Genomic DNA, 286,659 nt, shown 5'->3' on the forward strand with positions numbered 1-286,659 from the left:
CATTTGATTTATATACTGCCCTTCAGGATGACTTAACACCCACTCAGAGCGGTTTATAAAGTATGTTATCATCCCCACAACAAAACACCCTGTGAGGTGCAGGGGCGTAGACTTTCCAATTTCCCGGGGGGGGGGCTGGGGCTGGGCCAGAGGTATTGCTATGCCAGTGACATCACAGGGAGGAGCCAATGACATCACAGGGAGGGGCTTCCATTGCCACCATCTATGGAGGCAGGGCCATGGGAGATTTAGGGAGGGGCTCTGCACAAATTTAGGGGGACCCAGGCACCCATGAGGACCCCCCCCTAACAATGCCCGTGAGCTGGGCCAAACCTAGGAAAATGTGGGAGTTGGTCAGTGGTTATAGTGCTATCTCAGCGATCTCTTGCTGTGTCCTGTTTTTGAAATTCACTTTTAGGATAGTCACTTTATGATCTACAATTATACATACCATGTGTATAGGACAAACTAATGGTCACACATTTTACACTAAGAAAGGCAACACAGAAAAACCTGTAAGGGAACATTTTTAAAGTTTTCATTTACAGGAGTCTTGATTCTGCCTTATTCATAAGGGTGACTTAGCACTGAAATTTTCTAAGTTATGGCATTGCAGATGCCTTAATTTGGTAAATGCATGAAGTCTGAACCAGAGCAGAATACAAAACAGTTGCCGTGCACTCGATTTCTGAGCAGTGTACAGAGTGCAAAGTAGTAGCAAACTCCCATCTTCTCACTTCAAACTCATATCTTATAAGTGAGTACAAGCACATTTTAAGGCAATTCAGAACAGTACTAGTCATGATGACCCCAAAGAAAACTCATAGTTATACTACCTAGGATTTTATAAACCTTGCTTTCTTAGCACACTGCTTAAACTCCACCTTAAAAGACATTGTTAACCAAATCATAGCCTGGATACAGGGGAAAAGGAAATTTTGAAAAGGCCTCTGATGTGCACCCCCCCCTTCCAATCTTGTTCATGCAGATAGGGCTTCTCATTTCTTCAGAGAGACAGCACTCATTTTTTAGGAATTGTCCTTTTCTGCAATAGATACCACCTCTCCATTTAAACATGGAATGGAAATTGAAAGAGGAGTTTAGGAGTGGCTGAAGCAGCCCCCCCCCACATACATTCTATGAAAAAAACTAACTGTTCTCCCACACCCAGTAAAAAAAACACCACAAACAAAGCAATTTCAACAAGGAAACATAAGGCCTACCCTTTCCCAGTGTTCCATTTCCAAAATACAATGTAATGATAAGGTTACTGGAAAGTAAAATACTCACTTTTGTGCCTGTTAAAAGGAATAGAAACTGGTCCTTAACAGAGTAGCATTGACTGCAGAGAAAACATGATGATGGGTGGCTGGAGCGTGCTGGCTAGTGTGAGTGTATAAATTTTAAAAGGGAAGCAGTTTTAGAAAAATTTTAGTTTTAAAAAAGAAGTCAGAGTTCTTTATTATAGAAACTCCATTCTTTGATAGGAAAGTGAAGAGAAATTCCTACCTACAGATCTGTTCTGAGGAGGAAGTCCTCATGAGTAGTCATGAACATGGAACAAAAACCCCCAATGTACCAGCAGGTTTGTGATTCGTGAGTTTCACGAACCACGAACCACGGAACTGGACCAGTTACGAACCAGTTCGTGGTTCGTTGGGCATTAAATGCCCCATTCTGGCCTTAACAGTGGCAGGGAAAGGGGCCTTTAACAGTTTAAAGGGCCCTTTCTTGCCTTGCAAACTGCAGGTCCCTTTAAACTATCAGCTGGCAGGCTGTGGAGGGGGGCTCCTCCCTCCCCTCTCCACCTATATATCTGACCAGTTTCTTCTTGCCCTCCATGCATCTGACGAAGAGAACTGTGATTCTCGAAAGCTTATGCTACAATAAAGTTGGTTAGTCTTAAAGGTGCTACTGGACTCTTTTTGAATGTGTTTGGTGTCTGTCAGAAAAGAAAGTATAGTCTCCAATATTCAGATTTTTGATTCTACAAGCATCTTCCAATTGTAACATTTCCGTATAATTAAACACATTTTGGAGAAGATGGGGAGAAGTGAAGAGGTAAATGCTCTCTGGATTTATGGCTGTCAAAATCTCACAGGCTCTCTGGTCCTTTCTTTTATTTATGTAAACCGCTTCAGTTGCCCACAATGTAAAAGAGACACAAGCTTGGTTGATAGTTTGCAGATTTGTGTTCCCTTTGTAGGATCAAAAATCTTTTAGACATTTAACCCACTGAAGCCATCATATGCTATTTAAGATATTACTTCAAAAAAAAGTTTCTTGATAGGAGGGGAGAGAGCACATTTTGAGGAAGTTTGCCTTCTTCCCCCCCCCCCTATCTTTTTCTTAGATCCATTACCCCATTCATGTCTCTGAAGATCATTATCTTCTTGAAAATTGAAAATGGATTGGAAAACATTTTCATAAAAACTTTCTCTTGCATTGTTTGGTGCATATATTGTTGCTAGTGTGTAAATCTTGCCTTCCAGGAGTCTGATTTTCAAAATCAAATATCTTCTATCAGAGTCTCTTAATTCTTCTGTGACATTTATTTGTAAATTGTTTAAACAAACTGAAATACCTTTAAAAATGATAAATTCTTAATAAACACACTAATACATACAAGCAAAAAACAGCAACAAAGCCCCAAAGAATCACAGAAATTATAATATGATATAACAGGAAGGGGGGGGACCATCCTGTGCTTCATCGACTATTGTAACTGAAACCCTCATGTGAGATCTGAGGGGGCTTGACTCCCTTAGCCCCCATGTAGTTCACTGGCTGCCCGGGAGGGGGCTCAGCCCCTCAGCCAAATCCGGGGGGGCTCGAGCCCCTCAGCCCCCCCGTAGTTTACACCTATGGTGAGGTGGGTGGGGCTGAGAAAGCTAAGAGCTGTGACTAGCCCAAGGTCACCCAGCTGGCTTCAAGTGGAGGAGTGGGGAATGAAACCCAGTTCTCCGGATTAGAGTCCTGCACTCATAACCACTACACCAAACTGGCTCTCTGTAGCCTTTTGAAAAAAATTCTAATTATTTCCCACAGAAGTCAAAGTTGATCCATGATTGTCAAAAACTGTTCAATGATTGACATGCCCCCCCCATTTTAATCATTTGTAAAAATTGTTTTGAAAAACACATTTAAAAAAACAACAGAGGGAGGGGGGGGGTCAATTTTATTTCTGCATTTTTTGCTTTTATTATTCTGATTATGTAACCATGTAAAGCCAAGAAATGCTTCAACAATTCAGCTTTATTTAGTGGTTACAAACAGTACTTACAGCATACAAGCATTTTGTGTACACGCACACTTAATTTGATACCGACCTAGTGGTTAATACAAGTAAAGAAACCTGTGCTTAATGTTTGTGGTTTCCATATTGGTGTGACTTTTATGATTAAATAAGTGTTTATGAGTACAAAACAATTACTGTTTTCATTCCAGCTCTGAGCCAACCTATCAGTAGAAAAAGTATGCTACGTTTTTTGTTACACAGAGCTCTTAATCAAGTAGAATGGAAACGCAAGCCCAACTGGCTGGAATCCAAAACATACAAAAACGTGATGTCTGTATTTTCATGGTGCTGTGTGTAGCTTGGTGAAAACATGCTACTCTCTAATCCCTTGTGATTTATTGCTATGCTATATTTGACTAATGTGCTAAATGTTGTATAGTTAGGCAGGTGGGTTCTACAAGGGAAAGTATTAGAAAATAATCCTGCTCCGTTTATACCTGTGAATTCGATCTCTCTCCATTCTATCTGACAATTTTGTGTAACTAGAAAGCTTGCCAGCTGAAGTTTATCCTTTTGGGTTCAATATTGCCATACAGTAGGTGAGAAAATGATGGGTGGCGATGCAGCTAAATTTAAGCCCCTTGCACTGCAGTCTTCAGCATGTGTAATCAAAAGCCAAGCCCACTGAGTTCAGTGGGGCTTACTCTGAAGTAAATGTGTTTAGGACTGGAGCCTTAAAGTCCCAGTGTATTTCACTCTTTCATTCTAATCAGTAAGGCTTAAAAGGTGCTTAAATTTAGACAGAATATACAAATCCTCTGCATTTCTCCAATCTTAAAATAATGTCGCCCATTTTGGTCTGCTACATATTAATCATTTTTGTACAAAGGGAAATGAAACAATAGTTGCCTATAGTATTCCTTTTTAACAGTATTTTCACAATTTGTAACAAGCTTGCAAAAATGGGACAAAGGTACAAATTTGGATAAAGTACTTCACGCAATTTTTTAAAAGGCTCTTCTGATTGAAAATGGATCCTCTCAAAGGCTTTTCCCAGCATGAAACGAGATAGAACAGCTTTTCTCCTACTAAAGCATGCAGACCCCTACAGCTAAAATAGCCCCTTGAGATTTTGAATGTACTAGAGAGACTCAAAGAGTAATATGATAGAGGCGTTCTGACCCATGGGTTAGAACGCCTCTATCATATTGAGTCTTTTTTTTAAGTCTTTTTTCAAACTGTTTAAAAGCCACTACCAAACGGCTATTGCAAACGCGCAGAAAAGGCAATCAAAATAATCAGGGTCTGGTACACATTAATTGCAAGGAAAAAGCTAAATTGTTTGGGTCCTCTCAATTTAGAAAAAAGATAGGAGAGAGGACAAGGTAGAGGTTTATAAAATGATTTATCATATGAAGAAATTTCCCCTCCCTCTATCATAGGACTAATATTCTTGAGTGACTTGACGTTGATGGGCTGTAGCTTCAGGACAGACCAAAGGAAGTAGTTCCCAAAACACATAATTGACTTATGGAATTCAGTTTCACAGCATGAAGGGATAGTTGTGAATAGAGGTGGGCACGATCCAAGAAAAAATACCGATCAAGCCGTTCGTGGATCCAGGCTACCGCCGAACCCAGGTCACCGATTCTAACCGATCAAGTCCCGTTTCTGATTGGGAATCGGGAATCGGGAAGGCCAAAGCGGGAGGTGTTCTGCTGTTTTCAGCAGTGGCTGCCAGGCCCGGCGGGCATGGGGAGGTGGCAATGAGCCGCCTCCCCTCGGAGGGAGGGGACGTTCACACACATACACACACTTAGAGCAGGGGGGGAGTTTTTAACCCAGCAATGAGCCACCTCCCCTCAGGGAGGGGACATTCACACCAGGGCCGGATCTACAGTTGCCAGCACCCAGGGCAACTGTAGTCAGGCTCTTGCGCGCGCGCGCGCTCCTGGGTCTCCCCCCCCCCTGCCCATGCAGCAAACCAGCTGTCCTGGTGCGCTGCGGAGCTGGCAGCAGCGCGAGTGGCTCGGAGGCTGCCCGCGCCAATCACCTGCCCCGCAAGACAAGGGGCGGCTGGCTTGCCCGCGTGCCCCTTGTCCTGGGGAAAGGCGAATGGCGCAGGTGGCCTCCCAGCCACCCGCGCTGCCTTTTGCCTTTCCCCAGGACAAGGGGCATCCCTCCCCTGGGTTGCTTCTCCGTGGTTGGAAGGAAGCCTGCTAATCAAGGAAAGCTGGGCTTCCATTCGGTTTTCCAGAGTGACAGAAGGAGGGCAAACACAGCTCAGGCATTCCCCTGGCTCCGTTGCTAGGGGAATAGATTATTGGCACCTGAGTGTCTGGCTCTCCGATTAGATCATGATGCCCCCCCCCATCAAGCCCCCTCCCCGAACGCTGGATCGGTCACCGTGGACGGAACTGATTAGCTGAGTCCCAATGGTGCAAACGCCATTATCGGGGTTTTTTTCACATTGTGAGTCCGATCGTGCCCATCTCTAGTTGTGAACTTCGTGGCTTTAAAAGGAGGATTAGTCAGTCGATGGCTATGAGCCAACATGATGGCCAACTGGATCCTCCATGTTCAGAGGCAGCGTCCCTCTGAATGCCAGCTGCTGGGGAGAACTACCAGTGACATCACTGTAGTAACAGGATGCTGGAGAAACTGTTTATGTTCTTAGAACTTGTTTGTCAGAGGAGATTCTCATATTGGCACATTCATTACAGACAACAACTCTGCTCCAAAAAACCCTGTCTGTGTCTAGCCCTATCATTACTGTTGATGGCCTGATTCTACCACTCCTACACTTTCACCTACTGAAATCAAGAATGCACAGGAATCCAGGGCCACTTGAGAAATGAATGAGGTTTGATTCCAGTGTGTAGGACTTGGAAGGCTCGAGTCCTCCTGTTTTTTTTCGCCAAAACAGATTAACATGGCTGCCCCCTTATGGAAACAGGAAGACATTGTAATGATCAAATGAGAGAAAACTGGATGACTAGTAATTCAGTTGAGAAAATGTAAAGCCCCCACCCCTTAAACTGGCATACAATTCCTTCATTTCAGGGGTGACATTTTTATCCTCTCCCTCCTTTTAAAAAACTCCGCGTACCCATCATGTAATCCCATTTTATCTTCAGATTGATCTGAGAAAGCTCCAACCTTAATACACTTACTAGGGAGTAAGCTCCATTGAGCTCTTCTTAGGACTGCAGTGTGAGAGGGTGCCTTTCCCAAGGCTGCCTAGTGAGTTATTTATTAATATAAAACATTTCTATCCCACCTTATCTCCTCATGCTTAAGGCGCAGTTATGAACAAACAAGGACCCCTCCCTGCCTGGTCCGAGTCTTAGACTCAACCCAACACCTCTTTCCTTCACACTTTCACTTAAATAAATATGACTCGGTTCACACATGCAGGAGGGTGAGGTGGAAGAAACCTGAGACAGTAAAATGGACTATACCATTTCAGAGTGCAGGTGGCAGATTTCACCTTGTAAGTGTTCTTTCTTGATTTAGTGGGGAATAAAACTCTCCGCAATTAGGCAAGCAGAATTGCAGGGAGAAAGGTTCTACTTCTCCCTGTACCGATTTTCTATTTGCAAGAAGTTTTAAAGCATAGGAGAGCATTCAAGAAGGAAATTTTCCACCTGCACTCTTGACCATGGCACAAGCCAACTGTAGGATATTGCCCCCCCCCCCAATTCTCCTCCATGTGAGAATCAAGCCTTCGAGGCAAAACAAGCATTCTTACAGGACCTGATTTAGATATGTTTATACAGAACTCCATATTTATAACCTGAGAAAAACTCATAATGACTGTGTGTAGAAATTAGCTACGGTCGGCAGCCAGTCAGCTGTATGGGTGTAAACAAGGCCCACACTACAAGTGATGAGAATTTACTGGTTTTTTGTTAAAGCCAATTTGTATCTGCTGCCTTGGAAAATAGGGGTGAGTCTGTACCTATCTGTTTATTCCTGTGAAGCTCACTGGTACTTCAGATGGGCTTTTTAAATTATGGAACAGGCATGGGAGGAAAAAGTAGAGAAAACTCAGCCCTGATCTTTGAGGTAGCCTGGGGCTGCTAATTGAAAACATCATCATCATCAATAACAAAAAACCCTGAGTGATTCTAATCACACAGTTCTCGTGTCACGTGTTATCTTTTGAGCCTAAAAGCTGCTGCAATTGAGGAGAGGGAGAAACCTGATCTCCACTCAGGCTATTAGATTCAGCACCCTGTAGGATGGGGTGTGTGTGTTTTCTCTGTCCTCAGTTGCCATCTCTGACTTTAATCCTGTAGTGTTTGTTTTGATTGGTAAGATGTAGCAAATTCCCATCATCCCTAGGCCATTTGAATTGGAGGCAAAGCAAACGTGCATTTGACATCTGTCACCATCTTTTTAGTTCCACCTGCTTTTGGACAACAAGCCACGGCCCCATTATATTATTCTTACATTGTAATTGCACTTCCAAGAACATAGCTGATGGCTTAGGCCTTTTCACTGGGGATACTATTAGCGGATCTGGCAAGAGCCAAGTTATTACAGGTTTCCCCTACTTCTTTAGGTTGGTGATGTTGTGTACAGCAAGTGTCCAAAGAGATTTTTTATACAGCACTTACAAATAGGAGAACTTCCCACCAAGCCCTAAAATTGACATGTTCGGCCATTTGCAGATAGATTTTCTTGAATAAAAAGTCTGATTTGGGATTATTATTGTGGTAACAAAATTAAAGGTCTTTGGGGTTTTACTTAAGCCAGTAACTTCCAGTTGTTGTAAAATTGCATGGAGAATATGTTCTTGGAATTGAATCAGGAGCCACACAAGGCTTGGTTCAGATTCCTTTTACTCCAGTCAATCTACACCTTAGTGTAAAATGGATTACCATGGACAGATCTCCCTAAATCTGGCTCAGTTAAGCTGGCATGTCTGGTTTTATCTCAGCAGTAATTCTTGGAGGGATCTCATTAAAGGCAGCAGTTTTAGTCTTTCTATCTGTAAATGTGTCATTCTTGGCTCACTGCAAAGTGCACAAGCAATGAAACTGACACATTATGTGAAGTCCTCGATATAGTCAGACACCTGATTAGAAAGATTCCATTGGGAGATGGCATCTGTGTTCAATGGCTCTATATGGGGTCTTTTTTTTCTGGCAAGCAATAAAGAATATAAGGATTAGGAGGGTAGCCAGAAGAACAAGTCCGGTGGAAAAAAGAGCTTTGAGGACGAAGCTTGCTTCTTGTATGTTCAGAGTTTCCCCCAAAAAATCTACTCTTCCTCTACCATTACCTGTTGAACAAGAGACACTCGCGTGAGAATTCAGAAAAAACAGAATCATAGTGAGCCATTTCATGCATTGCAAGTTTTTTGAGACTTGAAAAAGTAGTGAACAAATGAGAAGAATCTTGCATTTGCAAACATGTTTGGAACTATGCTATGAGCTATGATTGGCAGCGACTCTTTTTAACGGGATTTGCCCACATGTAAAAGCCCAAAGTCATACCTTTTGCTGAAGTCCTGCCACTAACAGTGAATGTATCATATACTGTGGTTGTGTCTACATGATCTGTGAAAAGAGGAAGCAAAAATTATTAATACTCAGAAAAAATTAAGCACATTTAACCAGATATGTTCATTAGGTCAGTATAATTCTGTGAAGAACATTCTTGTTCAAGGGTAGCTTTAAATTCAAACTCTCTCTGTCTCTCTCTTGATTTAAAACAATTTAGTTTCATTATTCTTTGTTTAATTTCAGAGCTAGGAACAAAAGCCCTACCCCACACCGAAGAAAAATCTAAATTATGGGTGCACACATTGTGCAGGAATTTGCACGTATAACTATGCAAGTTAGCAATGAGTTGTCTTTAAAAAATGGTCATAGATCCAGAGGAGTTAGCCGTGTTAGTCTGTAGTTGCAAAATAGTAAAGAGTCTAGTAGCACCTTTAAGACTAACCAACTTATTTGTAGTGTAAACTTTCAAGAAACACAGCTCTCTTTGTCAGATGCAAAACCCATGTTCTTTTTTGCTAAAGTGGTTCTCGGAAGTTTATGCTACAAATATGTTGGTTAGTCTTAAAGGTGCTACTGGACTCTTTACTACTTTACTACTTTAAAAAGTGGATGGTCGAATTAGGGCAGACCCACCCCATTCACCTGAATTCCCGTGATCTACATAGCCATGAATTTTAGAAATCAGAATTTTCATTTAAGGATAACGCAATTTCACAATAATAACTCTATAACATTTGGGCTACATGTTACTTTTAATCCATTTGGCCTTAATTATTAGCGGAAGGAAGAGTGACCGAGTCAACCTAAGAAAGCAATCGCCTCAAGAATATTCTCTCACATTACAGTATTTTTATCCAGAGGAGTTAGCCGTGTTAGTCTGTAGTAGCAAAATTGAAAAGAGTCCAGTAGCACCTTTAAGACTAACCAACTTTACTGTAGCATAAGCTTTCGAGAATCACAGTTCTCTTCTTCAGAGGCATCTGAAGGCATCTGATTGTTATTCTTCAGAGGCATCTGAAGAAGAGAACTGAAGAAGAGAACTGTCATTCTCAAAAGCTTATGCTACAGTAAAGTTGGTTAGTCTTAAAGGTGCTACTGGTGCTACTGGACTCTTTAGTATTTTTATCGGGAGCGTAAAGCGTAAAGCGCTGTAAAAGTGATGATTGTTGTGGGTTTTCCGGGCTGTATTGCCGTGGTCTTGGCATTGGCATTGTAGTTCCTGACGTTTCGCCAGCAGCTGTGGCTGGCATCTTCAGAGGTGTAGCACCAAAAGACAGAGATCTCTCAGTGTCACAGTGTGGAAAAGATGTAGGTCAATTGTATCTACTCAGGAGGGGTGGGGTTGAGCTGAGTCATCCTGTAAGAGTTTCCCAACTCTTACAGGATGACTCAGCTCAACCCCACCCCTCCTGAGTAGATACAAATGACAAATGACCTACATCTTTTCCACACTGTGACACTGAGAGATCTCTGTCTTTTGGTGCTACACCTCTGAAGATGCCAGCCACAGCCACAGCTGCTGGCGAAACGTCAGGAACTACAATGCCAAGACCACGGCAATACAGCCCGGAAAACCCACAACAACCATCGTTCTCCGGCCGTGAAAGCCTTCGACAATACACTGTAAGAGTATTTGCAGAATTCCTAACAGAAGCCAGGCTGTGTTGCAGTCGGGTTAAGACCTCACAGGCCTCTCCTTTTGGAAAGAGAAAACAATTTTGATTCCACTGAAGCTTATCAGAAGTTCTGACTAACTCTGAGGTTGCAAGTAACTTTACTGAGCAAAGTGCTAATTGACTTCAGGAAGCCAACTCATGTTCTGTTTTGCTAAAGAGCTTTTTTTGGACAATGGCCACAAAGAGATGAGGCAGGCATAGAAACAGGAGTGCATATTCTCCATCATGCTCAAATGACCTAATTACAAACCCTTTTTCTCCTGGGTAATTTGCACATTTGTTACACCCTTCTAAAAAGGCGGTAAAGTTGACAGTTCAAGTGCAAGGAGCACTGAAAATTGTTGGCAGCTCTCGTAACAGGTGTTATTTTTGTGCATTATGGTATATGCATTATGCATAATGGTACACCAGCTTACATGCACAAAGGTTTATATCATTGTTTACCAAACTTCTCATATTAACCTGAGGCACATACATTATTTGAATAACAATCAGAGGCACTCTTTTTCACTTGTTTATCCTAAAACCGTTATTTTTAGAGTAAAGGCCTAACTAGCTGAGATGGTTAAAAGTTCCAGGACTGGATCTCCCATCTTTTTGATTTGGTATTTAAAGGAATTGTGAGGGGAGGGGGGATTTGGATTGGAATTGCAGTTCTGTGGCAGTTGGTTCATTTCTGTCCCCGATATAAACTCTTTTCCTCCTCATATAAATCAGTTGCTATCTATCCAGGCCGGGTTACTATCTATCCAGGCTGGGTTAAAAAAAAAGAAATCCACTTATATGTTTTCCTTATTGAAGCAACTAATGATTTGGGGGCGGGGGGTAAAAGGTGAAATTCACACTGGCAAAATTAGGCCAGGGGAAGGGGTAAGAGCCCTCCCTTCCCCAGCATCACGGTACCAGTCTTATTTGGAGAGACCAGTACTGATTTTAAAAGAAAACAGAAAAGACAGATTATCTGATCACAAATCTTGGTTTTGCTTAATTTAGCCCCCAAGGCTGACTTATCTGTCCTCTAAGGAGCCCCCACCCCTGTGTGAATCACTGATCTGGGTAGGCCTGCTGACTGAAGCTAATTTAGAGAAAGGCCTCATGCATGGGCTCAGTAGGCCATCTCCTCTGAAAACAGATCATTCTGCTGAGATGTTTGCAGTAGGAACACTGAATGATCCAAGCACATCTGATCCAGAGGCCAGGCTTTATTATGCCTAGTAGAACCAAGCTGGAAGGAGGAAAGGCCAGAAGGCTAAAAGTCTCTCAACACGCAACAGCTAACATGTGAAGAATACGTGTTGGGAGATGCAATGGTAGCTTGGAAGAATAGTTTAAAAAGACAGAGCCAGTGGCAGGACAAAGACTTTGCTATACACTGGAGATGTGTGAAAGGGCTGGGAAATGCCAGAAGGGAAACTTCAGCCCATTATAACCTCTCCAGGTCCAAGCCCAGCTCTGGGAGGAAGCTCCAGCCCATTTCCATTCCTCGCTGCCCTCTGGTTGTGATCCCACACAGTTTTAAACTGGAGAGGTGAAATTGACAGAGCCATCAGGGAGGCGAAGATGAAATTATCAAACCCTCTGAGGAGCGATCTCCGCCAGCTCTGCCTTTTAAACTTTGCTTCCTGGCTAACATTGCATCTCCCTCCACTTGACAAACACACGCCGAGGCATCTTGTGTAGAAAGACTCTCAGTTATATGCTGATGCAACAGAGCAGCTTCTATGGAAGAGGAATTTAGAATCACAAGTGCATTTTACAAATTAATCATGGCACACTAGCTATTCTCCCACCAGTGTACCCCATCTTAGCAGCTTCTATAGATGATAACACAACTGGATTTCACTTTTAGGGTCACCCCAGTGCTGATTCAGTGATGGTAAAATAGCCTCATGCCCAGATGTAATGTTTTTGGGGAAAAAACAGTTTTGCTGTAGGAAAACTGCTCTCTGCCTTTTTATGTCAAAGAACAGCAGAGCAGATGTGTGGAGAAAGGGGTGTGCGTCCTTCAACAGACATTTTAAAAAGTAAAGAAGAAAAGTCTTCTTTTGTAGTCTCCCTTGAGTCTCAATGAGAAAGGTGGACTATTAATGAAGAAAGTAAGTAAATAATGGAATGGTTAGGTGTCACTACAAATAATGGGATAAGAATCTTGCTTGTGTTCTCCAAAGTCTGTGGCATTTGTTGTACAACCAGGAATGATACCAGGAAGGAGTGCAGCTGTATAACCACATGGGGGCCATTTTAAAGCCTTTCCGCATGACGGCTGTTACTGTGTGAGCAGTAGCTAACTAAGCAAATCAAGCACTTTTCAACACACTGTCTCTGATTTCTCAAACGCTTTGCCATGGTGCTGAGAGCAGGTGAACACTCCTTCAGTCTTGTTGCTTTTTAAAAATCCCGCTCAGTCTGTTAATCTTTTTGTGCAAAAATCTGCATCTCTGCCTGCCTGCCTGCCATGCTTATTGGGGCTCTGGGCAGAGAGTATGCAATATATGAGCCTACTATCTATTAGAGCAGACTTTTCAAATATTGTTACCAGAGCTGATGATAGTGTACGTTGTCTCCATCCCAGCGTGTATATGATCGTGCACATGGCAATGCAAAAGCCATGTCCCAGGATTAAATGCAACCAGTTCAACAGTCTGAAAGGTCCCTGGGAAAAGGTCATACACATCTCCTCTGTGATCGTGATCTGTCTGCAGTGAGAGATAAGAGCATCATCAGGGCAGATTCTACCACTAACAATTCAAAGATACCCCAGGTTAGCAAAAATTGCACACTATTTTAGAAGGCTCTGCAGTTTTGTGATGGGAAAAAGACCACACGTTTCTGTAACCTCTCCACTCTCAAAAGATTACAGCACTGGCCATTTATTCAGAGGGCATCCCAGGTGCAGAGAGGGAAATGAAAATGGCCCTGGAGCAAGCCAAGCGGAATGGCCCTTGCTTTGGACACTGAAAGCACCAGGGCTTTTTTTCAGCAGAAACACGGTGGAACGGAGTTCCGGCACCGCTTGAAAATGGTCACATGGTCAGTGGCCCCGCCCCCTGATCTCCAGACAGAGGGGAGTTTAGATTGCCCCCTGCGCCGCTTAGCGGCGCGGAGGGCAATCTAAACTCCCCTCTGTCTGGAGATCAGGAGGTGGGGCCACTGGCCATGTGACCATTTTCTCCGAGGGCAACCCACTGAGTTCCACCACCTCTTTTCCCAGAAAAAAAGCCCCGGAAAGCACTATATAAATGCTCATTTATTAATAAAAATATTGCTATCCCTCTGAGAACTGGCACTTCCTTCAGAAACTATTCACCATCATGCAACTTGCATCTACCTGCAGTACCTACCTACAGCTTGCCTTATAAATAACAGCAGCCAAGGAGAATTGGAATAAGCAAAACAATTCACAAAATGATTTCAGAAACAGTAAGAGGCACTAGCGTGAGTGTTTTGTTCATCGTGGGATCAGTGACAAGACCAGAGGAAAGTTTTCTTCCCCTTCTGAGAAGCCCGGCAGCACCACGTGTTGATCTTGTCTCTTTGTCCCTGATCACCAATGAGAATATGGCCCAGTTGCAAAGGCACTCGGGGGTAGGTGTGATATTCAGTCTCCTCTAGCCCAAATGTTTTTGGCTGCACTTGTTTCCTTCTACACACTCCTGGTGGCAAGGTCAAGAGAAACAGCAGACCCTACAGTGCTGTTGCAATGATAATTTATAATTGCATTGTTTTTGATGATACCAACCTTGAAGAGGAAACTCCCTCCGTGGAAATGGACAGTATGAAGGTCAATTTCATTCCCCATCCCAATTAGATACCAGTTTGTGTTTTCCCCTTCCTTCATTGTTAACCCAGGGAGGTTGTTATAGATCTTTCCGTTGATTGCTGAAATAATTACAGGGAGGGATTTTCAACAGGGAATAAACAAGCTTATCAGAAGGGTTTCGTTGCTGATTAAAAGAAAGAATGCACTATTTGACATGCCTTCTCTTGTGCCCATGTTTATTTCCAAGCTCCACCCCCTTCTCTGGTGTGGTTATGAGGGAGTGTCCAGATGGAGGCTCCACCCACAGCTGTCTTGCAGTTTTTGCTTCAGAGGACTATTTTCTCCAGAGAAAAGGAGAAAAAAAATAGGAGCCAGATGAGTCATGTACAAATTGGGCATGATGTTATTGAGACACTTCCCTTTACTGTGTGGGTTTCTTGATGTTCACAGGGGGGAAATTTCTATGTGGAAGTGGTCTAGGACAGTGGTTTAACTAAGGCAGTGGCCTTTGAGGTTTAACTAAGTGTCCAGATTTTGTTTTTTCAGATACGGGTAGTTTTCAAACATGCACCTTCTCCCCTGCGTAGACAAAAGTATTACAGTCCCAAGAGGGCTGTGATGTGATTATTCTGAATGCATAGATTCATTTTTTGCTTTGTGAAAGTTGCTCTATAATTGTGACTCTCTTGTGATGGGAAGCTAAATGCAATGCTTTAAAAAATAAACCTGCACCCTCTAGTGATCAACATACCATGCATCTTGTTTCCTTCCACAAACTCATCAGTGTGATTTAAGTCCTTCGGATTCTTGTGTAGATATTTTTCAACATTTTCATTCAAATACCAGGACTCATTTTCATCAAAGACCATGAACAGAAGAGCAAACTCACGATCTATGTCTGTCCTTAAACCGCTTGCACTCAAAAACCCCTTTCTGCAAATTATAAGTGGCCCAATTAAACCACTGCTTGTGTCCTGGGGAAAAAAAAGAAAGAAAAATATTGGGAAAGAGAGGGAAACATATACTTTCTACTGTGGCCAGGGCTCATTTCGAGGGGGAACGCGCAGGTACGCAGTTCCGGCAGTTCCCCAAAGAGGTCACATGACAGGTGACCTGACTCTCGGCCATTTTGGGCCTGTTTCAGCCTGGATTGGGGCCGAGATGGCCCGGATTGGGCCACTGACAGGTAGTGGATCACTCTCCCCACTCAGCAGTGGCCTGATCCTGACCGTTTTGGGCCCCTTTTCGGCCATTTTCAGCCCCTTTTTGCCATTTTGGGCCCAATTTCGGCCCTGAATGACCAGGAGTGGGTCCAAAACAGCCAGGATAGGTGATGTCAGGGGGTGTGGCATATGCAAATCAATTGTGCTAATGAGTTATGCTAATGAGTTCCTCCAGCTTTTTTTCTAGGAAATGACCCCTGACTGTGGCATTGCACACTAAAATGACCTTTTTAATCTCTTTTAGGACTAAGATGAATGCTTATTTATAGACAGCAACTTCAACTGAAAAGTCAAACTGGAAAACAAAGAAGGGACAGTGAATTTTTAAGTCATGAACTCTGGTTCAGATAACCACATACGCTCAGATTTCTCCTGGGTGTGCAAGGATCTCCACTTGAAGATCAGTACTTGTGCCCTCCCTAATTCAAACGATGGCCCAGTTGCCTCCCTAACATCCTTGAATATGAAACAGATTTCCCCCTAAAAATGCTTCAACTCAGGCTTTGGGAAGTCAGCAAGAGAAATGTTGGTGAAGATGCCGTGTCTGTCTTCCCCTTCTCTACTGCATGCTCATCCTGTCCTTGGTGTAACATCATCCCACTCTGTTCAGGAAAGCCATCGCCAATCTGTGACTTTTCTAACACATTCTGCAGTCACACTTGTACAGAGAAGACTCCCAGCCCATGAAGGTTATCCTGAGGAAAGCAGTCAATGGGCATATAAAGAGTTTCAACAGATATTCCTAGAAAAGTTACGTGTGAAATAATAACCTCCTCCCCTCATTTTTCTCATTTACCTTTACAAAATTCACTGTTGAGTAGTAAACCCAAGTGATACAATTAGGGTCGGTGATGCCAGGGCCCGACCTTTCTGGAACGTTCCATCGGTACGTACTTATTTCTCCTGAGGAGTGTACATTTTTAAGACAAATGACAAAGTTGAAACAAAACTGGATCCAAAATTCAGTTCCATAAATCTGTGATTTGTACATGCAAGCCTTCAGGGAAAACTCTCAAATGTGCCATCTTTCAGTTACAAGGAAATTAAAGTTTCTAGCCCTGATCAGGGTTGCCTGGTTCTCCCGGCAACTGGCAGGAGGCTTACCCTGCTGGGAGGGAGGAGGGCATTACATTGCTGCTGAGATACTGACTGAGATGCTTCCAAAAGTGACAAGGGGGGGGGGGCTTCAACCCCAAAATAACTGGGTAACCAAAAGGTTGAAAGAAAAAAATGTTTACATAAAGTGCCAAGACCAAAAAAAAAGGTACCAACATCTCTAATAAAATTCCAAGAAATTAAAACAATACTATTCCACATATATATATTCCATATATACAAGTACCTGCCCCTAGTGCAGAAATTCTTAAACAATTGCATTCATACGCACGGAGATGTCATACCGGTTCATTTTTAAGATGCCCGTATAGGTTTTAATTTTTAGAATTTTATTAAATATTTTGGTACTTTTTGTGTTTTGATTTTTTGAATTTTTTTTTAGCATTGGTCTTGATACTTGTACATAAAAGATTTTTTCTTTCAATCTTTTTTGTTAACTGACTCCCAGATGTGACATCAGTGCATCACCGAGGATGTTCTAGCATGTGAGCAAAACTCTATAGTGACCCTGGTGACACACTGATGTCAGTTCTGGGCACATGAGGAGCAAGGCCAGGGAGTTGGGGTACTGCCTAACTCCCCCCAAGTTTCCTGCCATTTTTTCTCCTGGTGACCGGTTGAAGTGAGAGGGAAAACCCACTGGTGGTGGGAACCTCCTTTATGGAATGAAAAAAAAAACACAATCGCAAAGTTGATAAAGGAATGGGAAGCAGGACACAGGCTAAAGAAATGAAAATTATTTCTTTCCAATATGCTTCAGATCTATGCCAGGCCATGATGATGATTAATATTTGAGAAAAGAATTCCAGAATAAGAATTAGAATTTTATTTATTTATTTATTTATTTATTTATTTATTTATTTATTTATTTATTTATTTATAAACCGCCCATCCTCAGGGGCTCTGGGCGGTGAACATCAGTTAAAATCAATAAAAACAAAAAAAACAATAATTCTAAAATCAACATACAATAAACAATAATAAAATAAATTAACCAAATACATTAAGGTGCAATGGTGGGGAGAACTCCCCACCCCAAAGGTGTGAGGCCGACATGGCACCGCCCCCTTCAACCACCGAACACCTGGCGGAACAGCTCTGTCTTACAGGCCCGGTGGAACGATAATATGTCCCGCTGGGCCCGGGTCTCCATTGACAGAGCGTTCCACCAGGCTGGGGCCAGGACTGAAAAGGCCCTGGCCCTGGTTGAAGCGAGGCGGGCTTCCTTAGGGCCGGGGACCACCAGTAAACATTCTACAAAAGAATTCTACAAAATGAAACGAAAAATAAAGGAGGGCAAAGGGGTTATCTCTAAAAAAAGAACATTATAAAAACAGTTGAGTCTGGCTTTCAGGTAGTGAATGGGATGGATTGGTTGGCATGCAATTATATTACAACTGCCAGTTCTTTATAGTTGATGAGTGCCGCTTGGTCTTTGACTAAACTGAAACATAGTTTCCATTATCATTTTAGAGTATTTGCATATCGCTCAAGGAATGCTATTAACCATATTTTGTCCCCCTCATCTTCCAAGAAGCTCAAAGCAATTGTCCCCTTCTCTATTTTATCCTCACAACAACCCTGTGTGGTTGGGTGGGCTGAAAGAAAATGGCTTAACCAAGGTCACCTACGTTCTAACAATTACACTACACTGGCTCTGATAAATAAGATACGCTGATCTAGCCAGAACTCCTAATTACAAACCCCTGGCTTTATGGACTTTTCTACACCAAATTCTTCCTCCAACTCTTTCTAACTACATTGGTTTTTGCCCTCCTTTACACACAGTACCATTTGCCAGTTGTTGGTTTCCTGGTTTTTATTTGAACTTTTCCTGCAGTGGTTTGAAAAAACACAGGAAAAAGTCGGCGGAGATTCTGGGTACCGTGCAATTATGCTACAGGGCGGGATTACTGAAGACACGAAAAGCTCACAGGTTTCCAGGCTGTAGAGGGCAAACTGCATGCATACACAACGGGAGTGTCAGATCAGGGTGTTGCAGAAAAGGAAGAAGAGATTTCATAACAACAAGAACAACAACAACAACAACATTTTATTCAGGACAACTTAACGCCCACTTAGAGCGGTTTAACAATCATTCTGTGAAGCTGAGAGAGCTCTGAGAAGCTGTGACTAGCCCAAGGTCACCCAGCTGGCTTCAAGTGGGGGAGTGGGGAATCAAACCAGCTCTCCAGATTAGAGTCCCTTTGCTCTTAACCACTATACCAAACTGGCGCCCTTCACAGTTTTGCTAATTGCTGTTATTAATATTCTAAAGGGTGGGGAGAGACATGTCCTTTCTCCTTTAAAATGTTTAGTAATGGAGCAGAGGGCACAATTATAGAGCTAGGTGAGTAGAAAAATGCTCTACTAGATTCAGAGCTCAGTCATTTTTCATTATTCCACTGTAACAGGAATCCAGTTATAATGGGATTTGTTGCCATACTGTTTATCCCTTCCTCCCTGCCTCAGTTCCTCACAAGACTCCAACTTGCAATTCAAAACTACTGGTAATTGAATGCTCGAAGCTGCCTTATACTGAGCTATACCACTGGTCTATCTCAGTCAGTATCATTTACTGTGTCTAGCAGTGATGGTCCAGAGTCCAATGCAAGTCTTTCCCATCATCTGATCCTTTTTACTGGAGATGCCGGGGACTGAACCTGGACCTTCTGCATTCAAAGCAGGTGTTCTGGCAGTAGGCCACAGCCCTAGCCTATTTCTGGGATGGCTTTTGTGGTTTTGCCAGACACAGGGCTTTTTTTCACCGGGAACGTGGTGGAACGGAGTTCCGGAACCTCTTGAAAATGGTCACATGGCTGGTGGCCCCGCCCCCTGATCTCCAGACAGAGGGGAGTTTAGATTGCCCTCCGTGCCGCCAAGTGGGACCACCAGCCATGTGACCATTTTCTCCGAGGACAACCCACTGAGTTCCACCACCTCTTTTCCCAGAAAAAAAGCCCTGCTCAGACACACAAACAAAACATTTATGACTCATCTGGCAAGCTGAAATCAACACAGGTTTGTCACACTGCATATCCTTCAGGGGTGGCATGTACTGTAGGAAACTAACGTAAGGCTGGGGGACAGCTGACTTTTGTTGCCTGAAAATATGGAGTCCCCCCGCCCCTTACCTGGCATAGTGATGTGTGCTTCATTACCACCTGCTGTCTCTTCTACCCCATGTGCTGCTACTGAATAAGGCCTGGTTGCTTTATTCTTAAATACAATCAGTATTGAGTCGCCGACTTCAGCATGGATCAAGGGTCCTAAGTAAAAACACACAATGGGTTATGGAAGACAACTGTTAAAAGAGAAGAAACAAATGTAAACAATTTCCTCCGAAAGCCATGTAAGAAACAATTGAATGTGAAGTCAACACAGGGTTAGATGATTGGTTTGCAGAAGACAAGCTGTGCCTCACTGTCTGGGTCCACAGGGGCAACAAGGAGGAAGAGGTGTCAATAACAGATGAGAACCTCAACTCCAAAACTGTATGGGAGATATTACTGAGAATATGTCCTCATAACGTCTTAGCTGGAATCTGTTTGAATTAAGAAGGAGGTATGAACGATTTCTTGTGAATAGGACTGACAGATTGTTTTTGTTCAGGAAAGAGATAGATTCAAGGGAACACCTCTTTCTGTCTCAGTGGAAGACCAATGGAAAATAGTAATGTTTCTCTAACCCAATGGAAGATAGAATTCTGCTATCTTGGAAGACACTGTAGGGTGTCTATGAATGTCTCTGGGGACCCTTATAACAACAACAACAACAGAACAACAACATTCAATTTATATACTGCCCATCAGGACAACTTAACACCCACTCAGATCGGTTTACAAAGTATGTTATTATTATCCCCACAACAACAATCACTCTGTGAGGTGGGTGGGGTTGAGAGAGCACTTGAAGAGCTGTGACTAACCCAAGATCACCCAGCTGGCTTCAAGAGGAGGAGTGGGGAATCAAACCAGGTTCTCCAGATTAGAGTCCCACTGCTCACTGGAACCAGACTGCGAGGCACAGCTTGTGCTCTGCAAACTAATCATCTAACCCTATGTGATGACTCCATGTTCCAGGTAAAATCCCTGAAAGACTTACTAGCTGTATTGCTTGAACCTTGGCAAACTCTCTCAACAAATTAAATTTCATTTAGTCTGACAGAACCAATGGAGTTCTGCTCAGTTAACTATAGACTGAAGATGGGGATAGCCTAGGCAGGGCTGGGTGATCCTCAACTTTCCACTGGGGTTGAAGCACTTCTCTCATGAACATACATGAAACTGCCTTATACTGAATCAGACCATAGGTCCATCAAGATCAGTATTGTCTCCTCAGACTGCTGGTGGCTCTCCAAGGTCTCAGGTGGAGGTCATTCACATCACCTACTGCCTGATCCTTTTAACCGAAGGTGCCAGAGATTGAACCTGGGAGGGACCCTCCTTTATGTATGCATTTATTTATAGATATGATTTGTCCACTTTTCTCACTGAGACCCAAGGCTGATCACACAGCGTAAGTCCATGTTGCAGTGATCAAATAATTTTATTTTTTTATTATTTATTTATCTAAAACATTTATTAGCTGTCTTTTGCAGGAACTCAGGGCAGCTTACAATGTAAGTAAAATAATCATAAAATGAATAAAATAAAGTTTAAAAACACAGATTAGGACTACCAATAAACATAAAAACAAAGTTAATTAAAAGCAATCCTCAATAAAAACTTTTGCATTTGATCACCAAATCAGCCAGAGTTCTTTGCATTTAACTTCAGCTGAGTACTTCATGTTTTTTTTAAATTGAAAATTGCATCGTTTATTCATATTTTCCTTTGAGATCAAGAAATCCCACAGAATAAAACAAATGAAGAAATTAGAATTTACTATCTTTAAACCAAGAAGCAGAGCAGTTTAGAGTTACGGTTTGCTGTACAGTCCTAGCAAGGGGGCCGTTGCACCTATCTCTTGATAGCCATGGGGGCTAACCGTTGACCAGGAAGCGCATCTTAGCAACCTAAGCTGGTTTACGATGAAGTATGCGCTAGCAGAACAGTTTGCTCTTATTTCCTCTCAAAATTTTCTGTAGAAAAGCCAGGCAAAACAGATCCTTTGCTCCAAACGCCTCCTTCTATGGAAAGTTGCTTCACATATTCTTAATAAGATGATTTAAATCCCCCATTGGTTAACATACATGAGCCTTTGAAATATAGTGATGCTCCTCCATCTAGTGGTAGAAAGCTTGATCTACAATCTTCAGCATTGCTTTTGAAAAGGGATGCATCTAGATTAGGGTTCAGCAACATACAAACACACACACACACACACCACCACCAGCACATTGCAACATTTTGTTTGGTACTCAGGGCTAGCGCCCCTCCCACCTTTTGATTGAGACAGAGAGACTGGCAAACCTTCATTCTATTTATATCTGATGAAGTGAGCTGTGACTCACAAAAGCTTATACCCTGGAAAATTTTGGTGGTTTCTGGGATGCTACTGGACTCGAACTTTGTTCTCTGATTTAGATGGTAGTTTTGAAGGAGGCAGCTGTGCATTTGACTGTGCATCTGACTTCATGCTGTGCGCAAACTGGGGCATACAGCTTCTGCTGCGCCCCAGACTTCCTTGCTTGTCAGTATCACAAGCTAAGTACCTCGCTGATTTACACTGAATTCTTTGAGCAGACTGCATCCCCAGAGCCTCATCCTCCTAATCCAATTTGGTAAAAATTAAAGGCAGGAAAAGCTGTGGGTGCTTTGTTTTAATGACAGATTCCTGTGTGTGACTTTAGCAAGGAGAACTGAGGTGTCGTTTTCTACTTACAATGCTGATTCACGGATGCAGCAGTTGTCTAATGGATCTCAGACAGCATGTTTTGGGCATGGCCTTCCTCTTCATGAGACTCTAGAAAGCTGCCGGTTGTCAATTCCTAAACAACTACACATAAAAATCTCTGCATACTCTTCTATGGAACACATTATTGGTATTCAAACTGCACTGACTGAGGATTACACTGTGAGAGTTTTTGTTCATTTGTAGAGGCTTCCCAAAGTGACCATTTCTTCTCTCTCCCTTTCCTCCCAAGATTGTTTTATGTTCTCAGGCAACAGTTCTCCAACAACATTTGGTGGCTTGTTCAAATTTCTCACCTAGAATCTCCAGGTGTTGCTCCTCTGGAGTCCTCTTTTTGTGCTCTGTGAAGTCCCCGCTTTCGTATGCTCTGAAAACCACTTTCTTATACTTGGAACCTATATGATCTTCATCATGGTTCACAAACACGTGTCCGTAACTAGAAAGAAAGAAAGAAAGAAAGAAAGAAAGAAAGAAAGAAAGAAAGAAAGAAAGAAAGAAAGAAAGAAAGAAAGAAAGAAAGAATCTTAAGTGCGATAATTGAATGAAACAAGCACTGGATAGCCTAATGGGTAAATACTGGCCTGTTCCCCACCATTCCACTAAGCACAATCTGCAGCCTTCTGCAAATGTGGCTCTTCCTCCATGGATAGAGCTGCCAAATAGCCCGGAGAAAAATGTCCTTTTTATGATTGTTGTGGGTTTTCCAGGCTGTATTGCCGTGGTCTTGGCATTGTAGTTCCTGATGTTTCGCCAGCAGCTGTGGCTGGCATCTTCAGAGGTGTAGCACCAAAAGACAGAGATCTCTCAGTGTCACAGTCCTTTCTCTTTATGTCCTTTCTCTTTATTTACCTCCATGCTGTGAAAAGCTTCAGATGTCTCTACACACATTAAACCTCTACTAAAGCAGCAAGGGCCTGATTGAATGGCCCAGGAAAGTCTGATCTTGTCAGATCTCAGAAGCTAAGCCCTGGTTAGTACTCGAATGGGAGACCACCAAGGAAGTCCAGGGTCACTGTGTAGAAACAGGCAACGGGAAAACCACCTCTGCTTGTCTCTTGCCTTGAAAACCCTGCAGGGTTGCCATAAGTCAGCTGCAACTTGAAGTGTGTTAAATAAACACACATCAGTTCCTGGGTCAACATTTCCTAACAAACAATAGTTAGAGAGTGGCCCATGTTCAGAAGATAATACTAACTATAGTTCAGTTAAACCACAGTGGAAAACGGCAATCCCTGTTGTCTGTTATTGAGTTAGCAGCCAGACTAGCCTTGACTAGCTGATCTATTTAGATCTCAGAAGCTAAGCAAGGTCAGCCCTGCTGACTACTTGGATGGAAAACCACCAAGGAAGTCTAGGGTCCCTACACAGAGGCAAGCAATGGCTAACTGCCTCTGTTTGTCTCTTGACTTGGAAACCCTATAGGGTTGCCATAAATCAGCTGAGACCTGACAACTCATACACACACACACAAACACAAGACATTTATTTACAGGCCAGTTGGCAACCTAGGCCATTTCCACACATCTTACCTGCCTGCGCGAAAGACTCAGAAGACACCGTCTTCTCATGCAAAATCGTGCCAGGAAGATGCTGTTATCTGGGAGTTTTAGTGCAAAGCTCCCCGATAACAGCGTCTTCCTGGCACGATTTCACACAAGAAGACAGTGTCTTCTGGGTCTTTTGTGCGATGTTCCACAGGCAGGTAAGACATGTGGAAACAGCCCTATTCAATGCAGCACCATGGGATTCATAGTCCTCTATAAATAAAAAATAAATTTGCCTCCCAGAACCATCAAATTAAATACCAAGAACGCTGTACCAGTCTATTGGAAAAATTTCTTTAATTTCTAAAGCAAGAGGTAGCTGGCCTTAAGTGTCTACCAGAAAGCCGAGGTGGTTTGACCTGGAAATCAAATGCCATTTGCCTTATACATATAGAAACAGCCATGGTTATTCAAGTGGCCAAGGCTCAACAACACATTTCACATATTCTGGGGTTTAGGCTCACCACCAAAAATGGTTCTGGGGCAGAGCTTTGAAGATACCCATTTCAAACTGAGCCAATTCCCCCACTTCATAACAGTGCCCCCACCACCACTGCACTGAATTTAATAGGCTATCACAATCCTTAGCAGAATGTTTCGAAGATTACAGAGGGCTTCCAGGGAAATAAATAAAAGCTCATTTGTGGTTTGTAGGATCCAACACTGTTAAAAAAAAAGCAAGCGTATGATTCTTGATGCCTCTTCCCACGAGGTTTCATTGTGACATAGGTCATCTTCTTGAAGTTGCTTTTCAAATAAACTTATTTTGTCGGATTCTTAGATGTGAAATGCCTATTGTCTGTGCATGCAGCCAACTCAGAATCAGAATTGAGGAGAAGGGGGCTACGCGGAATCTCAAAGCATAGTGAACCTTGGGTACCTTTCCTCCTTGTGCGCGGAATCCTCCTTCTTTTCTGCCCAGGACTTGTCAGGAGCATAATCCCATTCTACTTCTTCTGCAGCAATGAGATAGGTTCTGATGGTCCCATACTGCCTCCTGTCTTCAGCCGCCCTGTGGCAGGCTTTAACTTTATACAGCTGCTTCATCCCGCCAGTAAAGTGGTCAAATGTTCTGCACACCACTTCGAAAGTCCCTGAAAGAAAGTGGTGATGCCTATTGAGACGGAAAGAGGGAGAGAAATGGCTCTCCCAGAAACTGTACCTACTCAACGGATATGAGTACGATCTTTACAATACTATTATGGTGATGGAAAGTGGAGGAGGATAGGATTGAATGATGCACAAACTTTTATTTATTTACATATTTACACCCTGTTTTTCTCCTCAATGGAGACCCAAAGTGGCTTACGACGTCATTTCCCCTTCCTCCATTTTACCCTCACAACAACAAATCCTTGAGGTAGGTTAGGTGGAGTCAGGGCTTTTTTTCAGGGGGAATGCGGGGGAACAGAGTTCTGGAACCTCTTGAAAATGGTCACATGGCTGGTGGCCCCGCCCGATCTCCAGACAGAGGGGAGTTTAGATTGATCTCCATGCTGCTCAGCAGCGCAGAGGGCAATCTAAACTCCCCTCTGTCTGGAGATCAGGGGGTGGGGCCACCAGCCATGTGACCATTTTCTCTGAGGGCAACCCACTGAGTTCCACCACCTCTTTTCCTAGAAAAAACGCCCTGGGTGGAGTGAGAGTGACTAGCCCAAGGTCACTGATCCAGTGAGTTTCCGTAGCAGAAGATTCTGCTCAGATCTTAGGCTGTTTCCATACACTATTAAAGAGAAGGCCCAGTCACCAAACTCTGGTGGCTTTCCCCCCCGGGAATTCAGTCAACTCCATTTGTAAAACAGTTGTGGGCCATTTTGTTTCCGTTTTTCCACCACCTTTTCTGGGAACGCACTTTCTGAGGTCACAGAAAAGGTGCCAAAAAAACAGAAGCCAAAATGGCCCGCAAATTTTTGTAAATGGAGACGTTGTCAGCGTTCTGTGAGTGGGCTATCCCTTTAAGGGCATGTGGAATTGGCCATAGTCTGACAGCTAACCACCACGCAATCACTGAAAAATGTGTGGGGCCTAAAGAAGCATTCTACAAGTACTTGTGGAAGTGGGGGAAAGTATACAAAAACTTATTTTAAGAACATGTGAAGGTTTTTCATTGGCAGGAGGTAGAGGCCCTGACTCTTCTCAGCAATCTCCTGATACTTTCTTAAAGGAAGAGGTAGAAGCATTGTGATTGGGCGGACCCCAACTTGCACCCCAGAAATTGTTTTTCATGGTGTTTTAATGGCAAATCCAGTGCTAGTTGCATCTTATTTACTTCCTCTAAGCAGTGGTGCTCTGGCAAACGCCTTCTTCCAACTCCTGCTGCAAGTCTTATCAAGTTAAATGGGGATGAGACCCCTATGGAAGAGGGGAGGGAAATGCTACAGCATATTCCATAAGGACCCCGACCCCTTGCCAGCCTGATCCTATGCATGTTTACTCTTACTGAGGTCAATAGGGCCTGTTCCCAAATAAATGTGCACATGGTTGTAGCTGTCCACATATACAGTGATTTCCTAAGCAGAGTTACTCCAATCCCACTGAAATCAATGAGCTTAAACTGGAGTAACTCCACTTAGGATTTCACTGGTAGACATCCAGCATTAGGGTGTCAGGCGGGGATGGGGTAGATCTGGGTTCAAATCTCAGCTCAGCTACAAAGCTTGTATGGCAATCCTGAGTCAGTCACTCTCTCTTTCTCTTCCTCCATCTAACCTACCCCACAGAGCTGCTGGAAGGGAAAACCAGGGAGAGAAGAACTTGCCCTGAACTCCTTGGAGAGAGACTTGGACAAAAACATCATGGATGGTTGGAAGGATGGATGGAGGAAAGGACGGACAGAGGGAGGGATTCCTGAATGTCTGGGAAGCCTCCAAGAATGAACTGGGCAGAAACATTTAAGATACTACTGTAAAGGGCCGATTCCAGATGACTAACCTTAAGGCGCTTCATGCCGCCCTCTTCCGGATCGCGACGGGGAAAATGCGAAATATCGCGTTTCCTCGCGCGAGTTTTGAGCGTCATCGCGCAAAACTCGCGCGAGGAAACGCGATGTTTCGCATTTTCCCCGTCGCGATCCGGAAGAGGGCGGCATGAAGCGCCTTAAGGTTATTCATCTGGAATCGGCCAAGGGCTGCTGTAAGAAAAACTGAACTAATGTTTTTGAAGCTGTTTTACACATTTGCCTGGAATAGCCCAGGCAAACCTGGTTTCTTGTGTCCTGTGATTTATGGTGCATCTTAATTGGCTATTTTATAACAGAGGAGGGAAGGCAGAACGTATAGCCTATTCTCTTCAGATCTTGGAAGTTAAGAAGGGTCAGTACATGAATGGGAGTCCACCAAGGAAGACTGCAGAGGAAGGCAAGGGCAAGCCACCTCTGCTTCTCACTTGCCCTGAAAGCCCCTTGCTAGGGTTGCCGTAAGTCCATTGCAACTTGATGGAAAATAGGTACATACATATTTTATTGCAAGAAGGGCGGGAGGTCTTGTGAGCAAACAGTGGGATAGAAATAAAATAAGGAAATTCAGCTTCTCAAACCTACCTACTCGGTCTGGCTGCATCAGGGCCGTCGTCGACGTGTGTGGGAACAAGGAGAGGGTATCCCTGTTTCTGCCACCCAAGTGGATGGTGTTCCCTTGGAAATGAACACCATGCATGTCCGTCTCTGTGCCCAGTCCAATCATATGCCAAGAAACGTGATCATTCTTGCACATGGTGAGGCCGGGCAAGTTACCAAAAAGGTACCCATTGACTGCTAAAAGAGAAAAAGGAGTTAAGATGTGAAGAATCCTGAGCCTTTTCTGCTCTTGCAAATGCAAACTGCCCGAGAACTTCTGTTTCCCACTGTATTGTTTTCCCTCTTGGCCAGTTTTTTTCTGGCTTGACTGCATGCTCCCCATGAATTCATGTAAGAAAACCCTGACAATTTTGGGGGGAGGGGGCTTCAAGGCATTGTTGGGAGGGGGTAATTTGGTTAAATGGCAAGGGAAGTGAGTGCTCTTACCATACCTGTGTTACGGCACCACAAGTGGGCAGTAACACTTGTGCAACTCTTTCTCGAGTATTGGGTATACTCGCCCTTTTTCTTACAGCAAATGAAGACATTTATACTTTTAAACTCTATAAATACACCAAAAAGTATAATTTTATATGTTCACCAAAAATTATGCATATTATGTTGTTAAATCAGTAAATGGTGTTTAGGTTTGATGGAAAAAAGTAAGTATGGCATATATTTCAATTTCCCCCAAAATTGTCGGGTTTTTTTCTGGAAAAATAATTCTCCCCACAAATGGCATCCCTGAGGCAGCTTCTTCCTAGATGGAATTTTTCTGGTTTCATAACCTAGCGGACGGAGAGGGAATTCAAAACAGAGGACACTTACAGGGAAGGGGGAAGGATTAAGCATTTTCTTCTAACCTGCCAATTCTCCCACAAACACCTGGCCTCTATATGAGCACTACTGTAGAAACATTAGGTTGGAAACATGTTGCTCTGCCCAAATTCCTCTTCTAGAATGGACACCTCTGCTGTAAATACGCTCTCGATTTTTCACCACATACCGTGCATTTTGTTAGATTCCTGGAAATCCTCATCTTCCTTATTAACCTTAGATGGATCTCCAGTAAAAGCATCAATGTTTTTGTCAAGATAGTGGCTCATATTCTCATCGAAGATTGTAAACAGCAGATAGAATTCTTTGTCAACCCCTTTCTGTAGACAAAATATAACACGTGTTATAACAGAAGTTTTACTTTAATTAGGTTAGAAAAGACACCATTCACCTGAATCTTCTAACGATAACGTAAAATTCTTAATATTAAATTTGTTTTATCCTATTCACCAAAAAGCTCGAAGCCAGCATACATAGTGCTTCCATCTTCCATGTCATCCCTACAACAATCCTGTGAGGTAGGTAAGGCTGATCAACTGGCACTAACAGTGAAATCTTAAGCAGAGTTACTGCAGTCTAAGCCTATTGACTTAAACGGGCGTAGTGGGGAGTAATTCTTCTTAGAATTTCACTGTAAGTCACCAGTGAGTGCCCACGGCTGAGTGGAAATTGGAACTGAGGACTCTACAGGTCTGGCATGATATTCTAACCAATATAGACATAATCTCTCCTCTGAGTTTCTTCTAGAAGCAGGCTCCTGCTGAAAAATATTTTGAGGGATTGACTTCCACAAGCATTAAGACACTCTTCCATGTAACGAGGATGGTTGTTCCTTCTTGAAACTGGCCCACAATTCTCATATTGGGATCCTGTGATTTATTCTAGCCTCTAGCCTTTAAAGGGACATTTCTCACATAATGGGAGATTCTGTGTTATGTTATTGTGAAGCTTGTATAAAGTCAGTGTGGCACAGAGGTTAGAGTGTTGGACTAGCAGGGATTTGACCCTGAGAGAATCAGGTTCAAATTCCTGCTGCGCTGTAGAAGTTTGCTGGGTGACCTTGGGCCAGTCACGCTCTCTTAGCCTAACCTACCTCACAGGGTTGTTGTGAGGATAAAGTGGAAGAGAGGAAAGTGATATAAGCTGCTTTGAGTCACCATTGGGGAGGAAGGCAGGGTATAAATGAAGTAAATAAATACATAAATAAATCATATTTAAAATTTTGTACTTAAAACTGAAGCAGGATTTTTGCTGATTTAATCATTTTGTGAAAAATGCAAAGCATTGCTGTTAGAAAAGCTGCTAAGCCTGCCATCAATTTAAAAATCCTTACTTCTGAGCACCAGGTACTTGAGATAGGCTCTTTCTCTCATTTGAGCTTTGGAAAAGCATCTGATAAGGCACTGCTAGAGACAGAAAGTGACACTAAATCCAATGTTATACAGTGGTTGCGTAGTGTCATCAACGCTGGATGAGAACGGGCAAGGTGAACCCTCACTCAGCCACGAAGCTCATTGGATGAACTTGGGCCAGTCAATCGCTCTCAGCCTAATATTCTTCACAGGGTTGTTGTGAAGATAAAGTGGAGCAAAGGGAGACCCGTATACACTATTTTGAACTCCTTAGAGGGAGGGCAAGATAATCATGTCAATGGTCGACTGAAAGGCTGTGCTCTTATCTAGCAAGTAAATTGTTGTCATTAGGGGTCCCAGGCCATATTTCTTCAGTTCAGGCCTAGATTTGCATAGCTCTCAACTTCAGTTATATGTTTTCAGTCAGAATGCCTGGCCCAGTCAGTGTTTCTGATCTGCAAATGACATTATTGAATACATGAACCTATCACTACCTGTTTCCCATCAGGTTCCAGAGTACCCTTTTTACAGATTAGTAGAGGCCCCACAAGACCAGATTGGGTGTCCATCACTGGATTCGTTGCTGAATAATACAGGTAAGTGAGACATGATGGATCACTGTCAGTTGGGCCAACACTCTCAGGAACGCTCCACTTGTACTCAAAGGTCTCCCCAGGTTTAACATGGGCTCCTGGCTTCTGATGACCTTTAAACAAATAAAAGGGAAAGGCATTTTCTAAAGTTAAAGTATTAATAATGTGCTGATAATGTTCAGGAACTATAATCTGAAAAACTATTACATTCAATGAGGCATAAATGTGTGATTTTGGCTGAATCAGCCCAATCTTTTTCACTTGATGGTTCCCTGGTGATAGGTCTTGTGTATCGTTTTAGGATTTTTTTTCAAGGTTTTTAAAATCTGGATTGTAAGCAGCTTCAGGTGTGTTTTCATGAAAAAGCAGTGGGAAAATGTATCAAAACAAATGCATTGGTGTTCAAATCAAGCCTGAATTCTTCCTAGAAGATAAAATGACAAAACTGACGCTATCGTACTTTGGTCACCTTTTAAGAAGAAAAGACTCTGGACAAGTCAATAATGCTAGGAAAAATGGAAGACAGTAGGAAAAGAGGAAGACCCAAAATGACATGGCTGGACTCAGTAAATGAAGCCACGCCCTCCAGTTTGCAAGATCTGAGCAAGTAAGTTAATGATAATGGAGGTCTTTCATTCATAAGTCAGAAGCGACTTGATGGCACGTAGCACACACACACACACTTGTCAAAATCAGAGCTTCCCTACAAACTTGCAAATGTTGAGTCAGCTCTGTATAAGGTGCTGGTGGGACAGTGTGGTACTTCACTATGCGACCATACATTTAAAAAAACCTGTAGAGTAGTCCTCAGCTGGCACAAAAGAAGATGAAATGTTCAGGTTCCAAAGAACGAATGTCCAGTTCCTCACATGGAACCCTGATGACAGTTTAATCAAAATATTTTAATTGAGAAATACTGTCTCAACTTACCATCGAAATAAGGAGCTCCTTCTGACGACTTGTTGAAGGCCACACCGTGAGGCATCATGCTGTAGTTCTTGTCCGCCTTGTTAGCAAAGGTAACCAAAATTGTATCTCCAACTTCAGCTTTGATAACTGGACCTGGAAAACAGGAGGCAAAAAATACCAAATTAAAACGCTAAAAATTTCTCTACTAGTGCTCCACCAGAGAATTTATTAATTATATGTCACTCTGGGGTTCATTTTATTTATTTTACAAAATTTATCCCTCACCTTTCTTCCAGCGAAATGGCTACCAAGGCGGCTAACAAATTAAACCATACATAATAAAATCACATCTTCAAAACCATTAAAAGCAACAAAAACACATCATTAAAACAGAGCTAAAATGCATATAAAAACACAAAAACAACAAATCGGGCAGGAAGGAGGGAACACAAATGTCAAACAAAACAAAAAAAGTCTTCGCTTAGTGGTGGAAGATGGTAACAGAAAGAGATGGAAGAGTCTCCCTGGGGAAGAGTTCCAGAGTTTTGGTGCCATGACCAAGAAGTTGCTACCAGCCTCATCTTAGAAGGCAGAGGCATCCAAAGCAGGGCCTCTGAAGCTGACCATAGTGGTTGGGTAGGTCCATAAAGTAGCAGGTGTTCCTTCAGGTATGTTGGTCCCAAACAATATAGGGGTTTAAATGTCAGCACTAGTACCTTGAATGGTGTCCTGAAACAGATTGGGAGCCTGTGCAGATGGGACAAGACTGGAGTGATATGGCCCCTACAGCCCTCTCCAGTTAACATCCTGGCTACAGCATTCTGCACCAACAGAAGTTTCTGAACGCATTTCAAGGGCAACTAACCTCACAGAGCTGTTGTAAGAGTAAAATAAGGGAGAAAGACATATGCTGCCTGGATGAAGGGCAGAACGAAAATGCATTGATAGATTAGGACAACGCCTTCTTAATAATTAGATCAGTTAGAGAAAGGTAAAGCTGGAGTGATAATAAAAAATAAAGCACCTAAGAGCTTGCTCCTGTATCTCCCTGGCAAAGAACAGCTTTAATACTCACAACACAATGAAACCCTTTGCTGGGGCTGCCATAAGCCCATTGCAACACAGACATTATATACAACACAATTGTATAAGTAACACAATTGTTACTTACGATATCTACATACATACATAGAAAATAAATGAAACAATGCAGACTGTTGCTTGTTTAACAAATATATAGGCATTAGGCACCAATACAGCCTCTTGTATACAGGCACCAATATGGCCACTAGTTTAACAAATATACAAAAGCAAACCCCACAATGGTGTCTGAAATCTTTGTACTGGGAAATCTCAAAACCTAAATTTATAAACCATACCAAGTATGCCAAGATGAGTGCCAAATTCAGGTTGTTCCTTTCTTCTGGTAAACTTTCCATCAGTGTATGAGACATAGTGAACTTTCCAGTAGCGACCTCCTATTCTGACATCTCCTTCTGTAAAGAAAGGTGCCGAATCACTGTGAAAGCAGAAGGCATTCAAGGTGGTTAAAAAGTTGACCAGAGATATGTAAAACTCCTTTTCAAACAAAAAGAGTCCAGTAGCACCTGGACTCTTTTTGATTTTGCTACTACAGACTAACACGGCTAACTCCTCTGGATCCTTTTCAAACAAAGTCTCAAATAGATTAGGAGGGAATTTGCATAAAGTGATGAAGGTGGTAGTTAATGGAGTTAATTCTGTGGCAAATATTTATGAGATATTTTATATTTATGAGATATTGGAATCCCCCTCACCCTGGTTTCCACAGACATACTTAATGTTAGCTACTAGTTCCTACCCCATAGGATACTTTGGTTGGGCTGAGCAACTGCCATCTGAGTTTTATGTCCACTGAATTTTATGTCTTTAATGTAATTTTATTTTGGTTTTATTACATGATGTTTTCCACTCTGAGCCTGCTTGCAGGGAGAACAGACTATAAAGTTAAACAAACAAACAAATAAATAAATAAATAAGATCAGAAACGATGAGAACCTCAGCTTTCAATTAGAAATGGAATAAACTGGGACGTGCTGGCAGTCATGCCTATTGTGACTCTGTCAAAATAGAGACAATATTATTTCTGTCAAAATAATATACTTTCGGTATTTTTTCTTCAATTTTATTTTTTCTTACCTCTCAGGTTGCAAAAATTAAAGATACATGCACTATGGAAGCACAGGATACAGCAGTTTGTAACCCTTTCTCAATTATTGGATATACTTGCAATTTTATATACCAAATGAAGATATTGATAATTTTCAACTCGATAAATATGCCCAAAAGTACAGTTTTACATGGTAACTAAGCTATAAATGATATACTTTATGTGGCTTAAACAGTAAAAGAAGTTTAGTTTTGATAGGAAAGTAAGTATTGTGCTTAGTTTAATTTTTTATATTTATATCCCACCCTCCCTGCACACCTCACAGCACACTTATGCTTAAAATTTCCTCAAAATTTCCATTCCTTCTCTTCTCCTCAGGTCTTGCAGCCCATGTGTAAGGAAATCACAACCTTCTTTGGTGTGTATTTCATATTATTTTTATAATTTTTTTCTGAAGCTTATCTACCACTTTTGATCATTCCAGAAGGTCTCATTATAAGAGTTTTTCAACACATGGATTGGTAATAATAAGGAGACAAGACAAAAAACATGCCAGAGACAGACAGAGAGAGAAGAACATGGTTTGGCTCTGAGGAAAATTTTGTACCGAAACAACTTCCTGGCAGATGTTGTTGTGTTTCATTATTGTTCCAGTCCTTCTACAGATGGCCTGATTGTAGATGTTCTATATTCTTTTGTGTGTATTTTCATGTGATACATTGTATGAATAGTGAGATATTGAATATAAGTACTATAAGCCAAATATTTATGAGATGCTTGATATGATCGGGAACAATGAGAACTTCAGCTTCCAATTAAAAACTCCTCTCAGAAAGGGAATAAACTGGGACACTTGCCTGTCTGTAGCGTTTAAAGCCTGCCCTGTGAATTTATCAATCCCACTGGGTCCATAGTCCCACAGAATCCTTTCAGCAGCGATGAAATATCTTCTCTCCTGACCATTCTCTAAAGGCTTGGTTACATTTCTGTCACATGCCTTGACATTGTATAACCCCATCATACCACCTGCAGTGCACAAAAGAAAGTTGTTGTTTTTTAAAAAAGGTGTTTCGTTATAATTTCTTCATAAGATTTTTATCCCACTCTTTTCCCAAGGAGCTTAGGGCAGCATAACAATCCATTTCCCTAATTAATTTTATTCTTGCAAGAACCCTGTGAGGTAAGTTAAGGAGAAAGATGGTGACTGGTCTGACATCACCAGAGAGCTTCACGGTGGAGTGGGGTTTTGAACCCATAGGTTTGGATCCCATAATCTGTCAGCAAAAAGAACTGATAGTCATCAATATTCATGTCTTTCCCCTCTCCCCAAAAGCTACTTCTGATCCTGGGAACATTCATTCCCAGAATCACAGGACCCACATGAATCCATAGCCATGTGGGTCAGGAGGAGGGAGAATGGGGCAATCTAAACTCCCTTCTGTCTGGAGATCAGGGGGCGGGGCCATCAGCCATGTGACCATTTTCAAGAGGTTCTGGAACTCCGTTCCAGCTGAAAAAAAGCCTTGCTAAAAATCAGCCTCTGGTTCATGGACTTGGGATATACCCTAGCTAAATGGCAACTCACTCTGGGCCAGAGAAATTGGATCATTTATATTACAGAGGTGGCAAGTGTTTGGAGTTACAGAATTAGAAAGATGAGAAGATACACAGTCCCTGACCAACATTGGACAGAGAATCTAACTTCCCTTTCTACGTATTAACTACTTTACCCAATGATGGCACATGATGGAATCGTACCATGCTATATGTGCAATTGACAGGAAGACATTGGTTTCAGATAACTGATACTTAGGATTGCTTATCACAACTGTCACTTATTGTAGTAAAAACTTTCAGCTTACTGATATATTGCCATACTTTGTATGTGACGGTCAACTTGGCAGGTTAAAACCCACTTCCCAACATTCTGCAGTAACATATCAGCAGTAACAAAGGTGGCTGGAAAGAGGCTGACAACATCTGCCCGGTGTCCTCGATTAATGAAGGTGTGGCCAAGGAATTGAACGGAGTGAATATCGATCTCGGTCCCCATCCCAAACATATGCCAAGACACTTGTTCACCAGCACACATCTCCAAGCCAGGAAGGTTTCCAAAACAATAGCCGTTAATTGCTTTAAATACAAAATATAATAGAAGAGAATCAATTACTTAGAAGAAAGGCACATTCGATTTAAAACAGCAAACATCTTCTTTTCCTGACAGACAACTTTGGTTTCTAAACTGGTATCAAATGAGACACCACGGCAAGCCAACCCAACTCAGCTTCAAATCTGTTTAAAGGGGTTTAGCAGGTAACTGAGAGCAAAGCTACAAGTGACGCCTTACACAGGTTGGACACTTGTCAGTTTACCTCAAGTTTTGATGGGAAATATAGGCATCCTGGTTTTACAGCTTGGCTCTCCATTGCAGCTGCAAGACCAGGATGCCTACATTTCCCATCAAAACTTGAGGGAAGCTGACAAGTGTCCATCCTGTGTCAGGCGTCACTTGTAGCTTGGCTCTGGAAGTACTAAACCGGTGGGAAAGGAGGAACTTGTGCTTTTCACACTCAAATGGTTTGCAAACCAGCCATTTTTCTCCTGGTGGGGATTATTTCTGGTCTCGTACCCCACTGGGAAAGAAACAGTAGGGGGTATAGCAGTAATTAAGCTTAAACAATGAATGGAGAGATTTCAGCTTCCCTCTGTTGTGAGAGGATAAATGTGCCTTTAGAACCATGACCCCCAATATAGTTCCCATGGGCATCACAGAGTCTGTTGATATGTTTCCTAAAATTCATTTTATTCTTCTCCAAAGCTCTTTTACCCAATATAAATTGTTAGTCCTGGCCCGAGCAGGGAGAATCCAGGTGCTATCACCTATGTCTGCAGGAAGCATCTATTCAGATGCAGCAATTTCTTCCTAAGAGGACTTGGAACCTCTCAAGATTCTTTGACTGACTTTGTGGCAGCCAGAGAGAGTCAGTTTCCCAGGTGGTGGTGGGAGCAAACCATCAACAGGTCATCTAATCTAGCTCAAACTTTCACCAGGTTCCAAGAAGAACAAGATTCAGGTCCAGTAGCATCTTAAAGACCAACTAGATTTCCAGGGTATGAGTTTTCGAGACACAAAGCTCCCTTCGTTAGATACATGGAGTGGGAAACGGTAGGAGTCTATAATCCAGGAGAGTGGCAGGATTATTGCAAATTAAAGTGTCAGGAAGCTTGGTAGGAGTAACCAATTTGCTCCTGGATCAAACATCAAAGGAGAGCCAGAGTTTGAAATGGAAGACGCCTATTTTTGCATGGCCTACTTTTCAAGCTGTAAGCATTCCAAATGGAGGAATGAATATTCTGATTCAGTTGTGCCTCGTAGCTCTCAAGTTAATAAAGAAACGTAGCCGTGCATGGTAAACAAAAGTCGTACCTTAATGCAGTCACCACTGTAAAATAAGAATACAGTTCACTAACTCACCAAACATCTTATTGCTGAGCTGGAAATTTTCATCCTCTTTGTCAACAGTGCTTGGCTCTGAGCAGAAGGTGTTTATATTCTCATCCAAGTACCAGCTGAGATTTTCATCTACAATGCTGAACATCAGAGCAAGGCCTTTAGGTATGTTGGCTACTGGCATGGAAGCACTGTCTAATGACCCTTTTAAACGCAAAAAAGAAAGAAAGGGAATTTAGAAAGTTAATTTACTGCCTAACTACTTTGTGATAAAATTATGCAAAGGGAAGGAGCCCTGTTTAGGAAAGAGCGTGTAGCCTGATTGCCACAAGTAACAATGGCATAGATACATACTTTCTGTGTGTATTGACTCTGGGAACCTTCTGGTCTATAGCTTCCCAGTCTATGTATCCTATGTACACATGTTTATGACACAGGAGAAGATAATCACATATACTGAATCAGTATACCGAATCAGAATACTAGTCAGTCTAACTCATATCACTAGTTTTGAAATAAAGATTTCAAACAAGATTTCAAGCTTTAGGATATTCATTGATTTTTGAGGATGCTTATGTACTTTTAAACCATTTGCCCGTTGCTTGGAAGCGAACCAACAGTGAATGAAAATGGACACTCTGTGCCCAGACTGTAACCAAAAGACTTCTATTACAACACTGGAGAGATAAATGCTCACCTTCTATAATTCGATGAACTGAAGACCTTACGAACTTGTCAATATTTGAATGTATGGCATACAGACAACAACTGAGTATGAACTTACTTCTATATATCTGGGAAACTTTTATAGATGCTTATGTATACAGCGGCCACTATTGTCATATTTTTATTTCTGTTTTATATGAGTTCTGTTTAAATTTTTAAAATAAAAAAAAATTAATGGGAGTAACCCTGAGATTTTAAGTTTTCCTACAACTTCTCCCTGAGATTCTTTAATGGGAGACACCAGGATTCAACCTGGGCTACAAGTTAGGGCTGCTCTACCCCATATACACCAGGTATCCCCATTCCTTTCAGAGGTGTGGAGGGCAGAAGATCCAGCTATTGTCAACAAACTATTGATATGGGAAGAACAATAACTTTATGAAAGACTACATGTCCTACACAGGTAATCTCATAGGTAGAATTTCCAAGTAGTGGAGCTCGGAACGATTGCTCTTTGAGTACTGACAGCAGCTAGAGAACTGAGCAAGATAGGTCAATAGATATCAGGGCTGACCTAAGGATTTTTCATGCCCTAACAACAACAACAACAACAACAACAACAACAACAACAACAACAACAACAACAACAACAACAGATTTATATACCGCCCTTCAGGGTGACTTAACACCCACTTAAAGCAGTTTACAAAGTATATCATTATTATCCCCACAACAAAACACCCTGTGAGGTGGGTGGGGCTGAGAGAGCTAAAAGCTGTGACTAGCCCAACGTCACCCAGCTGGCTTCAAGTGGAGGAGTGGGGAATCAAACCTGGTTCTCTAGATTAGAGTCCCATGCTCTTAACCACTACAGCAAACTGGCTGTCACACCAAACTGGCTCTCCAAATGATAAATGACTTCGCTTCTTCCCCCACCCACCTTGCGCACTAAAGAGAAGCTGCTGCCCTCCTCCTCCCTCCAGCCTCCCCCACTCATGCCACCCTAACTGAGGCTGGAGGTGTGGCTTGCCAGGGGGCCAAATGTCCCAGCTGGGGTAGAGTGGGAGACAAAAATGGCCCTGGAAAATGGCCCCACCCCTGGATGAATGGGGGAGGGAAGATCAAACTACACCAAGAGAAAAGCATTTGGTGCTTTCAGTTCTGTACCTTCTTTGCAAACCAGCAACGGTCCAATTAAGCCAGTGCTGATATCTTTCGGTGTATTAATGTGCGAATGGTATATCCACGTCAGACACCTCGGGTCTGTTGACGTAGGAGCAAAGTCATCAGTCACAGGCCACGTATACGTATAATTGGTACCAGGTAGTACAAAATCGTCTTCTTTACTTTTGCCTCCTGTGCCATCAGGGTAGAGGGCTCCTGACAGAAACAGGGAAGAAACAGAGCTTTTTTTTAAAAAAAAAAGCCTCAAAAATCTATCATAGATTTCTTGAAAATGATAAAGGAAAAAGGAAAAAAGGAAAGAAATAGCAAATAAGCACTATCAGAATAACATTTGGATACTGAAAGAATATAATCAGTCCCAAGAAAAGGTATTGAAATTTCATGTGGAAGAGGAAATGCCCTTGCTTGGGAGGAGCCCCAAAAACAGTCATAAAAACATTTCTCAGACACTCCCACCATTAAAAATCCCCAAACACCATTGCATTGCTGAATCAGACTAAGCATGATCTAGTTTAGGACTTTTAAAATTGTGACCTGAGGAACCCTGGCGTTCCTTGAAAGCTGATCAAGAGTTCCTCAGTGAGCATCTAACTATATGCTACATTGGCCCTAGGTCCAACCACAGGTCCGGCCAAGCAGATTTCCACTGGGAGTCCCCCATTTCCCAGGCACACAAGGGTAGGGTTGCCAGGTCCCTCTACCTGCTGGGAAGGTAGGAAACTTGGCACTTACGTTGTGTTGGGCATGTCATCCTTCCTCATGCGCGTGCACCCCAGGGCTGATGGGGTGAGGATCAGGGCTTTTTTTCAGCTGTTACACGGCGGAACAGAGTTCCGGAACCTCTTGAAAATGCCCTCCGTGCCGCTTGGTGCAGAGGGCAATCTAAAATCCCCTCTGTCTGGAGATCAGGGGGCGGGACCACCGGCCATGTGACCATTTTCAAGAGGCAACCCACTGAGTTCCACCACCTTTTCCCAGCAAAAAAAGCCCTGGTGATGGTACTTCTGGAAGTGATGTCAGCATGCCAGCTGTGTGAGCCTGCCCATGCTCTGCATGGGCCAGATTTGGCCTGTTTGGGGCCCAAATCAGCCCCAAATAAAACGTGGGAATGCTCCCACGACCACCTCAGTGACGTCACTTCTAGAAGAGATGTCACCATCCCCTAAGGGAATGCGCGCACAGCACATGTTCCCTGGGTGCCTGCCAGTGGCGGGCAACCTCTGAGGGGCTTGCTACCTCCTACCAATCGCTGGGAGATTGCTGGGTGAGGGGGAAATCCCTGGGAGTTTGCCTGCCACCAGTGGAAACCTGGGAACCCTACACAAGGATCCAGTTCAGATGGAGCACAGTATGCAGGGAAAGGGTGTTTAAGCCTTCAACCTGCACTGTTCTCCCTATCTGAAATGGCTCCAGAATGCCACAATTTGTCCCACTTTGGAAAGTTGTGTGTAGCCCACTGGTACACACAGCCCTGATAGGGTGAACAGGTACTCCTCAGGGCTGTTTCAGGCTGGAAAAACAGCATGGAAGGAAAGGCTTAAGCTCCTCTCCAAATCTGAATTGGGCACCAGCACACCTGGACAGGGTAGTCCTAGTGATTCTGGGGCTCTGGGCAAGTCACTGCTACCCAGTCCACCAGGGGATACTCCCCACTTTGCTTGAGCAAGGGGTGGCCTCGACCAGTGAACCCCAGAGGGATGGGCATATGCAGTGGCAGGCACATACCTGCTCTTTCTGTTTCTTCACCCTCCTCCATCAAGTGGTTGTGGCTCTCCAGCTCCCCAGATGCCCCGTGGCTAAGACTACCCCTGCACCGAATAAATCAAGTTTCATCTGGGACTGTATGCTTGACAGGATGCAGGGACGGACCCAGGAACAATCTTTCAGGCCCATACTGTGAAGAATGGTAATGGAGGAATGCCTCCCTGAAAGACAGTTTGCCCAGCACTTCCCTAAAATGCACAGCTAAAGGTTAGTGTCAGGTGGCTCCTAAGGTAAGGTTCCCAGGTGCCCGTCAGTGGTGGGAAAACTCCTGGAGGTTTGCCACCTTGCCCACCAACCTGCCAGTGGTTGGCGGGAGGTGGCAAGCTCCCAGAGGTTGCCCACCCCAGGCACTGCAAGAATGCACGTCATGCGCACGCTCCCAAGGGGCGTGACGATATCACTCCTGGAAGTGATGTTGTCGCACCGGCTGTGGGAGCATTCCTGTACTTTGTTTGGGGCCGAATTGGCCCCGCACGGAGCACGGGAGCACTCCACTGGCCGGTGTGCCAGCATCATTTCTGGGGGTGATGTCATCATGCAGGCGGCGGGGCGCGCATGTGCAAAGAAGACCTCACTGCCAGAACAAGGTAAGTGCCAGCCTCTCTCTCCCACCGGTAGGAGGGTATAGGGACCTGGCAACTCTATCCTAAGGTGCACTCTCCATTTACAGAGTTTAACCATGAGGCCTAAACAGCTTGTCAAGCCCTCTATAAATTAGTGTGCTCTCTACAGCAGGACCCAGAATGCTTTGCAACCTGCAGGGTTTCTGTGGCAGATTCACAGGTCTTCCTCACCAGATGAGTTGATGGAAAAACTCTTTCCTGAACGTAGGAAATCAGAACATCACTGATGTAGACTGTTAGAGAGACTTGCTCAACATCAGCCAGTGAGCTTCACAGCTGAACAGAGGCTTGAATCCAAGCCTCCCGAGGCCATGTCTAAACACTACCAAAAGCTGTTAAACTGGCCCTCAAGAGTAAGGGACAAAAAGGTATCTTTGTTTTACCTTCAGAATCTTTCTTATAGAAGACTCCATGTGGATGCACAGAATAAGGCCGGGAAGCAAAGTTCTTCAGATGAATGATGAATGTATCCCTTTCCTCAGCTCTCAGCACTGGACCAAGAAAACCCAGCCAAGATGCCTTGGCGATCTCCTGAGAATAGGTCTCGTCTGTGAATTGTCTGAAAATTGCCTTTTTGTAAACACTGCCGATCCTGTCCACTCCTCTTTTCACGTATATAATGGCTTCTCTGGGGAAAAAGAGGGAGGAGGTTAAGGCAATGTTTGAATCAGCCAATCAGTGCTTCTGGATGTGGCGACTACAGTTCAAACTCTGTTTCAGTTTTGGTGGATGGAGCCATTTGGACTCTCCAAACTGAACGGAAATGAACTGAAAAATCAGTTTTTGTTCATTTTTGCAGGTTTCCACATGACTAAGTCTATATTAGCACCAAATTCAATGTTACTGGTTGTGTGAGGCCACCACTAATTCACATCAAACCACATGGGAAGATCCCTGCATCGTTGGGTGGCAACCAGCTGAAGCACACGAATGACATGACAAGTTCACGGAAAGTGTGGCCCCGCCTTCTACGTATGGCAGCCAATGAAATTGTATAGAGGGCAGGAAAATAGTAGTAATAGTAGAAGAAGAAGAAGAAGAGTAGGTTTTATACCCCACCCTTCCCTACCCTAGGGAGTCTCAGAGCGGCTTATAATCACCTTCCCTTCCTCTCCCCACAACAGACAACTTGTGAGGCAGGTGGGACTGAGAGAGCTTTGAGAGAGCCATGACTGACCCAAGGTCACCCAGCCGGCTTCAAGTGGAGGAGTGGGGAATCATACCTAGTTCTCCAGATTAAAGTCCTGCCTCTCTTGATATTATATCATGCATAAGCTTCAGCTAGAAGTCACTGGAACATACAGGACAGAAATGTGGATTGATAACAGTGGACTGACCAGTTTAAAGTAACTTTTACTTGGCCCTGAGGGTGAGTTCACCTGACCTTCTTTTCTCACTTTTTTCATATTACCTATCATGAGATCAGTATACAATCTTGCAAAGTATCATAGAATCATAGGGTTGGAAAGGACCACCAGGACCATCTAGTCCAACCCCTTGCACAATGCAGGAAATTCATAGCTCACTCACTCCCACCACACACCCAATGACCCTTGCTCCATGCCCAGAAGTTGGCAAAACACCGTCAGGATTCCCAGCCAAACTGGCCTGGAGAACATTGCTACCTGACCCCAAGGTGGTGATCGGCATTACCCTGGGCATGTAAGAAGAGGCCACAAGAACGAAGCACTGATGTAACTGTTCCTGCCCTCCCTCTCATGATCTGCCTAGGTTCACAGAAACAGATTCCTTTTCTTACTAATCTCAGCTACCATGGGAGGGTCATGGCTCAGTCACAGAACATCTAGGCCCCAGCTCCAACCCCAGCATCTCCAATTAAAAAGATCAGTTTGTATGTTATAGGGAAAGATCTCTATCCAAGACCCTGGAGATCCACTGAAAGTCAGAGTCAACAATACTGACCCTGTCAGACCATTGGCCTGACTCGGTATATGTCAGCTTCATGGGTTCACATGAATTCACACATTGCGCTAGCCTGAAAAAAATCTGATTTGTTCTTTGCATTGTGGTTGGGCTGCTAAGTACGTGCTATTTGGTTTTATCTGTCTATCAAGTGCATATTTTTATTCTGTCCTTCCACTAAGGAGCACAGAGTGATTGACATGTTTCTCTGGTCCCCATTGTAACCTCGCAACAACCTTGTGAAGTAGGTTAAATTGATGGTGTAACTGGCCCAAGGTCCCCCCTGGACAGCTAGACGGAAATGTTGAAAACTGATCACGTCTCCCAGATCTTGCTCTGTCACTCCAACCCACCACACTACACTGGATCTTCTTCTGTAAGATCCAGAAGCAGTTTATTTATTTAGTTATTTACTTCTTTTATTGTCTGCGTTTCTCATTGAGACTGGAAGTGATTTATGCAGGATAAGTCAATGCAATCAAACATATATGTCGCCTACTAGAGGGAAGAAATAAACATCACCTACTGGAGGGATAAACAAAGCCACTGTGAATTACTCTGTAATTACACTGTGAAAGCAGAGTAAACATTTTGGCTTGTTAGTTGTTATTAGTTTGTCCATTCTGGTAGCTTACCTTGCTTAACCACAGAAATGGCAGACAAACATCTGACCAGTATCTGCCTACAGAGTTTGCAGACTAGAGTTTTGGAATCCTAAGAATTTGCTCTGCCCATATTGCATACCCTCTCGACCAATGAAAACCAGAAGTAAATAATTTAAATGCCAATAAATAACCTTTTAAATCCCAATGAAGATTAGGAAGACAACTGAGAGACTCATCTTTCCAGGCCTGTTCAGTCTAAGGCAATTGCCATTTAGTTTACGGTTTATACAAAAATTCTACTTCTCTCTGTTGTTTATAATCAGGGGCTTCAACAGTGCAATCCTATTGATTTCATCCAGCTTCAAATGGAGTAACTCCATGTAGGTTAACTCTTTGGTCTTGATTTGTTTGTTTGTTTATAGACAACCAATTTGGTGTAGTGGTTAAGAGCACGGGACTCTAATCTGGAGAGCCGGGTTTGATTCCCCACTCCTCCACTTGAAGTCAGCTGGGTGACCTTGGGTCAGTCACAGCTTCTAGGAGCTCTCTCAGCCTCACCTACCTCACAGGGTATTTTGTTGTGGGGTAATAATAACATACTTTGTAAACCGCTCTGAGTGGGCATTAAGTTGTCCTGAAGGACGGTTGTTGTTATTTATTTATTTATTTATGTAAGCACACATGTATGAATGGAGAAATAGTATAAAACCACTGTGTGTATATTATTAATTTATTTAATTTATACCCTGTCTTTCTCTCTAATTAGGACTCAGTGGCTTACATAGTTCTCCTCACAAAACCCCTGTAAGGTAGGTTAAGCTGAATGTGTGTGACTGAAACAAGGTCGCCCAGCAAGTTTTCATAGCAGAGCAGGAATTCAGATCTGGGTCTACCGGATCCTCGTCCAATGCTCTAACCATTACACAACAAGTGCTTCTATTGCACTGTTTTCACATAGTGGATTTCCACTGCAAATAACAAAAAAAGAGAGAGAAGACACTAACCATTCAGATATTGTGTTGAGCACTATAACATAATCCTTAATATGGATAACTCTAACCCTAAGGAACATAAATTTCAGTGACTTGACCTCGTATGTATGTTTAAGGTTGCAACTATATAACGTCCACATTGCTAAACAAACTGTGACTAAAGAAATAAAGTTGCAGAGTTACATATGGGGCCAATAACTGTCTACAAAGGACAGATCCTGACAATGGGTCACCGTGGGTTAAGTGCCCTCTGATTGCTGGGGATATTACCCAGCTTGGCTTTCATTAACTCTGCCTCACTTCAAATTAATCCCCAGTTTTGTTAATATGATTACCACATATTTATCTCTTCACTCTGCCTTCTAAGTAACCTAGGGTTTTCAGCTCCAAGTTAGGAAATTCCTGGAGATCTGGGGGGGGTGAAACCTGGAGAAAGTGGGGTTTGGGGAGATAAAGGGCCTTGGCATGGCATAATTCCATAGAGCCCACCCCCCAAAGTAGCCATTTTCTCCAGGTGAACTGATCTCTGTGGCCTGGAGACCAATTGTTATTCCAGGAGATCTCCAGCCACTACCTGGAGGCTGGCAACCCTATAGTGACCCTATATACTGCTTAGTGTTGTGGAGAAAACCGATTATACCTTGCCTTATGCAGAGTGGCCTGTTTTTTGTTTTACTGCTGCATCCTAATATCCTTCGGGGTAACTTGAAACCTGTTTTGCTCTCAACACCATGTAATACAAATCAATCTAGGCTACATCCTGTCCTCCTATTTACGGCTCTCCCAGACTTTCTTATGACTCTCCTGACACATTGTTTTCTTTCCCCTCCCTCCCCCTCCACATTCAAAACAATATATACTAAACATCTACCCTGATGAAGAGTTCTGGGGAACTCAAAAGCTTGCCCACTATTTTGTAGTTGTTCTTAATAAAAAGGAATTACCCTGTTACTGGAAATCTTGCAATTGTTCAGTGCGGAAATGTGAAAAGATGTGTCTTGATGAATATACACAATGTATATATACAGTTGACAATAATCAAAACACCGCATTACTTTTTACCAACATGCAGACTCATCTACTTTAAGCATTTCTGTTCAATTGCTCAGGGCTGTTTTCTGGAGTTGGACAAAAAAAACCCAACCGATCTGGAAGCCCTTGAGTCAAACATGCATCTCTGTGACAAAACTGATGTTTGTAAAACACCCCAGAGCAACATCAATGGACAGCCAGCAGACCTGGCTTTGACTTACTCATCCTCTGTCAGGTTTTGTCCTGTGATTAGATTCTTCCCAGTTGGAGCGTAATCCCAGTACTCCTCCATAATTCCAAGGTAGTAAATCCTGTTGGCTGCTTCTCCTAAAACTAAACCCCAGAGGATTATACAAGCGAGAACTTGCTTCACAGAAGGCATTTGTAAGCATAGCAGGCTCCAGGCAGCAAGCGTGCTCACCTCTTCTGGTCAACTACTAGTTTCCCTGAATCAGAGAGAAGGAGGGCTGAGTGGACAAAGCAAAGCTCCACCTCCCACACCATCCAGCAATTTGGGGAGGCACAAGCCCAAAAAAATTCAGCCAGCAAAGAAAGGCCTAAGGGGGGGTGGGTTGCTATGGCAACAAGGCCTTCTGCCAGGCTTGGAGGGACATGTGAAACTGGCTTGTTTGTCCCTCTGGCTGAGATGGTGAAGAAAGCGTAGTTTTGTTTTATAAATTTGGATGCTTACTCGGCCCTCCAGAGGAGAGTGTGAAAGAGCTGCAGTCTTAAATGTGTTCACAAAGTTGTACAGCCCAGATTAAATAAGCAATATGGGCTTCCCCCTAGAGTTCTATGTTTACTGAATCTTACGTTCTTTTTAATGTGCTTTTATTGTGATTATATTATATGTGATGGTATCCGCTCTGAGCCCGTTTGCATTGAGAGCGGACTAGAAATTTAAAAATAAATAAATAATTGCATCACTCATTCATTAACAGACTGTTTAAAATATTAGGTATCAAATAAATCAAAAGAGTTTTCGGCTAAATATTAGGAAGTACTTCCTGATTGTTAAAGCGGTCCCTCAGTGGAACAGGCTTCCTCGGGAGGTGGTAGGCTCTTCTTTGGAGGTTTTTAAGCAGAGGCTAAAAGGTAGGGTTGCCAGCTCCAAGTTTGAAAATTCCTGGAGATCTAGGGGGTGAAACCTGGAGAAATGGGGTTTGGGGAGGGAAAGGACCTTGGCATGGCATAATTCCGTAGAGTCCATCCCCCAAAGTAGCCATTTTCTCCGGGTGAACTGATGTCTGTGGCCTGGAGACCAGTTATAATTCCAGGAGATCTCCAGCCACTACCTGGAGGCTGGAAACCCTACTAGATGGCCATCTGACAGCACTGCTGATTCTGTGAACCTAGGCAGATCATGAGAGGGAGGGCAGGAAGGGTTACATCAGTGCTTAGTTCTCGTGGCCCAGGGTAAGGCCAATTCACAACCTAGGGGTCAGGTAGCAATTTTCCCCAGGCCAGTTCGGCTAGGGATCCTTATGGCATTTTGCCATCTTCTGCGCATGGAGCAGGGGTCACTGGAGGTGTGTGAGGGGAGGAGGTAATTGTGAATTTCCTGCATTGTGCAGGGGATTGGACTAGATGACTCTGGAGTCCTTTCCAGCTAGGATTCCCAGCTCCAAGTTGGGAAATTCTTGGAGATTTGGGGGGTGAAGCCTGAAGAAGGCAGGGTTTGGGGAGAGAAATGACCTCAGCATGATATAATTCCATAGAATCCACCATCCAAAGCAGCCATTTCCCCCAGGAGAACTTATCTCTGAGGCCTGGAGATCAGTTGCAGTCCTGGGAGATCTCCAGCCACCACCTGGAGGCTGGCATCCCTACTTCCAAACCTTATGATTCTATTATTCTAATACCTTTCCTAGCATTTTACAGCAGAATAAAATTCCAGTGATAAAAAACAGGATTTTTTTACACACATCAAAAGAAAAGAAGGAACATAAAAATCCAGTAATGTAGTCAGGAGTCGGACCAGACTCTCACATCACTGCCATGATCAATGATCAGTGGCCACAGTGAACAGAACCTTTTTGGTGATGGTGCCAAAATAACACAACAAACAAGATAGGACAAACCATCAAGGATGAATCAGAAGGATCCAATATCAAGCCAGATAACCAATCACTCACAACTCATTGTCAGTGAAGCAAACCAAGGGGAATGCCCAAATTTGCACAAAAAAATCAATTTTTTAAAAAATAAGCTTTCTTGTCCATACAAAAATCATCCATCCATCTGACTCAAGCATTAAAGTTTATGCAAGTGCAGATACAAGATCATCCAGAATTCTGGTTGCATAGTGTGGATTCCCAGGTTACAGTACTCACTCAGGCACTCGTCCTCGAGTCCACTCAGCAGAGACGAGCTGGCTGAAAAAATCAGCCATTTATTTACAAGAAGACAACTCTAACAACCAATAACTTCAGCTAACATACAGAACTGGAAAACTGAAAGAAGAGCTCCACCCAATAGGACCAAATTAAATTACACAGGTATTAGTGGAGGAGCAGACTGTTCCATTACATCATCATCATCATCATCATCATTATTTAATTTATAGCCCACCCGCCCTGCAAGCGGGCTCAGGGTGGATTACAACAAAAATAAGAAATACAGGCATAACAATAAAATCACAAATCTTACCATACAGAACTTCAGCAGTTCACCTGCTCATCATGTATAAAAAGGGTGAAGGTATGGACTGGTATCCTGTGGCGGCTCATACGTGGGGGGCAGGTGACCATATGCCCCCCCCACAGGTGGGAGACCGGCAGGGAGACTAATTTGATGGATTTAATGTTGGCCTCAACTAAATGCCTGGCGGAACATCTCTGTCTTGTAGGCCCGTCGAAAGGATGGAAGATCTTGGCGGGCCCAAGTGTCTTCCGACAGAGAGTTCCACCAGGTTGGGTGGAACTCTCCACCCAAGTCCTGGCCCTAGTCAAGGCCAGTCGAGCCTCCCTGGGGCCAGGGACCACCAGTAGGTGTTTACTTGCAGATCTCAGCACCCTCCGAGGTATATATGGGGAGAGGCGGTCCCTCAGGTATGCTGGCTCCAGTCCATTTAGGGCTTCATAGGTTAAAACCAACACCTTTGAACTTGACTCGGAACTCTATGGGGAGCCAGTGTAGCTGCTGCGAGTTGGAGTTATGTGTGGCCTTTATGGTGTACCTATCAGGACATGCGCAACAGCATTCTGGACCTGCTGCAATTTCCAAGTCAGACTCACGCGAAGCCCTGCGTAGAGCAAGTTACAGTAGTCCAGTCTGGAGGGGACCATTGCAAGGATCACTGTCGTTAGATCATGGGTTGAAAGATAGGGGGCAAGCTGCCTGGCCTGCTGATGGTGGAAAAAGGCAGATTAGGCAAATGTTGCAACCTGGGCCTCCATTGATAAAAAGGAATCCAGTGTCACACCAAGGCTCCTAACCAATGGGACGGGCACAAGTGGTGTCCCGTCAAAGGCCGGGAGCTGGATTCCCCCCACCCCGATGCCCCACGACCCAAGTACAGGACCTCATTATTGTATTATATATGGATAAATATACCACAACAACATCACTCTCCTTTCCTCTATTTTATGCTTACAGCACTCACCCTGTGAGGTAGGTTAGGCTGAGAGAGAAAGCTATGGGCCCAAAGTCCCCCAGCAAGCTGCATGGAAATTCAAACCTGGGTTTCCCAGAACCTAGTCCGATACTCTAACCACTACACCACACTGGCTCTTTTATGTAATTTCAATTATTGTACTTCCATCTCTGTATTAGCATATATTACTCTGAATTCCTTGTAAGAACTTTCCCTTCATACATGGAGCTCTGGAATTCTTCATACATGGAAACTGGGTTTGATTCCCCACTCCTCCACTTGTAGCCAGCTGGGTGACCTTGGGTCAGTCACAGCTCTCCGGAGCTCTCTCAGTCCCAACCACCTCACAGGGGGTCTGTTTGTGGGGATAATAATGACATACTTTGTAAGCCGCTCTGAGTGGGCATTAAGTTGTCCTGAAGGGTGGTATATAAATCGAATGTTGTTATTATTAACATACATTAATACAGAGGTACAGGTACAATAAGAGAAAGTATACACAAGACTGTAGTCATAATTTGATTCCAGATAAGAAGTTATATCAATTTGGGGGTGGGTAGGTGGGTGGGCAATAAACCCCAATGTTAACATAATCTTTTATCTCAGATCATAATCTTTGGGGGCGAGTTTAGTGCTGTGTCAGCAATAATCATCTTGCACTTCAGTTAAATGCCTGAGCCTTCATTTTGCATTTGCTTTTCCTGTGTTAATTGGAGCTTATTGCTTCTTAAAACATGTGCATATATTCATTAGTGGTAATTACCCTGACAATGCACATTGCAGAAACTATGCTTGCTGTGCATTTCTTTATGGTGATTGGAAGGATTCAGAAAATTACATGGCAAAAAGCTCTGCTCTGTCTTCCAAGTTAAGATGGTTTTAGAATTTGATTATGTATCCAGAAGAGGAGGCTGCAAAGAAACATTGCACAGCAAATGTACATCAGAAGGCATCAGGGAACAGAGCTGGCTGTTGGCAAAAGCTAAATTACTGCACTGGGAAGTGAATCTACTCTCGCTAAGAGGTGCAATGCTAGCACTTCCAAATATGGCAAGCTGTGAGGGCCAATATACTATTACCTCCCACTGCTACCCATACCAGTATCTGGAATCAGCAAGACTATTTATCCAGAATTACAAATAGTTCCATACGTGGGAATGGGCATGGGGGGGTGGGGAGAGATAAAGTGACCAAGTTTTGCAGCTAACATCAAATTAGTTAGCATGGTGAAAACTAAGCAGCAGAGATTCAAAGTGGGTTGAATAGGGTTGGAGAACATATAAAGTATGCCCATTGGTGGAAATAATTCTTCATATATATATGCTGATGAAGTCCGAGCTGGTGATGACTAATGAGGAAAGAGGTCATGGAGGATATCAAAATTAAAATCTATCTAGTACATCATTATCTCATCCTTCTTCCAAGGAGCTTCCTCCAAGGGGCCACTACTTGGCCAGCTAGGAAAACCCGCAAGCATATAGAGGGGATTCCCCAGTGGGCCAACTAGGGACCATAGCAGGTTGGGAAATTGGCATCGGAGGAAGGCTGGAGCACATTCTTCATATGTACCAGACTTGCAATCTGAATAGGACATTGTATATCTGGGAGCTAAGGAGAACCAGGCCTGCCAAATGGGGCAGATGCGGGGGGGGGGGACAAAATTCCAGGGACCCATGTGTATCAGATTCTCTGAATCTCAGCTTTCATTTAAAAAGTAAGTCTCTCTTTCATTAAAAAATAAGCCTTTTCCATTGCAGGAATATGCCTTTTCCTTTGTAGTTCTGTAATAGAAGAGGCTAAGACTAACTTTTTCAAAGTGGATGCTGGGAGTGCAGAGAACCTAGTACATATATCTGCTATAGCAACAAAGGTTGAGGCAATCTCAGGATTATTTCCTCACATCTTCCCAACTTCCCTTCCCCATTAAGTATATACATATATGCACCCAAAGCTGTTCATATCATTCTCCTCTCCTTCATTTTATATTCACAACAACCCTGTGAGGTAGGTTAGGTTGAGAGGGTATGACTGGCCCAAGATCACCTAGCAGACTTCCAGACTAGAGTGGGGATTGGAACATGGGCCCCCAGATCCTAGTAAGTTAAATCACTATGCCATACTGGCTCTCATTTTGGAACGGTGTACCATATGAAGACCCTATGACCAGTGGGTTAGGGTTTAAGGACTCCTCCACTATCTTGGTACTACACATGCTCTGAGGAACTTTCTACAGTCTAGGAAAAGTGTATTTAGCTGTGGTTGTTGTGGGTTTTCCGGGCTGTAATGCCGTGGTCTTGGCATTGTAGTTCCTGACGTTTCGCCAGCAGCTGTGGCTGGCATCTTCAGAGGTGTAGCACCAAAAGACAGAGATCTCTCAGTGTCACAGTGTGGAAAAGATGTTGGCAGGTCATTTGTATCTACTCAGGAGGGGTGGGGTTGAGCTGAGTCATCCTGTAAGAGTTTCCCAGGGTGTGGAATGCTAATGGTGGGAGGCTTCACTGTATCCTGAGGAGGTTCTTTTGCATATGGATTGGTGCTTGATGTGCTAATCTTCTCTGCAGGGCTATTGTCGAGTATGGCGTGTTTTGTTAGCCTGGTGTTTTTCAGAACTGGAAACCATGCTCTGTTCATTCTTAAGGTTTCTTCCTTCCTGTTGAAGTTTTGCTTATGCTTGTGAATTTCAATGGCTTCCCTGTGCAGTCTGACAAAGTAGTTGGAAGTGTTGTCCAGTATTTGGGTGTCCTGGAATAAGATATTGTGCCCTGTTTGAGTTAGGCTATGTTCAGCCACTGCAATCAAACCCAGGATGAATCAAACAACCAAGGAAAAACAGTCTCCTACAGGAAAAGTGTTTTTGCCATATATCAAAGGAATTACTGATCAGATGGGAAAGCTTATGAAAAAGCATAACCTTCAAGCAGTATTCAGACCCACCCGAAAAATACAACAGATGCTACGATCAGCAAAAGACAGTAGAGACCCCCTCACCTCTGCAGGAGTATACCGTATACCCTGCAGCTGTGGACAAGTTTACATCGGGACCACAAAGCGTAGCGTCCAGACAAGAATAAAAGAACATGAAAGACACTGCAGACTTGGACAACCTGAAAAATCAGCAGTGGCTGAACATAGCCTAACTCAAACAGGGCACAGTATCTTATTCCAGGACACCAAAATACTGGACAACACTTCCAACTACTTTGTCAGACTGCACAGGGAAGCCATTGAAATTCACAAGCATAAGCAAAACTTCAACAGGAAAGAAGAAACCTTAAGAATGAACAGAGCATGGTTTCCAGTTCTGAAAAACACCAGGCTAACAAAACGCGCTATATTCGACAATAGCCCTGCAGAGAAGATTAGCACATCAAGCACCAATCCATAAGCAAAAGAACCTCCTCAGGATACAGTGAAGCCTCCCGCCATTAGCATTCCACACCCTGGGAAACTCTTACAGGATGACTCAGCTCAACCCCACCCCTCCTGAGTAGATACAAATGACCTACATCTTTTCCACACCGTGACACTGAGAGATCTCTGTCTTTTGGTGCTACACCTCTGAAGATGCCAGCCACAGCTGCTGGCGAAACGTCAGGAACTACAATGCCAAGACCACGGCAATACAGCCCGGAAAACCCACAACAACCATCGTTCTCCGGCCGTGAAAGCCTTCGACAATACATCGGTATTTAGCTGTGTTAGACCAACTTTATTGCTTTTATTTGAGAGAGAGTGTGCTGTACGGTAATGTGCGTCTTCACACTGTTGTGAGCTTGCTTTTTTGTTTTGATTGAGGAGAAATATTGTAATTTTTTTTTCAGCTGAGAATTTTTTTTGAAAGAGACCGATATATTACTTCATTCAGTGGAACCAGGGGCGGCGCAAGGTTTTTCGGCTCTCGCAGCCAGCCGGGCGCCCTGCCCCCGCAGAAGCGCTTGCTCCGGCCTGCATGATGATATCACACATGATGTCATCACAGGAGCATGCATGCCACCACCGGTCCGATTGCTGTGGCGGGCGGCTCTGACGGTGCGTGGGTGGCCTCCGAGCTCTGCCCACGGCAGCTGCGCCCGGCCAGGGATGTGTGCTGGTGGCAGTGGCAGCGCGGGGCAGGAGGGATAGGAGGCTGCAGCTCTGTGGTGTGCGCTCCCGCCCCCCACGCCTCCTCCGGCACCCCGTGCCTGAGGCCACCACCTGCCTGGCCTCAATGGGTGTGCCAGCCCTGAGTGGAACACTTCATTTCCGGGTAGTTTGTGTCTCATCTGTATTTAATGTATAGTGGGCTTTAGTATTCTGGCTAGATCCCATAGCTGGGGAGTCCTTTCTTTCTTTCTTTCTTTCTTTCTTTCTTTCTTTCTTTCTTTCTTTCTTTCTTTCTTTCTTTCTTTCTTTCTTTCTTTCTTTCTTTCTTTCTTTCTTTCTTTCTTTCTTTCTTTCTTTCTTTGGCCGAATCCACACTTCCTTTTTGTTTCTGCGCCTTTTTCGCAAGCGGTCTGCTGTTCATGCAGATACTCACACGCTTTCCCATTCCGTGTGTTCCCTGCCATCACCTCGCCACAATTGCGCCTTCCTTCCAAACCACGTAATAGTGGTGGAAATCCGTTTTCTCCCCGCCTTTTTTTTTTTTTGCACAGTGCAGAAAGGTCGGTATACCGGTAAACCAACTGTAGTGAGCAGTGGTTTGCGCGGGAAAAGAAACGGTCACCGGAGCATGCGCATGTCACACGAGGACCATTTCCCTACTGTGTCCTGCCATTTTTAAGAGCGCGAGGAGCCAAGCCGAGCAATCCTGTATTTCCCACAACGATCGTCTCCAGTAAACGGCAGGTGCGGAAAACAAATATATTCCTGAAAGCTTAGGACAAGGGGGGAGATTCTACCATGTGCGAAAGATAGAATGCATTATCTCGTGGTGTCGCATGGCTGTGCTGCGAAGCATGCCAACCCCAATCTGAGCCATCATCACAAATAACACACTCTGAGCATCCATGTTGTTAACTACTAAAAGCAGAAAACCACTCTGAGCAGCAGAATTTCCGGACAATGCCTTTAATGTGACAATCTAATTTCAAATTTGCCCGCCATACCAACCAGCCAATTGTTAGAAAGTGGTCTGTGACAAACAAAAAATGAGCCAATCAAAGATGAGGGGGAGGGCACATTGCCATTTCTTAAAAGTCGGAATATCGGTATACCGGAAAATTGACCAAGTGACGTGCGCTGTCAATTCTGACGGCGGAGGATGGAACCGCCCACTGTAACACTTTACTCAGTGGCGTGTGGAGAAATGATTGTGCCATGAAGACGCACTGGAAGGGTGAATGAGATGATGCACAGCATGGTAGCAGAATGAACCCGATTGCCACGACTGCGCAAGATAAGCGGATGGTGAGTGAGTGTGGATTGCACTGTATCCTGTTGCAATCTGCACAGTGTAAATCATAAGCTAAGTAAAATCTATTCTTTAATAATCCTGTCCCTTTTCCTTTCCTGTCTCTTACCTAATGCACAATTATTATTTGACTCATGGTTCCAAGACACCAAGTGATTTCTTTTGTTCGGTATTTGGTTTGAATCAGGGTTGTGTAGGGAGGAGGTGGATTCTTTGTTCCAGGGCCTCTGGCAGCTCTCAGCAGCCCTTACGAGAACCTGTAAGTTGCAAGACAGAAGGTAGGGAGCCTGGATCCTATCCGTGTACTCTCTAAAGTGTGAAGACAAATTGCACGATTCACTCCATGTTATCCTTCTCTTTCCACTTTTTGGTTTCTCTCACTGTAAAAGTTCTGCAGCACAGGGACTTACAGATTTTCTTATGTTGCTGTATAAACACCATGTATGGAATAGGAAATAACAAATAGTAAAAAGCAAACTAACAGGCTTCTTTGTGGATGACAGAAGACAGGTAATGTGGCCACCCACAGACAAGAGATCTCTCATTCCCTTGAGGAATTTCCCAGGTACGCTGAAAAATATGACTTTATAAATTAACCAAAACAAAACAAAAAAGGAGCTGAGCACCAGTTAAAGGAAAATAAGAGGGAGGGGGAGAAACCAGCCTTCTGAATCCCCTGAGAGCTCCCGAGGTAAGATTTTGAGAGGATGCAACAGGATTTCCAAAATCTCTCTCCCCCGCCCCCACCACCGTGATGCCTCACAGGCCTCCTGCTCCTTGTTGTTATTATTGCAAAAGAACTTTCAAAATGGGAAGCTTTTCAAAATACTGAAAAGCCATGTTTCACTATGTTTATTCTCAGGCAGATCCCATATTTTGTATTTTTCCAGCAAAAACACCCAACAACCCACCTACAACTTTTGACTTCCTAAAGTCCTCTTCACATGTTCCACTATTTGTTTTCCTCCCGCTGGGTGACTACAACTTTCCCCATCCCACGTTATTCATACAGAGCTGAACAAAGTATCTCAAAGCAGTGGAGCCTGAGGTAGCATCTCTTCCTTCCCCTTTGGAAGGTTAGATCTGTTGAGAAATCTGCCCCTCACCATAGTGAAAACAGGCCAGTTCATTCATAAACAAGTCCTTTCCCTCCAACCACAATTCAAAACAGCATCTAGAAAGGAGGTGAGGGAAATAACTCAGCAACTGTATGCCAAAGGAAATTCTTCACTCTTGCCCAACTTCTACATGAAATCTTTTCCTGATACTGACATATATCCTGCCTTAGGTTGGAGGAACTCCCCCCAAATGAAGGAGCTTTCCCTCAACATATGTGGCTCTTTCATTGAAGGAAGATCTTTCTATATACAGGAATTACATAGATATAATTATGTATATATACAGTGGACAATATGTGTCTCCCCACCTGTGCTTTTAAACAGAACTGTCCAGTAGCTCTACCATGTAATTCTGAGGATTATGTAATGTGGCTGAATTGATAGTTAAAAAGGTGGAAAGCTTTAACAATAAGGACTATAAAATAAAGGTTGTAACTAGAGATGGGCACGATCCAAAAAAAGTAATGATCCAGCTGATCGTGGATTGGTGCCGGCGCCGATCCCGAATTAACGATCCACACCGATCATCTCCCATTCCCGAGCCGTGGATCATGGATTGTGGAGGCCAAAGCGGGCTGCACTGCTATTCCCAGCTATGTGGGAAGGTGGGTGGTGGCGGCGGCCGCTGGGCCTGGTGGGCATGGGGAAGTGGTGACGAGCCACCTCCCCTCAGGTCCCGTTCAGCAACACAGGAGTTCTGTGTTTGGCCGTCAGAGCTGCCTATCAGGGTTTGCAGGGATGAGATTGGAGTGCCCATGGCTACAGAACACCCCCTTCCCCCTCCCTCCCCTGGGTGTCTTCTCCCAACTTGTGACTGCTTTGCTGCTCCGTGCTTGGAAGGAAGCCCTGCTGATCAAGGAAAGCTGGGCTTCCATTCGGGTTTCCAGGGCGGCAGAAGGAAGAAAAACAGAGCTCAGGTTTTCCCCTGGCTCCGTTGCCAGTGGAATAGATTGCTGGTGCCTGAGTGTCTGGATCCCTGATCCAAGCCGAAACGCAACGATCCAGGCCTCTCCTGATCGCTGGATCGTTGGCCGTGGACGATCACGATCCACTGGGTCACGATCGCGCGGTTGCCATTATCGTGGGTTTTTTTTTATCGTAATGCGGATCGTGCCCATCTCTAGTTGTAACCCAGGGTAAAGGCTGTGGCCTGCTTCTCATTGAGGTGGTACTGGTAAGCCACTTTATATGGACTGTACCATTTCAGGCTGCATGTGGAAACTTTCCTCAATGGGAACCAAAAGCAGTTTATAATGCCATTCTCCCCTCTTCTATTTAATCCTCACAGCAATGAGCCTGTGAGGTAGGTTATGCTGAATTCAGGTTGCCAACCTCCTGGTGGGGCATGGAGATCTCCTGAAATTACACCTGATCTCCAGACTACAGTGTTCAGTCCCGTGGAGAAAAATGGTTACTTTGGAGGGTAGGCTCCATGGCATTATACCCTCGCCTTCTTCTGGCTCCACATCCAACTTCCAGGAATTTCCCAACACAGAGTTGACAACAAGCTGAGAATTAGACGGGCCTAAGGACATTTAGCAAGCTTCCATGACTGAGCCACAAGTCAATCCTAGATCACTCAGATCCTAGTCCACTACTCTAACCACTGTTTCCAACCTGTAGGTAGCTTTTCAAGAATTCAGAGTGAAACTCTGAGAAAATACTCTGAATGTACGTAGACTCACCTGGCTATGTTTTGGGGAACTCTGTTCTGGGACTCTGTGTGTTCTTAGGTGCATAAAGCTAAAGACAGACCCCATTCCCAAGTTGAAAGTGGTTTGAAAGAAGTATCGATGCTCTTACTACATGGTTTCAAAAACCAGAAAAATGTATTTGACTAAAGAGACACTTCATTATACAAAGTGGACTTTAGTCTGTGCATGCATTTGCTTGCATCAGTAGGTTTGTGAAAAGACTAGGAGCGGGACCACAAGTGACGCCTGACACAGGTTGGACACTTGTCAGCTTCCCTCAAGTTTTGATGGGAAATGTAGGCAGCTTGGCGGAATGTTGGACAAGTGACAGTTGAAAAGTCCATTGGACAGCAGTCAGAGAGCCAAGCTGCAAGACCAGGATGCCTTCATTTCCCATCAAAACTTGAGGGAAGCTGACTAGTGTCCAACCTGTGTCAGGCGTCACTTGTGGTCCCGCTCTAAGATCAAGTTTTGTGGCAGCAATCATGTAGCCATTAAAGTGCAAAAACATGAAAAATGGAGTTTGGCTCCTAGAGCCAAAGAAGTGAGTTTAGACAAATAGAGAAAAGACCTATCAATGGCTATTAGTCATAATGGCTAAATTGAGTGACCATGTTTAGGGGAAGGATACCAATGAAAATTGATGAAGGGAAGCAACAGCGGAGAGGATTTGGCCTCTACTTTCCAGTGCAACTGAATGACATAACAAACTGGATGTGGAGCGGATGGACGGTGGGTCTGATCAAGCAGGTCTGCCATGTTAAAAAGATGTTCTAGATTTGATAGAAAAGTCACAAGCCTGCAGTTCGTAGTAGTTTTTAAATGGTGTTTAGGAGATGCTGCTGATTTAATATGGATAAACTGAGCTTGGAAGAAAAAAGATTTTCAAAACAGAGAAAATGCTGCATCTGATGTCTGTCCTGATCTTGTATATAAGAAGAACTGTGTTTATTCAGTGAGGGAGAAGGAAAGATACTTTGCATATGCTCAAAGGCACTCTTTTCTGTATTACTTTAGTGCTATAAAGCCCTTGTTCTGCAAACTGTCTTGCAACTGTCCTAAACCAGACCTGTGATGTGACAGGCTGCCCTCTACTAGTCTCATTTGCCTCCTTAACAAAACAAAAAAAATTCTGGACATGAGCCTGCCTTTATTAGTCGGTTTACCAAGTGTTGAAAAATTCCTGGGGATTTGGGAGTAGAGCCTGTGAATAGTATGGTCTGGGGAATGGACGCACATCAGCAAGATATAATGCCATGGAATCCAACCTGCAAAGCAGCTTTTCCTTCCGAGGAATTGATCTCTGTAGCCTGGACACCAGTAGCATTCCAGGAGACTGTCAGGCCCCACTTGGAAGCTGGCAACCCTCGATTAGGTTAATGAGCCACAAGAGTTGGCTGTTGGTTGGCTGTGGGTGCTAATTGTTGAGATAGTCTCTTTCCTCCAATGGCAACTAATCTAGATAACACTGCTCTTGGAATTTGTTGCCATTCAGGAAAATGGAGAGCAGATAACACAGACAGAGACAGAATGCCTGTCTTTCTTTAAAAAGCAGAGTGGGTGTGAGTTTTGATTAGTTAACCTGCATGGGGGCAGGGTACATCGCTCTCCTTACAAGCCTCAGGCTGAATCAGCATCCCGTTGGGCTATTTCTCTTTAAAAACCACTGACAAGATCTGTTTCCAGATCTCCTATAGTTTGACCCTAAAGTGAGGACAATAACCGGTTTCTTATCTGACACTTCCAGGAATGACATCGCACAGGCCCTGGGAGCACTCCTGTGCTTCACACTTAGCCAATTTGGCCCATTTGGAGCCCAAATTGGCCCGGCACAAAGCAGGGGAGCACTCTCGTGGCCTGCATGATGATGCCGCTCCTGTCTTTCTCCACAATAGAGACCCAAAGCAGCTTACATCATTATCCTTGCCTCCGTGTTATCCTTACAACAATGCTGAGACGTAGTTCAGCTGAGAGTGTGTGACTGAATCAAAGCTGCTGAGTGAGCTTCCACAGTGGAGTGGGGATTCAAATCTGAGTCTCTCAGATCCTGCTCTGAAACTCTAACCCCTACTCTGGCTTTTTTTGTGGGGTTGGGGGAGTTGCAGTTGAACAGTAGCAAGCACCCAGACCTGGGCAAGCCATTCTTGCAGTTCTCTAGTTGCCCAGTGGTTTCTTTGGGGCCTGGACCCAGTAAGTCCTCCCTCAAAGGCCCAAACATCCCTGGAAAGGAACCTGCCCTGTCTGCCATCTTTTACTTACAGAAACCAAGCCTGGAATATTGCTTAAACTATTTTGGTTGCCTAGCAACAGCCCCAAGGGCATCCAGTTAAAGCTACAGACACTTCTTTTATCATTTGGTTAAAAAAATCCTCAGTGTATTTTTAAAAAAGATTTTGGATTTTTCTGCAAACCTGGGGCGTTTTTCAGGTATGTAGGAAGATAGGTCCTGTCCTTTCATGGCTCCAGTCTTTGAATTTAAGTATCCACAGATCAGGGCCATTTGGCTATTAGTATATGTCAGTCTTGTGGAGGATACTGAGCAATTTGAGAGCCAGTTTGGTGTAGTGGTTAAGAGCGCGGGACTCTAATCTGGAGAGCCGGGTTTGATTCCCCGCTCCTCTGCTTGAAGCCAGCTGGGTGACCTTGGGCTAGTCACAGTTCTCTGGAGCTTTCTCAGCCCCATCCACCTCACAGGGTGTTTTGTTGAGCAGATAATAATAACATACTTTGTAAACTGCTCTGAGTGGGCATTAAGTTGCCCTGAAGGGCGGTATATAAATCGAATGTTGTTGTTGTTGTTAATTTGGTAAAATTCCTGATCTGTGGTAGGGGTTCCCAATCTCCAGGTGGAGACTGGAATTCTCCTGGAATGACAACTTATCTTGAGACCACAGAGATGAATTCCCCAGGAGAAAAAGGCTGCTTTGAAGGGTGGACTCCCTGCTGACCTCCCTTCCTCCCCTAAACTTCACCCTCTACAGACTCCACTCCCAAATCTCCAGGAATTTCCCAGACTGGCGTTGTCAGTCCTACTCTGTGGACTGGGTAATTTTTTTAAGGGATTATTGTTGTTTCTTTTTACACAACTTTAAGGAGAAAGAGGTTTGCAAGGCCTGTTTTTCTAAAGTTGCTTTCTAAGTCAGAAAGTCAATTCGTATAGAAAGGCCCCTGTCCTACACATAATGGGGCACCACTTGGGTTCAGCTTAGCTGTGGGTGGTGGGGCACTGGGAACTTCCCCAGTGAATCTGCCTGAAATACCATTTGTTTACAATGTGAACCCTGCCTTCTCCTACGTTCAAGTTGGTTTACAAAATCAAAACAAATCTAAAACCATAAAGCAATAAAACAATAAAAAGCCTGATAGATTGGACAGCCCATACAAATACTCAATTAAAATGTCCAGTGTTTAAATAAAAACTAATCTATCGTTTAATTTGATCTCCTAATGGGTGGGAATGTAAATAAAATGAAAATGTACAATAAAATATAATAATTCAAAAAAAGGCCCTACAAAATAGTACTGCTTTACCAACCTTGAATGCTTCTTGTTTAGATGACTAGAATGAATCCTTTATTGTCTTTGAAATGTTTCTGAGACTGAAGGACAGAGCAGGGAAACCCTGAACCACGCTGGTTGGCCTAAAGCTACTCTTTGATACTGTTTATGTTCTTTCTGTTGTTCGAGCCTCTTTTTATTATCACATAGTGATTTTACTTGGAAACTTCACCAGCATTTTTGAAAGAATGTCATATCAATATTTTTATGGGTTTGCTGTCTGATTACTGTGAATGAGTTTGTCATTATGGACTGGGCTTGAGGTAGCATATCTAGTGGGAGCCAGGAACGATGACACAAGAATGCCAATGTTCTTTACTTGGTGTCCTGATGTCTGGATCTCTTGCTCCCCCCCCCCCCCCGCATCTCCCAGTCTTTCTGGGACAATTCACAAGCCCCCAAGTCTCCCATATGGCCACCATTATGAGTCCTGTCCTGTCAATTTCGCGTCTGCCCAAAGTTCCACGTTCAGAACTTTATTTCACGTATGCTGGGACCTATGGTGCATGGGGACAGGGTGCTTAAACTTCTCCCCACATTTCCTCAAGCTGAAACAGCCCCAGGGAGATGTTATTTTTAGGGTTACTAGGTGGAGCCTGCTGGAATTACAACTGATCTTCAGACTACAGAGTTCAGTTTCTTTGGAGGAAAAGGCAACTTTGGAGGGTGGACTCTATTTCTGCTGAGCTCCCTCTTTTCCCTAAACTCAGCCCTTCCCAGACATCACTCCCAAATCTCCAGAAATTTGCCAGGCTGGAGTTGGCAACCCTATTCGCCCTGCTAAGGCAAGTGTACTGATGACTACATTCAATAAGTAGCAGATCCCAGGAGCCATTTCAGGTTAGGAAAATGGTACAATGGGGAAAACATAAAGCCTCTCTCCATGTGCTGTGGCCCTCCCAATATGAATTGCCTAGGAAATGAATTCCCAGATCACTTTATAATGTGTGCATCTCTCTCTCTCTCTCTCTCTCTCTCTCTCTCTCTCTCTCTCTCTCTCTCTCTCTGAGGATCTGATGTGGGGTAGCACATCTGCTGTCCTGTAAGAGTGTCTTTTTTCATTTATCTGTACTGTGGAAAAGAGCAAGAGTCCAGTAGCACCTGTAAGACTAACAAAATTTGTGGTTGGGGATGAGCTTTCGTGAGCTACAGCTCACTTCTCATGCAGTTGAAATGTGAGTCCATCTGTCCTTATATCTTGGAGGGTGGAGTGATTTCAGAAGCTGAATGATAATAGCTGGTGAATGACAATGGCAAGGGTAGTGGGTGTGGAGAAATCAGCGTTACAATGCGTCCACCTGGACTGAATCGAGACATAGGCTTCCTGTCTCATTACCAACGCTGATTTCTCCACAGCCACTACCCCTCTGCATACCCCACCCTATTCAATCATGCCTGCCATTGTCATTCACTATTATCATTTGGCTTCTGTAATCATTCAGATATAAGGACAGGTGGACTCACATTCTAGCTGTATCTGAAGAAGTGAGCTGGGGCTCACGAAAGCTCATACCCTACCACAAATTTTGTTAGTCTTATAGGTGCTACTGGACTCTTGCTCTTTTCTACTGCTACAGCCAGACTAACACAGCTACCCAGCTTGCTTTATCTGTAGTGTGTTTGTAAATAAAGCAAATCTTACAAAAATGCCATGTCTTCTAGTGCAGTCTCCTAATTAGGGCTTGAAGGAAAATATTTTGTCCCTTTAACAGAGGCTTAATGTATGGAAATGAGCGTGGTGGTAAATAACATCACCAAGTGAATAATATCCTATTAAGCCTCTAGTAAAGGGGCAGGACAATTTTGTCCAGGCAGTTGGTATCTCTGTTCCTAGAGTAGCCCCTGGCATGCTTCTCTGTTCATGGAAGTAGAGAATGTGTAACAATATATTAAATCAGGGCTTTTTTTCAACTGGAACGCAGTGGAACAGAGTTCCAGAACCTCTTGAAAATGGTCACATGGCTGGTGGCCCCACCCCCTGATCTCCAGACAGAGGGGAGTTTAGATTGCCATGGCATGGAGGGCAATCTCAACTCCCCTCTGTCTGGAGATCAGGGGGCGGGGCCACCAGCCATGTGACCATTTTCTCCGAGGGCAACCCACTGAGTTCCACCACCTCTTTTCCCAGAAAAAAAGCCCTGTACTAAATACTACTTCCACTTTCTGAGCGATTATCATCGCCCACCTTACCTATACCATCCTTTTCCCTACTATCAACCTCCTGTAATTTCTCTCCTTGCCTCTTAGTGAAAGGTCTGATAAATGTCTGAACAATTGCAGAATTCCTAGGAACATAGCTTGAAAACCATTGGCATAACAGCAGCATATTATAAAACCTGAATGACATAAACTTAAAAAACTCCCAAAAACTTTTCCAAGTCATATTAGAAAATAGTTTATACGTGCAGGATAACTCGTCCTTCTTTTTAAATGTAGCTGTTTTGTGTCTTATTTACTCTGAAAATATTTTATTGGCAAATTCCCTTTTGGTGGTGACTTTCTTGACATGAGGTAATGTTTAGTCATCACTGTTGTGCAACGAAGACTGCAGTTTACCTTGCCAAGTGGTTTTCAGACACCACACCTTTAGATAACAATTTTAAAACAGTGATCTGTCTGCTGAGAAAATCCTGAGAATTTGAAAGGAGCTCCAACATTTATTTATCTATCTATGCATTTTTATCTTGCCCTTTCTCCATGGAGCTCAGGATAGCATTCCCCTCCCACCTCCATTTTATTCTTAAAAAGATTGGAAATTGTTTTTAAGGGAGTTAAAAGTTACCTGAGAGACATTTTGCTTCCCACTGTGTATAGAGTTATTTCTATGGTCCCATTGTTATCCTACATGACCCGGACTAGCCTGATCTCATCCGATCTTGGAAGCCAAGCTAGGTTAGCCCTGGTTAGTATTTGGATGGGAGACCACCAAAGAAGTCTAGAATCACTACACAGAGGCAAGCAATAGCAGACCACCTCTGTTAGTCTCTTGCCTTGAAAACTATGAGGTTGCCTTAAGTCACCTGTGACTTGACGGCACTTTACACACATACATGGATTTTTGATGCCATCCATTTACAAAATGCCACAAATGTGATTTGTGGCATTTTGTAAATGGATGGTGTTAAAAATCACACGAGGAAGCCAGCAGCCTTCCGTGAGTCTCAGGCTATTTATAGACTGTGAGGAAACAGCCTAAGTTTGCAAAGATATAGTATTAGCAAGGATCCAGTATGGGGTTGAGGAATTGCTGAAACAGAACATAATCAATTCTAGGACTTACATTGAACAACATAAAGCACAGGTAGGATATAGGAGTACATATTTAAAGCAACAAATAATATGTAAGGCAACATAATGGTGAAATCTATGGTTTCTAACTCATTAGCGAAACATTTGTGATTTCTTTCCTACAATACCCCCCTCTTAGCTGAGAAAAAAGGCCTTTTTGAATAATTCAGTTTTGCATTGTTTGTGGAAAGCCAGGAGGGTGGGGGCTCTCCTGACCTCCTCAGGCAGGCCATTCCATAGGGTAGGGGCCACCACAGAGAAAGTCCGTGTACGGGCTGCTGTTGATTTCGCCCATGTACAGGCTGGCACCTGCAAGAGCCCCTGTTCAGATGAGCGAAGCTGCCATGGAGGGACATAGGGAGAGAGGCAGTCCCGTAGGTATGCTGAACCAAGGCTGTAAAGGGATTTGTATGTAATAACCATTCCCTTGAACTGAGCACGGGAACTGATAGGTAGCCAACAAAGTGACTGTGGGATGGTAAAGAGATGCAAAGAAGGGCAAGTTTAAAAACTAGTCATTGTGGCCACTACCTGATTGGTTGTAGAATGTTGAAGATTGCAGAGGTCTACGTGATGCAACTGGAAAAAACAACAGAGTGCTTTTTTTTTAAACACAACACAGCACTGTTGTGTTCTTAATGCTAGACATCAGAATAACGACGCAGCATAGTTTTAAACAGAAGCACTGTTGAATAAGCCAGGTACTTTCTCTGTGTGGAGCTGTGTAACAACAACAACAACATTTTCCCCTGTTCTTTTTCCTGTGCAGAAGTGGACTGGGGCAGTCTAAAACACTGGCCTGGATGAAAGGAACAGAGAAATCACAAACACCCTACGCACAAAGGCAGAGTTAATGTAGAAGCCATTGATCCTCAGAACACAGTGATGGTTTTGTTGTTTTTAAAATCAATGCTGCGTGTTGAACACATGCAAACACAGCACGGGCCCTTCTCAGTTACGCTACAGAGCACTTTCCCCCTTCAACAGAGTGGTAGAGAGTATCTTTTGTTTGTAAGATTGCTTGCTTGCTTGCTAGCATAGGACACCAACAGTGCAATCCTATGCGGAGTTACTCTAGTCTAGGCCCACTGAGTTCACTAGGCTTAGACTGGAGTAACTCTCCATAGGGTTGCACTACAAATCCCTCATCCCAAAAGTGTGAAGAGACTCAACCTAAGATTTGCTTTGTGGCTTGGAGTGAACTTCTAGTGTTGACGCTCTCTGACTTCATTGGTTCTTTTTTTTTTTTATAAAATTTTATTGGTGAGTATAACATTCAAATTTAATACATACAATCACTTAATATCTAATTAACCCTATCCCCCACCCTTTCCCTCCCCCCTCCCTATCGACTTCCAACAGCTTTCCAACCCTTAACCCCTCTTATTACTTAATGAAATCCCTTACTCTAAGCACATTCTATTTTTTTCCAGATATTCTATCATATATATCAAATATACTATCAATATAGTATACATCTATCAGTTATACTATCAATATAGTATACATCTTATAACCCTCAATATAGCAGACCAGTATGATATAGTATAATATATAACAAAAATCTTAATTTAAACATATTCTATTTCTTTTAAACATATATTCTATCAAATATACTACTATCAATATAATATGTATTATAAAACCCCTACTGTGTGCCATGCTACCAATGTGGCACAGCACACAACACCATTTTACATAGTCATTATATAATATACAACCTGATCCACTAACATTATATATCATTTGTAGTATATATAGTATACCCCATTAATATATTCATTTAACTATACTCTTATTCATATACTCTGAAAGAAAAATCCCCTAACCCTTATACTAGCTTAGATTATAATTACATTTCCCCTATATGGTAAGATCCCCTCTCTCTCGCTTATCCTTATTTTTCTTTATAAATTCTCAAACTGCCACAGTTCTCCTTTTACATCCCAGTTTTTTTCCAAAAATTGTTTCAGTTTCCCCCAATCAGTAATATATTGCCCTAGGTCAAGCTCTTTGAGTTTCCTTGTCATTTTGTCCATTTCTGCCATGTACAGCAATTTATAAATCCAGTCTTCTACAGTTGGTATTTCTTGTGTCTTCCATTTCTGCGCATACAAAAGTCTTGCCGCAGCAGTCATGTAAAATAACAATGTTCTATACTGCACTGGAACAGTCTCCATTCCAAGGTTCAGTAGCAACAGTTCTGGGTTCTTATTAATTTGGATTTGCAAAATCTCATTAATTGCTTCAATTATTTCTCCCCAGTACTGCTTGGCTACTTCACAAGTCCACCACATATGATATAGTGATCCTTCATGCTTTCTGCATTTCCAACATTTGTCCAACATATTGGTATTTCCTAGCACAATTTTCTTTGGTGTTAGATACCATCTGTAGATCATTTTGTACACATTCTCTTTAATATTCGTACAGGTTGAAATCTTCAATGTGTTTTTCCATAGATGCTCCCACGCCTCCATCGTTATCTCTTTATGAAAGTTTATTGCCCACTTCACCATCTGGACTTTTACTGTTTCATCCTCTGTATGCCATTTCAGAAGTAATTTATAGATTTTAGATATTTCTTTCTTGCCTTCTTGTAATAACACTTCCTCCAGCTCCGATTTTTCCAATCTTATACCTCCTCTCAGGCAGTCCGCATTATAAAGATCTCTGATCTGTCTGTACTGGAACCATCCATAACAAGGAGACAATTCTTCTTCTGTCTTTATTCTCAACTTTGAATATTGTATTTGTATAATCTCCTTGTATGTTAGGCATTGCTGTTCATTATCAACAGTTCTTGGATCTATTACTTCATACGGAACCACCCATGAAGGAATTCCTTCCTCCATATACGCCTTGTATTTCTTCCAGACCGTGAAGAGGCTTCTTCGAATATAATGGTGCAAAAACATAGAGTCCGCTTTTACTTTATCATACCACATGTACGCATGCCAACCAAATATTTTTTTATGTCCTTCCAAGGCCAGAAGCTTACGGTTTTTTAACATCATCCAATCCTTCAGCCATACCAGACATATTGCTTCGTGATATAACCTTATGTTGGGCAGTTGCAGACCACCTCTTTCCTTTGCATCTTGTAATACCTTCATTTTCACTCGAGGTTTCTTGCCTGCCCACACAAAGTCTGAAATTTTTCTTTGCCATTTGTCAAATTGTTTGGAGTCTCGGATAATTGGTATGGTTTGCAACAAGAACATTACTCGTGGTAAAACATTCATTTTTACTGCTGCTATTCTTCCCAACCAGGATAGGTTCAGTTTGTTCCATTTTATTAAGTCTCTCTCTATTTGTATCCACAATTTCTCATAATTATTTTTAAACAGATCTATATTTTTCGCAGTCAGTTCAATGCCCAGATATTTTACTTTATTAGTTACCTCACAGTCTGTTATCTCCATTAGCTCTTGCTGCTTCTGCTTAGTCATGTTCTTGCATAAAATCTTTGACTTCTTTTTGTTCACATAAAATCCAGCCAGGTCTCCAAATTGTTTTATTTTCTCTATTACCTTTGGCATATTTTCAGTTGGATCCTCTACTATTAGCATTATGTCATCCGCAAAAGCTCTGACCTTGTAGGAAAACTCTTTTATTTTCATACCTTGAATTGTGTCGTCCTCTCGTATTTGAATCATCAGTATTTCCAAAATCAAGATAAATAACAATGGTGACAAAGGGCACCCCTGCCTCGTTCCTTTACTTATTTTCAGTTTTTTGGTCAAGTCCTCATTCACTATAATTGCTGCACTTTGGTCTCTATAAATTTCTTTAACCGCTTGTATGAACTTTTCTCCCATTTGCAGCTTTTCCATAGTGGCAAACATAAAGTCCCAGTTCAGATTATCAAATGCTTTTTCCGCGTCCATGAAGAAAAAACCAACCTCTCTGTCACAGTGCTTGTCATAGTATTCAATAGCGTTTATCACTGTCCTCAAATTGTCTTTAATTTGTCTGTTAGGTAAAAATCCCGCCTGTTCCTCAGCAATGAATTCCGACATCCATCCTTTCAGTCTCTCTGCCAACACCTTTGCAAATATTTTATAATCATTGTTCAACAAGGAGATTGGTCTATAATTCTTAACATTTGTCAAGTCTTGACCCTCCTTCGGAATCAATGATATGTTGGCTTCATTCCATGAATCAGGCACTCTTTGGTCTTGCATTGCTCCATTCATTGCCTCTTTCAGGAAGGGCGCCAGTCTGACTTCATTGGTTCTGATTATCCCGTCAAGGTAAGAGAGTCTCTGTTGTAACTTGTACTTAATTTGGTTGTTTTATTTATTTATTAATTTATACCTCCTCCTTTCTGTTCAAAGAATACCCAAGGCAGCTAACAGATAGACACATCCTATTATAACACAAACTTCAATTAAATAACCATTTATAAACAAAACATGACTAGCTTTTCTTTTGCCGGTGGTATCTAAGGTGCTTCTCCAGGAGACAGGCAGCAGAGGGCTGCAATTTCTTTTCAAGGCTTAAGCAGCCAGGCATGGGGTTGGCAGGTGGAAACACTCAGTTTCAACATCAGGTTCTCCCCAGGGCAACCTTAATAATAAATATTATTAATATTGTACTTAATATTAGACAATGTTAAGCAGAATTGGTAAGGCCATGGATCAGTGGTAGAGTATTAGCTTTGCATGCTGAATGTTCAGCCCCCAACATTTCCTGTTAAAAAGAATTGAGTAGTAGGTTATGGACCCTGGAGCGCCACTGCCAGTCTGAGTAGGCAATACAGATCTTGATGGACCAGTTGTATGTTTCAATATAAGGCAGATTCATATGTTCACGTCCAGTAGCACCTTGGAGACTAACAAAATTCATTCCTGCATAATCTTTTATAGCAGTAGAAAAGAGCAAGTGTCCAGTGGCATCTATAAGACTAACAACATTTGTGGTAGGGTATGAGCTTTTGTGAGTCACACGGACAGATTAGGAGACACATCAAATCAGACATAACCAAGGAAGTTGCAGTGAGAAACATGAGAAGAGCTAATTAACATCTGTAAAGAGTGTGTCGTAAAGAAAGCCAAAGCTTTGTTCAAGCCTAATGAAAAGACAGTGTTAAATTCTTGATGAATCCTAACTCAGCCCTTTCATGTTGGAGTCTCCCTCTGAAGTTATTTTGTAAGTGAGCAGTAAGCTTTAGATCAGCAATGGTACGTCCTATGTTTCCCAACTGGTTTCTGGGTACTGTGATTTTTTAAGGTCAGATTTTCTTCATTTTTAATTTTTTTTGCATAGGGATAACTAAATAAATGATAGGTAAATGGACAGATAAACAATAAATGGACAAAAATCCAAATTTATTTTCCTCCTGTCCTCTACTTGTCACCAGGGGTCATTTCATAGAAAAAGAGCTGGAGGAATTTATTAGCATAACTCATAGCATAACTCGTTCGCATATGCCACACCTCTGATATCACCTATCCCGGCTATTTTGGACCCAATCTTGGCCAGGGCCAAAATTGGACCCCAAATGGTCATGATCGGGCCACTGCTGAGTGGGAGAGTGATCCACCATCTGTCAGAGGCCCGATCCGGGCCGTTTCGGCCCTAATCCAGGCTGAAATGGGCCCCAAATGGCAGAGAGTCAGGTGGGCGGGGCCACCTGACATGTGGCCTCTTTGGGAATTGCTGGAACTGCGTTCCTGCACGTTCCCCCTCGAAATGAGCCCTGCTTGTCACCATCACATGGAAATCATTGGAAAGTATTGTTTGATTATGACTTGTTGACACATGAACTTCATCACTATTCCTAATGAGAAAGGCGGACTATAAATAAACAAAAATAATAATAAAATGGAAGGAAGTGTTCCATAAGGTAAAGTGGTCACAGGTTTTCAGGATCAAAACCAGCTCTTAGAACCGGGCCCCTGAAGCCAACAATTTAGTTCTAGTACTAGACTAATATATTTCCAGTGATTTTTTTCCCTGCACCAGCTATCGCCTCTCTCCCTCAACTCTTTCGAAGGTATCTTTTGTGCTTTCTTTACTTGTGATGTCACAAAGTGTTTACAACACAGTGGCAGGGGGGAAAGATCTAAAGCGAATGACAGAAAATCAATGCGACCTCCAGGGGCCCATTGACGAGTGGAACATTTTTAAAAAATCAATAATGCGGAATGGCACACAGCCTTGGCACTTGACAAATGGCAGTCGTTTAGGGGGTAGTTCCTCATTCTTTAGTGAGGATTTCACTTCTTTGTTTGATAGACTTCCTATAGTCAGAGGGCTTCGGTGCTGTTCTAAGGCTGGCATGGAGAAGGACAGCAAACAGGTGAAGTCATCCGAGTGGTAGGTCTTTTCCAGTTGGATGTCTTGTTGTCCTGTTCAAGAACTAAGGTAAGCATCTCAGTTAGCCTTACTTATTAGGGTCTCATGATCATTTTGTTATATGGATGGCTATTGGCTAAAGATTTGATCTGGTGGTCCTATTATTAAAACTATCTGCTGACTGGATTTCTGTCTTAGGTAACGGTGGCCCCCTGTGCAAGCACCAAGTCATTATTGACCCATGAGGGGATGTCACATCACATTTTCTGGGCAGAATTTTTGTTATGGGGGGTTTGCCATTGCCTTCCCCAGTTATTTGCACTTTACCTCCAGGAAACTGGGTGCTCCTTTCACCAACCTTGGAAGGATGGAAGACTGAGTCAACCTTGAGCTGGCTACCTGAACCCGGCTTCCGCCAGGATCGAACTCAAGTCGTGAGCAGAGCTGGGGCTGTGCCACGGGGTTTCTGTCTTACTTGACATTTAACAGATACATTTAAACAAATATTAATAAATTTAGGAAAGGTGCTGGCCATCTTTTTTTTTGCAAAAGGCTGCATATAAATATTCGAAATTTATTTAGCTATTAACATGTGTGTATTAGGTTGTATGAGCTATGGGATTAGCTGGTCCCTTTGGGGCCAAGCAGGAGTTTTTTGGGACAACCTCTAATTTGGCCATGAGACAATCCTTTTTTGCCAGCTTCATACGGTATCAGGGAGTTTAAATGTCTTTAAATAGACCTGGTTAGTGTAGACTGATAAGGTCTTAATGGAGGGGGCTACATTTGAAGCCCCAGTTCAGGTAGGGCATACACTGAAGGCAACTCACACCAGAGTTAGGATTGCTTATTTGAAAACAAATAAGTAAAAATGTGTGAGTTTGTCTGAATACTTTTAAAATAAATAATTAAAAATTAAGCAGAAATTTTGAAAAACTGAGACGGGCAGGAAATCTTGGTTAGTGTCTTGAAGTTACTGGTGATAAAGAGGGTTTACTTAAGCTGGCCACTTATCGGCTGTCAAGCTGTGGGGCATGGGGGCTGGGCAGCATTCATCTGAACTCTGGCTGCTGTACAGGATGGGGGGTTGTGGGTCTGGCTCACCACCTCTCAGCATAATTCTGTGCAGAAAATCACTTTTAATTTTTCTAACCCTAAGGTGTAAAAATGTTGTTCTTGCCACTCTTATTTACTTAATAACAACAACCACAATAATTTGAAAATGAGACAGTTAAAATCTTGGGGGATTTCAAAATCCAAACAGATTAGAACATAATACTCTGAATATTACTGTGGTTGAAAATCAACTGACTGATGTGGCAATCCCAGGTGACCGTCAAATTGAAGAAAAGGAGGTTGAAAGGATAACAAAATTATCAAAATCTAGGATCTGAAGTTCAGCAACTCTTGGAGAAATATACAACGATTATTCCAGTAATGATAGGAGTGCTAGGTGCGAACTGAGTGTCTTGTGGTGGAAGCATATCAGACCATTATTTCAACCACTGCAAGTCAGCCGCCCACATTATCATGAGTGGGCTGTTTAATAAGGATTTGTGGCAATTACCAGAGTGGCAATTGAAGATGAGAAATATTCTTAAAATGGAGTTTGTGAATGTAAAAAAAAAAGTTGTGTAAATAGTTGCAATGCCTAATGAAGTTGCTTGAGTTGAACACATGCATTTGCTTTGTAGTTAACCAGATTTTAAAACAAAGGAATTAATAAACAGGAATTAATAAACAGACTCTGATATGTCCGGGTCAAGTCAATATATAACTTTGATTGCTTCACACCTGGTTTTTGACTGAGGTCATCACAACGGCTCTTAGCAACGCACCGCTGACAGACTGTGAAATAGGAGGAATTGGAGACAATTACCTCAGCAGTTTGTCATCAGCTACTGAACCTCAATGCAATGTGGTGTAAAACTTTTTTAAATTTTTTATTCCATCCTTCTGTAAAGTAGACAGCAGGTGAGAGAGAAACTTTTGCACCTGAATCTAATAATTTGCTTCTTAACATCTTCCCTCTTTATTTCCTATCTTTCCCCCATCTGAATTAGATAGCTGACAGGATTCAAGGACTTGTTTAATACAACTGACTCCTTCTCTTTCTTTGTTCTCTCTCTCCTCGTGGTCTTGCAAGAAGCAAGACACTTCTTCACAGGTCTCATGTAAAAATGTGTCAGAGAGATACCCGTGCTCTCATCCCTCCATTCAAGTGCAGCTGGATTAGCTAGCCACTTGTAACAGAATAGTGTTTTTTAAAGTAGGTTTCTATTTTTAATTCTGCTACTACAAAAATGCAAGTAAATGTGAATCAGCTTCAATAAAAGTAAGTTCTATCTGTTGCAATATACTGGCTGTTGAAGAGTGTTTCAGCTCGTGTGATTCTACGCTTTCCTGATTGTGCAACTTTGTTGCATCCTTGCTGCATCCTCTGAAGTGTGTTTGGATAAGAGAGAAAGATTGGCTCAAGGTCGCCAGAGAATTTTACAGCTAAGTGGGAGATCTGAACCCACATCTTCCAGATACACATCCAACTCTACGCCATATTAGTCCTCAACAGGGGTCATTTTGTAGAAAAAGAGCAGCAGGAACTCATTAGCATAACTCATTAGCACAACTCATTTACATATGCCACGCCCCTTGACATCACTGGAAGTGTGTCATTGGCATAACTGATTTGCGTATGTCCCACCGCCTGACATCACCTATCCCGGCTGTTTTGGACCCAATCCTGGCCATTCAGGGGCGAAATTGGGCCCAAAATTGCAAAATGGGGCTGAAAATGGTTAAAAAGGGGCCCAAAATGGTCAGGATTGGGCTGCTGCTGAGCGGGAGAGTGATCCACCACCCATCAGAGGCCTGATCTGGGCCATTTCAGCCCCAATCCTGGCTGTTTTGGCCTGATCCTAGCCATTTTGGGCCCGAATTGGGCCGTTTTGGCCCCAATCCAGGCCGAAATGGGCCCAAAATGGCCAAAAATCAGGTGGGCAGGGCCACCTGACATGTGACCTTTTTGGAGAACTGCTGGAACTGCATTCCTGTGCGTTCCCCCTCAAAATGAGCCCTGGTACTCAACATTATGCATGTTGAAAGCAATGTGCTTGGAGGAGGAGTAAGCATAAGGGCACTGACTTCGCCCTCTGCTTATGTGTGATCACTGGCTCATAAGCATGCATGAAGATTTTGTTGGGGAAAATGGGTTAAAAATAGTTTAAATTCAGATTTGCAATGGATCTTGAATCAATAGATGTCTGTTTGCTTTTAAAAATATTTACTTCTAAAGGAAAAAGGTACACGGGATTCCTACAAAATAAGAAACTCTATAAGGTACATCTTGACACTATGGAGTACAAACTTTAAAAGCATGGATAATGGAGATTGTTCTTGTTGTTGTTCTTCTTGACCTTTTGGGAAGGAAGTCACCTGACCTATTGACCAATAACAGTTTACAAACACATCTCAGTTTCCTCAGGCTTTGAATCAGATAAGGCTATTGGCTCTGTGCCAGGTTTTCTTCCAGGTCAACACAAACAATAGAAACACTAGGTAAACACATTAACCCCATGTCAGACCTTGCAACATATATTCCAACAGTTTTAACTTTGACTTTTTAAAAAAACACAACAGTCTGAGTCCAGGGTGCTTAAAGAAACACTCACTTTTCTACAAACTGACCCACACATTAAGATCTGTCTGCCTGTAGAGTCCTTTCTGTACATAGGGTGGTTGCCACTTTCAGCTTGGGAAAATCCTGGAGACTTCAGAGCAGAGTTTAGGGAGGGCAGAGTTTGGGTAATTAGAAAACTCGTACAGTTGGCCCCCCAAAGCTGCCATTTACTCCTGAGGAACTGATCTCTCTACTCTGGGGATCAGGTGTATATTAGAGAGAACTCCAGGTCTCACCTGGAGATTGGTAACCCTACCTGTGCATCACTCCCAGTGGAAAGCCATTGGGTGACCCTTTTGGTTTTCAACTGTAATATCACTTCACGCTTTCCCTGAAGGCATTTCAGCATCAGGCCCAAAGTGTGCTCTAAAGAAGATTCTCACTCCATGAAGAAAAGACATCTGCTCCTCTTACGATCTTTCTTCTTGTCTAACTATAATTTGGTTGGGGTGCGGGGTAGTATGTTTTGCTGTCCTTTTATGTTTCATGGATTTTTATAGTACATTTATTGCTTCTCAGCTGGTGGCTTGCTTTAATTCTTCCTGTTAACTGCCTAGTATAAAGCTAAAAGGTGGGATAAAACTATTGGAACTACAATAAGATCATCAACAACAACAATAGCAACATTAGATTTGTATACTACCCTTCAGGATGACTTTAACACTCACTCGGAGCGGTTTACAAAGTATGTCATTATTATCCCCACAACTAGGGCTTTTTTTCAGCGGGAACGCTGTGGAACGGAGTTCCGGCACCTCTTAAAAATGGTCACATGGCAGGTGGCCCTGCCCCCTGATCTCCAGAAAAAGGGGAGTTTAGATTGCCCTCTGCACCGAGGGCAATCTAACTCCCCTCTGTCTGGAGATCAGGGGGTGGGGCCACCGGCCATGTGACCATTTTCGCCAAGGGGAATTTAAACTTTAAAAAGCTCCTCCCTTGTTCTAGCTGACCCAAAATGACATCATTGTGTGGTCCTGAGTTCCACTACTGAGTTCCACCACCTCTTTTCACAGAAAAAAAGCCCTGCCCACAACAAAACATCCTGTGAGGTAGGTGCGCTGAGAGAGCTAGAAGCTGTGACTGACCCAAGGTCACCCAGCTGGCTTCAAGTGGAGGAGTGAGGAATCAAACCTGGTTCTCCAGATTAGAGTCACGCGCTCTTAACTACTACACCAAACTGGCTCTTAACCACTACACCAATACCGTTCCATGATTTCAGAAATGCTTTTGTTTCATTACTCTCTCATATGTAGTCCTCTTCCATTTTTTTTTTAAAAATGGCAGTCGCCAATTTCTGAAGCCCCTTTGCTTTTTAAAAGGCTACTCAGTGTTTTCTCTTATTTTTATCCCCCATTTATGTCCCAAGGGCTGACACATGATGTGTACCGGCAGGTGTTCCAGATGCATCGGGATTGCCTTGTTCCCTCTCTCTATCTGTGCGATTGTCTCTAATCTTCTCCTCTACTTCCCCAATGGACAAGTGTTAGATGCTGACAGAATCACTGACCTGGTCTGGTTTTTCCATGGCATTCTGGGAGCTGGAATACTGGTAAGAAATGGCTTCTTTGGTAACTGTAGGTCAAGTGGTCCCCAACATGGCATCTCTGAGCACTGATGTGCCTGTTAATGGACTTCCTGGTGCCTGCTTGCTTCTTCCCCAAAGTATCTGTTTCCTAGGGTTGCCAACCTCCAGGTGGAATATAATAAGGGCACCCCCTGTGGTAACCGGGATAACAAAAATAAACCCACAGCGAACTGGTCTACAAGACCACAATTCCTTAAACAGCACTGTGTACCAATTACATCAAAGAGTAAATGAATCCTTAATGAAATTAATCAATTATTCTTTTTATAATATGAAGTGCCAGGTGCTTCGTAATTGACAAAGTATCTGGTTCCCAATTGGGTTGAGAGGAGTGAGTCAACAACTTCTGAATTGCATGACTGCCACTCGCTAACGCTCTTGAAAAAGAAATCCCGAAACAGGAGTTTAGCTGCCCTGTTGAGCGTTTGGTGGCTGCTATTTCTCCGGCAAGTTCTACAGTTCCACTGCGGGTCCTCCCGTCCGGGAGTTGGTCTTCGGAGCGCACTGCTTCAGGGATTACTACAGGATAAGAACAAGAGAGTCTGCTCTTCATTTGGAAATTGTCAAGACTTGGGACTGAGAACTTAATCTTCTCATGCTTTTGGGTTGTGTTTCCTTGTTAATTACTTTGTCAGTTACAAAGCACCTGGCACTTTATATTATAAAAAGAATAATTGATTAATTTCATTAAGGATTCATTTACTCTTTGATGTAATTGGTACACGGTGCTGTTTAAGGAATTGTGGTCTTGTAGACCAGTTCGCTGCAACATCCAGGTGGAGACTGAAGATCTCCCAGAATTATATCTGATATCCAGACTGCAGAAATCAGCTCCCCTGGGGGGGGGGAAACGGCTGCTTTGGAGGGGGGACTCAATGACATCACATCCCTGCCGTCCCTCCCAAAACTTTTCCTTTCCCAGACTCCACCCCCAAATCTCCAAGAACTTCCCAACTCAGAGTTGACTATGGTGGAAGACTATTGCCCCATGTCATTTTTATATGCATCATTTTAAAAAATAGCTATGCTGTAGACATAATTACAAAGCAAAGATATAAACAAAAGAAGGGTGCATTTAATAACCTCTTTCAGAACAGGACATTTTGTGAAAGGTCTAAATAAAAACAGCCTAAGGGCGGGGTGACATATATAATGTCACACGCGCACACAAGAACAGGGAGGGAGGGAGTGCACCCATCAGCATTCTAAATCGGTGACTAGTGGCACTATGGGCCAAGCTACAAGTGACGAATGACACTTGCCTGGCCAGTGAACAGACTCACATGTATTCCTCCCTGTTTACTTGCCATTACTTGCACTCCACTTGATCAAGTGAATGGCAAGTGAACAGGGAAGAATACATGTGAGTCTGTTCACTGGCCAGGCAAGTGTCATTCGTCACTTGTAGCTTGGCCCTCAGAGACTGACCTGCAAAATATCATGATGAAAGTGGGCTTCTCCTCTGAAATGACAGAGGCATTTCCGCTGGCAGTTTACTGCAGGGTGTCCTTTCACTGACTGTCTCACAGTTTGTATGTGATCGTTAGGGTTGCCAGCTCCAAGTTGGGAAATTCCTGGAGATCTGGGGGGTGAAACCTGGAGAAAGTGGGGTTTGGGGAGGGAAAGGACCTTCGCATGGCATAATTCCATAGTGTCCACCCCCCCAAAGTAGCCATTTTCTCCAGGTGAACTGATCTCCGTGGCCTGGACACCAGTTGTAATTCCAGGAGATCTCCAGCCACTACTTGGAGGCTGGCAATCCTAGTGATCGTTGCTAGGGATGGCTTTAGATGAGCCCTCAGACTCAGAGTGTCCATGGGTTCCTTTCACAGTTTCCCACATTCAATAGACCCCTGGCTTCGTCCTTGCCTTATTCATCTCCTTATCTCCATCACTGTTCCACCCCAGGGAACACAATGCGACTTCTTTCACACACAACTTTCTAGCTCCACACATCACAGAAACCTTCCTGTGGCCAAATGCAAGGTAGCAAGGGGCTTTTAAGCAACCTTCCATTTCCTCAGAAGCACAACAACCAGGGTCACGAAAAATCAAACAATCAATGTTGGTATAAATTATTATATTATATCAAAAGTGCAAAAGTGCAAATACATATCCAACAGAGTTTAAAGTGCATATATATACAGGAAGAGGTAGTCTATCGGATGAACAATAAATATATTCCTATATGTAATTAATATTCTGGTGGTGGGAGAGTGCAAACGGATGCCACTTTAGAAGAAATTTTAAAGATTTCAGTCTTTATTTAATCATAGATCCAGAGGAGTTAACCATGTTAGTCTGTAGCAGCAAAACAGTAAAGAGTCCAGTAGCACCTTTAAGCCTAACCAACTTTAGGCATCTGACAAAGAGAACTGTGTTTCTCAAAAGCTTATGCTACAGTAAAGTTGGTTAGTCATAAAGGTGCTACTGGATTCTTCATAGTCTTTATTTAGGAGATGAGTTGGTGAGGCTAATTTGAATCAATTAAAAGCTGTGTGGCTGAAAATCAAAGGTGCATCTTTTTTTAACCACACCCTTTGGGGTCTAAGGTGGCCCTGTCAGAAGGCAATATTAAGACAATATTAAAGTGGTCTTTTCTTCTAACAGTGAATGCTGTTTCTTTAAAAAAAATGGAGGTAATTATGTTCCTTTTGGTAGTATGTGAACTTTTTGAACAATGAAGATGCTCGGTAGAAGCATATACAATGCCTCTAGAAACATATAAGGTTTTTAAAAAAATTTAATCCAGTATTGCAACACTTTGTTTTAAAAAAACTTACAGGAAATAAATGACTCAGTTCATCAATATTAAGAAGTGCTTCTAATTCCTGGATCAGTCAGGAAGTTGAATCTCAGGTCCTCAGCCTGTGCAGATTGACTTAACCACCAGGGACATCTCCTGTCCATTATCCTGGATTTCTGGCAAAGTTCCATTTTAACCGCAAGAGGCAGAGCCTCCCTGGCACTTTAAAAAGAAACAGGGGGGGGGGGAACCAAGGCATGTCCTCTATGGGAGGCAAATGTCCTTGGAACAAGGATAGACTGCAAAGCAAATGCTGGAGCAATTCCAAGAACACTTTCATATGTGGCAGGAGTTGGTTTGGTTGAAACTGGGTTGACTATGGAAAGTCTCACGGCAAGGCAGCGTTCTGGCAGACCGCTGGCGATTCAGTTTCTGTTGGGTCACGTGGCAGCTGCCTATGATTCTTACAAAAAATCCTGGATTCGGTGGAACTTGGTCTTCTTGACCCAGCTAGCATGACAGATCCTAGGTTCTTAAGGAAGAGCCCATACATAGAATCACTTACTGCTTCATGCGGCAGGTTATTGATAGATGCTGAGTATGTCCCCTTGCTTTGTAAGGAAGAGACATCTGCATAGATGCGGATGTCTCTTCCTTTGTCATGAAGCTTATTGGGAGGACAGCCCACCCCCTGAAATAAGAACTTCTGGATGCCAGTCCAACATCCTGTTTCAAAGTGCACTGAAAGTGGATTGAAAGTGCATTATTCAGCATGTGTAAAAGCGCCCATTGGGTCACTGCTGCCTGAGTACAGAAGAAGGAACCATGAGCTGAGAAAATAGGAGGACCGGGTTCACTTCTAACTTTGTTATGTACGTTTTTGAGTAAATCGACTTGGGAGCACATCACTGAAAAATGGGAAATAAACGTACAAACGAACTTTTCAAATAGTAAGTCAGCCTGCCTTTCTTTTCCAGATACTCTTGCCAGCGTTTATGATGCTGGGTGCAGGTGGAGAAGGATGCTGTGCTAACAGATGTGGGGTAAGCAGTTTCTCATAAACTGGGGCAATCAGTTTATTTATTTATTTTGCTGAAACAACTAACAGATATCTCCAATCCAGTCACCATAGAAATTGTGTGTATCAGGAGGATCCATGTGCGGTTGACAGCCTCCTGGTGTGCCAGGACATAATGCCTGAAAGGGGCTTTTGACCCTTGTCTAGAACCACCACTCTGAACAATAAGGGCCAAGCTACAAGTGAGGAATGACACTTGCCTGGCAAGTGAACAGACTCACGTGTATTCCTCCCTGTTCACTTGATCAAGTGGAGTGCAAGTGAATGGCAAGTGAACAGGGAGGAACACACGTGAGTCTGTTCACTTGCCAGGCAAGTGTCATTCCTCACTTGTAGCTTGGCTCTCAGAAGCAAAATTGTTTTGCCTTCAGTTTCCTGCAAGATGGAGAAACAGAACCAGGTGCCATTTTGTAAATGAAATGCAGTTTCAGGAGAGGATCATTTGGAAGGGAGGGGGGATGCTTAGGGAGGAATGTTTAACCCTTTCCCACCATGTCTCTGCTCCACGCCCCATCACTTTTCTGCTTCCAGAGGTCTGGGCTTTTTTTTCATTTCAGATGCTGCTCTCTGTCCTCTTTGCTGCGTTGGGAGCCTCAGGTGGCGTGTACTGTATGATCATTTCATCCTTGGGGTTGATTAACGGTCCCCTTTGTGACATTGGCGATGAAGTATACACTTACCCTTTCAGGAACAACACTTTCATGTGAGTAGAATACGCCTCGGTGTGAAGCCTGTACTCAGAAGCGAGAGCCTCCACAAGCAGCAAGGCTCGAATTGCCAGGTTGCCCAACTTTCCCTCCCCAGTTCTTCTGGCCATTCCTTCCCCACCTCCTAAAGTAAGCAAGAGTCCAGGTGTGAGTGAACGGGCAAAGAGATGGAATAACTAGGTGGGGAGGAAACAGAGTGGAAGAAATCCCACAATGACACATGCGAAATCTCTGCACTGTTTAGTTTAGTTTATTCGATGTTTAGCCCACCTTCTCTGCAAGTAGGCTCAGGGTGGGTTAAAACAGCAGTAACACAATTTTAGAAGATAATCATACATAAAATGTATGTACGTTTGTACGTTTCACTGTTTGTACAGTTTGGAAATGCCTGAAGCTGAGTTTCTGGGGGTGGAGGAGTTCATTGTTTTTTATCTTTCTTCTCTATATTAAAATGTCATTGTTAAAAATAATGGAAATAAATCATCCCAGCCCTTGCTCTGTTTAATTAATATATGATTCAGGTATCATCCAGACTATCCGTTCGAAGAAGTATTCATATCCATCTCACAACTATACTTATATCTTCAGAGCTTGCTGGAAGATGAACGAGGCACATGCCAAAAGATAAAGACTCACTCAGGAGGACTCCATGAACTCAGAGGGAGACACAAGTGAAGGTTTAGATACAGCAAAAAATGTCAACATTGATCCATCTGGGGAAACATTTAAACAGTTAAACTTGCAAGGCTGTGTAGGCAGGGAAAGATTTCTGTTCTGCTTGGCGGAATCAGCACGGCAAACAGTTAATTCTGTAATTTATGACCATTTCCCTTGGAAATGCTGGAGATTTATGTAAGTAGTTACTCCGTGCTGACCAGCGTCTCCCAGTGCATTGGCTCCCAGTTGAATTCCTGATCAGGTTCAAGATTTTAGTTCTGATGTTTAAAGCCCTTAGCAGACTGGGACCAACATACCCACAGGGCCATCTCTCACAGTATGTCCCTCGGAGGACCTTAAGCTCTGTTGATCAACATCAGCTGGTGGTCCCCAGCCCAAAAGATGTTTGCTTGGCCTTCTCAGCTCTGGCACCAGCCTGGTGGAATACCCTCCCTGCTGCGGCCCAGGCCCTGTGGGATCTGTTGCAGTCAGAGATGCTTTCGGCTGATCCTGCACTGGACAGGGGGTTGGACTAGATGGTCCGTATGGCCCCTTCCAGCTCTATGATCCTGTGAGTTCTGCTGGGCCTGTTAAATGGGGCTGTTCCACAAGGCCTGTGGCTGAGGCGATGGCAAACTCTCCTGCTGGCCTCTCTTGCTCTGTCCTTGCTCTGTTTTTGCTGCTTGAGATCTGGACAGATTTTTTTTGTCCATTTATCTGTACTGCCTGGCCTCTACAGAGTTTTATTCAATTTGTTCGTCAGACCCCATACTTGGATTAGTACTGCTTAATGGGTATTTTATATCATATTGATTATGGTTTTATTTATTTATTTATTTATTTGTTTGTTTGTTTGTTTGTTTGTTTGTTTGTTTATTCAATTTATATACCGCCCATCCCCCAGAAACTCAGCTTCAGGCATTTCCAAACTGCATACTCTCATATGCGGCAACATTGTTATATATTAAATAAATGAAAGGTCCCAGAGGAAGGTGTCTGTCGCTTCCCTGCACGAGTCAGTGCTCTGTGCCTACCTTTTTTTCATTCTGGAGACACACGCCAAAAGGAGACTCATGAAGAAATGCCCAAAATCCAGTGGGTGAAAGATTTCAAAGAAATCAAGTTTTCTAATAAAACCCAATGTAACTTGTTTTCCTTTTGCAGGGACAATTATTTGTTTAACCAGACAACATGGAGCATTTGCAAAAAGCCTGAAAACATCATCCTTTGGAACGTGGTCTTGTTCTCCCTCCTTCTGGCCATTGGCACGCTCGAAGCTGTCCTTTGCTTCATCCAAGTCGTCAATGGGCTCATTGGGTTCCTGTGTGGCACTTGCCTCAGGAAAAGGAAGGTCAGTGCATGTTAGAATGTCATGTACACATCTGACTGCTCCAATTCAAAGAAGGGCTGGGTGAGACAAGGGCTGTTTCCACACTGCTTACCTTGTTCCGGAAAACAGTGAAATCTCGCAGGAAGATGCTGTTATCGTGTCTTCTCGCGTGATAACAGCATCTTCTCGTGAGATTTCACTGTTTTCCAGAACAAGGTAAGCAGTGTGGAAACGGCCAAGATGTGAAAGAGCCCTGATGAAGATCAGGGATGAGTCATGGAGTGAGGGAGCATCTACCTCTTTCTTTCCATGCCTGCTCTTCAATTTAAACAGCTCTGCAAAGGGGGGGGGGAGAAGACAGATACATGGCTTACCCAGGGCCAAACTACAAGTGACACCTGACACTAGTTGGACACTTGTCAGCTTCCCTCAAGTTTTGATGGGAAATGTAGGCATCTTGGCGGAATGCTGGACAAGTGACAGCTGAAAAAGTCCACTGGACAGCAGTCGGAGAGCCAAGCTGCAAGACCAGGATGCCTACATTTCCCATCAAAACTTGAGGGAAGCTGACAAGTGTCCAACTAGTGTCAGGTGTCACTTGTAGTTTGGCCATCTGTCTCTTTCCCCCAGTGGTGTTCGATGTAGTTTATTAGGAGCTGTTTAAAACATGGAAGACCCACAAAAGGAAAAAGCTAAATACCCTATTCCCAAAGACCCTTCCCCAACCTTCAACACAGCTGTTAGGGTTGCTAATTATCTATTTTTTTAAATATGCAGAAGAACTTCATTCCCTTTCCCCATCACCATGGCTTCAAGTTCCACCTTGAGTTCTTCTGGAATTATAACTGATCTCCAGACTACACAGATCAGTTCCCCTGGAGGAAAAGGCAGTTTTGGAGGGTGGGCTCCAGGGCTCATTTTGAGGGGCAACGCACAGGAACGCCATTCCAGCAGTTCCCCAAAGCAGTCACATGTCAGGTGGCCCCGCCCGCCCAACTCTCGACCATTTGGGGCCCGTTTCGTCCTGGATTGGGGCCGAAATGGCCCGGATTGGGCCTCTGACGGGTGGTGGATCACTCTCCTGTTCAGCAGCAGCCCAATCTTGACCAATCTGGGCCACTTTTCAGCCATCTTCAGCCCCTTTTTGCTGTTTTGGGCCCAATTTCGGCCCTGAATGGCCAGGATTGGGTCCAAAGCAGCCAGGATAGGTGATGTCAGGAGGTGTGGCATATGCAAATCAGTTTTGCTAATGACACATTTCTGGTGATGTCAAGGGGCGGCATATGCGAATGAGCTATGCTAATGTGTTATGCTAATGAGTTCCTCCAGCTCTTTTTCTACGAAATGACCCCTGGTGGGCTCTGTGGCATCACATCCCCCTGAGCTCCCTCTCTTTCTCAAACTCTGCCCTCCGCAGGCTCACTTCCAAATCTCCAGGAATTTCCCAAGCTGGACTTGGCATCTGGTCCTAGTTCAGATCCATATCCCCCTCTCGGACCTCTTCATGTAGCTAGTTTTAGGGGCAAGCAACACATTTGGTATTCTAATCAGAGAACTCCAGCGTGATGCCAAGTTTGTCCTTGCAGTGGATTCTGTAATTTGCCTTGAGTCTCAATGAGAAAGGCGGACTAAAAATGAAGCAAGTCAATAAATAAATGGGGCTATCCCATTTTATTCTTATGATGACTTGGATGCCAAATTATTCAACACCTACACAATGCTAGAGATATTGTCTCTTAAAGCAGGTGTGTTGATTTCAGTGATTTAAGCATTCCCATTTGTTGCTCTGTTTGCTGAAAAATATTATTTAAGAAAATATAAATAAGCAGCTATTCATTAGATCATTTACATTATTAAAATGACTCGTCCTTTCTTCTTTTGCTTGTTTTCAGACTGATGTCGCAGAAATGTGACCAGCCTACACAGAATGCAGGAGAAAAACAACATCTGGCCAATTCATGTCCAGTCAGGATTGTGTTGTGTTTGTTGTATGTTGACAGGAACTAAGACACAGCGGGTGCTGAAAACTACAAAATAATCTAGACTTTTTTTATATAAAGAGAATCACTATATAGTTGGAGTGTGTGTGTGATTTATCTAGATTTTTTTCTCTGATGCTGTAGTATATATTTTTTAAATCTTCTCTTTGCGGTCAAGCAAAGAAAAAGGTGCTAGTAATGGTATTCTTTGCAATCAGGCAAAGAAAGGAACCACTCAGAAATAGCTCAAAATTCAGGATTGCCCAATGAAACTGGCCAGCAATCGGTTCAAAATAAACTAAAGAAATGTTGCAAGATGTGGTGGCAGGCTGTTAGTTTAAAAGGTTTTTTAAAGAATTAGAGTGGAACTACAAGTGACAAAAGGCACAGATTGGACACTTGTCAGCTTCCCTCAAGTTTTGATGGGAAATGTAGGCATCCTAGTGTTGCAGCTTGGCTCTCTGTCTGCTGTCCAATGGACTTTTCAACTGTCACTTGTCCAACATTCCGCCAAGCTGCCTACATTTCCCATCAAAACTTGAGGGAAGCTGACAAGTGTCCAACCTGTGCCTTTTGTCACTTGTGGTTCCGCTCCTAGACAAAGGAATGCCCTGGCAGAGCATCTTTTTTTTTGGCAAGCAGAAGGTCCCTCCCAGGTTCAATCTCCAGCATCTCTAGGTGATGTGAAAGACCTCCGACCATGAGAGACGAATGGTCTGACTCAGTGGAAGTATAATGCCTTTGCGTGAGTGGTCTAATTGACGGCTCTTGGCTGTGAAAATAAAAAGGAACATCCATCTTCAGGTGCAGTCTACTTCTGCATATCAAATGCTGAGGACATAGGACGGGGTGTGTGTGTGCCTTTTTGCCCTGACTGGGAGCTTCCCCGCTACATCCAGGTGACTGCTGTTCAAAACAGTGCCAGACCGAAAGAACTTTTCCGTGACCTAGTGGGTTCTTCCTGTGAAAGCATACTGTTTGGCATCTGGTGGTGGTGGAAAGTGCCATCAAGTCATAGCTGACTTACGGCGACCCCTGCTGGGGCTCTCAGGGCAAAGAGACTAACAGAGGTGGCTTGCCATTGCCTGCCTCTGCATAGTGTCCTTGGTTTTCCTTGGTGGTCTCCCATCCAATTACTAGTCAGGACCTGCCACGTAGCTTCTGAAATCTGAAGAGATCACGCTAGCTTGGGCTATCCAGGCCAAGACTTGGTATCTGTAACCACCTGAATATGCTGCCAGCAATCGTATACATCCAATTTACCTGTAGGCAAACGGAGGCTCGATGCAGCCACTGCTCTGCAAACTTTCAAAACTGCTGTCCCCACATGTTTCCTAGGGCCAAGCTACAAGTGACGAATGACACTTGAACGACAAGTGTATTTCTCCCTGTTCACTTGCACTCCACTCAATCCACTTGCCGTTCAAGTGTCATTTGTCACTTGTAGCTTGGCCCCTAGTTGACTGTTTTCAGCCAGAAATTCTAAACGAGCAACAAGACAATCTTTCTTCCGGCTGATCGGGGCTGTTACTTTTACTAATGATGCTCAGGGGCTGATGCTGTGAGTGAGGCTCCAGTTCTGGGCTTCTCTCCTTCAGCCTTCTCAACATCATTCTTACTTGTTCTTGGACCACAGAACCACAACAAAACAAACCCCACATGTTTGAAGACAATATGTAAATATCAAATGCTAGGGACACACAGAAAGGGAGGGCAATTGCCTTCTTGGTTAGCTTTCTGAAAATCATCAGGATAGCCATCGATAGAGGCAGAAGAGTGGACCAAACAGAACTTTCATCATCTCCAGCAGGCCTCCAGCACAAGGCAAGGACTGTGGCTCAGTGGTAGAGCGTCTGCTCAGCATGCAGAAAGCCCCAGGTTCAATCCCCTGCACCTTCAGTTAAAAGGATCAGGTAGTGGAACATGAAACACCTCTACCTAGGGTCGCTAGGCCCTCTGGAGCTCAGACTGGGAGATGGGGTTGCAGGGGGGAGCGCATTGGGAGGATTTACTTCACACGCACTTGCAGCATGCGCATGCTCCAGATCTCTCCTTCCTTGTCATTCCCAGTGTGACAAGGAAGTGAAGGCCCCTGCTGGCCTGATTTGATAAAAATCAGCCCCCAGCACTATCAAATCTGCCTCATGCCTTTACTTGCTTGTTGTGCTGGGAATGACGTCAGTACCAGCATGACAAGGAAGCGCTCCAAAGCGCACAGGAGAGTGCTGTGGGGGCTCCCAGATCCATTCTGCGTGCCTCCCCCCCTGCCAGCCAGGTGGGAGGTGGAGGGGGCAGAGGCTGGGAGCAGGGGAACCCCACCCTCACTGGGGCCTACCTCTACCTGAGAAGCTGGAGAACTGTTGCAAGTCTGAGTAGACAATATTGACCTTGATGGACCGATGTTCTGATTCAGTGCAAGGCAGCTCCATATGTTCGTGTGAATGTCTATACTTGTCCAGTCTCCTACATTTTTCTACCCAAAGCAACTCCCCAACTTCTATGTATCATTTGCCCCATTTCCTCCAAGCATCCCTTGAGAATCAGCAGCAAAACAAAGTGGAAATTTGTTATAAAACCCCCCAGTAAAAGGAAGCAGCTCCCATACTTTTAAGAAAGGAGATGCCATTTGCCATTGTGGAGGTTGCTAGTCAATCACAACAGTATCACCAACCTTCAAGCCTTGGTTTTTGCTAGTAAAGGCAGGGGGAGTGGGCAGGACCCTTTCCAGGGCTATTTTGGCCTTTAAGAGAGGATCCATTAGGGCCAGGTCTAGCAGCAGCCATGGGAAAACTTGTTACCGCCAGACATGTATGACTAGGGTTGCCAGACCTCCTCTGGAGCCAGGGTATTCCTACCTCCAGCTCTTGGCAGGAAGGGGGAGATGTGAGGAGGCTGGCTGGAACATACAGCGAAATGGCACTTCACAGGGCTTCCAAAGATGTCACTTCTTGTTCATACCGGAAGTGACAGGGTCTTTTATAGTAAAAATGCTATATTTGGGGACAATTCCTAATGAATCAGTCCTGCTGAGACCCCATCACTTCTGGTCTGAAGTGGAAGTGACATCATCAGAAGCCCCATGGAATGCCAGCAAGCAAAATGTATGTGCAGGGGAGAAGGACAGGCACAATGCTGCCCACTCCCCACCCCACAGTTTCAAGGTAGGGGAACATGGCAATCCTATCCATGACTCACAGAGGCCCAGCTACTTGCTCTTGTTCAACAGCAGCTACCCTGTGGAAGTCAGTGTGATGTAGTTGTTAAAGTTTCAGACTAGGATCTGGAAGACTGAGATTGGTATCCCCATTCTGCCATGGAAGTTGGGCCAGTCATATACTTTCAACTTAATGTACCTCACAGGGTTGTTGTAAGGATAAAATGGAGGACAGGACAATAATGTAAGCAGCTTTGAGTCTCCATTGGGGAGAATGGTGGGGTATAAATTATTAGAAACGGGGTTTTTTTTTAGAGGGGAGGTAGCAGTTACACAGACAGAAGCATTTCCCCAATGTGCAGTAACTAATCTTCAGGCAATTAAATTTCAGAAAAGATTGAGGTAGATTCAGTTCACAGCATTTTCTTGTAGAAGAAAGAATCCTAGTTAAAACAGTACTTTCCCTATACCATGGCCAACTAGTTCCGCATCATGGCTGAAGATGGGTACATAGATCAGGCCTTCATGGCAGGAGCTATGAAAAGGTAAATCCTCCAGCTTGGAAAGCTATGAGGCAAGAAAGAGACTCTCCCTCAATGGAGACAGGGAGAGGAGTCAGGAGGTGTTTGCATCTTAACCAAAGAGAAACAACTTGCTTATCAGCAGAGTAACATACAGAGAGAGAGAGAGAGAGAGAGAGAGAGAGAGAGAGAGATGCACCCCCCACCATGTTCAAGGCATGCTGAGTTGCCTATTCCAACATAAATGAATAATAAGCATAGCTTAAGATGAAAAGCAGATAAAAGTAGGTTGGTTGGTGGATGGGAAGGAGAGAAGAAAAGAGGGAAATATGAGGATATGGGGGCTGCCAGGATGAGGGAAAGAGGAAATAGTAGGGAGGAAATAGTAGGGGGGGTGAGATCCCTTTGGGGGAGCCCCACACCAGAACTAGGCCTCGCCTGATCAGAACTGTGCAACTGGAACCAAATTGGTGCCTGGCAACACACCACTTGGCCAGACTTTTCCCAGGAGAGGTTGCTGGGGAAGGGAAGGAGGGAAAACTAAAAATGGGGACAGGGATTGGGTGATAAGTGAGAAGGACAAAAGGAAGTGAGAAATGGGAAGATTCTATGGGGGCTTTCAAAGAAAGGAAAGATGAGGGAAAGGAAAGGGAGGGGAAAATGAGATGCCCCAACAAAAAGAGCCCTGCTTGATTTGACTAGTGGGCCGTCAAGTCCAACAACCTTTTCAACCAGTTCCTCTGGAAGACCAATAAAAGGCCCCTCACTTTCTAGAAGGAGATTGATTAAACCAGAACATAAAAATCTTTTTCTTCCTTCTGTGTCCTTTTTTTGCTATTCAGTGTTTAAGGACAGTGGGGTTTGTAGGAAAGAATGTTTTGACTGGCTTCGGAGGAGCAAAATCTCCCATGCCTCCACTTCAAGGGCATTGCTGATTTGCTTATGGGTTTCAGCATACCAGTCTCGTGTCGGTGTTGAGTTAAGGTGATTGTTTCCTTGCACAGGTTTCTTCTGCACAGACAAGAACGTTGGCTCATCAAATTGTGATCCATAACCATCAGAGCTACCAGAAATTAGCCCAGTTTTCTGAGATCTGAAGAAAATGGCTTTGAATGTGGGTGGCTTAGTTGGTCTGATTGTGTTTTATCTAATAACATTGGGGACTGGCCTTTGGGCTTCTTGGAAAAGCAAAAGGGAGAAGAGACAGAACCCCAGCGAAGTGGCCATCGTGGGTGGCAGAAACATGAACTTCTGGGTTGGATTGTTCACTGCAACTGGTAAGTGTGAGCCTTACTGAAAGGGTGCAAGGAGGACCTCCTGAAGTTATAAAAAGGATTTGGGCAACTTCTCTATGAGGAATGAATGAATTGTGAGTTGATTTTTGATATAGTGGTGTGTATGTGTGTGGGGACATTCTAGAGGTTTATGATGACATTATGAACAGTACCGAGAAAAGGAATGTTATCTCCTTAATTTCTCAGTAGAAAAGAGTCTAGCAGCGCCTAACAAAATTTGTGGTAGGGTCTACCTTTCCTGAGTCACAGCTCACTCCTTCAATCTGAGGAAGTGAACTGTGACTCAAAAAAGCCTACCACAAATTTTGTTAGTCTTATAGGTGCTACTGGGCTCTCGCTCTGTTACAAACAGACTAACATGGCTACCCATCTTGATCTATCTCCTTATTGCTCAGTACTAGAATTTGGGAACATTGAGGAGGAGGAGGAGATGTTATCACAGTTCCCCAGATGTTTGGGTTGGATTTTTTTTTTGTCTTTCACCAACTCAGATTTTATCCAAGAATCTAGGAGTCAGTGAGGTTATTATTGTTATTGTCATTGTTATTATTAACCACAGAGATTGTCCATAGCCCACTCACCTCTTCTTCCGAATCTAATCTACCATATGGGAAGTTGGTGTGTGTGTGTGTGATTTGCAACAGGCTAATAGTGAAAAGAGAACCCTTTTACAGAATTCAAAATAATAATATAACATTCATGTAAAATTATCACAAGACGCATAGGAAAATAATACCTAGCAGCAAATATAACCAGTGCCAAGTTTGTAATGGTCTGGGCTCTTATGGCCCTGGAAACTGCAGCAGGAGGATGAACCTGCTGGATCCAATCCAACCAAAGTGAAGCACTTCTATGTTCCGCTTACTTCAACAGGGGGAAAGTTGAGCATAAAGTTAAGGAAGGATCCGATTGTGCTCTCTGTCTTTGTTGTTGTTGTTAAGTAACAGGGCTTTTTTTCAGCTGGAACGTGGTGGAACGGAGTTCCGGAACCTCTTTAAAATGGTCACATGGCCGTGGCCCCACCCCCTGATCTCCAGGCAGAGGGGAGTTTAGATTGCCCTCTGCACCACCAAGCAGCGCGGAGGGCAATCTCAACTCCCCTCTGTCTGGAGATCAGGGGGCGGGGCCACTGGCCATGTGACCATTTTCTCCGAGGGCAACCCACTGAGTTCCACCACCTCTTTTCCCAGAAAAAAACCCCTGTTAAGTAATATAGGGCACAATCTTACCGAAGTTGATTTATCCCTATTGCTTTCCGTGTGAAAAGAATGCTTAGCTCTCAGCCATTAATATCTCACTCCAACCTGAATAGCCCTTCTCGTCAGAGTTTGGAAGCTAAACAGGTTTGGCTATGGTTAGTAACTTGATGGGACTGAGAGGTTGCTATGTGGAGAATGGCAGTGTTGTATAGTGGTTAGAGTGTCCGTCTAGGATCTGGGAGACCCAGGTTCAAATCCCCGCTTTGGTATGGAAACTCACAGGGTGACCTTGGTCCAGTCACATACTCTCAGCCTAACCTACCTCACAGGGTTGTTGTGAGGATGAAATGAAGGAGAGGAGAACGATATAAGATTCTTTGTGTCCCCATGGGGGAGAAAGGCAGGATAGAAATGAAGTAAATAAATAAAAAATAAAGGCAATGTCAAACCATCTCTCCTCCTCACTTGTCTTGAAAATCTCTTGATGGGGTGGCCATAAGACAATTGTGACTTGATGGCACACATGTATGTATGTCATTTTTTAAAATATCTGCATTATAATTAAGTAGGCTCCTTAGGTCATTATTAAAAAAGTGGGGAGGCAGCATGGTATAGCCCAGTCTCATCTTGGAAGCTAAGCAGGGTTAGCCCTAGCCGGTATTTTGGAGAGCACCAAAGAAGTCCAGGGTTGCTACCATGGTAAACCACCTCTGCTCATCTCTTGCTCTGAAAACCGCATGATCCTGGAGTTGCCGTGAGTCAGTTGCGACTTGAGGGCACACAGTCATTATTTCTACTGCTTTCTTTCAGCAACGTGGGTAGGAGGCGCTTATATCAACGGAACGGCTGAAATTGTCTACCTTCCTTCAAGAGGACTAGTGTGGGTTCAGGCACCAGCAGGGTTTGCTTTGTCCCTTCTTATTGGTACAGATTGTTTTTTAAAAACTTGAATGTTTAATAACTGATTTGTTAAAAATCTGGTGTCCCCCCGCCCACTAGAAAGACTTACGAGTTCTAAACCAGTAAAATTCATCTGGTATAATTGTGGATGTTTCTAGAGTATGTTGTAGTGTTTAGAGATGTTCAGGGCAGAGAAAGAAGGGGGCAGAAGAAAAACTAAACAACTTCAGAAAGAAATTTAGGTTATACACTAGTTAATAAATAGCTGTTTCTAAAAGGATGCACAAAGGTATGACTCTGCATACATCATCTGATCTAAATTTCAGATCAGATGAAAAGTTGGGGAAGTGTCTGGGGCTTTTCTGAATAACAATGTATCTATGGCTGATTCCGCATACGTTGGATAATGCACTTTCAATGCACTTTATCAATCGTTTGAGGTGGATTTTTTGTTCCACACACGAAAAAATCCGTTCCAAATGATCTATAAAGAGGATCGGAAGTGCATTATCCAACGTGTGCAGAATCGTGATAAGAGTATACAAGCAGACCCTTCTGTGGATCATAAAAAACATTCAATTGGGTGAGCCACAGACAAGGCAAGGGTGTCTGCCTTCTTGGGATATTCCTCAGAAAGGCAGAAAGGTTTGGGACTATATATGCATTTTTTATCAACACAGGACAAAGCAGAGGGCGGCTTTGTTCGGTTGTCATGTATTCCTAGAATTCACACACGCAGAGTAATAAGGTGGGAATGAGCTCCAAGCACCAAGCTAGGAGAATAGAATGCAGATTGCAGGCGGCGGATTCCAGTGCTGAATGTTTCTTTCCGTTACAAAACTCCATGCAAACTGGAAAACTAGCATAACAGGAAGAAAGCTTCTATCCCCTTTCTTTGCTTGCCAACCTAGTTTTCTAATTGCAGGGAATTTATAATTTGCCAAAATGTGAACCTCTAAGATCCTTCTGGTCCAGTCTGACATAGTGCAGTCCATTTTACCACTCTGCCACCTTATTCTCCTGCATGTGTGAACAAGCACCCTCCCTTTCCATCTGCAGGCATCACATCAAGATACGGCTATTTCAGTGAACCTCTGATCCAGTTTGGCAATTTGATTTTTGATTTTTTATAAAATTATTTGATTTGCTTTGCTTCAGATGTTGCTGTTTTTTGTCATTAATTAGACCAGTTTTTCACTTTGATAGTTTATTCATTTATATTATTATGATTATTGTGGATCACTATTTAGAGATGGAAAGGAAGGTTGGTATTGCTTTTATTAAATAGTAATAATACCTAGTTTATAGGCACATTTGATTGTAGCAACAGTCAGTGGGTTGGATGATGAATCCACTGACTTGCATTTGCATGGATGGAGGAATTCTGCCCACAAAGCACACCTTTCTCATGTCCCCCCTCTTGCTGTAGCTCCAAATGCCCCGCCCCGTGTTGTTTCTAGCGACAGCAGAATATTTGGAGAGCATTTGAGGCTGCAGCAGTGTGGAGAGGCCAGAAAATCATGCTCTGTGTGCAGAAATCAATGGAAATGCTCTGATAAGTCCAAGCAAGTATGTGCAACAAACATAGGCACTAATGAGAATTATCAACCAGTCATGCATGCATAACTGCAGATGCTATTGGGAATGCCAATGTGCGATATCCATGTGAAATATACCATAAGCACCAGTCTGCTTTCAGGATAAGTTGGCACATACTTTATAAAGCAATATTTCTAGTGCCTTGCCAAAGCTGAACTCTGCAAGTGTTGATGGCTGCAGAAGACAGGTTGCAAATCACCACCATGTGCAAGATTTACATTCTCCCCCAGGTACCCATTGACTTGTGAAGGCTTTCAACCTGGAGGCATATATGAACACTGATATGAACATTAATGCTAGCAAAATTGCTCATTTCACAAAAGACAACGCATGGAAAAATTGATATGATTGCTTTTAAACAGGTGGGCTCTTCTTTGTTGATCCAATGAGATCCAAGAATTATTTGACCATGATGGATCCAATCCAAGAAGCTTATGGGAACATGATGGGAAGTCTCTTGTTTATTCCATCCTTAATAGCGGACATTTTCTGGTTTGCAGCTATTCTTGCATCCTTAGGTAGCTATACATCTCTTCTTGTCTTAAGGTCTGAAACTGATAAGAGCCAAGCCATGGTTGATGTGGGAGAGTCGAGATCAGATTTCCAAACAATGCTGGAAATTTATTTTCCCCCACTGGTGTTACTAGCAGCTAGGGAGGATTTAAAGGGAAAGAGCATATGGGGAAAGGGTTAAAACTCCATCTCCCAGAGCTACTGCTGTGATCAGTTCCAGAACCCTCTATTCCTGTCAGGAGACCCAATCATGGATCTCCTATGTCCTGTTATTTCCTGCCTGGTTTGCCAACATGAAATCATTCACAGATAGCGGCCCGGCATATCTTTTAATGGGTTATTTATTGGTCACAGTGATTACCATTATCACCCGTGGACTTCTGTGGAGCTGTCATGTCCCATAATCACAAGAGTAGGGTACACCGTAAAGTAATGAATACGAAATAAATGTATGAAAGCTTGAAGACGCCGGAATTGATTGTGTTGACTGTTACCTGGATGGTGTTCATTAATAACTATTTGACTGTTTTCTTTGAATGAGAGGTGGAGGCAATTTGCCCCTGAGGAGGTCGTTCGCGACGAAACAGCGGAACAAGCTGGTGCTGCATGTCAGGCGCGTTGGCTCTGTCGTGTGCATCCCTCTTCACATCGGCTCCACCTGCAACGCCATCATTGACTGATTGCATTTATTCCATTGGACTCTGTACTTACTTGACGTATGAGGTTCCTGTTATGGAATTATATTGACCATTTGACTTTTGATTTATTGTTGGATTCTCTGCACTTACCTGTTGACTGAGTTTCCAGATATAGCATATTTGTTTTGCTACTGACTGCTTGTGACTGCTTGACTGTTTGCTTACCATTGTGACTGAGTTATTACAATCAATATTATTTCATACATTTTTTCGTCTTCATTACTTTACGGTGTACCCTACTCTTGTGTTTTCACCCTCTTTGATACTGTTTTGAGTGGGTTCCTCCCTTGCTGTGTGCATGTCCCATAATCACACAGAGCCCAGCTTGGAGGGCCGTCCTCCTCCAAGGAGGAAAGTGGAGTCACGTACAACCCAATTAGGACCCCCTGAAGATCCTAGTACTGTTTGAAACCAGGAGAAGTAAACATTCCCTGAGGAATGGTCGTTGTGGATTTTCCGGGCTGTATAGCCATTGTAGTTCCTGACGTTTCGCCAGCAGCTGTGGCTGGCATCTTCAGAGGTGTAGCACCAAAAGACAGAGATCTCTCAGTGTCACTGAGAGATGACACTGAGAGGTGACACTGAGAGATCTCTGTCTTTTGGTGCTACACCTCTGAAGATGCCAGCCACAGCTGCTGGCGAAACGTCAGGAACTACAATGCCAAGACCACGGCTATACAGCCCGGAAAACCCACAACAACCATCATTCTCTGGCCGTGAAAGCCCTCGACAATATATCGAACACCTCTACAGGGAGGAAACATTCCCTGAGGAAGTTTTTGAGAAATAATGGGTTGACTCCTACCATTTTTCTGCTGTTGAACAGAGGTGGAAAGGCCTCTTTTTATACCGCCCCCAACACCCATGCTAGGGGTCATGGGACCTGCAGGAACAAAAGACACATGGAATGGAAACTGCGATGAGAACCAGTTGAGCAGAAAAGCTGGTATGATATATATGGGGGTGGGGGGAGGATAATTGCGTAGCGTGAAATTTGCTCAAAACTATCCTTTCCCATAGGTGCAACCATGAAAGTTATTTTGGATATCCAAGGGTACTTAGCCATCATTATCTCTGCATGCACCGTCGTTCTCTATACTTTTCTGGGAGGTCTGTACTCGGTCGCATATACTGATGTCATACAGCTGGTCTTTATAATGGCTAGCCTGGTAAGTCCCAATATTTTTATGTTAGTGGTTACTTGAAATATGAGTCAAAATGAACAAGCGTCTTGTGGTATCTTAAAGACTAACAAAATTTTACTCCAGCATAAACTTCAGTTTGACCCTCTTCTTCAGACAAGTGGATCTTTGCTATGGAGACATTTTATGTACAGATGTGGAAAACATCTGGTGGGCTCAAGAGGCTGTGAAATGAAGGACGTAGAGGGTGAAATGTAGTCAAATTCAGATTAAGGCAAGAAAAATACAAGACTCAAGTCCAGTAGCACCTTAGAGACCAACTAGATTTACAGGGTGTGAGCCTTTGAGAGTCAGAGCTCCAGAGAGCTCACATCCTGGAAATCTAGTTGGTCTCTAAGGTGCCACTTGACTCAAGTCTTGCTTTTCTATTTCAGACCAACACAGCCACACGCCTGAACTACCTTCAAGAAAAATGCAGCGATCGTTCAATTGTTATGCTCTGCTAATTAACACCTGTGATAAGTGGGAAATCCCAAGTTTTGCTAAGATAGTTAATGCTTATACATGCATTATCCCTAAGCAGAGATACAACTTTCTGAGCCCGTTCATTTCAGTGGATTTAGAAGGGTGTAACTCTGAGAAGATGAGAAGACCAGACTTACTGGAAAAGACAGCAATGCTAGGAAAAGTTGAAGGCAGTAGGAATGATAATGACATGGATTGAGCCAATAAAGGAAGACGGGCTTTCAGTGTGCAAGGTGTCAAAGACAGGACTTTTAGGAGGTCATTAATTCATAGGACCTCCGTAAGTCTGGAAGTGATTTGATGGCACATAACATACAACTCTGATTAGGACTGCACTAACAAGGAGTAAAAAAGCCCAAATCCTAGTTCAGTCCGAGGTGAGACAGTGTGAAACATCTGGATGAATCCCAGTTAGGGTTGCCAACAGCCTGAAGAAAAAATGTCATGCCCCTTTAACAGAAGCTTCATGTATGGAAATGGAAAGTTTATGTCTTTCCATGGCATGCATCTACATAACATCCCATTAAGCTTCTGTTAAAAGTACAGGACTTTTTTTTCTCTCCAGGTTGTTGGTAACCCTAATTTCAATCCAGCTGTTTCGAGATGGAGTCTCCCTTTGAAGTTCCTTAGTTGGGACTTCTTGCATGCAAAATATATGCTCTACTATCTCTTCCTATTAATGCTTCTTTGCTTTTGCATAAATCTAGATACTGAGAAATGGGACCTCATCTTACTTAGCTGCAGCCCAGTTGCAACATCATGTACCTTTAGACTATACCCTTGGTCCTATGGCTCACAGCTGATGCTTCTAATCACTGCACAGGATCCATGACCAGGAAAGGAAGTGGAATGCCACATCTTGAACAAACATAAAATCTCACTGATAGAACATTTGAGTACCATTCAGGTCAATCTAGAAGGATGGAACGCTATGAATGCTAGATCCAGAGGAGTTAGCCGTGTTAGTCTGTAGTAGCAAAATAAAAAAGAGTCCAGTAGCACCTTTAAGACTAACCAATTTTATTGTAGCATAAGCTTTCGAGAACCACAGTGCCCTCCATGCATCTGACGAAGAGAACTATGGTTCTCGAACGCTTATGCTACAATAAAATTGGTTAGTCTTAAAGGTGCTACTGGACTCTTTTTGATTATGAATGCTAGAAAATGGAGCCAAGCTTTGTGAAGGGGAACCAGTGAAATAATTCTGATGTTTCTTTTTTCCTGCCAGTGGATTTGTATCCCATTTGCCATGATGAACTTTGCGACAGAAAGCATTTCAAGTACCATTACCCATGAGATATTTCAAGCACCTTGGGTTGGAAAAATAGAAGTGCATGATGTTGGAAGGTGGCTGGATGACTTCTTATATTTGGTAAGAAATAATTCCCCCACTGAGTAGTTCGCAAATTGGTGCTTGCTGCCTCTCTTTCTTTTGACCTGGACATAGAAATTGTTGTAACCAGATAGAGGACTGATTCTTCAATGAGGTGACTTATGGTAGTTACTGCAGGCAGCAAATCTGGGAAGTCAGTATATCTCCTGTCCTACCTGTCACTCACGAACAGCCCATCTAAAAACAACCCAGAGCCAGAAGAGAAAATCATTCTTACTCCTCCCCCCACTCCATTCATAAAAGCAGTTTGGCAAGGCACCCTTGACAGTTCCTAACATTTCATGAGACTCCTTCTTCTAGCAAGAGTTTAGACACCGTTTCTGCTTGCCTATTGCCAGCACAAAATGGTAGGTGAACTCTCATAAGAGTCCTCTCTTATGAGAGTTCAAGAATATTTTGCTGCAAAATAGTTGCCTCTCTTTTTTCCTGGAAGGAATGCCTCCCCCATCCCCTGATATGGGTGCCCCTCTTTCTTCAAAGGCTAATAGAAGCATACAGGGTTGATTGGTAAAATTGGCCTCCATATGAGACAGAAAGACAGGCACACGCACACACACAAATCCCATAGCTGTTATTTCGATTTTTTTTTAAAAAAATGCTTTAATGAATGGATCATGGATCCCGCAGGACTTCATTTGCATCAGCCCCAAATTGCTTCTCTTCCAGGTTCTTGGGAGCATTCCCTGGCAAACCTATTTCCAGCGAATGCTCTCAGCTTCTTCCTCAAAACAAGCCAGGCTCATTTCGTACCTCTCTGGAATGGGGTGCTGCATGCTGGCGATCCCCTCTGTGCTCATCGGAGCAGTTGCTGCCTCCACAGGTAAGCCTAAGAGTGCTTGTGAAGTAATCGAGTTTAAGGTGCAGCCACACACGCACCTGAGTGCGAAACTCAACGTGTTGCAAGTGCAAGTGCTCCTGAACTTTCATTTGCACCCAGAAATGAGCTGGGCACAGAAATCACACTGCCAGTGCTCGGTGGCTAATAATTCTATTCTAGCATAAGGGGCCACAGGCTAGAATAAGAGGACCACAGGAACAAATAAGAGTCAAAGTAAGTGTGACAGAGATCATGGGTTTCAGTCTTTTAACATCAAGTCACAGCTCTGCCTTTCCCCAATTGGTATTATGTGTTGCACCAAATTGGATTGCAAAAGAAGAGATGGGGTTTAACACTTCCACCCCTGCATGGTTGAAACTGGGGCTCCTCACACCGTCCTTCGCTCTTTAATAAATAATAATAATAATAATAATAATAATGATGATGATGATGATGATGATGTGCTTATATACAACTCTTCTAGACAGATTTGTGCCTCAGAGCAGTGAACAAAGTCAATGTTGTTATTATCTCCACAATACAACTTGGAAGCTGAGGCTGAGAGGAGTGACTTACCCAAGGCCACCTGCTGAGTTAATGGCAGTAATGAGATTCAAACCAGCAGCTTTAAAGGAAACAAATATGACTACTGACCTTCTCCTTGTTTGCTTTTTTTTTTTCTTTAAAGGCCTATAAAAGCACACAACTTCAATGTGCAAAACCGTACAGGAGTAAAAGAGTTAAACCTCTCCTCCAGTCCCCATTTGACCCAAATCCGATTGGGGCACCAAGCAGTAGTAAATGAACTTTTAAAGATGCTAATTCCAGTGATAACCACCCTGCCCCCTCATGTCTCATCTGTTTTGAACCTAAAATAATACTAAGGAAAGGCTATTAGTTTATTATTAGTAAAAAAAGTCTGTTGTGGGAAAAAATACAATGGGCTGTAGAAAGGGGAGGGTGGGCAGGGGGGCATTGCCTCCTCCTCTGTAACTGATCCCTGCCAGGTGAAGGATGGGGGAGGGGCAAACATTGTCACCTGCTTCGCTCCTGATCCTGGCCAGGTGAAGGGGGGGCGGGCATTGCTACCTGCTCCACTACTGATCCCAGCTGGGTGATGGGGGGTGGGTGGACATTGCCTCCTGCTCTGCACCTGATCCTGGATGGGTGAAGGGGAGCAGGCATTGCCACCTGCTCCACTTCTGATCCTGGCCTGGGCTTCTCACTGCAGCGCTCTCTGGTGAGACGGGCTGCCTTGCCTGGGCTTCCCTCTGCAGCAGCGCCCTCTGAAGGCCCACCAGGGTAAGAAGTGAGTTGTCAGGAACACAGTTTGCCTTTTATATAGTAGGACGTTTTTATCCTGCTTTTTCTCCAAGAAGTTCAAGGCACTGAATATCATTCTCCCCTCCTCTATTTTATCCTCACAACAACCACTTGTGAGGTAAGATAGAGGGAGAGCAACTGAGTAAGCTTCCATGACAGATTTGAACCTAGTCTTCAGGATATAGTCCAGCACCCTAACCACTACAGCATGATAGTTCTGTTGAGGAAATGAGTCTTGATAAGCAGTATCACAGCCTGCCCTATGAATTTTACAGGTCCAAAAGTTGGCCTAAAATAGGCCACCTCTAATCTTACTGAAGTTCTTCATGGTGATAATGGTGACTCACGAGACTGTGTTCAATAACCCCCCATGTTGAAATCCGTGTGGGTGTTTTAACATATTGTTTCTGCTTTCTGCTTTATGAGATTGGAATCAGACTGACTATGGCCTTCCAACACCCAATGACAGAGGCGACTCAGCTCTCATACTTCCTTTAGTTCTCCAATATCTCTGCCCAACATATGTTTCCATTGGCGGCTTGGGGGCCATCGCGGCTGCAGTGATGTCTTCTGGGGATTCCGCCCTGCTCTCCGCAAGTTCCATGTTTGCTCACAACATTTATAGGAAAATTCTGAGGAAAAAGGTAAGTTCATTGAATGCAGACACCGATCAATGTAGGCATTACACAGATTTGAGTGTGCCACGACTCCTTTCAGTTGGTTCCTCTGAGGCTCTGAAGAAGCTTAATCAAGAGGAAGGCCTAAAACGAGTTGGCTTGATTCAATAAAAGAAGCCACATCCTCCAGTTGCTATTACAATGGAGACGAGCAAAGCCTTCTCTCCCATCTATATCCCTATGTGTGTGAAAAAGAAAAAAAGCCAGAAAATCTGGTATCATCCACCCTTCCTTTGTGCAAGCACCGATTAACCAGCATTCTGTGTTTGTACTTAAATACAATAGGAAATATGCAGTCCTTTTAACGATAGGACATTTTGGAGGTCTTACATTGATAGGGTTGCCATAGGTCGGAGGAGACTTGACACAATTCATATGGGAGAAATCCATGGATTAATATGTTCTTCGTCTGTGGCAGGAATTCCCAAACCGAGGGCCATGAAAGAAGTCTGCCCTAAGAAATTTATTAAAATAACGACGACGACAACAATAGAATCTCTTCTGTGGACAAATAATTTTACTTTGTCTCTGCATCAGAGGCAAAAGGATAGTTAAATCACAACAAATGCACAGGATCCCATGAGACAGTGTTGCCTTCTCTGGGTTGGGAAATTCCTGGAGATTTTAGGAGTGGGGCCTGAGAAGGGCAGGGTTTGTGAAGGGAAGGGACCTTGGCAGGGTATAATGCATTAGACCATAGAGTTAGACCTATCTAATGCACTCTGCAAATATGTGGTCAGAGTCAGGTTGCCAATGAAATTACCTCCAAGACCAGGTTATTCTCAGAGTTGTCCTTTTTTTTCTCATTTCAGGCAACAGAGAAAGATGTATTATGGACAATGAGAGCTTCCATAGTTGTCTTTGGGTCATTGGCTGCAGCCTTGGCATTTTATTCCCATTCTGTTTATGACCTCTGGTTCCTTGGAGGGGAGCTTGTGTATGCCCTCCTGTTCCCTCAGTTGTGCTGCGTCCTGTTTATTCCTAACACGAACGCTTATGGCTCAGCCGCTGGGTTCTTCTTTGGATTTCTGCTGCGACTGCTGGCAGGGGAGCCCTCTCTGAAGATCCCGCCGCTGATCTGTTACCCGGGATGTTCTCTTGTGGATGGGGCCTATGTTCAGCGGTTCCCCTTTAAGACGGTCACGATGTTGCTCACTCTATTGACCATCATTTCTGTTTCATATCTGGCAGCCTTTGTGTTTAGGAGAAACCTTCTTCCTCGTGAATGGGACTTTTGTAAGTTAATAAAGGAAGACCCTGTGCTTATTTCCTTACCCCTGAAAGAAAAAGAGATGGAGGGGCAAAAAGACGAAGATGATGAGATAATGGGGGGAGGAAAATAGCTACAGTACTTTATAATTTCACTACACTTTGGTCAGAGATGGGGACAGCCTCCTCACTTCTTCAGATATTTGGGGAGAGCCATAATCCATGTGTTGTACCTTTCCAAAAGTTAGCTTTGTGGACATAAGGGGGTTTGGGGGTGTGGTTTTTGCAATGGCGCCTCAGTTACGGACCTCTCTCTTTTCGGAGGCCTGTCTGACTCCAGATTTGGGTAGCATTTTACAAAGAACCACAAATATATTGTATGTGGGTTTTTTTAAAATAAAACATTTGGAACAGTTTGAAGACGGCTTTAATCTGCGATGCAGAGAGAAAGTTTGTGAAATAGCAGCCAAATCGTAATAAAGCTGCCTTTGCCAAACGTCCATGTAAGAAAAAAAAAAGTGAAGAAAGAAACAAAACTGTTCATAACTTTTCAAACCCCTAAGACAGCTTAGGGCAGAGAAGGAGCTTTATGGGCTCCTGCTTAGGCGGCGGCTCCACTTTTAAAAGCATTTCTGTTCTATTATTAATGACTCCGGTTCGGGCTTGCCAGAGACACTTGAAACACCACGGGGCAGAGAAGGCAAGAACACTGCAGTTCCCGCAACTGAAGGCTGCTTCTCCCTGGAGATTTCCTCCCAAATGGAACATGCAGGGAACCTCCAAATTAGACAGCAACATCCCCACAATGTCATGCTTATTCTGAGCACCACTCACAAACTTAGGGAGTTCCCCCATAAAATGGGTAAAAATAAACCTTCTTTACCCCCCCCCCTTTCAAAGAGGAAATTGTGGGGTCTCTGGGGGGTGGGACATCTTTTTGGACATGCCTCTCTTTGCCCTCACAGGGCGGAGCAAAGCTCGATTGTCAAAATGGTGTGGGGCAGTTTACTACCATGTCTTTCCTTTCAGCCCATTAAGGGACTCCTTTTCCTTTCCCTGCCCAACCAGAGCGGCTTAACAGGCGAAAGGAACAATAAGGGGGAAAGAGGAGGGCTTCTAGACCAAGGGTGCTTGTTCTATCACCACTGTGTCTGCATTTTTGCACAGACATGATAGACATAAGGGGGAAGAATGGGGGGCAGTGACATCAGCAAGCCACATTTGGGGCAGGAATGTCGACGACGTTCCTGCCCATTTCCAAACCGCTAGCAGCTACTGCCATGGTGAGAATATATTTTGCAACCCCATGTAAATGTAGCTGAAGACTGGGTGACCACTGGATACTATGGTGCTCATTCAGCAATTTTGAATTTAAGTTTTAGAGGCTTCACAAAAACAGAGGTTTTCGGCTGTGAATGGGGCTGCAGCTGCCGGTCTGGGTTTTTCTTTTACAGGAAAGTATGAGGCTTGGATCATTCGGTCCACCTTGCTGAGCAACATCTGGTCTGGACAGAGTTAGCTCTCTAGAGTCTGTCCCAACATCTGTTGTCCCTGAAGATGCCTACCCTTATTCCTGTATATGTGTGATAACTAGGATCTTCCGCATGCAAATAATATGCTCTGCCACTGAACCCTGACCTTTACTCAAAATTTTCATTGATTCTGGATGAAGAGACTGCATGTAGCTCCTCTGGGAAGCTGTAGAGGTTCTATCATCTCCCAGATGATCCAGAAAGGCAGAACCACTCTACTGTGCAAGTGTGAAGCAATGTCTATGTGTGACTGTTGGCACAACAACAAGACAGGTATTTGGAGTGGGTGGACTTAGTAAAGATGTCCTCAAATGATCACATCGGAACTTTTTCTATTCAAGGGAATTTCTGCTGGCCATATCTGTAGGGTCCCTGTTTAAACGCTATGGTGCAGGACTCCAGTGGTGCTGAAGAAAAGTAGTCCTAAGTTCCCATATCTGTCTCTAGGACATGAATATGATGCCTTCTTGATCAGCCTCAGCACTGTGGATATGCAAAGCTGTGAAACAGGATTCTAGATGAGATGGACCCTTTGAACTGAATCCCACAGGGCTTTTCTAGATAGTTAATTTTCTGCTTTCACCAGCAGGTGGCACGAAAGATTCACAGTTGCAGTTAATAACAACAGAATTATGAGATTACAAAAGGTAACAGCAATTATTTATATGCAACCCATTGCATTTCATAGATTTCTATGCATTTTCCATCTTTTTCTAGACCTGATTTGTGATTATTAAATCTATATATATATACTTACAATTGCAACTTTGGCTTGTCTTATGTGGATTAACAAAAAAGTTACTGAAGTTTCTCAAAGCAACCATCCCTTTAAATTTAACTTTCCCCTTCTTTTCCCATCTTAATAAAGTACTTCTTGCTTCTCTTGAGGCCAGCTTCTTCTTTGCATACATAAATTAATTGTAAATTATCAGTGTGTGTGTGTGTGTGTGTGTTTTTTAACTTTGTAGAGAGCAAAAACTGCTGTCTGCTTTTCCAAATGACTTTTATTTCATAATCTTGCTATTATAATCATAAACAATAACATACAAAATTATGAGGAGCGGCTGCTGCTGGCTACAAGATGAATAGCAGTAATTAAACCGTCCACTTCCGAAACAGAACAAGAACTGATAATTAGCCGCTGAATGCCCTGAGAGAATGGCAAGAGTTCAGGGAGCAGTAAATGAGGCTGAAAGCAAAGGAGAAAAAGAAAAACTCCAGACTAGAGCAGCAGACCCTTGCTAGGGGATACTTCCATGTATCATGGGATTTTGCATGTGGAAATAGATTTTTTTATGGGGAATATTTTGCTATGTTATGTATCACGTGGAACCACCATTTCATGTTCATGTTTAACTGGATATGGAAAAAGGATCCTTCAGCAGTGCAAAAAAGATCCTAGCTTGGAACCATCCACTCTGTGTTGCATCACAGCTTTAACAATATATGAATCTCCAGAGTGCAGGTTAGCAACGATATGAGTTGCCCTCCAAGGGTTGAGAGGTGTAGCTCATCTGTATGAATCAGTATGAATCAGAAGTCGATTACATATCCCACTTTTCTCCAAGGAGCTCAGAGCAATATAGACAGGCTCAACTTTCCCCCTCCTCCGTTTTATCTTCACAACAACCCTGAGAGGTAGGTTAAGCTGAGAAAGAGTGGCTCACCCAGTGTCACCCCATGAGCTTTCAAGGCTGCGTGGGGATTTATCCCAGCTCTCCCTCATACCTAGCTTGCCAGTCTTCTACACCACACTGTTTGTCTACCTGAAACACAGCCGCTGCAGCTAAAATCACAGCCAAAATAGAAACCAGGATTTTTTTTTTAATCAGCTCCTCCCTCCCTCCTGTATGCTGTAGAGCAGGCTGGGCGTCTCATTTCCTCTCGCCCTGTTCTCTGTAGTAATATCTCCTTTCCCTTTTCTTTTGCCTCAGCCAATGACACCCTCAGTCAATATCAGTGGTTCTGAGGGAGTGACCTGAAGCAGAAGCTCGGCCTGCATCGCACGGTCTGGTGGATTCTCAGGGACAGGCAAAGGGAAGGGAACATGTGTGAGGGAATTTGGTTATGCTGATCTCCCAGCTGTTCAGTTCGGCCCTCTAGAATCCAGGCAGTTGTGGCTGCCGCACTAGCAACACAAGGATGGAAGGAAGAAAAGGAGAAGACCCATTTCCCCCCTCTCCCTCCAAAAGGCATCTAACAATGTGATACTTGGTTAAATGAACACCGGCAAGTTTGGGGGTCTTTCTAATGAGGCCTCTCACTGGTCTGTTGTGGATCGTAACCCTCTTCATCACTGTGGGGAGAACTCTGCAAAGTAAGTGTCTTTTTTGCTTCAACCCCCGTTGTTGTGAGTCTCAGTTTGTGCCCCCTCCTTAAATTAGCTTTGTTAGTCCCCTTGCCTTGTCTTTCCATGTTTTGGTACCATGAGCTCACAGGCAGAATTTCTGACTGCAGCTCTCATTAATACAAAAAGACGGGGATGGGCAATTTACACCTGTTGATTTTTTCCCTGGAATCCAGTCAAGGGTTCCCAATTTCCAGTAATGTCCAGCAAAAGATTATACCTGCTGTACCTAGTGTCTCCAAGTGGTATTCAGAGAATCCTTTCAAACATGAGGGTTTAGTTAGATTACAATTGTTATTAGCCATATTAGCTACCTGAGGTAATGACTATTGCTGTAGCTTGTGGTGGCAGTGAGTTCCATCTGTTAACTACACCTTGTGTGATGATGTATTTTGTCTGCCCTGAATGCACTGCCTGTCGATTTGACTACCTGTCCCAAATTCTAGTGAGAAAGGGAAAAGAAATCATTGCATCCACTTTCTGCACAGTAATCATAATTTTAAAAACTTCTATCTACTGCATCTTTCTTTTAAAGCAAAATAGCCCCAAACGTTTTCCTTGGAAAGAAACTGCTCCAGCTCTCTTTGATCATTTTGATGGTCCTTTTTCTGTACCTTTTAAGTTCTGTTTTTGAGATGGGCTGACCAGACTATTGGACTCTGAATATGGCCACAATGTAGTTTTATTTAAAAAGTATTATTAAGCTGATGGTTTTATCTTTCTCTCTCTTTCCTGCTAATTCCTTAACAAGCATGCAACTCCTAAAGGCCGGCAGAGGTTATGCCGGGGGGAAGTGTTGGCAACTTATGGTTTCCATGCTTCATCTTTTCTCCTGTGCCTTTTGCCTTCCACACCCTTTTTATTGGGTTGTAAAGTACAGGTCTTGCTGGGCTGCAAGCCAAACTGGATGAACCATACACAACAGGTTGGCAGTTTTACTGACCAATGTATTTGGGCTTGGCAATATTAAAAAAAAAACTCTGGCAGCTATTCTCACTGTTTACTGGAACAAGCTTTTGAGCATCTGGAATAAAATGCATCACTCCGCCTAGAATACTGTGCTACCAGTGTGGCATAGCTAGAGTGTCAGAATCTCCATCCTGATATGGAAGCTTGTTGGGTGAATGACCTTGACTCAGTCGCTCTTTCTTTCCCTCAGCCTAACCTACCTTACAGGGCTGGTTGTTGTGAGGATAAATGGAGGATAGGAGAATGATTATGTGAGTTGCTATGGGCCCCCATTGAGGAGAAAAGCAAGATATAAATATCTATTTTTTTAAAAAAAACCTAAGGATTTCCCCCTCAGTCTTTGTCATTTATAATGATTCTTAGGCACTAAAATAAATGTGGATCTTTGGATCTTTCAACCGGATTAAATGAATGATGTTTTTCTGCGATCATTTATGATTTTTCCATTCGTTTGTGATGTCTCTTCCAGAAATGTGCCCCGCCTATAGAAGAAGGCTGACTACAGGCCTGAACACAGCCATTTTAAAAACATGGTTTGGTTATTGGATCTTGCTGGTCGTGTTTGTCTACTCACTGCGGCATCAGGCAGGAAGTGGCATGCATGCATGAGCAAAGTGCAAACAGAATTTTGGTATCCAGTGTGATGCTTTTCAGCTGAGCCAGTTCATACATTCAGTTGCAAGATGCAAAAAAGATGCGGAAAGATGGAAAAACCAGATGATGTGCCTCCAAGAAGCTGTGCGTGGCTTCCATTTCTGGAGCATCCTGGAAGTCATGCATTTCTCTGAATGGGAGGCCCTTCTCCTTAATCCCACATGTACGATTGTGGTTATTCGACAATTGTATGGAGAAAATATTTCCTCAGATTCTGAGGCTTCTTTGACTGAGTCAATCCATCTCATATTAGGTCCTCCTTTTTTCCTACTGCCTTTCACTTTTCCTAGCATTATTGTCTTTTCTAGGGCTTTTTTTCAGCTGGAACGCGGTGGAATGGAGTTCCGGAACCTCTTGAAAATGGTCACATGGCTGGTGGCCCCGCCCCCTGATCTCCAGACAGAGGGGAGTTTAGGTTGCCCTCTGTGTCGCCGAGGGTGATTTAAACTTTTAAAAACTTCCTCCTTGTCCAGCTGACCCAAAGTGACGTCATTGGTCCTGGGAGCGTGTGTGTACTTTGGGCACACACATGTGGTACCAGGGGTACCACCTTCCACCAAGAGTTAGGGTTAGGGTTCCAGAAGGAAGTGGGTGCTGACAACCCACTGAGTTCTACCACCTCTTTTCCCAGAAAAAAGCCCTGGTCTTTTCCAGAGAATCTTGTCTTCACATGATGTGACCAAAGAATAATACCCTCCGTTTTGTCATTTTAGCTTGTAGGGAGAATTCAGGTTTGATAGAACCCACTTATTTCTTTTTTTTTTTTGCTGTCCATGGTGTCCATAAAACTCTCCTTCAGCACCACATTTCAAATGAATCAATTTTCTTCCTGTCAGCCTTCTTCATTGTCATAGCGTTGCCAGCTCCAGGTTGGGAAATTCCTGAAGCATTTGGGGGTGGGGCCTTGGGGAGGGACCTGATTAGAATATAATGCCACAGAGGCCACCCTCCAAAGCAGCCATTATCTCCAGGGGAAATAATCTCTATGGCCTGGAGATCAGTTGTAATTCTGGGAGATCTCCAGCCACCACCTGGAGGCTGGCAACCCTACCAACAAGGCAGGTCAATATTATCTCAATATTTGCAGATCAGGCTGGGGCCGGGGGCAGGAAAACAGCCTGAGTGTGCTCTCCTAACATTGCATGAAGTTCATATCATAGTTAAGATCATGGCTTTTTTCTGGGAAAAGAAGTGGTGGAACTCAGTAGGTTGCCCTTGGAGAAAATGGTCACATGGCTGGTGGCCCCGCCCCCTGATCTCCAGACAGAGGGGAGTTTAGATTGACCTCCTCGCTTGCCAAACTCCCCTCTGCCTGGAGATCAGGGGGCGGGGCCACCAGCCATGTGACCATTTTCAAGAGGTTCCGGAACTCCGCTCCACCGTGTTCCAGCTGAAAAAAGCCCTGGTTAAGATTCAAACTAGAAACTTCCTAATTCATAGCTCCATTGCTTAGCCACCACTCTACACCAGTTCTCAAAAATAATTGTTAAATAGGTAGGATCCCTATGAAAATTAGAACGATTACTCTGGAGCAAGAGGACTTCTGGTTGGGTCATGGTAGCTGCTTTTGCCTGAATCTCTCAATCACAGGTTGATCCCCCTTTCTTCCTAGGGGCTCAGAGGAACATACATTATTCTCTCTTCTCCATTTTATCCTCATAACAACCCTGTGAGGCGGGTTAGACAGAGAGAGAGAGTAATTAGCCCAAGCAAGGTCAATGAACAAGTTTTACAGCAAAGTAGTGATTTGAACTCCTCTGGAAACCACTATACCACACTGGCTTTTCTATCTACATCGAGCAGACGTTATTTCCCATATAGGCTTGTAGTGCATTTTTAAATTCCTTTTCAATGCGGCAGCTCAGTATGTGGCAGATCAAGATTCCACCAGTCCTCTCTCAGAACAATGGCATTCCCTTGCAATTTCATGCCCCGTGAAGCATTCCTGGCCCGGCTTTGCTTGTGCCATGACTCTGTGCAGCCACCGTGAGCATGCAGAGAGGCGTCAACTGTTTGCTTTCAAGGCAGAAACTCATCTGTTTGGATTGGGCAGGTTTGAGAAATATGAGATCAACAGACAAGTTTAAACCTGCAAAAAATAAAAAGAGAGACTAATATGCTCGGGTGGGGGTGGAGCTGATGGTCCCCAGACAGGAAGAAGCTCGGAGTGAAGTAAAAAAATGGTAGCCCTATATTGAACGGTCTACGTCCCCATATAATGTGCAGTAGAGCACTACCAATGCTTTGATATTGTTTGATATTTGTAATGTTTAGAGTTTCGGGCCTCTTCTCCACATAATTGGTTGCTATGGGAAAAGGTGGAAAACCAATAGAGAGAGGGAAGAAGATAATGTGATACAAACCTGCCATTTTCTGCAGAAGGTGTGTGTTTTCTTGAATTTCTATCCAAAATGCATAGGGTGTGCCTTTAGATGGGTAGGCTTTCAAGAAGCTGCCCATCTACCCCCACCAGGGGAATGGGATCCCTGTCTAGAACCTTGAATCACCTGATGGCCAACCAAATGCCCCCAGAAGGTCTACATGTAGGGCACACACAGAGGCCAGGATCTACCCCTTGCTCTCCAGCAACTGGTTTCAGAGGTGCAGTGCCTCTGAACATGGTAGTTCCATTCATCATTATGTTTAATAGGCTCTGATAGATCTATCCGGCATGTCTCTTGCCTAATCCCTTTTTTAAGCCAATGACTCTCACTGTGTCCTGTGGCCATGAATTCCACAAGTTAATTACACATTGCGTTAAGAAAAACTACCTTTTGTTCATCCTGGATCTATTGCCCATCAACTTCACTGGGTGCTCCGAGTTCTAATATTCTGGGAAACGGAGAAAAAAGTTATCTCTGTCCACTTTCTTCATCCTGTCCAAAAGATTTGTTTTTGTTTTAACCATCACAATGTCTATAAAAGGTGTCATGTTCAAGGCTAATTAGGTTGGGGTGATGGATATTTCTGTGAGTTTTTATTTTATTTATTGACTTTATAACCTGCCTTTTCTCCCCTATGGAGAGCCAAAGCAGCTTACATCATTCTCCTCTCCTCCGTTTTATCATCACAACAACTCTGTGAGGTAGGTTAGACCGAGAGGGTGTGACTGGCCCAAGGACACACAATGAGCTTCGATGGCAGGGTGGGGATTCGAACCTGGATCTCCCAGATGACACTCTAACCACTACACTACACTGACTCTACTGGGTTTCCAAAAGACTATCAAAGCATTCTGAAAATAGTCCACTGAAAACCCAGTTAGCCTTCTGTATTTGGTTAGGTTTGAGAAATATTAGATCTAATTATTATTGCATTTGTTCGTTCAACAGTCACAGGATTAATTAGTATAGGTGTGAATCTTTTAAATTCTTGCCTTATTAAAAGCTTCTACTTTTATTGCTGAGTAAAGATCAAACACTCAGAATTCACCCTTTTAATTGTACTATAAAAGATAATGCCCTTCCAGTTGGCCTTATTTATATAGATCCCGATAAGGTCTGTTTGCCAGTTAGCTAAGAGAAAAATTCTTGCAAAGTTAATTTGGTGCAGATCCTTAATGAGATGTAAATTGAATAAATTTGTTACACTATCATGTCCCCATTCAGCCACCTTTCCCCTGAACTGATATTTCCTGATCACTCAGTCTTTGGCTGCATGTAATAAACATTTTTTTCTGATTCTGAAGCCCCGGATATCTTTAGCCTTTCCTTATAGGAAAAGTATGCTGACCACTTAATCTTTTGGATTCTGCTCTACAAAAAAATGTTGAGGTCTGACTGGCCTTTGGAGTTAATTTATTGCCTAAAGAACTGCCGGCTTTTATATTTTCAAAGGGAGTGCAGGCATGTTTCTCTGTGCTGCTGCATCCTAGGGGTCTTTCCCCCTCAATAAGAACAGCCTACCTTGAATTTGATCTCCAGTTCCTTCCTAAGCAATTTGTAACTCCAAATTGGAGCTCGTCATGGATCACTCTCTCTCTCTCTCTGGTGTAATTTTCCTTAAGAGGGAAAGGAGAGTCATGATAACTCAAAAGCTTGTTTACTTCTCTTTTGGCCCAATGAAAAAAATTCTGCTATTCGGTCAGTTTGGGTTTATTTTTCCTTGGCAGACCAACAGATATGCCTGCATTGTGTGTGTGTGTGTCTGTTGTTTTTCTTGTTGCTGCCTGAAGTTATTGATTTCCATATTACAGCAATGATTTGCAGCCCTTTTGCTGGCACGGCAGCGTCGCAAGGCAACCTTTGCCGTTCTCTTACCAATAATGTAGGGCCATTAGCAGCAGATTAACTGCTCAGACCTGCAGGGGAACATACCTTTAAAAAAAAATCTCTGTAGCTAACTTCAGATATATTTTTCTGACTATGGTAAATAAGATTTTTGTTAGGAGATTGCTTTTTTTATTTTAAAATTGCATTTATACATCTCAGAAACAGGGGAGGATAACATCTTCTATAATAATAAAAGGATTCAGCCATCAATCTATGGCAGGCCTGACTCCTTAGCAGGGCTTTTTTTCTGGAAAAGAGGTGATGGAACTCAGTGGGTTGCCCTCAGAGAAAATGGTCACATGGCTGGTAGCCCCGCCCCCTGATCTCCAGACAGAGGGGAGTTGAGATTGCCCTCCGCAGTGTGGAGAACAATCTCTACTCCCCTCTGTCTGGAGATCAGGGGGTGGGGCCACCAGCCATGTGACCAATTTCAAGAGGTTCCAGAACTCCGTTCCACCGTGTCCCAGCTGAAAAAAAGCCCTGCTCAGAGAGTAAAGCTAGGTGCCTCAAGATTAGACACTGAGTTCAGGGTGATCGTGGAAGTTTCTGTGCCAAACATGAATCAGAACTTCCTGCCCCTTCCTGCAGTCTCTAAAACCCCCAACCCCTGTTCTTTTTTTTTTAATGGGAAGCTATGGCTGTCTCTATAAGGCATAACACATCCAGGGCCGGATCGAGGGGGGGCAGGGGGGTAGCCTGCCCCTGGCGCCGCCAAAGAGGAGGCGCCTGGCACCATCCGGGCCGCCCCAGGGAGCCAGCCGGCCACCCCAGTGCACGCCTGTGCCACCGCTGCCAGCTCCATGGCTCACCGGATGCTGGGGTGGCCGGCTTGCCAAGCGGGCAGGCACACCTCCCATCCTGCGTGATGATGTCACAAAAGTGACATCATCATGCAGCGCCATGGGTAAGGGTTGCACTGGGCGCCCACACCCCTAGATCCGGCTCTGAACTCATCAGAAAGTAAAGCGAGGCGTCTGCAAATTGTCCACCAAGTTCAGGATGATGATGGGAGCTGCAGTACCAAAAAATGATGGAAACTGGATTACCCTGGCTCAGGTTATTTCCAAAATAGAAGCCCCCTCCCCAATGCTATTTGCAATGGAACCTAAGACTGCCTGCGGCAGACAAAACTCATTAGAAAACAAAGCTAGGGTTTTTGATATTGGACACCAGCTGCAGGATGATGATGGGAGCTGCAGTACCAAAAATAAAAGGAATTAGAACGTCCTCGCGTGAGTTATCTGCAGAAACACCCCCCTCTCCCACCCCGGCAGCTACTTGCAACGGAAGCGAAGGTCCTTCCCTTGTGGCTGGCATACGGGTAAAGTGCCATCGAGTTGCAGCCATCTTGGCACCCCAATGGGGTTTTCAAAGCAAGAGACAAACAGGGGCTGTTTGCCATTTGTGGCAGCCATAGCTCATCAGAAAATGATATTAGGAGTCTCAGAATCCGCTCCCGGCTTCGGGGTGATGGTAGGGCTCGCAGGGAATCGGAACATCCTGGCACAGATTAGCAATGGAAGCAAAGGTTTACTCACAAGAAGACACCAGGAAGGTGCAGGATGCACAGACAGGAAGGGTGGGGATTGGGAAATACACCCTTTATGCCAAAACAATGGAGATGTAACAAATTACCTGTCAGAGCCTGTGCAGTGTAATGGTTAGTGTTAGTCTAGAATCCTTGTTCAAACCCCTAGTCTGCTTGCTGGGTGACCCTGGGCCAGTTGCACACTCTCTTTTAGACCTGCCTTTCTGGATTGTTCTGGTTGGAAGGACTTTGTGCTCTCTCTCAGCTTCAGACTTAAGAGTTGCCAGTTTCCAGATGGGACTTTGAGATTGAGAGCCAGTTTGGTGTAGTGGTTAAGAGTGCAGGACTCTAATCTGGAGAACCGGGTTTGATTCCTCACTCCTCCACTGGAAGCCTGCTGGGTGACCTTGGGTCAATCACAGCTTCTAGAAGCTCTCTCAGCCCCACCCACCTCACAGGGTGTTTTGTTGTGGGGATAATAATAACATACTTTGTAAATCGCTCTGAGGGGGTATTAAGTCATCCTGAAGGGCGGTATATAAATCGAATGTTGTTGTTGTTGTTATTATATCTCCCGAATTATAACTGGTCTAAAGCTGAGAGAGGGTTTGTTAATTTCATCTTTGCCTCCCCTAAGGTTCTATCAATTTCACCTCTCTACACCTGGGTAGTTTAAAAAGACAGTCTGCAGAGATCTCTCCTCATAGGATTTGTTAATTTCATCTTTGCCTCCCCAAAGGGGAGTTGAAATTGACAGAGCCTTCCAGAGGCAAAGATGAAATTAACAAACCCTCTGAGGAGCAACATCTGCCAGCTCTGGGTCTTTTTAAACTATCCTTCCCGGCTAACATTACATCTCCCTACACTTGAGTGTCCTCGTGTAAGATGTCTTGTGTAGTGAGACTCTTAGTATTCAAAAGACTTATTAAATACTGTGAGTGCAGTGAGTTATAGGGTTGGCAAGTGGAGTTAGTGGGCACCTCTCTAGTTTTTTTAAAAAATGAAAACCTGTTAAAATGGGGAACCCCCAGTCAATATTTTAAAATAAAACAGATCTTTCAAAACTTCTGCAATTAGTACCTTGCTTCTCTCGGTGGTCAGCCAACTGCCCCTGGAAGGCCTACAAGTATTAATTACCCTTCAAGGGAAACATACAGGCTCCATAGGGGTACCTGAATTTTCACACATACTCCAACAGAGTGTGACTGATTGGGGAAATGGCACAGGGGGCAGGGTTAACCTCCCAGTTTGAGTGCCCTACTGAAGCCTTTCCCCCAAATCATGGGCAATCATAATCACAGATCTTCAGGCTCGCTCCTGGTTTGGCCTTACCTAAGAAAACTTGCAGCACTGATATAATTTTTTCCCCTTTTTTCTCCAGGAGAAATCTCATTGCACGTTTCACAACCCAGTCTAAACGCCACGGTGGCACAGAATATTTTGCTGTCGGTTGCATACACCTGCAAGGGGACCCCCATCATTGAGTGGAAGCACACGGCCTCTTGGGGCACAACCAACATCGCTAAGTGGAGACCGGGGACTTACACCAACATCTCCAGCAGTTACCGAGACAGAGTGAAGGTTTACAGCAATGGTTCTCTGCAGATTCTAAATGTGGCTATGAGAGATTCCGGCTATTACTTAGTCACTGTAATGGAAGAGTTTGGAGCTACCATCTATGGCACCATCCTACTGAATGTTTCTGGTATGGACAACTTCTAGAGTTGCCAACTCTAGGTTGGGATTAATTCCTGGAGATCTAGGAGGGTGGAGCCTTGGTAGTGTGGGGTTTGGGAAGGGCAGGAAACTCAGCGGGATATGATGCCACACGGTCCACCCTCCACAGCATTTTCTCCAGGGGAACTACTGATCACTGTAATCTGAGATCAGTTGTAATTCTGGAATCTCACTAGGCTCCACCTGGAATTTTGCAACCCAAATAACTTTGGTGGCTTTAATATTCACTTTAGCACCAGCTGTCTTCCGTTAACTAAAGAGGCAATATAGACCCTGACCTGAGTGCTTACTGGCCACGTCCACACAGTGCTTTTGACCCCTGAATGGAGAACAGCAGCATGCTCTCACATGATCAGGAACTTCTACTTGATGTTGAGCTCCTTCCAAAGTCCCAGGGCTTCCCTTTTGAAATTGGATTAAATATAACCTGCTTTGGTTCGACGTAAACAGGGAAATGTGAGGTCTCCGTAGGTGGAGACTTCAGATGACAGAGATCAGTTCTCCTGGAGAAAACAAATGCTTTAGAGGGTGTAGCATTATATGGCATTATATCCTATGCTGGGTTCCTTCCATTCCTAAACCCAGCTCTCCTCAGGGTTCACGCCCCTCCCCCAAATCTCCAGGAATTTCCCAATCAGGAGTTGGCAACCCTATATCTGGATACTTCTGCTTGTGTAGACAGGTCATCAGAGAGTCTCTGTACACAAGACATCTTACAAGAGGATGCTCAAGTGAAAGATCTTACGCTTGTTCTTCCATTGTGGATAGGAGACAGAGTACACCTGAACATAAGACCACACGGAAAGTAAGTCACTTGAGCATCCCCGTGTGAGATGTCTTGTGCAGAGAGACTCAGAAAAAGGAAGTAATGGGGGAAATCCAAAAGCTGAAAGAGCATTTGATGGAATTATAGATTGAGCTGAACGGGTCTCCATTTATTTGCAGGCTTTTAAATGCAAGTACCTCTCTGGTGAAATATCACGGCGCTTTGTCTCTCTCTTCTGCAGAGATCCTTTACGAAGACTTGCATTTTGTGGCTGTCTTCTTTGCATTTCTCACTGCAGTGTCTGCCGTTCTTGTCTGCCTCATGTGGTTGTGCAATAAATCCGTGCTTCTGCTTCAGAAGGAGAGGCACCGGCTGAAAGGTAAGGGTTTCGGTGACACAAGCAGCCCAGCCAAGAATGCTGCAATTTTACTTGCTTATTTAATACATTTTAACCCACCCTTCTTCCAAAGAGCTCAGGGCAGCTTACTTGGTTCTCTCCTCTCCTTCATTGTATCCTTACAACAATCCTGTGAGGTAGGTTAGGCTAAGAAACAATGGCTGGTCCAAGGTCAAAACAGAAAATTTCATGGTAAGGGAGGATTCAAAACCGGGTCTTCCAGTCTTCCCAGTCTTAGTCCAACGATCTAACCGTTTTCATTATGGCCTCCCCTAAGGCATTCAGAAACGTGCATATTATATAGTCTAAGCAGTTTGTTTAAAAACACATTAGTTCTAGGTCCCTCACATCCCAAATTCATATACTCATGGCAGGGGGTGGTCTACATTGCTAGAGCCAGTTTGGTGTAGCGGTTAAGAGCGTGGGACTCTAATCTGGAGAGCCGGGTTTGATTCCCCATTCCTCCACTTGAAGCCAGCTGGGTGACCTTGGATCACTCACAGCTCTCTCAGAGCGCTCTAAGCCCCACCCACCTCACAGGGTGTTTTGTTGTGGGGATAATAATGGCATACTTTGTAAACTGCTCTGAGTGGATGTTAAGTCATCCTGAAGGGCGGTATATAAATTGGATGTTGTTGTTATGATTATTTAATAACAATGCTAGCACTTTTGCACACCATTAGGAAATGGAACATATAAAACCGGTTCTCAAGCGGGACCCACTTCTAAACTTATTGTAGATTTTGAAATTCTTAGTGGATAAATTAATAGAGGAAGGATTCCCTGAAGGTAAGTGTCTTGAAAAATGAAAGGCCTGAATTTTAGGATATTCAGACAGCTGGAAGCAATGGAAGAAATCCCAATTTTTCTCTTTTGCTTCCTCTCCAACCAGTTTGCAAACCAAGAGGCTATGGGTTTGAAGGCACTTGGAGAATCTTTCCAACAGACAAGGAAATATAAAAAATAGATCAGCAGTCTCAGATGTTTACTTTGTGATGCCAGCAACTTTGACTAAGGAAGGCAAAATTGTTTCTGCATTGCTATGCAAACAAGCAAGCTTATTGTATCCCTTTATTTTAGATAGTTTTATTTTTAAAAATATATGTACTCCATTCCACAAAAGTGAAACATGATAAAATCGTAAAACAGCATTAAAATAAGGGATCCCAGATTTCGCTAATGAGTTAGAAACCATAGATTTCACCATTATGTTGCCTTACCTATTATCTGTTGCTTTAAATATGTACTCCTATATCCTATCTATGCTTTATGTTGTTCAGTGTAAGTCCTAGAATTATGTTCTGTTTCAGCAATTCCTCAACCGCATACTGGATCCTTGCTAATACTGTATCTTTGTAAACTTATATTCTTTTACCCCATGACAATTGTTTATGGAACGGTTCTTGAAACTGTATTCATTTACCCTATGACATTGTTTATGGAAATGTTCTCGACACTGTATGGAAATGCCTGCCCTTGTCCTTGCCACTAATTGTACTAATCTCACACACTATGTAATCCGCCTTGAGTCTCAGTGACAAAGGCGGAATATAAATAACATAAATATAATAAAAATTAAAAACCCAGCCTTGCATACACTGGTAATAACAACATTCAATTTATATACTGCCCTTCAGGACAACTTAAAACCCACTTAGAGGTTGACAAAATGTGTTATCCTCATGACAATCACCCTGTGTGGTGGGTGGGGCTGAGAGAGCTCTGAGAGAGCTGTGACTGACCCAAGGTAATTCAGTTGGCTTTAAGTGGAGGAGTGGGGAATCAAACCTGGCTCTCCAGTTTAGAATCCTGCCACTCTTAACCAGGGCAAAGAAGAGTAAGGATGGGAGCACACATGGCCCTAAGAGAGTACCCAGCTCTAAGCTTCCATTTAGTGATTCTCAGTACCTATCTATAATTTCAGATTAGGAACATTTCTCCTAGTGTTCCTGATTATGTTAATTTTAAAATATCCTTTACAATTGTTTGCCTCCGCCCCCCCCACCCCCGCACCCCAAATCAGTAATATTCTCCTTTTATTTTACAGCAAGTGCAACTGAAGAGACTGAACTGCAAATGATGGGATGTTAGCAATGAACTGTTTAAATGTACAAGTTAATTTTCTACCTCAGAAGAAAAATGATGGTAAAAGAAGGGAGAGGAATCCAGAATATAAAATTGGAACATTTTGTATGCCTTTGTGTAGGGTGAAGTCAGAGTACCTTAGCCACACTGGGTTTGAAAGTTGTTGCTGTTCCAAAGCTATTGTTTATAAGGAATGCATTCAAACAGATTATTTGTGCTATTTTCAGAGGGGGTTAATGCCCAAGAAGGAATGCAGCCTGTGTGTTCTTAAGACATATTTTTGACACTATCGATCTGATGTGACTTAGCATGTACACTGTGATGGGTGCACACTAGGGGCGTGCACGGTTTCCCGCTTCGCGTTTCCCCAAAGTGGGAAAACAATCCAGAATAACCCGAATCCTGAAGCGGCAAGCTGCTTTGTTATTTGGGTATTTAAACTGCTTTGGTATGCTCCAAAAGATTCAGACCATACTGAAGTGAAAAACCTTGGGGAAGCTGGGCCCGATTTGGAAATCCCAAATCTTTACAAATTGGGTCTGATTCAGGTATTTATCCCAACTCAGAAACCTGAATTGCACACCCCTAGTGCACACATTTAGCTTTCTTGAATGCATATGGGCAGCAGAAAAAGGTCACAGCATTGTAAATGTTGCAATTGCTTACTGACATTTTAAAAATAAATTTATGAAGGCAGCATGCTGTTAATGGTCATGGTTATGCTTCACATCAAAGAGTTACTGAAGAACAGGTGGCTTGTATGAAGAACTAGCTCCAATTTTGTTACCAATTTAGAAGATCAGATTGCCACGAACATTTTGATTCTGTATTGGGGGAAGATAAAATGAACGTGCTATTTATTTTCCACGGCTGTAAAATGTCGGTGCAAGCATGGTACTCTTTGTACAAAATAAGCATTCATTATTTTATTATAGAGAACCAGCGGAACATAGTACAACAAAGGGTGATTCTTCACTGCTTGCTTTGAAGGTCATTAAAGGCAAACTTTGCGAACAAGGCAATTCAAAAGGCTGAGACTGCTCCATCTTCACAGGTTTAGGCACCCTTGGCCCACTCAGTTCTCCAGCCACACCATGTCTTGTAAACAGACATCAGGTAGGATTAGAAGGAGGGGGGAGAACAAAACAATATCCTAGACCTCTCAGATTACCGAGTGAAACCAACTGAGCTGTGAACCTGACAAGTGAGAGAAACAGGACCAGGGTCTCTAAAACCAGGGAGATCCAGAGAAGCTTCCATCTGCCATGCTAACTCAAGTTAATGGTTCCACCAATGCTGCCCTAGCTCATTCAGGATTCTAAAAAGTTGTTGTTAAAGCTGCTGATAAAGCAAAAGTGGGCAGTGGAGAGAACAGCTGTGCAACAAACCACCCTTTAAAAAGGAAACACGGGCACCAGGAATGGAGGAGGGCTAGGGATACAGGACAGTGGGTGGTAAAAACAATCCAATATTTTATCTAAACTGACCATGGAAGAGTCTGACTTCTTTAATGAGGTATTTAGTTATGCCCTCAATCTTCCAATCCCTGGGTTATAATGCTAGATGCAGAAATTACATGGCAGCTTGCAAGATAAGGGGTATTGTACCAGCTTGTGATGTGTCACATGCAGATGAGCTAGGGGGTGATCTTTTCCTGCAGCCAATAGGCAATAGGCAGTCTGCAAGCAACCAAGTTGTAAGCACCTTTGGTGTTATATCTCAAACAGGAAACCTCCCTCCACACTTGTATGGCACAGTCCCAGCAAGTTTTATGCCAATTTGAGCATGCTTTAGGACGCAGCAGAGATAGGATATTTTTTGTATGAACAGCATCCTAAAATAGAGCTTACGGGCCATTATGCAATCTCCTGTTACTTACACAGTTCACTCTGGTAAATCAAAAGAAAAAAAAAACCTGCAAAGATGTCCACATTTATTTTGACTGGAAGTTCCCCCACAAAAGCAATATGCTTAGAAAGAGAAGATGCAGCTGCAAGTTCTGTATGAAACATTAAGACTAGAAAACTGTACAATGTTTTCACAAGCTACAGTTGAAACGTTTTGTCAAAATCTTGGACCCAGATGAAGTGACAGAATCTCATAAAAACATCATGACTGAAACGCAGAAGAAATCATCCACAAAACTTTTGACACTGAAAGGAAGGGTTCTATGTACAGGGGCATTATTGTCTATTTAAAGTCCATGTAAGCAGGAGGAGCCAATAAGAAAGTGCAGAACTGTTACACCCACGTTCCTACACTTTTATGCTGCACCTCAATTGGTTCCTTTTGCTAATCTTGTGGCAAAACACATGCCCTGCTTGGTGTACTCTTTACCCTATGAGCAGGGCGTGAGAGCGGCCATGAGGAGTTCCATCTTGTACACAAAGTTGCGCCCTTCCATTTTGTTCCACTGAACCTCTCTGAACGGGCCCCGAAGGTAGTTCCATTTATTGTCCTGCAGCACGTCACTTTTGAGGAGATCTTTGCACTGGCATCGTGGGAACTGCACCATGATCTTGCTGCCGCTTTCAGGACCGTTGCGTACTAAGGGGAAACAAGTACATGTACATATAATTCAGCACAAAATTAAACAGTATGCAAAATTAAACTGGAGACCAGCAGTAGCACCTCAAAGACTAACACATTTAATTCTAAGCATAAGCTTTCCACAAGTAAGTGCTCACTTCATCAGATGCATTGAAATGTCTATCCCTCTAAATTTATGAAGCGACAAAAACTGGGGGAGGGGAAGATGAGAATTTACAAGGAGAGGCCAGTGTAACATGCAAACCAGCGGAGGAGCAATCAGTCCATTTAGAATGGGAGACAACCACTCCGACTGCTGATCAACAGGGTGGGATTAGCTATCTGATCATGGAAAATACAGTGTGAGACTTGGCAAACAGATTCAATAGGGCAGTAGAGAGACCACAACAAGGCACAGCTGAATTAACTAACATCGGTAAAAAGGAGGTTAATTAATGCAGCTGCACATTTATCTGGCCCAAGGTCACCAGCTTCATCGCTGAGTGGGGACCTGAGTATCAAGTTTTAGCGCCCTGATTACCCAATCAGTAAATCTTCTCTATCTAGCTCATGCCTAGAGGATATGAGGCTTCCATTTCCAAAACCAACCTGAAACAGAATAGTCTCCGTTTGGTGATGCCACGGTGATGGCCGAGGCGTTTCCGATGCTCTCGACTGGCCCCAGACCCACGTGATTACTGAAACTGAGCACGTGCCATCCCATCACTTTCGCCAGTTGTTGAACTGCATGTACCTGATGCTGAGACATCTGGATTTTTTTTGAGAGAGAGGAAGGATCAGAACGCATATTTCAGCTCTGAATTTTTCTTGCCTTCCAAAAGAGAAAGCTATTATTTTATTAAATACTGCAACATATATATTACTCTTGATACCTCATGGCAATCTATAATTACGGCTCCATTTGGTATAGAATTCAGCGTGGCCTGCGTACTCCACAGCGAGCATGGTGTAGATTGTCAGAGTAGGATCTGGGAGACGCAGGTCTGAATCTCTAGTCTACCATGGAAGCACACACTCTCAGCCTAGCCTGCCTCACAGGGTTGCTGTCAGAATAAAAATAGAGGATCAAAGAATGATGTAAGGTGCTTTGGATCACCTTTGGGGAGAAAGTTGTGGAATAAATGAAGAAATAAATAAATACTTTGCAGAATGAGATGGTAATATTCTGAGGTATTAGGATTTCTAGAGGTGTAAAATTTCAGAAAATTTTTGAAGTCACGGGAAAAAGAATTTTAATGGGGGAAACTCAAAAATTGGGCAATGCTTGCATTCCTCTGAAACCAAAACATATTTACTGCTTTAACATGCATAATTTATAACTTAGCATATAAAATATACCTTTGCTTTCTACAAGCAAAATTGCAAGCATTATCCAACGGCTGAGAGAGGACTGCAAACAGCTGCTCCCTACCCTGCCTTAGCATATGTAGCTTAATTTTTGCCACCGGAGCGGTAGGGAAAAATAAAAGCTGAAATTAGAAAAAAGATGTAGTAAACAAAAGGGAAGTTTATGATGTGGACAGAAACTCCCATAATCACGATAAGACTAGGCAGCACATTTGGCTATCAAGCTAAACTTTATAACACTATTAACCCTGAGCTTTTTAATAAGGTATGATTGTGAAAGAGAGTATAGCAGCATATTAATTGTTGCCAAAAATTATTCACACTTAAATAGGAAAAAACATTGCCTTGAAATCAAATATGCTATACGTATGCTATATGTGTCTACAGTATAAAAAGGAATCATCATTACCTAATGCTGTAGACTGTCTTAAATAAAACTCGTCAAGCTGCATATTCTGAGGAAGTAAAACCCTGTCTTGAAAAGCATTTCACCCCCTTCAAGAGGGTTTTTCTTTTTCCAGTGCTCTCCACCATTTCCCAATTGTTCTGGTGGAAAAGAAGTCTGGAAAAAACTGGAGCAGTCACCTTTACCCTAAATTGTTCCCAGATTTTTTTCTGGGCCTTCAGGTCTCTAATAGGAATTGTCATTATTTAATGCTGTAGACTGTTAGTAAAACTTTGCCTTAAAAAGCATTACATTCATTCCACAGAAAATATTTCATAGGATTCTCTCTCAGTGCTTCGCAAAAACACTTCCTACCTCAAATTTTTCTGTTCTTTCCTCCCTGGCCTTTCACACCTCTAACCAAACGCTTAAGGACAGAGGTGACAGATAGCAGTTTTTAATGTTCTCCCAAATAAAAGTTTGCCACAGGGCTTTTTTTCTGGAAAAAGAGGTGGTGGAACTCACTGGGTACCATATGTGCGTGCACCAAGTGGATGTGCGCTTCCGAGAACGTATGATGATGTCACTTCCAGGAAGTGGCTGGCCTGGAGCGCTTCCGCACTCCACAGGGGGCCCAATTTGGGCCCAAATCGGCCTGGAACGCACTGCTGCCGTGCGGGAGAGCACTCCCCTGCTCAGCAGCAGCCCAATCCTGGCTGTTTCGGGCCCGAATTGGACCAAAACGGGCCCAAAATGTCTTGGAACGGGCTGCCACTGCACGGGGAAACTCTCCCCCGCCTGGCAGTGGCCCAATCTTGGCTGTTTCTGGCCTGTTTTGGGCTGAAACGGGCCCAAAACGGCTGAAACAGCCAACTACCCACCAGTCACATGGGTATTGTTAAGAGGTGCCGGAACACAGTTCTGCTGCATTCCGGCTGAAAAAAGCCCTGCCTGTAATTATTAAAAAAGGAGAAAGGTCCAAGTTTAATCTCCTTGCTGCACTAATTTCCAGCAACATTCAAAGTATAAAGAAATCATTTCAGTTTTTACCTGAGACAGGAGGAAATCTTGCAGCTCTTGTTCTTGATGAGACAATGTAATAACTCTTCCATCTCTATGTACTACTCTGATCTGCTCTACACCGATATTCAGTTGCAGCTGAATGGACCTTGGAAAACAGTAAGATTTTAGCACACATGACATCTGAGCTGTGAGGCAGAGAAGAAATCATGAACACTCTCGCTTGGCACAGTAAAGGTGCGAGTACCGAGTCATTACTGACCCATGGGGGGATGTCACATCACGACATTTTCTTGGCAGACTTTTTACAGGGTGGTTTGCCATTGCCTTCCCCACTCATCTACACTTTACCCCCAGGAAACTGGGTACTCATTTTAACGACCTTGGAAGGATGGGAGGCTGAGTCAACCTTGAGCTGGCTACCTGAACCCGGCTTCCGCCAGAATCGAACTCAGGTCGTGAGCAGAGCTTGGACTGCAGCACTGCAGCTTACCACTCTGCGCCACGGGGCAGAGTGTATGTAGTTAAAAATATACCTTGGTATGCTTCTTTAACTTTGTGATCCCCATCCTAATTCATAACCATTTCATTTGTTTATTTGAAAAATTATGTTTCCCACATACACTGATTATATTACAAAGGAGAAAAAAAATCAGTTTCTTATAAAAGCTCCTAAGACCTGAGGAGAAAGTATTACCCGTTGTTCCATGAACTTATTAGTGGCAATAGAAAAATTCCTTTGAGACCTCTGAGGTTTCGTCAAGCATACTATATTCCATACACAATGAAGCCATTCATTTAAAGACTGGAAGTTCCACCTTTTTCCACTTCGTGGCAACAGTCAATTAGCAGTTGCTAAAAGGCTACGAACCAACTCAATATCTGACCGGACCACATATTCTTTTACACAGTCCATCACAATAAGCTTTGGATCAAAGGGTACACCGCTGTTCAACAACTCATTTATGAACTGAATCACTGATTGCCAACAAAAATGTTTTTAAAAATTCAGTTAATCTCCAACACTTATCTTGTACATTCTTATACATGATTGCTGACTTATATGGGGTGAAGTGCCACACCAGAGGGATCCTTAAAGCAGAGAGAAATAAAGTATGAATTAAAATATCTGATTGGGAAGCAAGCCTCACTGTGGATGATTTATCAAACAAGCACAGTAACCGCTACTGGAACAGCCTGTGCTCTCCCTCTCTGTACTTTTCTTTTCACAAAGGCACTTGAGTCTCTACATTCCAGGAAGTGCTATGCTGGGAAAACATCAACTAACCCACAACCACAAATAATCTTTTCCTCCACTAAAAGGACATGGCAAGCAAACAGATTTCCCCCTTTTCCACACTCACTTGCATATCTGCTCATAACCTTGGGAGGTGATCAGGACTTTGACACTTGACTCATAGACATCATTGATGTTGGACCAGTGGGCCTGGATTTGAGGATCCTCAATACGGCTGGCAAGACTGTCAATAGTTCGAGCGGTTCTAAAACAAAGAAATCTCAAATGTTTTGATGAAAGTCTCCCCCATGCCCTCATCAATATAGAAAAATTAAAAGGATATGTCTGATCTAATTATTTACATGCAAATGCCTGTAACGTAAGTAGGTATTGATAACATTTAAGACAAACTATATTGATGCTGAAGACTTCAATGCATAATTGTCCCTGACGGTTATAGTGGAAAGGAATACTCTGACATGCATTCCTAAAGACAGCACTAAGCATCTATTATTCAGCACATCGATTAGCTGCATCTGTATAATACATGACAAAACAAGAAACACAAGAATGATTTATGAAGCATCTCCAGGGGACAAGGAGCAGCCATTAGTAACCACACAACAAAGTAGATTTTTCAGTTTCAAAAGAAGAGCATCTAGCTTTCTCCAGCCGTTACTATTAAAGTCTGTGTGAAAGGAACAGACAAATATGTTTTAATTGTTCTCTTAGTCTGGATTTTTCTGTTCAAACTTCAGGACCCTCAGAGTATTTAAAATGGCCCCCTAATCACATTGTTCTTACTTGTGATCGGCCTCCAAGCTTTTAAAGCAGCCTCCCTCCCTCTCAGTTCATGGTGCACATTAGCCTCTGGAACTCAAAGCTACCAGTGGAGGCACCCACCAAGATAACACAAATTCAACATCCTTTATAGCAAACGAGTTGGCAGAGATGAGCATTGCCCAGTCAAAGAGGAGGATAATGTGTCAGTGACCTTTACGTCTCCTGGTTTGACTGTGAGGTGCCCCATATACTTAATGCGCAAAGGAAAAGTGCCTCTAACGAATACCTGCGTCTTAGAAAGATGTGTTTTGCCTGTTTTATAATCTTCTCCAACAGCCCTTCGCTGGGTTGCAAGGAGTTGATCTCATTTTTGTCAAAGGCTTGAGGCCCTGCCAGTCTCATTCTCTTGTGGCCAAAGGGGGCACTGGCTGGGTGAGGCATCATGGTGGAGCTCAAGGTCTGCTTGTGGAACTGTAGGAGAAGACAGATTTCTGAGTAACACATTAGAGGCGGGGCAGTGGTGGTGGTGGTGGTGACATTTCTGCGAGCAGAAAACAGAATATGCTGGAAGATGAGGACAAACACCCCATGTAACCACAGCCGTAAAACATTCGCCGTTTCACAAAGGTTGCAAGGTCTGGTGCAAATCCTACTGAAAAGAATCAAGGATGAATAACTTTTGATGGAGCATTTTGTTGAACTGGTTGGTGCTGTCACAATATGAAATACAGTCTCTCTATATAAAAATCATACTTCCTGGCGTCAGCCACTAAGACACACAGAGTCTGGAAACCCGCACTCTTCAAACATTAGCAAGAGAAAAAACATTTAGGAAAACGATATGGTTTCCCTTACAGAAGCCTGTTCTTTAATGGGTGTTGGTGGAGCATGGCTGCCCGCCAAACACAGGGCCTGGATAGTGTTGCCAAAGCCAGCTTGGGAAATTCCTGGAGATTTGGGGGCTGCAGCCTGGGGAGAGCAGGGATCTCAGTAGGGTATAATGCCACAGAGTCCACATTTCAAAGTGGCGAGTCGGCAAGTTGGCAACCCTAGACCTGGGGTAAGTGCCCCATTACCCACTGGCAGCACCCCTGAGTGGATTCAAGGAAAATCAGTACATTTTAGGAAGCATCTGAAGATATGGCTCAATAAGGCCTGCAATTCCCGCCCCCTCAAGCAATTTCAGCTGCCCTCAATATTGCTTCTGATACCAATCAGTAACTCCAGCACTGCCCAAGTCCTCTCTCTTGCATCTTCTTGCAATGCTCCAGGAGGGCTGTCCACTCTTTTAAAGCATCACTTCCACAAACATTTAATGAGTAATTTCTTAATGCCCCTTGTTATTACTGTGATTCAAAACCACACATTATTTTTAAAGAACTAAAAATGTGCTCTCGGGAATGTGTGATGTCAACCCCTCCTCCACCAATCAGCGTATGCAGCAGAATTCCAAATATGTAGGTTATTATAATATTATATATTATACATATGAACCAAATGCAGTGGAAGCATTTAGTCGGTAGCATCATCGTACTAAACATGCATGTTTGGATGCACTCTCTGTCTCGCTGAAGTCAAAAGGGAAGCATGAATGTTGTCAAGTGCTAAAATAAATACTATAGGATTCTAAATGTGCTCATTGGCAAATGGTGTCCTTTGGGCAAATATTTTTAACTTTCACTGAGAAGGAGGAAATTCTGAAAGTGTGTGATCAGTTAGGAGAAAGTGCGTTACCTCTCTGATCAGCTGATGCAAATTATGTTCTAGGACATAGAGGTGATCCTCTGGACTTTGTTTCTCAGAAGCAGATTTTTGGGATTTTTTATCATTTGAAGAGTGACATAAGGAAATAGACAGCTGCAAACCTACACAAAAGAATGGGGAAGGAAGACAACATGGCTTCAGTGGTGGTGGTTGACAATGGAGAAAACATGATCCATTCAATTATTTTTCACCGTATAGCCTACAGGCATTTATTGAATTCTTCAAAAAACAAAAATATGCAAAAAATGGTATACTTGCCTGGGAATGGCTGGGAAATTATCTGGTTCTTCACAACAATATGGGGAATTTGAGATTTAATTTGCACAGCTTCTCGAGACAGCTGAGCAAAGATTTCTTTACACAACAGGACATTCTGTGCAGTTTCAAGTTTTGTTTGCCAATGTGGAGCTCCTGAGGGGGGAAAATACATTCGAAGTAAGTGGAAATTGGGAAGTAACTGTTGCTATCAACATTCACAGAACATCCAAGGCATTAGGAAGCCATTTAGCCAGGTCAGCTCTTATAACGCTAGCGTGTCAAAATAGCTGGATTCCCCTCTCTGTCTCACACACATACACAGGCAATGTACTGTATTTGAAAAACTCCACAGCATGTATATGAATATAAATTCCTCTTAGAATGAGGATTAAAAGATGTCTTCTTTTGTTCTCTGTCACAGAGCTGTTGCTACAGAAAGAACTATCAATGTACTTTGCTCAGTAAATGTCCTAGCTGTTGACTACATTGTATTTTCACTTGCACTGTGTAATCCACCTTGGATCTCAGTGAGAAAGACGGACTATAAATTAATAATTATAATAATAACACTTAAAAGACAGAATGTAACTCTACCTGGTTTTGATTTTGGAAGCGGTCTTTTAAACAAGTTTACAGTTCCAAGATCCCCTATATCTGGAGCTTGTTTCTGAATAGATACCTGCATTGAAGGAAAGAACTCTGAATTATTCTGTATTCCACGAAATGCCATCGAAAAGCACAAAGCATCATCTGTACGAACCTTGATATAAGCAGACCCCTCTAAATCACTTGGGATCTGGACATCCAAAGGAGAGTAATCGTCAGGAATTTTTTTATCCAGATCAATGTCTGTGTTTTTTATGACTTCAAATGTGCCGTGATGTGGAAAGAGAGACCCTAAAGGAAAATGGTTATAGAAAATCAGTTCCTGAAGACATATAATCTACATCTATCTGAAAGATCAAGACATTTTTAATATTTGCCATGATGGAGGTTTGTTTCACAAAAGACAAACTAGGACCAAAGGTAGTACAAAAAACTTTAATTTCTACACTTTAGGGTTTTTATATGATAAACAATAATACATGTAATAAGGACTACCTATTAGAGGTGCGCATAACGAAATTCCTGAGCCAAAAATGTACACAGAAATTGCTATTTTGGGTCATTATCTTGATTTTCTGGAACAATTAACAAAAATCCACTTGGGAAATACCAAACCCTCTCCCCCCAAAATCTGCTTTTTAAAAACAAGTTCCAACAACGCAGTATGTGCTGGCGTTTTTCTTTGATTCTACTGAGTTCCTAGGAAGCAGCGTTTCTCCCTTCCAATCAGATTCTTGCAAGGGAGACCTCCTAGCCCAGGGGTGGGCAATTGTTTTGGCTCGGGGGCCACTTTGTGGGAGCAGAGGTTAGCGGAGGGCCGCACCTTTTAAAATGATTGCATTCATTAGTTAACTTTGCATTTCAGAAAAGGTATAAATTGTATCATAAAAATCAATAAATATAAATTAAATAAAATAATGGTAGTTTTATTCAATTTATTTATTGTGCTAATTTCATATCATCTATAGCTGCAAGCACATTTAATTTTAGAATCAGTTTAATGAGACAAATGTAGGAATGAAGGAAATGAAGGAAATCTCGGTTCAAGACGGATTTTTCTGACTGTCTTGGCGGGCCACAAAAAACTCTGTAGCGGGCTGCATGTGGCCCGCGGGCCGCAATTTGCCCACCCCTGTCCTAGCCAATCATCCTACAAAGAGCACTTCCAGCCAATCACCTTTCCAGGCAAGCGGAATCCTTTGCTTCCTTTCAAACACCTGGGAAATCTCAGTGGCCATGGAATGGTGATACTTGGCCCCAGCCCCCACTGCAAAGTCCCCCATAGGGAATAATTGAAAAGCTGCCACTCTCTTTCTTCACTTTGTAAAACAGACAACGACAAGGAAACATGACATATGCAGAGTTTTCAGCAGAAAGATAAAAGGGTTTGGGGGGGGGAAATACCTGTAAAAGTAGGAAAATAAAATAAACGCAAACAGGTGTTTGTTTGTTTTAATACCAATGGCCAGCTGGAGCTCTCCTGTTAGACTGCCACCATTTTAGGAATCAGCAGAGAGAGGAATGGGGCTACATAGAGAGGGACCTACTTGGGGGGGGGTCTGTAAAATTGCTCCCCTTTGTTCAATCTATGTGAATGTTAGGGGTTCTTTAAATTAGAGGGGAGGCTGTGTTCTGTGCAAAATTGGTGCCATTATCTTTATAAACAACTACCTCAGACCCTCATATACATTCTCCATTGAAAATAATGATCCCAAACTCCAGAACCTGAAAGACCACACAGATTTCTGAACAAGTAACACCCTATTCAGAAATAAGCAGGAATGGTAAAAATCCACTCTCCCCAAGTCCAGTTCTAACTTATAATGAATTTTTTCTCCGCGCACACCTCTGCTGCTAGCTATCACATAGGCAAAAATTTCTGCTTTTTACACGCTGGTATTTTCATTGAAAAAGCTTGAATAACTCTAGAAATGTAGAACACGAAACATTCTTACAATAATGTTCAATACTACTTAACAGTGACATAGAACTTGAGTGTTCAAAGCATATACTGCTAGTACTCCTTACAACCACTCAGTAAAGTAGATCAGTATTATTATACACAGATTGCAGATGGGAGACTGACAAATTGTGGCTAAGGTTTGCACTGAGGATTTCCTGATGCCACAGTTCTGCCTCCTAGCTAATGAGCTAAATGCAAAATTTAGACTAGTAAAAAGGAGTAAGGGAGGGAAGGTTGCATAGCATACAGCCCAATCTTGTCAGAACTTCAAAAGGTAAGCAGGGTCAGTATTTCGATGGGGTCTGAACCCCATCCATGCCAATGCTAATACTGAGCCATTGCTAATGCTGTACCTTAATGTCACTTTGCAAATGCCTTAACCATTACTTTCGTTTCACAAGCATCTTGAGAACACAGCTGGCCTATCTCCTTCCTTTGAAGCTCCCAGAAGCGACCTTGCACTGTCTGAAGTGTTATATGCCTTTTGTCCTGTCTAGGCTGATGTATAAACCCTGAAAGAAATTCCCAGAACGTTTCCCGCACAAACCTGTGGTTTAGTTGGGAGCGGGGGGAACGATTGGGTATTTAGAGATGTACTTCCTTCAAGTGTCTATTCCTGTCAAGGAACGTGTACTGCTTAGATGCTTTCTTGATTCTGAGTAATCCTATGGACATATATATGGAAATGATTTGATTTCTGAATAAAACCATTTAACCAGGAGCCTGGACTTCTTCTTGCAGGGACTTCTTCTTACAGGGATCTGTCTGCCATATCCTGACAGGGAACCACCAAAGAAGACTCTGCAGGGGAAGGCACTGGCAAACCACCTCTTGCTTCTCACTTGCTACAAAAGCCCCTTGCTGGGGCCGCCTTATGTCTGTTGCGATTTGACAGCACATACGTACTTATAAAGGAGTAGGCTACATAGGTAAGGTGCTGTCAGCAGGTGCCTGCTACCTAGGCCATCATTGTCAGCATCTTCTTTGCCTTCCCTCTCCATGCTTTTTTGGAGCAGCTGAGGCGGAAAGACAAAGAGCTAAGCAAGCCTAAGGGTGGACAGAGGGCAGAGTTCAAATGCAGACCGAGCTTCATACCTGCACTTTTGTAGCTCAAGTCCCCAAGGATTTTGTCTCCCACCTTCCTCAGCTTCCAGTGCTGTCTCAGCCGGAGCAGTTCAGAATTGAAGTCTCTCTGCCGCTTATTTTCCTGGCTCTCCGCAACAGATTTAGACAGCCTTTCAGCTCCTTTCAGAAGGATTTGAGCTGCTCCAGCTAACGATTTCTTTTTGGAGATCAACTGTAAAACTTGAGGATTCTACAAATGGAGACAGACACCTCAGAATGGAAATCTGTTTAGCTATGATTGAAATCCATTCCGCAATTCATGCTTCAAATTCAGAGCAAGTATAGCCAAATTCCCAGGTCATGAATCTGAACTCCTTCAGAGGTCATCCAATCACCCTTGCAACATGCACAATGGGAGAGAGATTATCTCTAGAATTTAGAAAAATAAGCAGTTTCCAGAACAGCGTAATACTTATTGGATGAACAAGATCATGTCAGAAAGTTAGAGGCTGCATAGCATCTTGTTGGCAGCTTTACAGACATGTTGCCAGACAGAATGACAAAATTCATGCTGCTTGCAGGAAGAAATCAAAGCCATCATCAGTCAGCAGAGTAACCCTACTGATACTAAAAAGACTAGCCTGGCGTAAAGGAGCAATGGATTGTAGGCCAAAGCCCCGATGTCTACAAGTACTAGATTGCTTTAGTGAATCAACTGAAGACTAAATTTTAACAATCTGTTGTCCCTTGATTTCAGAGTAACCATATAAAATTTCTGTGCAAAAAACTAGCTTGAGGACGGTGTCCCAATAGGTTGGATCCTACCAGCTTTGTTGCTGGAACAAGAATATATATTTGAATGTATTCTTAATCATTCTGGGGGGCGGGACTGAAATTATTAGTAATGTTTCTTATCTATTTGCTGCAAAGGGGGGGGGAAAGCAATTAAAGCTCCCCTCCTCTCCTTGGTAAAAGATCCATTCAGGCATGCTGGGGCAGTTCTAGTGAACAGAAAGTAATTAACAAACTCCACATAAAAAACCTCTTGAGAACTTAAGTTTAAAAGGACAACCGAAGGGAAAAGCAGGAATCTGCTGAACTGGACCTACTTCAAATAAACATATTACTAGGATCTTGCTCTTCAGGGCAGGCATTTCCAGATTTTTAAGGGGAAGCCTATTAACTGTGTTAAGTGCTGCATGGAATCCCTTTCATTTCAATTCCACTTGTTAACTGATTGAAAAGGAACCCATCAACAGTGCCAAAAGGTCATCATGCGGAATAAGCATAACACAATTCATACCAAAACTTAAATGAATAGAACATTTGAGCTGTTAAAACATTTTTAACAGTTATTTGTACAAAGAAAGCCCACAGACTGAACTGTACCTGCTTTTGGGGTAGTTGCTCTTGTACAACTGGATCTAGGGTCATAAATTTTTTATCTTTGACAATGCTGAGGACATCATAGAGCACACACATCTCAGTCAAGGCACTTCTCAAGTTATTCCTCACTGAATCCCATGGCCAGAGAGACGGCTGAAACTTTACCAAACCTTAGGAATGCAAAGAAAGGAGAAATTCAATGAAGCTACAAAGATCAAAATATTTCTGGCATTTCCAGAACAGAGTTATTTCTTTTCCATCAAGTACAACAGAAAGAATGTTGGATGGTGCAGAATTTCAACCTTGCTCCATTTTTTCCCTGCAACTAAGGGAATGGAAAGTTTCAGGTAGGTAGCTGTGTTGGCCTGCAGTAGAACAGCAGGATAAGTCCAGTAGCACCTTACAAACCAACAAGATGTTCAGGGTATGAGCTTTTGAGAGTCAAAGGTCCCTTCTTCAGATATGAGAATGGAGAGTATACTTCTTGAACACCATTACCTGAATACATGATTATAGCACCTCCTAAAGAGCTCATGTATGTTAACATGCATACAACCCACATATTATATTTCACATTCAACTCATGTGATTTAACCCTCCAAATTAGGCACTGAAGCCTATCATCATCATCATCTTAATGTGAATGCTTTTGGGAATCTCTTACAAACAGTGGTATGTGCATAAGTGCAGGATGCATGCACACTCACTCTAATGTGCGCACAGAGCCCCAACAATACAGTGTACAAAGCTGACCTGATCATTTTAGTGGGTACTTTTTGTCTCCATATAAGATCAATCATATATTTTGTTATATAGATAATGCGTAAATATATATGATATATATATATATATGATATATATATATATATGAATCATTTATACATTTTATATACATACATATGTATATATGTACGTATACACACAGACACATATAAAGTAATATATTTTGTTAAGATGGTCAACTTCCCCTTCAAATGAACACAAACACACAAAACTACGGCATCCTGAGTCAGAGCACTGGTCGATCAGGACCAGAATCAGTTGCTCTGACCAGCAACAGCTCTCCAGTGTCATCGAGGGAGGCCTTTCGCATCACCTGATCCTTTTAACGGGAGATGCCAGGGACTGAACCTGGGACCTTCTGCATGCAAGGCAGGCGCTCTCCCACGGCGCCACGCCCCCCCCCCCAATGAACTATCTTCCAAGGCCAGCACCATCTGCTGTGACCGGCAGCGGCTCTCGAAGCTCTCAGGTGGAGTCTTTCACATCACTTGCCACCTGCCCTGACTCAAGCCAGGCCTGTGCGCCACCCCTGAGCCCCAGGCCGGGCCCGCCGCTGCCCTCACCCTCCTCCTCGTCGTCGTTCTCGCCCCCGGCGCCAGGCCACTCTCGCGCCCCGCCGGTGGGGCTGGGCTCGTCCTCCTCGGAGCCGGAGCTGCCCTGGCTGAAGTCGATGCGCTGCGCCAGGCGGGCCAAGTTCTGCGACATGGACAGCGGCTGCAGGTAGGTCTCGCTCCCGTCCAGGCCCACCTCCTGCACATGCTTCTCGCAGGCCGACTCGATGCTGATCCGGACCGCCGGCACCCCCGACATTTTCGTCGCTTCGGGAAGAGAACAAACAACCCTCTTTTCTCTTTTTCCCGTCAACGACAATGTTCAGGCAGTCCCTGGGCATGCGCGCGGGAAAACTACGGTGTCCCTCGAGGGGCTCTCGCAGCGGTTACGAGTGATTGTAAATATGCGCATGCGCTCTTCGGAGGGGGGGAATGCTGGGCGGGGATGCAACCGGGCGACGGAAGAGAGGATGCGCTAGGCGATCTCGGGTGGCAGCTGAGAGTGCGAGTTTCATCGTTCGGGTCTTTTCGGAAGAGCTCGGACTGCAAAGTAGGCGGGGCGTAGAACTGCAGGAGGGAACGCCTAGGAATTGGCTTTTACCTCGTAGCGTTCAGGCGTTGCTGAGTTTTGGCGCGCTTGCTTGCGGTCTCGCTCCCTAATTAGTTGCCAACTCCAGGCTGGGAATTTTCTGGAGATCTTGGGAGTGGAGCCTGGAGAGAGCAGGATTTAGGAGCCGGGGGACCTCATCAGGGTATAATACCATGGAATCCACTTTTCCAAGCAGCCATTTTCTCTAGGGGAACAGATCTCTATGGCCTGGAAATCAGTTGTAATTCCGGGAGATCTCCAGCCACCTTCTGGAGGCTGCCAACTCTATCTGCAGCACCAGCCTTCTATACATTTACTCAATAAGTTATCTCCACTCTTTACTGGGGTGGCTCCCAGGTAAGCTTGCATAGGATTGCAGCTTTTAAAGTTTCAAATGGGTAGCTGTGTTAGTCTGCACTAGAAGAGCAAGAATTGGGTCCAGTGGCACCTTTAAAGACCAGTGTTTGCAGTACAACACACTGATCACGTTTAAGCAGTTTGTTAGAGAAAATGTGGCATAAATTTTCTCCATAGTTTGCAGGGTAAGTGGTTTGTAGTGGATACTTAATTCTCTGTCTCTTAGGTATAACATCCAGTCTTTTGCATTTGGTGACAGCGTGTAAGACTTCTGGATCCAGAGCTGGGACATGGTTTTAAAACATCTGTTGTTTTTATAAAACGCTGCATAAGGTTTTCATTCAGTAGACAGAAGCATAATGCACCTATTTCATGGGCCTGGGACCTCACTTTTTTCATACCCTGCAAGTTCCTATCTGTCCAATACATTTTTATCACATACACAGCTTGCTACCATTTTAGCCTCAAACAACCATGTGAGGAACCTTAGGTTGAGAGTATATCTGGCCCAAAGTCCCCCTGCAAGCATTCACATCAGAGTGGTGACTCACACCCAGGTCACTGAGATCATAGAATGGAGTTGCAGTTTTAATGCTGGCAGGAGGGGGGAGGGGGGACTATCACACTGTTTATTGCATTAAACTTTTCTAGCATTATAAGCTACCTTGGGTCTCTGTGAGAAAGGCTAGATGAGAGACTAGTGACACTTTAACCATTAGGAGCAGCGTTAGCGCCGGCCCCAAGGGAACGCGCCTGCAGCTTGTGCGGGGAGGCGCGATTGCTTAGTTTTGCTATAAAAACTACTACAAAGAGCACTGAATAGATTTTAATACATTTTATTTGGCAGTATCAACATTCAGAGCACTTTAGTGTCAAGTTTTGACAATACCCAAGGGAAAAAAACCCTCAATACTGAACATGGTGGCTCAAGGTCTTTCAGCCCATAAAGAGGGAGCACAGAACCTGCTATCACATCTCTGAGTTTACATTGTTTTATTGGTATTGATTCTTGCTTTATAGGGTAGGATTCGGTAATAGAAGCTGTAATCCTGTGTATACAATTGGGCTTAAACATGCAAGGGAGAGCTATGAGGCTTTTCACAGAAGCTCTGCTCCTAGCTGTAAATGTCTTATTCATCACAGATCTGAGATTTCCACCAACTCCAACAAAACTTCAACACTTTCCCAAGCCCCTGCTAGTCCAGATAACACAAGAGGGTGTTGTTTGCAAGGCTTGTGTTGAATTTTCAATTCACCTGGAGAAGCTTTGAAGGGGTGAAAAAGTATGGAGGGAAATAGATGCAGAGGGAAAAGAACTCATTCGTTTCAAACCAATTTTGTTTTGATAACCAGGCTGCACTCTTGGCAGGAAAATCCCTCAGCAAAAATGTTAATACCTATTCCTGTTACTTTATTTTCTTGCTTCCTGCCATTCCAACTTGCAGTGCAAGCCTAACAGAATGGTAGCTGTTGAACTAGTTTTGCCTAAACTCAACACACGGACAAAACCAGACGACACTGGAATGTTGTGAATACAAAGCACGTTTTGGTCTGCAGAGCGGTGCTAACACCCTCTCATCTCTGAAAAATGTTGGAGCAGACAGTGGTCTCAGACAGACATGACAATAGGGAACAAGGATGTCGAATCCTTCTTTCTGGCCTCTTTCCTTTTTTTTCTCTTTGATCTCGTACAGTACTAGAATTCGGGGACAGACATTGGACAACAGATTCAGGACAGAAGTAAGGCAGTACTTCTTCACTTAAGAAGAGAGCCAGTTTGGTGTAGTGGTTAAGAGTGCGGGACTCTAATCTGGAGAACCAGGTTTGATTCCCCACTCCTCCACTTGAAGCCAGCTGGGTGACCTTGGGTCAGTCACAGCTTCTCAGAGCTCTCTCAGCCCCACCCATCTCTCAGTGATTATTGTTGTGGGGATAATGATGACATACTTTGTAAACTGCTCTGAGCGGGCATTAAGTTGTCCTGAAGGGTGGTATATAAATTGAATGTTGTTATATTATTGTTGTTATTAATTAGTAATCGAATTGCGGACATTCATTGCCATTGGGTGCCAAGATGGCCACCAGCATAGGAGGCTTTACAAAGGGATGAGACAGATGCGTGTAGGATAGGTCCATCAGGAGCTACCAGTCATGATAACTGAAGGGAACATCACTTCTTCATCAACGCAACAGCAGTATACATTACACAAAGACAATACGTACAAACAATTACTACTGTAGGTATAAAATACTGTGCTACCCTGGTGATTAAAGGGAACCCTCCACTCCCAGAGGCTGTAAACCTCTGAATCCCAGTGGTAGGAGGCAGTATCAGTGGACAGCCTCGGCCTCTGTGCCGTTCGTTGCATGGCAACAGGTCGGCCACTGTGTGAAACAGGATGCTGGACTAGATGGACGACCCGGTCTGATCGAGCAGGGCTCTTCTGTGAGATATTATTTTTATTGATTTATAGTCCGCCTTTCTCATGAGACACAAGGAGGATTACGTAGTGCAAGTGAAATACAATATAAGGTGAAGATACCCGCTGGCTTCGCTGTCTAGGCACGGAACAGGGCCAGACTCCTCGCCTGCCATTCTGACCGGCCTGCTGCTAAAAGGAGTTGCTGGAATGGCAAAGAGATGGAAGCTTAAACATGGATCCTTTAATCACTTGGCTTCTGATTTTTCTCTCATAAGATTCACTTCAGCTGTACTTTCCAATCAAAACAATCCATATAAAATGCCCTTTAAAAACCATATAAAAATAAGTGCTCTGTTTGCTGTGGTGCTTAGAGTTACGTGACTGATATTACAGTTGAAAGCATATAGGCAGCAACACTCTGTTTTCTCGCTTCTCTGTTAAAACGCTTTCCTGCTGACTTAATCTCGACCAACCATGTGCGTTTCCTGGGGTTTGTCAATTCTAAAGAGATACTCGGCAGGAGCAAAATATCCCAAATACTCGACAGTCTCTGGCGTGGTGTCTGTATGGTAGTGTCCTCCGTCGCCATGATGGCTGAAGCAGTGGGTATGCTCCAAACGTAGATCGAAGCCCTGGGAAATAAATTAAGCACTAAGTTGGAAGCGACTTGATGGCACATAACACACGCATACGAATTTAAAAGCAGATTTAGAGCCAGGATTTAGGGAGCTCTGCAGGAGAGACTTTATGCCAGCTCAAATTTCCTTCTCAAGTTTCTTTGCCTCTCAAACTCTCCCTAATAAAGCCATTAAGAATAAACAAGCAATTTGTGGCATATCTGTTGTGGCACTTTACCAGCTCAGAATTGCAGGAAGGGGATCCAGTGTATGTTCCCTCCCACAAAACTAACCTGGCAGGGAGAAGGGATTAGGCTGAGTTTATGGACTAGACTGCACTTCAAGGTTAGACTTTAGCCACTTTTCAAGGCTCCCTTTAAAAAAAAAAAAGCTCGCTACAAAGAAAAAACAAACATATCAGGGATAAAGTCCTGTTCCAACTTTTCAACTACCTGTGCTTTTTTGCAAGGATGTTTTAGGCTGAAGGGACCATTCAAAAATCTGATGTCCTACCTGTAGTTTGAAGTGGTACAGTCCTTCCTACCACTTTATTCAACAGCCATGTGCAAACCAGACTCCCCAAATTCTTATTTGTCAGGAGACAAATGTTCCTTCCTAGACTGATCCCAGAGCACTGTAGTTTCTACAAGACTTACTAGATCACATCCAAGATTGAAAGTATATTGTGAGTTTTCCCAAAATGGGAGTTGCCCATCCATCATAGTTTGGAGGATTTATTGATTAGAAATGGTCCAGCTAATCTTCAAATGTAAGGAAATAACTATGAAAAGGCAAGGAACAGGGAGGGGACGTGGCTCACTGGCAGAGCGCAGGGTTTCCATGTGAATGGTCCCAGGTTCAGCCTCGGCATCTCTATTTAAAGGGCCCTGAGTAACAGGTGTTGAAAAAGACCCTTCTTTAAGAATCTAGAAAACTGGGTGCCAGTTAGATTAGAAAATACTGAGCTAGATGGACCAGTGGTCCAGCCTGGGAAAAGGGCAGGTTCCTGAGTTTGTACAGAACCAAGCAAATATATCAGGAAATTCCTGTCTCCCCATTAACAAACTGACTTACCGGATCTCTGGAAACCAACACAGGTTGACAAATGAGTGGAGCCTTCATTTCAAAAAACTTGAGCCAGTTGTTCACATCCTCATCGGTGTTTAACGGACAGGCAGAAAATTCTGATGGCTATAAGGAAACATTACTGAATTTGCAAATGACTGGATCCAAAGTCACCTCTGGAAGACACCTCTCAGTGGCGCAGTCTGGTCTTAAATACAACCAACCACCTCTCTCCAATGTGTATGCATTTGGCTTAATGTATAGCCCAATCACAGTTGCATCAAATACCCTCAGCAACTTTGTGCTGAAGAACAGGTACCTGCCCTAAATATAATAGTACCCTAAGCACTCACTGTCCCCCACTAGATAGAAGTTGACCACAACTGCTTTACACTGATTCCCCCCTTTCCAAAAATTCAAATTAGGAGACTCCAGTTGGTGCAAAACACTGTGGTGTGAGCAGGAGCACGAACATCACTCCCATTCTGCAGTCACTCCACTGTCTACCTATCAGCTACTGTGCTCAGTTCAAGGTATTGGTTATTACATACAAAGTAAGTTCTTCATAGCTTTGGCCCAGCATACCTATGGGACCACTTCTCTGCCTATGTTCCTCCATGGCAGCTTTGCTCATCTGAACAGGGTCTCCTGCAGGTACCATGGGAAAAATCAACAGCAGCCTGTACACAGGCTCTCTCGGTGGTGGCCCCTACCCTGTGGAACAGCCTGCCTGAGGAGGTCAGAAGACCTCCCCACGCCCCCACTCTTCTAGTTTTCCACAAATGATGCAAAACCAAATTATTCAAAAAGGCTTTTCACTCAGATAGGAGGGAAGTATTGTAGGGAGGGGCTCTCCGATGCTTTGCTAATGAGTTAAGAACCATACACTTTACCACTACGTTGCTTTATGTACTACCTGTTGTCTTAAATACTTGCTCCTCTGAGCTACTGGTGCTTTATGTGGTCTAAAGTCAGCCCTAGAATTGCTTATGTTTTATTTCAGCATTTCTTCAACTCTGGATTGGATTCTTACTAATGCTATGTCTTTGTAAAATTGTGTCTATTTACGCTATGGCATTGTTTATGGAAATGTCCTTGAAACTGACTGCACTAATCTCGCACTGTGTAGTTTGCCTTGAGTCTCAGTGAGAAAGGCTGACTATAAATGACATAATAATAAATAAATAAAATTAGACACAGGACACAAAACCGGAGATTCTACATATTTTTCTGTTCAGAATTGCAGACTTTGTCGATAGCACCTCATGAACACCTGCGCTCCCAAGGGGCCAACGTTCTTGATCAAGACTGAGCACACCACATGAATCACCTGAAGAACATGACACGACTTACCATAACGTGAATTTTCGCTTTCCCCTTCTGAATCACAAAAGTACCTCCCATCCCCACTGGCTTGTCTCCGTAATGTTTTTCTAAGGCTTTCCTGATGCAGGATATGAAGTTCTGTTCCCCAGTTCTTCTATTTGCTTTTACTTCAATGACCTTACAAAAAAATAATGATGCACATTTAGGTAATGGAATGAAGATGTTACCAAAATTACACTGTACAGATCATGTTAAAAAACAAAGTGCTGTTCGTATTATACAATAAAAGTGGACAGGTATCATGGATATAGCGAGAACTATAGAACAGTTGCTAGATATGACTAAGAAAGTCATTCGAGATGCCTTTGCACGCGGAAACAGGGCTAGCCTGGCCCTATAACTAGACATGCCACAAAGGGAGTCTAGAGGCCTCAAATAGGACAACCCTGGAGGGCATGAAAGGGTAGAGTAATACAGCTGTATGACCTCATGCAGATTGGAAGAGCTGCCTAACTTCTATAACTATATACAATGTATTAAGGTCCAGGTGCAGAAATAGTTTGAGAATGGCAGGAATGTCTAACTTCATAAAAGCTGGTGATATTACTCAAAGATAGATGTAGCTCAAAAGATAACCGTATGTATGAGAAACTTGTAATCACTAATTTTACATAGCCTTTGATAAGAAGTAGCAAGAATGAATTATTTTTATATTATTTTAAGAAGATGTTTTAAATATGGATAACCTTGTGTGGTGTTTGAAGTTGTAAGATAATAAATTAGCCAAGATGGCCAGCTGCTTTGAAGCGGGACAGATGGATAATGTCTGTTTTCTTGTAAGAGTGCTTTATGCTTTTTGCATGTGCTCCTTAAGCTAATAAGCTAACAGGCCTAACTTTTATTTAAGCCCAATCTGGAATTCATGACTTGGGTGTAGGTACACCCCAGAATGAACCCCCAGAGATTGGAAAGCCAAGGATTTGGGGCAGAGGTTTCAGTCTTACAAACAAAAGGGAACTCGTCCCACTTGCCTGATTGCTGAAGTGGCAGAGATCAGCACTCAGAATTAGGAAGAAGGGAGGTGGCCTTTCTGACAATAGGGCCAGTCCTTTCTTATGTATACGTGTTCCTCTCCCCTCAGTGACAGGCCTGATAAAGACCCACCTAAGAGGAGGAGCTATAATTCAACCTTTAACCAACTCAAGCAGACTGAATTTGATGCAGCACCTTGGAGAGAATCACTTTGCTAGGCAGTGGTCTAGGTTGCACTGCAGGCCATGCTGTGGCTCTCAGCAATGGCTGACTCCAGGGTGGCACTGTGAAGCCACAATGCGCTCCCATTCAGTGGACCAAGAGGAACACTCAGTCCTGGCCTGACACTCAGTCCCTGCCTGACAAAGGGCTTCAAAGATTGGATTTTCAGTGCCTAAATATGGTGTCTGCCCTAAAGGTTCTGTCAATGTTCCCACAGGACTGACTTCAACAGCCTGTGGAAGTGGTAAACACAGGAGTCCACACACCTTGCCAGGAAGGCCTTCACTAGCATACAGGTTAGCCAGCAGCCCAAAGTCACAGCCATGATGTTTGGTGCTGTACTTCTCCAGCAGGTACCCACTATCCTCGGGATTAATCTTGACCATGTAACTTCCATTGATAGCAGGGTTGTTCTCATTTTGGGCTTGAACAATAGGAATAAGCTGGAGACAGAGAAAAGGAATGAGGGTGAATAAGCCAATTCCCTTCAGGCAGCTACGCAGTGCAGTAAAAAAAAAAACAACCTCTCCACATCCTAACAACCATTATCTTATTTTCCCCCCACTGGGGACCCAAAGCAGCTTACAATGTTGCTTTCCCCATCTGCATTTTATCTTAAAAAACAACCCTGTGAGGCAGGTTAGGCCGAGAACGCATAACTGACTCAAGGTCACCCAGCAAGCTTCCATGGCAGAGTGTGGAGCTAAACCGGGATCTTCCAGAGCCTCATTCGACCATACAGCCACTTCGCCATGCTGGCAATTCACGTTGGTGTCAACATATCCCTTAACTGCAATTAAGACTGCTGTAGGAAATCTGCTTCAGAAATAAGGATGGGTTGCGGGATGAGGATAAACAATACTGCAGCCGCCTCTCAATCTTAACTGGAACAATTATGCCCACATTACTTCAGAGTTTGTCACAGCACACCTTCCTAAAATGAAATAAAGCAACTAGCCAAGTCTTTTACTGCAACTAAAGCCTAATTTTTGCACTTATTATTTCCTATATTATTATTGTTGTTATTATTTACAGTCCATCTTTCTCGCTAAGTAAAGGTACCACATGCACATTTTTTAAAACCAGTAATATTCAGGGGATAAATCTTTTAAATAACGCCTTGTGTGATAAGATCCAGTTACTGAAAAGGTTTCTGTTGGTGAACACTAGACCTTGTTACGTTGAGTCCATTCAAAACAAAAGCTTGCTGTGGGAATCTGACAGGAGAAAGTCTCTCTCTAGGATTTTTACCCTGTCAAAAATGAACATAAGAAATGGACTGAATTGGAGAGGTGGGATTAGGAATACTGAGTTTCCTGCAAGGCTGCGATCAGGATTTCCTCAGAAAGTAACCGCTGTTAGGCCTGGTTGCTGAGGGAGAGCCTGCCTCTCTACACGAGCAGTGACTGCAGTCTGCCCTTTCTCTCAGAATGGGAGCTTTGGGTCCCTCGTCTACAGATCGAGTCCACTCAATGTTTTAAGATCATCAGCTCTTTAGCACAATGTTGTACAGATATTATGAAGACTAACAGTGCAATCCTATGGAGAGTTTCTCCAGTCTAAGCCCACTGAAGTCAATGGCCTTAGACTGGAGAAACTCTCCATAGGATTGCACTATAAGAGTTCCCAGGGCCCTGATCTTGATGACTCAGGCTGGCCTGATCTCACCAGATCTTGTAAGCTAAACAGAGTTGGCCCTGGTTAGCACTTGGATGGGAGACCACCAAGAAAATCCAGGGTTACTACGCAGAAGAAGGCAATGGCAAATCACCCCTGAACATCTTTTGCCTGGATAACCCTTCGGGGTCACCATAAGTTGTCTGTGACTTGACGGCAACTTTCTGCCACCACCAAGGGTCACCTACCTCAGCGTTGCCGCCAACCGTTCTAGACGAAACAGCTCCAGCTCCCAGAAAAAATGCTCCGGGGAGCTGAATTTCTTTTGCCACAACATTCAGGTCATAAACCTAAATAGGAAAGATGCATTCAGTTAGCACTGGCATCATGCTCCTTTGTGGATTCCCACCCTGAGGTATGGACTCGGCATACAACATAGCAACCATAGGTAAAGTAAGCAGGTATGGATCCAGACAGGAGACAGGTGTATGTCTGGATGGGAGACTGCTGCCCTGGCATAACAGTTCATTAGATACAATTAGTCATTTGCTTTACCCTGAAATAAAGGGGAGCCCCCAAGGCAGCTCTCAAAGTGAAATCAGCAATAAAACAAATAATACGGAGTCAAATCAACAAACAGGTTATGCCTTTCATGCGTTACACTAGCCACCAGTTACCCAAAGCTTTTCCTAACAAGCATGGCCTGAAAGGCATTCCTAAAGTCCGGCTTCTGACCTCTGTTGGCAAGCCGTTCTTTTAGGCTGGCATTGACATTTAGAAGATCCAAGAGGGGCCAAGGCCACCCTAGCATGAAGAACAAAGGCAACAGAAAAAAAAATTCTAAACGTTTTCTCATTAACAAACTCTACTGCAACTTCTGCTTTGCTATTAACTAAATGTATGCACGCAACAAATGTTTATTACAAGCCTGGAAACAGACGTTGGACAAAGGATGGCTGGATGACAGTACGCAGGAGGAGAGACTCTTCAGAGGGATAAATAATAATTCAATCACCATTTACCTTATCTTTTTGTACTAGAGGCAAGAGATAGGGAACGCCTCCCACGTCGGCAATTCTTGTCTTGCCACAAATGCCTGTAGGACGACAACACTGGATTAATGAGTTTCTTCTTGAAGTTTCTGTCTCCTTCAACACACACGCACGCACACACACTATAAATAAATATATAAAAAAATTCTCTCTCTCTCTCTCACACACAAGATCAGTGTTGTCTCTTCTGATTGGCACCACCCAATCCTTTTAACGGGAGATTGAATCTGGCACTTTCTGTCTGCCAAGCAGATGCTCTTCCACTGAGCCATGGCTCTTCCAAAAAGTTATACCAAAAAAGAAATTCAGCAGCTTTCAAGTTTTCTACTCTCAGGGAATTCCTTCCACATCAGCCCTTCTGCCAAAGAACTCCTGTACATCTGTCTTGGAAGCCCAGAGTGTTGCAAAGGATTCTGGGGCATAGGATACCTACGGTCACACAGTTAGATTCCACGGCAGAGTGAGGATTTGAACCTGGGTCTCCCAGATTCTAGTCCAATCCTCTAACCACTATACCACAGTGGCATCGAAGTTGTTTAACTACTAGTAAGTGTCCATGTTTTTTTTAAATTGGAGACCACTGTAATTGCAAATTGACCCAGAAGTTGGGAAAAGAAAGAATTTTGGGGATTTAAAAAACAACACCTAAACTTAAATCATTGTGATTCTTTATTTAAATTTATTTTATTTATTTTTATATTTCAATTTATATACCGTCCATCCTCAGGGGCTCTGGGCAGTGAACAAGTTAAAATCAATAAAAACAAGAAAACAACAATACTAAAATCAACATACCAAACAATAATGAAATAAATGGTATGTTTGCAACACAGAATATGCACACAGTACAGTACCTTTCACAGGAAAGCAGAAGGGTTTTTGAGTCAGATCCGGACAGTCCACCACGGATACCTGAACATCTGCGTAGTTCTCTGTAAGTCCATTCTGCAAAACTAGAACAAAAAGGTTAATAAATTTTATTAAAAAAATAATACCTTACTTGGAATCAAGCCATTGTGAATCAGACCATATATTATACTGGTATGGCCTCAAGACATACAGGCCAGGAAAAAGGCCTCACCCCTTCAGTCAGGTGTAACAACCAGAGTTAAAATGAAGTGACCTTCCTCCTGTATCCAGATCTAGGAGTTGAGATAATCTCGATCGACTGATTCCTGCCATTTTTGTAAGCCATGGTTGGAGCCTACCTGAAGGGAGACTCCCCAAGGGCAGTCCGAGGCCACAAGAGAGAAACGATTCCGTGAAATCTGTAGTAGCCCTTCCTTTTGTCTTTTGGAATTTTAAATTAGGGCAGTGGGCGCTACTACAAAATTGCTGCAATGGGAAGTGGAACCAATCATAAAACAGTTACCATGGAGAGGGGTCAATGACGGAACGTTTGGAAGTTCCAAGCCAAGCTGCCTTTTGTGACAGAGGCAGCCATTTTGGAATGGGTGTTCTACTGTAGACCCAAAGGTCTATAAATAATCTAAATTAAAAAAGGTGTTTTCTGAAGTACCTGCTCCAATAAGGTGGAAGAGAGCCAGGACTGATGTTTTGTTTGGGGGTAGAAGCAAATGAGCACCAGGAAGCACATCAATGGGTACTAAAGTCACTCCATTATTTACCTATCAGTTACTGTGCTCAGTTCAAGGTATTGGTTATTACTTGCAAAGCTCTTCACGGCCTTGGCCTGGCATACCTACGGGACCGCCTCCCTCCCTATGTCCCTCCACAGCAGCATCGCTCATCTGAACAGGGTCTCTTGCAGGTGCCACCCTGCACGTAGGCGAAATCAACAGCAGCCCAGGGTGGTGGCCCCCACCCTGTGGAACAGGCTGCCTGAGGAGGTCAGGAGAGCCCCCACTCTCCTGCCTTTCCATAAACAATGCAAAACAGAATTATTCAAAAAGGCTTTTTACTAAGATAGGATGGCGGCATTTTAGGGAGGGGAGTCTCAGATGCTTTGCTAATGAGTTAGGCACCATACACTTCACCACTATGTTGCCTTACATATTATCTGTTGCTTTAGATATGTACTCCTATATACTACTTGTGCTTCATGTTGTCTAATGTCAGTCCTAGAATTATATTATAGCAATGCTACAATAAAATTGGTTAGTCTTAAAGGTGCTACTGGACTCTTTTTGATTTTGCTACTACAGACTAACACGGCTAACTCCTCTGGATCTAGAATTATATTCTGTTTCAGCAATTCTTCAACCCCGTATTGGATCCTAGCTAATGCCATGTCTTTGTAAACTTGTATCTATTACCCTATGACGTTGTTTATGGAAATGTCCTTGACACTGTATGGCAATGTCCTTGATACTGATTGTACTAATCTCACACTATGTAATACGCCTTGACTGTCAGTGAGAAAGGCGGACTATAAATGACATACATACATACATACATAAAGACAGACAGACAGAGCCCAGAGGTGGAGATTCCTAGTACAGAATAAGGCAACTCTAATAAAGGGATTGCTTTGCCTCTCAATCTTTCTTATAATATTAAATAGTCATTATTACTCACCCCCAGCAATTTCTTCCAAGCTTGGTATGTGCAAAGCAAACTTCTCAATTCTGGCCATTTTTACTTGATTCTGCAAACTGAACAGCAGAGTTACAAAGAGATCAGAGTACACCAAGGAACAGGTTACAGGTCTGTTAATGAACACACCAGTTTAGAGATTAAACAGAAAGGTACACAGGTTTTTACCATGGATTGGTTCAGAGTTCCCTTTAGGTACCAGAGGACTTTAAGGACATATGCACATCATCTCCTGTCCCTTTTGGATCCTTCAGAGAGATCCAATATCATGTAGTGGTAAAATTTTATCCGACAAGGATCTAGGATTAAATCCCTACCCTGAATGAAGCTCATTGGGTGAGCCTGGCCAGCTACCCTCTGTCAGCTTCACCTTCTTTTCAAGATTGTCGTGAGAATAAAAAATTGAAGGGAGAATCATATAATGCCACCTTTGCCCTTTCCATTGGGTACCAGTAATGTACTGAGCCCCAAATCTCATGTGTGAGTTAACCATTCAAAAACAGGCTCGAGTCCCCAAAAGCTTAACACTAGAATAAAAACAAACTTGTTCGTCTTTGGGGGTGGCGGCGGCAAAAGATGCCTGCTTATTTTTGTTGCAACAGACATGCCTTCGGCCAGGCTGCTCAACTACCTCGGGGTGACTAGTGCAAGGACTCTATATGCATTTAGGGATATAAGGCTGCAATACTAAAGACAATGACTTTGGTCGGAGCAAGCCCCATTCAGTACAGGGGATATACCTAAGCAAACAGGCAGAGGTTCCTGCTACCTAGTTGCAATCCTAAGCACAGTTTCTTAGGAACTTGGTTGCCAGTTTCTAAATCATGCAGCTTCCGTCTTTAAGGGCAGCTTGATTTGAAAAGCTTTATTCCTTGGGAGAAATCCCTTTCCCACCCCTTCACTCGTCTAAGGGTACTCCTTATGTTTGTCCTTCTAGTCATTCCCTCTTCAGGCTTTTCTGATCCATTTAAACGTTTGGGTAATTAGAAGGAAAAGATTACAGCCGTAACACCCGCCCCCCCCCCACAGGAAAAGGTTTGTAAATGATCTATTATCGGCAAAATAGTTTCAGCCACTAAACATCTGGAAATAATCCATTACCAAGACAGCATATTTCACAAGGGACTCCCCTTCCCCCATCATAGTTTATTATCAACACACTTTTCCCCCAGTCTCTTTATGATTCAGCCGCTTTAAAACTGCTTTTTTAAAAAACCCTATGTGAAGCTGATTATGAAATGCAACAACTTTGTATTTCCTATTTTCCAACTGCCTCATCCAAAAATTATGCCAGTAATGCTGCCCTCCAACACACACGTTAATCTGTAATAAGTACAACCATTGACTCTTCTGTATCAGTGTCTCCCAACCCGGGTTTCACAGAACCCTGGGGCTCTTCAGGAAATTGTGGAATTAAAAAATTGAAATACCATGAAAAGTTCCAAGTATCCTTCACAATACTGCAATAATTAAGGTTATGTAAGCATAAAAAGAGAGAGAGAGAACAATTTTTTACTAATAATTTTTTTTTACAAATTAGCAGTTACTTCATTGCACTGCCCTCAACCTTTTCTGGCCTGAAAACGTTTTGAAAAGTAGCGATTCCTCCGACTTGAAGAGTGAATTCCTCCACGGGGGAAAATAGGTGGGGAAACACAGGCTGCAATCCTAAAAACACGTTCCTGGGAGTAAACCCCATTGACTAAAATGAGACTTACTTCTAAGGATACATGGTCAGGATTGCAAAGACCGTGCTAGATGTCAGTACCAACCCGGAATCTCACAGTGAAAACACATTACTTCTTGAACCATACAGTTAATTGGCTTTAACTGGGTGATCCTATCCATTGAAGTCAGGGTAACTTTGTTTACGATTCTACTATAAGTTCACAAAGGGGAGTCTGCACGGGAGTACGCCCCGTTAGGATCTACTTCTGAGTAAACATGCATAGGATTGCATTGTAGGGCTGCAATTCTAAATACATTTGCTAAGCCCCTTTGAACTTAATGGGGCTCACTTAAGACTACGCATTGGATAGATCTGAAATAATATTAAGCTCTTACTACGAATGATAGTAATATTAATGAAAATTAAACAACTAATTTCAAAGAAATGGAAGTCCAAACCACTGACCTCTACAACAATCCCTCCTTTTGCAAGAACGGTTCCTGAGCTGCGCGCAAAACCCAACCCGTTCTCTTAAACGTTCCCTCCCCCAAGATTAAACACTCATTCCAGACCTGGAGAGCCGCCACCAATCACAGCAACCCAATTTGCCTCTTTCAAGATGGCGTGCCAATCACATGTCTTTTCCCTTCCTCCCGACAGGCCCAAGGACTCTCAAAGTCTCGCGAGAACAGAGGATGTATTTAAAAGCCCAACTGAAGCTTTTGCGGCCTTGTTTAAAGACGCGAGGAAGAGGGTAAGAAGGTGAGCTGAAGAAGGGTTTGTGGAGGATCCGTTGGCATCTGCTTAGTTGCCGTCGTGGGCAGAGTGAGGCCTGCCGGGGGAAGGATCGGGGGGCGTTGATGTAACGTATGCCCAGGATATTAAGGCGTTATATGGGAGGAGGCGGTTAATCGATGTAAAGCGGCCGTCTGCCTGCCCTCGGCTTAAATGGAGCAGCTCATAAGGCAGACGCGGGTAGGGCTCCGCTTGAGACAGATTCTGTTTAATAATGCCCCCTGCTAAATGGTCAATACATATAGTTGCCAATCTCCTGGCGGTGGCTGGAAATCTCCCGGAATTGCCCTAGTCACCAGGCAACAAAGATCAGCTCCTCTGGTGAAAAATGGCTGCTTTGGATGGTTGGTCCCGTCTCTCCCCAAACCCCTGCCCCTGCTCTTGGCTCCACCGCCCCTAAATCTTCAGGAATTTGCCAACCTGGAGCTGGCCACCCTGCATTTGAGAAGCTACGTAAGAGCTCTAGCTGAGACTTTGGGGGGAAGCGAGGTGGCAGGATGGCTGTTAATTTTTATTTTTGAGTGTATGTTTAACAGTGCAGTGTTCTGCAGAGTTATTCTGCTCTATCCTTGTTCAGCATTTAAATTTAGGCGTAGGGTTGCCGTGTGTGTTTTTGAGGACCTCGGGGGGAGTGTATGTTTGCATGGGTTACAGGGTAAGGGTAGGATCATATCCGTGTGTCATTAGAACAGCTCCGCTTTCATCAGCTAATGCCTGAGATCAGTGCTTGGACATAAATTCAAAATAAGAGATTGTCCTGTGGATAGATGGCTATTGTCCAGCCCACCAGTTAAGTTCTGCCCCACAAGCCCTGCTCTCTGCACCCCGACATCCCGGGTGGCGATCAGAAACGGGGCTCTTTCAGTAGCTGCACCTCACTTGTGGAATGCCCTTCCCCGTGTGGCTTGTCTGCCCTCTTATTTTCTTTTAGGCCCCTGGGCATAACTTCTCTGTTCACCCAGGCTTTTATTTTAGGAGCTGATTTTTAAAATACTACTTAAATCTGGCATCTGCTATTTTAAGCAGTGCTCTGCTTTTAAGTTTTAACTTGGGCTCTCGGAGAGGCAGCGTTAAATTTTTTAAAATAAGTTCTTGGTTTGATAGTATAGAGATGGGTACCCTTCTTAGAGTGTGACAGTGTGGTCTGAGGAGCTGGGAGTGTAAATCGGGAGAGACTCCTGCACCCTAGGGTGCCTTAGCACAGTGTCTAACTTGTGTAATCTGAGTGTAGCAGGAAAACTTTAAAACAAAATGCAAATCGAGGGTGTACCAGAGAGCATTGTTCAGAAATTGTCTCACACAGTCACGTGAGACTAGCAGCACATTTGCGCAGCAACACTGAAAACGGTGAACTGTCCCATACTGTTCATTTTCATATATATAACAGCATAATAAACATGGATAAATTTGTTCTTTACTAAACAGTAAACATATCCTTGATAATGCATTGCATATGCCCATCAGCAGGGGTCCCCAGCCTTTTTGAGACTGTGGGCACCTTTGAAAATTAGGAAAGGGCACCGAAACCCGCCTTGAGTCTCAGTAAGAAAGGTGGATTACAAATGAAGTGATTAAAAAAAACACTTAAGAATTATCTTCTCTTTTAGAGTGGGCACAGGGTTTCTTAAGGCAAGGTTTTCCACACTCAAATATATAACATAAATTTTTCTCATTGGAAAATCTGGGCAACAGTGAAAAGAATTCTGTGATTCTTTTTTCTCCTTATGAGTGAAATGAAAGAGAAGGCTTTGCTCAAAATGTGTAGTATAAATTTTTAAATAATCTAAGTGATAATTTGTGTTGTACAATGGTAACATAAATAATGTCTCTTATAGAATATATTCAAATGAATAATTTTGGTAACAATATGCTGTAATGTTTTTAATAAACTTTTTATTGTTCAGTATCTTGAATATTACAACGTCAATATCCAAATACACTTGTGTCTGGAAAAGGGAGCTGTAACTCTCAAAAGCTTACACTCTGAAAATCTTGTTGGTCTCTGAGGTGCCACTGGACTCAAATCCTGTTGATCCAAAGATATTGGTAGTCCTAACTATTGTATGAGAGAATTAACAATATTTAGTTTACTACAGAATTTTTCTACCTCAGATGGTGAAAATTAAAGATATATGTGCTATGGTAACGTGAGGTGCAACATTTTGCAGCTGTTTTGCAAGTGTGTATGCAGTTTTTCTTGTAGAAGGAGATATTTATACTTTTAATTTCCAAAAATATTCCATAAATATTCCAAATTGTTACAAATGATGCATGCTATTTAATCATTAAAAGTTGTCTAGGTTTGATAGGCAAGTCAGTATTTTGCATATTTTAATTTTTCTCAAAATTCCTGGTTTTTCTGAAGGAAAAAAAGATTTCCCCACATGATTTCTTAATTTCTCAAAATTTTGAATGTAATATACTGTATTTTGAGTGAGCAGAACACTCTTTAAAAATACTTATTTTACTGAAGTTCTTTGGTGCTCTAGATCTCTACAGTTTTTCTGTTGCCTTTATGTATTTTTTCTGGGCTTTCACATCTCTAGCTTCTTCTTTTTGCCTGAGTAATAGTGATTAAATAGTTGTTTGTTCCTTCTTCTAGTATAAGCTAGAAGCTGATCATGCCTGATACAGAAGAAAGCTCCTCATCTGAGAACTCTGAAGGACCAAGCACCAGCCATTGTTCTGAGGGATTGCTGGAGATTCGCTCAGCTGAAGCTGTGCCTGGTAACCAAGATCCAAAGATGTGAGTCTTATTTCCCCCCCCCCCCTCTCATTTATGTATTTAATAAGACTGTATTGAAATTAGCATTACATAGCATTACATAGCTGTATTGAAATTAGCATTACATTACATTAGCTTTGTTAATTGATTTCCAGAATTCAGAACTTGAAGATGTGTAGCTATCTAGTCTTTAATGTAAAATAGTAAGCTTTTTTGTGATTAAAACACACCTCGGCCATCCAGTCTGCTCTCCATGTCCTCACCATTAAAGGTGAGGCAGGCAGCAACCAGAGACGGCTTTTTCAGTAGTGACACCACGCTTGTGGAATGCCCTTCCCCTTGAGGCCACCTATGTACCCTTCTTTTAGGTGCCAGGCCAAAACATTTCTGTTCACCTCAGCTTTTAATTAAGGGGTTGATGTTTGACCATTCTAATAGTGTGTTTTAGTCTGAAAACTAGTATTCATTTTAAGATGCTTATGCAACCTATGTTTTTATGCTTTGGTGAGGTTTTAGTAAAGAATATTTAACATTCTTGTGTTTTTATACGTTTTATTTTGTAAGCTGCCTTGGGCAGGTTCACTGGAAAGGCAGCGTAAAAGTTTTCTAAATAAAATGCTGTCTAAGGGCTTTGATCTTTTACCCCATCCCTCCCCACAAAGAAGCTTTTTTTAAGCTTCTGAGTGGAGCTGCTGGAGTTACTCAAAATGAAGCGCCTACAAAGATTGGCGGTGGAGAGTGCCCTCAAGTCATAACTGACTCATGGTGACCCCTGGTGGGGTTTTCATGACAAGAGACTAACAGAGGTAGTTTGCCATTGCCTGCCTCTGCAACCCTGATCTTTGTTGGTGGTCTCCCATCCAATTACTAACCAAGGTCAACCCTGCTTAGCTTCTGAGATCTGAAGAGATCAAGCTCACCTGGGTTGTCCAGCTCGGGGTGCCTACAAAGATTAACAGTTGGCTTTTGTGTTGCTGCAGGAACGGTTCAGCCTCAAGTTCACGGCCAACTTCAAGGAAAAAAGTAAAAATTCAGAATTCAGCCAAACTCGTTCGGCGACCTGAAAATCCATCTGCTACTGAAACCTGTCGCGGCCCTTCTGCTGAATCTTCAGTGAAATCTAAGTTGCCCAAGCCTAAAATTGACCTGAAAGCCCTCTTTGACTATCACTTCAGAAGGAAACAGCAAAGGAACCGCAGAGGCCCGCGGACAGAAGTGGCCGCTGAACTCAAGAACCCAGAACCACGTGCAAAGAGACCACGGCTCGTGGTCTCAAGAGAAGAGCGAAGGAGGAGATATAGGGAGAGGCACTTTCAGTTTCCTTTTGTGCAGAAACTCTATAGAAGGAAACACATTCCCTTGAAAATGGAGTGTTTGTTTGAGGTAAGTTGTAGCTGAGCTCTTGCGCAATCAGTTTTGTGCTTCTTAGTGTTCTAGACATTTATAGTTAGACTATACAAAGAAACAAACAATTATTACAGTTTATTTCCTGAGTATGGCAAGTCTTGATTTTAGGCCCGAATTAGTTGGTTTTCAAATAGGTCCTGCTTGGTTTTGTACCTGGCGTGACATATCTTTGCTTTTGGTTAGATTAGAGAGCTAGTTTGGTGTAGTGGTTAAGAGTGTGGGACTCTAATCTGGAGAACCGGGTTTGACTCCTTTATCTTCCACTTGAAGCCAGCTGGGTGACCTTGGGTCAGTCACAGCTTCTATGAGCTCTCTCAGCCCCACCCACCTCACAGGGTGTTTTGTTGTGGGGATAATAATGACATACTTTGTAAACCACTCTGAGTGGGTGTTAAGTCATTCTGAAGGGCGGTATATAAATCAAAGATTATTATTTTCCTAGGAAGCTGCTTTAAGAGGATTCTTCAAATACATTGAAATGCTGAAATACGAAGACCATCTCAAGAAAGCTCTGATGCAGCTGGATGCTGCAGATGATCTAGAAAGAGAGTGTTTGGAGTCACGGAAGCACAAATACTTGGATGATGACGGCCCTCTTTCTCCTATTGAGGAGACCAAGTATGTACTCTTGCTTAGAGCCCTGTTAGCAGTTGCATCTGTACAAAGTTTCAGATGGGACCAGAACGGAGGCCAGGAATTGGTTGAGTTTGACCACAGTAGAGTTTCTTCTTCTTTGCATGCCTTAGTAACTGATTAACTTCAGAAACTAGACTACTTAACTGGAGAAGAGTACAGGAAGCATGTCCTCCAACATAAAGTCTTCCAGGAGCGTGTGTCTGACAAGCTTGCTGTAGTTTCATTTTTAAAGATCAGTTAAAAGATAAGAGTGGCATTCTCTAGGTCTTCAATGGTTTTTGATCACAGTTTGTATAGAAGAGATAATCAGCACCAATTTGTGATACTGCATGGCAATGAGAGGTACATTGTGCTCAGAGGAACTGCACAATGCAGCATTGTAGGGAAAATAATTCAGCAGCAGCTCTTGTATATCTGATTAACCATTCTTGGTGATCAACCCTCAGGAATAGAAAGAATAAATGTGTGAGGTTTTCAATATACAGAGTATTGACTCCAATCTAAGACTAGGGCCGTCGTCACACGGGCTTTTATTTAGCGCTAAAATGGCACTATATCCCAGCAAACACCCACCTTATTCCAACACTGTAGCGATTTTCCCTCTTCTGCTTTGTGCTTGATAGTCGCGCTATTTTGTGCCTCAGTGTGAATGCCTCACATCGATGTATTTCGTCTCGCAACGTCCTATGCCCTCCCTTCAATCCCAGAATCCATTTCTTCCTGCGACTCCCCTTTTTTTTATTTTATTATGTCCTTATAACGCCATAACGACATAACACAATGCAAACTTTCTGCTGAAGTAAAAATGACTCAATCGCCATGGCAGAGACTTCAGTGATGGGGATCACGCCAGACAGGGAGTTTTCTGCGGGCAAAGGGCTATTTATATAATTTCAAAGTTGGAAAAACAAAAGGGTCGTAATGTTTTGCTCTAACGGAATGTTTATATGCTGTTATTCCGTTATAGCGGAATTAAACGCCAGAATAATTTTAAAAAAGGGGGAGGAGCTGCTTCTGTGCGGTTAGAGAGAACAGAACAGAGTGCTTCGGTGTGGACAGCTGGTGGCGCGAAGAGCCGTTAGGTGACCCAAAGAAACGTTACTGTGCCAATAACAGGTAGGACGCTATATGCTGCAAATTTAACGGAAGAGATGCCCGTGTGACGACGGCCTAGGTTTTTTCAAGATATGCCATCCAAAAGAAAGTTGTCTTAACATTTGCATATAAGTTATTTATGTCCAGTAAAAATAATTTTTGGTGTGTGAATGTTGGGGGGCCATTGAGTTACTTTCAAGTAAGTATAGTCGCTAATCCAACTTTGGGCTGCTGTTGTGTTTCAGTGGAGAAGACCCAAGTGAGAACTGTGACACAGAAGACATTGGCGCCAAGATTGTGGTAAGTAATTGTTGAATTAACATTTGATTACTTAAAGCTAGCGAGCCAGTTTGTTGTAGTTATTAAGAGCACGGGACTCTAATCTGGAGAGCCGGGTTTGATTCCTCACTCCTCCACTTGAAGCCAGCTGGGTGACTTTGGGTCAGTCACAGCTTCTAGGAGCTCTCTCAGCCCCACCCACCTCACAGTTAACTGATTTTTTTAATCTAGTCATGTTGAACTTGTTAAGATTGTATGTCTAAGATACATACTTGGGTCCGGTTGGCAAGCCTGCATGCATTTCAGCCGCCAGGTAGCAGTGTGAACTTGTGTAGCATATTGGTTAAGTGGTTGGGCCGTGAGTCAGCACTCTGCTAGTTTGACTCCTCCTACTGCCATGAGCTTTACAGGTAGTCTTGGGTAGGCCACTCATCTCAGCCCTAGCTCCCAGCTGTATTATGGGGATAATAACAGCTGTATTGTGGAGATAATAAAACGGACTGTGTTCACTGCTCTGAGTGGGTACTAATCTGTCCAGAAGGGCGGTATATAAGTACAGATATTGATCAGGAAATACAAATGTCAAAATATGAACCTTAGTCTTTAATCAGTCCCCCTAGTACTGTTGTTCTGCTCATTGTTTCTCTGGGTACTACTGTTTCTCTCTCCCGTTACTGTAGGAGAACAGCTGCTTCATTTTAAGTAGCAAGATTCCAAAGAAGAAGAAGAAATCCAAGATGATGTCCAAGTAAGTGGAATCTAATAGAATACTCAATAAGGGATCTGTAGGGGGATAAAACTGGATCTTTGATATAGGGTGGCTTTGACAGTGATAGGTGGAGCAGAGCTTTTCTACAGTAGTAAATACTAAGCAGGGGGTGAGATAGAGCTGATGGAGGCGAACTCCAGTGCCCACTAACCTAACCAAACGCTGTAAGCGCTGCTCTCCTAAAAGGTAAGCTCCCAAAGACTGTGTGCTGTAGTTGCTAATCCAGCGGCTCAGCACAGCTGTTTATCAACAGTATCTGTAGTAATTGGGCAGGCAGTTGTCAGCTTTCTATTTGTGCGTGTTTGGACAAAGCATCAGTGTCCAATCAGAGTCAGGATGTAAATAGATTTGCACGATGACTGCTCAAGATGGTGCTAATGAGATATACCTGTTTGCAGAAACCATGTCATATCTGCACTGACCCACATTACACCTTTCCTACTTTCTAAGATACTTAAGTACCCGACTTCCCTCAGTCTCGTTGCAGCAGGCCGGTATAGGTCATAAGTGTCCAACCCATGGGTCAAATGCAAGAATGCCTGACCCCTTGAGTGTAACTTGTGGTTTTTAGCAGGCTTGGAAGAAATGAGCTGTGACTCATGAAAGCTCATACCCTGCCACAAATAATGTTAGTCTTGTAGGTGCTACTGTACTATTGCTCTTTTCTACTCTAAAGTGGAGAAATGGCTAAAACAGCTGAGAGCCACCACCAATGATGGTAACCTTGATTCAGAATTGAACTGTCCTTGACTGAATATATCCCACAGTTTTATTGAATAGTCCAATTTGTTAAATACCACCGACTTGATCAAAAACGATCAGCGGCCAGCCTGTAATAGCAACCCTATAACTGTGCCCTTTTGTGCAAATAAAGTTGATGAAGCATTTTTCTGGGCTGCTTTTGCATTCCTTAAAAATCCATGTTTTAGAATAGCTTGCTGACTAAATCATCATTACCAATAAAAAATTCATCTGGCCAGCACACAAGTGGATTTCTGATCATGTGGCTGACTGTTGAAGAAACCTGGGTGCTCCTGGTGTAGAGGGATAGTCGTAGGAGGAGGCATACTTCATAATTGTGAAATAAAATGATGGCGAAATATTTTTTGTCCAAACAAACTTACTACGGATGTTAATACCAGAATTTTATTAGAGCTGGTTTATGCATGTGGTTCCTCTGTTTAGTTTCATACTTTAAATTTAATTGATGGTTTTGTTTCAGATCCTAATTCGAAGAGTTATAGACTGACTTTCTGTGTTGGAATCTGCTTTGGGGAGAGAAGCAGGGTGGAATTCTTAAAAATGCTAGCAAGGAAGCTGGAATGTTATTCTTTGTACAAGTTCCAGATTGTGCCATTAATATCTTATTCAGGTAAATGTTCTGTTCTGTTGACTGTACTAAAAGGTTGCCCGTTTTATTGCAAGATATTTGCTTTCAGAAATGTTTGAGATTTCATTACTTTTTTTTGTGCTAGCCTTGTGTGTGTGTGTGTGTGTGTGTGTGTGTGTGTGTGTGTTTTAAAAAAAACCCATTGAGCTGTGTAACTGTTTGATAATCTCTCTCTAAATGTCAGTGTTAATTGGCTTGCTTGACCTGAAAGAATATTTATTCTGCACGGTTGGGAATAGACTCGCCTGCATAAAAAGCAGCATGCACTAGTCAGTCCCATATCGTGCACAGCAGTTCATGTGATGATTGTTCGGCTCAACTGCTGAATGATTCAGAAATGAACTAAAGTTAACATTCTGACCCGAACTGAGCGCGTAATACCAGCATTGCTTTTGGCATTGTTGAAACATTGGTTCAGGGTACGTGAAAATATCTTACGATACGGTTCCCCAAGCCTCTTGGAAAGTTGACAGTAGGTAGTAGGTGCCACCACAATATGGCTTCTGGGGTGGGGGCTCAGCCAACAGCTGCCCTAGAGACTAAGGCCAGTCGCATGATGCTTGGAGGTTCCGAGCAAAGCACTGGAGTGGAGTGGAGGCGCATCTCTGAGCAGATGTTCCCTGCAGACACGGATGATTCATTCAGGGTTATTCTAAAGCAGACCTGCTTGAGGAAAGTCAGGATTGGGGGAACTAGGAAGCAGAAACACTGGAAACTTAAGGTGCCGTGTTGGGGATTATTGCCTTGTTTCTTAGTGTGGGTACATTTTCAGTAGAAGCTGACATGATGTGTGTGCTTGAACACCTGTGTGATGATGACCTGTGCTCAGATGGCTTTTTACGGACATTCCAGTTAATGCAAAAGTTGATGTATATCTGGCATCCTGTTGCTTTTCAGTTCCTCGATTCCACAGTACTGCTATGCAACTTGAACTGGTGGTGTCAAGTCTCTGAACCACACTGGAGCAGCATTCCTCCAAGCACATGAAAGGATTCAACTGAATACTCATTGTTCTTGTACACCAGAAAGGGTGTGAACAAATCAGTAGTACACTCTGGATTCGCGTTATCTCCTCCCCTCGGATCTTCTCAAATTCAGCTTGCGACTGCTGCTTTTTGATCCTCGTTTTTTATGGGAGAGGGCATGTTTGAGTGCTCAACATGGTGAAATTAAAAGCACCAAGCTGTCTGTACGGATGGCAGCCCAGCGTAGCCATGAGCAGATAGGGGTCCTGTCTCATGACCCTTTTATTTTTGTCTTCAAATCTCAACTGATGATACAGTGCTCTGAGAAAGCTGGAAGAAACTTCTTGAATTCAGACCAAACTTTGATCATCAAGCTCATCTCTGGAGATGCACAAAATTGTCCTGATTCGGGTCCTTATTCCCCAGTACTTACTGAAGGAGGATTCTTTCCAGACTTTGCTACACAGCATGCAGCAGGTTCGCCTACTTTCATTTAGGGTGAAGATGGCAAAAATGGGACTTGTCTGTCTGTAAAGGAGAGCAGTATGCCTTGAATGGAAATAAAGAAGGCTGCTTGAAACCCATGCTATATAGTACAGTGTGGCCTTGGACTTCATCTATTCCTTCTGGAAAAAAGAATATTGAATTGGCTGATATGCAAGATGTAAGTTGGTTACACGTTTAAGGAATAAGTTGCTAACTTTGTCTAGCAGACTAGATACTTGATGTAAGTTAGGGTGAGAGAGGGTGGCTGACCCGCAAGCAAGCTTCCATGGATGGGGAGGGATTTGAACCTGGGTCTCCCAGATCATGACACTGTAACCATTACACAACACTGTCTCTCGCCGTGAGTCTCTTCAGATACTAATGCGCCTTCAGCTATTCATACAGAGGCACATGCGGGGAAGTGAGAAACATAGCTTTTTGTAAGCAGTTTTTACCAAGCTATGGAAAACGAGGATTTATCAGGTACTTGGTATATTCAGTAACTTCGTAGCCTTTCCGTAGTGCATATGCTGTGATTCCCCCACTCCTCTGCTAACTTATGTGGCTTATAGGACCAAGACAGATAGTAGTTATTCAGGAGCTGAAACAGGTCGGCTTGCCATTAATGCTGGAAATGACTTCAGTTTATCCCACTGCCCTAAGATGACACGCTTGCATCCTAGAGAGAATTGGCACAAAGCTAAGCTGGAAGTGAAGTTGTGCTGTCTGAGGCATTTTTTCTAAAATGCAGGTAGCTCAGCCGTGCTTAACTCTGACTTTCTGAGATCTCCAGGGCAAGCACTGATGCAGGATAGTTTCTGCCACTATAAGATTTTGGGAGGCTTCATTGTTCCTCCACAGCTTTGCGTAAGGAAGATCGCAAGCCCTTGTGAGCACGGTTTCAGGGTTTGGCTAGTTCCGTAGTCAAAAAACCCATGCAGCAAAGTGCTCAGACTAAAACCTTCCTTTGCAACCCACAGCTGATTCATATTGGTTGTGTTACTTATGGGAAGGAACATCTCATTCACTAGGACAGAACCATCATGGCTGGGAACTCCATGCTCGCTGTTGGCAGTGTAACCATTTGCTTGGGCAAGGGTTTTCTGAAATTGCATGAGGTTTGCAGCAGAACACCATAAGCCAGGTCATTCTGTCTCTGACGGTCCCTTCTCCCACCACTGCCCGTCCCAGAATTTATGGGATAACAGCAGGCGCTTGAGAAAGGTGCTCTGTTCCCAAGAAAAGGCCTCTGGCAATTAGATGGCAGACCTTTTAGCTTGCTTACAGAAGTGTGTACGGTGGTTCTTTTTACAGTAACTGCAAGTCAAACACTTTCCCTGGAGGATTTCATACTAGTGTCTTACAAATAGCTCTATTAAATTCTTGATTTCTGAGACTAAGGATTTTTATTTCTCAATTTGTTCCTGCTTGCAGCATTCCTTGGAACTAGGCCTTCCAAGTTGGTCCAGGGAGGAGGTAAGTTGAATGTGTCTTCATAAGTTAGATTTCCAGGGGGAGAAACACAAAGCTACTCTGGCACTGAGTGGTATCTGCATCCAGCAGCGTGCTCCTGGTGGCATGTTCAAAAAGCAGTGCCATAACAATTCAGCATGTGGCATCGTTGGTTTTCAAGCGATTGTGCTTGTTAAACCTGGTATTTTTGCTGAAACAAGATCTGTCACTTGGTGATAATGCATAGTGGCTTGACTCCAGTGTAACCGTAGCTCATGTGGAAGGACTTTGGATTGTTCAAAAGATCCAAAGCACATTTGAGTGGAAAAGAGTGCATTTAGAATAAATTGTATCAATATTCTATGGAAATTCCTGCTGCAACCAGGATTGCTCCATAGGGCTTGAAAATAGATTCTTTGCATTAACATTCCCGTGAACATGGCATTGCTTTCTTTGAAAAAGCCTGTCCCTAGTTGGCATTGTCAGTAGGTAGCCTAGAGCAGCTGTGCCAAACTGTTTCCTGATGGGCTGTTGCTGCGTCTGCAAAACAAAGAGCCAATCGTGGGAGGAGCCTCAGAACCCAGGAGGCATCCCTTGGGAAGCAGCTGCCTGCATCATAGACCCTTGCTTGGAATCTCCCAGCATTTTGGGAGAGATTGGCCCCCAAGTCAACCACTTTGAGGTTATGCTGACTACCATATTGTAGAAAGCCCCAAGTGCCCATAGACTCAACAGTGAACCAGTTTGGTGTAGTGGTCAAGAGTGTGGGACTCTCATCTGGAAAACCGGGGTTCATTCCCCACTCCGCCTGAAGCCAGCTAGGTGACCTGGGGTCAGTCACAGCTTCTAGGAGCTCTTCACCCCCACCTCATAAGGTGTTTTATTGTGAGGATAATATTAACATACTTGTAACACGCTCTGAGTGGGCATTAAGTTGTCCTGAAAGGCAGTATATAAATCAAATGTTACTATTAGTATAACAAGGGTGGGTGGGGTCTCTGGCTTAGAGAGTCTACGAAAATTCACCAATAGCATGTTTGTGTTTTTTCAAGGCTTCCAGGTGAAATGGCTTTCCTCACCAACAACTTTGAGTGGAAGCAACGAATGAAGGTAACTTCCCAAAATTTTCTTTCGAACGTAAGGGAAGCACCCAGGAGATGCTGGCCAGTTTATAAATAACCTGCCTTGTTGCTACAGGAGAAAGGGCACAACTCATTTTGTGTCTGAATTCAGTAACAAGGCTACAGGAAACACAGGCTAAGCTTCCATCATTGTGCGTTAAATTACATTGGTGACAATGAGGCCTGTAATATTTGCCAAAAGAAGATATTGGTGTATTCACTTCCAGCAGGTAGTTGGGTTGGTCTGTAGTAGAAGAGCAAGGTTTGGGTCTAGTAGCGCCTTAAAGACAACTAAGTTTCCAGGGTCTGAGCTTTCAAGAGTCAGAGCTCCCTTCATCAGATAATTAATTTGACAGGTTTTTATTTCAGCCTAACCTTTCATGATGCAGAGCTCCCTTCGAGGAAGTCCATGTGGAAAACGCATGATGGACTGAAACCCTCTTAGTTACACAGCATTATCTAATCATATCATTAGTACTTAAGGCGCTTCAGGACTCGGATTTGTTTTCTGAAACTACTCCACACCTCCTCTAGACCTTGTTACACAAAAGTTGTTGATCTGCAGAGAATGACGAGCAAGAAACTGCTTAGCTTTGCTGCAGAAAAAGAGTGTTTTGTAAAATTAAAAAATATGAAGGGATGCCATTATCAGTATGATATTAAGTAAGCTGAGCAGCTTCAGAGTTTGCACAGTTCTCTGGGTTGTTTTGTTTTTTTACTGGGGGGACGGACATGCAATATTGTCCTTACATTTTAATGATTATTCCAGTAAAATAATTTCTGCAAAGTTTGGATCTTGCTTGGATTTAAAATGCACTTGATTTCCTTTTTTTCAAATCAAATTTTAGTTCAAGCACTTACTGCTGTGAGGACACAGACATGGCTTTGTTTTAGCATATTTATACTGATTTTTGTTTAGTAAGTGCTGTGTTAGGTAGCCCACCTTTGTCAGCGATTGGAATCTCATCAGGGTGGGCTGCGGTTAAGTGCTTGAACGGGAACCACCAAGGAAGTCCAGGGTTGTTATGCAGAGGCAGGCAATGGCCACCCATCTCTGAATGTCTCTTGCCTTGAAAACCCCATGAGGTTGTCATAAGTGGTGTGCAGCTTGACAGCACTTCCCACCACCAAATGCTGTATTTAGGGCACTGGGGAAATCCTGGGAAACCCACATCACTGTCCATCTGCATTAGATTTGAGAAGCAAATTGAATGACAGTTTCATTCAATTGCAACAGAAAGGCATCTTATGTATCTGAGAGATCAAAAGCCATCATCTGCTTCCATACATGACTGTCCCAACATGTCTGCTGCTACCCACATATTTTGTTCTGCACAGTGACGGGGAACAGATGATAAACTTGATAGCGGCTAGTCCAGATGTTGTATGTTGGTGTTCACCGCAGCTGACTGAAGCTTGAAAGTGCTCCGCTGAATTCTGTTTCTGTTTTTTTTTTTTAAAGGAAATCCAGCTTGTTTGTGTGCCTCCTAGATCGGTAAGAAACCGTTATCGCTGCTTATGTTACCTAAAGTGGTTAAAAGGAGAAACTTTGAGGCTTAATAAGGCTCTGAACAGAAGTCTATAATAAACCCCTGTTCACTGCAGCTTGGGGCATTTACAGACACTAAAAGAAAGGAAGAAATGGCCGCTTTGACCAATGCTGTGGTGAGGAATTGTTATGATGACTGGCAAAAGATGTTCAACTGCTCTGAGCACAGTGAATGATGCCTAGCCATTCTGAACAATTTGCCTGAACAGCCTGCTTGCAAGCAAAGGGAAAACCACCCGGAGTCTTGCACTGCCCCACAGGGCCTGTGGCAGATGTTTTTGTCACTTGTTCCTTCTACAGTTTGATTGATTGGATTTTTAGCCCGCCCTCCCCACAAGCAGGCTCAGGGCGGGTTACAATCATAGATAAATTACAACAAATAAAACCAGTAAAATACAACTCAGTACCAACATGGATTTCAACATTCCAGGTGGTGCACCCTTCCCCCTTTCCCTGCCCACCATACACAAGGGAAGAAAAGGGTGGAGGTGTGGGTTGGTGAACCTCTAACTCCTCAAGCATGGGGAGGAGATGGACCATTTGCTCCCCTCCGCCCACCCCAACTGGCAGGAGACCGGCAGGGAGGCTAATTAGATGGCTCGAGTGCAGGCCTTCACTATATGCCTGGTGGAACATCTCTGTCTTACAGGCCCACCGAAAAGATACAAGTTCTTGGCCGGTCCAAGTGTCTTCCAACAACAGAGTTGCGCCAGGTTGGGGCCAGAACAGAAAATGCCCTGGCCCTGGTCAAGGCCAACCGAGCCCCTCTGGGGCCAGGGACCCCCAGTAGGTGTTTACTTGCAGATCTAAGAGCAAGGGCATGGTGCTGATTGACCACTCTGCTATCTTGCATGGAGTTCAGGCCTGTGAGTAAACCAGGTGCTTTAAGCAGTGGTTCTCCAGGCTGAGGCTGGGCACGTCTGGTATAGGATGAGGAGTCTTCAGGGCACAGGTACTGCAGAAGCATCTTTGTGTTCTCGCTTTTGGGGGTGGGGTGGAGGGATGCATGAACTCAGTCAAGGGCAGTGCTGTGGCTCCGTGGGAGAGCTTGTGCTTTACGTGCAGACAATCCCAGCTTCAGCCCCTGGTATTTCTAGTGAAAGGATCGGGTAGGATATGATAGACCTCAACTGAAGAGTCCAAGTGGTCAAGATGGCATTAGATAGACCAGTGATCTATTCCTGTGTAAGGCAGCTTTATGCATGTTGGTTTAAAGCTACATGGATATACAACTGTCATAGGAAGGGACCCCCAGGGTCATCTTGTCTAATCCCTTGCACAGTGCACAAAATTCACAGCCCTCCCCTGCTCTCAGAGTGACCTCTGCTCAATATCTCTTTCAGGATGTATGGTGCAAATGAAACAAAACGAAAATTAATGTTAAGGTAAGCGACACTTCAGTGAGTTCTCCCGCTGCTCCCTGCAGACATTAGCAACAGCTACACACAGTCTGAATTCCTGGATGTAATCATCTGACCTTAAATAGACTGTTTTCTAGGCATTATAGAAATGGTTACAATAGTAGAATTTACATGCTTCTGAACTGCAGATAGTCTGTAAGTTTACCAGTAAAAAAAATTCAGTTGATTTCTTGTGTAGTATACTTGAAGGGTTAAATCAGTATTTGGCCCTCTGTTACACTTTCGTCTTGGGGTACCAAAAGGAGGGGGGATACACTTTCACTGAGGCCTATCCCGATGGGGCTTTGCAGTAGGTTCTCATCGTTGGAAATGCCTCAAAGAGCAAACTTTGTGGTTTCGCTTTACCCACTGAACTATGTTGTTAGATCTGTGGGATAAAACTACAAGACAGTAGTTCCAGTTTGCCTTCAGGGAACAGTATTTAAAAAAAATGTCTTTCTCTAGGCCTCGGTATTTGTACAGCCCTGCGTGTTTCACTGAAAACTGTTATCTCCAAAAGGTAAATCTTGGCTCTGACTCTCTATAAGAAGTCTTATTTTATGCAATGCTTCACTTGTGGGTGACTCTACTTCTGTAAGATCAGGCCATGAGGATAATTTGCCAGGACTGTATGCCATGAAAATTGTTCCAAGGAAGCTTTACCGAGCTGTCTCTTTGTCACAGGGGTTCTGGCTGGAGAAGTCGTATCCTCAGTTATCCTGGTGGCTTAGCAACGTTTTCCAGGTTAGTAAGTCTTGCTTGATAGCAGGAAGATGCTAATACATACTAGGGGTGTGCACCCCCAAAAGATTCGGGTTTTTCCCTTTAAACTCTCCCCTTTTCTAGCTGGTTGGAGGGAGGGGGGAGTTTAAAGGGTAATGATTCATTCATTGTTTTTTCCTTTGTCCTATTCCAAGCTCTGCAGTAGACCTGTTCCATAGCCAGACCTTCCATCTTACCATTGTTGCTGATTTTATCATATCAGTTCTTGGTTCTCTCTTATCAAAGCTGGTGACCACCAGTCGCATCAGTCTCTCAAGGTGGTTGGGTCACCTCAGTCTGGACACTTGCACTGCTACAGAAATGGTTGCTTAAACCCAGATTCACATTGCATTACCTGGTCACTTACCAAGGCTGCCATGAAATGCCATTTCTGGTATGCTGTGGATGTGACCGCAAAGCAACTCCTCCAGGTTTTTCAGCTGCTGCTTTGGTAGCATCAGATCTGTTGGAAACAACCAAGTCTACAACCAAAAACCTGAATACAGTTGCAGGACGAGGAATTGCTATCAGGGCTTGTAAGATCTTGCATGGCACAGACCAGGGTCTCTGTCTCCTGGCCACAGAATCAGCACAACTGGACTGTATTCCAGCTCTGTGTATGTCTAAACATTGGCTTTCTAGAACTGCTTCATGTTTAGCATGTGCTAATACTGTTTTTCAGAATCGGTTGACCTCATCACTGCCAGAAAATCCACCATGTTATCTGTGGAGGAATTTATGGAATGGCTCCAGCTGAGTAGAGAAAGGTGAGAACTTGTGCTCTTAAGTTAGAACTACTTGGTGAAGGTCACTTCAAAGAGGGCTGAGGGGTGTTGAACCAACAGCTCTTAACGCGATGACCTTAAATAGAAATCCTCTGCAGGATGTCAGGGGCACTTGGTGTGCCATCTGGTCTATACCAGAGGAAACAAATTTTTAAACAGAAATATTTAAATGGCTACTTCGTGTGGTGCCTGATCTTGTCAGATCTCAGAAGCTAAGCAGGGTTGGTTTTGGTTAGTAATTGGATGGGAGATCTGCAATGAAGACCAAGGTTCCAGAGGCAAGCAATGGCAAACCACCTCTGAGTTTCTTGCCATGAAAACCCCACCAGAGGTCACCATAAGCCAACTCTGACTTGAGTGCACTCTCCACCACCACTTTGTGTGGAAGTTTAGGTCTAGACTTTTGGGGAGAGTTTAGGAAAATTTGAACTTACTTCCTGGGCTACTTGTGAAACAGAGGAAGTACATACAGCACTTGCCAATATGCTATGAGGGCTAATGTTTGAATTTCAGATTGTACACAAATCTCTTGATCTTGTGAGGCATGGCTTTTAATAGAATAGAAAATCAAGAACACAATCCAGATACCTTTTGTTATAACCAACCAAATGTCACCGCACGACATCCACCATGAAGAAGTGTTGTGGAGAATGCAAAAGTCGGCGGTGTCTTCTGGCTAGTCCTACTTAAGGGTATGCAGATTGTGTTGATTTTTTTGGACTGAATACTTTTGCACATTAGGTCTAGAGCAATGATATTCCACAGGGGGATAAAGAGAGGTCCTAGCAGGATTGAACTGGAGGTCATATGAGTCATACAAAGGAGGCACTGGAGTTGTGCAAGCATTCACAAGGCACTGGAAGACCAGTGCTGGCAGGAGGGGTCTTCTGAACCTGCCAGTGATAAAAAAGGATCGCTTCTATGAAGTGACTTCATGTTGCCTTTTGTTACTCCTCTAAGAGGCAGGGTGCATTTACTTGTCTGGCACATGTGCAGATGCAGCAGCAAAATAGTGACTCTAGAGGGGCTTGCAACCCCTGTGAGGGTTTCCCATGGATGAAGATCACTGCTGCAGGGGTGTAGTCAAAGTACAGTTGCTTAATTGGACTACGTGTCAGCTTTTTTTTTTTTTTTGCTCAGGTTTCTAATTTTCTATGAAAAAGCTGAAAGAACTCTGAATAGGCCCTGATGTCGTTGCTATGGTGCCATCTCAGTTGCAGACACCTGAAGAATAAACTGAACATCTGAGAATTCAACCATGAATGACTGACTGGTCTTCTAAAAGAACATGGGCTGATTTCTTGCATCGTGAAAAAATGCTGTGTTCTGATGAGATGTTCAGTAAACAACTGTGCTGATATATCCTGCTTTCCTAAGCATACAAAGTTTACTTAAGTATCTCCCTTCCTGCAACCTCCATTTGAGATTAAATTTTTATTGAAAGTTGCGTCAGTGTTCACTGTTTGAAGAACTGAGCTTGACCCCACTGAAAAGAACTTTTTAACAATAATCTTGAACAGCCTTTTTCTGTTGGAAAGAACAAGGAAATAGGAACCTGGGACAATGAAAGTGCTACTTTAAAACTTTATTTATACCCTGCCTTTCTCCCCAGTGGGGTAACTAAATCAGCTTGTCATTTCCACTCTAGGAGGTATGTTAGGCTAACAGTTGCCCAGCAAGCTCTTAAGGTAAAGGGGATTTGAACTTTGGTCCCCCAGGACCTAGTCTGACACTCTTGATCACTATGCAGCATTGCTTATACAGGGGGTGGGGGGGGGGGAATACTTGCATCCTCAGTTCAAATGCCTTTAAAATTCACAGACACGTGTAAAGTAAACCAGAGAGAGCCTGTATCACTACACACGTGTGAATAGTGTTCACCTACCCATTTTGGTTAATGTGGGACAAATGGCCATAGAGCAGAGTGTATTTCAAGGTAGGCCAGTTTCTGAATACTACTTAGGGGGCCCCCCTGTGGAGCATGTTGCAGTCAGTGATCTGTTTTCGGTGTAATCAGGTTATGTATCACATTGGCCAAATATTCTGCCCAAAGGGCTGCAGCTGGCAAAAGGTGGTGCTGGCCACAGTCACCACCTGCTTATCCAGCAGTAGGGCTGGGTCCAAGAGCCCACCTTCTCCCCCTGAACGGACGGCCTTTTCAACCCTGGCTCAGCCCTTCTGCTCACCAGGAACAGTCCCATCATCCTCTCCAAAATTGCCCCTTAGCACTGGGTCAGGGTTTCTTCAGCATCCCTTGGCTCAGCCGGAAGTGCAAGAGAGACCTCCTAGAATGAGCAAATGTTGGAGACAAAATATCTGGTCCCCCTACAGTTTGCTAACTGTAGATAAATAACCAAATAAAATGAATTAACTCATTATTGACAGAGGGAAAAAGAATTTTTTAAAAATTTTCTCAGTCTATATATTTGATTACTTAAATACTTGCGTACAGTAATTAAGTTTTGCTTTGTTTTGAAGTAATATGAATTTAATATGGATAATAGTATACAAGTGTTTAGTTTCATTTATGCAGGATCCTCAAAAATAGATGGAAGTATAATCTGTATTGCAGTGGTCTATCTGCTTGGAATTGAGGAAGGGGTGTGAAAGGGGTGTTCATATATTTTGTAGGTACTGCAATGTATTTCACAGCATATATGTTAGGTTTTTTAAAATAGCTTTCTGTATAAGGTTCTATGCACTATCAACTGTTCTTTTCTATTTCTTAAATAAAAATTTAAAATAATGATCTACAGATTAGTGACAACCCAATATTTTGCTGACCCTAAGAAAACATCTCTTCAGAGCAGCACTGGTGGCACAAAATCTAGTTCCTGGAGTTGTGCTTAAATTCATTCACTTTTTATAAAACTACTCATGTTGAAAAGTTAAACATAGTTGGATCCAAAGAACAGAGCTTCTTTGCTAGCTTTCCTTTCCTATATGCTGTTCATAGGGATTGGGGTATTGTGGTGTGAGGAGGAAAATCAGTGTAAGTGATCCCATCAAGCATTGTTCTAAAGTTAGAGCTGTTGTCAGTAAAGAAATTGCACAATATGCCCTTCACGCTGGCCCCCTACAGCATCTGTAAGGCCTCACGGGGCAGAGACTTCATCTGGCCCTGGTCCATTTTTTTCAGTTGTACATTTTTGTACTACAAAGGTAGCAACTTGACATTTAAATGAATTGTGGGTAGTGCTTGAGCAGAGGATGTGAGATAGGCTTTTGCAACACTTCTGCTTGTGGAAGAAGCCTTTGGAGTCAACCCATTGGCTTTGCTGTACCAATCACACACTGCAGAGGACATGCTGAAAACTCAAGGATTTAACAGAAACACGCTCATGTGTGTAACTATTACCAAGTATACCATTTAATCAGAAGAAAAGAGATAAAGGGACGTAACTAGCATAATTGAGAATCTACTGTATTTAATCCAGTTAACTCAAGCTAATAAAATTTCAAATTATTTTATTAGATAAATAAAAAAGTATGCTACACTAAAAAAAGAACTATACAGTCTGGTTAAAAAGCCATAATCAAAGCAAACTAAAAACATCAGTCTGTACTGATCTCGTTTTGCTGCCCCATTGTCCAACTGAAATTAAATTATAAATATCAAACTGGCACTTAATTGCACATAATTATATCAATGCAAAGTTGACAAGTCTTTTTATCCTGTGCTGAACTTCCATTTCCAAGACGCCTTCCGAAACATTCTTTTAGCATGTTTTTTTGGCTCGTAGTATTTCCAGTGTTTTCTGCAAAAAGAGGAGGGATGAAGTTAATTCATACCTAACTGCTCGTAGGAGATTAAGCAGAATGTTGCACCAGGAACACAAGACGGTTAAGTCTACACAATGGTGAAGTTCATGGGGTCAGGATGGGTGGGCCATCCCTGATCCACCTAGGCCGCCTCATGAGATTTTCTTGGGGACAATGGGATAGGGAAATCCCATATATATTGCTGAACTTAACAGAAATTCACATCTTACAAATAAAAAAAATGAGAGACATCTGTGTGTGTCCCCCCCCCCCGCCAAAACAAATAAAGGTATAATAGCAAAACCACTGCAGTTTAAGAATTAGATCAAACCCCAAAACCTTGAAACTAAACAAACAGTTTTGCAAAAGATGCACAGAATTCACCCAGAAATTAAAGGAGTCTTCCATGCTGTGGGACGCTTTCTACTCACAATGAAAGAACAAGAGACCATTTTATATGAGTAAAGTAGATCTCTTTTCTAGTAGTACAGACTCTTCAGCTATGTCGCGCACTGGGAATAACGAAGACTGCAGCAAGACAGATGCCAGCCACTCAATACCCAACTGAGCAGTTTATGTACCCTGTTACAAAGCCAAAGTGGGAACTTGTTCAGCCCACAGCCACATAGCTGTGAGCTGGTCAGAGAATCAGTGGAACAAGTTGCTCTCACACACTTAATACGCTTTAAGCAAATGCCTCAGCAATGAACTTTACCTTGATATTCAGAGAGAGAAATTATATTTAAGATCATGGGGGTTCAGGAGAAGTGGGATAAGACTGCAATGCTATGTTGCTAGCAGTTTACCTTCTGAAACTCCTTTGCCTTTTCCCGGTTTTTGGCATAAATCTCTCGTCTCTCTCTCTCTTCTTTGCGGATTTTCACTTCGGCTAGATTATTATACAATCTACCAAGAGGCAAAGTAATATTTACGTTAACCAGTGAATTGTACAAAGGACTCTATCTGTGCAGGGTGACTGGGAAATAGACTAGCAAATGTGATTGGTTACAGAGTGATGAACCCGGATAACCGAGACAACTCTCCTCACAAGCTGCAGCCTACCCCCCTTAGGGGTAAAAATCAGTTCAGAAAAAAATGCATTTCAGAAAAGGAAGCACCACATCAGTTTCTGCCCAGCACAGGATCGCATATTACCTTGAAGTACGCTGCTGCATTTCCATTTCAGCCTTCTTCCTGTCTTCTGGGGAGCACACTTTTACTTCCTCCACTTTCTTCAAACGACTCACAGCTGCTCCTTGAATTCAATCACAACACAACAGCTATAACAAGGCTTGTGAGAGCAGATTCAACAGGCACTATTAGGACAGATATACAACAATCTCCCCAGGGCAAAAAGCACATGCCTTCCCCCCCCCCCCTCTATCTAGCTGTAAATGCAAGAGAGAAGAATTTGAATCCTGTAGCAGGGTCCTGTTGATGGAATGGCATTTCACCTGGTGGAGTGGGAAAGGGTTATTTCCTTTTCCACTGCACTTTGCCCCATGCTATTCATGAGAAAACTTCTGAAACCTAAGAACGGAAGGATCGGTCTTTATTGCGCTGCAGTGGAAGAAGGGAGAAAAGTCCTCTATGACCCCTGCTCTGCTGGCAGATCTGAGGGTCCGAGCCACTGTCAACACAAAAGATTCTACAAATGCTACTAAGAGCCAAGCTACAAGTGATGCCTGACACAGGTTGGACACTTGTCAGCTTCCTTCAAGTTTTGATGGGAAATCTAGGCATCCTGGTCTTGCAGCTGTAATGGAGAGCCAAGCTGTAAAACCAGGGTGCCTACATTTCCCATCAAAACTTGAGGTAAGCTGACAAGTGTCCAACCTGTGTAAGGCGTCACTTGTAGCTTGGCTCTAATTTACATGTGAAGTCCCTCTGTGAAGCAGCAACTGGCCTTTGTTCTACCTAACGGACTGTGTTGTATTGACCACATTTTTGTCCCACCTTTCCTCCAAGAGGTTTGGGGTACAATGTTCTCCCTCCTCTCTTACTTTATCAGAGAGGAGACACAGACTGGCTCAAGGCCATCCTATGAACTTGTGGGCTGAGCAGAGATCTGAACCCAGATTGTCTAGTTGCTTCTATATTAGTTCTGGTCGTATTAAAACAAGACTCCTTAATGGCAACTACTGGAAACAGAAAAAACATGCCACCTTATTTTGTCCTTCATTAGAAAGTGCTAGGCTACTTGATGAACTGATTGCTAATTAACATTACCGGAGGGATTAGTGTTCTCTTTTGGTTTATGAAGTTTCTTCGTTCTTTGTGGGGGGGCCTTCACTTGAGGCTTTGCAGAATGCTGCTGTCTGCTTTTAAGTATCTCCAGTCTTTTAGAGGATTCCTCGATGAATTTTTTCTTCCGTCTCAAAAAGGATTCTTGTAAGCTGCCAGGCGAAGATGGAAACTCTAAAAACGTTACTGGGGGGGAAGCAGCCTGATTTAGTAAAAGACACAAAACAGCCTTACTATTATCACCAGTCCTCAATAAACCAGCACAACGTAATTAGAACAAACTAATTAAATTGTAATCTGACTTGAAGGTTCCTTTGGTGCCTATAACCCATGCACAACACATAACCTTTCCTGCACATAAAATAATGGAGTGGAAAAGATTAAGTGTTTTCTCCAGGCAGAGACTTCTGAATTGGCAATATAGTAAATGGATTTAAACTCAAGGAGTGTATTTGCATGCAAATACTGGAACTAGACAAGGCTGATGGGAGGGAAGCAGAGAAAATGAACCCAGTTCTGCTACTTCTATTCTCCAGCCACATTTATAAAGACATGCTGAGTCTCAGATCAGGGGCTAAAACTAGTTTGGAGGGTTCTGAATAACAACAAAAAATGTTTTACAAACTATGTAATAATGGCATTTATAAAGAAAACCGTAAGACAAGAGGGAATAACCCTTTAAGATGACTATACTGAAGTGGCTCTTAATGGGGACCACTTGCAAATCTCGGGTAGGAAGTTCAGAAGTTTTAGGCCGCCCTTTTTATACTGGTCATTTGCTCGGAAGATAAAATCCCAGGTCCCAGATCTCTCCCCCATTACTTTAAAAAACCAGCCAACAGCAAGATAAAACCAACAGGAACACTCTCTCCCTGCCTTAGGTAAACAAGAACAACAAAATACTCCCACAACAATGCAACTACTTCTATGTGATGAGCTTCCAGAAAGAAAAGCGGGATTATGCTCTTAATAGAATAGCAAGACAAACAGGGAAGAAACAGGTTCTCCAGAAAGTGTCATTCAGGCACAAAATAAAAAGTGTTTTTTGTAAACCTGTCTCCCTCTCGAATCCAGTGGCACCTCAGAGACCAACAAGATTTTCAGGGTATAAGCTTTAGGGAGTCAAAGCTCCCTTCTTCAGAGAGGTTTGACTCTCAAAAGTGTACACCCTGACAATCTTACTGGTCTCTGAGGTGCCACTGGACTCAAATCCTGCTGTTCTACTGGGCCAACACGTGCTCCCTCTTGTCAGCATGGATTCTAAATAAACCTATACAAATAAAGTTGTCCTCTCTGAAACACGTTTTCATGTCTTACGGCTTGACGGCATTTGTAGATTAAAGGTTAGCAACCAGTGTTACCATGTAATCCTGTCTTGAAGAGCGCTACACCGGACCTTCTCTGCAACTGTTGCATCAGTTGGTTCATGACCATCTCAAGTGGTTGAAGGCATCTTAATATCTCTTTACAGCCTAAGATCTCCATTATTTTGTTACAGATAAACAGTTCTTAAAGCTGCTATGAAGTTTTAGTATTAAGAGGGTGGATTCTACAACTTCATTCCATTAATGGCAGTCGTGCCTCTCACTGACACAAGAGCTTCTTGTGCGGGAGGAAAGCACCACCATTAGTGGATCCAACCCACTCTGCCTTAGCTCTTGTGTTTACTTTGAAGTTACTGCATACTTACTTTTTGGCTTTGGGTTTTGACACCAATCCTCTCTGGGACTTTGAGCTACTGGAGGACAGTCATTAGGCTGAGTGGAAACGGAGTCATTCACTTCTGCATTTAAAGGTAAAAACCCTCTGCTCTGTCAAAAGAATAAAATAAGCAGTGTAGTATCTGTAAAATCTGAGGCTAATGCAGTAGAAAAAAATTAAGAAGCAACCCCAAAGAACAATTCCACCATTAATATAAATGCAATGGTACCAAACCAAACATGAGCAGAGCAGCAAGAAAAGTGCAGGGTCCCAAACAGCTGCAATTAACACTGTTTTCTCCTGGCCTGACTGCACAGTACATGGCATTCAATCCTCAAGCTAAAGATCCCCAGAAACGACTGCATGTATTGCAGCATCAGTGTGCTAGACATATATATCCCAACCCACTTCTCTTTCCACTTTTTAAGCAGGCTGAAAGTATCTGTGGAAGGATCTCTACATGCTCATTTGCTGGTGGTTGGTATGGCCCAGAAGCCAGGATACTTGGGGACAGTGATGTGGGTTTTCCTTTCTGATTCGAATTTAAATAAATAAATGAAATGTTTAAATAATGTTAAACAAAAGAAGGCAAATACACCATGTACAAGCCAAGACCGCATAACAAGCACAGAGGTTTGTGTGCACTTCGCACCCAATATTTTGCCTAACATGATTGATTTGTAGCACAAGAGCCCTGACAACTATAAACAGATTATATTTACATATGTGGGGTGGGAAATTTTCCAAAAAAATAATAACATTGGAAAATTTCCCACCCTATATCACTATTGGGGGTGGGACATGGAGAAGAGCTAAAAAAAGTTTTAGAAACATTTCTGGACAACAAAACACACACCCATATAGACAGCCCACCTGAACCTACTAGCCCAAATGCGATTGCCCCTCTCGGTCTCTCTCTTTCACAGGTGACAACTAACTCAGTTCTGACTTAATGACCTGCATCAACTCCAATATAATGGCAGAAAAGATGCTAGCAAGGCACCACAGGTTTTTGTTCCTTTTTAAAACTTCAGTTTGCCGGATACCAAACGAGAATATCCACAAACTGATTTTCAAGGTTCCACAATTCGTTGTTTTAATTTTGCAAAACATTCGAAGCTGGGGAGATGATTCTTGTACCTGAAACAGCCTTCTAAAAAGGTGTACCTGCAGAGGGTTTTTAGCTTCAGGAGGGTTCCTACGTGACAGGAGTTCCGTTTCTTCTGTCCTCGTATCTGCTTGATTAAGAGGCTCCAAGTCTGAGCCTGCAATACTGACGTCATTGGAGCTGATGAGAGTCAATTCAGGCTCTTCCATAATGCCTCTCCCTGTCTGCCGCTCCTGGAAAACCAAAACGTATGTGAAGCATCTCCCATATGACGTCCCACTGATGGATCGGGGACTTTGTCCACACCTTACCAGGGCAACAGTGGGGGAGAGCAGGACCTGGAAACATCCTGGGAAGTAGGGACAGGAGCTTGGCTGCCAGCTCTGGCCATGGCACAAGAGTGGAGTACACTCTCCTGGGCCTGGTTTTGAGCAGACTGCTCTTGGCACCGAGGGGCTGTGCCCCCCCTGATCCAGCTGGCCCCCCTGAGATGTTCCTGGGCCAGAAGAGAGAATGCAGCCTGGGAGGAGCAAGGGGGTGACATACAGCCTAGATGGAGGCGAAAAGGAGAAAAAGGGAGCCACTAGAGCAGGGGCAGACCTCGGTCAGAGAAGGAGAGTCTAGAGAAGGCAAAAGCCTTTGGCAGAGAGGAAGGAGGGACAGGGAAAGAAGAGGAAGGGAGCTGGAGGGGAAGGACTTAGAGGAGGATGCTGAGACAGTCCTCTTGTAAGAGACAGCAACAGGCCTGATTTGATGGTCAACAGTCTACTAACAGTGGCACTTTGCTGCAGTGCAAGGAGTCTTCTGCTAGTGCAAGAAGGTCTTCCACCACATGGTGTAAAATCTCATACACCAGCAGAAGGACCCCTGTGCTGCAGGAGAGTGCTGCCCTTAGCAGAACACATCCTTAGGATCAACCCGATGCATCATGGCAGCTACAGCCATTCTGTATTTCTTGATGTAATTTGTTCCAGAGACTGCTTTCTAATTTAAGCCTTTAAAAAAAAACTTGAAAGAAAACACAAGACGACTCCAAACAACATTTTAGAAAGAGTACACAGTTCACCTAAAAATAGACCATTGCACAAATTCATTTCCCCCACAGCTGGAACAAACATTTTAAAGATTCATAGCAAAAACCCTGCATTGCTCTCTGTGATCCTTCTACTTCAATGCCCCACTTCCATCAAAGCAGAATTTGGAAAAAGTTTCAGAGGATGAAAGGTTTCTAATGGTTACTTACAACAAGCTCTTTGTTGCCCAATTGATTTCTTACATACAACACTTTGTTCTCGGTTCACTCACCCAAACTGGTACGCTGCTCTGTGGTAAACAGGAACCAAAGCTTCTAGCATGAGTGGTACTTGAGCCTGACTTCTGAAACGTATCTGGCACACAGCCATTTTGCTGCACAGAATTTTGCATACAACTGACTGGGATTTCAGAGCTTGCTTCTGGAACTGAATTCAGCAGTGTCTCTGTTCTCAGAGTACTATGTTCTCTCATACTATATGAAGTACACTGAAAGCGATCCATTTCTCTGTCTTCACTCATAATCGCAATTTCTGGTACTGTCTCATACTTTGGGTCACTTGAGGCAACAGGCAGTTCAACAAAACACAGGTTTTCTTCTCTGGATAGCACATCCTCTTTTACCCCAACAGCATTTTTCAGCAAACCACAATCGGGAACAAGCTGATAAAACGAGTTGCGGCCTTCTACTGGACTCGGACTACGAAAGTTTTCAATGGGAGAAAGGGGATTGACCTTCTCCTCATCTTCTTCCAGTGCCTCATACTGTACATGGTCAGGTGAAATATACATATTCTCCATAGATTTTCTCAGTCGCTCAGATGTAGTGTGTTCAGACATATCAGTCAAGTCCACAGGTTCATCAGCACTCTGGTTAAGCTTATTTAAAGTTGCTTTCACAAGGAGAGGTTTGTAAAAGTCTTCAACACCTGGATTAAATATTGAAGTGTCAGTTTTTGTGCTAGAAAACTGTCATCAAAGCAATCATGCAGTTCAAGAAGAGAAAACAGACATTTGGCACTAATTCCACTATCAAGCTTTAAATTTTTTTTTTAAAAACAACATTTGATTTATATACCACCCTTCAGGACAACTTAACGTCCAGTCAGAGCAGTTTATGAAGTATGCTATTATTATCCCCACAACAATCACCCTGTGAGGTGGGTGGGGCTGAGAGAGCTCTGGCAAAGCTGTGACTGACCCAAGGTCACCCAGCTGGCTTCAAGCACAGGAGTGGGGAATCAAACCCAGTTCTCCAGATTAGACTCCTGTGCTCTTAACCACTACACCAATGGAGACTTAGGCAAGGCAGGTTCTTATCAAGAGATCAACAAAACTGCTAGTGTAGTGACAGACTCTTTATCAAACAACCAGAACAGAATTTCTCCCTACAAAAATCAGTTGTTGCAAGGATTTACCTTCAATTTGCTCGTTTGTCTCCTCAGCCTCTTTTGTTTGCAGAATATTGCCTTGTTTTTCTATAGCAAGGAAAGAAAGGCTGATACTTCTTTCTTCCAAGCTGGAAATTGGTAATTCACAACTCCTAGATAAATCTGAACTCTTGGGGGGGAAAGGTAAAAAAAAAACACGTTAGAGGTGTTATCATGAAAATGTTAATAATCAAGATATTCTATCCTTGTTTTCAGTGAACATGTCTATCAGATAGCAACTCACCCCATACAAGAACAAACTACACATTAGTTTCCATCCAACTGGCTGAGAATCTTACATGGAACTTTACATGAATATAAAGGATACAAAGTAACACGTGTGAACTAAAACTGCTTTTACAAGGGAATTACAGTTCCAAATTGCCACAATTACTATAGAAGGTTATCAATGTAACATTGTACACACAAAGCAAAAATTTCCATCACTTTTGAAATACCTTGCTGAGGTTCTTGCTGTCATGAGAAAACCTATGTTCAGAAAGAGACGAAAAGTTATCAAAGTCTGGACTGGGTTCCAAAGGCTGAAAAAGTTCCAGTGGAGAATTTCTCTCAATATTAGCAACATCAAGCCCAATTGCTAGATCTAAAAAAAATTTAAGAGACATTTCAAAGTATTTAAGAGATTAGGGCAATAAATTCTACAGTTGGCAATAGTACAAGGTATACATTGGAAAAGGTCAAAAACTCCCAGTGCTTTGGACAGTTGCCATTCAAGATGGTTGTCCACAAAAGGTCACCTGTGGGGGGAGGTATTTTTTTTACCCTTTTAAGACAAACACCTTTTCTGTACTGCACCTTTAAGAGCTTCACAACCTAAAGCTTGCGGCCAACGTTTACATTCGTTTTCAAGAGGCTTTCCTGTGCTGAGTCTTTGGCAGACCTTTCTTTTTCATGGCGAAAAGAGGAAGTTTCAAGTTCAGTAGCAACTTAGACCAACAAGATTTCCAGGGTAAAGGTGCTAGTGGACTCTTTTACGGTAGACCAACATGGCTACACACCTGAAACTCTCTTTCAGCCAGAGAGAGAAAGAAAACAGCACCACTATAAAAAGAAACACACACTTGTCCCTGCATTGGGCTATTTGGAAAGGAAGTTTTTTTTTAAAAACTGATATCAGATTTGCTACTCATTTCACTATTTCTACTAAGCAGCTTTTCTAAAACCTGTCAAGTTTCAGTGATAATCGTAGCTGACTTATGGCAACCCCTAGCAGGGTTTTCATGGCAAGAGACTATCAAAGGTGGTTTGGCTGTTGGCTGCCTCTGCAACCCTGACCTTTGCTGGAGGTCTCCCATCCAATTACTAACCAAGTCCAACCCTGCTTAGCTTCTGAGATCTGAGATCAGGCTCACTTGGGCTATCCAGGTCAGGGCTTATTTACTCTGAAATAAGTCCCACTGGGTTTAATTAAGAACTTGAAAGGGCAAAGAGATAAAAAAAATTACAAAATTAGTTTAATAGTAAGAAATAATTTCCTAAGTTCATTAATTTAGATAAGGTAAACTATATCAAGCATATAAGATCCAATGTTTCATTTCTGAAATTTAAAGGATCGTTTTCCTTTTCACAGCCCAGTATAACGGTCAAATTAATCTAGGAATTTTTAAGGTAATATTATAATGAGATTATATTTTACAGCTGCCTAGTATTAAACAACAGCTGGCTACTAAGCCCAGCCACAATTTGTGGATGCCTGGTTTTCATTCACTTCAACAGACCTGGACAGAAAGAACAGAGCTTTCCAGGCCCAGGCCCTAAAAGCGACAAAACTGCTAGCTGACATACAGTTTATAGCTGGGCAAAAATTTGGGTCTGAGGGCCAGTTTTGGTAATCTGCCTGCTTTTGAGAGCTCTGAGGTGGAGATTGGTTCTTTCTATTTCCAAGTTCCCATGTGCCAGATGTAGCTTGTGGTCTTTGCCCACCTCAGCCCTGCACAGGGATGTGAGGGGAGAAAAAAAACACTAGAAAAAATTCAGGGGAAAATGTTTTTTTCCTCCTGGTCTTTCCTCAGACCTTTTCCTTATTTTTTTTCAACAGAAAAACTGAAAATTTTGGTGAGTTCTGAAAAAACCACTATGAAATATTTTCTCTTTTAGAATGAGTGAAATGCCTTTAAGGATAAGGTGAGCATGCTATAGCCATACACAACTCTTAAATCCAAGATGCATTTCTGCACCTGGTGTGAAACAGTACTACATAACAAAATATGCTATTAGTTTCACCGAGAGTGTGTTTTTCTGACCAAATAATATATCTTACATTATTTACCACAAAGTTTGTGTTTTCTGTTTAATTCCTTTTTTTGGTACTTTTCAGATAGCAAAAATCAAGATACATGTGGCTAAAGTAAGCATAGGGTGCTTATGGTTGTCTCAATTATTGGACATATTTGCAATTTGGCTTATAGAAAACTAAGGAATTACAACTTTTAAATTCCATAAATATGTCAAATAATGTAATTTATGTGCTAAATAAGTTAAAAGATACATTTTATCAGTAAAATAGTTTAAGTTTTATAGGATAGTAAGTATTACATCTATTTCAATTTTTCCCAAAACTTCAGAGTTTTTTAAAAATAGAGTATTTTCCCCTTCAAAATTTCCAGAAATTACATCTCTAGCCCTGCAGCATGGAGTCACAGCAATACACCAGTCCCCTCATTTCACCTTTTCTCTGCAATCAAGTCCAATTCTAGTACTTGACAATTTGAACCCATTTTGTACTACAGCACCCTGATCTAATGTGGCGCGGTAGTTAGAGGGTCGGACTAGAATCTGGGAGATCCAGATTCTAACTCCTACTCTGCTGGGTGACCCTTTCCAAAGGGTTGTTCTAAGGTTATAATGAAGGAGAGGCGAACGATGTAAGCCGCTTTGGGTTCCCACTGGGGAGAAAAGCAGGGTATAAATGAAGTAGAATCAAAATTGCCCTCATCTCCCCTTTGCCAATAAAGCCTCAAGAAATGCAGCAGGAGCAGCCCCCAATTCCCCCCGATTCTGGCCTCATGCTAAAGGGGCAAGATCAGCATTTTTCTACGCTCCAGTTGCTGAGCACAGCATACACACAAGATATAAAGGCAGTTTTGCAATACTGCAAATGTGCAGTATTGTTCTCTCTGTTCTAGAAACATTACCATGAGAAGATACGTTGCTTAGAGACCAGCTCAAGTCTTTTGTGTATTTATCTATGATCTGCTGGATTTTACTGTTTGAGTGAAGCCCTTCTCCAAAAGGAAAATGAGAGGCTGGAGTGTCAGGCGCATCATTCTGCTTATACAGTGAAGAAACTGAAGGGTCCCAACAGGTGTTTGCCTTCTCTTTCACAGGAGAGCTAAAATGCATAGGCTGTTCTCTAGCAGAAGACAACCCTAAAAAAATACACCACAAGGAATCTGGTTAAATCAGTTTAAGAAAATCAATGCTTCCTGTCACAACACAGAAAGTCATGCAACTGGAACATCATTAAACATACATCCAGAAGAGTTAGCTGTGTTAGCCTGCAGCAGCAAAATAGCAAAGAGTCCAGTAGCACCTTTAAGACTAACCAACTTTATTGTAGCATAAGCTCTCTTCTTCAGATGTACGGTTCTCGAAAGCTTAAGCTACAATAAAGTTGGTTAGTCTTAAAGGTGCTACTGGACTCTTTGCTATTAAACATACGGAAACACATCAACACTCAGTTATGCTTTTGGCTTGTGGGAAAACGTACCTGCGATGGAAAAGCCTCTCTCTGGCTTTTCATGGTTTATAAAGCTGCCAGTAGAAATAGTAGGTGAAGACAGATAGCTCTGAGCTGCGCCTTCTGCATGAGTGTGGGAACCAGGGGACCTTCCTGTATTAAGGGCTACCTAGGGCAAGAAGACATTAAAAAGAAGTGCTCTGATTGCAGACTTGGTGAACAGAAGTGCTTTCAAGTTTACAACATTTCATTCTGAGCTCAGCTCAAGTGTAGACCCCTCCATGGATTTGACTGTCAGTACACGTGCCAGGATCATCACTGCTCAGAACAGTCTCGCTCTAAAACACACCAACGTATGTTCACTCACTCACTCACTCTCTCTCTCTCTCTCTCTCTCTCTCTCTCTCTCTCTCTCTCTCATTCCATTCACTCAATCATTCCACACTTCACTCACCACCACATTCTCTTTCAGATTTGTATTGCTTCCCAGAACAGTGTTCTAGATCATGCACCATGTAGACCTGCTGGTCTTACCGGTGCTCAGATTTGGCTATTTCTCATCACAGAGCCACTTGAGTAAGAGGATCTCAGAGGGACAGCAAAGCAATACCTCCACAAGGCCAGTATTCTGTTACTCCACCCAAGCAAGCCACATGCATCGCCTACTAGACCAGCAAGGCCGCTGACTGAGCCCAACCCAAGCCCCCATGGGAATTCCTTTGATGTCATCCTCAACCCCATTTTACCTGGCGCTGGGATTCATATGCATATTAACTATAATGCTGCCACCTGAACCTTTGGAAAACCAAAAACTGTAGCAAAAATGGGCAGGAAAATGCAGGTTAAAAGCCATTCAGCCCTCCTTACACATCATAAAGTAGTATAAAGAATGAACAATTCTCACCTTGACAAGTGAATTTAAAATTAATGCTTCAAATTGTAAGCACTTAAGAACACAAGCAGCAGAAAATAAGAGAAGCAGGCTCGCTTCTTTTTAAATGCACAGCAGCACATTAAGTCTCCAACCTGACTAACCATATCATTTGGTCTAAACGACAAACCAGGATACAGAGCTAGTTGCCTTCCAGTGTCAGCAGCGTAACTTGGTAAACTTTGATCCATAAGAGAATGTTCTCTTGAGTGAACTGGGGACCAAAATAAAAAAAAAGAAAGAACAAAGCAGAGTTACTCAGTGTAGGACACAGTTATCAGCAAGCCACTGTTTACTCAAGCTTGAGGGCTTTATGCAGTAAGCCTTACTCATTTGTTTGATTTCTGCTCCCATTTACATGTGACAAAAAGAACACATTCTGCTCTGATTGCAAAGCACCACGGCCTCATTTGAACACACCCGCAGAACAAGACCAGGATGTACTTCATAATTTTGATCTGTGGAAATACCAGTTTCTCTTCCACTGAATGTGATTTCCTTCAAGGCCTTGCACAGATATACACCATCAAACACTAAGAAATGAAAACGTTCCAATTATCACTTTATATGTTACAAATTGGGGGCTTATGATAAATTGGGAAATTCCTCTTCCCTCTCCCCAGAGCACAACAGCATGAAATTACAGAGTTCTGGGCTAAATTAGCAGCTTCCTGTTCACCAAGGCCTAAACCTCCAAAGTTGATGTTGTAGGACAATAAGCTCTCTGGCCCTGACTGTTGAGTGCAGAATACTGCTGATATAGCTCCAAACCTCAACCATACAGTACATGAAACAGTTTTATCTTCCCCTCCCTATGCTGCATTGCAGTAGGTGGGGTGGAATAAGGATCAGGTGATATAGGTCTCACAGTGCAATACTGTGAACCTATTTTCACCACCACATGGCAATATCCTTTAAAACATTACAGGGCTCAAGCAGGCTTTTCCCACCGCCTGCTTCCTCTTTTTCCCTTCCTGCTGATATTCAACTGCCTCTGAGCAATGAACATCCCTCAACATCCCATGCCTCTGAGCAATGAAAATTCTCAGTTCTCGTAGGGCCATTTTTTCCCCTTTCATTTTTAATTCAGAAGCTAATATTCTCCTTCATACCTAGGTAGTCCCCCATACATGGGGAAACCCCTGCCTGTGTCTGTTGATGGCCCTATTTCACTGCCACACTGATACACAGCGCCATCAGCTTCGCTGCCAGAAAAGCTGATCGCAGTTTCAGCTTCAAAGGTACAACTCAACATTCTGGCTTTGAACTGCAGATCCATTAATGGTTTGCAGCCCAGCCTACTTGCACTCCATCTCCTCTTGACTGAATACCACCCATACGAAGATTCATAGAATGGGTTTATAGGGGACTGACTTACAGGTGTGGCAGGGTTTTTTTTGGAGCCAGAGCATTTTTCAGAAGCACTGCATTAATAACAGCCTTGGCGTTTTTAAGCAGCTCTGGAGTATTTTTAAGAACAATGGGTTGGAGCCGAATTCTTCTTTCATCTGCATAAGTCGCATTTCTGCTCACACAATAGTGGAGCTGAGGGGAGAGTGATTTTCACTGATTCCCCCCTCCAACTGCAGAACCCTATGTTCCGGGTCAACCGAGCCCCAGGAGCTGCATTTCAGGGGTGAAGGAAAGGGAAATCATGCTCTGCAAGCCCTACTGCACTGATGGTGCTTAGGTTCCCAACTAATGTTTACCGTTCAAGAAGTAAGAGTTCTCACCTGGCTCATGCAAGTTACTAGCTTCTCTCACCCACTTCTCATGCCATGATCCTCTTAACTGGCTCCTGAGACTTCCACTAGAACGTTGTTCTTCGGCATCAGCTGTAATTCTTAATATATTAGTTTCTTCATGGCGAGATTCATCTGGGTGATCATCAGACTGAAGCTCACCAGCATTTGAAGATTCTCTGTAACCTGAAATTGTCACAGTTGGTACTTTTAGAAAAAGGGACTTTTTTAAAAAGCAAAATTTATCAGCCTAAGTATCTTTCTTAGAAGATGTTTTGTTTCAGTCCGAAAGTTCATTTTGTTGGTGCAATCAACAAAAAAAGATCCTTTAAAAAAAAACGTAACCTCATTGATCGCCTCCTGAATCCTGCCAAGATTTACAGCATTACTACATTTTTGATATTTTAAAAACTAAAAACAAGAACATTAGCTTTTCATCATTGATTTGACATTTTTGATAATTAGTAACTTCCATCATTTCACAAGTGGCAGTTTTTAAAAATATCTGTATTTGGTACTAAGTAACGGTATCCTCTGGCCAATCTACAAAGTTAGCATTTGTAAAACAAAACTTATAGCTGCTTCCCCACCTCGAGACATTTATATTCAGCAACAAAGTTGGCCAATGGAACTATACAGGAAAAAAAAAAACAGCGGAGTGGCATGTATGTCCCCCGAAAGTCTTGCCATTGTTCCCTGCCATAAAGCATGCTTCTCTTACTCACACGAGTCAGAGTACCAGTTTTGCACAAGGCATCAAAGAAAAGCGGAGGGGGAAGAAAATGAGAAATCAAGAAAATGTGTACCTCGGCTATGTAAGCCAGCCCACAAGGCCAAGCTGACAGCCAGGGAAAGAGTTATTACCCGTGCTAGTAACAGAACCGAGTATGAGGCAACAGACTCTGTTCAGCAGGCAGAAAGACCACAGGACAGGAGAGAGTTAAATGAGGGCAGGAAAACCAAAGGAGACTCTGCACAGGCTGAACTTTCCAACCACTGCCTTAAAATAACCTTGCCCCTACAATACAACTGTATCTAACTGGTTTGTGAACTCTAGACCATTTCAGGATCTTATGGCTCAATGTTAACTAGGGAACAAGGGGAGGTCTGTGTTACCCAAAAGTAAAGAAACCCTTCTGATCAACCTAGCTACCTTTTCACATGTTTACCTGTAGCAGAAAGCCGGCTGCTCCTTGGTGTGTCAAGCTCTTGTATAGCGCTAAGTTCATGCTGTTCCAAATCAAGCCCTAGCCTGACTTTTGCCAAAGGTGGTTTCAAAGGTCTCCATTTCGGTTCTCGTCTCCAAGTACTTTGAAATGGCTCTGTAAGGTAAGCATAAGGTTTAGCCAGCCAGGAACTGAAGCAGCGCAATTGCTGCGACCTGAGCTATGAATCAGGAAATCTTGTCTCTGGCCTTAGGTAAGCCTTTCTCTCTTCGTCAACTGCCCATCTGCAAATATGGAAAGATGTGACGCACCTTACAGGGGTCCAGTAAAGGTTAACAAAATTCAGGCCAAGAAATCCGGCATAGGCATTCCCAAGGGCTGGAGGACAGTTTGTTAACTTTCTCTCTTTAAACATCAACTCCCTTAATTTTATCACAACCTGGTTTTGAAGTCCCCTAAGGTTTCAAAAGCAGCTGGCTATGTAGCAGCCTGGCTATGTGGCTTTAGTTGTATGGTTCTTTGGATTCCAGCAATTCACATGGAGTAGAATTACTGGATGAGATTCCACAGGTCAGTTCCACTAACAGCAGAGCTTTTATCTGGGACAAGAAAGCCTTTTGATGAATTAAAAGGCTACAAAGAGCCCCCTTCATCAGCAGAAGGCTCATGTGGAGAAAAAGCACCATCCGTAATAGAACAGATCCAATCCCTTTTTGCTTAATATTCTACAAATTTTCAATTGTTAGCTTGAAAGGTAGAAAAAAACTCCACTCCACCCAACCACACAAGAAAGCATGCCAACATCCATGGTGTCAGAAAGGGCCTTACCGATATGCTCTGATGAACCAATGCTTGGAAACAAAAAATTGTTTTCAGCACAGCTGCTCATAGGATGAAACTCGGTCTCTTCTTGGTTGCTGGATTCGGCTTCTTTAGTAAGTATCGCTAACAGACTGAAGCTGTCAGGCTCTCGTGCCTGTGGCGTCATCTCTCCACATGTGCTGGACTGCCCTGCCTAGAAAGTGGAATTAGCAGTGGCTGAAATAATCCATAAGGGTTTTTGTTTTCTTTTGTTCGAACAGCATATGTCACAGGAAATAAAAGTTAGGATAGGAGCTGCCTTACCTTTAGTCCTGCAGCCGATCCATTTAGCCCACTGCAAAATTTCCTGTGCCTGACAGATGATCCCTGCTACCCAAGAGGCTTCTACTAATGGCACTAAGGTACCTCCTACATGCGAAAGGCACATTCACACACTGAACTACACCTCCCCCTGATACCCAAAGGGAAGGTCTCCTTGCGAGTTGTGGGGAATTAGCAGCAAGGAGAAGGCAGCAAGAGGAGGTAACTGAGGGATCACCACCAATGTATACAAGGATAGTCCCAGCTACAGAACTTCTTTCAATGATCAGACAGATGTTTCAACCAGAAAGGGGATTTTTATTGAAAATAATAAGGATCAACAGCATACAATACACACACACACCACACATTCAGAGCTAACTAGAAATGGTGAAAGTTGGATAGAGTTTGAGGGACTGGGTGATATTTACCATCCAGATGTCCGGGAGAGAGGAAGAGCATTGAGCAGCCAGCGCTTCAGGGCAGAAGGGACTTGAACAGAAGTTCAAGGGTGGATGCCGGATCCAAAGCATGCATACAGTTTGGGCGGAGGGGCAGTCTGCTTTATACCAGAGATCCTACCCAGGGACAAGATTACATCTTCTACCCCAAAAACAAAGGCTTGAGTGGTTGTTCCCAGGGTGGGACAAAGGATTGAGAAGTTGTCTCTGGAGCGAGACAAAAAGTTGGTGAATGTCTCCAAAGTGGGACAATAAGCTGGTAAACCTTCTCTGGGGTGTAACAATGAACTAGGAAGGTTTGATTAAGTCTTCCCAGGTGGAACTAAAGTTATCAAATTATAACTGACGACCTGTGAGGTGGATGGGTGAGGCTATCAGCTCTCTGGATCACTTGAGAATAGGAAAGTAGTTGAGGTGAGATCGACAAGGCGGGTGGCCTGGTCCTGGAGGACCTGGAGGACATCTGGGAGGGGTCTGCCCAGTATATTGTTCCCACACCCTGATGGCAAGGCCTTTGTCTACACTATCTCTGACTCTTCTTGCTTCTCCCTTGTCTCTGATTCTTCTTCATGCTCTCTTTGCAGTCAGGCAACTGGGATTCTATGCCTGCACACTCCATCTCTGCAACTTCATTGAGCGGCATGAGAAAAAGGCTGCAGCAGCTTGCAACTTCAATTCAAAATGCTGGGTAGAGTAACGGTTTGAATAGAAGGCAACTAGTTATTTCAAACTTCATACGTATAGAACGATACAATTTATGTGCTAAGCTATATACATCATAATTCAAATTCTTAAAGCAGATATAATATTTTGTAGATATGAATTTCTCTCCACATTTCCTTCTCCTCACCAGCAGAACCAAGTTTCCCGTCTACTTCAAAGTTTTCAGAAAATGTGTATCTCTAGACAGAGGCCTAAAACAGAGGCAACGAATATGCATAATCCATTTCAGATCCATTTTGCTAATGTCAGTACTTTCCTTCCAAGCAAGGAAGCTTCCACTGATGCAAGAAGCTCTTCCTCAGCCAGAAGAGTCTCTTGTGTCATTTATTTATTATTTATCTGTTCTATCTATTATTTAGCACATTTTAATCCCACACTTCCCTCCAAGAACTCAGGGTAATATACATCCATCTCCCCTCCTCCAGTTTACCTTCACAACAACCCTGTGGGGTGAGCCAGACCAAGAGTGTGCGACATGCTTAACATCACCCAAGTAAGCTTCGTGGCAGAGAATATTTGAACCTTTGCCCTCAAGAGTCATGTTCAATAGTCCAACCACTACACTATCTATCATCAGCATAAGGTTTCATCCTACCTAAGGAAAGGGCTGCCCTTAGTGGAAAGAAGCCACAAGCCATCCTGAAAACTGACCTGCAGAACTCAGTGGGATTCTGCGAATCCACATTAAGGCAGCAGGTGGGAGTTCTTACTCCGAATTCAACTGAAGGATGCCTATTCCTGGCCACACACTCAAAACATACCTGTTGAAGGAAGACCTTTAACTCCTCTTGCTGCTGCTCCATCTGTTTTTTCAACTGCGCATGGTTGCGCATGAGCAAGTCCTCCTGCACTCTCTGCCGAGAAAGAAGAGCTTCCCTTTGTTCATCCAGCTGTTCCTGCAGTTCCTTCAAGTGCTCCTGTTGTGCTTGGATGCTCTTGGAAGAAGCCAGCATCCTGTCCCGTAATTCTACTATATCGGAATAGCTGGATAAGGAGGCACTTCCGCTTCTTAGTTCCTTGAGCCCCCTCTCAGCTTCACTAGCCAGAGGGGAAGGCAAAGGCTGAACAGGAGGCTGGCGAGTCTGGTCAAACGTGGCTGTGTTCTCTGTCAGCATGTCATGTAAGGACACTGGCAACGGAGTCTTTTCTTTTAGAGCTGCACAAGGTTCTAGTCTGTAAGGATATAAAGTTTCTGAAGGCTCAGGAGACGTGTCTGCAGGCAAAGTGAACTGGACCTGCCGCACAGGCAGCACTGGCTCCGTTTTAGCAGAAGTGCCCTGTGTCTTGAGCATGAATGATCCTGGAACCCCATTAAATTCCAATGTCTGTGTGGCAGGTGTCCCCACTGGACTTGTTTTTTCGGCCTCTTGGCATGAACCAGAAGCCTGGGGTGGCTGAAGAGGTCTTTGATTAACTTGGGCATTTGTTGTTTGGATGTACTCCTTACTAGCCATATCAAGCATTTTCTCCATGTCTTTCGGCTCCAAGGGCTCTTCCAACCTCCGAGAAAGTTCTGAATAGCCAACCAGCTGAGGGAACTCTCGACTGGGAACATTTTCAGAAAGCAAATGTTCTGTTTGACCAGCTCTCTGAGAGGTGTCAGATCCTTGTAACAGCAATGACATTTCAGGAACAGAGTTTAGGCGTCCAAGACTTGGAGCAGCAGAACCAAACAACGCAGCAGAAACAGATGGGTATCTTTGTTTTAGCTTGTTCTGATACTCCTGTAAACGTTTTCGGGCTTCGTCAACTGACTCTTTGTGCATCCTAAAAGAACACACACATGCATATAATCAGAAAGGATGACAAAACACTTTTTCAGGAGCAGAACCACCTTTCAATTGGCGAAATAATGTGAAACAGGTAGCCCTAACATCTTAACTTTGACAGAGAAATACCTGTTTTGCATAAGCAGACGCTGCTGATAGTCACGAATCATCTGCATATGATCGTCCACTCCAGAACTGCTGGCCGTCTGTGTTCCTGTGGCAGTTTCCAACTAACAAGACATTAAGTTGAGTACATTTATCAAAGACTACAAAAGACATTATTCCCTGCATTCGTTCTGGAGACCATACTAATTCCTGTTTCAAAGCCTACAATAACCATAGCATACCAGTGATAATCAGAGGTCAACCCTCCAATTTCATACAATTTTAGCAAGATGTAGATGACCTTTTCTATCCTTTCCTTCTCTAGTGGAATTATATTTCTGTGTTTAAAACAATGGCCTGCCTGAGGTCAGGAAGACCCACACACATCTGGCATTCTGCAAATTACGGAAAACAGACTCGATCAGGTGGGCATTTTTATGAAGGCAACAGGGCTCCATTGCAATGCAATTGTTCAAGAAGGTGCTTCAATCAATGCAATTTATACCCCATCTTTCTCCAAAACGGAATCCCAAAGAAGCTTACATCATTTTTCTCTTCTCCATTTTATCCTCCCAACAATCCTATGAGGTAAGTTAGTCTGCAAATGTATGATTGGCCCAAGGTCACCCAGTGAGCTTTCACACAGGGTTACCAGCCTCCAAGAGGGGCCTGGAGATCTCCTGGAATTACAACTGAGATCAGTTCCCCCAAGAAAAATGGCTGCTTTGGCAAGTGAAATATGGCATTATAACCCACTGAAGTCCCTCCTCTCCTCTAACCCCACCCTCCCCAGGCTGCTCCCCGATTCTCCAGGAATTTCCCAGCCTGGAGTTGACAACCTACTTCCCTAGCAGAGTGGGGATTGTAATTTGGGTCTCCCAGAATCTAGCCTAAAACACTAACCACTGCACATCACTTTCTTTCATGGGGTAGCTGCTGTTCAACGGTAGAAGTAGCCAGTCCTGGATGAGTCATGCAAATTCTGTGGCAGGGAGTTGCTCTGTGGTTGCTGCCCAGCCTGGTCCCAATGACTCCTCCATCAAAGGTCAAAACAGCCATGGAAAGGGCCCTGCTCCCTCCTCCACAGGATACTGATAAGGCTTGAAGGCTGCCAATACTGTCTTGGTTACCTACCAACCCTCACAACTATCACTGAAAGGGCATTTGTTTCTTAAAGCTATTGTCACTACGAATATTTTGGTGGGTTTTAACTTCCCCCAATGTATTTATTTTTAGATTTCAGATTTTTTAGGAAAATATACAAAATTGCAAAGTTTATTCCTGTCATAGAATCTGGGCTCTTTGTGAGCCCAGTCTCTTTAATTCACCAATCATATTTTAACACAGCAAACAAAACTAGAGCTCTCAGCAACAACCCATCCTAATAGAGCAGCTGACAATAGAGTTTCACATTCCTGTCAGCGTGGGGAATCAACGCTGTCTTTACATCAAGCAAGTATATATATATTTTTTTAACCTTCAGTTCCAATATCTGCTGCTGGTCCACAGCAGGGTCCTTCTCATTCATCCGAATGGTGTGAGACTGCTGTGCATTCTTTCCCTGCTCTGTCTTCACTTCTCCCTCCAGGTCCTGCATTCGGGCCCTCAGCAAATCAACCTCTAGCTGAATCTTCTGTTCTTCAATTTGTTGAAGCAACGCCAGCTGCTCCGCTTTTTGGTGCTCCAGCCACTCCATCTAGATCAAAAGAACACTGGGTACATTAATGACAAAAGAAATTCTCCGGGTTGGGTCCAACCCTCCTACAAACTGCACTCTTCAGGAAGATGTCCGCCACTTTGTGCAGTCCCCTGTACACCCCAAAAGGCCACTCCTGAGGGTTGGGAGACCTTCGGGAAAAGGAACAAGAAGAATCAGCTCAAACTGGAAGTTAAAGCAAAACCTGGAAAATTTAGACTAATTCTGAAAATAAATTTAAATGGTGGCCAAGGCTGACAGTTTTGACCTTTACAAAGGCAACTGTTAATGTAAATATTTACTTGATGTGAACATGTATGATAAAAACTACTGTTATAATTATTACTGATATCATTGCTTCTTTGTAAAATACCTGTTTTTGTCTTTCTGCATCCTTTTCAATCTTGGTTGTTTGTTCTTGTGAGTGACTTACAACAGCATTTCCTGCAAGAACAGTTTGATCCAAGATTTCTGGCACCTCTAAAATACAAAAAGACTTTTTTTGAAAAGTAGACTAAAGTATGTTACCTATGTCATAACCGATTGTAATGTAATATTTTCTGTCTGCAATAAATAGATTTGAGGTTGAATCATTTAAACAGTATGTACATATGATGAGTAAACACTCGAAATATTAAAGAAAAAATGGATCTGAAGGATTTTTTAAAAATGGACAATGTGGCAACAGGTATCTTGCATGAATTTTGTCAACAGCTCTAAGCCACTATTCGCTGAGCCCATTGAACTGTTTGTTGAAAGGGAAATTCTGTGTTTGTAAATGCCCTGGTTCATGATATTCTTATTTTTGCCTCCATGATGTAGTGGCTACACTGCTGGATTTGTGAGACCCAGATTGACATCCTTGCTCAGTCAGGCTGATTACCAGATTTTAGCCTATGAGATCCATGTGCACAGCAGGGTGCGACTCTCCTTCTCCCTCCTTCCATAGCTCACCAAGCCCCTGAAATTTTGTTGATGGAGGGAGTTGTCAAGAGACCTTCATAAGTAGCACGAGGGGTCTACAGGGGAAGGGAGGAACCACCTCCCTTTCTACAACGGAACCACTCTTCTGTTGTTGGACAGCAACTGAAGGATATAAACCCCCCTCTCTCAAGATTGTGTTGAAGAAAAAAAATGGCATAACCTTAGCAAATTCTGCCCTGAATCCCTTCAAGTAAAAGCAACATATAAATGTCTTGCAGTGGTGAAGAGACTGCAGAAAAAACATGCTAAAACTAAATCCAGGTAAGACACTGGTAATGCTAGTTTGGTAAGGGTGACATTCTAAATGGGATTCTCTTTTCATTTCTGAGGCGAGTCTTACATTTACTGCCTCTGTAAAAAGCAAACTGGTGCCATTTCTAGTAGTATCTTCTTCCAATTGTACAGCGTCTGGAGAATATTCTTCCTTCTTGACTCAGCTGGTCTGATCTTATTGATCTGTGCTACTGAAATCTCAAGTGTAAGCTACTGAATGTGCTCTATGTGGAGCCCCCCTTATGAACAAGTTAGAAAGCAACCTGGGCAAAATACCACAGCCTGTCTTAACTGGCATCCACGGGTTTGATCGGTCTGATGCCACCACTGCTATACCAAATAAGTTCACTATCCGGATCTGGGATCTGGATGCTGTTTAGGCTCACACGAGTGGCTTGGACCATCCTGGTGAAACTGTATTTTTTAAAACAGCTGTCTCTCCCTTTCCCATGTCGTATGATAAGCCTATTTGGCAAAACAACCCCACCCCCACAAGACTTCTTTGAGCTCTATAAATGCATTCCTCTTAACAGTAGTGCCAGTTTTCCACAGCAGAAGGCATCACTACTTGGATCTGACTCCATTACGTTTACAGAATTTGTTTTATGGTTCTTTGACTCCTGCACATCATTATGCTCACCTTCAACTCCCAAATGCAGAAAACTAAAAAAAGCGCATACCCTGTGTTTCAGGGGCAGGATCATGGTTTGGTTCATCCTCAACTTCCGATTCACATAATCTTCTCTCTTTACTAGAAATCGTTCCTGACTCAATTGTCTCTGTCTCACTTGGAGGTGCCGGCTCACATCTTGATGTCCAGTGATCTTTCTGGTTCCTAATCTTGCTTAGCAATTTTTTTAAAGCTAGTTTTGACTGAGTCTCGGGTGCCTTTTCTACTTCAACATCTAAAATTAAAATACACACCAAAACGTGTCAGGTAGATAAAATATGTTATTTAAGGCTACACATGAATTTCACTCAAAATTGAGTCCGGTAGTTTAAAAAAAACCCAAACTTTAAACTGTATATGGAGCATTTTCTTAGGAGCTTTATGAGCAAAGATCAAAATGAAGATAAACATTTGGGGTTCCTGCCTCTATGGTTTTGCCTGTCACAGAAAGTTCTGCTAAACCCCTCCCCTCTCCAGATTCAGCGGGATAGCTTACTGCAGCGGCCATGTCATTTGCCAGTGCAAACGACTGATCTACCTGGGGAAAACTGATATACGATTAGAGACTTACAAAATTTAGCCATCAGATGGGTTGACAATTTTACATTAAATATTTACAAACGCATTCTGACACACAATTAAGATGAAACATTTCTACTATTACATAAAATACACACCACCGAAAGTGCCCATCCTCCCACTGATATTGCTTACCCTTTGATTTGACTGCCACACTGTCCTTCCCACCCCACCGAGGTTGTAAGGTTAATTAACTAGTTGAAAATAATAGTCATATTCAAGTTTTTAAGCAAGATAGGCATCAACATTCAAGTGGACTCTACAGACGCATTCCTTGCAAAACTTCCACTACTGTATAAGAGATACACACACTGCTCGCTAGTGAACATCAACATAAAATAAACCAATTTAGAAATATGTTACTGCCTGGCTCTGTGTCCTGCCCAGCGCCCAGTGCTGACGGCACACCTCCTGGCTCCTGGGAAAGATCCAGTTCATCATCCTGAGAGTGATCCGAGAAGGTTGGTAAAGGCTGTGGGTCAAGGTGGAGAATGAGGTCTCCTCGCATTTCTGGGGGGAGGAATTAAGTCACATAAAATTGCCATGCAAGAGTCAGTACTGTCAATTCTAAATTCCCAGAAAATATGCAGTAAAAATCTTTCTTTAACCAGTCTATTCACACAATGAAGTGCTCAAGGGAAAAGCAATACAAAATGTTCAATGAAATTACACCAAGGGCACAGTTCAGAAGAACTAACAATTCATTCTCTGACCACTGACAGCTGCTGGTTTTAGGGCAGGATTATCTAAGGGGGAGGCAACTTGTAGTAAAAACTTCAATCGCCAAGTGAACAAAGTGGCGGAATTCACACTACAGGCCACATTTGTAACAGAAATCAAAAAGTTTCACCCAAACTCTCAGATTCCGAAATGAAACAGCTTGAACCTAGTACTCTAAGGACAATGGTTTCAAATAAACTAAATATGCCACCAGTGTTGCTTTGTAAAGCAACTCACACGAAATGTGGACACAAATGCACTAACATGGTCAGCTGAAATTCACTTCATTCTAGAATACTACTGGAATAATCCAAATTACTGCAGTAGGAATATTCAACAGTCATGATTACAGACATAAGGTACATTTCCCCTCAGTCATTGCTGCTACAGGCTTCCCTTCCCTTCCAGTGGAAATCAAGCATGGTACGCAAAGCCCAGTGAAGTCATGGCGATTTCACAGAAGCAAAGCGGGCAGCCTACTTTGCTGACCTTCGAAATCATGTGTTTTTTAAAAAACAAAATAAAAAAAATCTTCCTTCAAGGAATCGGTTTCCCTTCAGCCTGTCTGCTGAGACATGCCTGACCTCTTGCTATAGAAATAAATTGCTTTGCAGAAGTTCTGGGGCATGGCCTGAAGGGTGCACTCTGTTTACATGGGACACTGGCCCAGATCTGCCAGATCTCATCTGTCCCTTGCATGAACAATACCGAAGGTGCCCAAGACACTCTCATTCTTGCACACTGGAGCAGTATATTGACTGGTAATTGCAAACTCGCTAACAAACCTCACCTGCCATTACTTCCCTCTTCATTGAGGAACCCTGACAAGTTTCCAAGCAACCCCAGATCGCCTTCTACACAGCAGGAAAAAACCCTGTTCTAAATAAAACTTACTCCTGTCTCCAGTATACATGTCTTCAAAGGCACACTCCAGCTCCCTCTGCCATTCTTCCCTAATTTCCACCCGTCTGTAGCCTGGTTCAAACAGCTGAGGTGGCATCTGTGCAACTATCTGTCTCCTCCGTGCCAGGTCCATAGTCTGCATCTGTTCAAGCTCTTCCAGCAGTTTTTCCCTGTCCTTAAAGACAGAAAAACACTCAAAAATAGGCCGCCATTCAAAGCCAGGTGATTTATTTGACACAACAGATCCTCACTCTTGGTGTGTTATGTGGATGCTTAAAGGATACTTTATAGGATAAGATGCCATTAAGTATATTCAGTGGGGGCATGTTACTGTTTTTTATGTATGTATATACTACTAGATTGATTGTAATGTCGAAGATCTATGTACGTGTACATATATTACACAGGGAAACCTAAATTATGGTTCATTATGTACAAAATGAGTTGATTTCTTTTAAAAAGTAACCCACTGCTCCTTTTAAAAAAGAAGTCTGCCATTTTTCAGTGCAATTTATAGTCTCAAGACATTTTATTAGTCATATATCATTATGAAACACTGGCTTCAATTGTGAAGATTTTCCAATACAGTTTCAGAAGGCATAGTTTGTTAATTGCTACTTAAAATGAAATATTAATAGTTTCCTTCCCCACAACGTCAGGCACGTTACAACAACATTCAGTATTCTGGGAAGAGAAGCCCACATTACTCTCCCTTAACAGCTCAGATTTATAACTTCTGCTGAATTAGTAAAGTGCCATAAAAATGAATCCTTAATGCAGGAAGCAACAAAATATTTAACATATACATGTTCAAGGAAGTTATAGGAGCAGCAAGCATTAGATTTGGCATAGTTTGGCATGTAAGAGACCATTCCAAATAAGGTCATTTCTTCTTGACCAAAAGAAGAGTAACGCAACAACTTAAAGAACACTTTTATTGTAGCTCATGCTCTTCTGGGCTGGAGTCCTCTGTATGAGACACTGTGGAGAGTGATCCAACCAGCTGCTCCACTGATTAAAAAAAAAGGAGGAAGGGCTCCCACTGTTGACCACCTAAAAAGATTGTGCCAAAAAGGGGCTTATGGATCTGCACGGACGAAAGCCATGTGAGCCAGGAACTGCAATGAGGAGCAGAATGGGAGAGATTGAGTGGAAAAGCCGACTGGATCTACTACAGTAAAATGAATCCTCAGTCAGCAAGGTTTTTTTTAACACACACAGAGAAGAAAAATCAATATGAACAATTCTCTTCAATTTACAGTGGCTTTGGTATATCTTGTCAAAGCACACTGGTGATGAATCTCTGTTTACAATTCTGTTTTAAGTTTTTTTTAAAAAGCAATTCTTAGAATCAACTGCAAATAGACCTTCGGGATACCCAGGGATTATTAGGAAAAGGACTGGCACTGAGTCAGTAACCTAACGCCTTTATATAAATCTATGGTTTATATAAAGGTGTATTGTTCAGTATATTGTTCTGATCATCCCACCTCTAAAAATGAAAAAGGTGAAGGCAAGGGCAATCAAAATCATCACAAAGTTGAAGTACCTTTCCTAGGAGGAAAGGCTAAAAGTATGATGAAGGAGACAGAGTGCAGATTTCCAAAATTATGCATGGTGCAGAGAAAGTGGAAGTAGTTTGCCCCGCAATATGTAATAAAGGTTATGGCAGCTCAGTACTGTAAGATGCAGTGATGGCTAACAGCTTTGAAAGGGGAGAGACATATTTACAGACGATAGATCTATTTGTGGCTATTAGCCGTAAATGGAACTTAATTAATTAATTTAATTTATTTATTGGATTTATACTCTGCCCTCCCCACATCAGCGGGCTCAGGGCGGATCACCACACAGCTTAAAACACATTTAACTATCATTAAAATTATAAAATACTACTGCTTGTCATTAAAATTACATCTATATAAATATGTGACTTGCGATTAAATGTGACTTGCGATTATTTTTCATTTCACTTGTCAAGTTAAGATGCAACATTTCCACTCTACTTACTCGTGCCAGACGAACCATCTTCAAGGCTTCCTTGCCTCTCAGATGAGCTTTTTCCAGCTGCTCTCTCTTTTCCCTTTCTTCTTCGTTCTGTAGTCCTTCCTGACGTTTGGTTTCCTCTTCAGCAAGTAGCCGAGCGTCTGGCTGGCAGTGAACCAACAGGTCAACAACACTAAGTTCTACAGAGCCTCGAAAACAAGCCAACAACAAGGGAGCAGTTCTGTGGCTATCAAATCAGACTCGAAGGACTAAACTGCTCGCTTAAGAACAGCATCAAAAATATTAACTGTACTTGAATTCAACTTTAACCAGATTCTGAAGTTGGGAAACTTTCTTTTAGCTCCATTAAGTAAGCTAATCCTATGGCACGCAAGAGCAACTGCTGTTTGTAGGATATTAGCTTTGAACAAACAAACTGTATATGGATTGACTAATTTCAGTGATGGGCATAAACCTCCCCTCCCCCCCGCCACCACCACCAAAAGAGGGCTGGGGTGGTACTATTATCCTCCTTTCATTTTGTAGGCTCCTTAATATTTGATTATCAATTAGCCTCCTTGGGGGGATAAGGAAGGGGGTCAAGCCATGTAAGTTGGTTATTTTATAGCAAATTCTATGGGAACCTTCGTGACCAAGCATGATAGTAGAAGACAATTATTTAAGTAAGTAAAGTGAAGAGAAAAATTCTCTTGGGAAGAAATGCATAAATTTATATGGACCAAGATCCAGAAATATAAGGGTCTCACGCCTAAATGAAACTTACGCAAATCATTGGTTTTCTGCAACCGACAGCAGAACCCTAGAGAAAATGTGCCCTTCTGGCTTTTGCTATGGCACAGATTATTACACATGGAAATCCAAAAACAATCACCTGTTCTATGTCCATTTCTCTATCCACATATGGTTCAAAAAAGTGGTGATGACTAACTGCAAAACTGTCACCATCATAGACTTTCACTGTAGGCATGCTCTTCAGCTCAATATTCTAAAATATACAAAGAACAACCAGCGGTAACAACGGCAAATCTTCCATTTCATAATGAACAAAATAACATATTGCATAAGGCTGCCAATTTTATATTTAGCTCAAGGCCCAGATAGAGGAGGAATGTCAAAAAACCCTCCTGCTGAAAATCCTAGTGCATAGCTACTTGGATGGCAGAGATATGTTAAAGACTCAGACAAAAATGGTTTAAGCAAAACTCATTATTTCTACAAGGAAGTCTACATTTTCTACCTGTTTCTCAGTTGTCTGAACTGATGCATGATAGTAATCCTTGTCTAGTTATTTTTATGAAGCATAGTTGAAATGCAGAGTTAGTTAATTGCCATTCTCACAGAGCATATTCAAAGCACTACACATTAATTATCTTAAAATCTCTGACTTACTGGGTGGTTATAAGGTCTCCAAACCACTGCTCAGACTACCCAGAGAGTCAATGACTGATGTAAGATTTCACCTCAAACTTTGTATCTCTTAACTCATACTTTTTGTCACCAAACTGTACCATCTTTTTTTAAACACTAAAATGTATGTAACAAAAAATACACCATGGAGGAAAAAATCTACCATGGACATGTAATATTTCAGAGATAGGAAGAACATGGTTTGAAATAAAAGTGGTGGAAAGGTAGCTAAAAGCTGACATTCCAATCCAGCAAATGTTACCTTTTTTTGCCCCTTTAAAATTGTTAATTTGTTCCACTTACTGGATTAGATCTAGACTAAATTTTCCAACAACACTCTAGAACAGGGGTAGCCAAACTTGCTTAATGTAAGAGCCACACAGAATAAATGTTAGATGTTTGAGAGCCACAAGACATGATGCATTGAAGTGACTTCAAAGGATGAGGCGGGTTTGGGGGAGTGTCCTGAAAATGATATCACAGGAAGGGGTGGGCGGCTGGTGTAGTATATGGGAAGTGACAACATCGGAAGGGGGTGAGGCTTAGGACGAGACTTTGACTTGGAAGTGACATCACAAAAGTGATGTCACATCCTTGCTAGACATCACCCCCAAAGTCTCCTGGTTCCACCTCAAAAGTCCTCAGGTATTTTCCAAGTTGGACCTGTCAACCCCAATGTTTTTATTGAAAATATGCAAGACATGGAAAGAAAGAAGGAAAGATGGAATGGAAGGAATTGAAAGAAAGAGAGGGAGGGAAATAAACTAAAATAAAATAAACTTTATGGCCACGGCAATGCTCAGAGACCTCTGGGAGCCGCATGATATGTATAGAAGAGCCGCATGTGGCTCCCGAGCCGCAGTTTGGCCACCCCTGTTCTAGAACATTCCTGCGTTCCCCAATCCACTGCAGCCCACTGATCTCCACGAAAGGTTAATCCTGGAGGGGACAGGGGACCTCAACAAATTACATGAGGGGAGCATGAAACAGGAACCAATGGAAATTGCCAATTTAAGTCTGTATCCAAGACATTTCAATAGCACTTCAAATGTGACCAATGCTGCAGGACAATAGCCCATGAATACAGAGCAGGCAACACCCATTTTCTCACTGCAATATTCCTTTATCTATTTTTCATTGATATGAATATGCAACATCCAATGGTTGAGTTAAAATAAAGTCCCAGAATATTGGTTTCCAGAAAAATTGCACAATTAAAAATATCTTCTATTAGGACCAATTAAAATAACATAAAGCCAATCTGGTCAAGTCTGCATCCTCATCCTCAATTGCATCATCAGGCTCTGGAAAATGCAGACATATACAGTCTGACCTGACCTAAATCCATTATGTTCCCTTCCCTTCCCACCCCCGCCCATTCCTCCCTCTTTTTGTATTCAACATCCTGCCTGATGAAGAGTTCTAGGAAACTCAAGAGCTTGCACACTTTGTGATACTTTGGATGGTCCATATAAAAGGTATTATATGACTTCTGCTTTTGGTACTTTTCATAATGCATCAACTGAGCCATAACATATCAACTTCCTTTTATAGCCCCATTTACATTTATTAAAATCCAAAATTCCCTTGGCTAAATACCGATGTAATGATCATGCACTTCTAGCCTACCTGTAGACATTTTCAAAATGTTGGCAATTATTCATATTAAAAATATTCCATTTTAGTCAGCTAAATCATTGGGATTTTAAAAGTTTCTGGAAAGAATACTCACTTCAAAAGGATGGGGTGGAGGTGGAGGCAGGCTTGCAATTTTCGCTGCTCTCTCTTTTTCTATTTTTAATGCATGCTTCCGTGCATTTGCCCTCCTTGTTTGAATAGAGGCAAGAAATAAAACATTCAAATGAGACTTTGCACAAGACCTACTCAAACAAACAGTAAAATTAACTTAAATAAAACATGGTCAATGCATTTACTGAATTTCAAGTAGAATAAACTTTAGCAGGCAGCACTATATCACTTTTAGCTGGAAAACAAATGTTGAATAATGGATGATGGAGAGGAAAACGCTGCTTAGTATATATCTTCAAAAACATCTAGCGAGTTACTGGGACTTGTTAGAAGATCATCTATTACATTGTAAAAATGGAACGCTGAAGCCTTTAGACAAATATAAAACAGAAAGTACTAAGGCAACAATTCTATACATTCCAACTTGGGAGTAAACCTACTGAAGTACTTATTTCTACACAAAATTTGATTGAGCTACATGAATTCCTAGATACTGTACAAACACATGCTTCCTGATAGTTGCAGGGCAGCTGTGTTGGTCTGTAGTAGAACAGCAAGATTCTAGTCCAGTAGCACTTTGAAGACCAAAGAGAGCTTTAATGTGCTACTGGACTCAAATGCTTGTTTATCCTTGTAGGGTAGGCCTATGCCAGGCCAACATGACTTGGAGTCTATGAAGAATTGTAAGCTGTTAAGTTAAGGAACCAGCTTAGGCAGGTTGTGTTAGCTTGCTGTGTTATTTTAACTCCTTTTTGCATTCTCCTGTATGCCGGAAAACCACCTTCCCCCTTTGTCCATGCAATTAGCCAAATGTATCCTTCCTCTGTTAGTAGTTCAAGACTGTTTCATCCCCATAACATTTTGGTGCAAAAAGAACTGTCATGTGTATGCCAGCTCTCAGTTGAGCCAAGCTGTAGGTTGAGATGAATAAGGGGTGTGCCTGTGTATGGCAGAGAGGGGCAGAATTTAGCCTGTCAGATCTTACAGTGAGTAGGCTGGTTGCAGTTACCCACTGAGTGTGTGGGGGGCTGTTGTGTCAGGGAAAGCAATAGCCGGCTTCAAAAAGACTAGGGAAGCAGGGTCCCCCATGTCTGGTTTTCCCTGGCTCTTTCCCCTGAACACCAATGACAGTAATACAATCTACAACATTAGACAACAATAATTCCTATGTATAATGTATACATATACAATATATTTTCAAGGCTATGTTTACTGTTCACACGTGAATACTTTTGGCAACAAGTAACGCTGTAATGAGTTTGATGATAATACATTATTTAAAAGTCTAGTGTTTTCAATGTTACAAACTTTAACTTGATATCCAACTATGTTGGCAGACCTATTGTAATTGTATAAGACCGTTTCAAATATATACTGTTGTTTACCACAAAACAAGCTCTCTATTTTCAGCTTTCCCCCCTCTCTCTGATGGCAAAATTAAGATTTATGTGGTAGGGTGTAGCAATTTGTAGCTCTCTCGCTCAAGTGCTGGATATATTTGTAATTTTTCTTGTAAAAACAAAGGCATATTAAACTTTAAATACCATTAATATACTAAATAAAATAATTGTATATGTTAAGATATAATCAATGCATCTTCAAGCAGTAAAATAAGTTTATATTTGATATGAATCTAAATACTGCATATATTTGAATCCTACTCCCATTTCCATCCTCACCCCGCACCCCCATCAACACATACTTTTTTGCTACCATGGCATAAAAATTTCCAGAAATATTTATCTGCGGACAAAACTGACTTAAAGCGATTTTGGCTGAATTAAGTTGATTGGGAAGCAAGGCTGGCGAGCTTATTTATGCTCGCCCGTGGAGACTTATGGATCCAATTGGCTTCCAGAATGCTCTGCGGGATCCGATGCTCCCTAGTGGTTCGTTGGATGAGCTGGTGGAAGATTGGCAAGTCCATCTTTCCAAAGCCATCGATAAAATCGCCCTCCGTTGCCCTCTCCGCCCCCGTACCAAACTAGCTCCCTGGTATACAGAGGAGCTACGACGGAAGAAGCAGGAGCTGAGACAGCTAGAGCGAGTATGGCGATGAACTCGCGACAAAGAGGCAAGAGCATTCTACAGGACGTTTATGAAAGCCTATGACAGCAATGGCGAACCTATGGCACGCGTGCCACAGCTGGCACGCAGAGCCCTCTCTGTGGGCACGCGAGCCAAGTCGCCGATCACTAGGTCCAGGGCTCATTTGGAGGGGGAACGCCTGGAACAGCGTTCCAGTAGCCCTGAGCAGAGATCACATGGGTTTTGGCCCTGCCCACGTGATTCCTTTTCCTCAAGGCTGCCTCCCTGCTGCCGGTCTCTTTAGCAGCAGGAAGCGGAGGCAGCAGCCAGGCTGCTGGGGCTGGCTTTCTAAAGAAGAGTAAGCTGCTTTGATTTAACTTGCTTTACTTTCAGTCGTGGCTCTTGAGTGAGAGAGAGAAAGAGTGCTTGCAAGCAGGGCTGCTGGTGTAAAGAAGGGCAAACTGCTTTGATTTAACTTGCTTTACTTTCATTCGTGGCTTCTGAGTGAGTGAGTGAGTGAGTGAGCAAGGGAGCAAGTGTGTGTGTGTGTGTGTGTGTGTGGGAGAGAGAGAGAGAGAGAGAGAGAGAGAGAGAGATGCAGTTTGGGCACTCGGGCTCAAAAAGGTTCGCCATCACTGGCCTATGAGATGGCAGTGAAGGCTGCAAAGAAAGAGTTTTATGCAGCCTCCATTGCATCAGCTAGCTCACACCCAGCAAAGCTGTTTAATGTGGTTCGGTCTTTGGTCTTGTTGTCAGGAGGGGATCATCAAAATTTAAATTTGGATATTGGCTGTGAGGCTTTTGGGAGCTTTTTTGCTGATAAAATCTTGTTTCTCCACCGTGATCTCCCAGCCACAACTGATACATTGTGCGAACTGGAGGCCCCTTGGCCACCTTCTGGGATAATATTAGACCATTTCAGCCCACTCTCTGGGGATGAGATTGACAGGATCTTGCGAGCAGTTAGGCCTACCACATGCTCCCTGGACCCGTGCCCTTCGTGGCTGATGAAGGCCAGTGTAGATGGGCTACGGGATGCCTTGGAGGCCATTATCAACATGGCTCTGAGCTCCCAGATTTTTCCTGAAGCGTTGAAAGAAGCTGTGATAGGCCTCTCTTGAAAAAACCATCTTTGGACCCTGCTGACCCGGCCAGTTACCACCCAGTTTCAAACCTCCCGTACCTGGGTAAGGTGATTGAGTGGGGGGGCGGGGGGTGGAGCAGCTGCAGGTCTTCCTGAATGATTCCTCATCCCTAGATCCCTTCCAGTCCGGCTTCCATCTGGGACACGGGATGGAGACATTACTGGTCGCCCTGATGGATGATCTCCGTAGACAGCTGGATCAAGGCAGGTCGGTGCTGCTATTGTTACATCTATCAGCAGCATTCAATATGGTTGATCATGACCTGTTGATCCACTGCCTTGCCGATGTGGGGATATGAGGGACGGCCTTGCAGTGGTTTGTCTCCTTTCTCCATGGTCAGGGACAGAGGTTGGCACCAGGGGAGAAGTTGTCATCCCGCCATCCGCTGGTGTGTGGTGTCCCTCAAGGGGCAATACTCTCCCCCTTGCTATTTAACGTATATATGTGCCCCCTCACCCAGCTGGTATGGAGTTTCGGACTTGGGTGCCATCAATATGCAGATGACACCCAATTGTATTTGATGGACGGACGGCCTGACTCTGCCCCAGATGTCCTGGAACATGCCTTCGAAGCTGTGACTGGATGGTTGAAGCAGAGTCAGCTGAGATTGAATCCCATAAGACGGAGGTCCTGCATGTGGGTAGGGTCCATGGGTGCGGGACTTCGGCTCCCTGCTCTCGATGGAATGCCACTTACCCCGGTGTTGAGGGTTGGGAGCCTGGGGGTGGTCCTGGATGCTTCCCTGTCTATGGAGGCACAGGTTGCAGCGGCTGTTCGATCCTCATTTTTCTACCTAAGACAGGCTCAGCAACTTGTCCCTTACTTGTCGACCCATGACCTTACGACAGTGATCCAGGCAACAGTCACCTCCAGATTAGACTACTATAACTCGCTCTACATGGGGCTTCCTTTGGGCTTGATCCGGAAACTGCAGCTGGTTCAGAATGCAGCTGCACGAGTGGTTGCCAGCGCTCCAATCATGGCACATATAACACCCATCCTCCGTCAACTGCACTGGTTACCAGTTGAGTACCGGGTCCGGTTCAAGGTTTTGGTGTTGACCTATAAAGCCCTATGAGGACTGGGTCCAGCATACCTTTGGGACTGCCTCTCCCCATATGTTCCCTGGAGGTCGCTTCGATCAGCTAATAAGCAGTTGCTGATGGTCCCTGGCCCCAGAGAGGTCCGTCTGGCCTCTACCAGAGTCAGGGCCTTTTCAGTCCTGGCTCCGACCTGGTGGAACTCTCTGTCTGAGGAGACAAGGGCCCGGCAGGATTTGTTATCTTTCTGCCAGGCCTGCAAGACAGAGATGTTCCGCCAGGCATTTGGTGGGGGCTAGGCTGTCCTCTTGCTGGCCATACCACTGAAGACCGTCCACAACCCATGTAGGAGTTCATAAAGTATGACGCAGGTCATTATGTAAGAAGTAAGCCCTGCGCCTAAAATACTGAATTTTAATATTTATATCTGCCATTTGAGAAATTTTATTGCACATGGAATAATGTTTTAAATGTTTATTTATGTTTTTATTGTTTTAAACTGTATGTTATAAATTGTATGTTGTTACACCGCCCTGAGTCCGTCTGACGGGGAGGGCGGTCTAGAAATGTAATGTAATGTAATAAATAAATAAAGATGTTAGCTGCTGTTCTGAAAACTAGACCATCGCACAATAGTGTGATCCAATCTAGTGGACAGAGCTATTAAGACCCAAGCACAAAACCAGCTCAACCAGAGTAACCAAAAGGTCTTAGGCTACCTTTCACACACGGAATAGTACACTTCCGATTCACTTTGCAGCTGGATTTTACTGTGTGAAACAGGAAAATCCACTGGCAAATGATCCAAATAAGTTATAAAAACTCAGCCACATAAGTGCTGTAAGGATCCTTCCAACACCCACTAAAGTCAACAGGCTTAGAAGTGCTTAGGATTACACTTTAAGTCTCCAAAATACTCCTAGTATTCTGTACTAGTTTAGCTATAGAAGTCCCTTAAGCTATTGAAATTAATACTTTCTTCAGAATACAAAATTCCAAGTATTTGTTGAGCATGCATAATGGCAATAGTTCTTTTCAGTAGCTGAGACAGTGAGGATTCATTTTATGTACAGTTACAATGGTTACCATGTTTGCTCCTTTTGCAACTTCTGTTTCTCGTTCTTCTGCTCCTTTAGGGCTTCTTTATGCCTCTTTTCTGCTCTTGCTTTCCTTTCCCTTTGCTTTGCCTGAGCCTCTGGATCAGGTTTCTGTGAAATAAAATGTAATCTATGCTTAGCTGACACAGAACCAAATTACTTCTAACAGCAACCCCCCCCCCAATATTTCAAACTTTCAAACAAAACTATGTTTCTTGAGTCCAGGTAACCTTGGTTACATTCCCTTTCACGCAGATATTCCAGGTGTTATTGCCAGCACACCAGCCCACAAGACCAAGCACAGTGCACCGGTGATGACCCAAGGACTTTCCACCGAGGCCCATCCTAATCTTGCTTTTAATGAGGCAACAGCCACTAGCCTTGCTCTATATGGCTCTTAAGGGAGTGGAACAGGATGCACGGCATCCTGTGAGCCACACGTGCCTAAAGAGGCTCGAGAAGTTGATGTCTACATACTCCGTCCATTTCTTGTAAATGTAGCTGAACATTTTCTGCTTTACAAGGCATTGGTACAAAACAAAATTGTTTCACCATGGCTAAAGTAATTAACACAGCTGGTTAACTAAGACAGTAATCCTATTTCTACTATCTGAACGCTCCTTTGAAATCAGCGTGATTTAATCGTGATTTAAATGCATTTAGGTATGCAGTTTATTCTTGACCAAGTTTCATTATTAAACTGGATGTAACAGGTTGGATCCAACTGCACCTTTCTTTTAAGTGAGTAGTCTTCGTCTAGCTAAGCAAGGCTCTCCACTTAAGAGGAGTCACCAGATCCAACCGTAAAAGTTCAAAACATTGATTACATTAAAGAGAGTATTTTGCACTGAGAAAACCGGAGGAAGATTTCTTTATCTAGCAGGAGTGCACCTTTCCAAACCTCAATGCTTTGAACTGTTTCCCAATCTCTTCCTATGGTTCTAAAAATCAGTACTTTAAAAAAAAATGTAATTAGTGACTTCAACTTACACGTGTTTCACATTTTACAAACCCCACTTCTCCTACGATTTATAATGCTTTTCTTGTCAGATTAAGTAAAATCTTTGAAAATAATAGAAGCCTGCAACACAGTTGAACCTCCTACCACTTTTACACCTGCTCACTATGACACACTGGTCTTGTTTTACTAATCCACTAACCACAATACTGCACATGTTTAAGTTGTTAGGATTTTAGTTCAGTAATTATCAGACAATCATGACATTATCAAACAGATATTTGCTTACGTTTTCTTTTGCCTGTCTATGCCCCTCTCCTATAGCTCTCAGGCTTGCCAGATAAAGCTTTTCCAAGGCTTTAATCTTCTCCTCTTGCTCTTTCTGCCACTCTGCTTTCAGTTCTTCTGCCAAATGATGTAGCTGTTCGTCTCTCCGTTGCTTAACGTCTTGCCTTATCCGCAAAGCAATGTTTCTCTCCTGCTCTCTAACCTGGAAAAAAATTGTCAATAGTTTTCTATTTTGTGGAAGAGCTTAGCTTGCTTTCTAATTTGGACAAATTCATTGGTTTCAGTACCTAAATCGAGAACTTATCATATACATGGAGCTGCTGTAGCCTAGTGGTTAAATGATTGGACTGCAAATCAACACTCTGCTGGTTTGAATCCTGCTACTGCCATGAGCTCTGCAGGTGGCCTTGGTTACACCACTCCTCTCAGCCCCTGCTCCCCAACCATACTGTGGGGATAATAACAACATTGACCTTGTTCACCGTTCTGAGCTGGGCACTGATCTGTCTAGACGAGCGGTACATAAGTACAGTTATTGTTATTATTACTACTACTTTACTAGAAAGCCATTTATTCCTTGGCATATAAATCTGGCACATACAGAATACAGGCAAGCAGTAAAGAAGGTGAGGGTCTGGGATACACAGATACAGCTAACAGACTGGTTTGCATAACACAGTCTAATCCACTTGTGGTTAACCACAGTTGGTCAAGTGGGCGGCAATATCACAGGTTAATTTGCCACCCCAACAGGCATGTCACTGCAGGTGGGTTTTTAATGGGGCAGAAAGGGAGGCAACCCTGGACCCACCAATGGGGCCATAAACAGCACTTGCTCAACAGTTAAATCTAGGGCCAGTTCCTATGGACCACAGTCCTGGCCTCCAACTGTCAGGAGGCCAGGTCTACCATCAATTTTTTTCAGTGCTCAACAGCTGATCAGTGGTGTATTGATTCTTTCAATTTTGAAGGGCCAATGCTCCACCAATCTGCTGGGGGCCCTCCATTTCTCTCCCTCTCCCATTTTAATTCCATATGGAAGAGTTGGAAAGGGCATGATTAGTTTTAGTAAAATATTGAGAGCATTGTTCTGATATTTCCAGAATGGCGTTCCAGCCACCATGGCATAGTGGATACAGTGTTGGACTAGAACAGAATTAGAAGCTGAATCGAAATTGCCTAACAGAACACCATTGTCAACAACAAAAACACACCTGCTGCAGCCTTAATTTTCTTCTTCTTTCATATTCTTCTTTCAACAGCAATGCTTCTTCATTAGGACTAAGCCTAAACCTTCCAGGTCTGGCCACTTTCCTTTTCATCTTTGAAATCATTTAATATTCCTGCACTGCACTGAGACATAAAAGGCAACAGATATTTCAATATGCATCTAAGTGAAGTCAGAGGATAAAATTAACAGGTTCTTTATTGCACTGTGTTCATTAGCTTATTAAGTTCAAAGAAAAACAGCAGTCATTCTCCTCAAGATGACATTCCATATGTTACCAACATGCTCCAAGACATAATTTTCTTTGCTTTGATGCCTTGAGACAAAATATACCTTTTACTTCCTCAAGGTGCCAAAACTGAATAGGAGGCAGGAGGGAAACATGCATTAACAATTAATTGCCTCTAATCAGGACTCAGCCAGTCCCAGGCACCAAGTTTTCACGGTGTCTAGAAATTTTAATATTTTAAGTAATGACTTTATTGTTGTCTCTCTCAGTGATCCTCTGAAAGATAAAGCTTATTTATCATTTCATATCAGAATGTTTTGTTGTATGACATAAAAATTCATGTCCTTTAAGTTTTTACCAATGCTTGTTTACATGTTTACTTTACATCATTCAGTAGTAGTAAATGAATTCATTTCTTAACCAGTTGCTTTCTATACTACCTCCAATATTCAATTAAAGGCACCTTTTTACAGTAATAATGAAATTATGAGAAATTGGGGAGGTTAGGTTAGGGTTAGAGATTATGTTATGGTGATGACAACCAGACTCACTCCATACTTCTTTACATGCTAAAACACTTCTGTCATAGCTTTGGCAAATTATGAGAAACTATGAAGAGTTTAAGGCTTTGTGGTAGTCTGAAGTCTGGCTCTTAAATTTTTGGTTTGGCTCCAGAGCCAAAGAAAATACAAGATATGCGCTAACCAACGCACATTCAGGTAAACGTCGTTCTAGCCTGCAAAAATTTCAAAGACAGGTTTCAAATCTTCCTTTCACAGAGAACAGGTAAGGGTCACTTCAGACGCCACAAAAAAGTCGCTCTCTTGCATTTCTACAGCACAACCTTTAAAAAGGAGATGCATGCATGTTAACACAGAGAAACAACTAGGAGGCACGTTCAGAATGAATAAACACATTGCCTTTTTCAGAGAGAATGAAACTGCTATAAGAAAAAGCAGTCCATAACAAAATTAGAAATTAAAGTAAGTTCAAAATACAAGTGCATTGCTGAATAGGATTCATTTTGTGATAAGCAAACTTTGGGCTAAATAGGAACTAGTTATAGACCCACCCCATTTTGAAAGGACCCTAGCATACAAACGTAGTCAGAATAGCAGTAGGTTTGAATGCTAGGAGCACTGATTCACAGATATGCTGATCCATGCCTTTACAGAACTTCTACCTACTGTGTGCCCACCAGCACTAGCTACCATTAATCTGTATAAAGCATAATGCCACGATGGCTAAGCGGGACCTCCATATCCAGAGGCAATAATCCAATGCTAGGCAGCAGCATCAGGCCTTGGCCACTGGGCCTGTTTGCTGGCCCTCCGTGGCAACTGGCCAGCCTTGTGCACACAAAAAAGGATATTGGACTATGTATGACCACTCCGTGGCAACTGGCCAGCCTTGTGCACACAAAAAAGGATATTGGACTATGTATGACCACTGGTCTGATACAGCAGAGTGTCTTTATGATGCTTATGTCTACAAACACTACAGAACGAGATAGAAGAATCCCAAGGTGATCAAACGCACAGACTGTAGGGGCAAGAACACCGTTCTGCATTGCCCCCTCCTATTTGAAGAACTCCCAACAAGTATGAAAATGAGCACGTTGGAGAGGAAGGCTGCAGTCCAACCTGTTTCTTGCTGCGCTAAGTTCTCTACTTTCAAGGAACTTTGTTACACAGGAAAATGTTTTCAAATGAGATTTTCCCCACCTCTTTTTGCAAGCAGTGCAGTTCATTATCACAGAGATATTTCTTCAACTCTCGGTTGGATTTCTGCTGGTTTTAAATCTTTGTAGATTTGCATTTATATACCTTGCTACATAGTTTACTGAAATTGACCGTACTGACAAACACTGTGTAATCTATCTTCAGTCTCAGTGAGAAAAGCAGACTATAAATCAAAATAAAATACTACTTGTACACAGTGCAGACCAAGCCAATGACATGCAGAGACCCTGCAGACAACCTCCCTGGGTGGACTCCCAGCAGCAATTTAACTACATAATGTACTTATTAAATTAGCAATTCTCTCACTAAAGCCAATTTTTAAAAATAAATTGGGGTTGCCAACTTAGGGTTGAGAATTCCTGGAGATTTGGGTGATACAGCTTGGAAAAGTCCGGGGTTGAAGAGGAACCTCAGTTGAGATTTGGTGACATACATTCTCTAAAGCAGCTATTTTCTCCAGAGGAACTGACTCCTGAAGTCTGGAGATTCGTTGAAAACTGGGAAATCTCCATCCGCCCCGAGGATGACAACCATAGAGTCCTCATTAAAATATGCTCCAAGGGGAGAAAGAACAGCACTTCCGCAGAGGAATCCCTGACCAAAGCCGACAGCCAGAAGGGCCAACAAAGCCCCGTCCACCTCTGCCTCTCCCTCAACGCCCACCAAGCTTTAAGTCGACCTTACCCTCATCCGCCATCGCCGCCGCTTCAAACAGCCGCCGCCTCAGGCCGCTGCATCTGACGTCACATCCGCCCCTTCAAACCGCGCGCCTCTGCGCGCGCATCGCTCTCGCGACTGAGGAACTCTGAAGGACCAAGAAAGGAGCGCGAAGCCCGGCGGGCTCAAGCGGGGAAGGAAAGTCGTGCGCATGCGCAGCTGTGAGCTAGCCGCACTCCCGCGAAGCGTGCTCTTCACTAACCTATTGGAGGTCATGGAGACGGAACTGCGCATGCGGAAAATCTAGCACCGCCCGCCCCATGGGGAAGTTCGCACGAGCAAAACCTCGCCTAGACCGAGCCCATGAACAGAAGCTCAGGCGGATGTACGCGTGCGCCACAGCTGCTCCCGTCGCCGCCCACGAAGTACAGAACGATGTACGCATGTGCAAAAAGCCCCCCGCTGCTGGAATTCAGTGAGCGCGCATGCGTAGTTAGAGTTCTACTCCCTTTTTCCCGGGAGTGGGTGCTTAATTTTGTGCATATGAATTTTTTTTGGCGTAGTTCTTCCTTCCAACGCCATTTGCGGTTATGGCCCAGGTGGAGTTTGTCTTTCTCCTTCTTTTAAGTGCTTGTTTGCAGGCGGAGTGGGAGGGTGTGTTTTGAATGCGTGTTTGGGAGTGCATACAACCAGCACGGATGCGGGCTTCTTGCACTTGAAGTGGCAAGAGGCGCTTGCGGTGTAAAGGGGCCTGTCAGGGAAGAGGGTTAGGTGTTCATCTCTTTAGCTCAGTGGCATTTTAAACTCTGGCTTGCAAGCATTTGTGTAGGAATACATTTTTGTTCGTCTTCAAGGACTCCAGTTTTGTTGCAATAGACTCAGCTTAGTCCTGCATAAATGTCTGCAAGCCAGAGTTTAAAGTGCCGCAGAGCTACCCGTTCTAATTCTCCCTTAAGGTAGGAAACTGAAACCACCTCAAGAAACTCTTCTATTGGCATGTTTTAGGTGGGTAGCCTTGTTGGTCTGCAGTAGAACTGCGGAATTTGAGTCCAGTAGCACCTGAGAGACCAACAAGATTCAGATATCTTCTTCAGATATCTCTTGACACGAGTGTGTTAACCCCTAGCTGGCCTACATGCTTCATAGGAGTCAGTGAACAGGGAAACGTTCTAGGAAGCAGTTTTATGCTGGGTGTGGGAAGGGGGCTCTCTCAGTTGCCCCACATAATGAGATTGTGCACGGGCTAAATATTGCCCATTGTTGGTGAAGTTGAGTAGCGGTGGCAGCCCAGTCCTTCAGGACAGCTTGTTTGTCATTGCTGATCTTTTCGCAAGACAGTTTGACGAAATGTCTTATGAAGCCCAGTGTTCTCTAAAACACAGCTAAAAAACCCCATTGTTTTAAGCTAACTACATGCTGTAAACTGAAATGGTCTCATGTATGTCTTTGTAGAAATGCTGGATTCCATCCCTATGGTAGATGGGATCGGGCCCATCTCCAGCATGTGCAAAAGTGTTGCCGATAGGAATCACTGGATGCCTTCTGACAGGTGAGTGAGAAGCTGCTTCAGGCTGCCAACCCTGTTGGGGGTGACATAATCATTGTTCTAGATCCAGAGGAGTTAGGCATGTTAGTCTGTAGTAGCAAAATCATAGACTCCAGTAGCACCTTTAAGACTAACCAACTTTATTGTAGCATAAGCTTTCGAGAGCCACATCTCTCTTTGTCAGATGCATCTGAGGAAGAGAGCTGTGGCTCTCAAATGTATCAGATGCATCTGAGGAAGAGAGCTGTGGCTCTCAAAAGCTTATGCTACAATAAAGTTGGTTAGTCTTAAAGGTGCTACTGGACTCTTTACTATAATCATTGGTGTAAGTGAGAATGTTTGCAGGGAATGAACCCCAGTAATCAGGGGAGGCAACTGCCTTGGCTCAAGGGCTAAAAAAAATGTATTGGCTACCTGTGAGGAAGTTAGTGTCGTTCTTGGCTAAGCACACTTGGAGCAAGCTAAGCCCCAGAGGTGCATCTCAGTGATTTGCCTTGTGTTTGGCAAGTGGCTGTGACCTAGGAGGCAGGGATGGGCATAAGCCATGTCTGCTGCCTTCTCTTGCACTGTTGGCCGCAGCAGCATTGCCAATGCCTTGGTTGCTTGGGCAGAGATCTTGCCCAAGATGCCAAGCAAAACAGTGTTATTGGCTGCTGTTGGCACACATGCTGGGAGTTGCCTCCCTCCGATTTATACTTTGCCACCAGATCTTGAATGCTGTATTTTAAATATTTTAACATTTTTAATGCCCACTGATCTGGGGTATCCTATTTGGGTAGAAAGTCAGCATAGAAATATTTAGAATAATTTTTAAAAATCCAGCCGGGAATCAGAAATTCTGAGTATCTTCCATGAATAAACTTCTTTTTGTTACTTTAACAATTATTTCTTTTAAAATAATCCACTAGTAAATATATCCAGAGGGATAGATGCTTTAGATTTAAGAGTCTTTGGAAACCTTAAAGATTATCAAGTTTTTATTTGAACATAAGCTTTTGTGGACTAGAATTCATTTCATGAAGTCAGAGCAATAACTACTTTGCTCTGAATTTGGTTTTAATTGCTTACATTCCTGTAGCTTTAAACACAAAAGAACTTGCCCATGGTGTCTGAACCTGAAGCTGTACCTTGCTGTGGTATCTTTCCTTGCTGCTAGCTTCAGAACTTTTTTCTCATATGATCAAACAGAAGGCTGGGGAGGTAGCTTTATCCAGCTGCTTTTTTTTCTCCTGTACCGTGAGATGAACTTTGTGATGACATCCCGTTAGCCTTTAGACCCGGGGTCTTTAACCCTTCCAGACATAAGACCAATTTTTAAACCTCCAGGCTGATAGCATGGGTCCCACTGACACAGTCACATGGCAGGAAATAACCTGAGCCTTTGCAAAAAAAGGAATCTTGTCCTCCACAGCGTGACCCTTCCTTACTCCTCAGTGTGTTTGTGGGCGCAAAGGTAAGCAGGAGGTCTGTTGTCCTTTTTTGGATGGATGTACAGTAGCAATAATCCTCCAAACAGCAGTTTTTAAAAAATTGTGGTTCTGTAGAGGGTCCTCTGCAAGTCTGTGAGGGTCCCAACCTGTGGGTTGAAGACATAGATTTAGACCAGGGGTCCCCAGCCTTGATGAGCCTATGGGCACCTTTGGTTGGTGGGCACAGCCACGAAATGGCTGCTGGCGGAGGCAGAGCCAACCACAAAATGTCAGGGAGCAAGGTTATGCATAACTTTAATAATAACTCTTCAGCTTTTCAGACAGAAGTTCTGCTTAACCGGATGCTTTTTTAAAATAAAATATTATTTTAAAATATTTTATTGCATACATACAGTTTACCTTCAGTCACACAATAAAGATCCTTGTCCTGTGGTGGCAGCTGCTGCCAAGTAAATTTTTTTAAAAAAAGATCTCCAAAGGCCAATCTGAAGCCCTACTGAGCAAAAGTGCCAATGGGCCCATTATTTTCTAAAAGAATTTGGCAGCACCAGGGAAGTTTTAGTCCATCAGTGCCGAGCCTTCCACCAGTCTCCTTCTATGAGGGATTATGGAGGGTCCACTGCTGGCTGCCCCGAAAAGGGGTACAGGAATCCCTATCTGTCCACTACTACCTCCCCTTTTTGTATGCTGACGGGCCCGAGTGCAGGACTGCCCATCTTGGAATGTTTTTATTGATTGCTGTTTTTATGCTGTGCTTATTGTTTTTATGTTGTGTTTTAATCAATGTTGTACCTCACCCTGAGCCCGCTTGCAGGGACGGGGGGGGGGGGATTAAAAATATAATAAGTAAATAAAATAATAATAAAAAATAAGTTGTCAGCCCACGGGCACCATGTTGAGGACCCCTGTTTTAGACAGTTGGTTTTTCACGTTGTGATTTCTCCGTGTTCTTTTTCCCCCCAGTCTGAGAATGAACAAACAGAAAAAGCCGTACGTCGAGCAAACTGCAAACCTTGACCAGTTCAGCCCCGACATTGTTGCTGAAACCTCAAAGCTGTTTGAGAAGAAGTTCCTGTACAGCAAACCACCCAACAATGAATGGCAGTTGCCAGATCCCAGTCAGGCGTTCACCTGTGACCACAAAGAGTTCAGCTCCCTTGCTGCCCTGAAGAACTCCCTGAATGAAGTCAAGAACTTGCTGAGTGACAAGAAGTTGGACCAATGGCATCAACACACATCCTTCACCAACAAAGCAGGGAAAATCATCGCGCATATCAAGAAGTCAGTAAATGCGGAGTTGTGCACCCAGGCTTGGTGCAAATTCCATGAGATCCTGTGCAGCTTTCCCCTGCTCCCAAGCGACGCTCTCCAGAATGGAGAACTCAACTCTCTCCATCTGTGTGAAGCTCCTGGGGCGTTTATCGCCAGCCTCAACCACTACCTAAAGTCTCACCGTATCCCTTGCGACTGGAACTGGGTAGCCAATACGTTGAATCCCTATTATGAAGCAAACGATACCCTCATGATGATTATGGATGACAGACTCATTGCAAACACCTTGCCCTGGTGGTATTTTGGCCCCGAGGACACTGGGGACGTCATGACGCTGAGACATCTCACAGGACTGCAACACTTCATAAGCAATATGGCCACAGTTCACCTGGTCACTGCTGATGGGAGCTTTGATTGCCAGGGAAATCCTGGTGAACAAGAAGCGCTCGTTTCCTCTTTACATTATTGTGAAGCGGTCACGGCTTTAATGACTCTTGGTCTTGGGGGCTCTTTTGTCCTAAAGATGTTCACTTTGTTTGAGCACGGTTCTGTTAATTTGCTATTTCTCCTGAACGGCTCCTTTGAAGAGGTCCACGTTTTTAAACCTGCCACAAGTAAAGCTGGGAACTCTGAAGTATATGTCGTTTGCCTCCGCTATCTCGGCAGAGAAGCTATCCATTCACTCTTGTCCAAAATGATGCAGAACTTTGGAACAGAAATGGTCAAGAAAGCCCTCTTTCCACACCACTTAATTCCTGAATCATTCCTTAAAGAACATGAAGAATGCTGTTCCTTCTTTCACAGGCATCAAATCGAGACCATTTCTGAGAATCTCCGGTTGTTCGAGAACATGGGGGAGGTGGAGCAGTTGAGGCTAAATCTTTTACGGGATTGTGCTGTGGACTTCTTTTTGAAGAGGTTCCAAATAAAACCCCTTGCCAGAAATAACTGGATAGTGAAGAGGCCCCATGCTGGCTGCAGCATGAATGCCAAATGGTGTGGGCAGAGGACTAAATATTTTTGTACCTACAATGAAAGGAAGTGGCTGGAATCCCTGTCATGGGAAGATAAAGTAGCCAAGGGTTGTCTCAATAAATGGGCCGAAGAACATTCTTTCACTAATGTTGGGGGAAACTGTGTTTTGGAAGGGGCACCATGTAATCTGGAATGTCATTTATGGTATATTTTGGAAGGCCGGAGGTTGCCGGGTGTAAAATGTTCTCCCTTCTGTGATGGTGAAGTTCTAAAGAGCCTCAATGAAGCTCTTGAGAAATCTTTAGTTGGCAAAGCAAATCTTGACTCGCTCTTGAGATGGACACCGCAAGAGTGTCACTCTTGTGTTCTTGCGGAGTCATCGGTGCTTTCTGAATTGTCGCAGCTTATGGGGTGTTATGAAGAGGTTCCCAGTGAAAACTGCATTGGCAGAAAAAAGTGTTTGGTTGCGGGCTTCCCATTGCTTTGTGATGGCGATAGCCAATGCGGCTTGGAAGTTACACTTCTGGAGTCGCCATGTCTCTCGACTTTCAGCTGCTCTCTGCTTCACGACGGAGAGCCAAAATACCAGCAACAGTTTCTGGAATGCCTTCTGTGTTCGTTCCCTCAGCTTCAGAAAGGAGATGCTCTGGTTCTGCCCGTTCTTTCCTGTTTTACACGCTTCATGGCGGGCTTAGTGTTCATATTGCACAGCTGTTTCCAACGCATCTCCTTTGTTTGCCCCACATCGTCACAGCCATTAAGGACTAGCACCATTCTGTTATGTGCCGGCTATCAAGATCTCCCAGACCCGGTTTTCCAATACCTACAGCAAATGAATAACCTCATGAACTCTTTGCTGGATGCAGGCTCGCCACAGCAGGTCCTGCAGTTTGTGCCTATGGATATTCTTCTGAAGGGGTCACTGTTGGAATTTCTCTGGGACTTGAACACTGCAATTGCAAAGAGGCAGCTACATTTGATTATCCAAGCAGAACAGCAGCAAATGATGTGATGTTAGCTTGAAAACACCAGGTTGAAGATTGTCTTTCTTCTTTTAAAATTTTAACCCTGGGAAATCATCCCCCACCCCTCCCCATTTTAATTATAGGCTTGTTTATTTGACAGTCATACACTTGCCCTGTTGGTTTGCACTTCTGTTTACACACACCTTGATGCATTCAAACATCTTGAGTTAAATGTCATTTACAAGAAATATCCATGAACCATGCTTGTGTCGGTCTTACACATCTCCCTGGTTTCTCCCCCTTCCACTAACAGCAGTGGTGGTTGAACATTGAGCCTGGCTGCCTGCGACATAAAATCACAGGTACTTGGTTTCCCCAGAGTTTATTTTTGCATCTGCTAACTGGGATCCTAAGCCAGGATTAAACCTTGCTTTAAGAATCCTGCTTTGGGCTGCGGGAGAAGCTAACTGTAGTTAACCTGTACCCAGGAGCCAAGGGAAACCAGAGTTAAATGATCGTTCCTTCATCACCCTCTGCACAAGGAGAGTAGAGGGTGGTGGCAGTCACATGTGCGAGCTTGACATAAAGCTGGGTTCATGCACATTTTTAAAAAAGTTTGGATGCAGCCCTTGTGAACCCGTGCGGAGGGAGAGGGCTTCTTAAGCAAGCTTCAGAACTAAATCGGTGAAGAAGAGGAGCTGCTTACTTTTCTTTGTCTTTTGTAAACCCTGTCCAGAATCCAAATCCACCAAACTTACTACTTGTTCTTAAGTGCTATCAGGATTCCTTCACTTGTCCCCTAATCTTTCACCTTTGGCAGATAAGCACAGTGGTTGTATTCGGCTTAGATGATCAATGTCCAAATCTTAACGCATTCCATTGGCTCTTGCTGTTCTGAATACTTGATTGGTTCATGTAGTCAGGTTCTTTCATGTGATCATGTATGGAGCACACCTGCATGGAAAGAGCTTAATGTGGACCAGGTTTTACACATAAGGAGGTGACAGTCAATTTTTGTGATCACTTCTGCATTTGTTGGTATAGACCTGAAAGTAGTGTAATTCCCTGAGAATGCAACCTGGTTCACACTGTTTTTTTCTCCAGTGTTTTTGTTGACTGTCACGTTGAGGAACTTCACAGCATTAAAATCAGCTCCATGTTTTTATTTTCGGCAAGTACGTGCAGTTAATTTTTCTGTTGCTTCGTTGGCTTGGCTGCAACAAAGCCTGGAAAGATTTACTACACTACTACATGACTTCAATTCATTGTGTTTTCTTTGGTTAACCGTGCTAACAGCCAACTAGTCATTACTACTTTCATGATTGTCAGATTATTTGTTGTACAGATAGATTTACAGAAGCTCAGCAGTGGAGGCGAAGAATTTAAAGTAAAATTAATTGTGGGAAACTGTCGCAAAGGTTAACAAACCTGTATAGTGTGATCAGAGGGAAGAATTTGAAGCTTTTCTTGGGGCTGGGGCCAAACTACATGTTACATAGAGTTCCACTGCATTTATCTCCCTGACCCCAAAATGAAAAGCAACTGGTAGAGGAAAGCCAGAGGGTGGTGTTGGTGGTGGTGGTATGCTGGCTTATTTGCCTGTTGGCATTTTTCCTTATTCAAAAATTCCTTTCTTCCAAGTTTCAAAGGATCTCTTTCCCCCATCCTCCCCGATGTCAGGAAACATACTTTTTTGCGAGAAAATGTAGCTGGCAGGTAAAGGGTTTAAGTACTCCCCCTTTTCTTTATAAGCAACCCCAAGACAGCTTTTCATTTAAAAATCTGCTCAGAACTCCATATCATGTAGATATCCAGCAGCGAGGACTTTCTGGTGGCGGAAAGCTTCCTATTGTGGAAGCAGCCTTTTCATTGGAAAGTTGTCTCCTGCTGGGAAGCCGAGAAAGTGCCTTAAATGACTTAATGCATGATCATGCCTAGTTCTCTTGTCCAAGCTCTCTGCTAAAAGAGCAATAGCTGCGCAAATGTATAAAGCTTTATTTCATAGACTGGTGGGCTTCTTGGAGAATTGTGCTCTGAAAGTGTCTTGTACCCTTCACTAGACATACTAAAGCAGTAGTGTGTCTGGAAATGGATCCCTGCCCAACAGCTGTAAAAAGGCAGGAAGGGGGGATGTTGTGACTTGCGGAGAAGAATTGGTGGGTGCAAAAAGGAATGCTTTATCCTCAACCCGCCACTGTTTTCTTGTGCCTCCTTTTTCAATACTGGAAAAGCAATGGCCGCACCAGTAGACAGAAGAAGAAACAACCAGGTGCAAGGTGGAAGAGTTTATTAAGGTTTTTTGATCCCTACATTGGAGCTTCTTCAGGGGATCTCCTATGCACATTTCACCTTTGAACCTTAATTAACTCTTCCTCCTTGCACCTGATTGTTTCTTCTTCTGCCTCCTCTTTCTGCCATATTTTCTCAAACCACAACACCTATATACATGCTTTTTGCAGTGTGGGTAAAAGTGACAAAGAGGCAGCTGTAGGGAGGGAAGTAGGGTACAAATTGTGCCTGTGTTTGACAGTGGCTAATTCTGCACACATTGGATAATGCACTTCCAATCCTCTTTATAGATCATTTGGAACAGATTTTTTCGTGTGCGGAACAAAAAATCCACTTCAAATAATTGATAAAGTGCATTGAAAGTGCATTATCCAACGTGTGCGGAATCAACCAGAGAGCATTAAGACACAAGTATATACAGAAATTTTACAAAGGCAGGATGCCTTCTGCTTTCTCACACACACAGGCTGCTTCTTTTGGTTTTCAAGTTTAATTGCTAATTTCTTTAGGCTTCTGTTTCCACCACGGATTAAAGTAGCTTGGTAACTTTCTTTCAAGGGTTTTCTTTGCTTGTCTGAAATAACGTTCTTATTTTAAATCTTCAGGTACCAAAAGGATAGCTGTTATTTTTTAGGAATAAATGACATGAATCTTGCAAGCCGATGCTTTGAATTGGTTGTTTTGGTGCAATTATGAGCACAAAAACTTTCATCTAGGGAAGTTTTAAAAAGCCAACTTTTTTAACTTCTGAAAATAAAACTCTGCCTTGTTTCTCTGTTTTGGTTCTTTATCAACAGTAGTTGAAATTGCTATAAAAATTGAACAACAGATGAATATAATTATGGTATGCAGTTTAGGATGTAAATATGTCAAGATTATTCTGGATTTTTTTGAGGGCAGAGGTCCTTACTATGGTGCCTGTGGGAACCGTGGTGCCTACTGACAGCTTTCTTGGTGCCTGTCAAGTCTTTTTAGAAAGTGGGTGAGGTCAGGTGTGGCTCTTGCCCAGCAGGGCTTCTGATTGGCCACTGAAGATCCAATCAGCTTTGCAGTTTAAAATGACATTGTTTCAATGGGCTAGGAAGTGTTGGTTTTAATTTCTCTCACTCCTCTTTCCCAGTGTATTTTTAAAAATTACCCCTCTTCTCCCCTGCACTTGGGCCATATCTAGGGTTGCCAGGTTCCTGTACCCTCCAAGTGGGAGGAGGGGAATTCAGCACTTACATTGTGTCTCCCAGTAGTCTTAACACGTGTGCTAATTACTTGTGTGCTTCTGGTACTTGCACGATGATGTCACTTCTGGGAAGTGATGTCATCATGCTGACTACAGACATACTCCCACACTTTGTGTGGGGCAAATTCATCCTGTTTGTGGCCAAAATTGGCCCCAGTAAAGCACAGGTGTGCACCCATGGCCAGCACAGTGCCATCACTTTGGGAAGTGACATCGTACTCTGCCAGAAGCGCACCAGTGGTGGGCAGTTGGCGGGACGGTTACTGCCTCCTGCCCACCGCCAGCAATTGGTTGGCAATGGGGCAAACCCTTGGTAGATAGCAGGCAACTGGGAAGCCTACCCTGTCTCTGTGTGTGACTCTGTCTCCCATGGCAACCATTTTGTGGTTGACTATGTCTCTTGTGACAGCCATTTTGTGGTTGTGCCCATTGCCCTGTGTCAGAATTCCAAAGGTGGCCTCTGCCCAAGGATTTTTAAAAACATACCGGAAAGCACAGGTTCCATGTAGTGGGAAGTTTTCCTTCTGTAGAGTAGGCTGTGATGCCTGCTGGACCTGGACCTTCCTCCTCAAACCAAATCAGGCAATTTTACCCAGGTACTGTGGGCTCAGACAGTATTGCCATTTTGTTTCCCAGTAGCCGTGCTTGTACTTACTAATTGATTTACTAATTTTGATGTACATGCACTGCCTTTCTCCCCAAAGCAGTTTACAATATCATTTTCCTTTCTGTCATTTTATCCTCACAGCAACCCTCTGAGCTAGGTTAGGCTGAGAGTGTGTGACTGCCCCAAGGTCTGGAAACTCTCTGTGGGTGTGTGACTATCAAAGAAGCTCACTGGGACATCTTGGACCATGCACTTTTAACCTAATTTACTCATTGGGCAATTGTTGTGAACATAAAAAGGAGGTGAGGAAATCAATATTGTAAGTCACTTGGAGCCTCACGGGGAAGAAAAGTAGGGTGGAAATATAAATAACTAGCAACAAAGCCCGTTGTCCGGGAAAAAATACAATGGACTCTAGAAAGGGGAGAGCGGGCAGGCAGGCATTGGCTCCATCACTGATTCCAGCTGGTGAAGGAGGGGGGTGGGCATTGTCATCTGCTCCATGCCGATCTTGGCCATATGAAGGGGTGGTGGGCTTTGCTACCTGCTCCATGCCTGATATATGTCGGGTAAAGGGGTGGGCATTGCCTCCTATTCTGCGTCTGACTACGGCTGGGTGAAGGGGGGCAGGCATTGCCACCTGCTCCGAGCCTGATCCCAGCTGGGTGAAGGAGGGTGGGTATTGCCACCTGCTCTGCTCCTGATTCCAGCTGAGTTAAGGTGGGGAGTGGGCATCATCACCTGCTCCGCTCCTAATACCTGCTGGGTTAAGGCAATGGGTGAGCAAAGCCACCTGCTCTGCTTCTGATCTCAGCTGGGTGAAGGGGGGGGTGTGGACGTTGCCACCTGTTTCACTCCTAATACCAGCTGGGTTAAGGTCAGAGGTGGCATTGCCACCTGCCCTGCTCCTAATAACAGCTGTATTAAAAGTGGGAGGGGAAATTCCACCTGCTCTGCTTTTAATACCAGCTGGGTTAAGGTGGGCAATGAGCATTGCCACCTCCTCTGCTCCTAATACCAGCTGGTTAAGGTGGGGGTGGGCATTGCCATCTGCTCTGCTCCTATTACCAGCTGAGTTAAGGCAGGGGATGAATATTGCCACCTTCTCCGCTCCTAATATCAGCTAGGTTAAGACGGGGGTGGGTGGGCATTGCCATCTGCTCCGCTCCTATTACCAGCTGGGTGAAGGCAGGGGGTGGGCATTGCCACCTGCTCCACTCCTAATACCAGCTGGGTTAAGGCGGGGAGAGGGCATTGCCACCTGCCTCACTCCTAATACCAGCTGGGTGAAGGCGGGCGGCAGGCATTGCCGCCTGCTCCCGGCCTGTGTTTCCCACCATGGCAGGTTTTCTGGAGGGACATGGTGCCTTGCCTAGGCTTTCCTCCGTGGCAGCGCCCTCTGGTGGTGCACCAGGGTATAAAGTGAGTTGTCTGAAATACACTTACTCAATTATAGAGTAAGATGCATTTCATTCACAATTCCTTCCTCCTCTGTCTCTATGATCATGCGCTTTTCTCTGTCTAATTTATAGTCCGCCTTTCTCACTAGGACTCAAGGCTGATTACACAATACAGTTGAAAGAATGGGACATCCAATAAAGAATGCAATAAGATTTATATTGTACAAATCTGGAATCAACCAGAAATCTGATAACAGAATTGAACCAAAGCATACATATTAACATGATGTGTTAAATTATACTGGAATCCTAATTGCAGCAACAGGCAATTTGAGCTACACACAGTAGGGGTGTGTGCATTCCATTCTGTTCATCTTTGGAGGCCCTCCTTTGGATGTCCCCTCCATCTGAAGCTAGACAGGAGGCAATCTAAGAAAGGGCCTTCTCAGTCGTGGCTCCAAAAATCTGGAACTCCCTCCTCAGAGAGACTTGTCTGTCCATCTATTGTTGTCTTCCATCAGTTGGTGAAGACTTCTTTGTTTTGTTCGATTTGATTTGTTTTGTTTGATAACTGTCGTTGGCACTTCACCCTGTTCTTGGTGTTGTATGTTTCTGTGTATGTGTCATTTAATTATTTTATACCATTTTAAATATTGTTTTAAATTTAAATGTTTTAAATTTTCTAATGTTTTAGTGTTTGCTGCCTTGGAAGACCTTATTTAGGTTGAAAGGCAGGATATAGATATTTAAAATAACATAATATATGCCAACCGAGAATACATTTCATGCGTTTGATGAAGTGGGTTCTGTTCCATGAAAGTTTCTGCCACAATAAATTGATTCGCCTTTTAAGATGTCAGGAGGTTTCTTTTTGTCTGTGGTAGCTGACTAACCCAACTATCCCTCCAGAATCAGTACCTGGTCCCAGATTTCATTTTAGTAGCATAATGCTCTCTGTTTCAAAGCAGATAATAATAACAACAACATTCGATTTATATACCACCCTTCAGGATGACTTAACATCCACTCAGAGCAGTTTACAAAGTATGTTATCTCCACAACAATCACCCTGTGAGGTGGGTGGGGCTGAGAGAGCTCTGAGAAGCTGTGACTGACCCAAGATCACCTAGCTGGTTTCAAGCGGAGGAGTGGGGAATCAAACCCAGATCTTCAGATAGAGTCCCGCTGCTCTTAATCACTACACCAAACTGGCTGTATTTATGCAATGTTCAAGTGTTCCATTGGAAGGAAGAGCTGTGCATAAATGTGCTCAATTTGGTCTCTGAAGGCTAGCTGGAAGAACTTCAGAATTCAAAAGTATATGCGTAATTATTTCACGCTGACTTTTCTATGCCTCTGCAACCAGAACCCTCCAATCAACCTTGAGGGGTTGGGAAGCCGCATCGCAGTCATAAAAGGGATGTTCCTTCAATTATAATAATATGCATAATTATCTGCAATAAATAGGCTAATTAACTTTCAATCCGCGGTGCCTGCAGCTGTGCAGAAGCCTTTCTTGAACTGTGGATCTTGGCACGGCAATTGGTTGGCGCTAACGGGCTTCTAAATTTAGAAGACCTACGAGAAGCAATTTTGAAACCTACTAAGAGAGTGAGAGCGAGCGAGCAGATGTTTCCTACGTAGATGAATGTAAGCTTATATTTGGACTGGTGTTCTTTGAAGCAGAGTGGAATGTTCTCTGGTTCAGTGCGTGTCTGCGCAGCATGTGGTTTTTTGTAAGTGGATGTACTTATTTCACTCCATCAGATCTTTGGAAAATCCCACATGCTCAGTGTTAAAATAGCAGCGCTGAGACATCTGCCAAAGATTGGGAGGATTTCAAGTTTGTGGTCTGACACAAAGGCACATTTTGATGGGAAAATCCACCTGCTTTGTACATTCCCAATATACTCCGTCCTCCATCCTTTTTTACAAAGGTGGAATTTCCCATCAAAATGTCGCTATGTGTCAGATTTAATTATTTTATATATTTAACTTCATTTATACCCTTCCTTTCTCCTCAATGACGACCCAAAGCGGCTTACATTGTTCTCTCCTTCATTTTATCCTCGCAACAACCCTGTGAGGTAGGTTACTCTGAGAGTGTGTGACTGGGCTAAAGTCACAAGTGAGCTTCCATGGTTAACACTCTTGCTGTGTTCCCAGGTCTAACCACTAAACCACATACGATCCTTGATAGCTTGCCTACAGGAAAGAGGGATGGAGGTCTTTGGGAGAACTAGAAATAAGTTATTTTGGCAATTGCCTTCCCCCCACCCCTCCCGCCATGTTGTGTGTTTGTATTTGGGGTAAAAAGAAAATATTGTCCTGAAGTCCTTTCAGATTGGAAAAAATGGTGCAGGAGAGAAGACATAAGCCTCTGTGGTGGCCCTGATCCTAGCTGGACCCCTGCAAGGGATCTCACAAAAAAGCAAATGACCGAAACATTCTCAAACCAACCCAGAGATGTCTGTAACATGTTGTTTGGCTCTAAATGCTTATGGCTAAGCAACATGTATTTTTTTGTAATGCATGTATACCCAGAGGAACATGCTCAGAATGTTTTTTTTTAATTCCCTGTAATAATAAAATTTGGGGCTACCCGATAAAAATGATTCAGTTAGTAGATTCAGGAAAACCTGAACGAAAATTCTTCTTCATAGAGTATATAATTAACTTAGGGAGTCTGTAACAAGATCTGGCAACAGTCTCTGCCTTAGTAGGTTTTTAAAAGGAAGGATTGGATAGGTTTATGGGCAATCGGTCTCGCTATGGATATAAGCCATTGTGACTAAGTAGAACCTCCATGTTCAGAGGTAGTATATTACTGAGTACCAGTGAAAGGGTAAGGTTAATGTCTTCATGACCTGCTTGTAAGCTTCCCTGAGGCTTCTGGTTGATTACTTTGAAAACAGAATGCAGGATAATGGAATTTTAACTTGGTCCAACAGGGAATTTTTTTATTCCTCAAAGAATGCAGCTCTGTTTAGACTATCTACCACTCTGGCAAATGACAAGAACTGTTTTAACTATGCCTCTTGCACCCACGCCAAGGGTGCAAATGACAGAGAATTTATATCCCACCTGTCCTCTAAGGAGTTCAGAATGCAGTATTGGGGGTGTGCAGTTTATTGGAATGCTTTATCTTTGGTCTCTACAGATCTTAGGAACACAAATAAGGACACAAGTAAACAAAAAGGCCTTGTGACTTCTGCTGAACAATAATTCATTCAGTCTCTGCCACTGTACATTGATGTTTAAACGATTGTTTGCGTTGCTCTGGCAGCTGATGTGGCTTCTCTGGAATACAGTCAACTGCCTATTAAAACGTGTCCGTCTGGACCCACTTCACGGCTCTGTAGCAATTGCTTTTGAATGAAATGGGGAAAAAAGTCGTCTATGCCAGAATTTTAGTCCCTTGTGAAAGTTTCCGGGAGCATCTTTCGAGCACCTAGCACAAATAAAGTAGACAGCTTAAAGAATCTTCTACAATGAATGGCTTTCTGAGTACAGATGATATAAAGGTGATTTTCAGGGCCAGAAATCATACAATCTTTGACATAGTCAGTATATATAGCCATCTGAGTACATCCCCCAAGAAAAACCAGACTCAAAAATATATTGATCTCCTTTAAAATGTACTACATGTTGTTTTGTTGTGGATGGGTAATCGTTACAGGGTTTCATGGAAGAAGTGCTTTAATTAGGAGAAGGTGATAGTTATTTGGCACAAGGAGAGAAAGCAGCTCGAAAGTTTATGAGCCATGTGGGAAGTGAACAGGAAATCGCAAGATAGGGCAAAGAAAGGAGAATGGAAAATGGGGACAGAAGAAAAAAGCAGTTACCAGTATTGTGATCATTGCAATACTCCTGCAAACTAGAGTCAATGAGTAGCAGTGCGGGGAGGGTTAGACTCGGACTAAAAAATCGTAGAGCAGCAACCAGGTTTTTGAGTTTGCCATAAATCTTCTTCAGTGTGAATGTTAAGTAAAATAAAAAAGCAAAATTAAAAAGTGGATGGGAGTAAAAAAAAAAATTATTGGGCATGGCAAAAAGGCTGCAAAATCTAGCCAGGAACTCTGATAAAAATTGATGATTTGTTTGCTACTTAGTGACATGTTAGTCCAGATAGATGTTCTCTGAATTTGGATTTTCCCCCTGACCAATAATGGCATAGGCAGCAGTTGAACTTTGCAGTGCCCTGGCATTAACAAATTTACAGCATGCATCACCAGCTCAACCATTGTGTATAACTTTTTTTTTTTTGCTGCAACCGGCTGGGTGACCTTGGGTCAGTCACAACTCTCTCAGGACTCTCTCAGCCCCACCCACTTCACAGAGTGGTTGCCGTGAGGATAATAACACACTTTGTAAGTTGTCCTAAAGGATGGTATATAAATCAAATGTTGTTGTTGTTGTTTTTAATTCTACCTCACCCCTGGTTGCTGAGGCCTGAAAAAGAGCTCCTCTGTGGTGGTGTTTGCCCTCCCAAGCATAAGGTCCAGGGCTTTTTTTCTAGGAAAAGAGGTGGTGGAACTCAGTGGGTTGCCCTCGGAGAAAATGGTCACACGGCAGGTGGCCCCGCCCCATGATCTCCAGACAGAGGGGAGTTTAGATTGCCCTCTGCGCCGCTGGAGCGGCACAGAGGGCAATCTAAACTCCCCTCTGTCTGGAGATCAGGGGGCGGGGCCACCTGCCGTGTGACCATTTTCAAGAGGTTCCGGAACTCCGTTCCACCACGTTCCTGCTGAAAAAAAGCCCTGATAACTAAGGCCTAAACTACTCAGACATTTCTCTAAAAGACCAGCCAGGATTCTCCTGAGCTGTGTCTCATTTCTCACAGGCAGGTGGCAGCTATGTGGAACTTATTTCCCCAAGTTTCGCAGGTAGGGTTGCTAGCCTCCAGGTGCTTGCTGGAGAGCTCCCAGAATTACAACTGATCTCCAGGCCAAAGAGATCAGTTCCCCTGGAGATAATGGCTGCTTTGAAGAGTGAACTCTATGGTATTATATCCCACTGAGGCCCTTCCCTTCCCCTCCCCAAGCTCCGCCCCCTCTAGGCTCCACCCCCAAATCTCCAGGACTTTCCCAACCTAGACCTGGCAACCCTAGTTGCAGGGCTTGATTTGGATCTGGGCCATGGTACGGGGGAGAAGGGGTTTCAGCCTCCCCTCTGCCATGCTGTTTTCCCAACGCAAAAGAGGGCTACCAACCTGATGGTGGGGCCTGATGTTTTCCCAGATTTCTAATTGATCTCCAGGCTAACAAGATCAATTCCACTGGAAGAAATGGTAGCTTCCGAGGGTGAACTCTATGATATCACATTCACATCCCTACTGAACTCCTTCATCTCAACAAACTCTGCTCTCCCCAAACACTGCCCCCAAATCTCCCAGAATTTCCCAAGCCAGAATTGACAAATCGTATACAAAACGGCCTCAAGATGGTGCTATTTGCACTGGGCAGAGGGGCCTACCCTTATAGTATTCAATGCACATACAGCAACAGTATATGGCAAATAATAGTTACCAGGACTGTTTTGGGTTGGTAAAATAGTTAGGGGGGAGGCTGAAGCCCCTCCTTCCCCTGCAGTGCTTGGGGAAATAAGTTCCCCATAGCGGCTATCTGGCTGTGGGGAATGCAAGTCGAGTTGGGAGAATCCTGCTCCAATTTGCAGAGCAATGTCTTACGCAGTTCAGCCCTCAGAAGCCTATCTTTTAGAGTAGAAGTCCCCAACATGATGCCCATGGGCACCATGGTGCCTGTTGACACCTTTCCTGGAGCCTGCCAAGCGTTTTTTTGAAAGGCAGGGCCAGGTGGGGGTTTTGCCTAAGGGGCCTCCTGATTGGCAATTGGAGATCTGATTGGCTGTGTAGATTTTTATAAATGTTGCTTTGGCAGCAGCTGTCCCCACAGCACAAGGATGTTCACAACATTTCAGAAGGTCAGAGCTTCTGCTTGAAATGTTCAAGAGTTACTATTAGAATTATGTATAATTTCACTGCCTGACAATTTGTGGTTGACTGTACCTCCTGTGGCAGCCATTTTGTGGATGCGACCAAAATTCAAAAGGTGTCCTCAGGATCGAAAAAGTTGGAGGGCCCTGCTCTAGAGATTTAAGAAGTATAAGGTAAAACTGTATAGGAGTACTTTAACGATCTATTGTTGCAACCCCATCTACTAAGCTTACCAACCCCTTGCTGGCTGTGGGGTATCTCCCGCCACTGCTCAGCTGGCTGACAGGAAAGAATGATGGGAAAATTGGGAGGATATCAGCAGCATCCCAGTGAGCTAATATAATTTCCCATGCACCTGGAAGTGACGTCAGCATGTCACTGGAGGATGCTCTGGTATTTGGACAAAACTTTATGGTTTAACCATAGTGTTTTGCCCAAATGTCAGAGCATCCCCCAGCAATGCGCTTATGTCATTTCTGATTCTTTAGATTACACTGTAGTCTTCAATTTACACTGTTATTCTTCAGATTACGCTGTATGAGTAGTAGAATTTATCTGATTTGACATATCTGGAAGGATGTATAAAGGAGTGTTTGGGCTGGTATTATTGTCTTGAGATTTTAGATGGTATGTTTTTAGACTTGTAAACTGCTTTGAATCTTATTGCAGGAGAAAATGGAATAAACATTTTAAAGAAATGCACTTTTATTATGAGTTAATTTTTTAAATTTCAACAGGTGCTTAGGGTGAGTAGAGGTAAAGAAAGAGTGACAGCACTTGCATTTTATCCTTAAGAATAAAGAAGAAAATGAGTGCTAGGTACCATACTGGCACCTGCTATAGGGACACCAGATGCCAGCAAACAGGGGGGATTGCTGTTTGCAAAGCTCTGGCTCTCTGGCCCCCCCTCTGGAGGCTGGTGGCTTGCTGTCCTCTGTGTGAGAGTTAGAACATCTCTGCATTTGAACTCTTCAAAGTATTTTTTGCCCACCTACCAGCTTTAATTCATTTCAATTTATTATGGTTGTACCCAAGACACTGATAGTAAAAAATGGTATTTCATGCTGCACTCATTAATTTGTCTGTTCACCTCCGAGATAATAAAAGAATGACAATAAACTTTGATATATCTGCCAGCATTTTATTGCTTTTAACAAGCTACTCCTTGGTCCTTTAAATTATTTCCTCTAATAGACGGGTTTCCTGCTGTCAGGGCTGATTTCATTGGGAACCATATTAATCTAACCGATGTGGACACTTGAGTTAGATACACTTTTGGCAAGGCAACAACCGCTGAAATCTTTGTACGCCATAGATTATATTTGGAACGCATCCATTCCCCCGTGAGTCCTATGCTGGAGAAATTTGAGAGACTGACAATATTGCTAATTTTTGGAGATTTGCTAGAAATTGTATAATCTTTCTTGTATAACCTTTTTCTATTTGTCCATGTGCATTTAGCAAGATGAAGCGGGGAGGAAGGAAGGCAGAGTAGTGGTGGTGGTGGTAGTGGTGGAGGAAGGGGAAGAGTGGAGAACCTGGGTGTTGGGATCCAGGCCAGGGAGGCGAGGGCCGCACTGTCAAGAGTAAGGCAAGAGCACCAACTTCAATAGCATAGTCAAGGTCCAGTCCTAGTTCAAAGCCTAGAATCAAGAGCTGTCAGTAGTCTGGTCTGAGGGTCAGTCTGTACAGCAAATTCTGGAGGTCCAAGGGTTATCCATGGGCAGGTTTAAGGGCAAGATGAAGGCAGAGTCAGGGAATAGTCCGAAGAGTCACAGGAAAAGGCAGCACCCGATGCAGTGGCCACAGTGTCAGAGGGATTCTGACTTGTTGCTTCCACGCTTAACAGCCTCCCTTGGCTGGTTTTTATAGCCATCTGCTGCAGGGTCATGCTTGCAGCCAGCTGCTTGGGAGTTATCCTGCCAGCTACTCATCCTTGCTATCAGCAAGCAGCTGGTGTCAGGCTACAAGCCGTGTGCTCTGTTGTCTCTCCTGTAGCTCCATTCTTAGCCTCCGTCTATGGTGCTCCAAGGGTGTTGCCAAAACCGGAGGGCTGGAAACGACCAACTGAGTTTCACCTGTTCCATTGGAGAAGGTGGATTTCAGTGGCTCTACACTGGCTGGCAATAGCAGAGCAGAGCCACAGTCCATCTAATCCAACCAGATACCCTTCAAAGACCTACAGGGCGGCTCAGAAGCCAAAGCCTTCCACCCACTGCCAATGCAGCCTCTGAACACTGAGGTTCCCTTGACACTAGCCTTGAACCCTCAGACCAGACTACTGACAGCTCTTGATTCAAGCGCATCATGTACGTCCTGCATGTATGTTTGTACATCTGTTTGCAAGAAAGCGCCTATGTCCATTCACTTGGCAATGAAAACCAGGAACTGGGTCTTGGATAAATGTGGGATTTGTATCACATGTTCAGCTGTACACATGTTGAAAATAACATGAGAATTACTCAACGAATATGTTTAAAAAATCAAGTGTACACAGATTGTATGAGCATTCACTATAACTTGTGAGCAAGTCTACTGATCCCAAAAAGAATCCGTATAGGGACAGTGAATGACCAGGGATAGCTGTGAAAGAACATTTAGGCTGAGGAAGAGTTCTAGAGAACTCAAAAGCTTGCACACCGTTTTTGTGATTCATACAGGTATGATGATATTTTTCTTTGGTTGGTACTAATATCACACAACTTTCGACACTGGAATTTGCTGTGGGTCAACCTTTGTTTATTTTGTCTGCCCTGAAAGAACACCAGCTACACTGGCTATTCCTGAGAGCCAAGCTACAAGTGACGCCTGACACAGGTTGGACACTTGTCAGCTTCCCTCAAGTTTTGATGGGAAATGTAGGCAACCTGGTCTTGCAGCTGTAATGGAGAGCCAAGCTGTAAAACCAGGATGCCTACATTTCTGATCAAAACTTGAGGTAAACTGACAAGTGTCCAACCTGTGTAAGGCGTCACCAGGGCTTTTTTTCTGGTAAAAGAGGTGGTGGAACTCAGTGGTGGAACTCTGGACTACACAATGACATCACTTTGGGTCAGCTGGAACAAGGGGGGAGTTCTTTAAAGTTTAAATCGCCCTTGGTGAAAGTGTTCACATGGCCGGTGGCCCCGCCCCCTGATCTCTGCGCCAGCGGCATGGAGGGCAATCTAAACTCCCCTCTGTCTGGAGATCAGGGGGCGGGGCCACCAGCCATGTGACCATTTTCAAGAGGTGCCCGAACTCCGTTCCACCGCGTTCCCGCTGAAAAAAAGCCCTGGGAGTCACTTGTACCTTGGCTCTTAGTTCTGAAGGAGAGGAAGGGGGAAGCCCTCTATATCCACTCTCTCCATATCTTATATAATTTTATCAACCACTTTTATGAATAAATAATCAAAACCACGTGGAAACAGCTACCCTAACCACCTATGAGGTGTTTCCTCTAACTTCAAATGCTTCCTCAAAACCTGCTTTCCTGTGAGGTTTTTGAGTTATTCCTTTACACCTCCCCTTCAGTTGAGGGGATCCCTTGTTTCTCCCGTTTCTTTCCTGTCTTTTCTCACTGTCAGTATGGCATTTAGATCACAGGGCAAGAACCAGCATTTTTGCTTATTATTTTACTCATCTCGATAATTCCTCTCCTAAATTCAAAGTGGTTTAGAAGATAATAAGAAAACAGTACAAACAGCAATAAAATCCAACCATATAATCACACAACATGCATTTAAAAAATAACCAGTATCATCTTGAAGAAAATGACCATATCTCATTATACAGGTCTGTGAAGCATTATGCATATTCATAGCACCGTATTCATAACAGAAATTTGCCTGATTAATCTTGGCCTCATTTATTGCCCTCTTGCTTCTTATAAGCATCATTTGGGGACAATTGAAAGATGGGTGTGATTTTATTCCTCTATAATTCGGGTTTAACTTTGCTGTGAGAGTTCGCTTTTTGGAGAGGAGGGGAATCTCCATCAGGTAGATTTTATGATAGCCTTTTTCAGAGGTTTGATTTTGGTGTTCCAGCCTTGGGTAAGGGTTGCTACTAGAGCTATATGATGTGTCTGATAGTCACTGTTTTGTACGAATGGGGCATTGGGCAATATTTCCCATGTATGTGGAGCTTTGGTATGTGTTGTTAGAAGAGGAGAATTCAGCGCTGTCCCTTTCCTCAGGTGTCAGAGGGGGACAAACCAAAGAGTTAGAAAGACAGAGAGGTCAAGGCACTCTGTTTACTGTTTACTGCTCTGACTGTCCTTTGACATTGCTAGAGATTGCTGTTCTCAGGATTTCCTGCTCCTGATTTCCTCCCTCTCACTTCTTCTCTTTCTGGCATTGTTCTGGACAACATCTCTCTCCTTCTCCTCCCTCCATCTTGGAAGCATGGATGCAGGACTTGTCCTGGCATCCATGTCCATCCTTAGACTAGATAGGTAGTTAGGATCTCTCTCTCCTCCATTCCTATCAGAGTATGGAGTTCCTACAATAAAGAACTATTTCTTTTCTAAATATAAGCAAGTATATACTTTTGTTATTTTCTCTCCTGCACACACACCAGCCAGCAGAACTAGCTCACAACCACCTATAATCATACTTCCTATGCCAAATTATAGACTGTGCTAATGGCCCAAACATGGAATCCTTTAATTAAGTTTCTGGGGCCTACGTAACAATTTATTTATCAGGTCATGGGCCCAGCTTCAAGTTATTTGCCCACTGACTAACTTAAAGGTGGAAAAGAGCAAAACTATAGCTGTGCTGAGTGCTTTACTAATTAAGCAGAGAAACTGCAATTTACAGAAGCGCAGAAAACATTAAGAAAAGATGAGCTCAGGAAAAGAAGGAGCTGGGGCTGCATCTTCCAGCAGCTCCCAGCCAAACACCTTTATTTATCATATGTGACCACTGCAGGACTAGAGGTGACTCAACATGCCTGAACACCGGGCGGCACTATTTCCCCCTTTACATTAGAAGCAGACTATGCATTTGTGTGATGCCTATCTTTGTCTGATCTGGAAGCTTGTTTCTGGCTCCTCCTCCTTTTTCTGTCTTTTTGTTCTCCTCCTCCTGGTCTTTCAAGAAGCAAGAGGCTTTCTGCAGAGTTCTCCTATGCAAACGTGCCAAGAGTCACACCCGTGCTCACATATTCCCATTCATGTGCAGCCGGATTAGCTGGCCACTTGTAATGAGGAATAGATTAGGTTTCTATGTTTCTTCTGCTACTACAAGAATGCAAGTGATCGTGATTAATCAGCTTCAATAAAAGTAAGTTTTAGCTGTTGTAATATACTGGCTTGAGGTGCTTCACCACTCATAATTCCATGCTTTCCTAACTGTGCAATTTTGTTTCAACAACTAATGTACGTTCCCAATAACCAGAACCTCAGATTTTTTCAGGAATGCTTTTTGTGTCTACCAAAGTTCTGGGCACATGGGAAATACAAATGTTGCCCTGTTCATACAAAAGAGCGACTACACATACCAAGTGGACCACATGTAATGTGTGCTCCTGTCATGCAGAGCTGGAATGTCAGTACCTCATCTGAAAAGGGTTTCTGTGGAACTTATTTCGAAGGTATGTGGTAAGCAGGTTTTTTCCCCAGCTATGCGAATGCTGCTGTGTTGGGATGCGTGTGTGCATAACCTCAGTTTTGAAGAATTTCCCTTAGAAATGAAGCAGAATGGTGGACAAACCGCAGCTCAATGAAGGTAAGGCAGGGGAAAATGTATTGGGTGGAACAAGGCAATAAGAACAGTGTAGTACGTACAAAGAACAAAGCAAAGGAAAATGGCCTGTAATTTCCCAGATATTAACAACAGCCTTATTCTCTCTTATATAAATGCCTTATAAGGCCGAAGTGGCTCTCAGCAACCTGTTAGTGATCTACAGCCCCTCCACTTCAAACCACTGTGTTTCATGTGGAGAGAGAGACCACTAATATTGCCAGTTGAACTCTGTGGCATATGCGACTGTACTCCAGAAGAGTACCAACAATTGACAGCATGGATCTGTGTGTGTTTTCTTGAGGCACGCTTTTAAGATTTCCTAGGGGGCGCCAACAGGCAGACAAACACATCATTAATGCCTCTACTTGCCTGCTTAACGTCAATTTTAGCTTTAGGGTTTCCTAATGCAATATGATTTCTCACCTATCTTCAGGAATAATGAGGCGAATGAGCGTTAAAAGGATCTATTGAAAGCAGCAAGACACTTTTAGCTGTAATAATATTACCTTTAAGCAAAGCAGAGTTGCGACTGCTTATTTCCAGTGAGGTGCTCCGTAGGCTTGGGATGCAGACATGTGGGGACCTGGTAGGAGAAAGGAATTTGCATGGATGCTCTTGCCTTGTGTGGTAACGCTGGAGTTTCCTGAGGTATTTGCGAAGTCTACTCTGTTCTTCTTTTTGAGAATTCATAGTGTGAAAACACACTATGAAAGCCAACATATTTCAGTATGTCCTTACTGAAATCAGGTAAAATAATTGCTCTGTGTACAAATAGTATCAAATGTCCCAGTAATAAGTTATTTGATCCTATGCAGAGATAGTTTATCAAGTCTCTTTTAAAGAGCCAAGATTGCACGCCCTAGCTAAATTAAACCTCACTTTAGTAAGACCACTATTTTTCTATTATTTGACTACCACAGAGGAACTAGGGTTAAAGAGAATCGCTTTTCTGTTCTTGATGAAGTTAAAATCCTGAGAAAACAAAATATGGAAAACAATAATCCAGTACTGGACTCCAGGTTTGATTCCCCACTCCTCCACTTGAAGCCAGCTGGGTGATCTTGGGTCACTCACAGCTCTCTCAGAGCTCTCTGAGCCCCACCCACCTCACAGGGTGTTTTGTTGTGGGGATAATAATGACATACTTTGTAAACTGCACTGTGTGGCCATTAAGTTGTCCTGAAGGGTGGTGTATAAATCGAATGTTGTTGTTGTTGTTGTTGCTGTTGTTGTTGTTATTATTGCATTGTTTATTGTACAGAGGACAAGAACAGCACAATAAAGACCTGTACAACTCTGTAATCCACTTCAAGTCTCAACAAGAAAAGTGGGTGATAATGTTACCCAATGAGGACATCTCCTTGCGAGTTGGGGCAATTAGCAAGCAAGGAGAGGCAGCGAGAGGTGGGTAACTTAGCGAGATCTCTACCTATGTATACGAGCATTGTCCTGCTAGAGAACGCTTTCAATAAAGAGGCAGATGTTTCAATCAGAAAGGGTTTTTATTGAAAATAATAAAGATCAACAGCACACAAAAACACACACAGCGCACAGAACTATCTAGAAAGTGGTGAAAAGTGGATAGTGTTTGAGGAACTGGGTGATAATTACCATTCAGAAGAGGGTATCTGGGAGAGAAAGCAGTGAGTGACCAGCATGTCAATGCAGAAGAGCTCGGACCGAGGTCCGAGAGCATGCACACAACTATAACGGAGAGGTAATACAATTATACTGTGGAACGTACCCTGGGGCAAGATTGTGGCCGAATCCACACTACTGTTGTTCTCGCGGCAGTTTTTCACTTCCGCAGCACCATTCCTTCATCTGTTCACACGCATCGTCTCTGAAGCCGTCATTAATTCGGCATGGCATCGCCACAGCCCATTGCACTTTCGCCACGGGTTATCTTTTGATGAATAACTGCCCTCCGTTGAATTCCGAGCCTCTCTTGACCCGCCTCCCAATTAAGGAGTAATTCTCTGCCTTTGTCCCCACCCCTTTTTAAAAAAAATAAAAGAGTACCGTGTCGATATGGCGACATCTCATCATATTAATCTCATTTTAAAAAAATGGGCAGACCTCAAATATCAGAGGAACAATTTCATATGTTAATTCAATTTATATATTGGGGGGGGGGCATCCACATGATACTGAAATCATGGCTCATGTTACGCCCCAAAACGGACTGTGCTGACGAGTTAGGCACAAGTGTCAATTTTCCAAAGACAAAATGAAGCTCTGCTGTGGGATGCTGCTGTAGGTGATCGTGACCGCTCACCCATTCCCGGATGATTTCAACCAGCATGCAGGCTGTGATGTTCCGAATGCTCATCGTAAGTGTCTCGGGTGATTTTTTAAAATATATTATATTAATGGTGTCGTTGTACCATTGAACCAGGATGCTTACTCGTTGATATAGCGTCAATTTGTCCCGCCCCTTTACCCGTCTTTTTGAAAGGGGATGTGATCAACGGATTGTGCAGGAGAAGCGCTATTCAAAGGGTGATGTGGACAAACAAGCGAAGAACGCGCAATAACAGATGGAGCAATCATTGCACAAGAAAAGCGGGAGCTAAGGTAGTGTGGAATCGGCCTGTGTCTTCTGCCCCCCAAACAATAACTTAATAGTTGTCCCCAGGGTGGGACATAGATCTGGGAAGCTATCTCTGGGGTGATACAATGAACTGGTGAACTGTCTATGGGGCAGGACAATAAACTGGGAAAATCTGATTTTAAAAAACCTTCCTGGGTGAGACTAAAGTTATCAGCAATGATTGATGACCCATGATGGATAGGTGGGTAAGGCTATCGGAGCCCTGAATCTCCTGAAAATGGGAGAGTGGATAAGGGAAGATCAGTAGGGTGTGTTAAGGTGATTAATTCAGGAACTCCAGGAAGACTCTATTGTCTTAGGATCTCTGCACATCTCTGGGGTGTGAGGGCTGAGATCTGGCCTCGCCTGACATCTCACATAGTAGTAACTTTCCATCTCCCAGCTTGGATCTGGCTTCCATATTTCTGCCTGACTTGGGCAGTATTTTGTGTTTAAAACACATCCAGAGGGGGCTTATGGAATAGTCATATTCATAAGCCTTCTTAATGTTGTGAGGACAAGTCTGACCACTAACAATGTTGTGAACTGAATAAATACAGATATAAAAATCAACTAGAAGAGAAATGGATTGTTTGCCTCTACAGATCTAAAGAAGCAGCATTTAAGTATTGCCATTTGGCCAAGGAAAAAGGATTAGAAGGCTTTTGCAAATGTGTTATTTTGTTTTAGATTCTCCCTTATGCTCCTTCTCTTAGAACATAAAGCACAGTGGGATAGCGAGGCAGGCGTATGTGCATTCATATATCAATAGCTAGAATGTATTTTTAATTTTGTGCTTATTTTGTAACCCCTGTGGTGTGTTTCAGAGTATACATAAAACATGCATGTTTGTTAACTGAACTGAATTTGCTGGTTTGATTTAAGAAACAAATCTTTCTTTTGTATGATTTGCCATTTGTATCTGTCACTCCAATTACCCCAGGGCTTCTTTTCTGGGAAAAGAGGTGGTGGAACTCAGTGGGTTGCCCTTGGAGAAAATGGTCACGTGGCTGGTGGCCCCGCTCCCTGATCTCCAGACAGAGGGGAGTTTAGATTGCCCTCCACGCTGCGGTGCGGACAGCAATCTAAACTCCCCTCTGTCTGGAGATCAGGGGGCGGGGCCACCAGCCACGTGACCATTTTCAAGAGGTTCCACATCTCCGTTCCACCGCATTCCAGCTGAAAAAAAGCCCTGAATTACCCTATAACCCCATGACTACAAAAGACACAGCTGTAGAAAGATTCCATCTTAGGCCAAGGAACTTGAATAGACTTTTGGATGAAATTGTGGAACCAGCATAAAAGGAATCATAAGCAGCCTGTGTGTAAAGTGGTTCCCCCCTTCCTTCCAGCTTCTTCCATCGCTACAATAGAAAGTTCTCTACTTTGCCACATAGTGGAGCAGATAAAAACATTCCAAGGTTGACTTTCTCTCCAGAAGTGGTAAGAGATGAGCATACACCCCCTCCTCTCTTGAAAGATACGTGTTTGGCACTGTGTTGAAAAAGGGTTTGGTGTTAAACCAAATAAGGCAAAAGATGCAATTTAGCAATATGATAGGCTACACAATGCTTGCAGAAATCTCATGAGAATAATTGTGTGAAGTGAACAAAACCAATCAGAGGGTATATAGGTGTTCAAGTGTATGTGAAAACCAATAATTAACCACTGTAAAGTGATGCTTTTAGTGATGTAAGCAAAAAGTATAAAAGATCAAGTATTTCTTTGTCTTACTAGAACACATGGGAGGCCTGCTTTGAGGTTGTGTTCTCTATATTGCAATATATACATTAACTTTTCCTGCCCTTGTTCAGCTCATTCCTTTGTCTCAGATTGGGTTGGGGGCAAAGGTGCACAGTTCTGTGTAACAAAATGAAGTGAAATAAAATGCACTCCCACAATAAGGTAGCTGGGAAAATGTGTAACCATCACCTCTGTCTCCGACTTCATGAGATTGCCCCAAATCTAGACCTAAACTGGTGCTCTTGAGACATTGACAGAAATGTCAGCATACTTCAAGAATTTCCAAAATGATACTGATCAGGGCTTTTTTTCTGCTGGAATGCGTTGGAACGGAATTCCGGAACCTCTTGAAAATGGTCACATGGCTGGTGGCCCCGCCCCCTGATCTCCAGACAGAGGGGAGTTTAGATTGCCCTCCGTGCTGCTGGCGGCTGGAGCAGCGTGGTGGGCAATCTAAACTCCCCTCTGTCTGGAGATCAGGGGGGCGGGGCCACCAGCCATGTGACCATTTTTTCCAAGGGCAACCCACTGAGTTCCACAAGCTCTTTTACCAGAAAAAAGCCCTGATACTGAGTCACCAGAAAAAGCAAACAAGCAGCCCTTCTGAGGTAATGAATGTCTCAGCCATGACTGATTGCCAACCTCCAGGTGAGGCCGGTTGATCTCCTGGAATTACAGCTGAGCTTCAGGCTACAGAGATCAGGTCCCTTGGAGAAAATGGCTGCCTAATGGACCCTATGGCATCATATCCCATCGAGGTCCCTCCCCAAATCCCATTCTCCCCAGGCTCCACCCTCAAAACCTTCAGGAATCTCCCAACTCAGAGCTTTTAAAAAGTGTTCTCAGAACAGATTTATTATAGTGGAAGTAGGGTTACCAGGCATATGCCTGGAACTCTAGGGAGACTTTTGGGGGCAAGGCGGGGGAAAAGACATTGCATGATGCATGCCTTTGTCTGTGTGAAAATCAGGAAATTATAATGTCATCCTGTCAAGTAAGACTCTAGGAATTCTACCAATCTATATAGTTTTTACCATAGAGATTGTTGGAATTCCTAGAAAGTCACTCATCGTGGTGACATCACTTCCTGGTTTTCGCCAGGAAGTGATGTCAGGCATCATACAATGTTTCCCTCCCTCCCCCTTTCCCCTCTGCTGCTCCATTCAGTGCAGGCAGGGGATCAGGGAATAGGTCTGAGAGGAAAAGTGGGTAACTGGCAAGCCTTACCGTAAGCCACAATCAAATTCTACATTATGCCCAATTGTACATGAAAGTTTGATTCTGCTCTAACTTAGGCCCTTTGCAATTCACAATTTTTACAGAGAATGCAGAGAGACTGTAATAGATGTTTCCCAAATGACATTCAGGGCAGCTTCTCTTCAGGTTTTAGTTAAATATAGGACTCTGAACTCACTCCTCCATCCCTGTGTCAAAATCTCAATATGGGAATAGTTCAGACAAAACTGCAGACTTATTACTTGAAAAGTAATAGAAAATCCCTTTCACATTAGATCCCATCTTTATGTAAGTTCCTCCAGAAAACCAATTATGCAAAACTGATTGCAAGGAATTCTTTGGGTTAGGAAATTAAATCCACTTGGACTTCAGCAGAACCTCCGGAGATTGCCGACTGTTTCTGATATTTCATTTCTTTTGGAAATGGAACTCTAAGCATGGAAATACCCCCGTCACAAAATCAAATCTCGTGAAAGGGACGGGAGACTGAAGGAAGATGTGCAAACTGGTTCTCTTTGTGATTACTCAGAAGTAAATCCTGTGGAGGTCAGCTGGACTTATTCCCAGATTAGTATTTGCAAAAATACAGCTTTAATTAATTTGTACTTTGCTAGGGCACAGCAGAGTTTAAAGGTTTCTGTCCTTGTTGAGAGCAAATTTCCACGTATATTTTTGGCCCTGTAATCCTCATAGAACATGTCTTCCTATACGAACCTCCCCATTTCCTTACATCCGTGTGGACGGGTGCTTTCTGAACCTCCTTCTTTAGGCAGGTGAACACAGTGAAGTTGTAGAGCAGGGACTTCTTCGTTGAGGCAGCCATGCTATAGGATACCTTCCCATGCCGTCTTCTGGAAAGCCGCCTATAAAAATCAGGCTTTTTGGGAAAGTGTTTATTGCCAGATGGTAGAATTATTTCACATTGTTGTATGTTTTTTTTTAAATTTGAAAATTTTTACTTGGGTATTTTTTAAAAGGGTGTAGCAATTTGATGATTATTTGTTATGTTGGGCTTGTTTTAGATTCGTTTTTGCTCCCCCCCCACCCCCGCACAGTGCTTTTCTACTGAACAGAGGCGGGCAACTCAGGCTGTCAGTGGAAATCTCCCATCATAGAGGTATCTCACCCAGGCTTGCCAGGTGCCCACCAATTGTGAACAAACTCCTGGCAGCTTGCCCCTCTGCAAGCCAGTTGGTGATGGGAGGAGAGAATCACGCGCCATTGGCATGAGTTTTGCCTGTGCACTCCCGCTTGACGACATTGCTTCAGATTACAGTGAAGAAAATGGGGGGCTTACCAAGGCAAAACAAAGATGAAGAGACAATGTAGGGGTTGCACAATGATTAAAGATTCTTTTCTTCTGCACCAATTGCTTCTGGTTACACCAAAATGCTTCCAGAATTGACATCATTGCATGGGGTGAGGGAGTGCGCATGCATGAGTCCTACAAAGGGATACCCCTCCCGTCCCCCCCCCTCCGTCCCCCGTGGTTACCAGGATAGACCTGGCAACTCTGCTCTCACCATAGTGGGAAACTCAGCAGCTTGAGCTCAGGTCCCACATCTCTTGGGGTTAACTTTACATGCATGGTAAAGCTATCCTAGAATTGCAATCAGGTATAAAATTTCCTTGACCTTCTAATGAAGCTTCAGGAAATGTGGGAAAAAGTTTATTTGTATATATTATATCATGTATTAACCATTATCTACTATTGAGTGTACCTAACTGGGCCTGATATTTTTGAGGTGGGGTGTATTAAGTATTGTGATTTCTGCTCATAGTGATTTCTGCTATTAAGGATTTCAGCTCATAATAACATCTTTATTGAAGACCAGAAGCAGACAGAAGGCAAGGGCTCAACAGGAGCAAATATATACACAAAAACCCCACGCCCCTTTCAAACAGTAACCAATAAGAACACACACAATTAGAATCCTTAATTTGCATCAACTATATACAATGTAACTGATTTGCAGCCCTTTGGTTGGTCTTTATTTCTGTGGATCGATTGGCTGCTGCCCACGAAAAGTAACCAATGAACAATAAGGCATTAGGAGCCTAACTTAGCCTGAAGCTCAACCCAGTGCATAACACCCCTCCCCCTTAAGCTTGGGACACCCCATGCCAAATGAAGTCACCCAAATAGGCTGGGGGATGGCCAACCCTCTGAGACCTGCGCAGTCCTTCTATATCAGAGGTCCCATAGTAGAAGACCTCGTGTCCATTACTGGCCCTGCTTCGGTAGTGGAGGAGCCTCTTGCAGGAGTATAGGTACTTCAAAAGAGATTCCTTCCACCCTATCCTGTTTCCACACCAATGGCAGCCCTTTTTCAAACATCTTTAGCATAGTGAAGTACATTGTGGATGCTAGCTGACTTTCATCAAGCATTTAACAGCAATTTGGATACATCCAGACTACATTTCACCATCAGCAAAGGGTAAATAGGTACTGAGAAAAATCAGTAACACAATCAGAAAAACAAAGTTTCTAGTCCTCATGAATATAGCATTAATTTGTAAATGAGATTTCATTGTTTTAAAATTTGGAAAGAGAGCTGGATCCTATTTAATTAAAACGAGTGATTTCTTAAACCAGGATTGCAAATTTCCTTTCTCGCAGCTACAATTTTTGAACACTTTATGATGTACATTAAAGGCAACCCAGTACGATAGTTTTGACTGCAACATTCACGGAGGAGTTGGTATGTATTTAAGAACCTTTCTTGTATGAATAATGAAAAAACCCCTGTGAGTAAAATCTTTACCCATTTCCAGCAATTTGCTTTGGGGCGCCAGTTGCCAGGTTCCCCTATTGGCACCATCGCAAGATAACACAACGTGACTTTTCGACTTGACCTTTCCTTGGTTTTGTTTTTATGTTGATGCAAAAAATAAAAAGGACAGCCTTATGAATCTTTTGTGCTGGGCTTGTGGCCATTCTCCCACTGTTATGCCACACAATATGGTTTTGATTGCTTTTCCTTCCTGCCAGGCTTTCCGACTATAAAAATGCATAATCTAAAATGAAAAGACATGTCCAAGACATAACAAGAGGCATGAGTGTATTGGGGGACTTTAAAAAAAAATATAGGGGTAATTAGGGACCAGTGGCTACGAATGAAATAAAATGAGGGAGAGTGCAAAAGCTTTGATTAGCACCACAGGATTTATAAGCTGCTGGAAAATGGTTGCTAAACACACATAAAGATAGGGAGGAGTCTTAAAATAGAAAAGCTGAAGCCGAATGATGCAGACTGAAAGCATTTCATTTATATAAAGACTCTAAAGAGTCTTTTCGTCTAACACAGAATCAAAGTGCCGGGCATTTTCTGTAACGGCTGCCATCAATAGCAAGAGCTCCTAACCTGATGCCTTTCTCCTTCCGTGCCCTGTCGTTAAAATGATTATCATGTGATTTGACCCGCAGGTAATGAAGCAAGAAAGAGAGCATGGTGGAGCTGGAGGTAAATGCCAGCATCGAAATTAACGATAAATCAAGACGGCGAACAGTTCTGACTCCTTTTTACACCTCGCGTTGCTCAAAAATGGTGGCGCTCTCGATAAAATGTAAGAAAAGCTTTTTTCGGTTGGGCCCAGGGCTTTTTTTCTGGGAAAAGAGGTGGTGGAACTCAGTGGGTTGCCCTCAGAGAAAATGGTCACATAGCTGGTGGCCCCGCCCCCTGATCTCCAGACAGAGGGGAGTTTAGATTGCCCTCCGCACCGCTGAGCGGCGTGGAGGTCAATCTAAACTCCCCTCTGTCTGGAGATCGGGGCGGGGCCACCAGCCATGTGACCATTTTCAAGAGGTTCCGGAACTCTGTTCCTCCATGTTCCCCCTGAAAAAAAGCCCTGGTCGGGCCAATGGGCATCTAGTCCAACATCCTGTTTTCCTTAGCAGCCAGTCAGATGTCACAGGCAATCCAAGCCTCCTCCCCCTAAGGTTGCTCCACTGCAACTAGCATTCTGAGATACACTGCCTCTGAACATGGAGGTTGCATTCATGCCATTATGGCTAATAGCTATTAAAAAGGACCAGTTGTCCATGAAGTCCTCTAACCCTCCTATAATGCTATCTAACTCTCAAGCGAGCAGCCGTCATTATATCATGTGGTAGCAAAGCTCACAAATGAATTACATGTTGTGTGAAGATATAGAGTTGCCAACAATGAGTGTCAAATGAGCCACACGATAAGTAGAGAATCCGGGTATGTGCCTGCCTGGCAGCTGTCATCAGTGCTGAAGTTGAGATGGGTAGGTGACAACTAGAGGCAGGGCTTTGCCTGTGATGGCACCTTAGCTGTGAAACGACCTGCCTCTAGTGGTTCCTTTACCTATTAAATTTAGGTGCCATGTAAACACTTTTAAAAAAAAATCCTCCAGGTTTTCAGTTATGATTTTACTCTCTTTACACTGCTTTTAATGTTCTAGAGTTCAATACCTTTATTTGTGTTTCAGATGCTTTGAAGCTTCTTTTAATTGCTACTTTTATTGCTGATCTTTGGTAGTGTTTTAGTTTGATACTTTGTTTTTAACACAGAAAGCATCTTGAAAGGGGAGGAGGCGGAGGCCAATGAATATTTTAAGTAAAATTAATAAACAATAATATTTGCAGGTGAAACCGGGAAAGGAAATGGCAAGGCCTGACTGATCATAGGTGGTGGCAAAGGTATATTATCCATCATAATAAAATAAAACAAAAGCCAGTGGTTTGGGTGGCTCGAGTAGCCAGTACTGCCTTGGGAAATTCCTATAGATTTGGGGGTGGTGCCTGAGGAAAGCAGACTTTGGGAAGGGAGCTTAGTCATATTCTCCAGAGTTACTGATCTCTGTTGTCTGGAGATCAGTTATAATCTTGGAAGAATCCCAAGGGGGGTTGACAACCCTATCAGTGGCACCTCAAAGACTAACCACATTTATTTCACTACTAGCAACAAAACCTGTGGTGGGAAAAAATATAATGGGCTCTAGAAAGGGGTGGGGCGGGCAGGTGGACATTGCCTCCTCCTACGTGACTGATCCCAGCCGGGTGAAGGCGGGGGGTGGGCATTGCCACCTGCTCCACGCCTGATCCCAGCCGGGTGAAGGGGTGGCAGGCATTGCCACCTGCTCTGCTCCTGATCCCAACTGGGTGATGGTGGGGGGGGCGGGCATTGCCACCTGCTCCACAGCTGATCCCAGCCTGGGATTCCTGCCATGGCGCACTCTCTGGAGGGACAGGCTTCCTCGTCTGGGCTTTCCTCCGTGGCAGCGCCCTCTGGCGGCACACCAGGTAAGGAAGTGAGTTGTCTGGAACACGCTTACTCTTTTTTATAGTAGGATGGGTTTTCGTGAGTCACAGCCCACTTCATTAGACAGATATAGGAATGGAAAGCATACTGGGAGATCTTATGGAGAAGAAGGGTTGCCATATCTGGACTGGGAAATTTCTGGCTATTTCAGGGCAGAGCCCAGGGAGGGTGGAGTTTGGGGGAGGAGAAGGAACTCAGTAGGGGTGTGATACCACAGAGTCCACCCTCCAAAGCTGCCATTTTCTCCAGGGGGACTGATCTCCCTAGTCCAGAGATCAGTCAAAATTCTGGGAGATCTCCAGGCTTGACCTAGATGCCCCGAAAGGTTCCCGGGGAATGTAATCTACATAAAGCACTAATAAACGTAAATTCTATACAAAATGTTTATAAATAATATATCATAAATATTTTGTCAATGGTGAATGTGATATGTGAAATAAACTGTACAATGTACAGAGCGCCTCTGTTGTTTTGCTTGACCTAGATGCCAGCAAGCCTAGGGAGGCGTCCAAGCTTTGTATGAATTACCCTATGAGTCGTTCAAGTGAAAATCTCAATATAAGAGAACCAGAATGGAACCTAGTAAGTTTTCATCAAAATCAGAGCAGTACATGTGGATCTTCTTGGGGTCTAGAAAGTCTGGGAATGGGGGTCAATAGCAAAGAATCTTCGTTGATGTGTACTGGAGGTCCAATTGCCCGCCAGAATGTGACTTCATTAGCTAAAGCAGGTTACTAAAATAACTGTGTTTGCAAACCTGTTGAGATATCATATTTACCCTATGTGGAAAGGGCAGCAAAGTACTTCCTGGCATTTTCTGGAATGTCCTCATTTTTATTAGAGACGTGCTCAGATTTTTCTGTTTGGGCGAGCTCTGATTTAGTGTAGGAATATAATTGCTACTTAACATTTATAGAGAGAGAACTAAGTGCACTAGATACCATCATAGGCTCACTGAGCTGGAAAGGGAACAAAACGTGAATCCGTCCCACTTCCTTCCAGAGAAGGAGCCAGGGCTCAGTGGTAGAACATCTGCTCTGCAAGCCAAAGGTTTCATGTTTAATCCTTGGCATCTCCAGATAAAAGGATCAGGTGGTAGGTGACATGAAAGACCTCCACCTGAGACCTTGGAGAGCCACTGCTAGTCTGAATAGACAATACTGACCTCAATAGACCAACAATCTGACTCAGCATAAGGAAGCTTCATGTATTCACATGCTACTACATAAACTGGCAGAAATTCAACAGGTATAGTTGCTTCAAGCATGGTCTGATTGACAGCTTCATGCATTCACGTATTGGTGTATACTTGCCACAAAGCAAGATCATTTATGGTTACTTTTCAGTTTCAAAGACTCCAGTGCTCAGGACAAAGTCAGAGGTGTCTAGACCTAGAGAGCCCCTGCTACCGTTCCCAAGCGCTGAACCAACAGCCGCTTGAAACTCCTAGCAGTCTTATGGGGGTCCGGCCCTTAGCTTGAGGCTCCTCAGCCTCTGGGTTCACTTCTGAGAGTACAGGTACACATTCAGTCAGTAACTCTTGACACCAGAAGTAACGTATATTTTGTTTATTAAGTAATTCAGATTAGGAGGAGTGTATGCTGGGCAGGAACTGCTCTATTAAAGCACAGAGCAATAGGCCATGGAAATAATAACAGCTTGTCTATGCTGGCTAAGACTATCTAAGGTAAAGGTAAAGGTAGTCCTCTGTGCAAGCACCGAGTCATTACTGACCCACGGGGAGACGTCGCATCACGACGTTTTCTTGGCAGACTTTTTACGGGGTGGTTTGCCATTGTCTTCCCCAGTCATCTACACTTTACCCCCAGGAAACTGGATACTCATTTTCTGACCTCGGAAGGATGGAAGGCTGAGTCAACCTTGAGCCAGTTATCTGAACCTGGCTTCTGCCAGGATCGAACTCAGGTCGTGACTATCTAACTAGACATTTAAAAGCTTACTGTCTTGCATCTCTGAAGTAGCTTCCAGGCGTGTTGCTCATACTCACAGGCATAGAAAGGAAAGTCCAAAACCGTGCCAGGCAGTTCTGGTCCTTTCGGTATCTGGCATGGAGCACAGAGCCTATCTCACATGCTGGTAGAATGGTTCTGAAAAGAGAGGATCCACGCTAATGTTACCAGCTCCCGGTTGGGAAATTCCTGGAGATTTGGTTGGGTGGAGCTTAGAAAGGTCGGGGTTTGGGGAGGGAAGGGGGCTCAGCAGGGTATATTGCCATAGAATTCACCCTCCAGAGCAGCTATTTATCCAGGGGTATTGATCTCTGTGGCAAGGAGATCAGTTGTAATTCTGGGAGATCTCCAGCCACCACCTGGAGGATGGCAACCCTACTGCTGTGAGCAGCCATCTTTTCAAGAGCTGTTAGCCAATCAGGGCATAGATAACTGCGGTGCTAGCATAAGAAACTGGGGAGGGTGGCTGGAGGTTGATACTCCCTGTCACCCAAGACGTTTTCCCTTGAGAAGAACAGGCTCCAGGTGCAGCGATTCAGGAGGCCTGCATTCTTCTCCAAGACCAGACTGAGCTTGGGCCTGTGGAAACTTTTCGCTCCTGAACCAAAATCATACAAGCAGATTAGCCATATAAGATTTTTTAAAGGCTGGTCTTGACAAGTAGGCATAGTGTTGAATGAGCCAGAAGGTAGGTAAGGTGGTCACTGTTTAAATGATGGACAATCCAACCATCAGTCCAGTGGCACAAACTAAAAGCTTATTACCACCACATTATAACTGTAGGTATATAGTGAAAATTGCCTAGGAAACAGGCCAATGAGGCCTAATGACCATTATTGTCCATATTTTCCTACAAAGCAATTTCAGTTTTCTGAGTAGGTATGACACATAAAACATTAATTTTAACAAAGCACTTTGCTCATGCGAGCTTTTATTTTTAAAGCACACTTGCTGCTGATCTTGGCTGCTGCCAGAAGGTGCGACACGTTGAAGTTTCCTCAGGCACACAGACCTCCTTCTGTACAATATGAACCATTTCCTTCCCGAATAGCTTTCCTGTTTCTCATGGACAGAGCTCCCAAAATATTAGCATACCATAGAGACGGTGATTGGTTGCCAGGGCAAGGCAGGAGCTGATGGCTAAAATCACAGCTATAACAATAACAACAACATTCGATTTATATACTACCCTTCAGGACAACATAACACCCACTCAGAGCAGTTTACAAAATATGTTATTATCATCTCCATGACAATCACCCTGTGAGGTGGGTGAGGCTGAGAGGGCTCTGAGGGAGCTGTGACTAGCCCAAGGTCACCCAGCTGACTTCAAGTGGAGGAGTGAGGGAATCAAACCCAGTTCTCCAGATTAGAGTCCTGCTGCGCTTAACCACTACTCCAAACTGGCGATTATAATTTATTTATAGACTGCCTTTCTCACTGAGATTACATACTGCAAGTGAATACAATATAACCAATAGCTAGGACATTCACAGAGTAAAAATACAGTATGATCAACGGTTTGGATATTCAATGAAAACAGATACAGTAGGGTATGGCAGGTGCGAATTTGAAAACTAGCAGAAAGCCAAATCCATAGATGACACCTTCAAGAAGCCTGTGGGGGCCTGGCTCCCTCAGGAACGTTTCAGCTTCTGTTGTTTTAAAAAGCAATTTTTTAAAATTAAGTGATATATTAAATAACCGATAAAAATGCATGCTTCTATCAATCAGCCTTTATATAGAATGGTGGTGGAAGGGGAAGGCAGAAGGGATACAGAAGCCATGTTGGTTAGAATTGCATATCAAGAATAATCAATTTTTAAAAAACTCTTTGAGAAATGATAAATGTATCCAAGCTTACACCCAGCTATTTTCCTATTTCAGTTCTATTTTCCCTCTTTCCCCTCCCCTATATGTTGTCCCCTTTGTTAAAATAAATCTTTAGGGCATGTGTGTTGAGCTTGCTAAGGTAATAAATAAGCAGAGGCCAGTCTTGCTTCATTTCCATGGGTGAATGTATCAGTTGAACTAATCAGCCGAAAATTGCTGCTAAACCAAGTTTTCCTTCTCCTCCAGAGAATGGTTTCTGTGGCCAGAAAGCAGGCCACTTCACAGCTGCAAGCCACAGAGCAACTGGGCCGGTGGAGACCTTTAAGGCCAGTTCTTTGAGATCCCATACACTGCATAATGAACACTGTCTTCTTCCCACAGTGTAACATAGCCTACAGTCTTATAGCAAAGTACGATATCCTAGGGACCAGCATTCAACAATTTAGTTGCTGACTAGTTAAAATCAGGATGAGAAGTTCAAACTCAGTATCACCCACAGTCCCTAAAACCTGTGATTAGGTTTTTCCACCAAGCCAAGCAAGGCTTTTTGTGCACTACTCTGTTGGTAGCATCTTTGCCTGAGCTGCTAGAATGGTTATAAACAGGGCTTTTTTTCAGCTGGAATGCGGTGGAACGGAGTTCCAGCACCTCTTGAAAATGGTCACATGGCTGGTGGCCCCGCCTCCTTATCCTCCAGCAGCGCAGAGGGCAATCTAAACTCCCCTCTGTCTGGAGATGGGGGGGGGGGCACCAGCCATGTGACCATTTTTGCCGAGGGCGATTTAAACTTTAAAAAACTCCTCCCTTGTTCCAGATTACTCAAAGTGACGTCATTGTGTGGTCCTGTGCTGGCAACCCACTGAGTTCCACCACCTCTTTTCCCAGAAAAAAAGCCCTGGTTATAAACATTCCATGGGTGGGATCCAGACTGAACGGGCAATTTGCACTGATTCTTCCTTTGCACTGCAGACCCCTCGCCTACGTTGCTCCTTAAGGTCCCCTATCCCTAGAGAGCAGCTTTTTGTGATCAGTGAGGCGCACTGGGAAGGGGTGAAAAGGCAGGAAAGTTGCATTCTGCCATTGGAAAATTTAGACTGGATCCAGCCCCATGACTTCATGGGATTTTAGGGTTGTCAGGACTCCAGCTATGGAGGGAGGTCTCCTGTTGGCAGCCCTCTTTGCCCACTGCTACTTCACACAGTGGCAGGAGAAGAAGAAAAAAGTAACAATGGTGGCATCACTACCTCACTTCAGAGGGAAACCTGGAAGTGATTTTTTACCATGAAATTTCTAGCGATTCCTGAAGCTAACCTGCACAACTTCTGGGTTTCCCCCCAAAGTGATATAGAGACATCACCAGTGTCACACCCCGCAAGGTCCCCGCTCCCAACTCTTCCACCAGTTGTTACTATGAGTTGCAACTTGCAATTGATGATGTAAGCAAAAAAATAAATCCTTTGCAGCTATTGGGAGGGCACCATCTGCCATACCGGAGTTCAAGTAACACTGCAATGGAAGTTACATGACTGGCCCCAATTTCACCATAGCGGCGTAGAGTGGAATTGTACAGAATCAGAAACTACATCACTCCTGCTGTATACTGGTGTGGCGTAGTGGTGGCGGGGCTGCCAGCTTCCAGGTAGGGCCTTGAGATCTTCCAGAATTACACTTGATCTGAAGACAAATCAGCTCCACAGCTTTAGAGTAGGGGGCTCTATGGAGGCTTGCCAGGTGCCAGCCGGTGCAGCACAAACTCCCAGCAATTTGTTTTTCTGCCAGCTGGCACGCTGCCTGGCAATTACCCAACTTGGGCAAACTGGTGTCGCATGTGGTCCCAACCGATGCAATGATGTCACTTCCAGAAGTAATGTCAACGTGCTAGCAGCGGGAGTGCTCCCACGGCCACTACAATGATGTCACTTCTGGAAGATTGAAGACCAGATGAGTTCTGCCCTCTTCTCACCAGTTTCCAGGACCACCTGGCAACTCTAATATGGCATCCCAGTCCAACTGAGATCCCTTCCTAAACTCGGCCCATCCAGGCTCTACCCCAAATCTTTAGGAATTCTCCAGCCCCGAGTTGGCAACCCTAAGTGGTTAAAGTGCTTGCACTTCCACCAGGGAGAACAGGATTCAAATCCCTCCTCGTTACGATGCTCAGCGGGTGACCTTGGGCCAGTCACACTCTCAATCGAACTTCTCTTAGACAAAGATGCCGTAAGAAGCTCCGGTGAAGTGAGAGGGCCCGTCAAGCTTCAAGCACATGACAAGAAGTTACATGACTTCAGAGTCACATGACAGGGCCATCTGTAGAGCAAGAGAATCACGGACAAGAAACACAAGCCAGGCACAAAGAGATGTAAGTGCTGGCAAAAGTAGGATTTTCCTCACTTTTCCCTTTCCCCTGCAGCCCCCCGCTAAGTAATGCTGAGGGTTGAGGTGGCTGCCGACCTGAATGAAAAGCCATGTGGTACAGGAAGCTGCCTTGACGAGGAGAACGTGAGTGAAGTCACACCTTTCTGCCTTGGAAAGGCCACTGACTGAACAAACAGGAGGGATGCTTTTCCCATTCTGAGAGCCAAGCTACAAGTGATGCCTTACACAGGTTGGACACTTGTCAGCTTACCTCAAGTTTTGATGGGAAATGTAGGCGTCCTGGTATTACAGCTTGGCTCTCCATTACAGCTGCAAGACCAGGATGCCTACATTTCCCATCAAAACTTGGGGGGAGCTGACAAGTGTCCAACCTGTGTCAGGCGTCACTTGTAGCTTAGCTCTCAGTTCAGCCGCCTTTTCTACCTTGCACATCTCCCAGCCCGCTCCATGTTGCCATTTCAAGGCTCAGGTGGCTGCTGAGAGAAGGAGGCAGGGAAAATTCATTTGGTGCAGTTTCAAATCCAGCCTCCTAGCTCCTTCCTTTCACTACTACAGTGGGACATCACATCATTCTCCAGAACTTGCCTTTGGGAGACCTAACCCATGTATCCAACTGTAAGAACTGAGGGAGGGGGGTTTCTAAAAAACAAAAACCAACAGCCCTATGAGATTAACTGTCATGTTCTCCCACTGAGATCTAAGCAGTGGATGAATACTAAAACAGGGGACATGGACAAGAATGATGGTAGGTACTTGTAAACTTCTTGTTCGAACATCTGTCACCAGTCTGGTATCAAGGATGATGGATAGCCCAGTGAATACTGATTCCTGTTTCCTTTGGCGTGATGTTATATGCTGACACATTTCCAAGGATGATAAGAGAGCTATGCATATTGTACTCTTTATGGAAGATGGAGGTATATTCAGTATTCTGCACCATGAGAAACCAACTTCCACACCCGGAAAAACTGAACTCCGTGACCTGTACAAAATATGCAAACTAAATTCAATTGCGTAGTGGGAGGCAATTCCCCACCAGAGTCCTGTTGTTGCTGCTAATACAGAGGCGTCTGCAGTGTCAATGGAGCCCTGCGCAAGCAATCACATGGTAGTTTTCTCTGTGCTTTCCTTGCCTTACCCTCTCCCCATTTGTTACGTATTGGGCTAGCTTCAAGTAAAGCTAGGCTCCGCAGGTCTGAAATCCTGTTGGGTAATAATTAGCAGCAGCCAATCGATTCTCTGTGATGCGGACCAATTGCTGTTTGGTAAACAGGTTGCGTGGTATTCAGGGCATGCAAATGAAAGATCCTAGAGCTAAGCTACAAGTGACGCCTGACACAGGTTGGACACTTGTCAGCTTCCCTCAAGTTTTGATGGGAAATGTAGGCATCCTGGTCTTGCAGCTTGGCTCTCCAACTGCTGTCCAATGGACTTTTCAACTGTCACTTGTCCAACATTCCTCCAAGCTGCCTACATTTCCCATCAAAACTTGAGGGAAGCATGCGTTCCTATTGGCGGGTCACTGAAAAGGGGCGTAGCTTGGATGTATATATCTGGCTCTTTCAGGAGCAACGCGTGGATGTTAATTGTATTTGCAATAAAGATGTTCTCATGAGCTGAAATCACTGCCTGGCTGAAATCACTATGGGTCGAAATCACAGACTTAATACCATTGCCACCATACTATTCCATTGGAGGACGTAAAAAAAATGATGCATTGTTGCTATACCATTATAAAATTGTGAAATTGTGACCACAGGACACTTGGGCAAGGAAAATCATGCCAATGTAGGTGGGACCTGGAAAAATGTACCTGCACATCTACCTGGTGTGAAAAAGCTTTGGCAACAATCTTAAAAAAAATGTTTGGGAAGACTGTAGAAAAGCAGAGGGACAGTTAGAAGGTGCACGAATACATAACAAAGCCACACAGATGCTGAGGAAAAGACCACATCTGTTTGGGCGCCAAGGCAGAGTGCAACAGCCGGGTGGAAGTAGCCATAAATGCTGCATGTTGCATCTGCTAGCCAGAAGGAAAGGTGAAACTAGACCATAGATCTCTTACTGTTTCCTGGCTTCCCTAATGCTGACCGTTTGTTCCTACATATGTGGTAAGGTGGAGGCAGCAACCCCAACTTTAGGAGCCACAATGTGAAAGCTAGCTAGCTAGTTGATAGAAATTATCTTCCTTGACCTCAGAGCCAGTTTGGTGTAGTGGTTAAGAGTGGCAGGACTCTGATCTGGAGAATCAGGTTCGATTCCCCACTCCTCCACTTGAAGCCAGCTGGGTGATCTTGGGTCAGTCATAGCTCTCTCAGAGCTCTCTCAGCCCCACCCACCTCACAGGGTGATTGTTGTGGGGATAATAATAACATACTTCGTAAAATATAAATTGAATGTTGTTGTTGTTGATCTGGAATTGATTTTGTACTCGTGAGCCTTCTTGGCAAACATTCGGGGGGTAAAAAAGGGTTCCTCTGTTTCTGAAAGTGTTCCCTGGGCTTGTAGTGCTGGCACACATGTGCTGATGTTGCTTGGTCCATAAGCCTTGTTGTATTGCTCCCTGGGAACTGTAGTTCTTAGCACCACTCATGGAAGACACTTGGAAAGTCCCCCACTTGCTCCCCTACTACTTAAACCTACCTAAGGACAAGAGAAGGTTTTAGATCTGGATAGGGGAGAGATACCTCATAAAATGTTTGCAAGAAGCAATTGAGAGAATTTACCTACTTTGAGAGAAGGGTAATTCATAGCGATCAATACCTGTTTCATCAAGAATAAGAGATTAGCATATCCCAGAGAAGCACTTAGTGAAACCATGAGGTCTTCCAAGAAGCTCATCCATGCCCTTCCATACTTCCCTCACACACCTTCCTGATCAGAGCTTTTCAGGGACCTAATAGCTCTTCCCATCTGGTAATAGCAGGGTCATCAATAATAATAATAAAAACATTCTATTTATATACCGCCCTTCAGGACGACTTAACACCCACTCAGAGCTGTTTCCAAAGTATGCCATTATTATCCCCACAACAATAATTACCCTGTGAGGTGGGTGATTATCAAGCACATTTCACACCTATAGTCCACCTTAGGAAGCCTCTTCCAACTCCACTGTCCACCTCTGGAGACCGCCATCAAGCCATTGTTTGGGGGGCAGAGAGACATCAGTCTGCCCCAGGGCATATTTTGCTCTATAACTGGGCTGCCCTCAGCCATGTGAAGTGTGTATGTTCTAGGACCCATCCACGCATCCTCAGAATTACGTTTGAGCCCTCTTCATTGAAGCGCTGATCATTTTGCTGCTCCACAGACCTCTTCTCCTTTTTCAAGACTGGTAACTATAGCCCTCCCTGAAACTTCTTTCCCATGTCCTGTTTTCTTAGTTAGCTCTGTGTGTATGCTGTATGTGTCCTCTATATGCTTGTCTCTCATTTCTCTGTTAATAAAAAAAACCCTTTCCTGTGGAACATCTGCCTGTTCATTTGAGAGTTCTCTAAGGGAACAATCCTGGAATACACTGGTGAAGATCCCTAAGTTACCCCCCCCTCATTATGTCTCCTTTAATGCTAATTCCCCCAACTCACAACAGAACTCCCCCCCGCCATTAGGGTAACACATGCACCTACAAAGAAGCTGACAATTCACACAGTTTTACTTTGACAATTCTGACTTGGGGAATTCCATGTGATTTGGGGAGAGTGGAGTTTGGGGATGAAGAACTCAATGGAGACTCGATAACATAGAACCCACCATCCAAAACTGCTATTTCTTCCACGAGTGCTGATCTCTGCATTCTAGAGCTAAATTGTAATTTTGAGAAAACTCCAGGCCCCACCTAGAGGTTGGTATCCCCATGTGGTTTTGACATGATTGATGAGAATTTCAATGACATTTTCACTGAAGAGAGCCACTGGACAGCCAGTTTGGTGTAGTGGTTAAGAGCGGCAGGACTCTAATCAGGAGAACTGGGTTTGACTCCCCACTCCTCCACTTGAAGCCAGCTAGGTGACCTTGAGTCACAGCTCTTTCAGAGCTCTCTCAGCCCCACCTACCTCACAGGGTGATTGTTGTGGGGATAATAATGGCATATTTTGTAAACTGCTCTGAGTGGGTGTTACGTTGTCTTGAAGGGCAGGATATAAATCGAATGTCATTATTGAAAGTTGGGGTTAACAATAAAGAACTTCTGCACATATGCATGCAAAACAACCTTGTCAGCTTGACCATGCATGTGCAGAATCACCTGTTATATTCTCAAATCGAAATAATAAATTGAAATAAATCGAAATAATAAAAACCAGGGAGGAACTTCTGGGGTAATATGATAACTTCTGAAGTAATATGATGCTTGATTCATAATATAAACCTTATGGACAAATTCATACCCTGAATCAGGGTCTCAGGGAGAGGTCTTTCACATCACCAACTGCTTATTCTTCTCAGCTGGAGATGCCAAGGATTGAACCCGGTACCTTCTGCATAGAAAGCAGATGCTCAATCATGGGGCCCTTTGATGGACATCTCCATTTATCAGTCTGACAAAGAAATGTGTTGGCTCCCATTATCCCAAGGCACTGTGAGTAACCATAACCCAATCCTGCATATATGTGCTCAGTAGGAACGCTATCAGTTCAAGCTATCAGATCAAAGATGATTATCTCTAGCAGCTTTAACTCTTTTAAAAGAAATTAAGCACCACTTCCTCTCTAGCAACTCCTGATAACACCAGGAGATTTAAGATATTTCCCGCATTTAACCTATATATTTCACAGTACAGATTGAAGAAGCCTGTTGACTGAAGAAAAACGATATATAGATTAACCTATGTAATGATTTCTTTTTGATAAACAAGATGCCACTAAAAGCCTGGTGCACTGTGTGTAGGTGTATGTTGGATTGTCGGGGCGATACCAGATGCAGCATTAGGGTTCGTCGTGTGTTACAAAGGGATCATTTCCATGGGCTTGGTGAGTCCCTTCTTTAAAATCTCTGAATTAAGTGGGGCTTGCCTAAACATGCTTAAGGTTGCAAGAGCGCAAACTGTTAACAGCCTGCTGAAAAAAATCACAGCAGGGAATCTTGTTGCAGAAAGTCCCCTTATTTGATGCACAGCAAAATGTAATGACAAACACATGCAGTGTATTATAACACAAACAGGTTGGCCACCCTTCAACCCCTTTTTCATTCTTAGTGACAGTACAATTATATTTGTACAGCTCATTCAAGTTTTCCATGACAACAGCCTGCACTTCTCCCTTTCTAGCCAGTGGTGTTCCAGAAAACAATAACAAAAAAGTATACGAATACAAAGAAAGTCTCATAGCAACAGAACAACAGTAAGAATTTTTAAAAGGTAAAATTAGGTAATGCAGAGTAGCAGAGCCTGCTGTAGAAAAGAATTGCATTAGGATCGACTCAGTTTAATATCTTTATTGTAAACACCACCCCGTGCATGACTGTTTGTCAGTGGATGAAATATATTTGGCTGTAGTTTTTCTTACTGAATTTTTGATAAGACAACTTTGGCATGAATTTGGGCAGAGAAGCAAGTCCTAAGATTTTAAACTGAGATGTAGAAACCGGATGGGTTGCCATGGAATCAAGCTAATACCTAACACAACCAAATACACAGGCCGTTTCCACACGGCTTACCTGTGCTCGTAACGTCCCGGTAGATTGTGCAAAAAACGCAGAAGATCATGTTTCCTTGTGCGAGATTTGTGCGATGTCGTGTGACATTGCACAAATCTCGCGCGAGAAAATGCGCTCTTCCACGTTTTTTGCGTGATCTACCAGGACGTTATGAGCACAGGTAAGCCGTGTGGAAACGGCCATCATCTATGCAGGGTTGACAACTCTCAAGTTACTGTCCAAATATTTTGAACTGGGGGATTAAATAATTTTTATATTGCCTGCCCCTCAGTTTAATCAACCACCACACTCTGATGTCTCAAAAACAAGTCTCCACTCCTGGAGACACCTTCAAACAAGTTCCATTCTCCCTGACCTATAACTGGCCATCGTCACACGGCCATAAATTTAGTGCCAAACTAGTGCCATCTCCTGCTGAATGCTTACCTTGTTCCGGTTCTGTTGCAATTTCACCATTCTCCCCAAATCACGCTTTGTGACTCTTTATGTCGTCCTCATCTGCTTCCATGTGAATGCCTTGGATTGACTGTGAACGCTTAGCAACACCAATGGGCTCACTTCCTTGATCTTCTGTCCCACCTAACACTGATCCTCCCACCCCACACTCCCACAAGCCCCAGTGTGACCCGCAATTAAGCCTCAAAGTAATTTTTTTAAAAAGGTAAGCCTTATAGTGCTATTGCGATATTCTGCCATGCAAGAACAACTGAAGCAGTTTACACCGATTGAGTACACTGACATTTCCTCTAAAATTTTAGTGCCAAGTAGCCGTGGATTCTCTGCTTCGCTGCCCGTCTTGGACTCCTTCTTTTTAATATATATCAATGTTTGCCCAGCACAACATTGGTATAACGGAAGTGTGATATAGCGCAAATGTGCAAAAAAAAATTTTTTAAAGCAGGGCTCATTTTGAGGGGGAACATGCAGGAATGCAGTTCCAGAAGTTCCCCAAAGAGGTCACATGTCAGGCGGCCCCGCCCACCTGACTCCTGGCCATTTTGGGCCTGTTTCAGCCTGGATTGGGGCCGAAACAGCCTAGATCGGGCCTCTGATGGGTGGTGGATCACTCTCCCACTCAGCAGCGGCCCGATTCTGACCATTTTGGGCTCCTTTTCGGCCATTTTGGGCCCCTTTTTGCCATTTTGGGCCCAATTTCGGCCCTGAATGGCCAAGATTGGGTCCAAAACGGCCCGGATAGGTGATGTCAGGGGGTGTGGCACATGCAAATCAGTTATGCTAATGACACACTTCTGGTGCTCTCAAGGGGCATGACATATGCTAATGAGTTATGCTAATGAGTTCTTCCTGCTCTTTTTCTACGAAATGACCCCTGCCTGTAAGGTATGTCAGGACAAGAGTGGAGTTTTGAATCTAAATGCTTGCAAGTCTTAGCCCTGTCATGAAATTATGAATTAGAGCACAACATACCTTAGTGATACATGTGTACTCTAGTGAACTCTCTATGAAATTAATGTAATTTTTTTCTAACAGGTTGTTCAACCACACAGATGGTCTTTTTATCTTTGGCAATCAATTAAAAATAGTGGACAGTAGCAGATTAAATGGTTCTCTAGCTGTTTGAATGGACCGATGATGCAGCTGGCCATAGCATAACTTTTTGGCTAGGTGGAATGTCACAATTAAAATCCAAATAATTAACTAAATCTTAAACCAATCATAATTTTATATTGTTGTCATGTTTAAAGATTTCTCATCAGATATCATATATCATTTGCTATTAAAGATGCTACCCATATAAGGAGTTAGGGTCTTGCTGGAAGAAATCTCATGAAGATCTAGGAGACAACATAATTTGTGCTAATTAACAGGCTCTCTGAAAGGGAGATCTCTGTTTTAGGTGTCAGTTCATAGGGCCTTGAAGCGGCTCAGAGCTAGGATATAAATCTCGACACTGACCAGTTAGAAAGCCCTAATGAGGTGCAGATAAGCATATCGTTACAGTCTGACATGCTGTACCATGGGTCTCCAACCTTTCTGATCCCACAGGCAGCTTTGAATAGTGGGATAGGCAGCGGCAGTGGCAGGGTGAGAGAGCGAACTGTGGTGGCCATGGCCTGCTCTCCCTCTCTCACCGTGGCCGCCTCTGTGCAGCTGGCGCCGGCAGGGACAAGGGGCACAGTGGCGGCAGTGGCGAGAGACAGAGCAAGCCGTGGCCACTGCAGCTCTCTCTCTCACCCTGCCACTGCTGCGCCTCTTGTCCCTGCCGGCGCCAGCTGCACAGGGACGATGATGGCCGCGGTGAGAGAGCGGCCCATGGCAGCCGTAGTGGTGGTGGTGAGAGCGGCATGCTCTTGCAACCGCTGCCCCGCACTCAGGGGCGTGCCATGTCACCCGGGGGGGAACGCCCCAGAGAGCGCACCCCTCCCAGCCAGGTAAGTGGGCGCGAGGGGGAGGGTGGGATCGGGGTTCCCCCACCCCAAGGGGGGATGGATACTCTCCACTTAGCAGGTGCCAGGAAAGATATCCACGGGTACCATGGCACCACACTAGGGAATTGTGTGCTGTGTTGGGATTTCAACTGATAAGTAACCTCAGTGCCCTCATTAGCACTCATTGTTAGTCAGCCAGGGGTATGCAGTCTGAGGGCCACCTCCGGGTGTTTTTAGGTGCTAGGTTTGTCATTGGTGAGCTGGGAAATGCCTGGAAATGTGGAGGTGGGGCTTGAGGAGGGTGGAGTTTGGGATGGGGAGGGAGGTCAGCAGGGATGTGACGGGTTGCCACAGAGTCCACACTCCAAAGCTGCTGTTTTATCCAGAACTGATTCTACATCCTGGTAATTCTTGGAGAATGCCGGGCCCCACCTGGACACCAGCCACCTTATCTAGCCCTGAAACAGGAAGAAGCACGCAACAGAGAGCTCTCAAAATCAGACACAGACTCAGATGTGGCCTTCTCTCACAGGTCCTAAACTACAGGTTACATTTTCCTCATGTCACCCTTGGGTCCTGTTGATCAGATGTGAGTTGCAAGCTGCAGGCAATGAAAATGCCCAGGCGCGGGAGGAGAGGGGGCTTATCATCCCCCTCTTCATGTGCAGTTTTCTTGACCTGACACTGTTCCAACGAGCCTTTCTTTGCCCTGTTGGGGAAACATCCAGTACAAGCAAAGCCCATCAGCAGGGCTTTTTTTCTGGGAAAAGAGGTGGTGGAACTCAGTGGATTGCCCTCAGAGAAAATGGTCACATGGCTGGTGGCCCCGGCCCCTGATCTCCAGACAGAGGGGAGTTGAGATTGCCCTCCTCGCTTGCCAAACTCCCCTCCGTCTGGAGATCAGGGGGCGGGGCCACCAGCCATGTGACCATTTTCAAGAGGTTCCGAAACTCTGTTCCACCGCGTTCCAGCTGAAAAAAAGCCTTGCCCATCAGTATACAAGTCCTTGTGGACTTGTGTTCTTTGTTTTTATATTGCATTTTATAGCATCTTATTGTTGTTTTATGCAGGGCTCATTTCAAGGGGGAACACGCAGGAACGTAGTTCCGGTAGGTCCCCAAAGAGGTCACATGTCAGGTGGCCCCGCCCACCTGACTCTTGGCCATTTGGGGCCCGTTTCAGCCTGGATTGGGGTCGAAACAGCCCGGATTGGGCTTCTGACGGGTGGTGGATCACTCTCCCACTCAGCAGCAGCCCGATCCTGACCATTTTGGGCCCCTTTTCAGCTATTTTCAGCCCCTTTTTGCCATTTTGGGCCCAATTTTGGCACTGAATGGCCAGGATTGGGTCCAAAACAGCCAGGATAGGTGATGTCAGGGGGTGTGGCATATGGAAAATCAGTTATGCCAATGACACTTCCGGTGATGGCAAGGGGCGTGGCATATGCTAATGAGCTATGCTAATGAGTTCCTCCCGCTCTTTTTCTACGAAATGACCCCTGGTTTTATGTAATATTTATTATTATTTATGAAATTGTGGCCACCCTGAGCCCGCTTGTGGGGAGGATGGGAAAAATAAATAAACAAACATTCCGTTTTTCCAACGGAGAAAAGAGTGGTTCCCTGGGATACTTTCAGGTCCAGAAAAGACACCAGAAAAATGTAACATATAGCTAGGCTCCCATCCACTGCTGTCAAGGGCTCTTAATCATCTTCAGGCCTTGAGAAATCTTTCAGGAACATGCACCAGTTAGCTCTTGACTCACTGTGAAGAAATTTGAGGGCCACATGAAATGGTCCTGTGAAAGGGACCCTAGCGAAACACATTTCCCCACTCCTTATCTCAGCCGTGCTAATCCTAAATGGAGACTGTGATCAGCCTGACAGAACAGCCCATATGTTATCACTACACCCGCCCCGCCGGAAAAACTCATTCTAAGAAAATATATCATCAAACCTATTTCTTCTCTCTCACCTTCTGCTTTGGGACCAAGGCTTTCTATACCAACCACCAGATTTATACTGGTTCACAGAACGCAAACAATTCTGCTGGCGTGCCGAGGAAGCAGGAGAATGATGTCTTTAATCACATTTATTGCCGTTAGACATAAGACTGGAAAATCCGGTATGAGTGTTCGGTGATGATGGGCCAGCTATGGATCTGTTTGTGTTTCATAATTGAGACTGCCCTGGTGTCACACAGCCTTGTTGACATAAAATCTATGTAATCTTCTTCACCTGAATGTTCAATTTGCAGCGATAAGGAACAGGACAGGTCATCATAACAACTGAACAGAGAGATCTTTCTTTTTCTAAGAGCAGATTCAGTTGGTCTTGAAGAAACACCGCCAAAGAGGCGCCTTTAAAAATAAGGTCAGAAGCTGCTCTTAGAGCAGAGCTATGTGATTTATTTGTTCAGTACGTTTTCATGCCATCTTTCCTACAAGGAGCACGGGGCAGTTTACATCATTCCTCTGAATGCCAATAAAAGGTTGCTGATCACCATCATTCCTCCCTCCTCCATTTCATCCCCGCCATAACTCTATGAGGTAAACTAGGCTGAGAGTGTGACTGGCCCAGGGTCACCCCGTGACCTTCATGGCAAGGTGGGAGTCCAACTCGCTAGACATTACGAAACCGGCTCTGCAAAGTAACAAGAGTGTCCTTCCAGGACTATGCTATTTCAGACTGCTGATGGAAGGCTATATTTGTGAATCCTCTTATCATGTTAAAAAAATTCTAAAAGCCTTGCAAGCAGAAACCTAGCACATCAGGATAAAAGGTGAAAAGCCCTGCCCCCAATATGCTGTTTCTGTACATTCAGAGAATGTTTTAGGAGGTTGTGGTGTGGCAGTGTAGTGTGAAGTAGTTTAATACCCAAAGGACTCAAGCACACTTTTTTTCTGTGCATGCTGACCAGCCTTTCTCCGACATTATTCATACTTAATGACAAACTGTGATTTGTTGCTACAGTATGGAGCCTCATTTAATGCACTCCCTCCTCCCCTTTCCTTTTCATTTCACATGCCGTCCAATAACAAAAGACTTCAGGATTCACAGCAAATGCAACCTTATATCGTTTTTATAATTAAAGAGGCAAACTATGTCAAAATTCAGAACAAGAGATCCAGAAAGAGTCCATCTAAGAAAGTCCATTTTGAATAACTGAAACTATACAATTTAACATTACTGATAACTGAAATTTCCTACTATATAAAAGGCGAAGAGTATTCAAGACAACTCACTTCCTACCCTGGTGCGCCACCAGAGGGCACTGCTGTGGAGGGAAGCCCAGATGAGACAGCCAGACCTCCAGAGAGCTCGCCACGGCAGGAAGCCTAGGCCGGGATCAGGCGTGGAGCAGACAGCAATGCCACAGTCGCCTTCCCAAAGCTGTGATCAGGAGCGGAGCAGGTAGTAATGCCCACTCCCAGCCTTCACCCAGCTGGGATCAGGAGCAGAGCAGGTGGCAATGCCCATCCCCCCTTTATCCAGCTGGGATCAGGCATGGAGCAGAGGGCAATACCCGCTCTTCACCTTTACCCAGCTGGGATCAGGAGTGGAGTAGGTGGCAAAGCCCACCCCCCGCCATCACCCAGCTGGGATCAGGAATGGAGCAGGTGGAAATGCCCATCCCCTCTTCACCCAGCTCGGATCAGGAGGAAAGCAGGTGGCAATACCTGTTCCCCCCTGTCACCCAGGTGGCAATACCAGCACCCTGCCTTCACCCAGCTGGTATCAGAAGCAGAGCAGGTGGCAATGCCCACCCCCCTTCACCCAGCCAGGATCAGGTGCTGAGCAGGAGGCAATGCCCATCCCCCATTCACCCATATGGGATCAGGCACAGAGTCGGTGGCAATGCCTGTCCCCCTTCACTCGTCCAGGATCAGGTGCAGAGGAGGTGGTCATGTCTGCCCCTCTTGCCTTCATCCAGCTGGGATCAGTTACGGAGGAGAATGGAATGCCTGACTGCCCACCCTTTCCTTTCTAGAGCCTGTTGTATTTTTCCCACAATGGGCTTTGTTGCTAGTTGATTAATAGTCCATGAAATAACTGCAGCCCAAACACTGGATGTCATGAATTTTTTCTTAGGAAGGGGCACATACTAGGTCTCACAAAAAGTCCCCTATACAGGAGCTCCCTTTGCAATTGTTTTAGTGCATTGGCACAAATCGGCGCACAGGTCACTCTTTAATTCCTGGCAGCTGTTTTTCTGTATATTTACCTTTCTGTAAAGCATCTTTCAGAAGTCCTTTAGTCCCATCAAAATCTTTTCCTACCATTCCCTTCACATGCTGGTTGTTCTATCATCCCACCTACTCTTCCGACAGAACTTAACTTAAAGATTTCTTTGTCTTTTAAAAAGCAGCATATTTGGTTCTGAACTGAGCCACAGGTTGCCAACCCGTGATTGAAAGCATGTTATGAAAAATGAATATTTGAGTTTATTCCTACTCCCACTGCTCAACATATGTTCTTATATTCACAAAACGAACACCTGCAAATCTCCTTCAAGGGGAAATTGCCACAAACTTTTCATGCATCTCAATCCCACGCATTTTTCCTGTGGGGAAGACATGAACCGGTTAACTTTTTGGGGCACAGTGAATTTTTAGAAAGCCAGAAAGGTCCACTTGCACATGACTGCCTTTTGATGTACATTGTCACACACATAGCTGCGCTGGGTTCGGCGTCTTTTGATATAGAAACAAGACATTCTCCGCCACATCTTCACTTGATCTTTGACCTGCACTAGCTGTGCTTCTGAAAATGCCAGGTGACAAGAGAGGCCAAGATTTTTCATGGGCTCTGTGGCCTGCTTTTACCTTTATAGTTTATGTTGGTTGCGTTCACTCAGATTCCAGCAGAGATCAGCCTTGGAACTTGTGAATATGCCCCTGCGACCTGACTTCAAAAACAGAAGTCAGCTTAGAAAATAGACGGTGAAGTACTAAGGAAGTGTCTATAAATCTTTGCACAACATGCTCCCCACCTGCGTAATCCCCCTGTACACATCTGGGATTAAAGTTGGTCATTACAAGAATGAGTCTCTGAAACACTCAAGCTCACACACGTCTGTTCTCTGCTTGTAGGGGGTTCTGATATTGATGGGTTTCCTGGTTCCCAAGAGAAAGGCTTGCCAGATACCCGACAGTTTGCCCCTCTGCCTGCCAATTGCTAGTAAATGATAGGGGGGGGGGCAAGCTGCCCAGCGATCACAACCCCGGAAATAGGTGGTGTGCACACTCCCAGCCAGGGTGAGGACATCACTTCCAGAAATGACATCATCGAGCTAGCAGTGGGAGTGCTCATGAGCTTTGCACAGGGCCAATTTTGGACCCCAAATAGGCTGAATCTGAAATAATTGGCCCTGCACAAAGTGCAGGAACACTTCCTGTGGCTGGAGTGATGATGTCACTTCTGGAAATGATGTCATAGTGCAACAGGAACTCACGTGCAAAGCGCATGTGCAAAGATTGAATCACCAGCCAGTTCCTGGCAGCCCTACCAAGAGACCACATGTAATGTTTTGCCAGATAAATTGTTCGTGTTTTGTTTCTGCTGGTTAATGTGGAGGTTTTGAATATTTGTTACTGTTTAAACGCAGGGCTCTAAAGCAAAAAGAAGCAACGCGTGCTGTGATTGATCGGTAGCTATAACATAGGGGGAGGAGTGAACTGCAGTTTTTGGTCTGAGTGCAGAGGGAAATTTAATCAGTCAGGAGAGAATCCGATTCGTTCAGAGAGTCTGTGTGGAAAATCCGTGTCTGTGTGGGTGAGAGGAGTGTTTATTCTGTGAATGAAGAACTGAAAGAGTCTTTGTGGCTGAGTCTGTTATTCTGAGACTAAGTAGCAACTGTGTGGAAAATTAGTCTTTGTGAATAAACATTTAAGGATCTATACCTATTTTGAAACCACCAGACTTATGAACCTCTTCTGAAACCAGTACTCTTACAAATACGCTGCAACAATTAAGCATCTGTCCTTGTAAATAAACTCTGTTTCTGGTTAAGCAAAACTCTTGTTTCATCTAGCCTAAAAGATCCCTTTTTTACCTCAGTCCATCCCCATGCGTTGATTGTTTTGTCATACAACTATCTATAGTTAAGGTTTCCGATACAGTAAGTCAAACTGAGAGAGAACTAAGGCGACAGACTTTAGTGGCAGTGAAAATCGAAGAAAACACTAAGGAAGTAAGAGGCAGAAATACAGAGGTCCCGTAAAGGTAGTTCTAGTGGTGGGATTCAAACCCCAAACTGAAGGTGTTCTCAAGGTAAAAACTTGGGTAAAGTAATAATAACAACTGTGCTTATGTATCACTTTTTGAGACAGATTAGTTCCCCACTCAGAGCAGTGAACAAAGTCAGTATTATTATTATCATCCCCTTAGTACAGCTCGGGAGTTGAGGCTGAGAGGAGTGGCTTACCCAAGGCCACCTGCGGAGCTCATGGCAGTGGTGGAATTCGAACCAGCAGAATACTGATTCACAACCCAACCACTTAACCACTATACTACAGCAGAACACCAGATGCTCTGTGTGTGGGGGGGAAAAGAGTATTGGTTGTGACCAGAGCCCTCCTGAGGTGAACATTTTTAAGATAACATGAGGAAGAGGTGTAATAAGGATCCTATGCAGTTTACGGGAAACGCCACATCACAGTTTGTTGTTTCATCTGAACGGGTTAGTTCTACATGGAGGGGGGAACAAAAATGCACCTCTGCTCATGGTGGCAGCAACAAGAAGCAAGGAAGCACACAGGAATGGCATCCACACCCCTCCCTATCGCCATTCTGGCCGCCGCTATTGCTGCCTCCTCCCCTCATAATTTGATTGAAAGTCCTCACGGCTACCCTATGAACGATATGAGGAATTTCTAACCTGTGAATTGGCCCCGAACTTAAGTATCTCAATGGATCCATTGAGTTATGAAGCGTTTTACTTCCTTCAGCCTCCTAGCACGTTGGTGTCTGAGACTTTCACAGTTCAATGGTGATGCTAGTCTTGTTACAGTGAACGTCTGTGCTTCCTGGATGTACCTACATGTCAGAAAGATCCTACATGTATTTACTTTACGAATGAAGCCAGGGACCAGTACCTAGATAAATGTGGGGTTTCAATCACGTTTAATTGCATGTGAGGTGAATAAAATGTGAGAAATACTCAATACATGTATAAAGAAAAATCAAGGGTATGGGTCCCCAACGTGGTGCCCATGGGCAATATGATGCCTGCTGTCAGTTCCTGGTGCCAACCAAGTGTTTTTAGAAAGGGGCTGGGACCAAAAGGGGCTCTTGCTCAGCAGGGCTTCTGATTGGCTGTGCAGATTAAAATAATGTTGTTCCACAGTGTTGGTTTTATTCACTCTCTCACTCCTTACATATATTTAATTACCCCTATTCTCGCTTGCACTTGGGCTTCCTGTATCTGTGTGGCTCCACCTCTTATGGTAGTCATTTTGTGGTTGGTGCAACCTCCCCCAGCAACCATATAGTGGTTGCGCCCACCCCATGTCACAATTCCAAAGGTGCCCACAGGCTCCAAAAGGCTGGAGACCCTTATTGTACGCACACTATATATGCATTCACTGTAACTTATGAACAGGGCTATCATTGCAAACTCATAAAGAGAATGCAGAGATAAAACATGTAATTCACTTAGTTCCTCCTCATACGTGGTTTGAAACATGGGGAGTGATACAAGTGACCACATCTGCCCTCCCCCTTCCTTTTTCCATAATACACTGATAAATCCCACAGATTTCACTGAGATTAATACCCCTGTATGTTCAGGATTACATATTTACTTAGAAGTAAATCATAGTGTGCCAAGGGGCTTTGTTCAAAGTAATTGTGTCTAAGATTGCTGCCTGAGACCAAGCTATCTTGAAGTTTAATGGATTTATAGTGGCATTTGTGGATTGGATTTTATTTGTCAGGAGGGGTATTCTTAGATGGCGCGCACACCCTTACGGGTATAGAGAAAAATAGTAGTAAACAGAGGGTCCAAAGGGCCATCAACTGTGCAAAATTGCACATAATATACTTCTTTCATTTCACCAGTGGTTTCCCCAGGACTCTAATCTGGAGTACTGGGTTTGATTCCCCACTCCTCCTCTTGAAGCCAGCTGAGTGACCTTGGGTCAGTCACAGCTCTCTCAACCCCACCCACCTCACAGGGTATTTGTTGTGGGGATAATAACAACATACTTTGTAAACCGCTCTGAGTATTAAGTTGTCCTGAAGGGCAGTATATACATTGAATATTATTATTATTATTAGTTCATTTGTACCCGTTGTCAGTCAACAGAGACAACATGGTGCAGTGGCTAGATCTGGGAGACCCCAGTTCAAATCCCTGCTCTACAGCAGAAGCTTGCTGGGTGACCTTGGGCCAGCCACACCCTCTCAGCCCAATCTACCTCACAGGGTTGTTGTGAAGATAAAAATGAGGATGGAACAATGTCAGCTGCTCTAAATCTCCATTGTGGAGAAAGGCAGGATATAAATGAAGCAAGTGATAAGTAAAAGCTCACATAAGGTGGTGAGTATCAGAGACAGCCTCCAAAGAATGCATTTTACAAACACACAGGTACAGACAGGTGCGCCTGCATCAGATCAAATAAGCTCCACACAAGGAGCAGCAGGACTTGTCTTTAAGGAGCAGCAGCAAGACTCCCGTTTGTCAGGAGTGGTGCAGCAGGCCAAGGAATGGTTCTCATGTGCAAGGGAAAGGATGTAGTAAGAGGCTAAGGGTGGCAGAATGGATCCCACTATTTCGAAGCGCTGGTGGAGAATCAGCGAGAATCGCATTTTGGAACGGCTCCCCACGTGAAAAAAAATCCCTGCACACAGAATAACAGCAAAGAAAACGTAGGGAGGACACAACGTTTCCCTCGGCAGTGCAGGTTTTCGATTTGCAGCGGGGTTTTTAAAAAAACATTGCAGGGATTTTTAAGGTTCACGGCACTCTCCAACGGCGCAGCCTATTTCACCGCCCCCCCCCCTTCCTTTTACATGAGCGAACCAGGCAACGAGCCTGCGATCCCACCGCGCGCACTTACTTGCGAGTAACCCCAGCCTCGCAAGTCTTTGGACTCCCGCCTAAAGCAAACGCGCCCGGCCGCGGCACAGCCGCTGAACGCCAGAAGGAGGGCCGCGGCTCCCCAACCCCTCCCTGCGCTGCGCGTCCCCTCCCGGAGCCTGGCCGCTGCTTCCCGCCCGCTCCACCGTCCTCCTCTTCCTCCGCCCGGGTCAGGGCAGCGGTCGGAGCCGCGCTCGCTCGGCAGAGGGCGTTCCGCTGGCGGCGAGCGCGGTGGCGGGAGGAGCCTCGGGAGCTGCGCGCCTCTGCCGGGGAGGAGCCGGCGCTCCTGCCCGCTGCCGCTTCTGCCACGTCCACCGGGCTGAGAAGCGGCCGGAGCCCCAGCACGTGCGCGCGCGCCGGTGAGTCACTGCGGGGCTGGGAAGTTGCGGGAGAGCCCCGGCCGGGAGCCTCCCTCCGGCTGCCGCGACGAATCACCTCCAGGGAGCCGAGACTCCTCGGGGAGCAGCCGCGGCGGCTGCCGTCTGGCCGGGACGCCCGTGCCGGAGGAGGCGTTGCAAATTACAGCCGGGCGGCGGAGAGGCGCTTAGGGTCGGCCCTTGGGCGTGCTTACTCGGAAGTAAGCCCTACAGGTTGCAGGGGACGTGCCGATCGCGGGCGTGCTTGGCTGGGCGAGGAAGTCCCGTTGAGTTCGGCGGGGCCGAGGAAGTGTGCGCGGGACGGCTGGGTTAGGCGTGTTCTACTCGAGAGGAGGATAGTTCCAGACGGGTGACCGTGGCGGTCTGCAGCCGAAAAGCAAGATCCGGGTCCAGGAGCACCTTAAAGACCGACTGGATTTCTAGGACGTGAGCTTCGGAGAGTCAAGCTCCCTTCGAAAGCTCATCGTGCCTTGGAAACCGAGTCGGACTTTAAGGTGCTAAATGGACCGGAATCTTGCTTTCCTGGGGGAAGAAAGTGCACAGGGGTGGCAGCCTTGGCGCTTGGGAGGGACGGGGCGGGCAGGCAAAGTTGGATAGCAAGGGGGAGGCGAGGCTGGACGAGGCCTCTTTAGGGTTGCTCGGAAGGAGAGAGGAGCTTTCTTTTTGGGAGGGCAGAAAAGTGCGTGGGAAGGAGATCGGGGGACCGGAGCCTCAACTCTGATGTGGACTTGGCAGACCGACTCGGAAGTTTCCGCCGTGTTCCCCGACCTTTTTTTTTTTCAACCAAGAACGCTAAATGTACTTTTCAAATCCCGATGAACCCCTACCGATGAAAATGTTTACAGGCCAGAGAAAGTTGATGGCAGGGAACGTAATTCAATCACTACTAATTTATCGCAGTTTACTGACTACTAATTCATTGTCAAGAAAATGTATTATTAAAGGGCTGCTCTAGCTCTCTTTCTGCTTGCATAACCTTAATTATGGCAATATTTCGAGTGGTATTGGGAACTTTTCACGGTATTTCAAATTTTTTATTCATTTATTCTGTCATTTCTCATGGAACCCTGATGATGTCCCATGGAACCCCAAGTTCCCTGGAGCCCTGGTTGGGAAACACTGTTTTAGAGGGCTTGGAAGAGAGTCTCTCTTGGGAAAGGGAAGGCCTCCAGCTCTCACCCGCAAGGGCTTTGCCGCGACAGCTGCTTTGCTTTGTGTGCCTTCTGGTAAGTGGCTGGCTGGTGGATGCTCATTTGCTAAGTGGATCGGAGGGAGGGGGCAAAGATTCCGGCCAAGGGGAACTTCTCCCCGGTGGAAAACATCTGTACTCGGAACTCTGCTTCGTGCTGAGCTAAGAAGAATCTCTTCCTCTATGCAGTTGCGGACATTTTCTTGAGTGGTTAATAGAACTAAGTGTGTTTTGGTGGCAGAAGCCATGTGGGGAGGGGGAATCAGGTTTTCTTTCTGGGGTGGGAATGTGTATTTACCTGAAGTAATGAAAATGAAATCCTGCCCTCAAGTCATAGTTTACTTATGGCAACCTTTGGTGGGGGGTTTCATGGCAGGAGACTAACTGGTGGCTTGCTGTTGCCTGCCTCTGCAACCCTGGTCTTCGTTGGAGGTCTCCCATCCAATTACTAACCATGGATGACCCTGCTTAGCTTCTGAGATTTGATGAGATCTGGCTCTCCTGGGCTATCCAGGTCAGGATTTACTTGAAGTAGCTCCCTGTTATTTAGTGGGCTTTACTTTAAAGCATGTTATTTAGTGGGGCTTACTTTTAAGCAAGCAGCCCAAATAGCCTGGCGTAGCCTGGGCTCCTCAGAGCTTGGGAGCATGGGCGATGAGGGTCAGGAGCTGGCTGGGAGACTACCAAAGAAGACTGAGTTGCTGTGCAGAGGAAGGCAATGACAAATCACCTCTGCTCCCATCTTACCTAGAATGTCTCATGTATGGGGGTTGCATGAGTCGGTTGCCACTTGGCAACATCATCTTACTTTTAAGCAAAAGCATACACAGAAATAAGGGGCATCACTTAGAAAATACGCTAATCCACTTGCTGACTGGTTGGAAGTGTGTATATTTCAGGGCACCTTAAAAAACAGTAAATTTAGGATTCCATGAGGGGCAAGCAACTTCCACCCTGGCTGACACCATGACGTCTAGGCATGTATTCTTAGGATTGCATCTCTGGTGTTTTAGAGAATGAATCTGACGAAGTGGGACCAGGACACAAGGGTCAAGACCCCCTCTTGTGCTGGAGAGACCAGGATACTGGTGTCCAGCATGCATCCCATGGGCCAAATACAGGCTGTCTGCCGTGTGCTTGGGAGCCCCTGGAATACGGCCTCCTTGAGATTTTTAGCAAAACTTTTGAGCCAAGTTTTGATTTCATTCCAATTACATCACGAAACTGTGGAATTATAAATAATCACTGATAAAGGAATAAATTGCACTTAACTCACATTTGAGTCATGCCAAATACTTGTATGCCAAGCATAGAACCTCGACACTGATGTTCAGTGATAATGTTGCCGTGTTAGAGTCACTGAGTGGCTAAGAGTGCAAAGCGCAGAGACGCGTAGATTACACGGCTCTCTGTTGAAAACACTTGGACGCTCCTGCTGTAAGGGATGCGGTCCTCTTTAAATTTAGCCTGCCCCAAAGAAATTTGAGTACAAGCAGGAAGCTGCTACTCAGCAGCTAAAAGGAATTTACTTCAGGAGAGAGCTTTGTACAGTGGCGAGCAACTGGCTGACTTAATTATGTTTTGATATTGGCTAAAAGGGTTGGTATTACTTACCGTCCGTGTTCATGCCAGTATTAATAACTTCCAGACCTCTTTGGGTAATATTATGCTCTAGCCTTTAAAACAAACAAACTTGTACAATCCTATTCACTTAATTAACTTCCTTTTAATATGACACTGGCAGTTTTGCCCTGATTTTCCATTTTCAGTTAAAGAATTTATACTGTGCGTGCTGTAGCCACTGGAGAGAGCTCGGAAGAAAGTTGGCAGTGCAGAGAAGACGGGGGTGGTGGTGGGTAGAGTCAGGGCTGGTTGGAGGAATTTGTGCACCCCACACCAAGGTGCCTGCCCCCTTCTCTGCTGCTGCTGAAGTAGCACAAGTGGAACCCTCGCAGTAATTCCCGAGCGAACAGGCAGTGATGGAAGCATGGGGTTGGAGCGATCACGGACAAAAGGATCCTGCCCCAAGTGCCACGTGAAGCATGAAGATAAATTTTTAGCAGGAAGAAAATGCAAGAAAGGGGCGGGGAAGGAACAATCAAGGAGAAGGAGCATCTTCCTTCCAATGAAAGGCTAAAGTGCTTGGGGCTGTTTAGGTTAGGAAACAGAAAATGGAAGTAGAAGGGTGTGCGTTTTCTAGTTTATAAAATTGTGCCTGGTGGGGAGGTAAGGAGGAGGAGAGAATCGCACACGCAGCCACCCACCAATAATACGAGAATTGTGGGTCACCCGGTGAAATTGATTGACACTGTTTTCAGAAGAAACTGAAGTGTCCTATTCTGTGCAGGCAGGCTGGGTCTAGGCTCTTCTGGAATAAGGCTTGGCTGGCTAGACTGGAGCTTGGAGTTGGGGCAGAGAGGCCTTTTTCCTAGAAGACAGGCTGATCCAGCAGTGCAGCTTTCTCAAGCCTCAGCCTAAATAGGCTGGGCAGCTGCACTTCCTGGCAGAGGTGGAGGCTCCTTAGACTGTGCTGGGCTTTGGTCCAGATCCTGCAAAGAAGTACTACTATCAGAGCACTGTTCTGGATCTAGGCTGGGAGTGCGCCCTGCCAGTCTGGCACTTCATCTCTTTGGGTTACTTAGCCTGGGCCTTCTGCTGATGCCATTCTTGTGGTGTAGGGATGGAGGCCTGGCTTCACGTCCTGCCTGGTGATGGCCTACTAGGTATCTCAGAGGCCAGTGGCAAGGTATTTCTTGCAGGCTCTGGCAGGGTGGCTTCTGATACTGTTGGAGTGTGGTCAGCCGGTGCCTCTGCTGTGCCAAGCCCTTCCTGGGCAGAGGCAGGCGATGGCAAACCACCTTTGCTCATCTCTTGTCTTGAAAACTCCCATGAGGAATCACCATAAGTCGGCTGCAACTTGAAGGCACCTGACACACACAGTTAGGAGTGCTACTGCAGCCAGCCAGATTGCTGGCTGGCTATGCTGGAGACGGGAAACTGGGCCACATAACCTTTGATCTGACGTGGCCAGGCTCTTCTTTTGTTCTTCTAACTTGCATGCAAGGTTTAGAAGATTAGGGATTGTGGGCCAACAAGTCAAAGGGAAGCTTCATCTAGAATCCAGACCCAGGTTGGTGCTCTAGGCCAATTAAATTTTAGTTGCCCTGTTCCCATTCTGACCATATGCTAAGCGACATACCTGACAGCACATTAAGTGGTCGACAGTTGACTAAGGTACTGCTTAATCTTCATTTTTACTGGGCGTGATTTAACTATCACACTCTGCTGCTTTACATTGTTTAACTAGCCCCAGAACATACGTTGGAATCCCGTTTCCCTCCCTCTCCCCCCTGTCCGGGGTCTGAGCCCCAGCCCCCAGACTTGACAAGAGGGAACAGCAGGTCAACTGGGCTGACGGGCAAACAGAGGGGGCAGCCAGCAGCCAGCAGGTCAACCGGTCAGCCAGCAGGCAGTAGGTCAACCGGTCTGACTGGCAAGCAGAGGGGGCAGCCTGGGGACAGCAGGTCATCCCCTCCCACGGGCAAATGGAGCCAGAACCTGCCGGCGCCAGGGGCAAGAGGCAAAGGCCCAGGGCCTCAGGAGTCAGGGGGAGACAGAGAGAAGCCAGCGAGTCCCACTCCCCTGGGGAAGGAAAGGGGACTAAGCAAGGCAGAAGGGGGCAAGGGCAGAGGGATTGGGGGCCCAGCAGTCACCCACCCAAAGACCTTACCTAAGGAGGAGAAGCAGCAGCAGCCCCAACAGCCCAAAGCCACGCCCCAGCTAGAAAATAGTAGCCTGGCCCAGGAGTTGCCAGAAGCCAAGCCACTCCAGGTGGGGCTATTGGAGGCACTCTGCAGGAAGCCCTGGGCAACCAGCCAAGGAGCCGCAGCTGGACCCACCTTCAGCCATCAGCTCAGCCAGGGAGGCCGAGCTGCTAGCCAGGGGACTGCAGCTGGACAGGCCTTCAGCAATCAGCCAAGGCAGGGAGGCTGGGCAGCCAGGGAACAAGGCACAGCTGGTGCTGGTCAGTGGGGCCAGATCAGCTACCCCAGCTGCAACTGCTTGGTGCAGCCCAAGACTGGGCTGGAAGAGGGGTGGGGCAGTAGAAGGAAGCCCTATAAAAGCTGGCTGGGAAGAGCCCTGTGGTGGTGGATGTGAGTAAGGAGTGATAATGTGGAGTGAGAGCGGTGCAATGCAAGAGTGGAGGTTTGGAGGAGAGTTCTGGAAGGAGGGGATGAAGAAGGACACAGGGGGCAAGCAGGCCAGGTTGAGCAGGCCAGCGAGTGGACTGAGAGGGAGTCTGGGTGAGGTATACCGCCCCTCCTTTCACAGAGCAGGGTCCTGCAGCATCCCTGGCCCCCCTATGACGTCAGGAGCAGACCGCCCAATGCCACGCCCAGCGGCAGCAGCGGCAAGCCCTGACAAGTTGGTGGCCCGTACGGGGAAAGCCGTTCCGACGCAGGCGCCAGTTGAAGGGATGTATCCCAATGCCGTAGCCCCAGCAGACCTCAGACTGTGGCTGGAGGAATGCTTGGACAGGATGTGGAGGAAGTTGGAGGCGGCCTTCCAAACAGCTCAGGCAGAGCTAATGCAGGCCGTGGAGCAGCGGATGCAAGCCTGCACACCCACAGCCTCCTCGCCAGTGGTATGTGCGTTGGCTTGGGAAAGTAACCCACCACCTGGCAAGCAGGTGCTGAGTCTATGTGCCACCGTGAGGATAGGCCAGCTGATCCTACAAGCCCTGTTGGACTCTGGGAGTGCAGTCTCAGCAATTCGGCCCCAACTCCTCCCAGCTGCCACCCCAGTGCACCGCTGGATCCCGGTGACGGATGTGATGGGCCGCACCCAGCCGTACCCTACGGCCCTAATCACGGTAGAGTACCTAGGGGCCTGCCACCAAATGGAAGTTGCCCAGGTAGCTCACCTACCCATGCCAATGCTGCTGGGAAGAGATGCCCCGGGGTTCTTCAGGCTCCTCCAGCAGGCAGCGAAGAAATCGGGAAGAGACGCCCCAGGGATCGCCAGGCCTCGGCGGGAGGCGGCACGGGAATTGACAGACCCACAAGTTGCCACCACTCTGCAAGTGGAGGAGGCCGACGACCCGGGAGAGGGTCCCTCCACCAGACCAGGGGCAGAACCACGGACTGAAGACCCAGCTGGACCCCCAGCAGATCGCCCATTCTGTGATGCCCAAGGGGCAGATGAGTCCTTGCAGCGCTTGCGAGAGACAGCCGCTCGTGAGGAGGAGCAGGTGCGGGATGAACGGAGGTCCCAACGGCTCCCTCGCATTGAGAAGCAAGCAGGGGTTTGGGTTCGCATAGCTCGTGCCCCGAATGGCCAGGGAGAGGTCCGCCAACTACTTGTGCCAGCAGGCTATCGGCCGGAGGTCCTCCGCACCGCCCATGAGCATGCTTGGGCCGGGCACCTGGGGCACCACAAGACCCTGAGGAAGATCCTCGAGCGTTTCTTCTGGCCTTCGGTGAATGCGGACGTGAAGGCATACTGCCGCTCATGCCCCACCTGCCAGAGGGTGGCAGCGAGACGCCCGCCAAAGGCCCCTCTTTCCCCGCTGCCAGTGATGGGGGTGCCCTTCCAGCGGATAGCAATGGACTTTATCGGCCCACTGCCACGCACACCCCGGGGCTACCGTTTTGCCCTGGTGATCGTGGACTACGCCACACGTTTCCCGGAGGTCATTCCTTTGAAAACTATGCAGACCCCGGGGGTGGTCCGGGCGTTGTCCAAGCTGTTCGCAATGGTGGTGCTGCCCAGCGAAATCTTGACAGACCGGGGAGGGCCCTTCCGAGCAAAGGCCATGCGTCAGCTCTGTCAGAACTTGGGGATCCGGCAGGTGTTCACCTCTGCCTACCACCCCCAAACAGATGGATTGGCAGAGCGCCTGAATCAGACTGTTAAGGAGGCCCTGAAAAAGATGACGCATGACAAACCTCACCAGTGGGACCTGTATATCGACCCCCTGATGTTTGCCCTCCGAGAGACCCCCCAGGCCTCCACTGGCTTTAGCCCATTTGAACTGCTGTATGGGCGAAAGCCACGAGGAATGCTCTCCCGCCTGGTGGAGCAATGGGGCCCCCAAGCCAGCCCCCCAGCCCCCCCAGTCCAGGAGTACGTGAGCCAACTCCGCGAGCGGGTGCAGCAGTTCCAAGCAGAAGCAGGCCGACGGCTGGCCCACGCCCAGACACACCAGAAGGCCACGTACGACCGGGGTACGCGACAGAGAACCTTCCAGCTGGGGGAGAAGGTTCTCGTCCACCGCACAGTTTTTCCCAGGGAGGAGGGGGACCCCTGGCGAGGCCCCTATGTGGTGACAAAGGTACTAGGACCTACCACCTATGAGGTCCAGTGTGGGCCTCGTCGACGCCAGAGGAAGACACTCCACGTGAACCTGCTGAAGAGGTGGTACGAGCGGGACAGCGAGGAGTGCCAGCTGGCAGAGGACCCCCTGGAACTCCCGTCCAGTGAGCTGCCGTGGACCACAGAAGGCCCAGAATTCGAGGAGCCCAAGGTGGACCCCCAGCTCGACCCAACTCAGCGGGCCCAGCTACAGGCTCTATGGGCCCGGGTACCAGGCGTCTTCTCCCGCAGACCAGGTAGCACCAGCCTGATACAGCATGCCATCCCAACCGAGCCAGGGCAGGCGGCTCGGGCTACGTGGCGACCCATCCCTAGAAAGCGGTGGGAGGCGGTGGAAAAGGAGACGGACGAGATGCTCCAGCTGGGGGTGATTGAGCCCTCACAGAGTGCCTGGAGGAGTCCAATAGTCTTGGTGCCCAAGCCGGACGGGACCACCCGCTTCTGCGTTGATTACCGAGAGCTGAATAAGGTGGCCAAGTTCGACGCCTATCCCATGCCCCGAGCAGATGTGCTGGTGGATCACCTGGGGTCCGCTCGCTACCTGTCAGCTCTCGATTTAACCAAGGGGTACTGGCAGGTGCCCGTGCGACCTGAAGATCGGGAGAAAACAGCCTTCGCCACTCCCCAAGGTCTTTTTCAATTTAAGAAAATGCCTTTCGGGCTCCATGGTGCAGCAGCCACGTTCCAGCGACTAGTGGACCAGGTGCTGGGCAAGTGCCGGGCATACGCTATGGCCTACATTGACGACATCATTGTCTTTAGCCCGGACTGGCCCACCCATCTCCAGCACCTGGAGTCAGTCTTGAGAGCCCTTCAACAGGCCGGACTGCGGGCCAACCCAAAGAAAAGCCACCTGGGGTTCCGGGAACTCCAATACCTGGGCTTTGTGGTCGGGGGAGGACGAGTCAGGCCACCACCGGACAAGGTGGCCTCAATAGCCGACGCCCCACAGCCCAAGACCAAGAAGCAGGTTCGGCGATTCCTAGGACTGCTGGGGTATTACGGGCGGTTCATCCCCCACTTTGCCTCCCGAGCGGCGCCCCTGACAGACAGCTTGAGGAAGGGGCTGCCCAACCAAGTCCGGTGGACCCCAGAACTAGAGGCAGCTTTTAAGGACCTGCGGTCAGCCCTCTCCAATGCCACTGCCCTATGGAACCCAGACTTTGACCGGCCCTTCACACTGGCCACGGACGCCTCGGACACCGGCCTCGGGGCCGTGCTGACCCAGGAGCGGGATGGCGTGGATGTCCCAATTCTATTCCTAAGCCGGAAGCTCCAGCCCGCCGAGAAGCGCTACGCCACGGTGGAGCGGGAGGCCCTAGCGGTCAAGTGGGCGGTTGGGGCCCTGCAGTACTACCTGGCCAACAACCCCTTTGTACTGCTGACAGACCATGCACCCCTGCAGTGGCTCCATCGCATGAAGGCGCACAACCCCAGGGTGCTGCGGTGGTACCTCTCCCTCCTACCCTTCCAATTCACCGTCAAATACCGCCAGGGGGCGCGGCATGTGGACGCGGACTTCATGTCCCGCATGTTCGAGGCTGAACCGGACCCCCACAACTCAAAGCCAAGCGGGGAGGTGTGTCCGGGGTCTGAGCCCCAGCCCCCAGACTTGACAAGAGGGAACAGCAGGTCAACCGGGCTGACGGGCAAACAGAGGGGGCAGCCAGCAGCCAGCAGGTCAACCGGTCAGCCAGCAGGCAGTAGGTCAACCGGTCTGACTGGCAAGCAGAGGGGGCAGCCTGGGGACAGCAGGTCATCCCCTCCCACGGGCAAATGGAGCCAGAACCTGCCGGCGCCAGGGGCAAGAGGCAAAGGCCCAGGGCCTCAGGAGTCAGGGGGAGACAGAGAGAAGCCAGCGAGTCCCACTCCCCTGGGGAAGGAAAGGGGACTAAGCAAGGCAGAAGGGGGCAAGGGCAGAGGGATTGGGGGCCCAGCAGTCACCCACCCAAAGACCTTACCTAAGGAGGAGAAGCAGCAGCAGCCCCAACAGCCCAAAGCCACGCCCCAGCTAGAAAATAGTAGCCTGGCCCAGGAGTTGCCAGAAGCCAAGCCACTCCAGGTGGGGCTATTGGAGGCACTCTGCAGGAAGCCCTGGGCAACCAGCCAAGGAGCCGCAGCTGGACCCACCTTCAGCCATCAGCTCAGCCAGGGAGGCCGAGCTGCTAGCCAGGGGACTGCAGCTGGACAGGCCTTCAGCAATCAGCCAAGGCAGGGAGGCTGGGCAGCCAGGGAACAAGGCACAGCTGGTGCTGGTCAGTGGGGCCAGATCAGCTACCCCAGCTGCAACTGCTTGGTGCAGCCCAAGACTGGGCTGGAAGAGGGGTGGGGCAGTAGAAGGAAGCCCTATAAAAGCTGGCTGGGAAGAGCCCTGTGGTGGTGGATGTGAGTAAGGAGTGATAATGTGGAGTGAGAGCGGTGCAATGCAAGAGTGGAGGTTTGGAGGAGAGTTCTGGAAGGAGGGGATGAAGAAGGACACAGGGGGCAAGCAGGCCAGGTTGAGCAGGCCAGCGAGTGGACTGAGAGGGAGTCTGGGTGAGGTATACCGCCCCTCCTTTCACAGAGCAGGGTCCTGCAGCATCCCTGGCCCCCCTATGACGTCAGGAGCAGACCGCCCAATGCCACGCCCAGCGGCAGCAGCGGCAAGCCCTGACACCCCCCTCCTCCTTTCCTTCTCCCTCTCCCTCCCTCCCTCTCCCTCCCCCCTCCCCTCCCCCTCCCCCCGTCTCCCCCTTCCTCTCTCTCTCCCTCCCTCCCTCTCCCCCCTCTCTCCCTCTCCCTCCCTCCCCCTCCCTCTCTCCTCTGTCCCCCTCTCCCCTCCCCTCCCCCTCCCCCTCCCTGTGTGTGTGTGTGTGTGTGTGTGTGTGTGAGAGAGAGAGATTGCTTGATTGATGGCTTCTGGAGTAGTTTCAAGGTTGTGACCTGCATTTATGCAGACATCAGGTGAAACCTTGGTTTCAACAAGTCATGATTAGTTGTGATGTCTAAACACATTTGGTCCTTGTTGCTTGACACAAAATAGGATTTCATACTACAGTCTGTAGGTAGCTTGTTAACTGTACTTTCTCTTGACATCTGAATTCATGAACAGCACTCGGTTAAGTACCAGTTTCCACAGAGAGAGCAATATAGGGTATATATTCTCTCTGCTGGGAAATGAAAGAGCCGGGCTCAGTGGGAGGGCATCTGCTTGGCGTGCAGAAGGTCCCAGGTTCAATCTCCAGTTCAAAAGATCAGGTAGTGAGTGATACGAAATACTGCTACCTGAGACCTGGGAGAGCCACTGCAAGAGTAGACAGTACTGACATTGGTAGACCAGTGGCCCAACTTGGTATAAGGCAGTTTCATGTGATCACGGTGTTGAAGCAAGAAGCCAGAGAGACACACAAACTGGCAGGTGGATTGATCAGTTCACACAATTTGTGGTATACGAATGCAGCCTAGGAAGGCCATGGAAGACCTGGAAATAGCAAGTGCGGATAGCTGGATTGAATCTTATACGTTGGTTTGGATCCAGACTAAATTTTCTGCTGGTGGAAGGGGTGGGGTAATTTCCACCAATTCCCTTTTTCTTGCTGCAGCCCCCCATTTGTTTTTGTACTGTTCTTGGGGGTCCCTGTCCACCTCTCTGGAATAGATCAGTAAATTTTGGGTAGATCAGTGGGCTGCTAGGGTGGGGGAGAGACAAGAACATTCTGTTCAGCTGACAAAAAGTGCCTAGCTCAAGCAGAAAAGTTTTGTCTGGACCCAACCCATCAATTTGAACGACCAGTCATTTCCTACACATTGTCATTCTGTTAGTGACTGTGTTCTAGAAATCAGCGAATATTTAAGGAGAAGCCTGGTAATTAGCAGCAAAGTAGATAATTGATAGTGTGTGTTTGCAACGTAATTTCTTTTTTTAGCTATTGGGTGATACAGTTCCATTCCCTGGTAATAGTCCTAAGTACTTTAAAGAGATTAAGCCAGGCATACTTTTTTTTTTTAAAAAAAGAAATCTCTATTGTTAAGCTTTCAGGAATTAAACTCCCTAAAACTCCAGAACAGTCATAATTGAAAAGAAAAAATGATTACATGGCTTGTATTAAAAAAGCCTACTGAAGAATGTTTGGGAGAGCAGTAAAATGAGACCCTCTTAATTGGCATGATAATCCCATTTTGAATGTGAGTTCTGCAATTCCACCTGGGTTTCCAGGCACAGTTTGGCAGCTTGTAGGGGATAAAAACGTGAATGGCTTACTGAGCCACGTTTCACAGTTTTCTCTCCTTTTTGTTTTGAGTTGACAGTTACTTGCAAAAACGATTCAATCTGTCTTTTGTTTTCATAAATTGTTCTCATTTGTACTACCCATTTCTTTTTTATCAAGGGGGGAAAACCCCACCCAAAGCGATATTTGACATTTCTGTCAAAACTAGAGATGGGCACGAACCAAAATACGAACTAAAATTCATCACGAACCGGGCCAGTTTTTGGTTTGCAAACCAGTGGTTCGTCAGAACTCATTTGTACTGAACTCCAACGATTTTTAGAGTGGTTAGTTTTTTGGTTCATCACTGCAGACAGCCTGGCACCAGTCAATCTGTTACCTAGGTACCAGGGGGATGGGCTTTCTGCAGACCTTCTGCAGCCCCGGAAGTGACATACTCACGAACCAAACGAACTGGTTCACGAACTGGGCAAGTTCATGGTGGTTTGTGGTTTGTGAAACACGATGGGCCACAAATCTCGATGAACCGCCTCTTTCCTGGTTCGTGCCCACCTCTAGTCAAAACTCATCATGAAGCATCTGGCCTTGAGAAGTGTATGAGATCCTGGAGCCTCTAATGCAGTGATCTTCAATGTTTTCAGACCTGGGACCCACTGGATGTGGGATGCCTCCTGATTTCGAAGTGCATGATAGAAAGTCATGTGACATTAGAACCACATGACAGGAAGATACGGCACCACAGTTATGACTTCACTTGTTCCAAGGCCAGGACCATAGGCAGCATACTAAGAGAGCTACAGACAGGGAGCATACTGTAGTGAGGGCCAATCCTATGATCAGAGCTATGGAGGAATCCTCGAGTATCTTAACCTCTCTGCCTGGTTCCTCCTCTCAGTGTGTGTACACAGTGGAGCAGACAGCACGACACCTCTCTACAAATGTGCTATGTCAATCACTTCTTCCAAAAGACTGAAAAAAAAGATGGTTTCGCTGTTGGAACTTGAGCCGAAGCAAGTGGGATTCCTTGACCAGTCTAAGGACCCCAGCCCATAGATTGTAGACTATTGCTTTCAGGTATGAAGTAGTGAAGTGGCCAATACCAGTTCCATCTACTTTTGATTCTCCCACTCTAACCAGCCATTTGGATTGGCGGTGATGATATTTCCTCTCCGAGGTCATGTGTCACTTGCACTCATGGGTTATGATCTCCACAGAAAGGATCCTCATGTCATCTTGGATTATGTCGTGGATCCACATGATTTTATCCTCACCAAGCCAAACACAGGCCATTTTTTTTACATTCCCTCCCTCCCTTTTGGTGTCCGAAGAGTAAACCTTTTCTGAGCAATATTCAGCTTGTTGTGTGTGTGTGGGGGGGGAGGGGGAGTTATGAAGGCCTGTCCTGTGGCTTTAATCCTACTGTTAGTTTTGGATTATGTACAAATTTGTATGCCGTCTTTCCAGAATCTGCTTGATGTGGCTCCCAACTAAAACAATAAAACAACTCTAAGAACAAAAGCAAAAGCAAGCCATAAAAAAAGATTGATCCCCTTAGTTAAAGATCTGGGTCAAGAGGTCTTCTGGCCTGGCATCTAAAGGAGAGTCAGGTACATGCCAAGCAAGCCCCCAAAGGGAGGGCATTTGAAAGGCAAGGTGCCCTGTCTCTGGTTGCCCTCTGCCTCGTTTCTTCAGATGGTGGCATGGAGGCTGTGATTTGAGAAGAGGATTTCAGCTGGTGGGCTGGACAATATGGAAGGGGGCGGTTCTTCAGGTATCTCCCACCCTCTAATTTATGAGCATCTCTTAGATATCCTTGAAAGTATAAGCTCTTGTGAAATGATTGGTTGTCTCAGTTCTGTCAATTTAAGGAGTTCAGGCCGGGCAGTGTGTGTGGGGAGTGTGCTTTCCATCCTCAGATGGAAAGCACATCCTGGGATTTGGAATATCAAGGGTGTGTGAGATGCGGTTTAGCAGAAAGCTGGGCTCTGCCATGTTGTGTGATCTAGTTGTGCTATTCATTGAGAGTGAGGGTTTTGACAAAAGTCAGGGGACTAATGCAGATTTTAGCTGGTGCACTCCACTAATGTTGTCATATGAGCCTGTGTGTCATGGGCTATGGAGAGAGCTGTACCATTCCAAGACCTCAGCTGTTGCTGGCATCCCCCATAATCCCTTTCCTCCCCTCCATTTTCTGCAAGCGACTTTTGCTGTTCTTCCAAGAACTCTCTGATACAGATTGCATAAGTGATTTGCATACCTAGAATAGTTTTCATAGCACAGCGCGCCCTTCAATTGTGCAGAACCAAGAAAGGACCTACAGGGAATTCAGGTGCATTAACATGCATAGGGAGAAAAATGCTAAGTTTGCTTAGAGTGCAGTCTTGCCTTTAGTTATGGACAGGTTGCAGTATGGGAACAGAGAGATGAGTGATCGAAAGTTGGCCTAGTTTTGCTTTTTGGAGAATTTAGGATTGTGGCTATAAGAAATGAGCACAACTTTTACTGGCCTATATTATGCCAATAATATTCTGGTTGCAGTGATCAAATACATTCAAAGATACTTGCAGTTTGTTTTCAGCTCATTTTGTAGATATCCTAACAAAGCTAACCTTAGCTCACTTTGAATTATGTATTTCAGCTAATACATTAATATACCCTGCCAGTAGTTTATCTCACTCCACCAGGCATTCTCATCATATATAGACAAATGACCTGGCCTATTTAGGATGTTTGCAACGTAGAATAGATCTTGATAGGATCTTCTGACTCTAGCTCTGTCCTTCGCAGAAACTGGATTGTGGGAGGCCTCCCAATGGCTGCCTAAAAAAAACACAGTGACATCAGCTGTGGCATGATGTCCACTTTCAGGTTTTACCAGCTTTTTCCAGGATGTAGGGTAACACTAGGAATCTCCAGAAATGATATGGTTTTACCATAGATTTCTCAGCGATTCCTAGAGCTATCATACAACACTTCCAGCCAGTTGATTTTGTCATGTAGTTTATGTTGCTCACCCCCTCCCATTTCTCCACCCCAACCCTCTCACTTGGCAATTCTAATTGTGGAAGCTGGCCTACTCGGCAGTAAGTCCTGTTTTGCTAAGTGAGGCTTACTCCCAAGAAAGTGTTTTTAGGTCTGTGGCCTGGTTATCATTTAATGTTTGTAGCTTCAAGTAATGCCTTGGGATTGTGAAGGGCCATTGCAAAATGGACACTGCAGCCTAGATAGAATTTTAAATTCTCCTCCTGATAATTTTCACTGGAATCAGTTTTATACACTCAAATACCAGGAAGTGCCAGTACCTTCTTAGATGAGGAAGGATTTTGGCACTGGATCAGATGGCTGCAAGTTCTTACTATAATATTAGTATTTTTGAATGGAAAGGAGAAGAGATTCTAGGCCTCATTGTTATGGGGAGGGGGAACGGCAGCAGCTTTTCTGGAACTCTTCAGCGACAAGTGCCCTTACTTTACCGTAAAAAGTAATTTACTCATGGCACTTCTGCTGAGATGCATGCAGCATTCTCACTTGTAATATGAGTCTCTCATGTTGGGTTTAGTTAAGGATGGCTGGACCAGTCAGACAGCCCTTCCTTTCTTTCTTAACAGAGTGCTCCTCCTAAACTTCAGCGCAGCAGCGTGGCCTAAACTAATATTTACCACGCTATCTTACAAACTGCCCACAGAGAGTCTCTTCTTTGTGTTAAAGAACCAATAGTGGTCTGTTTATTTAGAGAAGTATATTAGCAAGTATAGTGGAGAGAAAAAGTGACTAACTAATCTAGCTAACTAGGATGGCTTCAGATTAATAACAGGCCATCTGCTTCATTTGTCCCAGGAGGAGATACCATGCTGCTTCTCCTGGTGCATGCAGGGAAAAGGGAGAAAAAGAGAAAGAAGTTCCCTTGGACTACATTCTACCAATCAGAGAAAGTGGGTGATAGTAGAGTAGCCAGGAAGGAAACTGATACTAGCCTATCTGTCTAACTCTATGGTTCTTGCCTTCCTTTTGTTTTGTTTGTAGTCTTGAAGGTCTAAGCCAGAGACATCACCAGTCCCTTTTTCTAACATCTTACTTAGTTACAAAATCTTTTTAAAAATAATCATACACTTTTTTGTTGATTCAGTCGCATTAACTTTTATATGTCTAAACCATTATTGAGGAAAAAGTATTCTTTCTTGATTTTTAAATAGCACCTGTACATACAACAGTAAGCTCCCTCTTAGAAGAGGCATTCCGTCTGGTGTGTTCGCGGATTAGGAATGCCTCTTCTAAGAAGGTGCCTTCCTATCCCTGGATTTGTATAAAAAATTATCAGCATTTTTTTTAAAGTTTTGCCTGTTTAATTGAGATGCCCCTCAGATTCTTGCAATTCTTGCAGTACAGATTGTCATTTCTCGTCCACCTTTCTCATTAAGGCTCAAGGTGGATTATACAGCATAAGACAATTTAAATCAATACAAGTACATGTTTTCATCTCACAAATATTGGAAGGTTTGTATAACTTGTAAATAGAACCCACTCTCCAAGTTATTAACCCACAGGCTTTTATTTAAGCTATTCGTATCCTACCTTTCGACAGTTTTTAGGTAATTGAGGTGCCTCACTCACTTGCTCACGCCACCTGTATTTTGTCATGTTTGTCTTCTAAGGGAGAACAACGAAGCAGCTTCCCCTTGTTGAAATTTTCTTTACTACATAGATAATTTTGTAAATGATTGTTTTCAAGTCTGGGTATGTATGACCCTGGGATTCATTGCTACTTGGTCCATCTGTTTTGAAATTGAAGAACAGTCTCCGTGTCTGCTGAGCTTCCCTTCCTTGCGCTCTTTTTTCATTTGCATTGCAATGAGCTACCCAGGGTGTTGGCGAGAAAAGACATAAGCCTGTGAGATGTACTTAGCCTACCTTTCCCGAGCAGCTGGTTGGCCGCCACCGTTCACGCTTGCAAACACAGTTGCTGTTATTGTGGAGGGGCGAGCAAAACAAGAGGTGGGCTAAGTGGAGTAGCTACTTTTTTTCCAAATGCTCACCGCCTGTGTGTGCTCTCAGTCTGAAAATGTTTGCCGTGCATCAGGTTATGAGATGGTGAAATGGGATCTTGCCTGTTGATGAAAGAGGGATGCAGATCAGGTGCTGGGTTGAGGCAGAAGCAAGGCAATCTAGTTTTGGTATTTTGCTGTATGGGGGTAACATGTCAGTGGCCTTAGGCTTTGCAATGGGCTGCCAAGATGCTGTTGGTGGATGTAGCTCCAAGGAACGACGTCAAGGGGAGTATTTCTCCCACATTTTGAACTCTGTCTCCCTCTTTTAAATGTAAGATACCTGCTAAGTTGCCCCGCCTATCCTGTATCAATCATACCTGCATTGAACTTCAGTGTGGTGTAGTGGTTAAAGTGTTTGAATCCCCAGTCTGCCATGGAAGATTTCTGGGTGACTGTGGACCAGTCACACCCTCTTAAGTTAACCTACCTCACAGGGTTGTTGTGAGGATAAAGTGGAGGAGAGGAGAATGATATGAGCTGCTTTGGGTCACATTGGGGAGAAAAGGCAGGGTATAAATGAAGTAAATAAATACATTTTATAGTTTTCTTTTCTTGCTGAAACGCAAGGCACATTAGGCAGTTAAAAGTAGAAAAGAGCAAGAGTCCAGCAGCACCTATAAGACGAACAAAATTTGTGGTAGCGTATGAGCTTTTGTGAGCCACATCTTACTTATTCAGATAGCTGAGCGCAATGAAGGAAAGCTCAGCAGACACGGAGACTATTCTTATCTGAAGAAGTAAGCTGTGACTCACGAAATCTCATACCCTACCACAAACTTTGTTCGTCTTATAGGTGCTGCTGGACTCTTGCTCTTTTCTACTGCTACAGAGAGATTAACATGGCGACCCATTTTGATCTAAACTGTTAAAAACAGTGCAATTCGAGCAATAGAAGATGCACAACCCATTCAGAATAACACTTAAAACTAGATCACAAAATTAGAGAACAACACACTAAAACATACAAGAAAACAATACCATACAAACCCCAGTGTAATAAAACTGGGTTACAAAGTTAGAAAACAATACAGTAAAAAAGAGTATAACGTATACACTGTCTATACAATGGACAAAGTGATGAAAACGGCCTAAAATTTCTCAGACATTAACAGTGACTTTATTTCCTTTATTATAAATGCCCTCCTGAATGTTTTTGCTTTGGCGTGTGTGAGGGCATGGAGTGGCTCACATATCTTTCTCCTCCAGTGGATGACTCTATGAATTGGGTTGGATGTATATGGTTACATGCAGGGCTTTTTTTCAGCTGGAATGTGGTGGAACGGAGTTCCGGAACCTCTTGAAAATGGTCACATGGCTGGTGGCCCTGCCCCCTGATCTCCAGACAGAAGGGAGTTTAGATTGCCCTCCACATCGCTGAGCGGCGTGGAGGGCAATCTAAACTCCCCTCTGTCTGGAGATCAGGGGGCGGGGCCACCAGCCATGTGACCATTTTCTCTGAGGGCAACCCACCGAGTTCTACCACCTCTTTTCCCAGAAAAAAAGCCCTGGTTACATGCATTCTGCTTGCTAAAGCAGCCAGATGTTCCAAGGCGGCATTCTGGGATTTGGTTTCCTGTGAATGAGAGTTTGCTGGAGGCGGATGGGTGGGCTTTGTAAAGTCTGCAAATGTACAAGGCAGAGCATGAGTAGAGGCAAGCCAGCCCTTTTGTAAGGCAAAGCCTAGAGAGTGACTTGGGCTGTTCCGGGTTTCTTTGAGCTCTTCTAGGATCTCTCCGCTCTCTCTCCTTCTTCCAAAATGGCAAGCTGTTGTTTCTCAGAGTCAAACCACACGGGGCATTAGAAATCCAGGACTGGACCTCCCTTTGTCTTGTTTCAGTGTTAAAAAGGGGCTCGGTAAATTGCCTTAGGCCTCCTAGATGGGGAAAGGCAAGCTATATGTATCCTAATGTTATGCACAGACTTGTTTGTGCCATGAACGCTTTGAGGTTTCTTGCTTCACAGATCAGGATTAATCTTAGTTAGTGGGAAAGAAACAAACTATGATGTTAGTTTCAGGTGGATAGCCATGTTTGTCTGTAGTAGAAGAAGAAAGCTCATACCCTGGAAATCTAGTTAGTTTTTAAGGAGCTACTGGGCTCAAACCACAATGTATGTTTCTTCCATTTGGAAGGCACATACATTTTTATG

At 44.0% G+C, this 286,659-nt stretch overlaps 9 protein-coding genes and 5 non-coding genes across 16 annotated transcripts; 9 read left to right on the top strand and 5 right to left on the bottom strand.

Annotated features, from left to right (window-relative positions):
• Window positions 1-8,325: 8,325 nt before the first annotated feature.
• HEPHL1 (hephaestin like 1) lies at window positions 8,326-45,942 on the bottom strand. The gene is made up of 20 exons (XM_054974466.1): window positions 45,782-45,942; window positions 41,392-41,636; window positions 38,604-38,816; window positions 36,795-36,974; window positions 35,198-35,452; window positions 34,177-34,345; window positions 32,550-32,689; window positions 31,192-31,323; window positions 30,163-30,374; window positions 28,486-28,636; window positions 27,465-27,677; window positions 24,807-25,020; window positions 22,679-22,818; window positions 19,661-19,795; window positions 16,207-16,313; window positions 14,939-15,161; window positions 14,167-14,306; window positions 12,964-13,123; window positions 8,743-8,805; window positions 8,326-8,528 (listed from the first exon to the last, which is right to left on the bottom strand). The coding sequence occupies exons 1-20, from the start codon at window positions 45,940-45,942 to the stop codon at window positions 8,326-8,328; spliced, it is 3,456 nt and encodes a 1,151-aa protein (XP_054830441.1).
• A 24,519-nt stretch (window positions 45,943-70,461) lies between these two features.
• Window positions 70,462-84,332, top strand: LOC129326109 (transmembrane 4 L6 family member 1-like). Its single transcript, XM_054974247.1, has 6 exons — window positions 70,462-70,577; window positions 75,551-75,733; window positions 79,493-79,558; window positions 80,151-80,296; window positions 82,122-82,308; window positions 84,180-84,332. The coding sequence occupies exons 2-6, from the start codon at window positions 75,560-75,562 to the stop codon at window positions 84,198-84,200; spliced, it is 594 nt and encodes a 197-aa protein (XP_054830222.1). The 5' UTR covers window positions 70,462-70,577; window positions 75,551-75,559; the 3' UTR covers window positions 84,201-84,332.
• A 4,711-nt stretch (window positions 84,333-89,043) lies between these two features.
• LOC129326313 (high-affinity choline transporter 1-like) lies at window positions 89,044-101,365 on the top strand. The gene is made up of 8 exons (XM_054974467.1): window positions 89,044-89,218; window positions 91,246-91,359; window positions 93,297-93,452; window positions 95,166-95,314; window positions 97,041-97,184; window positions 97,872-98,025; window positions 99,772-99,989; window positions 100,835-101,365. The coding sequence occupies exons 1-8, from the start codon at window positions 89,044-89,046 to the stop codon at window positions 101,363-101,365; spliced, it is 1,641 nt and encodes a 546-aa protein (XP_054830442.1).
• A 3,308-nt stretch (window positions 101,366-104,673) lies between these two features.
• VSTM5 (V-set and transmembrane domain containing 5) lies at window positions 104,674-118,207 on the top strand. Its single transcript, XM_054974203.1, has 4 exons — window positions 104,674-105,080; window positions 113,914-114,237; window positions 115,277-115,414; window positions 117,480-118,207. The coding sequence occupies exons 1-4, from the start codon at window positions 105,014-105,016 to the stop codon at window positions 117,521-117,523; spliced, it is 573 nt and encodes a 190-aa protein (XP_054830178.1). The 5' UTR covers window positions 104,674-105,013; the 3' UTR covers window positions 117,524-118,207.
• Window positions 118,208-119,433: 1,226 nt separating this feature from the next.
• MED17 (mediator complex subunit 17) lies at window positions 119,434-133,536 on the bottom strand. Its single transcript, XM_054974996.1, has 12 exons — window positions 133,228-133,536; window positions 131,885-132,051; window positions 130,526-130,745; window positions 127,622-127,758; window positions 127,456-127,540; window positions 126,862-127,014; window positions 126,574-126,704; window positions 125,126-125,310; window positions 124,184-124,321; window positions 122,850-122,967; window positions 120,656-120,815; window positions 119,434-120,064 (listed from the first exon to the last, which is right to left on the bottom strand). Exons 1-12 carry the CDS (start codon window positions 133,472-133,474, stop codon window positions 119,856-119,858), a joined length of 1,950 nt encoding a protein of 649 aa, XP_054830971.1. The 5' UTR covers window positions 133,475-133,536; the 3' UTR covers window positions 119,434-119,855.
• A 1,445-nt stretch (window positions 133,537-134,981) lies between these two features.
• C3H11orf54 (chromosome 3 C11orf54 homolog) lies at window positions 134,982-148,282 on the bottom strand. The gene is made up of 9 exons (XM_054974875.1): window positions 148,206-148,282; window positions 146,054-146,130; window positions 144,370-144,468; window positions 143,486-143,559; window positions 142,712-142,813; window positions 141,113-141,289; window positions 139,620-139,769; window positions 138,276-138,392; window positions 134,982-137,216 (listed from the first exon to the last, which is right to left on the bottom strand). The coding sequence occupies exons 2-9, from the start codon at window positions 146,109-146,111 to the stop codon at window positions 137,043-137,045; spliced, it is 951 nt and encodes a 316-aa protein (XP_054830850.1). The 5' UTR covers window positions 146,112-146,130; window positions 148,206-148,282; the 3' UTR covers window positions 134,982-137,042.
• Window positions 148,283-148,459: 177 nt separating this feature from the next.
• TAF1D (TATA-box binding protein associated factor, RNA polymerase I subunit D) lies at window positions 148,460-168,111 on the top strand. Its single transcript, XM_054974648.1, has 16 exons — window positions 148,460-148,502; window positions 151,138-151,281; window positions 152,241-152,643; window positions 153,110-153,285; window positions 154,644-154,698; window positions 155,358-155,425; window positions 156,669-156,818; window positions 157,734-158,465; window positions 159,722-159,763; window positions 160,792-160,849; window positions 162,323-162,355; window positions 163,753-163,794; window positions 164,275-164,329; window positions 164,494-164,553; window positions 165,254-165,338; window positions 166,497-168,111. Exons 2-7 carry the CDS (start codon window positions 151,157-151,159, stop codon window positions 156,673-156,675), a joined length of 834 nt encoding a protein of 277 aa, XP_054830623.1. The 5' UTR covers window positions 148,460-148,502; window positions 151,138-151,156; the 3' UTR covers window positions 156,676-156,818; window positions 157,734-158,465; window positions 159,722-159,763; window positions 160,792-160,849; window positions 162,323-162,355; window positions 163,753-163,794; window positions 164,275-164,329; window positions 164,494-164,553; window positions 165,254-165,338; window positions 166,497-168,111.
• On the top strand, window positions 157,130-157,201 carry LOC129326839 (small nucleolar RNA SNORD5). Its single transcript, XR_008596759.1, has one exon. It is a non-coding gene; the product is annotated as a small nucleolar RNA SNORD5 (small nucleolar RNA).
• On the top strand, window positions 159,823-159,961 carry LOC129326829 (small nucleolar RNA SNORA8). The gene has a single exon (XR_008596750.1). It is a non-coding gene; the product is annotated as a small nucleolar RNA SNORA8 (small nucleolar RNA).
• LOC129326830 (small nucleolar RNA SNORA1) lies at window positions 160,921-161,054 on the top strand. The gene has a single exon (XR_008596751.1). It is a non-coding gene; the product is annotated as a small nucleolar RNA SNORA1 (small nucleolar RNA).
• On the top strand, window positions 164,091-164,223 carry LOC129326833 (small nucleolar RNA SNORA18). Its single transcript, XR_008596753.1, has one exon. It is a non-coding gene; the product is annotated as a small nucleolar RNA SNORA18 (small nucleolar RNA).
• A 696-nt stretch (window positions 168,112-168,807) lies between the features above and the next one.
• CEP295 (centrosomal protein 295) lies at window positions 168,808-209,848 on the bottom strand. Of its 3 annotated transcripts, XM_054974722.1 has the most exons (29): window positions 209,780-209,848; window positions 207,111-207,249; window positions 205,898-206,098; window positions 204,640-204,761; window positions 199,324-199,417; window positions 197,056-197,169; window positions 196,188-196,328; window positions 194,169-194,352; window positions 192,918-193,064; window positions 191,986-192,210; window positions 190,422-190,528; window positions 189,830-190,048; window positions 188,377-188,477; window positions 187,240-188,245; window positions 185,001-185,187; window positions 184,176-184,328; window positions 182,998-183,192; window positions 181,369-181,478; window positions 180,364-180,502; window positions 179,789-180,022; window positions 177,092-177,237; window positions 176,622-176,763; window positions 175,477-176,132; window positions 174,231-174,404; window positions 173,053-173,173; window positions 171,348-171,548; window positions 170,274-170,373; window positions 169,925-170,024; window positions 168,808-169,114 (listed from the first exon to the last, which is right to left on the bottom strand). In XM_054974722.1, exons 2-29 carry the CDS (start codon window positions 207,228-207,230, stop codon window positions 169,076-169,078), a joined length of 5,478 nt encoding a protein of 1,825 aa, XP_054830697.1. In that variant the 5' UTR covers window positions 207,231-207,249; window positions 209,780-209,848; the 3' UTR covers window positions 168,808-169,075. The 3 variants fall into 3 exon arrangements, with proteins under 3 accessions (XP_054830697.1, XP_054830698.1, XP_054830699.1); XM_054974723.1 differs by lacking the exons at window positions 199,324-199,417; window positions 204,640-204,761; window positions 205,898-206,098; window positions 207,111-207,249; window positions 209,780-209,848 and having other exon boundaries at window positions 196,188-196,324; window positions 197,056-197,167; XM_054974724.1 differs by lacking the exons at window positions 197,056-197,169; window positions 199,324-199,417; window positions 204,640-204,761; ... (1 more) ...; window positions 207,111-207,249; window positions 209,780-209,848 and having other exon boundaries at window positions 194,169-194,347; window positions 196,188-196,219.
• Window positions 180,818-180,902, bottom strand: LOC129326836 (small nucleolar RNA U2-19). The gene has a single exon (XR_008596756.1). It is a non-coding gene; the product is annotated as a small nucleolar RNA U2-19 (small nucleolar RNA).
• A 419-nt stretch (window positions 209,849-210,267) lies between the features above and the next one.
• CMTR2 (cap methyltransferase 2) lies at window positions 210,268-218,987 on the top strand. Its single transcript, XM_054973033.1, has 3 exons — window positions 210,268-210,351; window positions 211,205-211,301; window positions 213,692-218,987. The coding sequence occupies exons 2-3, from the start codon at window positions 211,207-211,209 to the stop codon at window positions 215,985-215,987; spliced, it is 2,391 nt and encodes a 796-aa protein (XP_054829008.1). The 5' UTR covers window positions 210,268-210,351; window positions 211,205-211,206; the 3' UTR covers window positions 215,988-218,987.
• Window positions 218,988-286,659: the final 67,672 nt, after the last annotated feature.

Source organism: Eublepharis macularius, chromosome 3, assembly GCF_028583425.1.
Source record: "Eublepharis macularius isolate TG4126 chromosome 3, MPM_Emac_v1.0, whole genome shotgun sequence".
In the NCBI taxonomy this organism is placed as follows: domain Eukaryota; kingdom Metazoa; phylum Chordata; class Lepidosauria; order Squamata; family Eublepharidae; genus Eublepharis; species Eublepharis macularius.

Coding starts and splice junctions, on each gene's coding strand:
- HEPHL1 (XM_054974466.1), bottom strand. CDS start 45,942: ATGCCTTCTGTGAAGCAAGTTCTCGCTTGTATAATCCTCTGGGGTTTA. Junction 28,637..30,162: donor TGGAACCTGATGGGAAACAG/GTAGTGATAGGT, acceptor TTTTGTCTACAG/AAAGGGGTTGACAAAGAATT. Junction 8,529..8,742: donor TGGCAGGACTTCAGCAAAAG/GTATGACTTTGG, acceptor CTTGTTCAACAG/GTAATGGTAGAGGAAGAGTA.
- LOC129326109 (XM_054974247.1), top strand. CDS start 75,560: ATGATGTGTACCGGCAGGTGTTCCAGATGCATCGGGATTGCCTTGTTC. Junction 75,734..79,492: donor TTCTGGGAGCTGGAATACTG/GTAAGAAATGGC, acceptor TTTCTTTTCCAG/ATACTCTTGCCAGCGTTTAT. Junction 79,559..80,150: donor GCTGTGCTAACAGATGTGGG/GTAAGCAGTTTC, acceptor TTTTCATTTCAG/ATGCTGCTCTCTGTCCTCTT.
- LOC129326313 (XM_054974467.1), top strand. CDS start 89,044: ATGGCTTTGAATGTGGGTGGCTTAGTTGGTCTGATTGTGTTTTATCTA. Junction 95,315..97,040: donor TCTTTATAATGGCTAGCCTG/GTAAGTCCCAAT, acceptor TTTTCCTGCCAG/TGGATTTGTATCCCATTTGC. Junction 99,990..100,834: donor GGAAAATTCTGAGGAAAAAG/GTAAGTTCATTG, acceptor TTCTCATTTCAG/GCAACAGAGAAAGATGTATT.
- VSTM5 (XM_054974203.1), top strand. CDS start 105,014: ATGAGGCCTCTCACTGGTCTGTTGTGGATCGTAACCCTCTTCATCACT. Junction 114,238..115,276: donor CATCCTACTGAATGTTTCTG/GTATGGACAACT, acceptor TCTCTTCTGCAG/AGATCCTTTACGAAGACTTG. Junction 115,415..117,479: donor GGAGAGGCACCGGCTGAAAG/GTAAGGGTTTCG, acceptor TTTATTTTACAG/CAAGTGCAACTGAAGAGACT.
- MED17 (XM_054974996.1), bottom strand. CDS start 133,474: ATGTCGGGGGTGCCGGCGGTCCGGATCAGCATCGAGTCGGCCTGCGAG. Junction 127,541..127,621: donor AGGGGTCTGCTTATATCAAG/GTTCGTACAGAT, acceptor CCTTCAATGCAG/GTATCTATTCAGAAACAAGC. Junction 126,705..126,861: donor AATTTCCCAGCCATTCCCAG/GCAAGTATACCA, acceptor TCTTTTGTGTAG/GTTTGCAGCTGTCTATTTCC.
- C3H11orf54 (XM_054974875.1), bottom strand. CDS start 146,111: ATGGCCAGAATTGAGAAGTTTGCTTTGCACATACCAAGCTTGGAAGAA. Junction 142,814..143,485: donor CTCTAGTACAAAAAGATAAG/GTAAATGGTGAT, acceptor TTTCCTATTTAG/GTTTATGACCTGAATGTTGT. Junction 137,217..138,275: donor TGTTGGTTTCCAGAGATCCG/GTAAGTCAGTTT, acceptor TTTATTTCCCAG/GGCTTCGATCTACGTTTGGA.
- TAF1D (XM_054974648.1), top strand. CDS start 151,157: ATGCCTGATACAGAAGAAAGCTCCTCATCTGAGAACTCTGAAGGACCA. Junction 152,644..153,109: donor AAATGGAGTGTTTGTTTGAG/GTAAGTTGTAGC, acceptor TTATTTTCCTAG/GAAGCTGCTTTAAGAGGATT. Junction 154,699..155,357: donor ACATTGGCGCCAAGATTGTG/GTAAGTAATTGT, acceptor CCGTTACTGTAG/GAGAACAGCTGCTTCATTTT.
- CEP295 (XM_054974722.1), bottom strand. CDS start 207,230: ATGATTTCAAAGATGAAAAGGAAAGTGGCCAGACCTGGAAGGTTTAGG. Junction 190,049..190,421: donor ATGCAGAAAGACAAAAACAG/GTATTTTACAAA, acceptor CTTTTGATCTAG/ATGGAGTGGCTGGAGCACCA. Junction 169,115..169,924: donor AGGCAAAGGAGTTTCAGAAG/GTAAACTGCTAG, acceptor CTCTTTTTGCAG/AAAACACTGGAAATACTACG.
- CMTR2 (XM_054973033.1), top strand. CDS start 211,207: ATGCTGGATTCCATCCCTATGGTAGATGGGATCGGGCCCATCTCCAGC. Junction 211,302..213,691: donor CACTGGATGCCTTCTGACAG/GTGAGTGAGAAG, acceptor TTTTCCCCCCAG/TCTGAGAATGAACAAACAGA.